General features: G+C 42.5%; 3 protein-coding genes across 6 annotated transcripts in view; 1 reads left to right on the top strand and 2 right to left on the bottom strand.

The window, feature by feature from the left end:
* The first annotated feature begins 2,010 nt into the window (after window positions 1–2,010).
* On the top strand, window positions 2,011–48,547 carry F9 (coagulation factor IX). The gene is made up of 8 exons (XM_027846401.1): window positions 2,011–2,104; window positions 9,244–9,407; window positions 10,359–10,383; window positions 16,180–16,293; window positions 25,270–25,398; window positions 32,864–33,069; window positions 46,643–46,757; window positions 47,728–48,547. Exons 1-8 carry the CDS (start codon window positions 2,038–2,040, stop codon window positions 48,273–48,275), a joined length of 1,368 nt encoding a protein of 455 aa, XP_027702202.1. The 5' UTR covers window positions 2,011–2,037; the 3' UTR covers window positions 48,276–48,547.
* A 29,387-nt stretch (window positions 48,548–77,934) lies between these two features.
* On the bottom strand, window positions 77,935–213,563 carry MCF2 (MCF.2 cell line derived transforming sequence). Its single transcript, XM_027846419.1, has 31 exons — window positions 213,544–213,563; window positions 212,730–212,886; window positions 211,657–212,165; window positions 210,939–211,471; window positions 159,788–159,856; window positions 155,874–155,988; window positions 149,994–150,084; window positions 128,872–128,991; window positions 126,742–126,858; window positions 125,293–125,442; window positions 121,819–121,943; window positions 121,106–121,220; window positions 118,572–118,691; window positions 117,984–118,175; window positions 113,709–113,900; window positions 112,482–112,653; window positions 107,030–107,066; window positions 106,141–106,156; window positions 104,079–104,105; window positions 103,579–103,667; window positions 98,867–98,933; window positions 97,492–97,607; window positions 97,322–97,391; window positions 94,483–94,575; window positions 93,350–93,442; window positions 91,214–91,339; window positions 89,878–90,099; window positions 81,873–81,965; window positions 78,845–78,923; window positions 78,026–78,061; window positions 77,935–77,969 (listed from the first exon to the last, which is right to left on the bottom strand). Exons 1-31 carry the CDS (start codon window positions 213,561–213,563, stop codon window positions 77,935–77,937), a joined length of 3,996 nt encoding a protein of 1,331 aa, XP_027702220.1.
* A 31,538-nt stretch (window positions 213,564–245,101) lies between these two features.
* Window positions 245,102–273,391, bottom strand: part of ATP11C (ATPase phospholipid transporting 11C) — a 220,237-nt gene continuing 191,947 nt past the window's right edge. For 2 of the 4 annotated variants that reach the window (XM_027846408.1, XM_027846409.1), the window contains 3 exons: window positions 272,162–272,265; window positions 260,577–260,730; window positions 256,103–256,577 (listed from right to left, as the gene is read on the bottom strand). In XM_027846408.1, the coding sequence (XP_027702209.1) occupies window positions 256,251–256,577; window positions 260,577–260,730; window positions 272,162–272,265 (585 nt within the window). In that variant the 3' untranslated portion in view covers window positions 256,103–256,250. Of the gene's footprint in view, window positions 246,379–256,102; window positions 256,578–259,278; window positions 260,460–260,576; window positions 260,731–272,161; window positions 272,266–273,391 lie in introns of those variants that run through there. The other 2 variants (XM_027846410.1, XM_027846411.1) reach the window with 2 other exon arrangements.

Below are 273,391 nucleotides of genomic sequence, written 5' to 3'. Positions count from 1 at the left end.
CACACACACACACACACACACACACACACACACACACACACACACACGTTGTCTCCTCTGGCTAGATTACAAGATCCTTAAGGGCAAGGTTGGTTTTCATTTTGTATTCCCAGCATATAGGGCAGTGCCTGGAACATAGTAGGTGCTTAATAGATGCTGGTCACCTGATCTGTATGGGGGGGTGGAGGGCAGATATAGCAGTCAATCCTCCACAGGAAGTCAGAAAACATTCCGTCACTTTCAAAATGCTATTAAACAAATTTGAGTCGTATCTTACTCGTGTTGTTTGTATTGGCACCCTCTATCCACTTTTCCATCTCTTCAGGTGCATTGGCCTTTATCAGCAAACTCTCCTGCTTGACTTGGAGGCAGGGGAACATTGAGTATCTCTCGGTGCCCTTGAGAAACAGCTCAGCTGGCCCAGCCTTAAGCAGGGAGCAAATACACCTATGAACCAATGAGGAGGTTTGCCCACACACTTAGGGATGGGGGCCCTGCCAGCCGCAAGCCAGGCATTTCCCCTCCCACCCCCCTGAGCATGGCTGCCATGGAAAGAGCCCTGGATCTGCTCACTGCAGTCCAGGGCACTTGACATCAGTTGAAGCTGTTGCCCCCACTGAGAAGACCATTGATCCACTAAAGCACCTAATAATTTATTGACTATCACAGGATTCCAGATTTAGAAAACGAAGAAAGATACCTTAGAAGTCTTCTAATCCAACGCCCTTATCTGACAGAGAAAGAAATTGAGGCCCACAGAGTTGAAGTGATTTGCCCAAGGTCACATGGGTAGAGTCAAAGTGAAATCTGAACCCAGGTCCTCAGTGTCCAAATCTATACTTTGTCATTGTCATTTAAAGCTAGAAGGGACTTCCCAGGGTCATATGTTTGGACTGTAAAGAAAATGTTTGGAGGGTGGACAGGAAGGAAGGGTGGAACTGATGCTTTCATCACACTGCCCCATCAGAGTGGCATCTACCAGCTATTTGACCCTGGACAATTTCAACTTCCCCAAGCCTCAGTTTCCTCATCTGTCAGATAGGGGTAGTCATCTCTTTCTGGAAGGCTTTGGACTATAGTAGAACAGCATACTTGGCTGGGAGTCCAGAAACCTGCCTCTGCCACTAACTATCTGTGTGATATTGAGCAAGTCCTTTGCTGTTTCTGGCCTCCATTCCCCCTTAAGTAAAGAGAGGAGGTTGGACAAAATAATGTGTGGGCAACCTAACTCACCTCACAGGAGAGTGGTGAGAACCAGATAGACAATGGATAGGAAAGTACTCGATTTTTTTCATTTACTTTATTCTTTCTCGTGTTTTTTTTTTCCCTTTGTGATCTGCTTCTTCTTCCACAACTGTGATGAATGTGGAAATATGTTTTACGTGACAGCACATGTATAAACTATATCAAACTGCCTACCATTTTCAGAAAAGGGGAGGGGAGGTAAGGAGGGAGAAAAATTCTGAAATCAAAGTCTTATAAAAATGAATGCTAAAAATTTTCTTGATATGTAATTGGGGAAAAAAATAAAATACTATTTAAAGAAAAAAAAAGTAAAGTACTTGACAGGAAAATTATGTCAAATGTGGGAGCCCTCACAAGTAGAGGATAATGCTGAGTACAAAGAATGAGCTGCTAATGGTGAAATCCCAGGTACTTCAATGGGGCTTCCAGAACACCCCAGATCATACCTCTGGCCCAGTGATTAGCCTGGATCTGGCTTCAGGCTGTGGCAGGGTTCAGAGGGGAAACCTGTAGGAACATGGAGGTTCATGACCCATGATGCTTCCTCCTCAGCTCTATAATCCCCACATCCTCTTGGTGTTCCCCAGAGAATAGCAACAAAGCCAGGAAGTCCAAGATGGCCACTGGCCATCCTTCCCCCTCTACCTTAACAGGCTAGGGGCCAAATCCCAGGGTCCAGCAGTTTTAACTATTTACCAGAAGCAAATACATCTTAATCTGCACTTTGGAACCATCTTTCAGCTTCCTTACTTGCATAATCAACAAGCAAAGGTTGTGTGCTCCTGTCTGAACATGACTGACTTACCGCTCCTCCTGATCATTTGCTGTTCAGGATATCTTTTTGGTGCTGAAGGCACAGGTTAGTGTCTTGTTCAATTTCTTTTGGCCACAGGTATAAATGAACAGCTAGGGGTCCTTCCTGCTATTTGGTTAGGATGCCAGAGTCAGCCAATGAGACTAAAAATCCACTGAGGTCACACATGGCTTGGTAGGTTCTAGCTTCTCTTGTTGAAAGGGCTCTGTTATTCATTCATTTATATCAATTCTGATCATCCAGAAAATTTCATGATTCTCTTAGATGCTATACATTTCATGGATTGCTTAAGCTAGAGTAGGCCTTAAAAATCATCTAGCCAAAGTCTATTAAGTGACAGACATAGAAACTGAGGCCCAGGGAGGGGGAGGTCAGGGTGTAGTAGAAAGAGTATTAGATTGGAAGTCAGAATTCCTGGGGTCGAGTCCTAGCTTTGTCACTGCCTTCTTGTATGACCTTAGGTAACTCCCATTTCCTCTCTGGGCCTCAGTTTCTACCTTTGTCAAATAAGGGGGTTAGATTAGGTGATCTCTAAGGCTCCTTCCAGCTCAAACATTCCAGGATTCTGAGACTTGCCTTAGGACTCCAGACTTCAGGTCTAATACTCTTTACACTAGGCCCATGTAGACTCTCTCTTTTGGTTAGGCTTGGGCCTTGGAAACAAGATGCCCCTTACCTTCATTAATTCAATTCAATAAACAAGTATTAATCACCTACTACTGTGCCAGGCACTGTGCTAAATGCTAGGGAAAATCCTTGCCTTCAAGGAGCTTACAATACAATACAATACAATACCTGTCATCTCCTGAATAGAATAGGATTGTTTTGTTGTTCGGACATTTTTCAATGTGTCTGACTCTTCATGACCCCATTTGGGTTTTTGGTTTTTTTGGGGCAAAGATATTGGAGTGGTTTGCCACCTCCTTTTCCAATCCCCCTTCCCCTATTATGGATTTATTTTACTTTACTTATCTGAATACCAGCTGTTTTCCTCCAGTAAAGGGCAGAGACCACTGTGTTTTTGTCTTTGTATCCCCAGTGCCTAGCAAAGCACCTGGTACGTTGTAGATAGTTTGACAAATATGTGTTGAATTGAACTGAACCTTACAGATGAGGAAACCAAGGGTCAGAGGTAGAAAGACTTGCTCAAGATCCCACAACTAGTAAGTGTCAGAAGCGAGATTGGAACCAGTTCTTCCTGACTCCAAGCCCAGCAAGCCATCTATCACTAGGCCACGGTGTTTCTCCTACACTGTCCTTTCCAAACAGCCAGGTGAAGCCAGAGCCACCATGCCAACTTGCTATCTACTGTTTACGGACAAACCTCTCCACCTTTCAAAGTTAGCCAAGGTATTTGAAAGGCGAACAGCTCGGCAAGGTCTAATTGCCTGCTACTATTTTAAGGATCTATCTTTTTCAGTTGAAGTTTGCAGGTTGCAGTTTGGCCATTTAATTTTTCATTAGAACATTGGGATTTATCAGCAAATCCTATCGCCACTGTCACAGCCAGAAAGAAAGGGTTTTTATTTGTCTCTAAGCTCTTGGAGTTGATATTTTAGGACTCTTTGTACTCAATCGAGATCTCTAGGGGAGGGAAGCGAGCCTGAGAACTTACTTAGGAGTTGGACTATATTTTCACCACGACATTGACAAGCTGAAGTATGTCCAGGGCAGGGTACTCAAGACCTTAAGGAAGAGAATTGAAGTTGTATTATTCAAGAACTTGGTGGAAAGGACCACAGGCTTGGAGTCAATCCCATTCAAAAAACAATTATTAAGGGCAGCTAGGTGGCACCGTGGATAGAGCACCAACCCTGGATTCAGGAGGACCTGAGTTCAAATTGGGCCTCAGACACTTGACACTAACTAGCTGTGTGACCCTGGGCAAGTCACTTAAACCCATTGCCTAGCCAAAAGAAAAAAAAAACTATTAAGCATCTATTTCATTTCAGCAACTTAGTGCTAGAGGGAACCTTATGGGGCTTCTAGTTCAAGCCCCTCATTTTATAGATGTGGAAACTGAGGCCTAGAGAGGGGAAGTGACTTGAATAACATTCCTACCACACACAGCAGGTAAGGGAGCCAGGATTCTAGCCCAGGTCTTCTAATTTTAATCCATCACTCTTTTCCACCAGGCACTAGAGAGAAAAAGACAAGATGAAAATCAGTCCTTGCCTTCAAGGGGCTTACATACTACTAAGGGATACTACCTGGTTGCATATTAATAAGTGTCGGATAGTTTGAGAAGGGAGATGGTACTAACAACAGGGGGAATCATGGAAGGCTTCCTAGAGGAGGGGGCAGTTGAGTGGACGCTCAACTGAAGGAAGCTAGGGAGTCTAAGAAGTGGAGACAGATGAGGAGTGAATGCCTTCCAGGCTTCTGGGCTAGCCAACGCAAAGACACGAAGGTTGGGGACAATAGACTTACCGAATGAGTATTCATTTTTTCAGCCTCTTATTTTTATTCTCTGTATATCTCTTATTTTTATATGTGATTCTCCTTGAGTAACAGACTGTGGGGTTTAGTCTGGTGGTGGAGACAAAATGCCAACTTTGCGGACGTTAGCAGGTGAGGCTGGAACACGGAGTTCAAGAAAAGGGAAAAAGGGAAGTCTGGAACAATACGCTGGATTCTCCAAGGAGGGCTTTAAGTATTATGCTAAGGAATTTGTATTTTACCCTAGAGAAAGGAGGGAGTGACCAAAGATGTTTAATTAGGGGAGCAGCATATTCAGATTTGTGGCTTAGCAAGATGATTTTAGTAGCTATGCCGAGGATGGATTGGTGAAAGGAAAGGGTGAAAATGGTAATCCACATAAAAGGCTATTGCATCAGTCTAGGTTAAAAGTGAAGAGAACTAAATCTAAGCTGGATCGAAGGGGAGGAATGAGAAAGATGTTGTGAAGGTAGACTAGACACGACTGTGCAACTAATTGGAAATGGATGGAAGAGAGCCAAGACTTGAGGATGGTGACTGGAAGGACTGTGGTACCCTTAACAGAAACGGGGATGTTTGGAGAAGAGGCAGGTTTAAGGGGGAAAACAATGAGTTACATTTTAGTTGGGCTGAGTGCGAGATGTCTTCAGGTGGAACTGTCTAGTAGTCAGCTGATGATGATGGATAAGTGATGAGGAGAGAGATTAGGGCTGGATAAGGAACTTCAGAAGCCACCTCAATAGAAAAGATTGCTGAACTAATGAGAGTTTATGGGCGGAGAGGGGAGAAAGAAGAGGAAGATGATGATGATGAAGGTGAAGAAGGGAGCCCAACATAAAGCCTTGGGGACATGGACAGTGGTAGATGGGATGTGGTTGATAATCCAGGAAAAGAGATTGAGAAGGAAGGGGCAGACAAATAAGAGAAGAATCAGGAAAGAGAAGTAGTGTCATAAAACCCAAGGGACAACAGGAAGAAGGAAGTGGTTAACAGGATAAAAAGTTGTAGAGAGGTCAAGAATAGAAGGGCTTGGGGAAGGGCAGTCATATTTAGCAGGTAATCTTAGAAGCAAAGTTTCAGTTAAATGGAGGGTTTCTGGGGATCAATAAAATGAGTAGAAAGGGAGGAAGAAGAGACAATGGGAGTCAGTAAAACTGGGGTTGTTTAGTCTGGAGAAAAGAAAACTAAGAGTCATGGTGGTTGTTCAGTCATTTTTCAGTGGTATATGACTCTTTGTGACTCAATGTGAGGTTTCCTTGGCAAAGATACTGGAGGGGTTTGCCATTTCCTTCTCCAGCTCATTTTATAGATGAGGAAACTGAGGCAAATAGGGTGAAGTGACTTGCCCAGGGTCACACAGCTAGATTTGAATTCAGGGCTTCCTTACTCCAGGCCTGGTGATCTATCCACTGTAGTACCACCTAGCTGTTCCAAGAGTCATGAAAATTGTAATCAAAGATTACTGAGGATTGTCTTACAAGGAATTACATTTATTAATAAAGGTATTATTACACTTATTCTGGTTGGCAGAAGTAGGGCAAAGGGATGGAAATTCTAGAGAAGTGGATGTCAGTCCAGTATATCAATGAAATACCTTAGCCATTCAAAATGGAACAAATATTGTTGAGATAGGGCAGCTAGTTGGCACAGTGAATAGAGTGCCACGTCTGGAGTTGGGAAGACTAGCTGTATGACCCTGGGCAAGTCATTTCACCCCATTTGCCTCAGTTTTCTTATCTGTAAAAATGAGCTGAAGGAAATGGCAAACTACTCTAGCATCCTTGGCAAGGAAACCCTAAATGCGGTCACAGAGACTCAGACACAACTGAGATGACTGAACAAAAATCTTGTGAGGTAGAGAGTTCCCTGTCACTGGAGAGCTTCAAGAGCAGGCCAGTTGCTGAGGATTTTGTAAAGGCAATTCATGCGCAAGGTAGTAGTTAAGACAAGGTGACCTTTGCAATACCTTCCAGCTACAGCATTGTATTATTCTATGATACCTTCTTTTCTATGAACGACTGATTAAGCTTCTATTTCTGTGGATGTTAGATTTAAATATCGCTGCATCAAATTGAAATGTTGAAATTGATACAGTAAGCCTAATCACCACATTTTATTCTGAGAGATGTACAAACTGCACTTATGGTAGTAAGGGTCCCACAACCTCGGACATTGGCCTGCCCAAAAGAATAGGAAGGGACGCTGGTGATGTCAAAGATGCAGCTGTCGCTGAGATTCCTGGGCAGAGTTTTCACTAGCCAGACTCTGGTGGATTTTTGTGCCTAAGACCTCAAGCATCTTATATCCCAATGTACAACAATACCATCTTTTCCCCAGAGAGGTATACAGCAAGCACATAGAAAACACCAACAGAGATACTGAGGGAGAGCCACTCAGGTAATGAAACCGCAGAGCTTCCATTTCCACCCCAACAAGGCATCATCTAGCACTCACATTCTCCTACATTCTAAAACATACGGCTCAATTCCCAACGAGCCAGACTAAAATGAGGCCAGAAGCCCAGGCTCTCCCTGCTTTCATCTTCTTCCAGGCAGCCTTGGGAGGGAGAGATACCCGCTACCCTCCTTTGGGCTATTGTAAGAGGCAACTTCCTTCCTCTTCTACAGATCAACTGCCCCACTTTGTGAATTGTGACAACGGCTAGAGTTCATATAAGGAATCCCCCAAATGCCTTGGAAAGTTCGCCTGATGGGCTACTAGCCTTTTCAGGTGCTTTATTCTCTTGAAGAACTAGAGTCTCACCTCCAGGCATCTTCTAGAGTTCAAGATGTTAATTATATGAATTTTAAACTATCCACGTCCTCTCTGGGTACAGTCCTTCTCTGATGCTTCACTGGGATGTGTTGGGGGAGGGGGCTGGCTTCTCAAAGTAGAGAATAAGCTTGGGTTTGCCATTCTGAAAAGGCTTCCAGTATGATCCCAGGGATGCCAGTGGACTATATGTCTTTCATTTGGGGATCAAATCAATTCCACAAGCATTTATTAAGCACCTACTATGTACCAGGCACCTTGCAAGGTACTGGGTGGGGGGAGAGAAAAAGAAAACAGTCTCTCCCCTCAGGAAGCTGACATTCTCCTAGGGAGAAATCAAGACATCCACACATAAGCCATTACAGAATAATGCAAAATACAACAAATTAATTGTGGGAGAAAAGATTCCAAGAGGTAGAGATGAGAAGAGAGATCATTTCAGGCAAGGATAAAGCCTGTGCAAAGGCAGGGAGGTGGGAGATGAGGTGGAGTCAGTGAGGAACAACAAGTAATCCAGCTTGGCTAAAACAAACATCATCATGTGAACAGGAATAAGATTCTGGAGTAAGGTTCTGGAAAGATGGGTTGGAGCCAGACTGTGAAGGGCTTTAAATGCCAACCAGAGGAATTTTTACTTTATCCTAACAGCAAAAGGGAGCTACAAATGTTTGCTGAGTGTGGAAGTAGTATGGTCAGATCTGTGTTAGTGAAATATCAGTTAGGTAACTGCATGAAGGATGAATTGGGAAGAGGCCCAATCCACCCTCACTGAGGCCTATCCCCAGAGGACTGACCAGTAGATAATGAATGGTTTCAGCCACAGCAACTCATGCATTCCATTTACTAAGAAGATCACAGTCTGGCTCTGTAGCAATAGCACCCACAGCCAAGAAATCTTTGTGCCTCAATGTCTCAACATCTGTTCGAGTTCCTTAACTAAGACCAAAGGGAGCTCAACCCTCCAAAGTCATCAAAATATAAATAGTTGTTGAAGCCTGGAGGAGTACTCAGGGTATCTGGATGCAGGGAACCTTTTCCACCCAAAGGCATTGGCCAGAGTGACAAGGGGCTGATCTGCAGCTAAAACTTCACCAAGTACCTGTCATTTCGGGGCTGCATGGCCAAACCATTTGGGCCACTGCTTTCGGAAAAGGACAAAGTGATCTTCCTAAATCTGAGGTCTGACCAGGTTGTCCCTGTCCCCAAACTCCAGTGGCTTCCCATCACTTCCAGGATCAAATATTAAAAAAAAATCTCTTTGGCATTCAAAGCCTATTGGAACCTTTCCAGACTTCTGACACCTTCTACCCCCCCATATACACTTCTTTCCAGTAACATTGGCCTCTTTGCTGATGCTCCAACAATATGCTCCATCTTTAGACTCAGGATTTTCATTAGACAGGCCTGGAATGTTCTCTCTCCTCATCTCTATCTTCCTGGCTTCCTCCAAGTCTCAGCTAAAATCTCATTTTCCATAAGAAATCTTTCCCAATCCCCCTTCATTCTAATGTCTTCCCTCTGTTGGATATTTCCTATTTATCCTATCCATAGCCTGTCTGGACATAATTGTTTGCGCATCGTCTCTCCTACTAGCTTATAAGATCTTTGAGCAAAAGTATCATCTTTTGCCTTTCTTTGCATCCTCAGTGTTGGCACAGTGACTGACTGCAACTCACTGGATTGCCTCAAGGTGATTAGCAAGGATCTGATGAGTTCTAATTTAAGGATTTCCTTTTAACCCCAGACCAAAAAGGAAAGTCTACTGATCTTTTAGTATCATAAAGGCCCTGGTTAAAAGAAAAATTAAATTTAAATTCCCCAAAAATGGGTCTATAAGTTTCCCATGGGAAGGCCCTCATCCTGGGCTCTGATGACAAATTACCTTGGGGCACATCTGGACTGAAAATAGTCATTCTGTGGACTAATCTTTCCTGACCTTATGCTTATAGTATGTTTATTGACTTTAATTTCAGTTTTTCTTGACCACGAAAATGCCTCCAAGATTCTTAGTCGACCAAAGAGGTATAATTCAGGTAAACTGGAAGAATTTGTTCAAGGAAACCTTGAAAGAGAATGCAAAGAAGAAAAATGTAGTTTTGAAGAGGCCCGAGAAGTTTTTGAAAACACAGAAAAGACGGTAAGTATTTCCCACTAGCATCTTCTTCCCATTCTTCATTATGGTATGCAGTTGTTCCAAGGTTCTCAAAGGCTCTGCCAGTAGAATTTGAGCCCTGGTGGGTCCCAGCAAAGTGGAAAGGCTTCAGAAGAAGAAACCTAGTAAAGTATGGAGAGAGAAAGAGACTCCTTGCTGTATGGTTGGCGCACAAATGAAGGGCTGGAGGGTAGGATCACAACAACTCACAAAAACAACTTAACGGAAGGGGTTCCGATCTATGTTGGAGAAAGGAGTACCCTATTGAGGAAAGCACAAATCTGTACAAGTGAAGGGTAGGAGAACAGTTTAATAACCACATAGCTGGGCAATGTAGGTGATAAAATATGATGAATTTTGAATGTGATTGATTTCTTAGGATATAAGACAGATGATTATATTTTAAACCATTTTTAAAAAATTCACCTTTGAGATCATGATCTCAAAGAGCAGACAGTGAAATCTACTTCACCAGGGCTATGCTGGTAAGTGTTTAACAACCAGATTCTCTGAAAAAAAATGTATGCTTGGCATACTTTTACATTTAATCTCATTAGAAACATTTTCTCCACTTTCTTGAGCTTAAAAAATCGACAAAACAAATCAAGCCCTGATCTGTAGTGTTTGATGATTTCCAAGGTATAAATTTAAGAGTCTATTCTCAAGATCTGGTATAAGCTAGCTCCAGCTTATCTTCCTTACCTCCAATTCCAAGGTTAGAATTACATGTTATCAGACATGGTCACTCTATCAGGAATCATTTTGCTTAAATGATTTGCTTTATTACAAGGGAGGGATCCATTCCATTTGAGGACTGTATCCAGAAATGAATGCAATTTAAAAACCAAAGGCATCAATAAAAGTTGTTTTAAATATGTAAAGACATAAATAGCATCACCATTCATTTTCTTCTATTGCTTTCTCTTTTCTTCATAGACTGAATTTTGGAAGCAATATGTGGGTAAGTATCAATTTCATCTCACTATAAACAAATGTGACATATGTAAATGGTATCTGTCAAAAGGGATGCTGAACCATCATCCTCATTCATGCTATGACCCAGGTTTTGAGGATGAGGCCCTTCTGGGCGGTCTTACTTCTGCTGGGACAGAGACACTTCACTTGATCCTGGTTATATTAGCCTCTTTTACAGATGAGGAAGCTGAACTTAGAGAGGGGGGTCACACAGTTAGAAAGTGGGGAAGCTAGACGTCACACCCAGCACTTTTAAGTCTGAAGTTTCATGTTTTCTTAACTCCAGCCTTGCCACCTCCTCTCATGGGCATTGTTATAACCTGGGCGAAAAGCAGGGGATGGGGGAGGGAACGGACGTCACAAGCTAGATGTTGTAATCTCTTGTCCCATTTGCCAGCACTACAATCAGTCAATAAGCTTTTATTAAATGCCTGCTATGTGAGCAGCTAGATGGCTCAGTGGATAGAGTGCTGGTCCTAGAATCAGGAAGACCTGAGTTCAAATTTGACCTCAGACACTTAGTAGCTGTGTGATTCTGGGCAAATTAACTCTGTTTGCCTCAGTTTTTTCGTCTGTAAAATGAGCTAGAGAAGAAAATGGCAAACTACTCCAGTATCTTTGCCAAGAAAACCCCAAATGGGGGCTCAAAGAGTCAGACTTGACTAAACTAAGTGCCAGGCACTGTGCTAAGCCCTGAAGATACAAAGAAAGGCAAAAGGCAGTCCCCACCCTCCAGGGCCTCACCATCTATTGAGAGAAACCATATGCAAACTGTACAAAGAAGCTAAAGACAAGATAAATAGAAAATAATCAATACCAGGAAGGCCCTAAAAGGTGGGGCATTAGCTGGGACTTAAAGGAAGCTGGGAGGCTGAGTTGAGGAGGGAGAGCATTCCAGGCATGGGAAGCAGACAGAGAAAATGCAGGAGAGGGGGAGAGGCTTGATTCTGAATGTTGGGAAGTTTTCCTTGAAGAAGCAGGTCAAACCTCTTGTAGAGGCACAGTAGCTAGGTGGAGTCAAGAAAAGGGAGTTAGACCTTTGAGTCCCCAAGACCTGAGTTCGAAAGTTACCTCTGATATTTACTAGCTCTATGAACTGAGCAAGTCACTTAATCTGTCAGCCAGTTTCTTCAGCTATAAAATGGAGATAAATTATAGTGCAAACTTCACAGGGTTATTGGGAAGACCAAACAAAATAGTTTAGTTTAGGCTGGGGTGGGGGGGAACCTTCCTCATTGTTCTGTGAAGTTTGGATTGGGTCAAAGGGCCACACTTGAGGACCTAGAGGGCCACATGTGGCCTGGAGGCCGAAGGTTCCCCACCCCTGGTTTAGACAGTGCTTTGCATTTCAATGGCTATTATTACTATTGTTATTACTCTTCTATGGGTATGGTCTTTCCCTTTTCTTTCACTACCACCAAGGGAAGCCCAGGCCTACACTCAAATTCAAAGCCTCCAGGACTTTACCTCCTCCGTCCTGCCTTAGGCACACACCTAGGAATCGCTGGACTTTGAGCTGGTTACTTAAGGTCTCTGTACCTCAGTTGCCTCTTCACTTCACTAGAGTCACCAATAAGAAGATGAGAGGCCAGGATTCTAGCTCCAGTTCAGCTACCAATTAATTAGCAGTGTAATCTTGCAGTATAGTTGGCAGGCTGGGACCTTGAGTCCTGCCTCAGATACTGACCAGCTGTGTGACCTTGGGGAAGTCACTGAACCTTTTTCAGACTCAGTCTGTTCTTCTGTAAAATGGGGCTGCAACTTAACAATAGCTGATTTTTGCATAGTGCTTTGTAGCTTACCAAGTACACCTAATAACACACAGTACTGGCACTTCACCACAATCCTGTGGGGTAGCTACTACAGGCATTACCTCCATTTGACAGATGAAGAAGCTGAGGACCAGAGAAGATAAAGTAACCTGTCCATGGTCACCCAAGTATTAAGTGCCAGAGATTAAATCTGAACTCAGATGTTGGCACCCCCAAGCCCAGCACTCTAGTTACTACATGCCCTGTCCCCACCCCACTCAGGAACAATCTATGAATCACCTCCCAAAGTTGTGGTGAGGATCGAAGGAGATAATATATACAAAGTGCTTGGCAACTGGAAAGAAGATTTGGGTTCAGATTCTGTCTTTGACACACATTGGCCATATGACCAAACCCTCATTGCCGCCAGGTCTGACTCTCTAAGACTTTAAGTTAGTTACTTATCTTTATTCATGGAGGGATATTTCACATTGGGAGTTCCCTAAGCCAATGAAACCACAGGTTCAGTCCCTATCTTTATCCCTATTACAGAGGCAACATAGTACAGTGAGTAGAGAGCCAGAAAGAACTGAGTTCAGGGACTACCTCTGAAACATACTGGCTGCTGATTCTAAGCAAATCATTTAATCTCTCAGTGCCCTCAGCCAACTGGCCAAGACTCTAAGTTTCAGCACAGGTTGTAGAGGGAGTTTCCTCACCTGGGAGTTCCCTTTATCAGTGTAAACACAAGTCTATTCCCCATTCCCATTACATATTAGCTGTCTCCCACCCCATCAGCAGCTCGCTTTCCTTCTCTGTAAGATGACGCGACTGGGCAAGCTGATCTCCAAGGTCCTTTCCACCTCTGCCCATCTCTGATTCCATGACTGTTTATCCAAACATAGTTGTTCAATAAAGATCAACTTAGCAGCTCTCAAGATGAACGTCTCCTGTGGCATGAGCTATCGGCCTGTCTTCTTTGACCCCTCTTAACCTTTAGCTCTGCCTAACCCCCCAGCAAACCCCAACAAGCCCCTAAGGGAAGACTGAAGTGCAGATGAAGTGCCACTGGTTGCCAGGCCCTGTTTCAGCCAACGAGTGGCTGCATAGCTGGCTCAAAGCCCAGGCCCTTCACTGCAACATCCTCAATAATTCAGAGGAGTCAGCCCATAATAGAAAGTGCTAGCAGAGTTTGTTTGGAAACAAGTGCCCAACATTGCCGAGAACATAAACCAGTTCTACCTTCTTTTGTTGTTGCTCTCGTTGCAATCGAAAGAAATTAGAGTATTTGGACAAACATGTGCTGGGACAAGCAGCACAGAGCAATGTGGTCACATAATTGGGGTGAGTAGTTTTCCCCTGAGGAAGGAATGATAGTCCCTGTGTTGGGTCCACAGAGATGGGGCAAACATTTGTAGCAGGGAAGGCCGCTCGGCAACAGTGATATAACCAGCACAGCATTGGGAGCCATAGTGGGAAAAAGGCATAGAGGTAAAAAGTAAAGTATGGGTTAAGAGCACAGGGTGAATGGGGTGGGGGGAGCAACATGAAATAGGGTGGGAAAGGCAGGGTGGTATCAGAGTAGAGAAGCCCTTGAACTCCAGGCATAAGTTTGAATTTTTCTTAGCAGAAAATAGGGAGCCGTTGAAGATTTTTCAGCAGAGTAACACAAACAGATCAATGCGAAAGAATAACTATTCTGGCAGTGATATAAAAGGGAGATTGGAAGGAGAAGTCCTTGGGTAAATCACTTCAACTGTCTATGCCTCAGGGTTCTCATCAGTAAAATGACAGAGTTGGACTAGATGATATCTGAGGTCCCTTCCAGCTCTAGGCCTATGATCCTATGTGACAAGTTCTGGGTAAGTCCCTTCACATCCTTAGTGAAGGGGTTAGATAAGATGAATTCTCAGGTCCTTTCCAGCTCTGGATCTAAATCAATTTCCTCATCTGTAAAATGAGGAGGTTGGACAAGATATCCTCCAAGGTCCCTTCCAGGAGTAAAGCTATGATTCTATAATCCTATAATATCTAAAAGAGTGACAATAGTACAGGCAGGTCATGATGAGGGTGACAGCAATGGGAATAGGAAAGAGAAGGCAGAGAGAGGTGCTTGGGGGACAGCATTAGGGAGAGGAAATCTATAGCACCCAGTAACTGATGATACAAAAAATAATGGTGAAGGAAGACCCAAAGATTAACCCAAGGTTTTGGCCATGGGAGACTACACATACAGGAGTGCTAGAGACAAAAATAATAGAGCCATAAGGAAGAGTGGGCTTAGAAGGAAAGATAATGAGCTTAGTTTGGGACATAAGAAGTTTGAGATGTTGCTGAGACATCTTCATAAAGAAGGCTATAGGCATTTGGAATTTGGGGTTTGGAGTGCAGAAGAAAGGGCAGGGCTAGAGACCAGTTTAGAAATTCCCAACTAAGGGGTGGTAGGTAATGCCATGGGAGCGGATGAAATTGCCAAAGGAGAGAATGTGGAGAGAAATGAGAGCTGAAGGTAAACCTTTAAGGACCAGCTATATTTGAAATAGAAAACAAGGACCTAATGAAAGTTACCAAAAAAAATAGTTGGAGAAGCAAATGCAGAACCAGGAGAATGAGATGTCTCAGAGACCAAGGGAGGAGAAAGGAGTCAGTGGGAGGAATGGTTAACAGTGAAAAATGCTGAAGAGAGATCAAGGAGGATGGAACCAAACAAAGACCACAGGATTTAACTATTAGATCATTGGTGACCTTAAAGAGAGCACTCAGAATAATGGTGGACATAGTAGCCACTTTGCAATGGTTTGATGAGTTGGGGGCAATGAGTATAGACATTTAGCAGTAAATAGGAAAAAAAAGATGAGACAGTAGCTGGATGAAATAGAAGGGCCAGAGGAATATTTTTATTTAGGACTACATGATTATAGATTGACAGGAAAGAGCCAGTGGAAAGGAAAAGATTAAATATGCATGAAGGAGAGATGGGTGCTAGAGCAGTGTCCTAGAGAAAGTAGGGGGTATTGGGATTGAGAGCATAAGTAAAGCGGTCAGCCTGCCTAACAGTGGGAATCATGTTCAGTGACTGAAAGGAAGGGGAGAAAGGGTAAGGATTCTTAATTTTGAGGAATGGAAGAGTAGGTAGCTACCTCTATGCTGATGAACTGCCCTGCCCTTAGCCAGGGTGGTTCTTTATTAGACAGACATATATATTCAAAGACTTCCTGGCTTGGTAGCAGCTGCCAGAGATTGTGTTCCCCTAGCATAGTCTTCAAGGACTCAGGCCTAACCACCTCCATGCTAGGATGAGGCATCAGAAGAGGACTTCAGTAGAAGAATATGGAAAAAAGCTCTAGTAAACTAGATTTCTTGTCATTACCTTTTCTCTACTGCCTTCATTCTTTCTTATCCTTTCCACTACCTACATCCTTATATTAATTGCAAAACCCTAAAGTCCCAAGCAATCTGGCTAATACTTGAAGGTCTAGGTAAAAGTACTGTAGGTGAATGAACAATCTCTATAAGATAAGCAACACTGTATAAAAGAAACAGCACTGGACTCAGACTCAGAACACTAGAGGGAGGTTTAGTTATGTATGCATGTGTATGGAAGAAGAGGTCTTGATTCTCCATGGGCTCGAATACAAGTCCTTTCTGTGTCTTTTATAGTGTAAATAAAGCCTTGTGAACCAGAGAACTTGTAAGAAGAGCTGGTGGCTACCCTTGGGAGAGTGTCAGTTACTGAAGTATCCCACTGCTAACATTCTACTCTTATCCTCAGGATATGTACAGTCCAAATCCAGTGCTTTTCTCACCACACTAGGCTACCCTTCATTCCTCAAGGAATTCTCCTAGAAGCTCCAAAAATATCAAGATCATTAATGCCTAAGAGCAACTAGCTTATATTTCAAAGCAGTAGTTCTGCCTTGATGGTGAATACAGGCTCCTCTCTTCTCTGTACTTGGGATTCTGAGGGGCAGAAGCGGGTTCTGTGGGTAGCTTCTCAGCTAATTCAGTATGTTATTCTTTCTATCTCAAAGATGGCAATCAGTGTGAGTCCAATCCCTGCTTAAATGGAGGTGTGTGCAAGGACGAAATCAATGCCTATGAGTGCTGGTGCCCAAGGGGGTATGAAGGAAAGAACTGTGAATTAGGTAAGTCAATACTGTCCAGAATTGATTCCTGTTGAAAAATTGCTTAACAAACAAAATGGGCAAATACAGTATTTTCATTCTCAAGATGTTTAATTTTTTTCACGATGTTTACTTTCTGCTTTCTAAAACATCAGATACATTTGTAATTGCTATGAGGCCTAGAACCACATTGTCATTATGGGGATACACAATGACTCAGAGGCTATACCTAGGCCAGAAAGGTAACATTGGAAGTGACAAAGAAACCTAGCCCTCTAATTGCCTGCAGGCTGCCTCTCCAGCCAAACCACAGGACAGAAGAGGGAAACTACTGATTATTGGCTGTTGAGATGGCCTTGGAGGAATTGGACTTGTCAATTCAGTTCTACTCAATTCAACAGACATCTATTAAGTACCTACTATGCACAAGGCACTGTGAAGATGATAATACTCCAATGTATCGATCTCTTCAAAGCAAGCATTTCCTCCAAAGAAGCAAATTGCAACTCATCCATACCTTCCCATCATGCCTTATTCTTCTCAATGTCTTCCCATAAGTTCACCATCAGAGGAAGGGGTGAGAGAATACTCAACCTGCCAAGGGACTTTCTTTGCATTCTCTTTACATCATAAAGATATTGATGGAGCCCCAAGGTGGTCCACTCTTGCCATCTTCTTATTCTCTCATATACTTCTTGGACGACATCCTTTATAATGTTGTCCTGTGTAATTCCTTGCTAGATATACTACTGTTTATTGTTGACCATCATGCACTTCTCCGTGGTTCTAAGCATGCAAAGACAAAAGCGATAAGTAGGGGCAGCTAGGTGGGACAGTGGATAGAGCTCTGGCCTTGGAGTCAGGAAGACCCAAGTTCAAATCCAGCCTCAGACACTTGACACTTATTGGCTGTGTGACCTTGAGGAAGTCACTTAACCCCGATTGCCTCACAAAAAAAAGTGATAATCAGTCACGCCCTCAAGAAGCTTATATACAAGTCAATTCAATTCTACCAGAATTTATGATATGCTTACTCTGTACGAGGCACTGTAAAAGGTGCTGGGAATACAAGACAACAGTGATGAACATTTCTGCCTTCAAAGAGTTTCCATTTGACTGGATCCTTCTGGAGGTCCTTCTCTACCAAGAGCAGAGCATTGGATAGATTCTTAACAAGCTTTAATCATGCCCTCCTGGAGTCATAGAAAGTGCCAAGGGGAACTACTTTTTCAGACAAAAATTTCATGACCACCACTCCCCCATCCAGTTGGCTACGGTCACATCAAACCAGGGAGACTCATATCTGAATTCCAAGTAGGTGGACCAGTACCCACTCCCTTATACAATCCAAGTCTTCCTCACCAAACCATTTTGCCTAATCTTTTCATGGACAAAATCAATCTAGTCATCTATATTTCACCAACATATTTATGTATACGGCATCTTGCCTCTGGAATTATAAAACTGAGGTTCCTATCTCACCTCAGATGCTTAATAACTATAAGACCCTGGACAAGTCACTTCCCCAGCCTGAACCTCAGTTTCCTCAACTGTAAAATGAGGAATTGAACTACATGGCCTCTGAGATCCCTTCCAACTCCATACCCAGATCCTAAGATCCTATGATTATTATCAACAACCCAACCACCTCCTACCCCCAACCTCAATGCTAATTCTATCCTGAAAAGCTATTTCCTAAGCTTTGGGTGATGGGCCAGTCCAACCAAAACCACAAGTTCCTCAGCTCAGTGTTTACCATCTCCAGATGAAGCTGGGATTATGCTTGTGGAAGGAATCTAGCGCTCATAAACAATTCTTTTTCTTCTCCAAAAATCAAATAGAAGAAAGAGAAAGGACCTGGGCATGGTGGATGTATAACATCACAGGCCTCATGGCTCCAATAGAATACCACACAATTCGTAGGCCTGAGATGAGCAGACATAAGAAGCCCCACAAGCTAAAAAGAGCAAGGTAATCAAAGGGACGCAGACATGGAGGTGACTCTTGCTTATGTGGAAAGTAGAACCAAACCCGGAGCCACAGTCAACCATAAAGGTGTCAAGAGATCCGTCCAGAATGGAAGTATGACCTGAAGATTGTCTCTCTTCACAACATGCCCTCCCTTGCCCCCAGATGAAAAGGCAGACAACATTAGGCAAAGGGAAGAGGAGGGAGAAGAGATGAGGAACAGGGAAGGCCAGTTGGCTGAGCCCCTGACATTGGTGCTCTGAATCCCAGCTTGGACCCCATTCTTTCAGCATTAAGAGTTGCTAAATTCTGCAGTGATAGAAAACAGATTCGAGTCTTTCAGTTATTTATTTATTTATTGGGGAGGCAGAGAACGGTTGGGGGGGTGGAGCTCAATCATTTCGAGTTCTAGCTAGCAGCATTCACCTGAAATGCACTCATTCCTGCTCTAGAATGACCCAGCCTAATGCGGCTCCCCTTAAGGTAGAAACAAGAAGAAATCTTTGAAGTAGTTACTTATTATCAGCTTAAATAATGAAAGCCTGGGAGCTGAGGGAATAACCCAATTACGCATTCAATAAAGAAAGCGTAATTGAAACTGGTCCCTAGCATTAAATATTCGTAAAAGACTTTATCGTCTCCAAAAAAAACTTTGGGGGCTCAAGGGAAAAGCCAGCGTAATTGCAGGCTGTCCTGGGGCCTGTAGCTGCCCTGGGCTCAGTGGCACAGGGATTTCTAGCCTGACTCAGGGCCTGTTCTCAGCTCAGCAAGTTACAAATTCCGAGGGTTTTAATTTTAATTTTTTTTTACTTCAAAATTTGATGTTTTTGTTCTGAACTTTTAGCAAACAGCAAGTGAAATAATCATTTCCTTACCCGAAGTTGAACTGTACATGAAACTATGAATCATTGGGGTATACAGCTGGTTTTTCTTTTTAAATATAGAATAAATTCAACATGTAATTTTGAGAGCCATCCTGCTTGTTTATGATTCTTTCTGGCCTTCTGTTCTCCTTCTTGGCATTTTTTTAAATGCTTTAATGACCTGCTTTCCTTTTGCTTCCTCTTGGGGGAAGGGGATGCCTCGCCCTCTACCCTCAATCTTAACTAAAAAACAAACAAATTTAAAAAACTCTTGCAACATATAGTCAAGTAAAACAAATTGCCACTTTGAGCATATCTGAAAACATATGTCTTTTTCTTCGTCTTGAGTCCCTCACTCCTGGTTGGAGGTTTTGTAAAGGCACTCAAAGGGAGCAAATCCCTTCCCATCTCTGGGCTTCAGTTTCCTCATCTGTATAATGAAGAAGCTGGCTCTAGGGCCTCTTCTAGCACTAGTCTCTTCCCAGTCTGTATAGTATTTTTAACAAAATAATAATAAAAAAAATCTACTGGCTCCACAGAAGCATAGAAATAAATATATTTTTATCAAACTTATCTCAGGCAGGAAGGAGATTAGGCTGGGGCAATGGATGATACGGATAACTCTTTTTTTTAAAAAAACTTTCTCGAGCTTTCCTTTCCCATCTTCCCCTGGGCCTCTGCTCCCCTTCTGCAGAGGAAAATTCGAGGAGGCACTGAGATCACTGCTGTACCCTGGCCAGCAGACCCACAGAACTACAAACGCTGAGGGTTGGAAGGGACCTAAGAGATAATCTGTATGAACCCTTTCATGGAGGAAATCCAGGCTCCTCATCTCTCAGATCCTCCAAGTGGGAAAGTGACTTGCCCCCAAATCAGAGGGTCATGACTTGGAAAGGACATTAGAAATCACCTAGAGACTGGGTTCTAGTCCAGCCCCTTCATTTTGCAATCAAGGTAACTAAGGCCCAGCTCAGTTCAGGGTCAAGGTCTCACAGCTAGCCGGTAGCAGAGCCAGGATTCAACCAGTCTAGTGTCTGCTGCTATTATGTGGTCTTTCCTGCACCCCCACCCCCACCTCCCTTTCACGGGTGTCCATTTTGTTCAGTCGTTTCAATCATGTGTCCAACTCTTCATGACCCCAATTAGTGTTTTCCTGGCAAAGATCCTGGAGTTTTTGCCATTTCCTTCTCCAGCTCATTTTACAGATAAGGAAACTGAGGCAAACAGGGTGAAGTGACTTGCCCAAGGTCACACAACTAGTATGTATCTGAGGCCAGATTTGAGCTCAGGAAGATTCATCTTCCTGACTCCAGGCCTAGCACTCCATCCACTGCATCACCACCTAGCTGCTCCCCCCCTTCAAAGAAACAGAGCTCATAATTCCTCAACCAGCTAAGAGGGGTAGATATTTGATAACATGGAGACAAATTAACATTTCTTTCAAATGTGGCATTTCTACGTTAAATATGAAGACTTCCACTCTTCTAAATGGTGCTGCCTTTTCTACATGTCGGGGTTCGTGAGGAGTGGGGGAGTGGATAGCAGTGCATGAGAGTTGGGAATTAGGCAAATTCTGCTAAATAAATAACAACAATGAACTTTGTGGTGACCTCATTGTCCAGAAAGCCTTTCTGTTGATATTGTCAGGGAGGAATGAGGACTAGATGGACGGAGAGTAGAAATGGGGAATATAAACCCCTCCCCCATCATCAAGCTGGTTGTAAGTAAGTGGGAATGGGCAGAGGCATCTTGTGTTAGCAGGAGGGGAGGGGAGGGTGCTCCATGACGGGTAAGCTCTTCTAGAATCACAGAATGTCTGTGATAAGGGCCTGATACAGCTTCTCCTCCACCTGCCTCAGTTTACAGAGGAGGAAATTGAGAAACCAGCAAAGAGACTGGCCCAAGTTTATATAACTCAACCAACCAAAAAGTATTGAATAAATGTCTACTATATGCCAGGCAGTGTGCTAAATTCTGGGGCTACAAATACAATGAAAGAAATAGTCTCTACTTGCAAAGAGCTTATATTCTAATGAGTACATATATAAGTATATATAAAATAAATAGAAATACAAAATAGTTTTTAAATGGTAGTTTGGGAAGGAAGGTACTAACAGTTGAAGAGACCAGGAAAGGCTTCATGTAGGGATTTTTCAGCTACGTCTTGAAGAGAGGGATTCTGTGAGGTGGAGGAGAGGAGACAGGGCATTCCAGGCAGGGGAACAGCCACTGCAAAGGCATGGCAGTGGGAGATGAAGTATTATTTATAAAGAATAGAAAGAAGACCAGTTGGGCTGGAGTGAAGAGCGCTGGAGGAGGCAGGGGAATGTCTAAAGAGGTTAGAAGTATAGGTAGAAACTCAGGATGTGAAAGGACTTAAAAGCTAAAGGACCATACAGTTGATTTTAGAGGTAACAGGGAGCCAGTGGAGTTGAAAGAGTAGGGGAGTAATAAAGTCAGATCTACACTTAAGTAAAAATCATTTTGGTAGCACTTGTGGAGGGTAGACTGGAGTAGGGAGAGACTTGAGGCAGGGAAACCAATCAGAAGACTTGCAATAACTGGAGAGGGCTTGAATTAAGGTGATCACTGTGTTAGCAGAGCAAGTGTAGGGTTTCAGAAATGGTTTGGGGATAGAAATGGCGATGTTTGGTAACTGAGTGGACATGTGGGGTAAGGGATAGTAAAGTAAGAATCAAGGAAGAAACTGAGGTTAAGAACCTAGGAGACTATAAAGATGGTGGGGAAATAGAGAAGTTCTAAAAAGGGATGGAATCTGGGAAAGACATAACGAAGCTCTGTTTTGGACCTGTTGATCTTGAGATATCTCTGGGGCATCTAGTTTGAAATGTTCCACAAGTAATTGGTGATGTGGGTCTGGAGCTCAAAGAAGAAATGAGACCAGGTCTGGATATAGAGATCTGGGATCATCTGTATAGAGATGCCAATTAAACCCATAGGAGACAGGGAGGTCACCCAAAGAGAGAATGGAAAGAAGGACAGGTGGCCTAGGATGGGGCCTTGGGGGACACCCACAGTGCAGTTGTGCCATATGAATGATGAACCAGCAAAGAACATGGAGAAGGAGCAGTCAGATAGGCAGGAGAACCAGGAGAAAGAAGAGGTGAATGATGGAAGCAGTCCCAAGGTGAGATTTGGCAAGGGATGAATGGTGACTGGACAGAGAAGCAAGGAATTTGAGAAGAAAGGACAGAGTAGAATTGAATTGGCTAACTAGAAAGATGGGAGAATGAAGCAAGAGAAAGGGTAATGGCCTCAGAAAGAACTGAGGGGAAGAGAGATTGGAGGCCTCTATGAGGAACAGAGGAATGTTAGAATTTGTAAGTAGGAAAATCAAACACTTATGGGTAATGGTAAGATCCAGTATGGCTTCATTTATGGTTGAGATGGGGTAAAGGAATAGGTCATGGGATTTAAGAAGACCAAAGAATTAGGAGGTGAAGGAATCTGAGGGAACATCGACATGGATGTTGGAGTCCCCTGCTATAAGGGCAGGAGATGGGAAAAGGAAAAGGAAGATGGTGAGCCAGATACATGACTGAGAAAGGAAGGGGAATGATGTGGGAGCCCATGTAAAACAGTCATCAGAGATTGGGCAGAAAGGTTTTTTTGAACTTCAGAGGAAGAGATGTTGCTGATTGGTGGTGATAAAGGGAAAGTTTAGAATCAAAATGGGGAATGAAATAGCATCCCAACCCACACCCTGCCGCCCAGCACCAGTGTTTGGGGTGGGGGGGCTGAAGGTCTAGCCAGTGGTAGAGAGGAGGGCCAGGAATAGAACATGGTCATGGGCAAGAGGGACTCAGTCACAATGAGGTCTAGTAGATGGAAGGAGTATGAGAGAAAGAGGTCCAGGACAAAGAGAAGTTTGTTCACTATGGAAAAGGAATTCCAGAGGGTACAGAAGAAGGGGGTAGAGTTGGAATAGCATGTCAGTATGGTGTGCTTCAGAGATTGGGGATGAGAGAATGGGGAGGGGGATAGTTTGCTTCTATGTGCCCAGTAGTTGATTAAAACAGAGATAGGGAGAGAAGCGGATGGTGAGAAGTTATTAGCCATTGGAGTAGTAGTGAAGCTCACAGTCACAAAAGGGTTATTACCTCTAGACAAGGGATAATGGTACAGGGCCTTAGTAACAACTCTCATTTACTTGTCCTGTGAGGTAGGTGTGGGGGACAACAGGGTACAAGAGAATCCGAACAAATGTCTTAGTCTTCCAGAACCAAATCTAGTGCCTTTTCTTCCATTCTGTACCACAGCACGCCCAAGCAAATCTGCAACAGAGGACCATGGACAGCGTACTAGAATTGGAATTCAAGACCCTTCCTAGGCCTCAGTTTCCTCATTTCTAACCTGAATGGGTTGGACAAGATGGTCTCAAAATACCCTTCTAGAGCTAAATGTATGATGCTCTAACCTGGATTTGGAACGTGGATCTGCCACTTCCTACCTGTGTGGTCTTGGCCACGGCACTCCGCTTTTTTAGATTTCCGTTCATAGGTAAAATGGCAGGAGGAGGCAGGAATTAACTGGCCCATGATCCCTTCGATTGCTACGAGCACGTATGTGGCAAATCGCTTGGCCGTCTTTGGCCTTCAGTTCCCTCATCTGTCAAACGAGGGGGTTGGAATAGACGATCTCTGACGTCCCTTCTAGCTCTGCCTAGGTCTGTGTTCTTCCCAGCTCTGGCTCCTAGCCTCGAACCCTTTCTGCTGGCAACTCTGTTATTCGCTATCAGCAGAGGCCCCCTGGAATATGCAGGGCAAGGATGAAGGTGGGAAATGAGCAAAGCAGTCACATGACACAGAACCTGGGGAGGGCCAAAGGGCTCCTTTCATTGTCATCTGCAGGTTGGCTGAACACTCTCTGCAGGGCTTGTTTGCTTTGGCTGCACACTTTCACATTTCTGGGTAGAAATAAAGTGATACCAAGTGAAGGGGAAAATAACCAAGGTTATCAGCACTGGCTGGAGCAGGGGGAAAGGTCTTTTTTTTTTTAAAGAAAAGTACAAAGTCACATTTGTATTCATTAAAAACCCAGAGTAAGCACTTGGGGATTATCTCTAGACAGGGGTAGAATTCTAGTCCTCCAGTCCCTGTAGCATCCCCCTGAGAAAAGATTTACTGTTTTATTTACCTGGTAACAGTGCTGGACAATAAAAAAATACCCACTGAACTTGGAGTCAGAAGACCTGGGTCTGAAACTCCAGCTCTGCTACTTTACTACCCATACATCTAATTAGGCGAATCACTTCCCATCTCTGAGCTTCCATTTTCCCCACTGAAAAAATGAGGGGATTGCTCTAGATGGTCTCAAAAGTCCCTTCCTGCTCTCGATTCAATCAGAGACCATACATGAACAAGAACGCTCTCCACCCCATATCAGCCTCCACTTGAAGACCTCCAATAAAGAAGAGCCCCTTTCCTCCTGAAGCGGCACACGTCACTTTGGGGGAGCTGTAAGCCTAAATCTCCTTTTCTGCACCTCCCACCCATTACTCCTGCTCATTTTGCCCTCAGGAGCCAAGAATTGGTCTTATCTCTCTTCCACAAATACTTGAAGGCAGCTCTTGTGTTCATCTCTCAGTTTTCCTATCTGTAAAATGAGGACATTGGTCTAGATGACCTCTAAGGTCTCTTCTGGGTCCAAATCTACAATCTCATGCTGTCCCCAGTAAGTTCCAAATTTCTCCAGACTAAATATTCCAAATTCCTCCCAGTGTTGTCTAAACTGCATTCAACATGGGTAAATATAGAAAGTCTTATACTTCAGTTAAAAAAAAAAAACTTCACTAGGACCAGAATCACAGAATATGGGAGTTGAAAGGGTATCTCAACAGCTATCTCGTCCATCCCATACGCAAAGGAAACTCCACTTCTCACACTGGTGACTTCTTTCCAGAATCTGTATTTTGAGGAGGGGCCCAGAACAACCATCCCTCCTTCTCCAGGCATAACCAACATGACCATCTGATACCTTCTACCCTCAACTCCCCTTGTGCTTTTCAGCTCCCCCTTTATGTGTTGTCTTCTTTCATTAGAATAGAAGCTCCTTGAGGGCAGAGGTTGTCTTGCTTTTTGTTTATCTCTGTACAGTAAATGCTGAATTAGATGCTTATTGACTGAAAAACTGACTTCCCTTCCAGATGCCAGCTGTAGTATTAAAAATGGCGGCTGTAAGCAATTCTGCAAGATGAATGACTTGAACAAAGTGGTGTGTTCCTGTACTACGGGATACCAACTGGCAGAAGACCAGAAGTCCTGTGAACCAGCAGGTCCAAATTGAAACAGATTTTCTAAAGTCTTACAGATAAGTTCACCAAACCTATATTTAGTCCTTTAACATTCTGAAAAATGTCTAGTTCCCCTTCTAATCCATACCAAATCAATTCACCAGCAGCATTTATTAAGTTCCAGCTAGAATTTATTAGGCACCTACTACGTACCAGTCACTGTGCTAGGCCACAAAAATACAAAGATAAACCCCAAAAGAGTCCCTGACCTCAAGGAACTTACATTTTCCTGGGGGATACAATGTGTAAACATATTAGTATGCTCAAGATTTCTTGAGGTGGAAGACTCCTACCAAATGGAGGAGGGAGGCTCAATAAAGGTTTTCTGCAGGAGGCGGCACCTGGGTTTTACCTTGAAGAAAACCAGGGATCCTAAGAGATGGAGAGGGGAGATCACCCAACCATGAGGGCTGGTTTGTACAAAGGGCCAGAAGCCTGAGATGGAAGGGGAACTTCTGGGAATAGCAGCCACCATGACAGCAGAATTAAAATGAAGAGTGTAGAGTTCCCTCCTCTCAGTCTCACTTTTTGTATCTAACAATGCTTGACTGAGCAGAGTTTCTTACCTTGGAGTTTGTGAACTTGGTTTACATAGATATAGATATGATTGGTATTCTTTGCAATCCTATGTGTTTTATTTTATACATTTAAAACCTTATTCTGAGAAGGGGCCATGGGCTTCTTCAGGCTGTCAAAGGGGCCCAGGCCACCAAAAAGAGGAAGAACCCCTGGACTAGAAGATCTCTAATGGCCCCTCCCTAATTCCACAATTCAATCCATAAAAAGCATTTATTAAGTGCCTACTGAATGCCAGGCACTATGCTGGCCACTGGGAATACCAAAGCAAAACAAAAGGCAAACCACACCCATCAGTCTCAAATACTTTCACTCTACTAGTGTAGGGATTCTCAATCATCTTAAACTTCTTTCCTTCCTTCCCTCTCTCCCTTTTTTCCTTCTTTCTTTCTTTCTTCCTTCCTTCCTCCCTTCCTTCTTTCTTTCTTTCTCTTTCTTTCTCTCCTTCTTTCCTTAGAGATGAATTCTTCATCTCTGTCCCTTCCCCAGAGTCTGAGTTCTTTCAAGCCTAGCAATGTTCTCTTGGGCTCTCAGGACATAGGGCAACACCAGTTGGCATGACTGGTTTAAATATTTGTGAGTCAGTAAATCAAACTCAATCAGTGGTAACAGCAAATATCCTAAGAGGGCCAGAAACTCAGAGACTGAGTGTTCCAAGCATGATTCTGTTAGCCCCTGATTGGGAGGCTCTGCAGAGATCATTTAAAATCCCTGGGTCTCAAGCTGTGTTCCAACAAGCTTGACCAGTTCTAAATCACTCTTGTAGCTGTACCCTTTCATCAAGTTGATCAATGCCATGTATCTGGGCAGCAGGGAATCAATTCTCTGGGCCAACATTTCTATGCTACTGCTTGACATGCCACCTCAGAGAAGGACTGTGTTGACTGGGCAACTCCTATGTTCAGAAAGGTCCAAGAGCCATGTTATCATGCACAGAAATATAGTCGCATATGCCTCTTCTTTGAAAATGAGGTTGGAAAGGAGCAGCTAGGTGGCGCAGCGGATAGAGCACCAGCCCTGAAATCAGGAGGACCTGAGTTCAAATCTGCCCTCAGACCAAACACCTGACATGTACAAGCTGTGTGACCCTGGGCAAGTCACTTAACCCCAATTGCCTTTAAAAAAAAAGAAAGAAAGAAAATGAAGTTGGAAGAATCTCAAATAGAGCAAGTCAGCCCCTCATGTCGTTGATAGTGATACTTTGGCACCAGAGAGAAACAACTTTCACAACCTGGTCCCAACCTACCTTTCTAACCTTATTATACATTACTTCTCTTCCCACATTCTACAGTCCAGCCAAACTGGCCTTCTGGTTATTCCTTACACATGGTATACCACCTCCATGCTTTTGTCCAGGCTGTCCCCTCATGCTTAGAATGCAGTCCTTCTTCTTCTCTGCCTCTTAGAATCCATAGTTTTGTTTAAAACCTAGCTGAAGTGCCACCTCCTTCCTACCTGAAGCCTGTCCTAATATCCCCAGGTTCTAATGTCCTCCACAGAAACCTGCCTTATATTTATTATATATGTATTTTTATGTATGATATTATAAATATATTTACCTATTATTTGTATAGGCTGATTTGTAGCCCCCAACACCAGCCCCATCCCCCTGCCATAAGCTTCTTGAAGACAAGGACTGTTTTGTCTTTGTCTCCTCAGCACCTAAGCATAAGTGTCTGGCACACAGTAGGTGCTTAATAAGTCTTGGTGATCAGCTGAATGAAGCACTCAGGAATTGCCACTGAGAAACAGCTCCTCTGTGCCTATTTTGTATGGGAGAAGGGTGTTTTTGATGTCTCAAAGGTAGAATCTCATTAGTCTGGTGTATCACATTTTGAGCTTTGCCATTATACTCAGGCGGGCTGCCTATCTGGGCATCAAGGTGAGGCTCAGCAGAGGAAATTAAAGACACTACCAATAACCAGGAGTGGTCTTTAAAGCACTGGTGTCTGCAAAAGCTAAGTTTTAACCCCACTGTGGCTGCTGGGGACATTTGGCCCTCAGGGAGACATTCTCTTCCCCTCTCCTCTAAAAATAGGTGCAGAGAGACACAGAACCTGTGCAGCAGCAGTCTGAGGACTGCTGGCCACTATTGCTTCAGCATTTCTGGATAAGCAGCCCATGACTTTGCAACCCCTGACAGCCCCTGCAGACCTTTCTGTGTTGAATCATGGAATCATAGATCATAGAACCACACATCTAGAGCTGGGGGGGGGGGGACTTTAGAGGCCTTCAAGTCCAACCTCTGCCTTCTATAGATTAGGAAACGGGTCGAGAGAGGTTAAGTGACCAACCCAGGGTCACCTAGCTAGTAAGTATCTGAGGTAGGATTTGAACCCAGATCTCTCCTGCCTCCAAACCTAGCACTCTCTCTCTACTTTGATACCTATCGGCCTCAGCAGGGGATATATTCAATTCAATTTGAGAAATATTAACACCTTACTATGTATGTGCAAGGTATAAAGGTGGTAGGGTGGGAGGAGGAAGAAAATGTTTATCTACTGATATCATATAGAATAGAATCCTACAGAATCCTTAGGTATCATTGAATCCTACTTACTGATCTGATAGAGAAATGGTTGGGTATCAGGAAGGCCTGGGCTCTAATCTCAACTCTGACACTTACTAGCTATGAGACCCTGGGCAAGTCACCTCACCTGGATTGGCCTTAAGCCATTCTCTCAAACTTAATTCTAGTAAAGTACAAAGGAAGATTCTAGGAGCTAGGAGCCAGGGACATGAACACCAAAAAAATCCAACTGCCCACACCCTCAAAGGGCTTTCAGTCTACTGGGTGAAAATAAGGCATACACAGATAAGTGAATACCAGATCTATTAAGGAAGGCGTGAATATTAACAACTGAGTGGCCCAGGGAAGGCTTCCCTAGAGGAAGCGAAACTTTGAGGTGAACCTTGAAGGCTAAGGAGCCCAAGAGGGAGCCAAAAGGAAGTCAAAGCTACAGTCAACATCTCCCAGGCTCCCTGTGTCGCCTCACTACATTAGCTGAGCTGGGAATCAATAGCCAGCCACAACTGTTTGGGGCTCACTGATACCAGTGCTGGCCAGTCATGTTGGCACAAATAATAAATTGTAAAGAAGTCATTTCATCCATCTATGAAAAACTTCAAACAATGAATAATAGAAATAGCAGGACAGTATACAATTTGTCCTAGGGAAGTTTCTATTTGAACTGCATTTTTAAAAAAGAGATAATAATAATAATAATAATAATAACTGGTATTTAGATTGTTCTTTAAAGTTTGCAATGTGCTTTGTACATATTTTCCCATTTGAGCCTCATGACTACCCTGTGAGGTAGGTGTTATAACACCCATTTTACAGATGAAGAAACTAAGGCTAGCAGAGGTAAACTGACTCACTCATGGTCACTAAGCTGGTAAGGGTAAGAAACATGATCTAAACCTGATTGTTTCCAGCTCCAAATCCTGTGCTCTTCCTGCTCCCAAAAAACAACAGGGGAAAAAACTCTTGTCTCATAGTCCCAATATCTCTAAATGCCATGCCCACGTCAGGGCCCCGTTGATCCAGAATGCCTCCCTGTGCGAACCCTTGGCCCTGCTCTCCTGGCCCCTTTGGTAGGCTCTAAATCTCCTGCTGGCTAAAACTCAGGTAACCTTGGAAATGGAAAACAAGTCCACTATAGATTAGTGGTTTAAGACTCGACAAATCCAATGCCCGCCTGGGCAGGAACACTGCAGTGGAGAAATTCTTATGTGTCATAAGAGAGGAAAGACAGAATGAGACCTACTCCCCAATTTTTAAACAAGTTCTTGTTAAGCCTGACTTGCTCTGGAGGGGGAACAAAACAGCCTAGACAAGAAATAAGCTTCGCTGTCACTCACTGGCGTTCTATCCCTCTCCCTAGCCATTACCAATGCTTAATATTTATACAGAGGCCTTTGTAACCTAATTTCCTGTTGTGCCGAGCACATGCTGCTACCTCGCTGCAGCTGGTTGCTATAGAGATGTCGGTTACAGGATGCAGAGGTAGAAGCAAAATGGGACATTTTGAGTCCAGGCACCTGGGATGAGACAGAAATTAATTTGGAGACCCTCGAGTCAGGCTGCAGATTTCCATTTTAGCGGTTGGTCAGTGAGATGGAGGAGAGCTTCTGGATCTTTACTGAGAGAGCCCTGAGAAAAGGATGGCCAAGGCTTTTGCATTTGGTTCTGATGGGAGGCCATGTGAGAGAGGAGAAAGAGTAGCACTAATCTAGGGGGGAGTGAGAGGCTTAGACTCAGAGATATCCCCCTAGAAAGGACCCAGGCTCATAAGCCTGAATTTCAAGGAGACCATCTAGCACAACCCCTTCATTTTACAGAAAAGGAAACTGTGGCACAAGGAGGTTAGTTTCTTTGTTCAAGGTCACACAGGCTCTCAGACTCCACATTAAGCATTTGCTACACTGCCTCATATACTTCAAAGCCGCCTTATTTTACATCTGAGGAAAGTGAGTCACAGAGGGGGCAAGATTACTTTTTCCATGTCACATACATACTGGGTAGCCTTGCCTCTGTCACTAAATAACCATGTGCCTGAGGACAAGTCTCTTCCCCTCTCAGACCTCTAAGGTCCCTGCCAGCTCTGATGTTCTAGTTTGGACAAACCGACTAGTTAATGGTGGGACAACTAGGTTGCCTGGTTATATCCCAGTAAGTTTGATAGCTATTGGAATGGGAGGAGGAATAAAATGTTTATCTACTGATATCATATAGAATAGAATCCTACAGAATCCTTAGGTATCATTGAATCCTACCCACTGATTTGACAGAGAAAGAAAATGAGGCCCAGAAAGGGAAAGTCACTTGCCCACGAAAGAGCAAGGCAATAAAAAAGCAAGTAAAAGGTATAGCCAACCATGTCTTCTAAGTCTTAATCTAGTATTCATTCCATTTGGGGGTGGGGAAAGGGAACAAACATTTATTAAGCACCTACTATGTGCCACAAACTGAGCTGACACTTTACAACATATTTCTGTAAGAAAGGCCCCCTGAGTGTCCTAAAGCACATGTCTGGCCATGGCATTTCCTGCTCAGGAAGCTTCGTGGGCTTCCTACTGCCTCTAGGATAAAATCAAAACTCCTGTAAGTCAGGACTTAATGCAAACCTTTCCCAGTCTGACCTCAGCTGACTTTTCTAGACTGCCTGCTGCTTATTGCTTCAGCTCACAGACTTTCCACTTCTACCACACTGGCCTATCTGATGTACCCCATGTGGGACAATCCATCACCTTCCATCACACCTCTGCATGGGCTGTCCCTCGTGGCTAGAAGATTCTCCTGAGCTTCCATCAAGGCTGACTTCAGGTGCCACTTCCTACAAAAGGCCTTACTAGATTCTCCCCAGTGGTTGATGCATTTGAGATTACTTTATATTAATTTCTAGATATTTTATATTAATGAGGGGCAGTGTTAGGCAGCAAAGGCAGAGAAAGAGATTTGGCCTCAAAGCCAGGAAGACCTGAGTTCCAGTATCACCTCTGACATATTCTGGCTGTGTGACCCTAAACATGGCACTTAACTTCTCACTGCCCTCATCAACTCCCCAAAAGTCCGTGTTATAGAGAAGGTGCTCAATGGCATTGGTAAAGGGAGTTTCCTCACTTGGGAGTTCCCTATCCCAACAAAATTTCAGATCCAGTCCCTCTCCCTGTACTTTGTATTTACTCAGCTGTGGACATGATGTTTTGCCCCCAATAAAACACATACTCTTTGAAAACAAATTTCTTTTTGTCTGTTCCTAGAACAGTGCCTGACACATAGTAAGTATTTAACAAATGCTTATTCAATTCAATCAGGGGCAGCTAAGTGGCATAGTGCATAGAGCACTGGCCCTAAAGTCAGGAGGACCTGAGTTCAAATCTGGCCTCAGACCAAACACTTGACCCTTATTAGCTGTGTGACCCTGGGCAAGTCACTTAACCCCAATTGCCTAAAAAAACAAACAAAAAAATTGAATCAGTATAGCAAAAAGGGCATAGGTTCAACAGTCAGAGGACCTGGGTTCAAATCCTGCTTCTGATGGTCATTATCTGTGTGACTTCCCCTGGGCCTCTATTCCTCATCTGTAAAATGAGGCCCCTTCTTGCTCTACACCCCTAATTCAATGACATGAATTGAATCATGATTGCTAGTGATGGAGCTGCTTCCCTCAGTAACTGTGAAAATAGACATTTGGCTCACCTGACCTTTGGTTAAGGAGCCATTATCAGTTTCCTTTGCTGGGCCATTGGCATCTCTGTTTGGGAGGTGCAGAAGCTGAGACACTGACTCACCTGGGGAGCAAGGGGGCCGAGGTAGTGTTCAAGGTTATAATGACATGGTCTTGAAGCCATAGGACACTGTCCTTCCCTGCCTCAGCAAGGGGACTATTGGAAACAGCTGTTCAACTGTCTAGGCTCTGAGAATCTTCAAGGTGTTTTGTAAAGACATTTAAACCAACTGTTTGACTGGACTTCCCATCCAGTTAGGTAGTGCTGTAGATAGAGCCTCAGACCTGGAGTCAGGAAGACCCACATTCAAGTGAACTCAGATACTTAGTAGCTATGTGACCTTGGGCAAGTCGTTTAACCTCTGTTCACCTTAATTTCCTCATCTGTAAAATGGGGATAATAAGAGCATCTACCTCCCAGGGTTGTTGTGAGAATAAAAGGATGTGATATTCATATATCATTTGGCAAATTTTCTAACACTATATAGCTGCTAGTTAAAATGAGAAGTCCGCCCATTGGCTCATATCCGCTGATGAGGCTGCCCTGTGCCTGGAGGGCCAAACAGGACATTCTCACCATTTGCTTTCTGTTTTCCAAAGAGAAACATCACAAGAGTGACACTCTCTTCCTCTTCTAGTACCATATCCATGCGGAAGAGTTTCAGTTCCTCTCATTCTTAAGAAAATCACCCGTGCCGAAACCGTCTTCGCCGATATGGACAGTGCAAACTCTACTGAGGAGGACCAGATTGCAGATGAAGTCACACAAATCATTCCCCTCCATAAAGAAGTGACTCGCGTCGTTGGTGGAGAAGATGCCAGGAAGGGGCAGATCCCTTGGCAGGTACTGTACACCAAGTGGATGTGGCCTAACCCGAGAGGCTCTAGTGGACACAGGACCAGCCTTATAAAGAGATGGTAATTTGAGGGATGCTAGTGAAGGATTCCTCATTTCAAAACATCTTCCCCACCAATGTACAGGATTCCATCATTAGAGAGTCATTCTTTTGGGTGTTGATGGCTTTCAGGACGTGGGGAACGTGCTTATCATAGATCCTCTGGAAAGCAGAGAGCTTAGGTCTTTCAAAGTTGTTTTTCTTTATGCTGTTGTCCCTGGATGATTTGTTCTCCTACTCAGTTCAGGATTCTCTGAATTTATTTATTTTTTTGTCATTGTTTATGGTGCTCTAATATTCCATCACATTCATATACCACAATTTGTTCAGCCATTCCCAATTTCTAAGAGGCAATCTAGGGCACCTCCCTAAGGTTCTAATTCTTTTCCTTTCTTTTTTTCCTCCTTTTAATCCTCCCTTCAGAATCAGGAAATATGTTTTGCTTGTGACTTTCATGGTATCATTCTCCCTCTTAGCCTATGTAAGCCTATCTCTTTTGCTTTTTGGAATATTGCATTCCAAGATTTCAGTTTGCTTGTTTTTGTTAGAAGCTACCAGGCCTCATGTGATCCTGACTCCAGGGCCTTGCTGCTTAAACTGCTTCTTTCAGGATGTTTGCAGTATTTTTTATTTGATGTTAGAGCTCTGGATTTTGCCTATGATGTTCCTGGGGCTGTTATTTTTAGGGTTCTCTTTAGGAGATGATTGGTAGATTCTTGGTTTAGGAAGGACATTGAAAAGCTAGAGTGTCCAGAAGAGGGCAACTAGGTTGGTAAAGGACCTTGAGTTCATAAAATGTGAGAGTAAGTCAAAGGAACTAGGTATGCTTAGCCTGAAGAAAAGAAGGCTAGGGCCAGGGGGTGGTGACATTGAGGAGGCATGATAGCTATGGTCAGGTTTTTGAAAGACTGACAAGTAGACACTTCTTTTGCTTGGCCCTGAGGGAAGAACCATGAGCAATGGGAGGAAATTGGTGAAGAGGTCAAATCAGGGCTATATGTCAAGAAAAACTTCCTAATGATTAGAACTGTCCAAGAGTGATATGTTATACAGGGGTTCCTTCATGAATGGGTTGACCTACATAGCTGATAAGGTCCCTTTCAGCTATCAAATGCTTTGATTTCTGGGATCTCCATTTCACAAAGGAGGAAAGTGAGGCTCACCTTGGGGAAATAATTTGGCCAAGATTTCACATAAAGAGGCCTGTTCACTGAATGGGCGTTACCTCACTCAAATGGGCCAGGGTCTCCCATTGCATCCTGGATTGGAGTTCAGGTCTTCCTTCTTTCTATTGACTGCACCTATTGATAACTTGTAGGAACTCATTCATTGGATATGGAGGTTGACAGAGAGGGAAGAGTAGAGGATATTCCCTTTCCTATGGTAACAGCTATTTGGTGGTCCTCAAAGAAGGTCTTTCCAAAGGTGCTACAGTAGGGCACATCTTTCTACTGACGCTGCTTTGTATATACTTGGCTGTTATTTCAGTCAGTCAGCATTTATTAAGCACCTACTGTGTGCCAGGCACTGTGATAAGTACTGGGGATATAAAGAAAAGCAAAATACAGTCCTTGTCCTCAAGGACTTCACAGTCTAATTCCTTGTGTGCATGTTGTTTCCCCCAGTAGAATGGAAGCTCCCTGAGATCAGGGACTGTTTCAATTTTGGTTTTGTATCCCTAATGTATAGTACAGAGCCTGGCACATAGTAGGAGCTCAATAGAAGCTTACTGGATTTCATTCATTTCTTTATCACCAGAATAAAAGCCAAGGAGGAAGGGAGGAAGGAGAGAAAGGAAAAGAAGGAAAGGAAGGAAAGGAAAAGAAGGAAGGAAGGGGAGAAGAGGAAGCCAACCATCCCCACTGCAAGATAATTAAGCTTCAGTTTGAAAATATTACATTGTTGTGTAAGCCAAGCAACACGGGAAATGCTTGCTGGCTCACAAGGAATAAAACCCAGTGTTTCTGAGCCCCCAAGGAGATGACCCCAGGGTGACTCAGACCTTGCTGGAGCTAATTTTTCACACTTTTCCACCAAAGGACGGCTTTCTCATGTCTTGAGAAAGCAATGGATGTCTTGGCCAAGAACCTATCCTTCCTCCAAGGGGCAGACAGCCTTCTTTCACAAGGTTCACTCCTTGCTTGGACAGCTAACACTGCCCAGAGGGCAGCTTTGAGTTTACCAAGAGCAGGGGTTTCTTCTGGGTACAGTTCTTCTTCCTCCTGGCCACCATGTTTTCCCCATTTACCACTTTGTTCTGGAACCTCAACAGCCTTGACAAGACATTTCAATTTCACCATCACTGCAGACAGGGAAGGAGATTTGGGGGTGGGAGGTGGAACTCACTTCTACAGGCGCATTAGGATGTAGTGCAAAGAAGGCTGGAGCCAAGAAGACCGGGGTTGGAAACCTGAATCGACAGTATTGACTATGACACTAGTTGTGTGGAAATAGGCAAGCCCTTTCTTCTCTTGGAGCCTCAGTTTCCTCAACTGTAAAACAGAGGTAATCATATTTGTATTGCCTATTGTACCTCACAGGGCTCTAGTGAGAGCATGCTTGGCAAATCTTAAAACACTATTGAGAGGAGTTATTATTATTCCTTCCTTCACCTCCCATCTTTTCCTTTCTTCTTCTCTCCTCATTTTGTCTCTTCTCCCTTCCTATGTCTTCCTAAAGCTTCAAGTGGGGGGTGTCAGGGAGAGGAGACACTCACGGTTATCTTCAGAGTACCACATGTCCCACACACCGGGTGTGAGTGTGTGTGTGTGTGTAGAATGAGCTAAGAAGCTGAGAAAAAAGATAATGAGGCTTAGAGTGGGATCTCAAAGCAAAACCTGAGTAGGTCTGAGTTCCTTTTCCTCTGATTGATTGGGGCTCTAAAAGGCCAGTGGGACTCATGGCTGATCAGAACATCTTAAAGAATAATGATTAATAATAATAATAATAAATTATATGTATGTGTAGATGGGGGGGGGGGGAGGTGGAGAGAGACCAAAAGAAAAAGATAGAGAAAGAAACAGATGGAGACAGAGTTAGAAAAGGAGAGACAGAGAGATAAAGAGACACAAGCACAGAGAGAAATGGAGAGAAAAAAAAGGAAGACCAAGAAGAAGGCCAAGAGAGGAAGAGAAAGGAGGGGAGAAAAAGAGGAAGAAGACAGAAAGAGAAGGAGAAAGAGAAGACAGTAGATAGAGAATAAGTAGAAAGACCAGAGAGAGTGTCAGAAGCTGAGCCAGAAACCTACTGGTTGTCATTGGGGTGGCGTCCACCCAAAGCTGAACACAGTCCTTCCAATGAGCTTCAAAAACATGAGAGTACAGTGGGACTATCACCTCCCTCAATCTGGAAACCACTCCCCTCATAATGCAGCCTAATATTTCATTAGCATTTTTGGCAACCACATCATAATGTTGGCTCACACAGAGCCTGCAGTCTGCTAACACCCCTAAATCTTTCTTTCTAGGAAAGGCTTCTGGTAAGCTGAGCCATTCTGACCCTAGGTTTGTTCTGCTGGTTTTCTTTCTTTCTTTTTTTTTTAAATCTAAGTACTGAGCTTTACATTGATCTCAATTGGATTTCATCTTGGGACTTTGACTCTTCAGGCTGATCTGTCCAAATCCCCTAGAATCTTGAGTCTGTCATTCAATGAAGTGCGGAGACCTCCCTACTCTGTGCCATCTGCAAATATAATAATGGTACCTTCAGTGTCTGCATCTAAGAGGCTGATATTTAGCACCTACTGGTGGGGCACTGTGCTTTCTGGATGTCCCAATTGTTAGGACTTGTCTCATTGCCAGCAAAATTATTTGGCATTCACCTGTAGGTATTTTGTATTGACTTATTTATGTAACGATTATTTCCCCCTAGGAAAATTTTTGTTTGCCACATAAAGATTAATAATAACAATAATAATAATAATCATAGCTAGCATGTATATAGTGCTTTAAGATTTTTAAAGCTTTTACATGTTATTTTATTTGATTTTTGATTTTTTCTTTCCATATCCTGGGATGTAATTTATCTAGGTCAGGTGACTTGACTTCACCAAGGGCAGCTCTAGCACTCTCCTTGTAATGGGTATCTGCTCCCTCTTAGCCATGTTGGTTCTGTCTTTTTTAGTCCAAATGCCATTGTTCTTGGTAGAGAAAACCCAAGTAGAAGAAGAATTAAGTAGCTCTACTTACCGAGACTCCATCACGTCTTATTTTCCTCTCATTCACCCTGAGCAGCGGCCCCATCTTTTCTCTAATGAGACATCAAATGTTACTGGAAAAGCACTGAATTTGGAGTTGGGAGACCAGGGTTCAAATCCTGACTCTGTGATTTACTGCCAATGTAACTTCGGTCAAATCATTTCTCCCTCTGGGCCTCAGTTTCCTCATCAGTAAAATGACGGTCTCAGAATTTCCTTCCAGGACTAGATGCAGGGTTCTTTTCGTTTCCCTCATATGGCTTAAAAATTCTTGTCTATTGTTCTCAGCTTTCCTCTCCAGCTTTATCTTCTACCCAGCCTGAGCATTCCTGCCAGGATTCGTACAGGATCTTGACATGCATCTATACTCATCCATGACCTGCCCTTGCTCTCACCTCCAAGGCATGTCTTTTTAAAAATCTGAGTCGCAGGGGACAGCTAGGTGGCTCAGTGGATAGCATGCTGGGCCTGGGCCTGGGGTCAGGAAAATCTGAGTTCCAATCTGGCCTCGGACACTTACTAGCTGTGTGACCCTGGGCAAGTCACTTCACTTCTGTTTGCCTTAATCCACTGGAGACTGAAATGACAAACCACTGCAGTATCTTTGCCAAGAAAACCCTATGGACAGTATAGTCCACGGGGTCACTGAGAGTTGGACATGACTGGACAACAAAATCTTTAAAAGAAATTTCCTGTTTAAATGATGAATTGAAAAACCAACAAACATGAACATGTTATCAATGGATAACAAAAAAAAAGGATTGCCTACAAAGCCGTGAGCCTGTCACGTACAGTTTTTTATCTGAAATTTAACATGGTAGTAATAAAATCACCCTGCTTGTCTGTATCCCTGAGGAATTTCCTTCTGCTCTCCTCTATGTATTTCTTTAGTCATTTGAGCTATTTGAAATATTTTTTTATTAGAAAATTTTCAAAGAGCTAATTGGAAGAGAGTTTCCTGACAAAGATCCTTCTCTGAAAGTCAAGTGGCCCCTTCCATGTATTTTTTAAACATTCAATGATGCTCTTCTTTCTTCTCTCCCTTTTTTGAATCTCTGTCATTATCAGCTAGACTCTACTACTCATTAATGTCTTCAGAATCTCATTCAAGAAGTCTTTCCGGCCCTGTAAGCACAGGATGGGGAGCTGTCCTGAATATAGGCAATTGAAGCTGCTTCTAAGGCTCCAAAGACAGACCAGGCCTAGAGGTATACACCTGGGAGTCATTAGCACAGAGGTTAAGGTCACGGGAGTCAATGAACTTGCCAAGGGAGAGTTTTTGGAAAGAGAAGAGAAGGGGCTAAGAGCAGACCCACAGGGAAGGTTCCGTTTCGGGAGTCAGGAGCACAGGAAGGAATCAGTTAAGGAGGCAGAGAACAAATGGCTATGGAGAGAGGAGGAGAACCAGAAAAGTGGAGTGTTTCTGAAGCCAAGGGTGGAGAATGTATCTGAAAGGAAGGTGGGGTCACCCATGTCAAATGCTATAGAGTAGTCAAGGAGGATGAGGATGAGAAAGGTCACTGGATTGGGGAGTTAGGAGGTCACTGGTGACCTCGGAGGGAGCTACTTGCAAAGAATGAAGAAGTAAAATTGTTAAGCAGAAGGAAGTTCCTTGGGAATACAGACAAGCAGGGCAGTTTTGTTACTACTGTGTTAAATTGCAGATAGACTTTTAAAAACTGTATATAACAGAGGTCCACAGCTTTGTAGGCAATCCTCTTTTTTGGTTATCCATTGAGATGTTCATGTTTGTTGATGTGTCCATTCATAATTTAAATAGGAAATTTCTTTTAAGGATTTTGTTGTTGTTGTCCAGTCACGTCCAACTCTTAGTAACACCATGGACTATACTGTCCATGGGGTTTTCTTGGCAAAGATACTGCAGTGGTTTGTCATTTCCATCCAGTGGATTAAGGCAGACAGAGGTGAAGTGACTTGCCCAAGGTCACACAGCCAGGCACCTTATGAAATAGGAGCTGTTCCATTCATTATATTTGTGTCTCCAGAGCCTAACACAGTGTCTGTCACAGAGTAGGTGCTTAATAAATACTTGTTGACTGATTGACACATAATTTTAGAACTGGGTTCTCAGAGAAAAAAACAACTACCTTATCCCCAATATGAGATTTTCTAAACTTCTACTTTTTCCACTAATTGATCTACAACTTACTTCTTTTTTTAATAATTAACTTATTTATTTTTAGTTTTCAACATTCACTTCCATAAGATTTTGAGTTTTAAATTTTCTCCCCCTCATTTATTAAGGTTGAACTGTTTACATTCCTGCATGGAACGATGATGTTTGTAACCCATGAGACCTTTGTCAGTATTAGGGTAGTTAGAGGGAAAAAATTATATGTACGTAGATAGATAGATAGATAGATAGATAGATAGATAGATAGATAGATAGCACAGGGTGAGTTGAAGATGAAGGGGTGATATCTGGAGAATAAAATTAAGGGGTAAGAGAATTATACTGGGAGAAAGAGAAAGGGAGAGGGAGAAGGGGGTAAATTATCTCACATAAAACAGACAAGAAAAGGCTTTTACAGTGGAGGGGAAGTGGGGGAAGGTGAGAGGGAATGAGTGAATCTTATTCTCATTGGATTTGGCTTAAGGAGGGAATAACATGCACACCCAATTGGGTATGGAAATCTATCTTACCCTACAGGAAAATGGGGGGGAGGAAGAGGACAAGAGAGCAAGGGGTTGATAGGATGGAGAGCAGATTGGGGCAGTGGGTAATCAGAAGCAAACACTTCTGAGGAGGGACAGGGTCAAAAGAGAGAATAGAATAAGTGGGGGGGGTAGGATTAAGGGAAATATACTTAGTTTTTCACAACATAACTACTATGGAAGTGTTTTGCATGACTACACATGTATAACCTGTATCAAGTTGCTTGCCTTCTCCATGAGGGTGGGTGGGGAGGGAGGAAGGGAGAAAATTTGGAACCCAAAGTTTTAAAAACAAATGTTAGAAATTGTTTTCACATGCAACTGGTAAATAAGATATACAGGCAATGGGGTATAGAAATATATTTTACCCTACAGGAAAATAGAAGGGGAAGGGGATAAGAGAAGGGGGGAGACTTAGAAGGGAGGGCAGATTAGGGGAAGGGATATTCAGAATGCATGCCATCTTGGGGTGGGGGGAGGGATGAGATGGGGAGAAAATTTGTAACTCAAAATCTTGTGGAAGTGAATGTTGAAAACTAATAATAAATTTTTAAAAATTAATAATAAATTTTCTCCCCCTCCCTCTCCTCCCTTCAACAAGACAGCATGCAATCTGATATAGGCTCTACTTATACATTCATATTAAGCATATTTTCCCATTAGTTATGATGTAAAGAACAATTAGAACTAATGGGAAAATGGAGCAATAAAGCAAAACAACAAAGGAAAAGGAGAGCAAATAGTATGCTTCCATCTGCATTGAGACTTTATAGTTCTTTGTCTGGATGTGGATGGCATTTTTTATCATGAGTCTTTTGGAGTTGTCTTAGATCCTTGCATTGCTGAGAAGAGCTAAGTCTATCAAAGTTAGTCATTTCACAGTGTGGCTGTTACTGTGTACAATGTTCTCCTGGTTCTGCTGCCTTCACTCAGCATCAGACCATACAAGTCTTTCCAGGTTTTTCTGAAGTCCGCCTGCTCATCATTTCTTACAGTACAATAGTATGCCGTTACATTCATAGACCACAACTTATTCAGCCATTCCCCAGTTGATGGGTATCCCTTCAATTTCTAATTCTTTCCCACCACAATAAGAGCTGCTATAAATATTTGTGTACATGTGGGTTACCGTTTACTTCTGCCATTTAGCCCCAGAGGAAAGTTAGTTGAAGGAGCCATTACTAATAAGGTTTGCAAAGTGCTTTACACTTAAAAAACAATCTATATGTATATGTATCAGAGCTGGCTTGTGCCTCAGAAGTCTCCTAGCCAATGCCAGAGATGGAGCATCCAGAATGAAGGAGGCAATGGTGCCACTGTCCCCTGCCCTGGTTAGACCATATCTGGAGGGATGTGTTCAGTTCTGAACAGCACATTTTTGGAAGGACATTAACAAAGGTGAGGCATCAGATGTAAATGACTATTTTAAGAAGTTAGGTCATGAAAGAGTGGAGGCCCAAAGTTCTTCCCCACTCTTGAAAAATCAGGATCTTTGCCCATGTCCATGGTTCTGCCATTCATCTGATTGCCCACAATTTCATCACCACCACCAGCAGTCATTCTACAATCACATCTGCCAGTACTCCAATGCGCTGGACTATCATTTGTTTATTCCTTCCTTGAGACTTGAAAGCAGTTGTGTCCTCATACTATCCCCTCTCCTCTCTTGAGTTTCCAGTACCTCTGAAGCATATCTATTCTCTCATGTCCACTTTGAAGAACATTCTCCTTCATGGAGAAGACTGAACCGAAAAGAGGCTGTGAATTCTTGGCGGCGGGGGGAGTATTTTTTTGTCTGTTAACATGATATCATCTATCTAATCATTTTCCTATTCTTAACATTTTAAAAATATTAAATGCCATTATGTGAGGCAGATAGGTGGACCGGTGTATAGAGTGCCTCATGTGGAGTCAAGGAGGAGCCAGATTTGAATCCTGCCTCAGATAGTTACTAGCTGTGTGACTCTGAGCAAGTCACTCATCTCTTCACAGCCTCAGTTTCCTCATCTGTAAAATACAGATAATAGCACCTACCTCCCTGGGTTGTTATGATGATTTATATGTGAAAAGCTTTACAAACTTTAAAAAACAAAGCTATTATCGTTGTCTTCATGCACCTCAGGTCATTCTGGACCTCTCTTCTACTGTCCCTGGGCATCATCCTTTTACAGGTCCTCACCACTCTTTTGTATTTATTTGACTCTGGTGATATGCCCTTTTCTTCCATTTCTTGTACATCTCCTTTTCAGATTTGAGATCAAAAGAGAGATCTATACTGGTTCAATCAGACCAGGACAAATAGCTATAACAGATATGCTACTCCCCCCCAAAAGTGTTTACATTGATTCTGGCAGATATTCAAATCTCTCTTTTCATGTGGGGATGGGAAGGCCAATGGTATATCACTGGCCTTAATCCTATCAAAACTTCTTAACTCAGAAAGAGTGAGCTACTATTGGGATGAAGGTAAAAAGATAGTGAATTTGGAGTCTGAAGACCAGATTCCCCATCTTTGCTATGGGCAAGTTACTTCACCTTTTTAAGTCCAAATTTCTTTATCTTCCAAAAGGTGTTAATATTTGTACAATGTGTTTCTCCAAAAATCAACCGCACAAGTATAGGATGGGGGTATGCCTAACAATATACTGTTGAATTGAAAAGGATATGGGGGATTTAGGATCACAGACTTAAAAATGAAAGGCATCTTTGAGGTCATCTAGTCTAAACTGTCATTTGATAAATGAAGACATTGAGGTCATAGAGAAGTGACTCGTCTAAGGTCAGGTGGTAAGCAAAATAGGTGGAATTTGAACTCAGGTCCTCTGACTCCAAACCCAACATTCTTCCCACTGTACCATGCTGGCTCCCAAGCTTAGAAGGAGTCGCTAGTATGGCATGGCATCCTAACAAGCTGACCCTGTGTGAAGCTGAGGAAAAAATAAAACCATAGACTTAGAGCTGGGACAGACTTTAGAGGTCACCTACCACAATGCCAGAGACGGAGCATCCAAAATGAGGGAGGCAATAGTCCTGTTGTCCTCTGGCCTGGTTAGACCATGTCTGAAAGGATGTGTTCACTCTTGGGCAGTCCAGTTTTGGAAGGCCATTGACAAAAAGCAGAGTATCAGAAGACAGTGACAAAAATGAGGAAGGGACTAGAATCCATAACAGATGAGGATCACTGGCTTGTCCAGTTTGGAACAGAAGGTTTTGGGGGGGGAACATGATGACTATTCAAGTATTTGAAGGGCTGTCCTGTGGAAGAGCCATTAGTTTTGTAGTATTTGGCTTTGGCGGGGGGCAGAACTAGAAGTAATGGGTGCATGCTGCAAAGAGACAGATTTCAACTCAATATAAGGAAAAAAACTTCTTTACATTAAGAGTGGTCTCAAAACAGGATGGCTTGCTTTGGCATGTTCTGGGAATCCTCTTCCTTAGAGGTAGAGGCAGAGGTGGCCTGGCTACTTAGCAGGTAAGTTTTAGAAAGGATTCTTGGTCACGTATGAAGAGGGTGGACAGCATGGCCTCTGAGGTTCCTCCTGGCTCAGAAATGCTGCGCTTTTGGGATTCCTACCCCGACCTATCCCGATTGGCGAGATCAATGAGATAATATACGCCAAGTGCTTTGTAACCATAACGGGCTGCATAAATGTGACTTATTGTTCTTCTTCTCCCCATCTTAGATGAAAATGGGTCACCTTGATTTGAAATGAAAATACTATACGTACAAATCTCCCCCCACTCCTCATCTCCTTCGCTTATTTTTTTTAACCAGAATATTTGTACCTATTTTTAGAGTTGTTTCTGTTTGATGAAATACCTTTCAGTGATCGTTCAAACTGAACAATGAATAACACAGCCTGAGATATTGGCATTTCCCCCACCAGCCCATGAAAATAACCCATGGCCCATGAAGAGGTGTTGAGTACCTGGAGGTGTGGAACAGGCTTCCTTCAGCCCCATCATGCTGAGATATTTTAGTCTTGTTGGAGAGAAAAAGAGGGAAAGAAAAGGGAGATGGAGAGGAAGAGAAGGGGGGGGGGCAGGAGAGGGAGACATAGGAAGGAGAAAATGAGAGAACAGTAAATTCTACCCTTCCAAAAGCATTTCTCTAAAGAACAAAGGGATTGCCTGGGTCAGGAGAGGTCTACCTGAAATGCTAATGACGTGCAAGGGTATAAGGTAGAAAAGGTCTGGAGGAAAAAAGAAGCTTGTGTGGCTCTTCAGGCTGGGGTTTTGAGCAAAGAAATGCAAAGAAGCTATGTGAACTAGAGTGTCACAGTCTCCCCAGCTCAGGGAGAAATAAATCAAAATTCCTTCCCAGAAATCAGTCTTTTCCTGTGTTTTGCGGGGTCCTCTTGAAGCCTGGCTCACCAAAATTCTTCCCCCGACAATACCAGATAAGCTGCTGCACATTCTCCTAACCTGCTATGTAGATTTACAACTTGGGAGGACCTCGGGGGTCAACTGGTCCGACCCCCTCATTTTACAGGTGAGGAACGCAAAGCACAGGAAAAGGAAGGCACTTGCCCAAGGTCACACAGGTATTAAACAGCAAAGTTGGGACTTGGACTCAGGTCCTGTGATTTTAAATCAGGCACTCGTTCTATGGTGCCCCAATCAAGCCCCTCATTTGACAGATGAGGAATAAAAGAACAGAGGGGTAAAGTGACTTACCTGAGATCTCACAGCTACCAGGCAGCACAGCTGGGATTTTAACCCCAGCACTTGGCTCAGAATCCAACTTCCATCTTTCAGTTTCCACCACAGGGCCATCGTCTTATTAACTAACCCTGTGAGAGGGACTACCTTGCAGTACATGGGAGAAACTTAGGTCAGGCCAAGGTGTGGAAAAAAATATTAGCTCCAAGTGAAAACAACATCCAGATCTTTCCTGATGAAAGGGAAAAGGAGGAATTGTTACCCTTTTATCTGGGCAAGGATAGTCACTCACAACTGATCTGAATAGTATCAGATCACTGGGGTTGACTGTCAGCTACCAATCAAAAGAAAAATGTTATTGGGGGTAGCTAGGAAAGATTCAGTGCCACAGGGGATAAAGGAAACAGCTTGAGCAAACTGGAGCCCTCCTGCCTCTTGCTCCCAAGGGGATAACATCTTTAGCCCCACCCTCCCGTGGGACCTTTGGGCAGAATAGGGACAAGAGATGGGAATGAGGCACACCCCACTGATACCTGCACCTGCCCAGATTACCTTTGATACCCTAGGAAAGGAAAGGCTTCTCTAGTTAGAGATAGGAGACAGCGATTTAGGGAAAATAGGACCCACTCTTTTCTCACTGCAAACATTCATTGCCTCTTTTGTTGAACCACACCCAGAAAGATCATGGCTATTTTTTTTCAGTTGCCTATAAATCTTTACTTTAGCATATATTCTTTAGTAAAAAGAAAAACCTTAACAATCCGTGTGTGTGTGTGTGTGTCTGTGTGTGTGTGTGTGTCTGTGTGTGTGTGTCTGTGTGTGTGTGTGTGTGTGTGTGTGTGTGTGTGTTTAAACAAATGTTTATTGTGCCCTCTAGTGGTCAGAACTTCCCACTTCTCTCCTAAACAGACGGATCAGGGTTTGGAGGCACTGGAGATGAAATTCGAAATTTGGGGAACTGATCCAGAAAATGAAGAGAAGCAAAATTTTCCTTCTTAACTCACCACAAAGAAATCCAGTGTTGTTATAAACTGGTGGACGTGCTCACTTGTTCCACAGCAGGGATTTTAGATCACAAGCCTTAGATCAGGGATTCTAAACGTGGGGCCTGAGACCTTTTTTGTTTGTTTGTTTTTAAGATTTTGATTAATGGATTTCAATACAATTGGTTTCCTTTGAAAGCCAATGTATTTTATTTTATACATTTTAGAACATTATTCTTGGGAAGCAGTACATAGACTTCATTAGACTACAAGAAAGGTTCAGAAGCCCCTGCCTTCGATGACTTTTCTGCTTGATTCCTGGGCCAGACTGGGGAACCACCTCTCTTTCTTTTTAACATAAGCCTTACTTGGCACGAGTAAGCCTGAAGTCAGGCACATCATCCCATGGGGAACTCCAGGGGTCTGTTGCCTGCTGGAATTCCCCACTGCCTGCTCAGGTCTGAGGAAGAAGCTTCTGAGCCTATCTGGCTTCATTTCATAGCATTCCAGGTTAAAGGAGACTCCAGGGGCCCTCCTGGACAGGAATATCGCTTTCCAATTTTTTCTTCCTGGGAAGAAGAAAAAATTGGAAAGCAATATGCCACTAGCTTGTTGGATCACCATGCTTGATGCTAGACTAGGACTCTCAAGTGGTTTCTCCCAGTGTCTTACCTTATTATCCCCATGGAACAATTCAGACTCCCTAAGGAACAAGGACCCAGTAGGCCCCAAATAATCAAGGAAGTCAATCTTTCTGTTTCACCTTGGCTGGCATTCAACCCTTCACCCCTACCCTTACCTCCAACTCCTTTGCCATCTCCTCTGGGAAACAGGGATAGAAACAGACTGATCCTGACATGGGAAACTCTCACTGCAGCAGGCCATAGGGAACTCTCCCTTTCCTTCTCAATGGAGCCATGAAGAATTGAATTTTGTTCCTGCCTTCCAGCTTGTCCTCAGTTCAAAATGACATATCAGAAAACCTTGGTGCTTTTCCTCCCTCAGGTCGTTTTGAATGGAAGGCTTAAAGCATTCTGTGGTGGCTCCATCATCAATGAGAAATGGATTGTAACTGCAGCCCACTGCATTGTACCTGGCGACGAAATTACTGTCGTTGCAGGTGAGCAAACCATTACCCACTGAGATGTTGAAATTCACAGACGGGGCTGTGAACCTTGTCACATGGCATTATATGGCTGGCCCTGAGCTGAATAAGCTATTTCAAAAGGGAACAAACTTGTCGTCACTGGATATGTTCAAGTGGAAGCTGAATGGCCTCATGTTGAGGACATTGTAGAGGGAGTAGGTGACCACGGAAAGCTCTGTGGGATCTCCAAGAGCTTGATAAGAAGGAAGCGCTACCTTCAAATTAGAGTTTGGCCTGCAAAATGGGGACTGCTCCTCCCACCACTTGCCAATAAGATGGAAACGTGGTGTTGGAGCAGAGGAGACCTGGGAAATTGTAGAGCCCTAGGGCTGGAAGGTCCTTTAGAGATCATGTGACCTGGCGCCTCATTTGGTGTAGGATTGGAATCCCTGGAGACCTTAACAAGGTCCATGGCACTGGGTGCTCTGTAGGAGTGAGGGGAGTTCTTTCTTTAGGAGAGAGAGTAGGGGAAGGGGAGTTGTTTTTTTAAGAGAGAAGGTGGTGTAGAGGAGTTCTGTAGTGGTACCGAGGAACGAGTACTATTAAAGTCAGAGAGGACCTGGGTTCAAACCCTGACTCTGCCATTTACTACTGGTATGACCTTGGGAAAGTCTTGACCTCTTCAAATCCCACTTCTGCATCCATAAAATGGGGGGGGTGGACTAAATGGACCCTAAGGTCACTTTTAGCTTTAAATCTTTGAGCCTCTGTGTTGTTAGACCTTGGCTCTGACCCCTTATTGACCTAGGTGGCCTTGGAAAAGTCATGTGCCCTCTCCAAGCCTCAATCTCCTCACTTGCAAAAGGAGACTAACAATACTTGCCCCACTTCCCTCATAGGGTCATTGTGGGGAAGATGCTTTGGAAGATTCAGTACTCTAGAGAAATGTAAATGATGAGGTGAAATCCTAAGTGCTAAAGGGTGCCATGTTTTCTTCTCCCAGGTGAGCATAACACAGAAACTCCAGAAGGCACAGAGCAGATGCGCCGGGTGATCCGAGCCATTCCTCACCCCACTTACAATGGCTCGGTGGAAAAGTACGTCAATGATATCGCCCTTCTGGAGCTCGATGAGCCCTTGCAGCTGAATGAGTACGTGACCCCAGTCTGCATTGCAGACAAGAAGTACACCAAGATTTTCCTTGAGTTTGGAAAAGGCACCGTGAGTGGCTGGGGCAAGATCTACCACAGGGGCCGCTCAGCCTCTGTCCTCCAGTTCCTGAATGTTCCCTACGTGGACAGAGCCACATGCCTGCGCTCCACCAAGGTCAGCATCCACAGCAACATGTTCTGTGCTGGCTTTCACCAGGGTGGCAAAGATTCCTGCCAAGGAGACAGTGGGGGGCCCCATACCACAGAAGTGGAGGGCACCAGCTTCCTCACTGGCATCATCAGCTGGGGAGAACAATGTGCTATCCAAGGCAAATATGGCATCTACACGAAGGTCTCCAGCTTTGTCAAATGGATTAAAGAGAACACAAAACGCACCTGAGCCACGCCAGCTTTGCTCCCTTTCCGGATTGTTGCTTGTTATTTGGGATTGAGAAAAGAGACAGGAATGGCTTTGTTACTAATCAATGTCCTATCGATTGTTGGGTATGAATATACATTATCGCACAATGCTGCTTTTTCCTTTTGAACAGAGAGAATTCTGGGTAGAACTCAGACTACACTGGTCTGTATACACAAGAGGGGAAACGGGCATTGAATAAATATTATGCTGTGACAGCGTGATCAGTCCCACAAGGCTGTGAAGCAGACAGAGTTTGGCTTCCTAACCTCATCTGTCCCTAAACCCTCTTCCTGCCACAGTCCCTGTGTTTCCATTGTGTTTCTTCCCCCTTGAGTGTCCTTTCTCTACTCAACCCATCTTCCCTTTGTAAGCTCCTTCCTTGGCTCTTCCCCCACCCCTTCCCAGACACTCAAGGCTATGGGTCTGCCTTCCCCAAAAGACCTCATGGCTCCAGTCCTTTCCTGTTCTTCCCTCTCTACCCAACCAGTGTTACCAATTCAACTATTTGGCCTTCCCAATCCTGTTTGGTAGATGGCAGCCTACTCTGCCTACATGTCAAGTCAGCTCCATACTCTTAAAAATATACACGAGTATCACAATCATTTCTGTAGTAAGTCCTCGCTGAGTGGCTTGTAACATATCCAGATTCCTGAGGGCTAGCATGGGCTGGAAAGAGCTCTCCAGGGTCTCTGCTTCTGTAGTCCGTCCCTTTATTCCTGAATATATATTGTCCAGTCCCCTAGACCCCCTGTCTAGCCCAGGCCCTCCATCACAAGGTGCTGATCAGGTGGCTAAAGCAGTTAGCAGCTAGCTGGGTTGCCACCCACTGATTGCTGCCTTGCCTTGGGTACGTCCTGGTAGCTGCCATTTGGGTGCTATTTCTGCTCATACAGAAGACCTAGGGTGAGGAGATGAGAGAGGATGGAGAGATTGTCATCAGGGAGTTGTGGGATTTTGCTTTCAGAAAAATACAAAATCCAGCTGAAATGCATCAGGAAATATTGTTAGGATCCAGGAAGGGGGCAAACCCTGGCAAGCCAAAGCTGTCCAGCTCTCCCCAGTGCAGGTCTGCTCACACTGGGTACCTCAATAAACCCATTTGGAAACAAACTTGCCACTCACAGGAAAAATATCCCAGGAAGCAAGAGTAGGCCTTTTCCGGACGTCACCCTTGTATCGAGGCCCACCGAAGGCCCCCAAGAAAGGCTCATTGGCTGGAATTGGAGGAGTTGATGAGCCAAGCTAGAGATCCACATGGGCCCCAAGGGCAGGGAAAACCAAATTTGGGGAGGTGGCAGAGTCCAGGGCTGAGCAGGGAGAGCTGGATCAGAACCCAAGTTCAGCCCTAAGCTCCCTGTGAGAGCCAGAGCAGGGCCTTTCCCCACAGTATGCAATCTACCCATCCAATCTAATTACTGGGTTAGGTTCAGGGGATACAAAACCAAATCTCCACCCTCAGGGAACTTACCTTCTACTAGGTAGGGGCTGTTAAACTTTCGGGGGTCATGGACCCCTTTGGCAGTCTGGTGGAGCCTATGGACCCTTTATCAGAATAATGTTCTTCATGGTACTTGAAGGTTTACAAAGCACTTTACAAATATTATCTCATTGGATCCTCACAACAACCCTGGGAGATAGGAGCTATTATTATCCTCATTTTACAGATGAGGAAACTGAAGCAAACAGCCGTTAGGCGACTTGCCCAAGGTCACACAGCTAAGAAGCATCTGAGGCCACATTTGAACTCAAGGCTTCCTGACTCCAGGCCCAGCACTCTGTGCACTCTCTCTCTCTCCTAAACCACCTACCATAGAGGGATAACTTTGAAGATATTACCTATTAGATTCAAGATTCCACCATTTCAATGGACATTTGGCATCTCCCCCACCCTGTGAAAGTGAGGCCTCCTGGCCTCGTCAGGATGATCAACTGTCTGGGAAGCAGGCCTCTAGTGGTCCCACCAAGCAGTGAGCTGAGGCCCTTGGGATCTGGGGTCCTCAGGGCTTGGCACACAGTGGCTAGAGGATTGAACTTGATGTCACGAAACCCTGAGTTCAAATTTGACTTCTCAGCCTTAATTTCTTTATCTGGAAAACAGGATGAAAACTATCTGTAGCACCTACTTCACAGGGTCATTGCTGGGCTCAAAGGAGATCCTTCATATAAAGTGCATCACAAACTTTCCAGCACCATGGCAGCAGTAACTGTTTCTTTTGGATTGGATGAAGAGTATTTGAGCCCACATATCTCCAAGCCCATCCCTGCCTTCCCCTTGGGTCCAGCCTCAGCTTCCTGCAGCCTGACACAGTCTCCTCACATCTCGACGACCTCAAAGGTTCCCTCCCAGTTCCTAATCTATGATCCCATCCCAGCTTAAAGAGACCCCAGGGATGGCAGCTTTGTGAGCTGTGCCCTTGACGTCTTCCACCTAGGGCATATGCACCAGCCTGTACCAGGATCATTAATGCTTTCAAAAGCACGGGAGCTACTTAACCCAAATGGGCTGAAGCATGCTGCTCTCATATTGGAAGTGACAGATTGAAAAAGAATCCTTGCTGAGCTGGGAGAAGTACATGATTATAGCACAGACATTTCCCCTTGCTGTTTAAGTAGGACTTTGGGGGGTCATTCTTGGGAAATCAGCTGCTTATGGTGCCAGGGAAAAGAGAGGGCTATGTTCCTCCCAATTTTTAAGCTCCTCACATTTTACAGATCAGGAAACTGAGGTCCAGGGGAAAGAGGGGTTGTATAGCCAGGAAGGAGCAGAGTGGCCACTCGAATCTGGGTCCTCGTCACCTGTCACCTGTATTATTGCAATAACCCCCAACTGGCTTCCTTGCAACCTGTCTCCTCTCCAATCCATCCCTGCCCAAACTGACATTCCTTCTACATCAATTTGCTCAAACAGTTTTCACTGGTTTCTGTCATGCTATCCCTCCAGGATAAAATACAATCTCCTCTATTTGGCTTTTAAAGAACTTCACAAACTAGCTGCCATTTATCTTTCCACACTGATTTCGAATTATGTACCCCCTTTTACAAACTCTTTGTTTCAGCCAAAATGGTTTCCTTGCCATTTCCCAAATCTCCTGCATCTCCTACTTCTCTGCATTTGAGCAGGCTGTGCCTCCTTCCTGAAATGTTCTCCCTCCTTCCCTCTGCCTCTTGGAATCTCTAGCTCCTTTCAAACCCTTTCCTGACCCATTCACTCATTAGTGTTATCACTCTGCCCTCAAAAATTACTTTGTAGGGGCAGCTAAGTGGCACAGTGGATAAAGCGCCGGCCCTGAGGTCAGGAGGACCTGAGTTCAAATCCAGCCTCAGACACATAACACTCACTAGCTGTGTGACTTGGGGCAAGTCACTTAACCCCAATTGCCTCATACGAAAAAAAAATTACTTTGTATTTTACATTTACATATCTGTATCCATTTTGTTTCTCCCCAGGAGAATGTAAATGCCTGATTTTTATCTTTGCATCGCCAGTGACTGGCACAGTTCTAGGCATGTAGTAAAATTACATTATCCTAGATCTAAGCTTGAAAGGATGGTAGGGGTCATCTAGCCAAAATCCCTCATTTTACAGATAAGGAAACTGAGGCCCAAAGAGGTTATATGATTTCTTCATGGTCACACAGGTACCAAATGGGAGTTCAAATTCAAACCCAGTTCTTCTGCCTCCAAATTATTTTAGACACTTAATAAGTGTCTGTTGGCTTGAATTGAATAGAGCCAGCATTTGAGCCCAAGTCTTCTGATTCCTACCTGATCCAGTGTTCTCTCCATGGTGTTTCCTTGGGCCTCAATTTCTTTCTCTCTTTAGAACTTGGGGGCTGGATTCCGCTGTTTCTTCCCTATGTGACCTTGAACAACTCCCTTCCCTTCTATGGGCCTCAGTTTCCTCCTCTGTGAAATGATGACCTCTAAGTTCCTTTCTAGCTCTAAATTTATAAACTTATGATCTTTTGGTTTAATCATTTTAGTCGTGTCCTACTCACTGTAACCCCATTTGGGGTTTTCTTGGCAAAGACACTGGAGTGCTTTGTCATTTCCTTCTCCAGTTCATTTTACAGATGAGGAAACTGAGGCAAACAGGGTGACGTGACTTGCTCGGGGTCACACAGCTAGAGTGTGTGTCTGAGGCCGGATTTGAACTCAGGTCTTGCGGACTCTGCGTCTGGCACTCTGTCCACTGATGGCCAGCTCTAGACCAATGATCCATCCAACAATAAAGAGGCGGGAGGCCCTCTGTGTTCTGCCCTCGTCAGACCTCGTCAGAACATTATGTCAGCTCTGGACTGAATGGCCTCTGAAGTCCCTTCCGGATCTAGATCTGGGATCCTCCATGTGAGACTCAGTTTCCTTCTCTGTAAAATTATGAGATCAGACTCAAGGGCTTCTGAGGCACCTTTAAGCTCTAGAGCTAAGATAGTAATTTCTAAGTACTACGTGCCTAGAACTGTGCTAGCCACTGGGGATGTAAAGACAAAAGTGAGGCAGTTCTTGCCCTCAGGAAGTTTACTTTCTACTGGGTAGAAACAACACAGACACAGATAAGTGAATATGGAATACATGCAGAGTATTGGGGGTGGGGAGAGGAGTAATACTAACAACTGTGGGGTTCTGGAAAGGCTTTGAAGGGATAGAGCAACCAAACCTGGAGTCAGGAAGACCTGATTTCAAATCTGGCCTCAGACACTAGGTGTGACCCTGGGCAAGTCACTTACCCCTGTTGGCCTCGGTTTCCTCATCTATAAAATGGGTTGGAGAAGGAATAACAAAACCACTCTGGTATCTTCGCAAAAAAAAAAAAAACAACAGGGTCCCATCTGGTTGGACATGTGTCAGACATGACTGAACAACAACAGAAGAGATTCTAAGAGGAAGAGGGAAGGAGGGAGAACATTTCAGGCAGGAGGCACAGCCTACTCAAATACAGAGAAGTAGGAGATGGAGCAAGAGATTTGGGAAATGGCAAGGAAACCATTTTGGCTGAGATAATGTGTAAAAGAGAATAATGTGAAATCAGTGTGGAAAGATAGGTGACAGCTAGATAGTAAAGGTCTTTAAAAGGTCATCCTATGAGTGACCAAGTCCCTTCATCTCTATTTCCCCTTCCTTCAAATGAGCAATTTAAGCTAGATGGCCTCTGAGGCCCCTTCTAGCTCTGGGGTTCTCCGATTTCCGTACAAGCTCATGACCTCAGAAAGCTGGCACCAGGCCTCCGATGGACTGGCTGCTAGCAGTGGTGCCCAGCTGGTAATACCTAGGAACCCACTGTCCCCACCCCCACATGGCCCTTTGGAGCTAGAGCTGCAGAGCAGAGGGAGGGCTGCTGGGTAGTTCCCAGGTGGGCTTCAGCCAGAGTAATTCTGCAGTGATCAAGTTTAGTCTGGTACTCAATGCTGACACTGCCCCACAGACAGACTCACCTAATGGGCTGCAATCAGGAACTGAGGGAGCTTTTCTGGACTGAAGGCCTCAGGCTATCTGTTAGTATTAAGAGGCAATGCTGGAAGATCAACAGACTGTGGGAGCTGCCCTACAAAAAAAAAAGGCCATTTTGACGCAACCACTGTGTGGAAATGACTAGGGGAGGAGAGAAAGGGGGATTCCTTTTTCTTTTTATTGGGGGTGCTGGTAAAGAGGATGCTCTTCAACCATATCTACACAGACACAGTTCATAGAGACCATGAGATCACAAGTAGCATCAGAAATCTAGGAGAGCTATGAAAGGGCATTGAATTTGATGTCAGAGAATCTGAACTCAGATCCTGGATACGTCACTTATTACCTGTGTGACCTTGAGCAAGTCACTTCACTTTTGTGAACCTCAGTTTCCTCCTCTGTAAAATGAGGAGTTTGAACTACATGGCCTCTAAGGTTTCTTGCTAACTAGGTGGCTGGGTGGCCCCGGGTCTAGCGCACCCAGTCTGGAGTCAGAGGTGTTTAATAAACATTTATAGAATTAAATAGCTAATAAGTGGTATAAACGCTGATCTCATAAGAACATTTCCCATTAGCTGCCTATAATGTGTACATTTAGTGCTCATAGTCCATTTCCCCATTAGGTTGTGTTATTGAACACTGGGAGGCACTCCCACGAGAAAACAAAATCGGCTCTACCAACTAATAAGAGCATCCCTACAAAGGCGACACACCTTTCAGATCTCATATTGAAAGGGGGGAAGTAGCCTCCATACTACTATGCAAAGGTTAGGCAGCAAAGAGTAGTGGAAAGTGTTTTGCTATCAAGGGTCCTGGGTTCAAATCTCAGCTCTGTGGTTTATAATCCATGTGACCTTAGGCAAGTCACTTAACTTTGCTGAGCCTCAGTTTCCTCCTCTGTCTAATGAGTAGGTTGAACTAGATGACCCCTGAGGTACCATCCGTGACCCCATAAACCTATGTATGACCTCAGGCAAGTCACTTGACTTTGCTGGGCCTCAGTTTCCTCCTCTGTCAAATGAGAGGGTTGAGCTAGATGGCCTCCAACATCCCTTCTAGCTCTAGATGCAGGGTCATCATCAATTCCTTGCAGAGACCCCACGCTAATGCTAAGGCAGAATTTTGACAAGAACTCTGAAAACATAACAGAAGATGCTGTCAGAAAACAAGGCAATGAGGAAAGCCAAGTACATTCATTTCTCTCCTGGCATATAGGCCTGGGTTACCATCAGCCACCAAGTCGGGCAAACAAACGTTGGCCCGAGTTTTAAATCTGTTGCTCACAGAGACTCCATTATATTACAAGTACTGGTCAGGTTGGCCACATGCTGTGATCCTAGCTCTGATCATACGGTGCCTTGGAGTTGCTTACCTGCATTTCCATTTCCATGTACGTCTGTACTCTCTCGCCTTGGTCCATTTCTTTTCAGTAGTTTACCTTTCTAGAGTGGGCTTATGAAATCAGTGGTCTCCAAACATCTTTGATTGCACACCCCCATCAGTAAAAACATTTTGAGCACTCACCCCACTATGTGTAAATTTGCTTATTTATAAATTATACACATGTACTATTGTACAGAGGGGCAGCTAGGTGGTGCTGCAGCGGATAGCATGCTAAGCTTAGCCTCAGGAAGACTCATCTTCATGAGTTCAAATCTGACTTCAGATACTTATGAACTGTGTGACCCTGAACAAGTCACTTTGCCCTGTTTGCCTCAGTTCCTCATCTTTAAAATGAGCTGGAGAAGGAAATGGCAAACCGCCCAGGTATCTTTGCCAAGAAAACCCCAAATCTCATCACAAAGAATTGCACGTGACTGAAAGGACTGAACAACAACTACTACTATACTAATAATTAGGTCCATTATAAAACTTGCACAAAAAAATAGAACTTAAAAACCAAAGAAATAAGGAAAAAATAATATTTGATCCTGGAGGTACTAGAGCGTTTATTGAGCAGGAGAGTGACATAATCAGATCTGCGCTTTAGGAAAGTCATTTTGGCACCTGAGTGGAAGATGGATTGGAGTGGAGGGAGACAAGACAGGGAGACCAATTAGGAGCTATTGTAATGGTCCAGGTGATAGGTGTTGAGGGCCAGAACTAGGGTGGTAGCTGTGTGAGTGGAGAGAAAGGCACGTATATAAGAGGTACATGGAGGTAGAGAAGATATGATTAGGCAGGTGACTGCCTATGTGGGATGACTGAGAATGAAGATTTGAGGATAATAGCAAGATTATTAACCTGGGTGACTAGTAGGATGGTGGAGCCTTCACCAGTAACAGGAAGATTTTAAAAGGGAAGCGGGGTTGGGAGAAGGATAATGTAATGAGATCTGGGATAGACAACACCACTCATCCATGCCTGCTCATCTTGTGTGACTCACTGTCTTCCCCTCAAAACAAAAAGAGGGAAGGTGGGACTCTTACTCATCAGCCACTGCCTCCAGAGCATAAAGCCCAAACTCTGAGTGTTCCTGCCACCATCACAAGGTGATCTGAGGAGCAGAAGGGGGAGGGGAAGGGAAGGAGAATTTGCCCAATGGTTTCTACATAGTTGCCACTGTGAATGCCCTGCTTTTGATTTGATTAAAATTTCCCTGAGCGGCCCACAGTTGGCTCAGAATCAGAAAGGTTGAGAGTAGGCAAATGAAAGAGGGGGCAGAGCCAGAGGGGATGTATTGGGAGATAAGGGCATGGAGGGTAGGATGTGATCCATCTTCCCACTCTGATTAGTTGATCACATACGACCCTCAGGGGGCAGACAATAACTGCCACTTTGAAGGCCACAGAATTAAGTCAGTCTGCCTTTATTGAGAGGCCGAAAACATAGTAAAAGGGGGGGGGATGGGAGAACTAGTGATCATTAGATATAACTTCATCAGTGTAGGAAAATCTGATTACAGACAGGTCACAGGTTCCAGTCATGTTCACCCAATGTCAAGAGAACAAGAGGAATAGTTCCCAGCATATCGGATGGTCTGCCATTGGGGAATTTATGGGAGGATAAAAGGATAGAAGTCAAACAGGATGCGAAGAAGACACAGTTGGGTTGCAATCAGCACTGTTGGAGGGTGTGCCCATATCAATAAAATCCCAGATGTACCAGTGTATTAGAGAGTAATGGATAGTTTACCTAGATTTTAGCAAAACGTTTGACAAAAGGTCTCATGCCATTCTTGTGGACAAAATGGAGAGATGTGGACTAAGTGGTGGTATTGTTTGGTGAATCAGAACTGAATTATGCTGCTATTCACCTCTAGTCAAAACCCATCAACCATCCTGCTGAATATCACTGGAGGAAGTCACAACCCTGCTGTCTGGGTCAGCAAGTTAGGCAGTCAACAAACATTTAAATACTTCAGATGTTCCAGGCACTAATCTAAGCTGAGGAGACAAAGTAAGGGCAGGACAAACAGTCCTTGGCATGAAGGAGTTCACTTTCTGATGGAGGAGAAAACATGTAAACAACTAGATACACATAAGACACTGATCTTGTTAAGTAGAAGGCAATCTGAGAGGGGAAGGGACTGGCAGATGGGGATGTGGGGAGATGGGAACTGGAAAAGACCCATTCCCTCATTTCTGAATTCCCCAAACCATTCTACTGAGGGAAGTCAGGGAAAGTAAGAGGCAGAGGAAAGGAGGAATGGCATTTCAGGCATGGGGTACAGTCAAGGCTAAAGCCCAGAGACCAGAGATGGAATGTAGTGTTCAAGAAACTACAAGTGAGCCTTAGAGTTCATAGTGGGGAGTAAAGTATAGGATAACAGTAAAGGCAGAAAGGGGCCAGGGCTTTAGTGCCGAACAGAGAACTTTGTATTTTATCCTGGGGCTGGGTAGTCAAAAGAGTTTATTGAGTAGCAGGGCTGACATTTAGGAAAATCACTTTCATAGGTGAGTGGAGGGTGGATTAGAGTGGGGAGAGACTTTTGGCAAGGGGACCAATTAACTGACTTTTGCAATTAGTCCAGGCAGAAGGAAATGAAGGCCTGAGCTACTGTTGTGGCTATAGGAGTGGAGAGGTAACAAGTATGAGAGATGTTGTTAAGGTAAAAATGGCAAAAATCTGGCAGTGGGTTGGATGTGTGATGTGAGAAAGAGTGAGGAGTTGAGGATGACAGCATGGTTGTGAGTCTGGGTTATGTGGAGGATGGACCATTGATAATACCCTTGACTGTAATGGTAAAGTTCAAAAGGGAAAGGGCTTGAGAGGAAAGATAGTGAGTTCTATTTCTGATGTGATGCATCTGAGATGCCTAAAGGATATCTAATTCGAGATGTAAAAGGAAGTTGGAGATGTGTGACCATAGCTCAGAAAAATAAGGCTGGATATTTAGATCTGGGAATTATTTGCAAAGAGATGCTAATTGAAGCCAAGGGAGCTGATGAGATCACCAAGAAATAAATAACAGGATAAAGAAATAAGGGGGTCCGGGAGCTTTAGAGAACATCTACTATTAGATGACATGACATGGATGAAGAACCAGGAAAGAAGACCTACGAGTAGTCAGACAGGTAGGATGAGAGCTGAGGGGAGAGACATGCACAAAAACTTACAGAAGAGAGAGTATCCAAAAAGAAAGATGATCAATGGTGTCAAATGTGGCAGAGAGGTCACGAAGGCTGAAGATTGAGAAAAGGCCATTAGATTTGACAATTAAGAGGTCATTATTAAGTTCTGAGAGGGCAGTTTTAGTTGAATGATGAGGTTGAAGTTAGATTGTAAAAGGTCTAGAGGCAAGTGGGATTAGAGAATGTAGAGAAACTGGTTGTAGATGTACATGGATTTCTCAAAGCCTTAGTCATGAAAGGAAGGAGAGATATAGGATGAAAGGCTATGAGGGATAGTTAAAAAAAATTGAGAGCTTTTGCAAGGATGGGGGAGACATGGGCATATTTGTAGGCAGTACAGAAGGAGTCAGTAGATAAGCAGACATTGAAGATAAGAGAGAATGGGGATGGTGGGGGCAATTTTCTGGAGAAGTTGGGATATGATAGGGTCAAGGATTCAGGTAGAGGCTTTGGCAAGGAGAAGGGCCAGTTCTTCATCAGACCCCAGAATGAAGAAGATAGTCGAAGAAGATGTCTGAATTATGTGAGGTGAGGAAAAGGGAGCTCTTGGTGAATAGTCTCAACTTTTTCAGTGAAGGTCCTCAGGCAAAATTCTCAGGTGAGACAAAAGAAGGAAGGGATTGATGTGACAGGCTTGAAGAGATACAAGAAGGAGATGTAAGCTAATGTGGAGAGTGGGAGAGCAAATCAATTAAGGAGGAATAGAAGGTTTGCCTTGTGGCAGTGAGGACCCAGGTGAGATAACATAAATTTGTAATAAACCAAGTCATCACAGTTTCATGATTTCTTCCAGTTCCATTAAACAGCAAGCAGATAGGATGGTAGAGATAATTTAGGGCTGAGGTTTGGCAAGGAGAAATCATTCAGTGGTAAGGAATTGAGTGTAGAAAATAGTGTAGCAGTGAACTGGTTCACCAAGAGGTTGAGATAAGGAAGGGGGTAGAATGTAGCCAGACACTGAACCCATTGAGGAAGACAAGGGAGAGGTGAGGTCACCTACACAAAGTCACACAAGTAGTAGGTGTCGGAAGTCAGACTAGAACCCAGGTCTCTCGCTTCAAGACTGGTCCCTCTACTTAATCATATTTCCTCTCTGGAACAAATAATGGCATTAACCATGCCAATAACACAGTCAGCGAGGTGGTACCGTGGATAGCGCTCTGAGCCTGAAGTCAAAAAGATCTATAGCCTCAGATACTTTGTAACTCCGGGCAAGTCACTTAACCTCTGTCTGCCTCAACTTCCTCAACTATAAAATGGGGACAACAAAAAGATAATAATAGCACCTGGTCCTCAGGGTTGTTTCGAGGCTCAAATGAGATAATATTTGTAAAGCACTTTACACAGTGCCTGGCACATAGTAGACATGTAATAAATGGTCATTCCCTTCTCCTTTCCCACTCCCATGCCTAAATGAAACCTCTCTCTCGAAAGAAATAAGCTGCTTTTATGAATGGTGTGTGGTGGGCAGGAGCAAGAGACAATATAGTATAAACAAGAAATTATGCAGAAGGGAATGTGAAAGGTGTCATCAAGGAAATGAATGCCTGTGGAAGGGGGAAATGGGTCAGTCACATAGTGACAGTGAAGGGGTAATAGATGGACTGTCTGTGTGCTCCATTGATACCTAAAAAATGTCAAGAGAAAGCTAAAAACTGGTCCCCCTTCCGAACAGGTTGGGTACACTCCCTATGGCAAACTTCTTGGAGGAAGACTATAGGAGTTGCCCAGGAAGAGCATGCATGAATGGGGTGCTAAGAGGATAAATGGAGGGAACCCCAAATCGAAGGGATGGTGGCTCCAATGGACTGTTGGATTGGGGATGTCATCATTGAGGAACAGGAAAGGAATGGGGGACATACAATCAATACTTTACTAGACAAAAATAAAACTGTTAGGTATGAATGAATTTATTTAATCTTTTGATTTTCAAATAGAATTAACAGTTTTAATAAGCACATCTTAACAACAGAATTCAATTTTCAGAATAAGAGTGATTTTGCTACTATCAGTTACAACTAGAATCTTACCAAATTTCAACAGCGCAGCTGCATTTGTAAACACATAGAAACCAAACATTAAGTGTGTAGAATATCAACCTTTAAAATATTAGAACAAAAATTTTTATCTATAGAACCTAATAGTACCCTAAAAAAAATTAAACATTTATATCAACTACTATGGGAGGCAAAAAAAAAGCCTCCCACGTTTTCTACGCAAGTGTGTTAAATGCTAAGGAATATTGCTCTTATATCCATGTATTATCTATTAAGTTTGTCCTCTAACTACAGGACTGGCACATATGACAAATTAATTGCAATAGTATTTAGATTCAATCCGTAATGAAATTTAAAATATACCGAAGTATTCATGAATGATTTAAAAAATTGTCCGTGATGGATTGCAGCAATTGGACAAGGTAAGGAAGTATCAAGTTTCCAGGCCTCTGATTAAAATCCAGCTGATTTGTGATACTATTGTACAGTCCCACAGGCCTGGCCTATGGCATTAAATAGAATAGAGAAAAGCATACTATTGTACCACAGTATTCCGGTGTCATTGGAGTGACTGGCAATCCCTTCATACAGAAACAACTGCAGAAAAATGTGCACTTTTCATAGAACACCTCTGAAATCATGGCTCAGAAAAACAGAATTGCAAAACAATCATTCTCCAAACTACAGTAGAAAACATTTAAGGCAAGTCAGATGGCTCAGATTCACTACCACACACACACACTACTGCCCCCAAGGGTTTCAAAACAGGAAATTGCATTCTTACATATTGAAAAGAGGTGTGTGTTACCACAAAGGGGGAAAATCTCAAAGAAACAATACACATTGTGAAAAAAACATTTATTAGAATAGTTTTTTTTTTTCTCTCTCCAAAGTTCAAAAGGAGGTAAAGATGCTTAAAAGGACACCTCCTTTGCAAATGTGTACGTGAGAACAGTTATGGCACATGTCCCAAAGTCACAAGGCAACAAATGTAACCATCACCACTTCCAGTTGCCTTGAAACTTTGGTGAGCCTGAAGACGGATCTGACAGCCCTGGGTGGTTCAAACTGCAAAAAGAGGTACTTTTGTACTATTGCAAAATAGTTAATTACCTGGTCACTAGGTTGGTTTGGTACATTATAGCCACCGAGTGAGAATAGAAATACATTGTTTAAAAAAATAAAAAGTAAAATGGAACAATTTTCTGCTCTTTTCTTTTTGGTCAAGCAAAAAGTACCACCTGCCCCTGCCAAGTGCCTACACAGAGAAGCAGAGATAGTTTTGAGAGAGTGAAGGTTGAGTTGAGTTGATGCCCAATTTGGGAGGTAGAATCTAGAATGGATGTTCTTGGAAAAGTAAAAAGAACCCTGTATTTCCTCCCTTGATCCCAATGGGAAAATGGAGATAGTTCCTAGGAGCACTGGCACCCATGTTGGAATCAGAGTCCATTCCATCTTAGGGCAGATGAAGCTGAGGAGGTGAGTAACATGGGCAAGGCAGGATAATTACAATTATTATTGTGCTATTTTTTCTGTAATACCAGTGTGGGGGGGGGGGTGCAGAAATGTTAGTTCTTGCCTGCAAAAGTAGTATCCAAATGCAGGGGGAAGGGGGAAAGGTTTCTATTAGCACTCCCTTAATTCAAGGGGGACTTATCTTTCTTGTTTTACTCAAAGCGGCATCTACAAAGCAATGAAGCATGATGTTATTATTTTCCTTCCCAGAATGCATTCTACCACAGAACCCTTCCAAATGTATAGTCAGTTGACATCCATCATCTTTATTTAATGGCATCTATTTTATGACACGAAGACTGGGAAGCAAAATAAACAGAATGCCTACACCTTAAGCTCAGATTTCATAGATGCTTCACCAAGAATGCTGCGTGCATGGAGATCACATTTAAGGTCTGAGATTAACCTTGTTAAAGTGCATGAATATTAGTGCAATTGCTCTATCATCATGTGATATCTACAAACAGTGATATTCTAATGACTTTTAAAAAATATGATTTTAAAATATCCCACCCATCCATCCACCCACCCCACCCCCCAGCACATGCACTAGAAAAAAGCTCTTTATTCTAATGGTTCAATACTCAACAAAAGGTCAGGTACAGTTTCCCATGAGACTGCACAACCTATCAAGATCATGTGATACAATTTCATTCTGCCATGGTCCATTGAAGAGGGTTGATGCTCAATCAACTGGTTGGGCTGCAGAGGTTGAAAATGCACCTTATCTTTAATTATTGATAATAATAGCTGGCATTTCTATAGCACTTAAAAGTTGGCAAAGTGCTTTATGAACATAATCTCATCTGATCCTCACAACAACCTTGTGAGGAAAGTGTTAGTTATTGTCATCCCCATTTCAGAGATGAAGCAACTGAGGCTCAGAGTGGTAAAGTGACTTGCCCAGGATCACATAGTAAGCAAGCATCAGAGGCAGGATTTGAAACCAAAGTCTCACCTCTCTCCAAGTCCGGCTCTCTAGCCATCTTCTTAAACTGTCTTTTAAATAATAACTAATATGTCATTGGGTGATGGATCTGATTGGAAAATCCTGGTGGACAGAGATCATGTCCTCTGCACTTAATTCTCGAGTAAAGAGAGGTGTTTAATAAATGCTTGGTATGATGATGATCACCACCAGGATGCTCGAATTGTTGCAAAGGGCCTAATTTTCCGAAACATATTGGGGAAAAAAAGCAATGCTTACACTAACAAATTGAGAGTTGGAAGGGATGGAAGAAGCCATCCATCATTTTACACATGAGGAAACTGAGGCTTAGAAATATTAAGTGACTTGTCCAAGGTCACTCAGGTAGTAAGTGGCAGAGGAAAGATTTGAAACCTTGGGGCAGCTAGGTGGTGCAGTGGATAGAGCACCGGCCCAGAAGTCAGAAGGACCTGAGTTCAAATCCGGCCTCAGACCAAACACTTGACACTTACTAGCTGTGTGACCATGGGCAAGTCACTTAACCCCAACAGCCTAAGCCAAAAAAAAAAAAAGAAAGATTTGAAACCAGGGACTCTGGATACAAATCCAACACTCTTGTAACCATATTATGCTACCTGTCATTAATCCGATTGTGATTGCAATGGAAACTAATTATGGTTAGCAAAAAATAATGTTTCCCAAAGTACATGGGAGCTTAAAATCAAGGATTTGTCTTTGCACATTAAGCCCTTTTTTACAAGCACAGGCCTAAAGTGGATTTAAATTTCTTTGTTAGCTAGTGCTTTATAAAACAAAACAAAACAAAACCCAAAAGAAGGTATTCATGTGCCCTCAGCTACTCTGATTAGTTATGGTGATGAATGGGGTGAAATAAAAACCCATCACATCTTTCATTTCCTGGACTCTGCATTGAATTGCGCTAAAAATTAATGTAATTCATTTTCTCCTGAGTTCAAGATCAGGACTTATGGCTCTTTTAATACTTTTAAAATGCTGATGTTATGGAAAAGGCAACTCTGATTCTTTCTATTCAAGATGAATGTCCACACCCCATGAAGGTCACATGAGAAATATAGCAAACGTTCGTGACCTGAGCACAGAGGCGTTCGCCCATTTTGCACTCAGTCCATGGCTTGCATTCTTTGTTAATACTGTATTGCTTAATAAAAAGTCAACTGAAGCATGTTGCTCTAAACGGCTGTAAAAACACGCATTTCAATCGCTGTTCTGCCTGCAAGGATACAACCATGCTCTCTTCTTCCGTCCTCTCTTCAAGCAGAGAGCTGGTGAAATTGGGATCCATACACCTCTCTTGCCCAGTGCTAGAGTCAACGGCAGCGATCAGTGGATTTGGGGAAAATGTGACTCATCAAAAAAGCATTTGCTTCCAGGTGGGGAGGTAGAGAGGGAAAGGTGGGCCCAATGCCACTTAGAAACTGAGAAAGGTAAAAAAAAAGTCTTGGATTCAGCCTGTGTCGTTGTCTTGAAATGCATCTGCCGCCCTCTTTTCAGTTTTCTAAATTGTACAAATGAAATACATACAGTTCAGACATTGTGTTGAGCATGACTGTCTTGGAAACAAGGAAAGAGACCCTGCAACTAAGGGACCGATGGCAAGGCCACTATTTATAGTCTCAGTGCCTTGATTTGCATCTTGTACAAACTTAGACCCAGACTAGCCTAAATCAAATGCAGGAAGAGCTGCTCTTAGAACATGGACTTACTGGTAAAGGGTGTTCCTTGGTATGGAACCCCAAGAGCTATGCGAGGCCAGTCATTTGATTCACTTTGAGGCCAATACAAAGCCTCACCCTACAGACTACAGATGAAGGACAGTAATGTGGGTGGAAATAAGGCTCTCACTTACAAGGAAATATGCTTATTCCTTCCAGTGGTGGCTTTGTATAGACCATATATGACTTGCACCAGGGAAGGTTTACAAGTGGATTGATTTGTAGAATAAAATTTTTATGTCTTGGAGGCACACATACACACACACAAACACACACACACACACACACACACATTGGAGGGAGGGGGAAAGGGCAGGGACACCCCTGTTCAGATCATTAAGTTTAGGTGGATAAATTTAGACTCATAGATTTAGAGTTAGAAGGAACCTCAAAGGTCAACCCTGCCCCCATCTTCCAGATGAGGTAACTGAGGTCCACAGAGGCCAAATGATTTGTCTGAACCGACTTAGGTAGTAAGTGGTAGAGCCAGAATCTGAACTCAGGTCTTTGGAATCCAAATCCTGGGTTTCCTTTGGTTCACTCTGTTTTTCCCCAGAGATATCAGTCACAAATTAGACAAAAAATGTGTATGCCCCTACTATGACTTTAGCAGGGCAATGGGAGTGACATTGAATAATATCAGAAAATAACACTCCTGGTACTGCCCAGGACAGAGGAAAAACATTTGATGAGATTCTCAGCATGAGATTCTCAGCAGGTCAGGCTACACCTACAATATCTACCACCTCTTTCTTGAAGGTTCCCTCAACAAGATAAAATGTCTTGTGTTTCGGAAACCTCTCTCAACCATAATATCTCTGGACAAGGGGGGGAAGGTTAGATTTCAAAAAGAAAAAGAAAAATCCAATATTAAAGCTATCAAAGAAATAAAAAAGCTCCCAATCCCCAATGTCCCAACCCAACTCACATATTCGCAGATATACTTCTAAGGGCCAAGCTGTTCCTCCGATATGCTTAATTGGCATGCAGTATGACATAGAGGCAACTTAGTTACATCTATGATCTGGCCTTAAAAGCAGCTAACAGATGAACTCACATAATACCTTCAGTTTTGGCCTTCAGAACCCTACTGGCCCAGATCATACTGTGAACTGTGCCCCGGGATCACACCTTCTTTTCTTCCATTGGGATTTTTCACCGACCTTTAAATAACAAATGAATTAATGGCCAACAAAAGCAAACATGTGCTAATTAAAAACCTAAACATGGAATATGGCAGCACAAATGTTCACCCAGCAACCTGGACCCTTTTCAAAGCTTCAGTGAGTATATGCTCAGTGGCAAGTTGACCTTTGACAGAGGAAATACTTAGATCTGTAATGGCTATTTGGAATGGTCCTTTATTACTTTCTAGACTAGTTCATGGTCTCTTGGGGACACAGCACCTAGTTAATAGAGGACTCCGGTCAAAATGAATAACTCCATTAAGACCAAATGTTCTTTGGAACTGTTCGAAAGCATCAGAATTTTGTCTCAGAGTGCGAAAGGCTCACAGGGCTCCCCTTCTGAGCATTCATCAAGATCACAAAATCATAGACTTTGTCAGCAGACTGAGCTGTCCTGCCCATCTTGTATTCTTTTATGCTAAAACAAGGTCCTCAACCAAAATACCTCAGTGAAGAGCACAACATAAAGTCCGGCTGAGGTGAGCAGACAGGATGTCTGCACTAAGTCAATATTCAAAGCTGATAGCAGGGGAGTGGTGGCTTATTGGGAGAAGTGCCAAGCAGGACTTAAAGTGAATCAAAGCAATATACCACAGCTATTTGTCAGCCCAGAATCCTCAGCCAACATACTCGGACAGAGAGGAGAAACCAACAAGGGGGGCATGGGCTCATTGCGAATCCAGCTCTCAAAGCACTTTGCCCAGGTCTCTGTCAAGCACAGTTTTTCTCAACTATCAGGAGAGGTCACCCTCAACACCAGGTTTGTACTCAGACAGGGAAAATGAATCCCATCCCTGATAAGAAACATGACTCGTCTGCTTCTTAGCATGGGAGGCACTAAGGAAAGGTTGACAAAGGTCTAGCATAAGCAAAATGGGTGATTTAGTACCAATGTCCCCCAGCAAAAGGGAAGGAAAGGCATTTCTGGCATGACACCTACCCTTCTGCCTCACCATCCTCATGTAGGAGTGAACAGGCATCCCCATTTTTAACCAGCTGATCATCCGATTCTTTCTTCTCACATTCTGTAAGGGCTTTATACTTTCTTGGAGACTGGAAAGTTGTTTGGAGAAAGTATGTTACGGACAAGCTCTGTGGCCATCACCTGGCATAATTACATTCTCTGTGACATAAGTTATAGGGAGAAGCTGGAGTGGAAAGCATTAGGTTGGCAGGAATAAAGGTAGAGACATCGATGGTACAAAGCAGAGGGAGAAAGGCTTAGCACAAAGAATACATTTTTATTTGAATAGCAATTCTCCTTTAGCCAGAGACGGAAAATAATAGAACAACTAAATTCTGAATTACATCATTTCTAAGAATAAACCTTGGAAACATTTTCATTTTTTTTTATTTTAAAATACTGCACTGGTAAACTGATCTCATGAAAAATTTCTTTTGGCACATATGAAAGGCAACGACTGTGGACGATAGATTTACGAACCAACAGGACTCTTGGGCTTTGCCCTCTACTACACAAGCTTCAATGAGAAGCTTCCAAAAGCTTCCAAAGGCACAATAGCCTTCCTTGCTCAACCTCAGCTTTTTGGTGATGTGATTTCAATATGAACCCATCCATATAGCAAACACCCCAAGGCACACTGACTGCACTGAGCTCAAGAGCGGACAAGGAACACAAACAAAGCATCGTTTGCAAAAGCAGAAGCACACTGGTATGAGAATTCACTCAGCAGAAGCCCTCAGACATTGAGATCACTTCAAAGTACAACCAAAAAATTCAAATACAGAAAAAAAAAACAAGAACCTCTCAGTCAATGATCTGCTTATCCACAGAAATGAGACTGAAAACAAGGTCCATGACAAAATCAGGGCTGCAAATCTCTTGAGAAATAGGTTTTCCAGACAGGCTCAACAGCACAAAGGAGAGAGCTAAGGGTTAATTCGCATAGAGGTTGCACCAAAGTAAGGCACCTATGAGACCAAGGCACAATGGCAGAACCTCTACAGGCGAACTTGGCACCCAGGCCAGGGTCAACAGCGCCAGCTCTTCACTGGCCACTGCTTGGAGCAGTGGCATGGAGAACTCAGAAAGACAGATAATCCCCAAAGTCAGATTTTGCCTTTGAAATTCATCATATTACTATTCTTACAGTGTCTCAACCTTTGCGAACCAGGTTTAGCAGTTTCTTATGCCCAGCCAGTGAGGGCTCAAGGTATGCAGTCGGGGGGAATATACCAGACAGTGGCCACAGATCACCCCAACTGGGCAGATAACCTTTGCACAGATCATTAGCAGTCGACAGCAGGGGCCTCCAAATCCCCCATTTATAAGCAAGAAAGGATAAAGAGAAGGAAAGCACTCTCTTGCTTGGGTTCTAATGAACTGCTACTGACAATGCTTTTTAGGAAAAAAATATGCCTTACATTTTGCAATATTCCATATTAGGATTTATGACTTGCCATAAAACTTTAATCAATCATGAGATATTTGTTTCTCTTGCAGACACTGCAGCTGAGACAAAGCCAAAGTTAAAAAGACTTGTCAATTCTGGCTTCTCCATGTGTCGATTATCTGTCGCCAACTTCCCTGTGATGCTCTGCACACATTTGGGCTTCATATCCCCACCACCCTCTCCTACCCTAGTCATTTGGTGTTGGCTCACAAAATGCTGATTCTTTTCAATGTTACTTTAGATCAAGAAAGCCTTTGGAAGGACTTGAGGCTGAAAATCCCAACTAGAAAGACGTGGGTGGATTTATAATACATCCCCAAGTTTAAGAGAAGAATCTATGCCATGATCCCCTTTCCTTCAGCCTCAAAAGTATCACACTAGCTTAGCCCCATGGGCCATCTGACCCAATAGAAAGGGGTTGTCCCTGGACTGCCCCCCAAGTCTGGAATGCTCTCCCTTCTCATCTCTTCTTGCCATCCCTAACTCCCTTCAAGGCTCAGCTCAAGTGCCAACCTCCACATGAGGGTATAGGTTGATTTGTACTTAACAGACTTATGTACACGCTACATACCCCCCAGGAGAAAGTAAGCTCCTTGAGGACAAGTACTGTTTCATTCTTGGTCTTTGCATCCCCAGTGCACAATCCACAAGCATTTACTAAGCACCTGCTATGTGCCATGTACCGTGCTAGGTTCTGAGGATAAAAATATCAAAATGATACAGCCCTTGCCCTCCAAGAGCTTATATTCCAAGGACAGAATGGCACATGGTAACCACACAATAAACACACGGTAAAATAAGGGAATGGTAATTGTTCTCCGTACTGCTGACTGGAAGGTTAGGACTATCCCCCCCTATAACAGCCCTAATCCCATGCTAAAGGCCCATTGCTAATCAATCATGGATATATCCTACCAGGACAGGCTCCAGATGTTTGCTGTCTCATATAAAACGTTCATTTTGGCTAATTCTTTTAGCTGGATGGACCATTTGCAACCATCTGAGCTAGGCAGTGTTGCAAAGTGGTTAATGTGCTGGCCCTCAAATCAGGCAGTTCTGAGATCTGATACCATCTCTGACCCTTATTAGCTGCATGGCCATGGGCAGGTCACATCACTTTTCTGAATCTCAGTTTCCCCATCTCTAAAATAGGGGAAATAGCACCTAACCTCCCAGGATTGTTGTAAAGCCCAAATGAGAGAATAGAAATGCCAAATATTATAACTATTCTTATCCTCTGGTTCAATCCCTTAATTTTACAGCTCAGATGCTGGGAGGAAGAGCATGTGAGCCAAGTCTTGAAGGAAGGGATTTCAACAGGCAGAGGTTTGGGGGCAGAGCATTGTAGACAGCACGATGGAATGAAGTGAGCCCTGGAACTGTGAAGTTAGGACATAATGTTGTTCTAATGGTTGGGAATTTAGGATGTTCAGCTTATCGAAATCCTTCCTTAGTACATTTATCTGAAGATGGACCTTGGTACATCCACCCCACTCCTACCCTGTGTATTGTTTTATTGTGGTCGAACATGATAAAACATTTATTGATTTGTTTATTTTAGAGCCAACACTTTGGAGTCCCAGTGGTAGCTTTGATCGACTGATAAGACAAAAGGCAATTATTTGTAAAGCTTATGTAAATTTCATTTGGTCTCAGCTTCTACCTCTCTTGTCTAGTTAGAAAAGAGCCGCGAAGCTTACCAAATGATGACAATTGGCCAATTCCAAGTGACCTGGGATAGTATACTCAGTGGACAGACCTGGAATTCTAGGACATTAAACTGGTCTACCCCAAGGGGAATTCTCTATATCTAGACAAATCAGGATCAAATGAGGGGCACTTTCATGCAGTTAATACAATCAATTTCACATTCTTTCTGCATGGGGTACACCTCATGATCTCAGTGATATAGAGAAACTACCCATCAGGGCTGGCCCCCTTTTCTCCTTAATATGGCCTCAACACCTTTTATTTCAATGTATCATCACTAACCAATTGGCTCCCATCTTCCTCCTCTGTGTCTGAACAAGTCAACAGGAAGCTATTGTTAACCCATTCCTCCATGCCATCACCCGGTTCTGCGGTCAATGATGTCTTTGAGGAACCTGAAAGAGAAATAGAAAAAGCTGAAGCTTCTGACTTCTGTCTTTACTTCTGTTGTAAATCAGCATCTTATGTACAAGCACTGAGCTAGGAAGCTTTCTTAGTCCAAGATTAGGACCTTTTCATGGCAAAGCCTCCAATGGGCATTCCACAAATTTGGCCTGAATGGCTGAGGTTGCAACTAGCCACATTAATGGTTTGTTAAGAGAATCCAGGGCTTAAATGGGATTTTATAGGAGGAAGCTGAATCTCCTTAAGGGGGCATGTCATTTATCAGTACTTTAGATGGCATAAGTTTGCCAAAGTTGTAGACAATGAATGACCAACTACAAATGATTCTTATCTATCCATTAAAGCAGGCTGAGTATGATATCTTTGTGGGAGAAAATGTTACCCAGGCTCAATCATTATAAATAGAAACTTAAAGACATGATAATTGTCTTCAAATGCTTGGAAGGCTATCATGTGGAACAGATATTGGCCTTGTTCTGCTTGGCAGAGGATAGCACCAGGAGCAATGGAAAGCAACATGGGTTTAACAGTCCTGATGTGTGTCTACTTGGATATCACTCAATGAGAATGGTGCTAGAAATCCATTTGATTGAAGCTAGTGCTTCTGATTTGGATAATAGTTGGAATTTATTTCGATTTCTGACACAGAGAGGCAGATCCAGGCTGGAGGGCAGGAAAAACTTTCTGACAATGAGAGCTAGTCCAGAGTGGAATTGGGTTGCCTCAAAATGTACTAGATTGCTCTTCACTAAAGGTCTTTAAGCAGAGACTGGATAGCCACCAGTCAGGGACAGTCCACAGAGGGGGCTTGTATTCAGCTTTCATGGCCTCTGGGATCCCTTCCAACTCTGACATTCTGTGATTTGATGTGATTTGAGGGCCTCCAGCCCTGTGAAGGGGTCATCATAAAGAAGAGAAATTAGACTTGGTGTGCTTGGCCTCAAAAGGCAGAACTACAAAGAATGGGGAGAATCTGTGAAATTAGGCAAATTTAGGCACAATTAGGCTTAGTGAGAGTAAAAACAACCTTACAATTCTAGCTAAGTCAATTGGACTATTGCTCTGGGGAAAGGAATGAGTTCCCTTTCATGAGAAGTGTTCAAGCAAAGACTAGATGACCACTCATCAGAGATTCTGTGGAAGGATTCTTGTCTAGGCACTGCCTCGAGGGTCCCTTCCAACTCTGAGATTCCGTTAGATTCTAAGTAAAATAATTTAACTGCCTTTCTCTAAGTCAATTTACTGCATAATTGAGTCTCTCCACTAAGTCACACTGGTATCCCCCTCCCTATTAGTCCAAATGAGACTTTATGAACTTTTCTATCAGCTATGCAGATTTATCTAGTTTCTACCAGACCAGATGGAAAAGGGCCCATTTGATTTAAGGAGAGAAAAGGGAATAAGAGAAAACTTTGTGAGCTCGTAAATACTCTTCACACTTTGCTATTAGATCTTTCTTTGTGTTATCAGCTGGCGCTGTAGCCCTAACAGCCAGTGATGAGCTCAGTTCACATCATAAACATTATGGTCCTCAACAGGTAGAACAATTCTCCAGAAAAACACCTGGAGACTCAGACCTGCCCAGACTCAACTCATCTCTGTGACTGAATGAGAAGGGGCTTACACATACTTTTGCTTGTTTTAGTCTGAGGTGACAGAGCCAAATTGTCCGATGTCACGGGGCTTGTGCGGTCAGATTCGTTTTCTTCAGAGCTTATGGAAACTCGCTGCTGCATTCTGAAATATTCACCGGGTAAATATAATCAATCAATTGGAAATTTAATTCAATTCAACAAATACCTATGAAGCACGTCTCACATGTGAAGGAAGCACCGTTCTAGGTTCCAAGAAGTAGGAGGAACAAAACAAAAAGTCCTTGCCCTCAAGGAACTTAAAAGCTATAAGACCATTTGGAAAGCAACAGGGGTTTAACAGCCCTGATGTATATCTACTTGGATATCACTCGATGACAATGGTGTTACAAATCCATTTGATTGAAGCTAGTGCTTCTGATTAGGATTTTAGTTGGAATTTATTTCAATTTCTGGCACTCCTTTAGTTAAGGATAACTTATATCAACTTGAATTAAGTTTCGGGACTCTTGAGTCTTATGCTTAAAAAAACAACTAAGCTGTTTCTATATGAGACAAACTAGACAATTTAGCCCACTTTAAATTAATCTATTTAGTGAAAAGTTCGGGGAAGCTTTTGTTTTCTTGGTAAACACAATAACTGGTGGTTATTGTGTTATGTTTACACCATTATCACAATGGAAAAAATATTTTTGTTTCAGTTGCCTGGGAGGGCCGGGTCATTATAAGCCCCTCTCGAGCCTCTTAAAGGTATATTCTCCACTCTCCATATTGCCTGAGTTCCCCTTCACTACAAATCTTCAAGCAAACATTGAATGACTCCTTGACAGCACTAGGTTAGAATGAACAGAGCTTGCTCCCAACTAGTCACTAAAGGAGTACCTACTTATGAAGAAAAAAATCAGCTAATACCTAAGGCTGTCAGAAGGTGGGTTGGGTTGACTTCATCTCCTCTCCACTATTGCCTCTTCCCCAGACAGGTTCCCCAGTAAGGGCCTTGCATCAGTGCCCTGGGGTCTTAATTGAGGGGTACTTTGCACTGCTTGACCCAGGCAGGCTTCAAAGTTCTTGACAGATAATCCTAGTTATGGCTCCGATTATCAGATATATTTTGGAGGTGGGGCTTGTTTGAAGTAGAGGGGAGACCAGAGGAGCCCCAGGTCCCTCCTGATCCTAATAATCCAAGCTGGTGCATTTGTGTCCAGGACGCTGCTATACATCAAACCACAGGTTATAAACCAGCAGGTTTCATTCATTAATATGCAAGAAAAACCCTAGCTCCCCAGGCAAGGATATTGTGGAAAATCCATGGTGCTGCGCAGACATTTAGCTTTAATGAATTAAGTAAGGTGTGCATATAAATGAAGCTTGGACCTTAAAAGAATTCTAGTTGGTTTTTCACCAGCTGTTAAGAAGTCAATTACTGCATCAAACCTAGCAGCCTGTAATCCTATTACTTATGGTCAAAGCCTGAGTAGTGAAAAGTATTGAGTGCCCAGAAGGATGAAGACCTCCTGTGTACCTCTGGCAAGGCTCTGAGAATGAATTAGCCAATACTCCCCTAGCTTTGGCGACCTCTGAAAGGCCATATACAAACCAGGGGGAAAACAACATTTGGTGTTGTTGATCTGTGGCACCTACAGATGCTGGATCAGGAATTTCTAAAAACAACTGCTTATAAATCTCCAGGCCAGGATTTCAAAAGTTTTAACTCTTGCTGAATCCTACACAAATATTCTTAGAAGAAAAAAAAAAACACAAGGGTGCTGTGTTGTCAGGTCAAGAACTCTGGGTATGGCAATGGAGAAGGAAATATTGAGCCCTTCTCCCTCTACTTGGAGAATAGTAAAAAGAATCTCAGAGGGTTAGAGGAAGCCTGAGGCCAGGGGCCACAACTGGGTCTGCTAAAAAGGGTATGGGAACTGAGGGAAGACTGAGGACACATTGGGAGCTCTAGCAGGGTTAGTGGGGAGCATTGCGTTCAATTCTATTCTGCCTTCCGTTACAGGTCAACCTAGCCATTGGAATGGCTGTATCCAGCAATAGTCCCCAAAACTCCAGCCTTGGCCCTGTCCAAAGGCTTGGGGAGAACCAAAAGCTCAGGAAATAGCAATGTGTGTACATCTCATCCCTGCTGAGATGGAGTCAACAAAAGCCTGTGATGATGTGTCTCTCTGCAGAGTGCTATTCCAGGGGGAGGGGGAGGAGGGGGTGGTACAGAGTAATTCTGCTACATAGTCACAGTCCTCCAGGGATACATGGCCACAGTGGCACCAGAGCAAGATCGTTTGAGCCTCAGTCAAAGATAGGTTCTCTCCCAACCTTGCGTTGAATGTAGCTAAATCACTTTTACCACTGCCACCTTGCGTTTTCCCCTCATTAACCAGGTCTTTCCCAGCTCTGACATTCTAGGCCAGAAGACTGGTTTGAAAAGGGTTCAAGATTTCTCTCCCAGCCAGTGATCAGAGGATCAGAGTTGGGATCATCTAACCTAAACATCTAATTTTATAGAGGAAGATGCTGAGGTCCAGAGAGAACAAGAGACTTGCTCCAAGTGCACAGGTAGTAGCTGACAGAGTCCGTTAATCATGGCCCTAGCTCCAATATCAAGTCAACTTACTTGGAATCTTGGAGGACCCTAGATCAGTATGACTTCTTGAGGAGGAGTATAACTGTGTGTCCCCTCAACCTATCCCCGATTGCCATGCATGACTCCCTTACTCTCAAATCACATTCTCAGCCGAGTACAGACTTTAAGGGAGCTATCTCTCACTGTGACACAGGGCAAAGAATGGAACTGTCTTGTAGTAAGTGGAAAGAGCATTGGATCCTGAGTTCAAGGACCTGGACTTGGAGTCCAATGACCTTGGACTTAGCTCTTGTACTCTCTTTCCCTCTTTGATTTTCAGTTTCCTCCTCTGAAAATGAGAGGGGGGAGCTAGGGGGGATCTGAGACTAAATCTAGCTCTTCACTTATGAACTTATGACCTTCAGAGAAATGTTCTCGATCCTATAATCCCATAGTCTCCTGGCTGACCCATATACTACATCTAAACTCCCTGTCCAGGTATTGAGGGAAAGGAGTTTAGAAAATTCAGAAGTATGATTTGAATGAAGCAAGAAATATGAGATCAAGACTGGCCATGGATGGAGAGTCTACATGGATGGGGAGTAAGAGACTTAGCTAGAAATGAGTGACATGGGCAAAGAGCTCTGTGCTCACTAGCCCCAAATGAGAAGATAAGGCAAGCACAGTTACTGGGCTAGAAAGTCCATCTGTGCCCCTGTGGCTGCTGCACCCTCGGCGACCGTGTCCTCAGCCCTTTCTTAGCCATGACACTGTCCCACAAATCAGGGCAGACTTTCTAAACTTCCATCCCCGCCCAACAGCTAGAGGTGGTAGAGAGGTCAAATAGGCTAGCAGGTGGTTGCAATTACAGCAGAGAGGAAAACGGAAGCTCGAAAAAGCTGCCAGTCCTCCATCCGGTCTGCTCTATTCAGAAGCAGAACTGTCCCTAAGTTTATACCACTCTTCTGGAAATCAACTATCTGAATCCTAAGGAGGCTGTGCAAAGGACATGATAGCAGCCATTACGTCTGGGGGCCTCCCCAAGAGTTATTGCCCTGCAGCTCCGCAACCCCCACCACCATGACATTCTGACAACTTAATGCCTGGGCTCCGGTATGCAAAGTAAATTTGCATATGCAAATCAATCCAGCCCATGGCCTAGTGTCCAATTGCCGCAACTGTTGGACACCACCTGGCCCCATACTCAAGGACAGAATGAGGAAATTGATGCATGTTTTGCCTTTGATGAATGACTGTTGGGCTGCAAGGGGATGATGAAGGACAAAGATGGTTCCATGTCTCTGTTTCTCCATTCCAGAGAAGATATACTAGGGAAAGGGGCAGCAGTAGCCCTGAAATTACTTACCCCTCAGTCAGCTGAGGAACAATTGGAATCGGCTCCGCAGCCTGGTTCTGCTGCTGCCTCTCAACTGCAAACAGAACCCAGAATTCCAGGGGTTACCAATGACCACAGAAAGGCTGCCATTCCCTATTTTATTCAAGGACTAGCCATGGTTTAGATAAAAATTATTACCACTGGGTAAAATTACACTAATTCTGACTGACTGAGAAGATCATGAAAGGATTCAACTATGCCCTGGTTCCCCACTACCCAACAAGAAATGGTATTTTCAGGGAAGCTGGGTGGCACAGTGGATAGAGCACCAGCCCAGGATTCAGGAGGACCTGAGTTCAAATCCAACCTCAGACACGTAACACTTACTAGCTGTGTGACTCTGGGCAAGTCACTTAACCCCATTGCCTAGCCAAAAAAATAAATAAATAAAAAAGAAATAGTATTTTCTGACCATATAAATAGCTCCAAACCATACTTCACTTCCCAGCATCCTAACAGCTTGCCATCAGACTTGCAGCTGGATGGGGAGCACTCCTAGTTTATCTTAGGTTACTTTCATTTCTTGCTTCCAGAAGCAGCAATCAAATAAACACTACCATTGCTCCCATAAATCCACTGCCCAATGACCCCACACTAAACATCCCAGTGCCTTCTCAGACCAAAATTCCCATCCTTGCCCATTCCTCCTCTGTGTGAGTTTTCTCTCCCAATTAGAAGGTAAGCACCTTGAGGGCAAGGGCTGTCTCACTTTTGTCTTTGTGTTACTAAAGCCTAGAACAAGCACTTGGCACATAATAGGTATTTTTTAAATTTTTTTTTCATTCCTTGACTTATGACTTGCAAATACAAAAGTCTACCTGCATTCTTGAAGACTATGACAGCAGGCAGCAAACTCTGATAGGTCCTCTCAATCTGAAGAGGGCTTGGGTATGAACCTGGTAAAAGGCTGTGTGGCTGCTGCCTGAGGATGACCTACATTCAGTGCCTCATCCTGCCACTTACTGTGACTTTAGGCAAGTCACTTAATCTCTGTGGGCCTCAGTTTCTTCATCTGTAAAATGAGAGAACTGGACCCAATGTTCTCTATGGTCTTTTTCAGCTCAAAATCTATAATCCTATGAAATATAGAAAAGCTCATCACCAGTAGATTGCTCACAAGGTGATGAGTTATCAAGAATTTCCGGTCAGAAAATTAGATTGAAGCTAATACTATCAGTATAGTGAAACTGACCAGCTGTCAAAGCAACCCACCCTAAAAAAAAAAAAAAAAAAAAAAAACTACAGAAAAAAGATAGAAATCGGGGAAGATCTCTCAAAGCCCTGCTCACAGAGGTACCAAGAGAAAGCATAACTGGTTGTTATCCAAGAGGGCCAGATTGGATATCAGAAGACTTGAGTTCAAATCCTCTTTCTGCTAGGACTACCTAAGTGATGTTGGGCAAGTCATTTGTTAAGTACTTACTCTGTGCCAAGCACTGTGCTATATTTGGATGCAGAGTCAGAGGACCTGGGTTTGAGCCCTGGCTCTGCCACTTACTACCTGAGCGATCTTGGAAAGTTACTTTCTCTATCTGTGCCTTGGTTTCCTTATCTGTAAAGATGAGGAGGTTGGACTAGTTGACCTTTTTGTAGGGGCTGCCACTTGAGTTGTGTTTCTGAGAAAACTGAAGAGGAGGGAGTACATTTCCAGCATGGTGGACAGCTGGTGAAAAGGCATGGAGATGGGGATAGAGTGTTGTACGTGAGGAACAACGAAAAGCCCGTTTTGGCTGGACTGAGAGTGAGTGAAGGGGAGGAATCTATAAGAAGTCTGGAAAGGTTTGGAAGGACCTTAAATGTTAAACAGAGCAGTGTGTGTGATTCTAGAGGTAATAGGGAGCCACTGGAGTTTATTGAGGGGTGAGTAACACAGTCAAGCCCATGTTTGGGGAATATATTTATATTGAAATATATTTCTATATTTTGGGATATATCTTGGACAACTGTGTGGAGGACGGATTGGAGACAGGGCAAGACTGGAGGCAGAGACAGCAATTGTCTTTACAATAGTCTAGACAAGAAGCGATAATGTGCTGAAACTAAGGAGGTGGCCACATGAGTACAGAGATGTTACAGAAGCAGAAAAGACTTGGGAACAGAATCCATATGTGGGGTAAGAGAGAGTGAGATTTCCAGGATGACTCCAGGGTCATCCATCTGGGTGACTGCAAGCATGTTGGGAACCTGGAAAGAGACAGGGAACCTCATAAGGGTGGATCTGTAACAGAGGGAAACTGCACAATTTCCTGTATAATCTTTTTTTTTTCTTTTTTCCACTATGTTTGTGGAAATGCCCATTTTATTTGGTGTTTGTTAAGTTCAAAATAAAAATAGAAGAAGAGGTATTGGGCCAGCTAGGTGGCACAGTGGATAGAGCACTGGCCCTGGAGTCAGGAGGACCTGAGTGCAAATTTGGCCTCAGACACTTGACCCTTACTAGCTGTTTGACCCTAGGCAATTCACTTAACCCGGATTGCCTTGAAAACAAAACAAAACAAAAAAAGAGGGATTGGTTTAGAGGCATAAAATAATGAGTTCTATTTTGGCCATGTTGAGTTGGAGATGCCTACATGATACTGTCAATTTTACTTTCCAAGTCAATATTCTTATTGGAAAGAGAATGTGCTGACCAGCTGACCCAAATAACCTGTCTTCTTTTAAGGATTCTCCTTTTTGCTATAAATTGATCAGTTGGGATCCTGGCCTGCCAAGCAATCTCATGAGTTGGGTTACCTGATAACCTCTGGGTGGGCTGCTAAAAGTGAGTTCCTGGAACTGTAAGGCTCAGGACCAAGCTGCCAACAGCAAAGTGCTTTGGCCCATCAAGAAGTTCAGTCCAGAAGGGCAGCTAGGTGGCACAATGGATAGAGCACTGGCTCTGGAGACAGGAGGACCTGAGTTCAAATCTGCCCTCAGACACATAACACTCACCAGCTGTGTGTGACTCTGGGCAAATCACTTAACCCCAATTGCCTCACAAAAAAAAAAAGTCCAGTCCAAGCAGGGGGGTAGCCCCACCCCCTCCTCGGCCCAGCCCCAGTTCTTAGCTCCAACATTACCTTTGATAAGTTCTTGTTGCTTGATCAAAATTTTCCTGATTTCAGTCAACCAGGCTGCCTTCGATTCTACTGTCTGGGCCTAAAAAGGAAGGACAAGATGACATTTGGTGACTTCCTGGAATCCAGTTTTGGAATGATAGAACAAAGGAAAGTGAGAGGTAGCAGGCAGAAAGCATTCTCTAGGAATGGCCAAGTTCTGCATTTAAAGTCACTGAACCTGAGCAGTTGAGCCCACCATCTTCAGCAGAAATCATCAGACCAGTTTCAAGTTATCCTTGAATTGGAGGTATAATTCCCTAAACCAACACAAAATGTAAGCTTTCATTGTTAATGTGCGTATGTGTGTGTATGTTGTATGTGTGTTACACAGGACGATGTCCTTCAATAGTCTTATTTTTATTTTTGGAGATGATCAAATCCAACTCCTTTTATAGTTGTGCCCCCTTTTAATTTTGCTTTCAAAATAAGAAAGAGAAAAAGAAACAAGCAAGTATTTATTAAGTGCCTACTATGTGCCAGGCACTTTGCTAAGCACATTACAAACATTATCTCATTTGATCCTCCCACCTCTGGGAGGTAGGTGCTATTATTATGCCCATTTTATAGTTGAGGAAACAGAGGAAAACAGAAATGTAGTGACTTGCCCAGGGTCACACAACCAATAATTATTTTAAGGTCAAATTTTAACTCAGGTCTTCCTGATTCCAGGTCCAGTGCACTGCTCACTCTGTCACCTAATTGTTGCTTAAGAAAAACAAAACAAAAACATTTTGCTTCTGGGCTGACAATTAAAACTTCATTTGGGGCATTTGGGGGTGGGGAAATTCTACTAATTTGTGAAAGGCTATAAGTTCCTAGATCTAGAACTGAAAGGGACCTCTAAGGCCATTGAGTACAACTCCTTATATAACAGAGGAGGAAACTGAGGCCCAAGGAGGTAAAGTCATTCACCTACGGTCACACAAGTAGTAAGGCAGGATTTGAACCCAGATAGTCTGACTCCATGACCATTTTTTTGTCCATTGTATTCCACTGTAAATAAGTTATATGGAGTTGCCTAGGCCTGGGCACTGAGAAGTTAAAGGATTTGGTCAGGATCAAGAGGCAGGATTTGAACCCCAATCTTCTGCCTGCAAACCCAACACTCTACACACTATACCAGGTTGCCTCTACTGACTGTAATGATTTTGTTAAAAGTTATCAATAACTCCACTAAAGGAACAGAAAATGTTTAAACCAAAAATGTTGTTGTATAGCCATTTTTCAATTGTGTCTGATTCTTTATGATCCCATTTGGGGTTTTCTTGGCAAAGATATTGGAGCCATTTGCCCTGTCCTTCTCCAGCTCATTTTACAGATGAGAAAACTAAGGCAAACAGGGCAAAGTGATTTGTCCAGGGTTACACAGCTAGTAAGTGTCTGAGGTCAGATTTGACCTCACAAAGATGAGTCTTCCTGACTCCAAGTCTCCCATTTTTACACTGAGCCAGAATTGTATTTGCTGTTGAAAAAAAGGAAGGAAGTAAGAGGGGAGAAGGAAGAAAGGAAGGAAGGAAGGAAGGAAGGAAGGAAGGAAGGAAGGAAGGAAGAAAGGAAGAAAGAAAGAAAGAAAGAAAGAAAGAAAGAAAGAGAAAAACAAAGAAAGAAAGAGAAAAGGAAAAGAAAAATACTCAAAATACATATACTCTTGCACTGAGTGGCTCTATGTTTTGACCCACCCCCTTCCCCCGCAAAAAAAAAAAAAATTAGTTAAAGTGTTGGTGACAAAGATCTAGGTTCAAATGGCAACCCCTAGATGAACTGACTTTCCTTCTCCTCTCCTTCCCTGAGAGAAGAGAGCTGAGGGAAGCTTGTGGCACACCTGGCTGGGGTCCCAATCATGTGTCTGATAAGAAGAGGCCAAAATCTGGGGTGCCACAGCTTCGTGGTCTTGTAATTGTGTCAAGTACTGCCTGGTGACCACAAAAGGGGCTCCAAACAGACGTCACTGTCTGGTCATTCTAGACTCTGCCTGAAGCACTTAATTAGCATGACAAAGCAGCTACCAAGATGCCTGCTAAAGCTGATACTCCCAGAGTAGGGATGTTACCATTGGCCTCCAAGTCAGGAGACCAGAGTTCTAATATTGGTCCTATTTCTAACTACCTGGGGCAAGTCACAACCTCTCTGAGCTTTTTCCTCATCTGTAAAATGAGAGGGTTGGAATAGAAGACTCAGATGGCTCCTTCCTAGCTCCAGGGCAGCTAGATGGCACAGTGGTTAGAGCTGGGAATCAGGAAGACTCATCTTTATGAGTTCAAATCCAGCCTCAGATACTTCGTAGCTGTGTGACCCTGGGCAAGTCACTTGTTCCTGTTTGCCTCAGTTTCTTCATCTGAAAAATGAGCTGGAGAAAGAAATGGCAAACCACTCAAGGGTCTTTGTCAAGAAAACCCCCAAAGGGGTCACAAAGTATCTGAAATAACTGAACAAGAACAACAGCATGGCTTCTTCCAACTCTAAATCTACGATCCTATGATTTGAGTACATCGAGCAAGTCCCTTCCCACTTCTGGGCCTTAGTTTTCTCATCTGTAAAATGGAGGTGTTACACTAACTAGACTTGGAAGGACCCCTCCAACTCCAAATATATAATCCTACTATCATATGATCTGTGTGACCCTGAGCATGTCCCTTCCCCTCTAGGAGCCTAGGTTTCCTCATCTGTAAAAGGAGTTGGATTTGATCATCTTCAAGATTTCTTCCCTGCTGTAACCTTTTCCGATCTCCTAAGTAAAAGTTCTATAACAACATGGCTGTACCACAGTTTATATAGAGGATATGCTCCAAAAAGGAATCTGTATAGATCAAGCATTCGGGAAATCAAATCGTGTTTTAAATATTCTACGGGAAAGGAACTCTGATGTGAAAACTTTTGTGAGATGAAAACACACTCCATGATTTATGAGCTTTATAAATTCCAACGTGTACAAAACAGGTTTTCTAAAAGCAGGACATGACAGGAGAGGCCACCTTAGAAAGTCGCTAACCTGCACAATGTAAACTTCTTCACGCCCAGTGTACCAGATTTCAAATTTGCGGTTATCTCCTTTCACATTCTCAGTAATTCCAATGGCGCTCATCTGCAAAACAAGAACAGATTCTCATGAGCCTTTTATTTCAAATCTGAAATTTAACTAGGGCCACGCACAGTACCCTACTATACATAAAAAATGTCATGCTCCCTCCAAAATGAACATTTTGCGCTCAGCAATTATGAATTACCAAGCCACAAATTCTATTGTAGTTAAGAACATATAAATGTTTTCAGTGAAACATTAGAGCTCAACTCTAAGCACTCATTGTAATTTGGAAAATGGATTATTAGTTCTAGAGGAGATAAAAAACAAACATTATAAATCCGAGCCAAGTGATTCATTTTAAATTGGTCCTGCATAAATCTTTAAGTAGGTGCTGTTTTAAATGAACTACATGGTCTTTTTTCATGTTTTTTTTAATCAGACACAGAAGTAAAAATGCCCTTTAAATTCAATAAGAAAATGTATCCAAGAAATGGATTTAGGATAGCTATTTTCTGTTACTTGGTCACCTGACACATTTATTTAGTTTTATGTAACTTTGTTCCATACAATCAATCCCCAAGTAATGAGTAAGCAAACTAGAAAATCCATCCAAATGGTCAACTGTACACTATCTCCCTCTACCCTCACCCACCAACACCCTAAAGAGTAACAACATTTTCCTGGGCCAATGGTATGTCTCTTCCCCACCACCTCCTTTCTTTTCCACCAGAGGAATTGTGTACACAGTGTGCTATCCCACTTTCTTGTCTCTTTCACCACTAATGGCCCAGGTGATGCCTTCTCAAGTACTCATCAGGCATAGATGCACATTTTCTTTAACCCTTTACACCTTTCCTTTGCTCCTCTTACTTTATCCTAGTTACCTCAGGAAAAAAATCACGTTTGTTATGTACTTCTTTAGGGGAAAAAAAATTAACAATGGCTGCCAGAGTACTGTGGTGAAACACCTGTATCAAGGAAACGGAAACCCATAAGTTTAGAAGTAAAGAGACATGCTAAAGAACCAAAGCCTTTAACCTCTGGAAGTATCTGAAAATTTTCCCTCAAAAATTTATACAATCACAGAATGCCAGACCTGGAAGGAACTTTAGACCTCATCACTTCTAGCCTACTCATTTTACAGAGGAAGAAACTAAGGCCAAAAAAGAAGCAAAATAATAGGCCTGGGACTCAAACTCAGGTCTTCTGATTTCAACTCCAGAGTTCTTTCTATTGCAATATGTTGCCAATCTACTTCTAGGTCTTTCTCTAGTTTTCCTGAAACATCATTATTTTATAGAGTGATTCCTTACTCCGTTTTACTTCTCCCCATTTTGTTTAGTTATGCATATTATGACATTACTCATTTCTACATTTTTGGGGGAGATGTATAATATTTTAGCTACATTATAACTAAACGTGTGACCCCGGGCAAGTCACTTAATATCTCAGAGCTTTAGTAAATGCTCTATTATATAAGGCAGAGAAGGTGCTTGTCTGCATTGGTAGAGGCAATTTCGCGACTTGGAATTCCCCACACCAGTGAAACTACATGTCTAGTGTAAAAAGAAAAAAATGGATTAGATAGGTTTGTATGGGCTAGCCTGGGAACTAAATAACCATTTACTCAGAAATAATGATGGAAAAGGCAGCTAGGTGGTACAGTGAATAGAGAACCAGGCCTGAAGTCAGGAAGACCTAGTTCAAATACAGCCTCAGATACTTACTGTTCAACAAGTCACTGGGCAAGTCACTTAACCCTGTTTGCCTCAGTTTCTTCATCGTTAAAATGAGCTAGAGAAGGAAATTGCAAACCAGTCCAGTATCTTTGCCGAGAAAACCCCAAATGGGGTCATGAAGAGTCAGATTGGACTGAAACGACTCAACAGCAAGTTGATGGGAAGAGCTCTGTCTATGGAATTATATTTCAGACATCTGTGTGACTAGGAGAAAAGTCACCTCACCTCTAGGAGCCTCAGTTTCTTCATCTGTAAAGTGGGGATAACTGTAGGACTTACATCACAGAGGGGGCAAAAGGATTAAAAGAGGTAATATGTATGTATAAAGCACTGAGCAAAGCTTCAAGAACTGTGCGCAGGTCCGTTAGTACAATGAAGGTGTGTTGTATTCATAAGAAAAGGCATTCTGAGGGGGCAGAACCAAGATGACAGAGTGAAAGCAGTGACTTGCTTGAGCTTTCCCCCAACCCCTCCAAATACCTGTTAAAAAATGGCTCTAACAAATTCTAAAGCATCAGAACCCACAAAAAGACAGAATGAAACACATTTCCAGCCAAAGACAGCCTGGATGGTTGATCGGAAAGGTATATCGTCCCGGGCGGGGAGAGGAGCACAGTGCAGCGTGGGCACGCAGGCTGCAGAGACCCTGGAGCAAGCCTCAGAGGACTGAATCTCAGGCAGCTGTGGCAGTTTCCAGACTTCTCAACCCACGAACACCAAAGACAACTTAGAAGGTCAGTGGGAAAAGTCTGTGACTGCAGTGAGAGAAGGAGCTAGGTCTCAGCCTCAAGTCCCGAGCAGGGCCTCTGGGGCAGCGGCTGCCTCCTGAGCTTCTGGCCCACAGACCGAGGGGGAATCAAGGGGCTGATCAGAGGGGGATTGCAGTAATCTCTTGCTCTGCCTGTGCTTGGATCTGGGTCACAGTTCTGAGGGGCAGTCCTGGGGCGAGGAGGAGTGCTGGCATGGTGGAGCTTGTTGTGGTGGTGGAGAGGAAACACCCCACCCCTTATCATACCACCTTGGAAGAACTGAAAATTTTCAGGTCCCTAGAAGTATCTCTGAAAACAGCTATACAAACCCCTGAAGCTTGGGACAGTATATTCTCCACATTGGAAACAGACTTTTACCTTAACAAAGAGTTTAAAGCTCAAGTAATTGGCTGGGATCATGAGTAAGTAGCGCAAAAAGAGTTAGACTATATTATCTTACTTTGGTGACAAAGAAGATCAAAACATACAACCAGAAGAAGACAACAAAGTCAAAGCTCTTATGTCCAAAGCCTCCAAGAAAAATATGAATCAGTCCCAGGCCTTGGAACATCTCGAAAGGGATTTTGAGAAGCAAGTAAGAGAAGTAGAGGAAAAACTGGGAAGAGAAATGAGAGTGATGTAAGAAAATCATGAAAAACAAGTCAATAGCTTGCTAAAGGAGACCCAAAAAAATACTGAAGAAAATAATACCTTAAAAAACAGCCTAACCCAAATGATAAAAGAGGTCCAAAAAGTCAATGAGAAGAAGAATGCCCTAAAAAGTAAAATTGGCCAAATGGAAAAAGAAGTCCAAAAGATTACCAAAGAAAATATTTCCTTAAAAATTAGAGTAGAGCAATTGGAAGCTAGCGATTTTATAAGAAATCAAGACACTGTAAAACAAATCCAAAAGAATGAAAAATTAGAAAACAATGTGAAATATCTCATTGGAAAAACAACTGACCTAGAAAATAGATCCAGGAGAGAGAATTTAAAAATTATTCCACTATCTGAAAGCCATGATCAAAAAAAGAGCCTAGACATCATCTTTCAAGAAATTATCAAGGACAACTGCCCTGACATTTTAGAACCAGAGGGCAAAATAGAAATGGAAAGAATCCACCGATCTCCTCCTGAAAGAGATCCCCAAAGGAAAACTCCTAGGAATATTGTAGCCAAATTCCAGAGTTCCCAGGTCAAGGAGAAAATATTGTAAGCAGCCAGAAAGAAACAATTCAAATATTGTGGAAACACAATCAGGATAACACAAGATTTAGCACCTTCTACATTAAGGGACCGCAGGGCATGGAATATAATATTGCGGAGGGCAAAGGAGATAGGATTACAACAAGAATCACCTACCCAGCAAAATTGAGTATAATCCTTCAGGGGAAAAAATGGTCATTCAGTGAAATAGAGGACTTTCAAGCATTTTTGATGAAAAGACCAGAGCTGAATAGAAAATTTGACTTTCAAATACAAGACTCAAGTGGAACATGAAGAGGTAAACAGGAAAGAGAAATCATAAGAGACTTATTAAGGTTGAACTGTTTACATTCCTGCATGGAAAGATGATATTTGTAACTCATGAGACCTTTGTCAATATTAAGGTAGTTGGAGGGAAAAAATTATATGTATGTATGTATGTATATAGATAGATAGACAGATAGATAGATACATAGATAGAGAGCACAGAGTGAGTTGAAGATGAAGGGGTCATATCTGGAGAATAAAATTAAGGGGTGAAAGAGGATTATACTGGGAGAAGAAGAAAGGGAGAGGTAGAACAGGGTAAATTATGTCAAAAAAAACAAAAAAGAAAAGGTTCTTACAGTGGAGGGGAAATGGGGGAAGGTAAGAGGCAATGAGTGAATCTTATTCTCATAGGATTTGACTTAAGGAGGGTATAACATACACACTCAATTCAGTATGGAAATCTGTCTTACCCTACAGGAAAATAGGGGGGAAAGGGGACAAGAGAGTATGGGGATGATAGAGAGGAGGGCAGATTGGGAAAGGGGGTAATCAGAAGCAAATATTTCTGAGGAGGGACAGGGTCAAAAGAAAGAATAGAATAAATGGGGGAAGGCAGGATAGGATTAAGGGAAATAGAGTTAGTTTTTCACAGCATGTCTACTATGGAAGTGTTTTGCATAACTGCACATGTATAACCTATATTGAGTTGCTTGCCTTTTCAATGAGGGTGGGTGGGGAGGGAGGGAGGGAGAAAATTTGGAACCCAAAGTTTTAAAAACACATGTTTAAAAAAATGTTTTCACATGCAACTGGGAAATAAGAAATACAGGAAATGGGGTACAGAAATCTATCCTGCCCTACAGGAAAACAGAAGGGGAAGGAGATAAGAGAAGGGGGGAGAGATAGAAGGGAGAGCAGACTAGGGGAAGGGGTATTCAGAATGCATGCCATCTTGGGGTGGGGGGAGGGGCGAGATGGGGTGAAAATTTGGAACTCAAAATCTTGTAGAAGTTAATGATGAAAACTAAAAATAAATAAATTTATTAATAAAAAAAGAAAAGAAAAGGCATTCTGAGCTACAAACAACCAACTTGGAGCTTTGGTGACTTACCTGCCTAAGTGAGGCATGAGGAACAGGCGAGGAAGAGGTTACAAGCATCCCCTCTCCTCCTCCTCCCACACTAGTAAGGCAGATTCCATATTTCCTTCTCTATCTCTGGGGGTCATGAAAAAAATCATACTGTATTATGCTATTTTCCCCCAGGGCCAGCCAACTGCACTCAGAAGGTCAAGGAGTTCTAACTTTTAACCTAAGTTTGTAGCCACTCTGAGGGTGGCCCAAGGATATCAACTGACTTGTTCAAAGTCACCCAAGTGTGTCAAGAGAGCTGGAACTGGACTCAAAGATTCCTGGGGCTCCCAACTAGGCCTCTGCTCAAACCACCAAAGCAAAAAGTTTTCTTTACGTCTCTGGAGGAAGATCTAATCAGCATTGTTAAGGCCTGAGTTATTAGGACACATGTTTTTGAAAATTGGCTTGAAATTCAATTTGGCCATATGCAAGTGAACTGCTCTTAGAAGGCCTTCTCTGTACTTACAGGAGGGCAAATGTGACCATTCTGGCCAATTTGGAGGAGGAGGAATACAAAGCCGTGATTCCATTGGTTTATGGAACTTCTGGGGAGAAAACTCCCTCTAGCCATGCAAATTAGCAACTAGCCTGCAATTTGCAGGCTCAGAAAATTGCCCATAGTTATTGGAAAATCTGTCTGCATGGCCTGGTATCTTAGATTACAGCAATGTGTTTCAGCTAAGCATCATGGGCTCAGCACATATACACATTTCAACCAAGAAATTTCCCTGCACAAAACACAGACTCATTGCCAAAGCCAAACAGAACCTTAGAGACCACCTAGTCTGGGGGTTCTTAATCTAGGGTCCAAGTACCCCCAAGGGGTATGTGACATAGAAGGCAAAACAAAATACATCTTTATATTCACTAACCTCTAACTGAAATTTAGCATTTTCTTAAATTGCTTACAAAAATTTTTCTGAAAAAGGGTCCAGTCTTCACCAGATTGCCACAGAAAAAGTTAAGAAGACCCCTGGTTTCATCCAACCCCCTCAATTTTACAGATGGGAAAACTGAGATCTAAAGAAGTAAGACGATTTGCCCAAGGCCACACAGCTGGTTCACAGCAAAATCAAGACTAGAATCCAGAACTCCAAGGTCTTTCCAATGAGTTTTGCTGCCATAACATTGGAATCATTTCTTTCTTTGGAAAGTTAAATCTATGAAGTCAGAAATCCTACACGCAAAGTAACCCTTTGGTGGTAAAGAGAATGATTTTTGTAGAACTCAAATCATATGCCATGGAAGGAAGAAATATCCCAGGAAAACACCCATTCAGATGACTGTATTTTCTGAGCCAAAAGTAAGGGCATATGGTCTGACAAAGGAGATTTCTTTTTGCAAAGCCTCATTCAAAGGACACGTTTTTATCTTGAAACAGAGACTGTCCTGGAAAATCTGGAATGTATGGTTACCTAGCCAAGAGTCTAATTTCTTCTCTGTTGGCAACAAAATCAGTTCTCTTCATAAAAAACAAGGACTGCAGTATTTATGGATGTCATTTTCTGCTCCTACACTCCTCACCAACCCTGTCCCCCGATTATGGGGAGCAAACATAAGGGGTTTTGGGAGGCGTTATACACATAAATCCCCCCCAGTGGTTGAAAGCAGCAGCACTAAAACTCTGAAGGCTTGCTAAGAGTGTCTGAAGAGGTTCGAACAGTGATTAAATCACTCTCCCACTTCCAGCAAACAGATTTTAATTACACATAATTCCCACCTCTTCAACTGCTCTTACCACCAGGTTGGGGGTTACTGGGTCCATCAGGAAGGAAATTAGACTGAGAATAAAAACTCTTGAATTTGCTCATCAAAAGCAATGGGAATATTCTGGAAACAAAAATTAGCATTTCACAGTCAATAAATCCTTAATACCCTTTGACCTCAAGATATCAATACTGGGCATATATGCCAAGCATGACAAAGGCAGAAGGGAAACAAGAACATTTATAGTAACATTTTTATAGCAGCAAAGGACGAGACAGAAGGTGAACAACCACTAACTCGGGGAAGAGACAAGCAAACAGACTGTGGCATATGATTGTAATGGAATAATATTGTACCATAAGAAAGGGCAAATATGAAGAATTCAGAGAACATCGAGCAGAACCAGAAGAACAATTTACAAAAAAATTACAAAGGAAGTAAAAAGTTAGTAAAAATTAAGGTGATTTTTTTTTCCTCTTCTGAGTTCACAGACTCCCTCCAAAACCTATTCATAGGTCCCTTTGGGGTTGTGGATCCCAGGTTAAGAACTCCTGTCAGAGATGCATTTCTTTATTATTAGGGTGAGTTCTAATGGGTCTAGGGAGAGTATCACTCGGAAGTGAAACTGATGGGGTTTTTTGTTTGTTTTTTTGTTTTTTTGTTTTGTTAGGCAATTGGGGTTAAGTGACTTGCCCAGGGTCACACAGCTAGTAAGTGTCAAGTGTTTGGTCTGAGGCAGGATTTGAACTCAGATCCTCCTGACTTCAGGGACAGTGCTCTAGCCACTGCGCCACCTAGCTGCCCCTCATAGATGATGTTTTTTTAAGCATCCATAAATCTAGGGGGAAAGGAAGAGAGAAATGTAAGAGAGAAAATAGGCTCTGATCTCTTTGAGTCCACCACTGCTCACAGAACTCTTTGAAAAGTATACCAGGAGACAGAACAACATGTTACATGGCAACAATACAATATAGTGATACACAGCCCATGAAGCAGAGTTTCAGAAAGGAAAACAGTGACAAGCATACAAGCACAAGCTGTCCTCACAAACCAGAGGAATGCCCCTGTTCAGGGTCACCTGCACATCACAAGGAGTTTTCAGAGGAGGCCTGTAGGGAAAGATACACACATGGAAGCAACGTTATGGCAAGAGATTAAATATGTCTTACTTTCAAATAGTGTTTAAAGCTGTAGAAGGGTGTTCTCTCATGTCCATCTCCATGTTCATCTCTCCTCTTACAGAACACGATAGCTTTCTCATACAAGAAAAGGTGACGCTGCATGGGCTTGAATCGGGCAAAGTCCTTCATTTTGGTGGTACCTTTTCTATGACTAATCCAAACACTGAATGACCCTTGCATTAATACCCTGCCCAGGTCACTTAGGTTACCCTAGAAGTGAAATAAAAAAAAAAACCATTAGTGTGCCTACTAAGATGCCAAGAATGAGAAGCAGTCAATGTCATGTGTGTGATTTATCCTTCATTCTCGAAGAGGACCATGACATCAGGAAGGTGATGCCATGACTTGCAAGTGAATTGGATTTAAGTGAGGGAGGGCTGTGCAAATTCACCAGCCTCACTTTCTCCTTTGGAGCCGTCTGGGTCCAGTGGAGAGATATAGATCAGGACAACTGGACATGGCCCCCGATAGTAGAAGTGTTATGGGAAGAAAGGCATATGAATACCCTCCGGGCAAAACTGTGAATTAATTTAGCCATTCTGGAAAACAATTTGGAATTCTACAAGAAAGCTCTTTCTATCCATTCACCCAATGATACTACTAGATAAGGATGATGACTAAGGCAGAAAGGCTCCACATACCAAAGTATTATGGCAGTGCTTTTAGGGCCAGCACAAAACTGGAAACAGAGCAGGTATCCATCCACTGGAAAATGGCTGAATGAACTGTGGTATGAGAATGCAGAGGAATGTGATTGTGCCATTAGAAATAACAAATATGAGAAATTTGGAAATACATGGGAAGACCCATGTCAATTGATACAGAGCAAAGAAAGCAGAATCAAGAGAATAATTTAGGCGAAGGCCACTATAATACAAAGGGAAAGAATGCTAAAAGACAACTCAAGTTTGAATGCAGTTACCCATATTGGTCCCCGAAAACTAATGATGGGACAAACTTCCCTCCTCTCTCTCAGTAAAGAGGGGGACTGCTTTTGTTAAATGTCACATAACCTCAGGAGAGATAGCTGTTTTAGGTAGTTTTATTTAACCTTCTTTCTTTATAATCGGGGAAAGTTCAGTGGCAAGTGGAAGGGTGGGGGTATATCAAGGAATAGGTATGGTCTAAAGCCAAAAAGCATCAATAAAACACACACATCACATGTGAATTTGAATATTGTAGCAGCACACAGGTCTATGACATCAGATCTGAAGTGCTCATTCAGCCTGAGACACCCAAATGAATGAAGCATAACCAATTCTTCTGGGGTAATTTCATCATCCCAAAGGTGTACATAATTATTGACACACACCCTCACACTTACATCATAGCCAGTAATAGCAGTCTGGTGCATGGAATCATTGACCGACTTTAGCAAGTCCAACATTGCAACGAGAGCTTCTTGGAGCTGCTGAACACCTTCAGAGCTAGCACTGTACTTGAGTAACTCCTAGACAGAGACATCAAGAACCAAACTCAATATTACCCTGATATTAACAATTCAAGAAAAGAAATAGATGGGGTTTGGGAGTTTTTTTTTATTTTCCAGGATGACACAATCTCTCCAAAGGAGTTCAGAGAATATGGCATTTGCCTCACTTGTCATCTTAGTGTCACAGTCACTAATTCTTTTAAAAAATGGGGGCTTATGGCTAGGAAGCAAAGGCTATGCAAAGCATTGGGCTTCTGCACCCTTTATGCCAAAGGGGCTTTCTCACATGGGATGTGACTCAAAAAATAGGCATACCTTGGCTAATGTCATTAAATGGTTCCATAAAAACTTAAGAGGCAAGAGCTGTGCATAAATGAGAGAGAAATGGACCAGCCTTGGAATAAAGAGACCCTGGGTCTGAGTTCTAGCTCTGCCTTGTACCAGCTGTAGGGCACTCATTCTCTCTGAGCCTCAGCTTCCTCATCTATAAAATCAGGGATGATAATGCTTGCACCACACCTGCTCTACAGGATTGTTGGGACCATAACTATAAAGAGTAAATAGAAATGTGAGGCACTGTTAGACCTTGTGGGGGGTCTGCACACAAATGCCTACTTTATTCTTGTTGCACACAGTCCAAGTGTATAAATTTGCACAAAATCTGGACTGCTCCAGGAAAAAAGAAATAGAAGCTGCAACAGTACCCTGGGAGAATACTATCTTTATCTTTTCCTGAGGAAGCCAAGCAACCTCTCTTGTAGCAATCCCATTTCATTATGGGTTTGCATTTTTAATTTTTATTAATTCTTATTGAAGGTTATTCATGTAAGTTCCTCATAAAAGCACCAGGAAAACAGCTCTTTGGATGGATAATTAAATGGCTAAGACAATTCCAGATGTTCTCAGTTGGATGATGGCTTAAGGTTTATGCCAAAGGGGATTTCTCACATGGGATGTGACTCAAAAAATAGGCATACCTTCGCTTATGTCATTAAATGGTTCCATAAAAATTTTAAATTAGGAGAAACAATGTTGCAGGGGGCACTAAGTATCATCTATCAGTAGTAAGCTATGTGGCAGTAAGCCAACTCAGGGGAGTTAAAACCGCAAGGGCTGAAGCATGAGCTCAATGCCAAACATCTAATTAGCATTGCAGATACAATGAATGATACCAGGGAGAGGGGTTTCAATATTATGTACCAATGATGCCACTCTGAACAGGGGTTGGTTAGGGGCAAAATTATGCAAGGTATTACTGAATAATGTTTTTATCAGAAAATCCTTTGTCTTTCATTTAAAGCTCTCCACAATCTGACTCCCACTAACCTTTCCAGTCTTATTTCATATTTCTCTTCTTCACATACTCTCCATTCAAGGCAGATTGGCCTGCTAGCTGTTGCCTATAGACAACATTTCTCTTCCTCACCCCCTCTCCATGCCTTGGCATGGGTGGCCTTCCATTTTGTGCGTTTCCTTCTAATCCCTGTCTCTCAGAATCCCTAGTTTCCTTCCAATCACAGCTTAGGGACCACTTCCTAGTTGAGGTCTTCCCCAATTGCCCCCATTCATTAGCACTCTCACAGTCTTGAAGTTTCTTTGTAATTATTATCTGTGGAGATCATGTCTCCCTAGTAAAATATAAGCTCCTAGAGGGCAAGGATTTTTTTTTCTTTGCATCCCACAACCTAGCACAGTGCCTAGCAGATACTTAATACTCAATAAAATACTTAGTATTTAATAAAAATGTGTCACATTGAGTTAAAATGAATAAAGCCAACCAACCCCCAGTGGTGACTTACAAGGGCACATGACCAAGAATTGCCTGGAATAAGCAGGCATTGATGGGATGCATTGCTGGAAGGAAGACGGAAATCTTCTGAGTAACTGGGGAATACAACTTAATACAGTATGGTACTTGACCTGGCAAATCCTAGAGTCTACCTATTCCAAATGCAGCTTAGTGAGCTACCAAAACCTTTTGTGATTTCCCCAGAAATTAATAAGCAACAAAAGGCATCATGCAAATACCTTCAAAAGCAACTGATATTTTGTCAGGCGTTGCACTGGTTTGAGCAGATAGGAGTCCAGGCCAAGTTTATGTTCTAGTTTCTTTTGGCATTCCTGAGTCACAAAAAAAAAAATAACAGAAAGATCAACGAATCTGAATTATACCATGTACCCATAAAAGTGCCACTTATTAAATGACTAGTTCAAAAATGTGAATATCTGTTAAGCCTCAAATAGGAGAAAGAGGAAAAAAAAGAAACCAGAAGACATCCCAGATGGCCTAAGAGCTTAGTGTGTATAAGATAGTTTAGAAAAGACTAGAAATTATCCCATTAATGTGGTAGAGGGAAGCCCCTAAATTCTACAGTCCTAAAAAGCAGAGGGTTTACTGAATAATTTACACTTTAAAAGGGTACATTAGCATTGAATTGGTATGTTAAAGAGATGTATAAAAGGAAAAAAAAAACATTTAGGGAAAGAAGGATGGACTGGATTCTAATGTGAAAACATTTCCTAAGACATTGATGCAAATGAGTATGGGTTCCACAGGCCACCAGCCTGGAAAAAAAAAAATTAGTCTGAGTTGAAAAGAAATTATGTGGGATGTACATAAAGGACTTTTTCATAAAACAGGAAAACACAACTCACATCACTATGCTATATTCCTTTAGGCTATTGGCATACTATCACCAGGCACAGCACGGCCATGACCTTGAGTCCTAAGATTTAGGGACCTTTAATTAGGCAGACAGAGTCTGGGCTAGTTGGGGAGAGGGGTATACACCAGAAGGTCAGAGGGCAGCTTGTGAAATAAGGGTAGTTTACAAGGATGGAGGAGAAAATTAGTCAACCAAAAAAAGTGGAGCACTCTTGGATGTTCAGTATAATAGAGAGAGAACTACTCAAGAGTCAGGAACACTTAAGTTCAAATAGACCTCTACCACGTAACTGACTGTGTGATCTTGGGCAAGTCACTTAACCTCAGTTTCGTCATTTGTAAAATGAAGGGGTTGGACCCAATGACCTATAAGGTCCCTTCTAGCATTCAATCTATGATGTGCATTACATGTGGGGTAAGCCTGATAGCAAAATTCCAGGAAGAATTAGCATAACTCATCACTTTGCCCTCCCTTCCCCAGTAAAATAACACTCACCAGGAAAAAGGCGCTTTCTGAGCATTGCCTCCAAAGTAGCTCAGATCTGGGTTTGTTCTGACAGTACTTCTCATAGATCTGAAAGTCGCTCCTCTGGGAGAAAAAAAAAATGCAATATTGTTGTCCTTTTCCAAATGTCTGGATCACAAGGCTAGATTAGAAGCATGCATGGAGAGACATTAATGCCTATGAAGAACAGGCCAATCTCTGCTGCATCATGATGAATTGACACTGTTACTACCTGTGTGACCTTAGACAAGTCCTTTTCCCTCCCTGGGCCTCAGTTTCCTCCTCTGTAAAATGAGGGGGTTAGACTAGATGGCTTCTGAGGTCTTTTCCAGCTCTAGAACTAGGAGCCCACTGTGACCTTGGGCAAGTCCCTTCCCTTTCTTGGACCTCAGTTTCCTCCTCTATAAAATGAAGGGGTTGAATTAGATGGCCTCTGAGGTCCCTTCCAGTTCTGAATCTAAGATGCTACAATCTTATGAACTCAGAAAACACTTAGTAAGTACCTACCATACACCACATACTCTGTTAGACACCAGAAATGAGCAAATACTACAATTCATGAATTTCAGACCAATCATTTAACAGTCTTGAAAGTTAGAGTAAAAAATAAAATCTTCTACACATGTTCAATACAGTGATCAGTCTCCCAGGCATATCTCTCTCAAACTACTTTGTGTTCAACTGTTTTCTGCATATTTCTATTTATCCTCTTTCTATTTATTCTTTATATACTCATACATGTTATCCCATATCAAGCTATTAAAAAGTCTAGCTATTAAAGCTTAAAACGGCACCAAGACTTTTGGGACACTCTAGATCTGTCCTTGCTATCTCCCCCATTAGAACTAAAACTCTTTGCAAGTAGCAAATGCTTTGTTTCTTGTATTCATCTCCCCAGTACCTAGCACTTAATTAATACTGGCTGATTTATTTATTGATTCTGAGAGCAGGGAGGGTGCCTATCAAAGTTCTACCACATACTAACTATGTGTGACCCTGGCCATGTCACTTCATCTCTCTGAGTTTCAATTTCCTCACCTGTAAAAAGAGGATGAATGTGGGGAGGAAGGGAGAGAAAAATTTTAAACTCAAAAGCATATTGAAGTGATGATTGATAAATCAAGATGAATAAAAAAATAAAAAAAATAAATAAAAAGGGGATGGAGAAGAAGCATATCATGGTACAGAGAGGGATGATCTTGATGCCACAAACACCTGAGGTCAATTCCCCTCTATATGTAATGCACCACTAGGTAGTGGGCAGACAAAGAGGTAGAGGACATAGTCCCCACCCTCAAGGAGCCAATAGTAAAGTTAGAGGAATGGGAAATATGCATAAAATTATATATAAGAAAATAAGACAGAAAATCTATGGTCGTTTGCGATCATGTCTGACTCTTTGTGACCCAATTTTGAGATCTTCTTAGCAAAAATACTGGAGTGGTTTACCATTTCCTTCCCCAGCTCATTTTACAGATGAGGAAACTGAGACAAACAGGGTGAAGTGACTTGCCCAGGGTCACACAGCAAGCAAGCATCTGAGGCTGGATTTGAACTCCCGAAAAGGAGTCTTCCTGACTCAAGGGCTGGTGCTCTATCCACTGCACCACTGAGCTGCCCAGAAGATTTATGGGCCCGACCAAGTTACTGCCCTAATCGATAAACTTTAGTGGTTCCCTATTCCCTCTAAGCTCAAATATAATCTCCTCTGGCATTGAAAGCACTTCACAACTTGACTCTTCCCTCTCTTTTGAGGATTTTTCCACATTACTCCACTTCATAAACTCTATAGTCCAGAAGGCTGGTCAACTCTCTGTTCCTCACACACAATGCTCCATCTCTATCTCCATGCCTTTGCAGAGACTGTCCCCCATGCCTGGAATGCCCTCCTCCCTGCCTTCTGCCTCCTTTAAGACTCAGTTTAAGCTCCACTTTCTATAGGGGGTCTTTCCTGGTTCCCCCCAATAGCTTGCAGCTGCTACTTCTGTCCCCCTCTAAAGTTTCCTTATCTTTCTCCATCACATATATCTGATACATGCCTGTGTACATATGTGCGATCTCCTTCATTAAAACATAAGGTCTTCGAGGGTAGAAGCTACTTTCCCTTTTTTCTGCATATCCCAAGTGGCTTAGCACTTAGCTATGTGGCACATAGTAAGCACTTAATAAATGCTTACTAATTGACTGGTTAATTAAGGATAGCAAGTCTCAGAGAATTACAAAAGGAATTAGGATGGAGAAGCCACTGAAGGTTAAGGGGTTCTGGGAGGACATCGCAGAAGAGGGGGGATCCTGTGCTCAGCTATGAGGACAGGGCAGAATCTAGATATGTGATGGAAAATAGGGAGGAGGGGACAGCACTCCAGGCTGGGTGGGGGTGGACAAGAGGTTACAGGCATGAGAAAAGTACACCAACATGATTTGGGTACAGGGAGTTGCTGATCTCCCCAGAGAGGTTTAGTGATTAAAAAAAACCATTTTCTATGGCTTTCAGTGGTAAATTACTGGTTTTCATGGCTTTCCATGGTAAATAGCCATTAAAGACTGTTTTCAGTGTTAGGTTTCCAAGAATGTACATTTAAGGAGAAAGTGCCACCTGTGTTCATGGTCTCTGCTTTAACAAAGGGCAACATACCCACAATGGCGCATATGTAAATGGAGCTACAGATTGCCTGGGTCAACTAGGCTCCCCTCAGTACAGCAAGGTAGAAATCTTGAAGCCTGGAAACCAGGTGGGCCTAAGAACTCCAGGTCAAGAACTCCCGTTCTAAGGGATGATTCTCTGAGAGAGGGGAAACTATATTGGGAAATGAACAATGATTTAACAAACCCTTTCCAGGAAACAAAATCCCACACGTTGTGGTGCTTCAAGGCAGCTTTCCAGGCTGTGCAGAAAAATCCTGTGAAAAGTTTAGAGAGAAGATAAGACAACTCTTCCATTGGATATATGAGGGAAAACAATTCTATGAAGTAAGAATGTCTGATCCATCATTAACATACTTGTTATGGAATTCATAGATTTCAGGCATGTTCCCAAAGAGAATGTCCTTCCTGTTTTTCAGGGCAGGTGGGATAAGCGCCAGCATCCCAGGGTTGTCCATCTCTGCTCGGTAGCCCTGGCCAACCCAAAAACAGATATCAGTTTATTAAGCTCAGATCTTATGCTGCCTAATAATTTTCTCACTCATTACTAATATTATTGGTATTATTATCCTTATTTTAAGAGATGAGGAAGCTGAGATTCTGAGAAGCTGTGACTTTCTCAGGGTCATACAGTTGCTAAGCATCAGAAGCAGGATTTGAATCTTTCCTAACTTCAGTTCAGTGTTCTTTCCACCATACCATGCTCCCTGACGTGAGCCTATGAATTCCATTAAGTACCTTGAGCAACTTTCCATTAACATCCATGTCTTGGTCTATAATGTTGCCTTTTGCCATCATTATCGTAACATATGCTGGTTGAATGGGTAAAGCCAGGCTCTTACTTTAGCCTGAGTTCATTATGTCAGAGAGAAGCTATTTTTTCAGACACAGAGTGGCTTGTTGCAGTTGGAGTGCTGCTTGGGGATTGTGATATATGATGGAAACAGCACTGGACTTGGGGTTCAGATGACTTGGGCTCGAGTCCTATCCAGTTAGTCATGACTTGGGCAAATCCTTTCAACTCTGTGGGCTTTGAGTTTTCTCATCCATGAAAATGGGGGCAATGATATTTCTTCCCTACCTAATTCTCAGGGTTGTGATTAGACCCAAATGAGCACATGTGATATGATAATAAACCTTAAAGCACTAAAAAAAAATTTAATGTCATATAATTGTTAGCTTTTTCAGGCAAGAGCTCTTTTTCTATTTGAAAAATGTATTCTAGCGTCTGGCATATAATATCAAATTCTTGCTGGATTGGTTTGGATTAGAATTTAAAGTGAAAGAAACACCCCGTTGACACACACATCATGACAACTTAGTCTAGCATGAATATGACAATATGAAAATCAAGGCAGCCTTGATAGAGTACAGGGTTTGGAACCAGGAAGACCTGAATTTAAATCCTGTTCCAAGCACTTGGTAGCTATGTGACCCTGGGCAAGTCACCTAACTTTTCTGAGTATTAGGCACCTCCTTAGGATTTGTTTACAAAGTCAAAGATAAGATAATAATACCAGGAATACTTACCTCAATCAGCTGTTTTGAAGATTAAATGAGACAATGTATATAAAAGCACTACACAGGGTATTCAGATACACTTGCGCAGTTTTAAGATTCAATAACTTAAAACTACAGCAAGACTTTTGAGACACTCTTTATAAATGCAAGATATTATTTCAGACAAAGGGGAGGAGGGGTAGGGAAGTGACTGAAATACAATGGCACTCACCACCAAGACAGTGGACAGTTCATCCACGTATACCCTCTCGGTCTCAATTAGTTCATTTATCACATGGCTGGAAAAAAAGGGAAAACCCCTTTAATTTCTAGAATCTCTATTTCTTTGGTACTTTAAGGTTCATCAAAGCCTAAATAAACCCTGTGAGGTAGGGACATCCACGAAAGCACAGCTGCCCTTGTACATCAGTCAGGATTGTATTGTCAAATGAGAATCAGACAATCTAAGCCACCTAAAGAAAAGAACCAGTTCAGACAAAACACCTGCTAAGATCTATAGTCAAAGCTAGAAATTAAGTGCTTTTAGGTCCTAACGTCAGTAACTGAAATCTTGCTAAAAGACTTCTAAGCTAAGCATTATGCTTGCTCATTCTCCCAACTCTCTAACCAGGTCAAATGAATTTTTAAAATGTATTCCGGAGGTTCAAAAACAACAACCTACTTTTTAAAAATTATTAGTAAAGAGTGTATTTGAAGCACAAGAAACTGGATTTGAGTCCTTACTGTGTGACCTTGGGTAAGTCACCTCCCCTCTCTGAGCCTGTTTCTTCCTCTGCAAAATGAAGAGGTTGGGTTAGATGCTCTTAAAGGCTCCTCCAAACTCTAGGTGTCCCAACACTCTAATGGATTTACACACATAATCACAAGATAGACATACATACTCCCTCCAATGATGCAAGTTGAAACCCATCCTCCATGCCCTCCCATAAGTTTACTATGGGTGAGGGCACTCTACCCAATGAGCAAGGAGCCTTCCTCCAGTTTTCCTGACATCTTGAAAATACCAATGGAGCATATGGAACACCTTACTCATTAAAATGGTTGGCCCTATCTTCTTTTTTGATCCATATAATAATGACTTATTAAAGTTTATGATAAAATCTGATCCTTATTCTCTGAAGTAGAATCTTGGAAAAAAATAATTGAGTATAATAATTTGGTAATTCTTTTCACATAATCCCAAATTGTTTTCCAGAATGACTGGACCAATTAATTTATGGTGCCATCAACAGTGTCTGTCCTCCTACAGTCACTCCAACAGTGACCATCTTTTTGTCATCTTTGCCAATTCGCTGGGTATGAGGTAAAACCATAAAATTATTTAAATGAACATTTCTTAAATTTTTAGTACCTTGGAGAAATCTTTCATATGGTTGTTAATGGCCTGCAATTCTATTTAGAACTGCTTATTTGTATCCTTTGATCATCTATCTACGAAGGAATAGTTCTTAACGTATTTGTGTTAACTCCCTACATATCTTGGATTCAAGACCCTTGTCAGAGATAATTAATACAAAGTTCCCCCTCCTTATTATTCTGGTTGTACTGATATATTTTGCTTTTACATCACCTTCATTTCTCAATGCTTCCCTCCATACACACCCTCCTAAGTCAATCACTTATACTAAACAATAAAAAATAAGAGCAAAAAAAGTTCAACAAAACTAACCAACAAATTAAAAAGTATGATCTTATATGCAATGTGCCATATCCACGGTCCCTTACCTCTATAAACAAGCCACAGGCAAAGGGGAAGATACTTTCTCCTATCTCTTCTTTGGGGACAAGCTCAGTCATTATCATTTCTGAACATTCAGCTGTGATTCTTTTGTTATCATTATTCTTTCCATTTACATCATTGCAGTCATTGTGTCCATTGTTTTCTTAGTTCTGCTAACTTTCCTCTGTATCAGTTCATATAAATCTTTCTATACTTTTCTGTATTCATCGTTTCTTATAGCACAGTAATATTCCATTACATTCATGTACCAGTTGGTTTAACCACTGCCTACTCAATGGGCATCTACTTTGTTTTCAGTTCTTTGCTATTACAGTGTTTATAGAGCCTTTTTTGTCGTTGACATCTTTAGGGTACGTGATAGACATGGGATCTTTAAGTCAAAGGGTATGGATATTTTAGTCACTTTCTTTGCATAATTTCAAATTACTTTCGAGAATAGATAGACCAACTCACAGTTCCACCAACAGTGCATTAGTTTGCCCATTCTTTCTATAACTTATCAAATTTTTTTGGGCTTTGCTAATTTATGCAAAAACTTCTCAAAGAAGTCAAAGATAGAAATAAGAGTACCATATATACCAAAATATCCATAGTCATAGTCTTTGTAATACTGAAGAACTAGAAACAACATGGGTTTCCTTTGATGGGTTGGTAGCTAAACAAATTTCAGTATATGAATTCAACAAAAATAACTGTTGATCAGTCATTTCAGTCATGTCTGACTCTCCATGACGCCAATGGTTTTCTTGGCAAAGATACTAGAGTGGTTTTCCATTTCCTTCTCTGGCCCATTTTACAGATGAGAAAAGTGAAACAAATAGGGTAAAGTGATGTGCCCAGGGTCACACACCTAGTAAGTATCTGAGGCCACATTTGAACTCACATCTTCCTGACTCCAGGCCTAGTGCTCTATCTACTGAACCACCTAGCTGCCCCTAATGAAATAATACTGTGCCACAGAAAAAAAAAAAAAACAATGAAAATGAGGAACTAAGGAAAACTTGGGAAGACTTGTATCAACTGATGTAGAATGGAGTGTGCAGAGTCAGGAAAAAATATATACAATGACTATAACAATGGAAATATACATCCCTCCTTCTGTTGAAGAGGGAGGGGGCTAAGAGTATGGAATACTGCCTACATTGTCAGATAAGGCTGATATGTTGGATAGTTGGTTTTGATTTTTTTTCTTTGTCACAAGGGAAACTGCCCTGGGAGGGGAAGAGGAAGGCATAAATGAGGAAATGTCTGGAGGGTTTTTTTTTAAGGCATCAATAAAACTTTTTTAAAATTTCAGTAGTTAAAAAATTCACTGGAAAAACATCACAGTAATACTGAGATTTTCTGGACAGCAGAATTGTTTTTCCTATATTTATATCTCCCAGAGAGGCAATACAATGCAGTGGCTAGAGGGTTGGCCAGCTCTGCGATGATAAATGTTTAACAACTGTCTCTTTGGAAAAAAAAATGTGTGCATGACACACTTATAAGTTTAATCCAATTATTAATGCTTTCACCATCACTTTCTGAAATCTAGACTAGTGGTGTCAAACTCCAAGAGAAACAGGGGCCACTAAACCATTCATAAGTATCCCTGCAGATCTCATATTGACTTAGTTTTAAAAGGCAATGATGTTTATGTTTTATTGTATTTTTATTTATTTTGTTAAATATTTCCCAATTACATTTCAATCTGGTTCTGGCTACACTCAGGAGCATTGCAGCTGTGAGCTGTGGGCTTTATGTTTGACACCTCTGGTCTAAACAATCAACAGAATAATAAATCAAACCCCGATTTGTAGCATTTGCCAATTTCTGAGGTGTAAATGCTCACATTGACAGTTTCAACAGGCAGCTCTCATAAGCCAGCATGAGCTGACTCTAGAACACGGTCTTAGAATCAGGAAGCTCTAAGTTCAAAATCTGTCTCTGACACATACTGCTTGTGTGACCACGGGCAATTACCTAGCCTCTCCGTTTCCAAGGCAACCGTCTAAGAGAATGTGTTAGCCGTAAGTAACTAAGCTGTATCGGGGAGGGAATTTCCTCCAGTGGTGACAATGCTCCTCAGGACTACAAAAAAAAATGTATTGCCCTTTACTCTCTCATTATTTCAATGAGTGTTTTAAACACAGTCCTCTCACTGCCCCCTGTTTCTCTGTCACTTGAAAATTTTCTGTGACATATAGTGGACAGATCCTCTGCCTACTTTAGAAACCTGCCAGAAGACAGTAGTAGTAGAGCTTGTGAAGCACATCCTTAGTTAAAATTCATTTTCAAGGTAATATGAAATGAAATTCTTCTTCTACCTAGCATGAATAGCACTTTAATGGAACTTCTCACTTTGACCCATTGGGGACTTTCAAATACCTTTGGGCTAATACCCTCTTGAATATTTTTAAATCTTGCCTCAGAAACTTACTACCTGTGTGACTCTGGCCAAGTCACTTTACCTCTCTGAAGCTTGTTTTCTTATCTGTAGAATGGAGAGAGCAACATCATCAAGCTGGCAGGGTTGGGAAGATCAAAGGAAACAGTGTTTGTAAAGTGCTCTTTAAACTTTAAAGCACCATAGAAATAGGAGCTTTTATTATAATTAGCAAAATGTCTTTACTTCCTTATCCTAGGATGCTGCTACACCATTATCAAAACAACAATTATTGCAGGATGTGCAAAATATCACCTTCTATTTTCTGTGCACTTGATGGCTTCCAAAGTGCTTTCAAACACATTTGACATGGTAGGGAATGTGTCATTTTCCCATTTTACAGAGGAAGAAAGAGGGGCTTAAGAGGGGGAAATGACTTGCCAAACTCATAGAATCCCACAAATGAGAATATTGGAATGAAAATCCAGTTCTTCAGTGTCCTGGTCTACTATGTTTGTGCTCACGCTCTCTCTCTCTCTCTCTCTCTCTCTCTCTCTCTCTCTCTCTCTCTCTCTCTCTCTCTCTCTCTCTCCCTCTCTCTTTTTTTCTCCTATACCCTCCCCCCAGTTTAGCAGAGAATTTAGCAGAGAAGTACATAGCCAAGCTAGAATTTGAACCCAGGTTGACTACCAATCCAGTGATCTTTCTATTACATCATATTGTCTCCCAACCTCCACATCACTTCTATCTGTTAAAATGGGTATGAATGAAAAGGAAGGGTTGGGGGAAGGGGGCAGGGCAGAGGCGACAGTACCTTTTGAGCACATTCAAGCTGTCTTCATTCTCCGAAATAGCATGCTGTAAGGAATTTCTCTTCTCTTCATAATCATGCATCACTTCAATCTGGAAGACATTTGAAAGCAATACAAATCAGCTTTAAAGCAAAATCAGCTTAGAAACTGAAGAACCACAGTCACACCACCCGTTTCATATTAGGTCTTAGCCTGAGACAGTAACATCCATTTTTAATGACCTTCCCACCTAAACATAAGTCATAAATATCAACAGTCTGCAACTTCATGGAGCCATGTTCAAGAGTGGCAAACCAATAACCTGGGACTCCACAGTCAATTTCAGAACATCCAGCACATGACCTCCCTTCCCCCTTGATGCTGATCATGACCCTTCTATAATGAGAGAAAGTCGCTTAAAGTTCAGAGATAGTTAAATGACTTGCCCATGGTCAATCAGCCAGTAAATGTCAGAGATGAGATTCAAACCCTTGCTATAAAATTCATTAGCAATGATTCTTACTTTTAGTGAGTTCTGAGTTTTTCTTGACTTCTTCCCAGGAAGAGAGAGATCAAAGGAGAATTTCAAAGAAGAATTAAAGTCCATCCCTTCAATAAAAATAAAGAAAATATGAGAATCATTCATTTGACTTCAATATGAATACTGAAATATGTGTATTCCATTAATCCTGCTTCAAAGATAACACTGAAAACAGTGAGGTGAAGAGGAATTTTTAAGATTTGGATTTGGTCCTGCAGAGGAATCAGGAACTTACAGGTTAAGTGAACCACCGGGTGAGCTATAGCAGGGTGTCAATTTCACATAATAATAGTACAATATCTTAGAGGCCTTTAAAAATGCTGAACAATCAGTGACCACTTTCACACAATCTCAATCTACATAAAAGCTTCCACAATTATTAAGAACATCTTAAAAATGATTTGGCAAAGGCAGGGAGCTTAAATAACCAAACCAAATGCTCCCAAACAGCCAGCGACTGGGCCAGCCAAGGCTGGATTCTAGAAGTTTCCAATTCCCAGGTATAAGTGCTAAGGCTAGTACTCAGGAGAGGAACACATTTGGGTCCTTAAAAAACAAACGGAAAATGCTGGAAAGGTTGTGCTCTCTGTACACTGTAACTCACTATTTCTATTTACATGAAAAAGTGAAGTCTCTGGGGTTTCTTCCAAAGCAGAAACTCTCTCTCCCATTTCAGATGATAACTCATTTTTGATGTAGGAGATAAGTCCTAAGGAATTGTCTGAGGTCCACACAGACATTAAGTGAAGTCCCCAGGGTCTTAAGACTAATAAGCATCTGAAGTGGGATTTGAACCAAGGTCTCCTAACCCCAAGTATAACATTCTTTCCATTGTGTCCCATTAGCTGCATGAACATGTAAAGGATCTGTGATTTCATCAGCATTTTGGATTCACAGTATGTGAGTTCCCTCCACAAGGCAGATCACAACTCATCCATAACCAAGCATATCCATCCTAGACAGTTGCATGACAGTTGTATTAACCCTCCATCTTATCTCATTTGGTGATCTCATCAGCTCCCATGGATTTATCATCTCCATGAAGATGATTTTCAGAACTCTTCATGCACTCTTTCACTGCCTCTGGACATCTCAAACAGAAGTCCCATGGAAATTTTAAACTTGACATGTCCAAAACTGAACTCATTATCTTTCCTCAAAAAACTTTCCCAGCTTCTGAACTTCTCTATTACTTTCTTAATCACCAACATTCTCCAAGGAAACCAAGCTTACAATCTAGGGTGTCACCCTTGATTCCTTACTCCCAATCATCCAATAAGTTGCCACGTCCTGTTGTTTCTACCTTTACAACAGCTTTCATATATGTCCCCTTTTCTCCTCTGACAGAGCTGCCACCCAGGTATAGGCCCTCATCCTTTTGTGTCTCAACTATTGCAATAGCGATTGGTCTCACAGTCAGTCTCTCCCCACTTCAGTTCATCCTCTACTTACCTGCCAAAAAAAATCTTCCTGAAGGTCTGGTCTGATCACGTCACTCACTTGGTCAATAAACTCCAATAGCTCCCTATTATGTCCAGGATCAAATAGAAAATCCTCTTTTTGGTTTCTAAAGCCCTTCCCAATCCAATGTCTTCCTACCTCTCCAGTCTTCTTATACTTCCCTCCCCTCCTTGTACTCTATGATCCATGATCACTGGCTTTCTTGCTGTTTTTTTTGCATAAATCACTCCATCTCCCAACTCCACACCTTTTCACTGGTTATCCTTCCATGCCTGGAATGTTCTCTTTCTTCCAACTTCTCACTTCCCTGGTTTCTTCTAAGTCTCAGCTAAAATCCCATCACTTCTTCAAGAAGCCTTTCTGGGCCCTTCTTAATATTTGTGCCTTCTCTCTGAAAATATCTCCAATTTAGCCTAGATAGATCTTGTTTGTAAATAGTTGTTTGCATATCATCTCCTCCCTTAGAATGTGAACTCCTTGAGAGCCAGGATTGTTTTTTGTCACTTAATAAACACTTGTTGACAGACTGATTATCTTGCTCAGGACTACACAAGCTAATAAGTTTCAGAGGTAGAATTTGAACCCAGGATTTCCTAACTCTAAGCCAAGCACTCTATCTACTACACCAAATCGCCTTTATTCTCTTTCTTTAAAGAAGAATTATACATACTTGTAATAAAAACTAATTTTCTCAGAGATTATAAACAGGCCTTACTCTATGAAAGCCCAACAGACAGATTCAAAAGCACAAAAGACAAATTAGAGGATAATTATTAGCTTTAAATATGATTCTTTACCAGTATACTCCAAATAGTTCCAGTGACAGAAATCTAAGGTATATACAATCTTTTAGGAACGCTTATACTGTGTAAAGCAAGGTAGACCCAAACCATACTTAACTGTATTCATGCCCAACCCCCACTGGTAAAATGCTTCCAAAATTCAGTGTAAATATATTCCATCCGATGTCAAACAGCCCCAAATCAACTGGTTTATTGGGTTTGGGATTTGGGGTTGTTTGCTTGTTTGTATTGAATTGGCTGAATCAATTTACTCTCTGTGGTTTTGTGTAGACACTGCTTAACTTTGCCCAGAATTCTTTAAATAGTCCTCATTTGTTATGGTGACAGGGAAGATCAAGACACAAACTCAGAAGAGGACAACAATGTCAAAACACCTATGGGCAAAACCCCAAAGAAAAATGTGAAGTGGTCTCAAGTCCAGAAAGAACTCATGAAAGAGCTCAAAAAGGAGCTTAAAAATCATATAAGAGAGGGCAGCTAGGTGGCACAGTGGATAGAGCACCAGCCCTGGAGTCAGGAGGACCTGAGTTCAAATCTGGTCTCAGACACATGATACTCACTAGCTGTGACCCTGGGCAAGTCCTGATTGCCTAACCAAAAAAAAAAATATATATGAGACAGGTACAAGAAAAATTGGGAAAATAAATGAGAGTGATGCAAGAGAATTACGAAGAAAAGAGTCGACAGTTTGAAAAAAAAAACCCAACTGCTTAAAAAGTAGAATTGGCCAAATGGAAAAGGAGATACAAAATAACACCTTGTACCCACTAGAATGGCTCTTGTGGTTAAGCATATTAAGCACAAGAATATTTTATTATTAGAATGGCCTAACAGAACACGGAGAATCATACAGTGTGTGTAAACAGGCTGTAACACAGGCTAAAAATGGCTCGTGCACAAATAGTGGGCCAAAGAAGACCCATTTGAGGACATGTATGAGTAGAAATGGAAGTGGGCCAATTATGACAAGGGTAACAAGCAGACAGCCCGAATATGACACTAGTATCTACAAAATATTAAAAGACATAAAGGAAAGCCTCTAGCATGATGGGGAGAACCTTGATGGAGGAGGGGTTTAGGAGGTCATGGAGAAGAATTACACAGGATGAAAGGGTGTGAATATGCTGCAGTCTATATCAGTGGGGTAGCCATATGGACAGCATTCCAGCTCCATCAAAGTTAAAGTACTGTCCCATTTCAAGCCTGAGACCGTTTTTTGCTAACATTCTTCCCTGCCACACTGACCTTTCTGTCATGTAGTTGCCAACAACATAGTTCTTTCCTGAAGCAATGTGAGCCACAAATGGCCAATATATCATCGAAGGGGAGAAGCTAGTCAAACAAACTGCCAACATCCCCTTTGGAGCCATGCAAACTGTCCTAAGCTTTAAACCTAATTCATCTTTCTTAGCCACATGACTTCCAGAAGATTACATGGCATACTGAAAGTGGTATTCACCCTCTTTCCAGAATCAAGAGTGGTATTTGGGAGAGAATTTTTTTTTAATCTCAATGCCCTTAAAAATCCTACTTCTTTGCCACGGTGCTGCTTACTGACAGTGTTTTTTTTTTTTTAATCTTACTAGTTCAGCATACACAAACAATTGTACCATTTTTTGACTCTAGAGAGAAAAAGTACCGGAATGCTTTTGTGAAGTTTCTGAATGTCAACTATTAAGGGAATAAGCAACATATAAAATAATCATGTAGTTAACTTATGAAATAAATAGCTATTTAATATCTAAAATGAGATTTCACCTGGCATAGTGTATAGAGAGTTGTTTGCCTTAGAATTAAGAAATGAGTTCAAGTCCCACTCTGACACATACTGGCTGTGTGGCCCTGGACAAGTCACTTCAACTCTCAGTGGCCCCAGGCAAGTCTCTAAGACTTCTGAAACAGGGACCAATCTGCACTGGTAAAGGGGGTTTCTTCACTGAAAGTTGCCTATACTAATGAAATCACAAGTCTATTCCCCCCAAAATGTGCTAGCCACTGAAGGCAATATGAAGCCACATTAAGACAGAGTCCCTACTCTCAAGGAAATTACAGTTAAATGGAAAAGGTAAGATGTTGAGGCAAATAACCATAATACAAATTAGTCTATATGAACAGGGGCCATGAAAATCAAGTATGATAAAAGGCAGAATAAGGAATGGCTTCATGGAAAAGGTGGCCTTTGAGCTGGGCTATGGAAGGATAAGGGCAGTTCCAAAAGGGAGTCATGACTCCCATGTCATATCACCATTATCTCTAGGGTTTTACCCAGTTCCTTTACCAATCAATGATTTCTGCACAAAGCCGACAGTGAGCTGAGGTCCTCCTTGGCCAAAAAGGCAGAACCTGAGGGGGTTTTTTCTCCTACTGTTATAATAGGGCCTATTCTTGTCCATTGTTTAATTAGAAAGAAACATCATGTTGTATGTTGCTATATTGCCTGCCAGAACTTGATTTAAAAAAACAGGAAGTCAGTATGGCTGGTGTGTGAAACATGGGAATGCTTTGATTGCAAACACCAATAATAATGGGGAAAATCATTTAGAAAAGTACAGTATGTATTTAATCAATAGCCTCCTTTGTGGTGGGAGACTCTGGAGGTTACCTTTAATGAAAGCAAATACATATACTGCTTCTTCCATTTCACCCCAGCCAAGGCTGAGCTCTAGATTTCTGGCTCTCTCTTAACACTTATGATATATTCCCTTGTTTAATTCTTAAGAAAAAGTCTAACTTTGTGGATAGCATGCTGAACTTAGAAGCAAAAGGATATGATTCAAATTCTGCCTCTGACAAACGCTAGCTATGTGTTAACTTACAGACTCTCTGAGCCTGAGGTAACTCTCAAAGACTTTTCTGCCAAGCTATGGATGGGTGGCACTCTGCACAAAATCACAGATTACTCACATATGTATTTCCTATATTCAGATCTGTATCACAGTTAATTGTGTCCCATTTTATTCCCTTGGATTTGTTCTGCTTAGCCCCAAAGGGCAGAAACAGGAGCAATGGGTAGAAGTTATAATGAGGTAAATCTAAGTTTGATGTCAGAAAAGTAATATCCTGACAATCAGAGCTGTCCAAAAGCAGACTGTGCTGTCTGGAGAAATGGCGGATGCCCCCTTATTAAAAGTCCTCAGGCGAACGCACAATGGCCTATCATTGGGAACATTCTAGTCCGTTCCAGCCAACTTGGCTTGTTTATTGGTATGTCTTGTCACAACATTACATGGTCAACCTTCCTGTCTTTGCACAGGCTGCTTCCTCATGGGCACCTCCCTTCAAGGCTCAGCTCAAGTGCTGTCTCAGTTGTTAGTGTCACAATCCCTCCAAAAATTACTCTTTACTGTGGATGCATTTTACATTTCTTAATTGGTGTACATGTTGTTTCTTTTTTAAATTTATTTTTATTCTGAACTTAACAAACACTTGAATAATGGATTATTTCTGTAAACATAGAACAAAAAAGATTGTACATGAAACTACTATTTCTATTATGTATAGCTTACTTTTTAAAAAATATATATATAATAATTTCAACTTACGGCTTTCAGAGGTGTCCCCCTTTTCTGGGCATAGTTCTGGGCTTACTTCTCTTCAGTTTTAAAAACGATACCTCATGGGCCTTCTATTAATTTTTGTTAACCTTATCTCTATGACCAGCCACTCTCCCACCTACCTCTCCATTAGAAAAAAAGAAAAATAACTCTTGTAAGATGTAGTAAAAGTTGTCCTCCTCTCCACCCCCAGTTCCTCCCAGGAAAATAGAAGCTCCTTGAGGAAAACATGTTATCATATCTGTCTCTGTATCCCAAGTGGCTGTCGTGGTGCTTTATACCCAGTAAGCAATTTACCAATGCTTCCTAAATTGAAAGAAATAGGGGACATTCTTTTGGGGGCAGGGGTTATACTTGATGGCTGCTAAAGCCATCTGATGGCACAGAAATTCTGTGACTTGAGACTCCCCCCCAGACTGTCACCTCCATGAGAACAGAGACCCTTGTCACATTCCACTTTGTAAGTGATGAATGACTCAAAAGACTATATGAATGATATCCTTTAACTCTTGCATCCTATTCCACTGGATATATGCTTCTGTGTATAAATCAGACCACCATTGCTAGACAAGGGCAAGAGTTTCACATTAGGGGCCCGAGCTACTTTCTATGGAAACTTTTCTTAGTTAACGAATGACTAACAAAGAAAGGCTACACAGGAGTGGGGCGGGGGGAGGGCAGCACCATTGCCAACAGAATTCAGGAAAGCTTTGTTCACTTATGAAAAAAAATACTCTGAGATCCTAGGTAGGGATTAAAAAATTCTAATTAAGTCAAGCACATTATTATAAAAATAAGATCAATAAGGTTGAGAGCAAGAAAAAAGAAGGCCAAATGACCAAGGGTTATTTCCCAAAGCTGATGGAGGAACTTCAGGAAGGCTAAATTTGAGAGAAAGAGACAGAGACAGAGAGAGATAGAGAAAGTGAGACAGAGACAGAGAAAGAGAGAGAGAGACAGAGAAAGAGACAGACACAGAGACAGAGACAGAGTGAGACAGAGAGACAAGGAGACAAAGACAGACAGAGACAGAGAGAGAAAGAGACAGGGAGAGAGACAGAGAGCCTGAGGCTGGTCTCCATCAGCTTTACAAGGGCCTCAGAATTGAAATGGTTACATCTCAGCTGCAAAAGCAAAGGACAGAAAATGGGGGTTCAAAGACTCAGTCACTCAAGCCCAACCCAATCCTTTCCAGGGTATGGAGCTGCTGAGACAAGCCAACCAATTCAATTACCAGCAGCATTTATCAGACATCTCTTGTGCTGGCGTCAGCGATGCCAATGGCTTCCCAGCAGCCTGTGCAAACCACAGAACAGGGCTTTTTTGTGTTTTTTTGCCAGACAATAAGTAAAGAATCCTAGTTTATTTTACTCCCTGGGAGCTTTCTGGCAGGTGGAAGGATGGTGGAGGGATGGAGAAAGGGTACAGAAGGGGTAGAGAGGACTGGGAGAGCTAAAAGATCCCTGGCGGACACAGCCATAGGCTAATGAACTTAGTGATAGGCTCATCTGGCAAGCCCAGGTCTTGAGATGTGGTAGCAGAAAGTCTTTGTAATGAATAGACCCCTGAACGAGGAGTCATAAGACCTGAGCTGCTGGTCAGGGCTCCAGGTGACCTTGGGTCAATCATTTCCCTTGGACCTCAGTTTCAGCTGGACAACATAAAAAAGAAAGTCTGCCCAATTCACTGGGCTCTGCTGGAAAGAGCAAATGAGACTGGGTGTGACGATACTTTGTAAACTCTAAGGCGCTAGATACCCATTAGAGATATCCCAATTATTGATCTGCCTTTGGCCGATGACAGCCTTGCAATCTCTGTGGTGTGACTGCATGTTGTTCACTTTCAAACACTCTCTGTTCCGGTAAACTGTCTGGATTCTCTATCTATATATGTCTATGCGAAGGGGCATATTATACAAAAGCTATCACCACCTTATTCCTGGAAGCTAGGTCTCTCATAAGACATCCCCAAAAAGCATCTCCTTTTTTTTGACAGTTTGAAGTCCACTAGAGCCCCCAGATCTTTTTCTGGCAAACTACTGTCTAACTGTAGCTCCTCCATCCTGTACTTTTAAACCTGATTTTTGGAACTGATGTTTAAGATCACATTTATTCATATTGAATGTCTTCTTATCAGAGTCCCCCTAATATGCTAACTTATTGAGCTGTTTTTGCTCTTAACTCAATCATCCAGTGTGTTAGCTATGCCTCCCCACTTTGTGGCATCTGCAAATTTGATATTCCAATTATCTTATATACACTTGCTATTCACTTACTTGTTTAGATGTCATGATCCTCTAGCAGAAGGCCAGCTCATTGTTGGCAGGGACTGTCTTTGTAAACCCAATGCCTAGCAGAGGACCCAGCTCAGAGAGGGTGCTTAATAAATGTTTGAGATGGACTGAATTGAATTGAATATATAACTATTTAAACAAACCTGAGGAGTTCCATGTTTCAGGATTAGAAAATGAATGAATGAATCACACAAACATTTTTTTAAGGGGAAAAAGGTATCTGTGCTAAGAAGATAGCAAGAGATAGCGATAAACAAAGGACAGGCCATTTTACCGTGTTTGGGTGAGAACAGCGGCGATTTGGATCTGCCTGCGTGCTCGGGCCGGGGTGTCACAAGTTGGATGGGCCGGGAATGCTTATCTGTCAGCTTCCGGAAACAAGCCTGCCGGTTCTGGAACATGCTGCGAATGTTTTCCAGCTTGACTTGGACACCCTGGATCTGAGCCTGTGGAGCGCAAAATGAGATGCCGGATCAAGGACTGGATGTAAATCATCAGCGAAACGAAGGCCTCCAAAACCCCATCGCCTCCCCAGAGAACAGAACAGCACGCACCAAAAGGAGGAATTTCAATTCAGGGCTTAAGATATGTCAAGTCGGAAACCTTGAGGAAAGTAATGTAAAGCAGATTAATGCAGTAAAGCCTCGTCATGGCTACAAAGCCACAACTCTAACACCTCCACAAGGAAACCAGCGACCCTGAGAAGGCTGGTGCAGACTCAGGGAGCAGGGAGAACAGGCTTCTCTGACAAGTCTTAGCCCTTAATTTCAGAGAAAACACAAAAGTCTTCCCTTCCCAGGCTGGAAGAGTCAATGCACCACCCGAATGTGGGCAGTTGACTCCTTTCCAAGTAGGATCAAGGCATCGATTATACAAACTACCTGGACCTCAGTTTCCTAATCCATCAAATGGGAGGGAGAAGTGGACTAGATGGTCTCTGACATCCCTTCTAATTCTAGGTCAGTTTTAGAAATGTGAAAGGCAAGCTATCAGCAGCAATACGAGCTCTGAAGTGTACGTACAACAGCCCTGGCCAATCTCAATCCTCAGCCACCAAAGGGAGAAAAGCTTTCTTTTTGCCCTGGCCTGACTCCTCTCCACAGTAGCTCAAATTAGACTGCTTCGGGCCCTACTAGGAAAGGAGTCAGCTACCCACATTTGGGCCTCAGTGGCAGCTCAGTCACAGATACTTTTGCCTCTAATTTGGAGTATACCCTGCCTGTCCCTGACACGCCTCTCAGAACCGAGGGGCCAAATTGCCCTCTCTCCTGTTAAGACCACTTTCCCTAACTAAGTTTATGAGTCTATGTGTAGCCTTGGGCAAGTCACTTCAATCTCCCTGGGCCTCAGTTTCCTCATCTGTAAAATGAAGGGAGCAGGCTTAATGACCTCCAGGTCCCTTCCAGCTCCACAGTGATGATCTTATTGCAGAAGGCAGCCTTGGAGTAGCCTGGCCAGTGCCCGCTCTGCCAGAGTTATGCTCTGACTGCACATACCATACCTTGAGTTCGGGAGTCAAAATGACCTCAAATTCCCGCTGTAGGACACGAGGATCATACTTTAAATTGGGGAGAGTCACATCAAGGAACTTCTCGATGTCATAAAGAGCTCTCTGAGCACCTTCTTTTGCCTGGCATTTATCCATCGGCTGATTAGCAAGGAGATAGGCCCCCTCATCACAGCACAGGAGAGCCTGGCAGGGAGAAGCGAAGCAAGATTGAATATATCCATCCATTAAGGCAATAAGGAAAATGAACACGGCAATGGCATCTGTTCTACATTTCTGATCCGTGTTGCATATTTTACTTAAATCAATAATGGAAATAAAAGATACCTGGCCAAAAAAAAAAAAAAAAAAAAACCAAATCTTTATGTAAATGATGCATAGCAAGAGAAGACAGGAATGAAGGCTTCCAAGAACTAGACAAAGTTCTTTGGTCAGCCAGCTCATAGATAATGGATAGCAATTCAGCAGCACCCCCTGGAGGGACTGTGCCAATTGATCACTGGGAAAATAGGGACCAAACCCACAAGGCAGTGCACGGATTCGAAATGCCTTTGTTTTTGATAACAAAATCTATTGGTCAAATGTCTCTTGTGCACAAGGTGCGGCACAAGGTGTGAAGGAAGACACAAAGTTTAGATAAGGCATGGTCCCTCCCTTCATGTAGCTTACAGTCTAGTGTGGGGGGAGGGGGGCAGGCACAACACAAATAGCTATAATATATAATATTCGATGCCAATCAATGAGAACTAATGGAAAGCATTTCTCAAACCTTCAGGTACTATACAAATGCTAGTTATTATTACTGTTAGAGATTGTACCTGTGATCTCACTGGTACAGGAGACTCCCTCTACCAATGCTGGCTGGCACCTTCTTTGGCACTTAAGAGTCCTATATACTGGCCTAGAGGTTGAGTGACTTGCCCAGGGTTATATAGCCAGTACGCATCAGAGGCAGCACTTGAACCCAGATCATCCTGACTCCCAGGCTGGTTATCTATCCTCTATACCAAGGGTCAATAAACTAGGGCCCACTTCCTGTCTTTTGTACAGCCCGAGAGCAAAGAAAGGTTGTTGGGCTTTTACATTGTTATACCATGTTGCCTCTCATTATTATTAGAGAATATGAAATGACATTATACATGGGGTATTGGGGTTACTAGTCTTTATCACGAGGGGGATTGAGGAAGATGTAATGTAGGGTGTTGTATTTCACTCAGGCTTTAAAGAGGGCTGTGAAGTCAACAATCCAAGAGCAGAGGGAGGACATTCCAGGTACAGCAACCGGTGTGAGCAAAGATCAGATTAGGAGAGTCCAAGGCCTGTCCAGGGAGCAAAACGCTGTCCATTTTAGCTGGACAGAAGCATTAGGAAGGGGAGAAATAGGAGAAAAGGCTAGCAAGGTTGGGTGAGGCAAGAGTGAGGAGAGTTTTGAATGGCCTGGGGATCAACCTGAACTCAACTCAATGGGCAATAGGAATGACTTCTGAGTCGAGATCTGGCAAGACTGGATCTATGTGGTAGCAATCTGTAGGATACGCTGGTGGGAAGGAGAGAGCAGAGACAAGAAGAATGACAGTATAATCAATATAATACCAATAACAAAAATGGATAGCAAGGTCAATGGTGGGGTCGCAGGTAGACATAGCAAAGTCAGGAGGAGGGATGCTCTCGGGAAGAAAGACTTGGGATGCACAAAAGTACAGAGAAGCAGAATTGGAGTTTGGGGAAGGGGTGGACATTGCATATTAAGAAAATAGATTTATATGAGGAAATCCAGGCCCCGGGGTGGGGAAGCCTGATGGTGGGGGAGCATTTGGGTGAAGAATGAAGGAGGAAGAAATAAAAGTGACATTGTTCTAAGTACTACACACCACACGGACAGAAAGCAGCAACAGATCACAAGCCTGCCAAAGAGGCATGATATAGTGGTGATGGGGGCCTTCAATTATCTGAACATCTGCTGGAGTCCTCCTTCTGCCAAAAAGAGTTAGCTAATCATTTCTTAGCTTGCCTTAATGATTATTTCGTCCTTCAAAAGGTGGAGGAAGCAATAAGGGGAATTGCTGTTCTGGACTGGATTCCCACAAAAAGAAACTGGCTGCTGAAGGAGAGATGATGGAAAATGGGGGGGGGGGGGTAGAAGGGGGTGCAGAGGAGATGACCATTCTATTTTAGGATTTGTGATCGATTGAGAAAGATCAGAAAGGTAGTCCCAGACTGAGAAGCAATCTCGATTTAGGGGAGGCAGATTTCAAAGGGGTTGGAGAAATGTCACAGAGTCAATTGTATGGAGAGCAGTTGGAAAACCTTAAGGCCCCATACAAATGTAAATTATTTTTATTATTGCTATCATTAGGATCCCAGGGAGGATTGAAAGTTCTCAACCACATTCTGGGGTATCGAAAGAGACAACAGATAGGCTGCAGAGAGGCATTCCAGGACTAAAGAAGGACATTCTCAAAAATGCAAGCTTAATTCTGTAAACTACAAGCTAGTGAGATTGACTTCAACTTATAGCATTTTATTAGAGATGGTCAGCAAACATGTGGAAAAGGAAGCAGTGAATACCATGAGCTGGCATGGCTTCACGAACAGGTCACGCCAGACTAACCACATTTCCTCTGGTACCCAGGCTGCCACACTAGTAGATCTGGAGAAGGCTGTAGATACAGTCGGTCTATATTTCATCAAAGCGTCTGATAAAGTCTCTCCTGCTATTTTTGTGGACAAAATGGAGCAATGTTAGCTAGAAAAGAGTATAGTTGGGTGGTTTCAGAACTAACTGAATGAGCAGATGCAACAAGGACCCATTCATCAGTTGTCAGCTTGGAAAGAGGTCTCCAGCAGAATGGAGTGTCCGCAACTGTCTGGGCATGGTCCCGTGTGGATTAATATTTTTTAATCAATCAGCTGGAAGGAAGTATCCATGGCGAGCTCATCAAATTTTCAGTCAAGACAAAGCTGGGTAGGATAACCCCCACAATGAATGATAAGAGAATAGGTACAAAGCAATCTCAACAGGCTAGAATGATGAATTGAATCTAATAATCCATCAATGTATATTGATTATTAATTGATTGACTGATCTAATAAGGTAGAACAATTAGGAATCAATGCAAAGTTATACGTCTTGGGTCAAAAAAGCAATTTCATAGGAGAAGATAGGAGAGTCATGGATAAATTGCAGTCCTGAAAAAGATCGTTTACAAGGTTTTGGTGGACTGATAGTTCAACGTGAGATTGCATTCAGAAGGACAGAACATCCAGGAGTAAGGCGTGAAGGTCCTACTGCATTTTGCCCTGATGTAACCACATCTGGGGTATTACATTGGGTTCTGGATGTCACACATCAGTAAGGATGTTGCTAAGCAGCAGAGCATCCAAAGAAGGGCAACTAGGCTAGTGAAAGGACTTGAGATCATGGTACATAAGGATCCATTGAAGGAACTGCGAAATTTTGTCTAGAAAAGGGATCATTCCACTTGGCCCTAGAGTAATTTGCAACGAGTTCAGGTTATAGAAGGGCAGGCTCGGTTGTCAGGGAAAATGCCCTAATACATAGAGTTGTCCCAAAGTAGAATAGGCTACCCTGGGAAGTAGAGAGTTCCCCTTAACTAGACATCTTCAAGTAGAGGAGCCTGGACGACCACTTGTGAGGTACATAGTAGAGAGGATTCTTGGCCACTTATGGAGGGGGCCACAGTCTCCTCAGCTATAAAATGAGGGGATTGGAGGGGATGGTTCCATCCAGGGTCTCTCTTCTCTAAAGCTATGTTTCTACAACCCTTTGAAACCTTGAAGACAGCTATCATCTGCCTTCCCTATGTCTTCTCTTCTCCAGGCTAATCATTCCCAATTCCCACAATGGATCTTCGAATGGCATGAACTCAAGGTCCTTTGCCATCTGAGTTGGGGTTGGGCTAGATGGTCTCTGACATCTCTTTTAATTCTAAGATTCTAGAATTCTATGATAATGACCTTGGTTTTAGATACATTCAGTCTGAGCTACATGTGAGACAAGGTAGACATGTCACATAAGGAGTCTAGTCCCTCCAATTAGGAAGTGAATGCCTTGAGGGAAGAAACTATCTTTGCTTTTGTATTTCTAGCCCCACTATTTGACACGTAGTAATCACTTAGTAAATAATTTTTCATTCATGCATTCACTTAGCAGATTTGAGAGTCACTGGCACATAGGAGGGAGCTGAGCTCACAAGGGTGAATGAGCCTGCTCTCAGGGATGACCCCATTTCTCAGAATGCTCACTACCTGGTGCAGCCGACTCTGGAGTTCCAAGGTCTTGGTAAGCGTGTTCTCTTTGGCTTTCAGCTCTTCGGACAGTACATCTGTTTGGTGTCTTAACTCGTTGCATCTCTGGCAGATTAAGTCAACAGCATAATGGTGATTGGCTGCAAGCTGGTGCCCATGCAGTATCAGGAGCTGGGCCTTCCCAATCAGCTCCTGGGGTAGAGTAAGAAGCACTAACTCTCAACTGTGGTCTGTATCTTTTCCTGTTGCCCATCCTTCCCAAGCACCTAAGCTCATTAGAAGGCTGCTCTCTTTATTAGAATCACTTTCACAGATGCGTTTGGCACAGCTGTTGCCCATTAGAGGAAACTGTCCACTCCACTCCTACAGGGGCCTCCTGCCATAGCTCCATTCCCAGTTGGCCATTTCCCTCTATATCCAACAAGGTCATAAAAATCAACTATTCTCCTGCAGCTGGACAGAGGGTAGGATTAGTTAATTTTGCTGAAGTGTACTATGAGAAAAGAACAGCTGCTCTGTCCCACCCTAAACACTTATTCCATTTCACTAGCAGGAGGGGAAGGGGAGGGATTGAAAATATAACTTTACCGTAGCCATCTCATCCAAGGTCCCCAACTCTGTGAGCCTTTGCTTCACATCTACCACACTGTCTCCGGTACTGGGTATAGCAGCATGCTGGTCCATTAAGAATTCAATAGCATCCTTAAGCTAAAGATATGGAGGGAAGAGTTGGCTGGCATGTGCAAATTAAAAGGTATTTTCCTTTCTAATTAAGTCTCCTAGAAAATATGATTTTATAAATATCAAGAAGGAAAAAAGCCTGCCCAAAAGGAAGAAAGGCTTTGCAACTACAACTATAATAATAAATAAGAGATGTCATTGTGGGATATATGGATGTTGATTCTGCATCAGAGGTTGGAGTCAGAGAAATAGTTTTTTTATTACTATTATTATTTCCACAAAAAGCAAAGTGGAAATATTAAGGCATGCAGTCTGGGGGCTAGATGGAAGTTGAACAAAAGGGAATTATTATTAGAATAAGAAAACACTCTTGGTGGTGAATAGACTAGAAGAAAACCAGTTAGGAGGTTAACATAAAAAGAGGTGTCCCCAAGCATTGCCAGGGTGGCAGAATTGTGGGGAGTGGGAGATGTAATTAGGGGCAGAGACTCATATAGGGAAATTAGGTGCTTAAGATAGGCTATAACCTCTGTATTACTCAGCAAATGGGGAAACAGGGGAAGGAAATTCGAATGGGGAATAGGGAATAAAAAGATGTGCATTTGTCATACATGTGCTCCCACATGCGTGTTCTCACACATGCAGGACACCCGGCCTTCCCAGGTCGTTAATAAAGCTTCTTCCTGATTCAACAATGGCTTCATGGAATTCATGATATTGATATAGATAACACCATTTTTATATGCATTCATATCCCCTGTGATGCTCTCAATTAGCCTTTGAGGGAGATACTACTATACCCATTTACATCGATGAAGTAATTGAGGCTCTGAGAAATGCCATCACCTGGGGGCAGTAGGTGGCGCAGTGGATAGAGCACCAGCCCTGGACTCAGGAGGATCTGAGTTCAAATCCAGCCTCAGACACATAACACTTACTAACTGTGTGACCCTGGGCAGGTCACTTAACCCCATTACCTAACCAAAAAAAAATGATATCACCTGCTCAGGGTCACCCACTTTGTAAAAATCAAAGTCAGGATTCAAATCTGGTTCTTCCCAACTCCATGTCAGAATCTTATTCGATGTAGCTGGGCTTAGTGGAGAGGGAATGCTATAAAAACTGTTTAAATGGACAACACTCCCTGCCCTGACAGATGACAGCACTGATATAAATAAACACTGATAAGGTGGGAAGATAAAAAGGGCATGATAATGTCAGAGGATCACATTTCTAGAGAGCTCTGCAGTTTGGAATAACCTCCCTGGAACTTGCCCCCACTCTCCTTTTTCTGCTCCCTAAGGTCAAGCAGGATAACACTAATTCCATTTCCAGCTTCATGAGGTGGAAGGAATACTGGATTTGGAGTCAGAGACCCTGAATCTCAGTCCAATCTCTGGTACCTGCTGAGTACCTGGGCAATTCATTCTAGGTCAAAGCCTTGTTGTCCACAAAATGAGGGGATTAGAGCGGATGGTTCCATCTGAGGTCTCTCTCCTCTAAAGCTATGCTTCTACAACCCTTTGAAGCCTTGAAGACATCACATGCCTTCCCTAAGTCTTCTCTTCTCTAGGCTAACCATTCCTAGGTCCTACAACCGATCCTCACATGGCACAGACTGAAGGCCCTTCGCCATCTGAGTTGCCCTCTTCTGGACATCTTCCAGATTATCCGTGTCCTCCCTAAAATGTGATATCCAGAATTGAACACAATCCCCCAGATGTGGGGAGAATATGGAAGAGGACTGCAGGGCTATCACCAACCCATTCCTAGAAGTTGGGGCCCTCCAGATGAAGCCCAAGATCACATGAGCTTTTCTGGCTGCTGCATCACTCTGTTGCCTCATGGGAAGCTTCCAATCTACTAACACCTCCAGATATTTTTCAGATAAACTGCTGTCTAGCCATGAACCACCCCCATCTTCTTCTTTTTTTTTTTTGAGGTTGACTACTCCTTGAGTCTGACCATCCATAGTAGAAAGAAGATAGACTATTAGGCTTGGATCCAGGAAGATCTAGATTCAAATTCCTCCACAGATGTTTAAGAGCCATGTCACCCAGGGCAAGGTTCTTCACCTCTCTGAGCCTCAATTTCCCCAACTGTAAAATGGCTATTATAATAGCATGTACCTCACAGAGTGGTCACACAGTACAAAGTAGATGATCTACAGAGAGCCCTTTGCAAACTTTAAGGTGCTACAAAAATATCACCCATTACTAATTATTCAACCTTTTTTTGGAAATACCTAATCATTCTTTCAATGAACTTCACCTCTCTTTATTGACCACCAGGATAGAGAAACTTTTTAAAATACATCAAACCACTGTGTTTGCTTATGAATCTGGAAAAAAAAAACAGTGACACAAGGTGTTGTGATAGCAAGGTTATCTCACTGAAAAGGCCTAAAATCTCCCTAGAGAAGAGCAATGGGGTTAACGTACCTCTAGAAAATTTTGTTCGAATTTAGAGAGCTGTATGTACTGATTCATCTTGAGTTGGTGCTTGTCCCAAAATTCATCAAAGGCCACTTCCATTTCGTGCAGTTGAGCAAGTAATCTTGACAAATCAAAGTGCAAAGATGATTGTTAATTCATGTGTATGACACTCATTTTCCAGAGAAAGAATTTAGTTCAGCAACTGAGAAATGGGAGCAAAGGTCCAGACCATGATGCCCCACAAAGAGAAAACCAGAAGTCTCTCCAGGACTTCCTAGTACCATCAAATGTTATTGCTAAAAGAAATCTTAGAGATCACCTAATCTAGCCCCTTATTTGACAGATGGGGAAAGGAAGGCACTGAGCTAGAATGTGAATCCAGGCACCAAATCCCACTACATCAGGGACAGTCTTAAGGATCACCTTAAGGATCCATGAGGATCACCATTAATGTCCAGTAATAACATCTAGAAGGTTGGGGGACATCCAAGAAAACCTCTATACTTATGAGAACAGGGCAAAAGAATCTGACTTTCCCTTCAAAATTATAAAAAAGCTGCCCTCTGCACAGTAAGGTCCCTGAGGGCAGGGACTGTTTTGTTTTTGTCTCTGTATATCTCTGCATCCCAGATGTCTCTGCACGGTAGCACAGTACCTGGCATACAGTATGTGCTTAATAAATACTCATCAAATGGAACTGAATGAAACCGGGCACTCACCTATTAACAGTTTCCCAATCTCCGGGTTTTTCTTGAGGAGGTTCCTCATTTGATTCTTTGGTGTTAGGCACTTCAAAGGTCCTCAGCAGCATATTTCCTTCTTTCATAACACTTATAATCTCTTCCTGGAAAAGAATAAGAGCAGAGAAAATTTGTTTGAAAAACCTCAAGTTTCATCAACTCAAATCTTGCCTCCATTTAGTCACAAGGATATATTCTTGAAGCAAAATAGCAAGGAAAACCAACCTACTGTAATAGCTTGGCTCTCTACAGGCTAGTCAATTTCCACCTGTAGGCAGCAGCCTACTCCATACTCTTGGATCAATCCTGGTCAAAGGCAGAGAGCGACTCGGGGTTAAGTCAGCCTCACTCATAGCCCATTACCCTAATTCTAATAAGTGCACCCTCATTACAGCTACAAGTTCCTCTTTTATCCTTCCATCCAAGAAGCAATGCTTGATATCCTAGCTCTCTGAAGATGCATGACCTTAGTCGGCTGTCCTAGCATTCCCTGATAGTGAGAATGGCCCAGGCTCTGAGCTTTTTCCTGATTTCCCATTCATTATGCCAAACTGCCTATCAATAGTATTTATATCACCTTAATAACTAAAATTAAAATAATGACTTCACCTTGCGCAAGGGAGCACTACTCGCTCCACCCCACCCTGCCTGACAATTCAGCTAGCCAGGGTTTCAATTCAGCCAGCTTTCTAAAAGAGCTTACAGTTCAATGTATACATCAGCTACTGCAGAGTATATGTTTGGGAAGATCCTTAAACAGAGAGTAACAAGATTTTTACACTGATGCATTAAATAGCATCTCCCCAGAAGCCATAAGCTATTCCATCAGTAGCCTTCTTGAAAGCAAGGCTCCGGCCTCAGAAACTTACTAGCTGTGTAACCCTGGGCAAGTCACTTAACCCCAACTGCCTCCAAGAAGAAAAGAAAAGAAAGGTTCTGGGGTCTAGTGCTTCATTTAAAGTGGAGTCTGGTTGAACATCATGCTCATGGATACCAGTCTCCTCAGTCAACCTCCTCAATCGAGGACAGAAGCGGTCTGGCCTATAGGGTTAAGTCCATAGAAGACAAGGCCATTCGTTGTGCCTGTTTCATCTACTGACTTAACAAACATTTATTAAGTACATACCATGTGCAAGGCACATAGGTGGCACAGTGGATAGAGTGCCAGGCCTGGAGTGAGGAAGACTCATCTTCTAGCTATGTGACCCTTGGGCAAGTCACTTCACCGTGTTTGCCTCAGTTTACTCATCTATAAAATGAGCTGTAGAAGGAGATGGCAATCCACTCCAGTATCTTTGCCAAGAAAACCCCAAATGGGACACTACTGAAATGACTAAATAGCATGTGCCAAGCCTCAAGCTAGACGCTGGGTATGCAAAGACACAAATAACAACAATCACTGCCCTCGGGGAATTTACATTCTATCAGCAGTTAAAATTACATACACATTGAACTAGGAAGTGTATACAAGGTAATTTTGATAGGGAAGTGCCAGATTAGGGAAGACCTTGTGTGGGAGGAAGCATCTGAGCTGATCCTTGAAGGGATCTTGGAACTCCCAAAGAGAAAAGTAAGGAAGGAGTGAATTCCAAGCATGAGGTACAGCCTATGCAAAGGCAGGGAGATGGGAGATGAAAGATCATAAATAGGGAACAAGAAGTAAGCTAGGTTAGTAAGAATGTAGATTGGGTGAAAGCAAGTGATATAAAACTAGTCTAGAAAACTGAGATGAAGCCAGATGGTGACAGGCTTTAAATGACAAACAGGAGGGGCAGCTAGGTGGTACAGTGGATAGAGTACAGGCCTTGGTTTCAGGAAGACTTGAGTTCAAATCCGGCTTCAGACACATAACTCTTACTACCTGTGTGACCCTGGGCAAGTCACTTAACCCCATTGCCTAATGAAAAAAAAAAGAAAGAAAAGAAAAAAATGACAAACAGGAGTATGCTTCTAAAGACAGAAGCAAGTACTTATCTTGAGTTGGTGCAACATTTACCACTGATGATTGCTTCGGTGGCCTCTTATTTAATAAATAGCATTTACTAAGTGTTTTAAGGTTTGCAAAGCACTTTACCTATGCTATCTCATTTGAGCATCAAAACAACTCTGGGAGACAGGTGTTGTCGTCGTCATCATCATCATTATCATCATCATCATCATCATCGTTATCATTTTATGGCTGGGGAAATTGAGGCTAACAAAGGTTAAGTGACCAGGGTCACTTAGCCAGTAATTGTCTGAGACAGAATTTGAACTAAGGTCTTCCTGACTCTAATTCTAATACTATCTACTGTACCACCAAGCTAACAGGATAAATTAAGTACAGAAGAAAGAGAGGCTCTTAACTCAGCATTACTTTCTTTAAATCTCTGTAAATAGAATGACCACAATATCATGTTCATAGTCTAAATTTCCAAAACCTCACCTTCCATCCTAAAACCTAATAGAGTGTCCATAATAGAGAAGAATAATCTGAAAGCTGGATTAGTTAAAAGGCCATTCAAGGTTTCAGCTAATTTTACGAATCTTGGAATCTCAGTGCTAGAGGAAACCTTTTGTTGTTTTGCAGTCATGTCCAACTCTTTGTGACCCCATCTGGGGTTTCCTTGGAAGAGATACTGGAGGGGTTTGCCATTTCCTTCTCCAGCTCATTTTACAGATAAGGAAACTGAGGCAAACAGGGTGAAATGACTTGCCCGGGGTCACACAGCTAGTAAGTATCTGAGTTGGGATTTGAACTCAGGTCTTCCTGACTCCAGGCCTGGAGCTCTGGGCACTGCAGCACCACCTAGATGCCTAGAAGAAACCTTAGAGGGTATCTAATTCAACCGTATCTTTTTACATATTAGCAAACCAGGGGTAAAGAGGTGAGTGGTTTATTCAGGCCTAGATATTTCCCAATTCCCAATGCAGCATTTTTTTCTAAGGCAAAATCCAAACCCAGGTCTTTCTGACTCCATTTCTAGCACTCTATCTTCATATTATTTTGCATGTACTTTTTCTGACTTAATCAGTACACATATTGGGTCTGTCCAGTGTAATATAAGTTCCTTAAGGGCAAGGACTAATTAGTTTTTGTTTTTGTAGGCCTACAGTACCTAGCAGCACATAGTAAGGCTGAGGTAGTTGACTCACCATTCAGTGTGTCACAAAAAATAGATCAGAGAGACATCAGGAGGAGGGGGAGGGAAACAGGCAATCTGTAACTGAAGGGGCATCTGCTGTCTTTACAAAGAAAGGAATACCCCTGGGGCAGCTAGGTGATGCAGTGGATAGAGCACTGGCCCTGGATTCAGGAGGACTTGAGTTCAAATCCAGCCTCAGACACATAACACTATGTCACTTAACCCCAATTGCCTCACACACACAAAAAAAACAAACAAACAAACAAAAAAAAAACAAAGAAAGGAAAACCCATGGCACCAATGAAATGGTCCATTCTAATAGCCTTACCTTCAACTGAAAGTATTTTGCAGTACGGATTGTCAATAGTTGTTCAATGGAGAAAGCATCATCTGGCAGTTCTGTTTCAGCTAATTCAGTCCCAAAGGATTGCAATATCTGTGCCATTTCTTTCACGGTCAGGGCAAAACTTTCAATAGCCTGTGGAGGGATTGTGATTAGGTCAGGGCCAGTTTGATCATTAGAACAGCCTTGCCAACACACTTCACTCTTCCTCTACACATGACAGTAATATGTGTGCTCCCAATGGAAGCCCTGTTTTCTCAAATGACTAATTCTTTGACTCTGTAAACAGTAAAGAGGCTAAGCAGATGCTAACACTCTTGGCCACCTCATGAGTCTCCCTCTTCCAAATATTTTTCTTTAAATATTCCAAATTTTGGTAGTTTTATTACTTGGACACGTGAGCAAATGATCTTTCCATGGGACAAGCTACATGTTGAGTGACATCGTATCGAAGACAAAGTATGGCCTTACACTGTTTCTTTAGTCTTTTAAATCCTGCACTCGAGGAACAGGTTTTCTTTTATCCTAATGTAATGCTTGAAGTAGAATAATAATAATAACTAACATCCATATAGGGCTTGAAGGTTTGCAAAACACTTTCTGTGCATTAGTTCATTTGACCATCACAATATAAGGGTAGATGCTATCATTCTCCTCATTTCAAGGATGAGGAAACTGTGGCTCAGGGATGTTAACTCACTTGCCCAGGGTTGCATAAACTAGAGGCAAGATTCAAAGCCAGTTCTTTCTGACTCCAAGCCTACCCTTCTAGCTAATCCTCTATGCAAATGAAGAGTTTCACTTCTCGTCTTTTCTGGATAAACCATGAATCCTAGATGCTAATAAAACAAAACCACAAGGGGAAAACTCTGGAATCTGGGTTCTGAGTTCTGGTGACCATTTTTACAGAGATTGTACTTATATTCTTCTCTCTCTAGTATAAAAAATGATTTGTAAGCTTTAAGGTGCTATAGAAATATTAGCCATTTGTATGGAGGCCAAAAGATGATACCAGCCACCCCAGGTTGTAAGCACCCTGGGACAAAGCCCCATTCAACCAGCTCTAGTTATGGCTTTGTATGAAATTAACCCATTCTACCCCTCTCACCCCTACACATATACGTGAAAAGAATCAGTTCTAGAAGCAGTTTCAGAAGCTTCATGATCATCTTTTAGTTTGGAGCTGATGCTCTAGATCAAAGGGATATGACCTGGGTTTGATGGGATCCATGGATAGATTTCAGAGAACTATGAATTTTTTTTACATTTTAATAGCTGTGTTTCCATATCGTTGGATTCCTTTGTAACCCTTGCAATCCTACTTTATGCATTTAAAGACATTCCGAGAAGGGGGGTGGTCCATAGGTTTCCCCAGACTGTTAGAGGAGTCCAGGACACAAAACAGTTCTGAACTCCTGCTCTAAGTGAACTTACTGTTCTGAAAATAACCCATTCACTGTGACAGTATTCCAAAGTGCCTCCAAACTCAGGGGTCAACTGCTTCTCGTCAATGTAACTCAGTAAGTCACTGACAGAACTAAGCATTACAACCTGTAAGAACAAGGAACACCATGCTGTTAACTCTCCTTTGACTGGAGTCCTCAAATGAATATGGAAAACAACATTTCACATGTTTTTTTATTTTTGCAAAAACTAAATTTTTCTAAGTTCTGCACATGCACACACACACACACACACACACATCAAATACTTAAATCTCCTTCATCCAAAAGCATACATTGCCAAAGGTGAGGTTTCAGAAAGGGGTGATAGAACCCAAGGGATACCTGTACTTGAGAGCCCTAAGACAAAACACAAGGAAGGGGTTCTGGGCCAATGCCTCTATGTTCATTCTGTAGCTGCTGAAAAAAGAGTAGAATGGCTAACCCCTCCAAGGGACCCGATTTCAGTTGTTTTCCCACTTATATTATCACTATTATAATATCATTATTTTGTTCTTAACTCTCAAAATACACAAGGATCTGGGATTTGTGTGGGAACTGCATACACACACACACACACACACACACACACACACACACACACCCCAATACATCCATCAGAGGTTCTTAACCTCGGGTCCATGAAATTAGGATTTTTTATATTTTGATAACTGTATTTCAACATAATCTATTTCCTTTGTAATCCTATGTATTTCATTTTATGCATCTAAAAATACAATTCTGAGAAGGGATCCATAGCCTTCACTAGACTGCCAAAAAAGTCCAGGACATGACAGTTTCAGAAGCCCTAACCTAAAACTTAGTAGAGAATGTGTTAAAATTTGTCTGAGGCTCAGAGACATTGAGTGACTTGCTCATGGTTACATAAAGGTAGGAACTGTGAGAGGAGACATTTGAACCCAGATCTTTCTGACTCTAATCATACATAGACAGAACTGAAAAACAGTCCCTGCCCTCAGGAAGTTTACATTCTGCTAGAGGGATACAACAGGCAAACAGACAAATATTTGCACTGACTACAATGCACCCTCTATGTTTATCCTGCCTCCAACACTTTTAATTTCTTTTTTTGGGGGGGGGGGGGGGGGGGGAATCGGGTTTAAGTGACTTGCCCAGGGTCACACAGCTAGTAAGGCTGCATTTGAACTCAGGTCCTCCTGACTCCAGGGCTGGTGCTCTATCTGCTGAGCCACCTAGCTGCCCCTGAGCTTTTTTTTTTTAAGCCATTCTGAACCTCAGTTTACTCATCTGTAAAATGAGGACGATGATACCTATACTACCTACTTCACAGGGCTCTAGTGAGGTACAAATGATAAAAGATACGCAAAGTGCTATAAAAAGTTTGTTGTTGTTATACTAAAAGCTAGAACCGAAAAAGGATCAAGGGGTTCTGTAATTTCCTAGGATGCAAGCTCCAGTTACTTCACATCCCAAAACACATTTTTCTTTAAAAGAAATAAAAGAATCCTCAGGGATATAACTGTCCTTCATATACAGAATCCTTAGCTTCTTTCATGGTTCACCTCAAGTACTCCCTCCTACATGAGGCCTTTGATGCTCCCAGTTGCTAGGGATCTCTTCTCTTGAAACTACTCTGGGTTATTTTTTTATATCCTTTGCATTTATGCATTTCCCAAGGAGACAGTAAGCCCCTTAAGGGCAAGGAACTGTTTTGTTTTTATCTGTGAATCCTCAGTATCTAGAACTCTTCCCAGCACTTAATAAATGGTTGTTAAATTGTTGAAGGAATGACAAGTAGAAAAAAAAAGGAATGAATGTTTTCACATCTTTTGTAAAATATTAAGCAATGTAATTCTTTCTCTTTGATCTTGAGGGGAGAAAAGATCAACTATTTTCTTTGTTACAAGGGAAAGGTTAACACCAGGGGATGGGGATAATATCCAGAAATTACTGTGAAAAGAAAAGCTAAGGCATCAATAAAATAATTTTTTAAAAATCAAAATATTTTAAAATTCAATTTCCTGATGATTTAAATTTTAGCTTCTACTCTTTAAAATGTCTCCTGGCTGCCAGGCAAGCAGAACCCCTAAACGTAGAGTGCAAAGTCTTCCTGAAGATTAGAGTGTTTACACATTCTTACCGGCAATTTGAGAATGAAATCATCTTGACTGAACCGAAAGCCAATGTCTGTGAAAGTGCGCTGGATAAAACTTGTGGGCCTCAAGACCATAACCAAATGCAAGTTCCCTGGAAAAGAGGCCTGGGGACAAAAAACAAAACCGAACCAGTCAGGAGATTCCCCTCCAGCCCCTCCATCGCCGGCCATCATCGCCGATGATGGATGTCAGTTCAATGTCATCAAGACAGTCACTGGCAAAGTCAAGAGAGTCCCAGAAAACCTTAGAGTCATGAAACCTGTATCGAGAGGCTCACAAAACACACAGATCAACAACTGGAACCCCTCGCAATTCAGAATTGTACCTCATGCTATAGTTTCTTAAACAGTAAGTCATTTGTTTAGAACTGAGAGCACATTTTTCCAGGAAGACAAGACCAGTTCCCAGGCTAGCCCACAAGTTCCAATTTAACCCATAATGTAGCTGAAAGACAACAGATTCGCAATTAATAATAGGAGAAAACTATACTGTGTGTCACTCTTTTGAAGATCACAAAGGGTATTTTAGGATATAAAACCTAGCAACATTCATTAAGATAGACATTTCCTGAGATATTTCAATCAAAATTTTCCCATCATATTCTCATCCTTACCCAGCTCAGCTCCTGCCCAACCAGCTATCTACTTGAATACCATGCTATCAGAAATAATTACACCCTGACACACTAACTCTTTTCTTCGAGTGCTCCTTCTGCCTCCCACAAGCTCAGAGTTGGCCTTCTGCCTTCGTCCTCCCTAATGGGCTGCTCCTCTCATTCTACCTGGCTCTTAGGACCAAGGACACACCTACAAATCCCTTGGCGCATTGGACCCTTCCAGCCCTCTTTTCTGCTGCCATCAGTCAATCGCCTCTACTCTTTGAAGCTCACATGATCCTCTCCTTAAGTTCCCTGCTGTCACCCACCACCCTCCAGTCATCCTTTTGACTTGCTCAGCCGTGAAGAATGAGAATTATATTTTCACACATGGTCAATGAGGGAATGTGTTTTCCTTGACTATGCATATTTGTGACAAGGGTTGGCTTTTCATCCTTTCTTTTTCCAATGAGGAAGGGAGAGAAAAATGCTCAGTAATTGACATTGAAATTTTAAAAAGTAAAAAATAGGTCATAAAATGGATCCTAACTGCAGTCAGAAAGCAACTGAGCTCCCCCTCCCCAATCCCTTCTTCATTTCTTTGTGCATTCATTCACTTTCTCAGTCTTTGAGTTTCTCTTTCTGTGGGGAAGGCCAGTTGCTACAAAAGAAAAACTGAAGTGAGCCTGGAGTCAAGAGAGACTCAGGTTTGAATCTTTTCTGTATGGCTATGGATAAGTCATTTAGCTTCTCTGTGCCTCTGTCTGCTTATCTCTGAAATATCTGTACTGCCCATTGTAAGACTCAAGCAAGAAAACATCATGGAAAGCACTATAAACATTTCAGCCACTTTCTCATATCTTCTTTTAGGAGTCAAATTTGAACTCTGATCCTTGATCCCCCAACAGCCAGAGAGTGGGGAGAAAGAAGTCTGAGAGGAGTTCAGATAGGAGTTGCTGGGTTCTACCAGGCTATGGCTACAGAGAGAGAGGAGGGGAGTGAAACCAGCTCATTGAGAGTTATTTAGGTCAAGAGGCTGTGGCAGCCAGGGCATTTAAGAAAAGCAAACAGAGAATCCATCTTTGGACAAAGTCGACTGTTAGAATTCTGCAGGAAGCAGGGAGAAGGAGGGAGGAGAGGAGTTGAGTCCAGAGTCAGAGGTAATGACAAAGAAGCCCAGAATTTCCACATTAGAAGGGCTCTCCAAGGCCAGTAGGTCCAACCCACACCTGCACAAGAATCTCCATGATAACATTTTTTTTTGAGGCAATCAGGGTTAAGTGACTTGCCCAGGGTCACACAGCTAGTGTCAAGTGTCTGAGGCTAGATTTGAACTCAGGTCCTCCTGATTCCAAGGCCAGAGCTCTATCCACTGCACCACCTAGCTGCCCCCATAACATTTCTAACAAGTGGTCACCAAGCCTCTGCCACCTTCAGTAACAGAGTCCTCTCCCTCCTGAGGCTGCCCATTCCACTTACAGACAGCTCTCACTGGTGGGATTTTCCTGACATCAAGGAAATCCAGTTTACTTCTTGGCAAATCACACCCATTACAACTAGTTCTGCCCTCTGGGGCCAAGCAGAGCAAATGGAACTACCTCTTGACAGCCCTTAGACTACTTGAAGACAGTTGTTATGTCCCACCTAAAGTCTTCTCCAGGTTAAATATCCCCAGTCGCTTCAATCCTCACATACTAGCTCTGTGCTCCAACTCTTCTCACTACCCCAATTGCTCTCTTGTGGACACTCTCCCGCCACCAAAATCCTCCCTGAACCGTGGTGCCCAGAACTGGACACAATCTACCAGCTGGGGTCTGCCCAGGGCAGAAGATAGTGGGACTATAGAAGTGATCTCTTTGGTCCCTCCCATCATGCTCCTCTGAATGAAACCTTATGTTGCATAACAATCTTTTTCTTTTTTTCTCTTTTTTCTTTCTTTTTCTTTTTTTAGGCAACTGGGGTTAGGTGACTTGCCCACCATCACTCAGCTAGTGTCAAGTGTTTGGTCTGAGGCTGGATTTTAACTTAGATCCTCCTGACTCCGTCAGGCCCAGTGCTCTATCCACCGCACCATCTAGCTGCCCACCCATAATAATCATTGCTTGACTCTAAGGACTCAAATTCATCTGTGAGACTTCATGGCCCCTCATTCTAGGAGTACTTTTTATGTTACTTTTATTCTAATAAAACTTTCCCCTATAATGTTGCTAACTAAGGGCTTAGAAGTAGAAGGTCAACTGGGAGATAGGGTAGTAGAAAACTATGCGTATAGATTGAAGGTCATATAATCAATAAGATGGAGGACTAGACATTTCCTCTGATCCCCATGACCTCTCCCAAACAGAAATGATGTACCGCATATAAAACAGCTTCAGCTGCTTCAATGATCCAGGATACCCAGAATCCAAAAGAAGGTTAAAAAAAACTCCATGAACTGATGTCCATCATGAGTTCACACAGTATCCTCTCCTCCACCACACACCCTACTGCGAGCAGTGAGGCTGCACTAGCCATTCCCAGGACCTGACCTACAACCTGGCAAAAAAAAAAATGTAACTTCCTACCCTGGTGCCACCTGCCTCTTTCGAGGGCCTCGGCATCCAACATCACAGCAGCGTTCTACTACAGAGAGGTCTCTATGCGAGAGCGGTGGAACAAAGGGAATGGGGTTGAACCCGTGTGCTGGAAGCAGAGTTCAAGCCCACACTCTAACGTTCCCCCTCCTCCCAGAGTCTTAGAGACCCAAACTCCAAAGTCACCCCTGGCTGCAGCAGCACCAACATGGCAGTGATCTAAATTGCCAGTCCAGAGAACTAAGGAACAGAAAGAACATGGCAGGATAAGGTGCAGGGGCTTGGGGGGTGGTAGGAGGAAGAGGCTTTGCATCACTCCACTAAGACTGAGGCAAAGAGCCCAGGGTCTAGCTGGGGCTAGTTCTATACCCCAAAAGTCACTCTTTACTTTCTCTCACCCCCCCCATATTCAAGCTGTTGCCACCACCCTGGTACAGACCCTTATCTCCTCATGCCTGGACTACTGCAATAGCATGCTGGTAGTTCTGCCTGCCTCAGGTCTCCTTACTCCAATCTATCCTCCATTCAGCCACCAAAGTGACCCTCCTAAAGCTCTGGTCCAGCCACGTCAACCCCACCCACACATCTACACTCAATAAACTCATGGCTCCCTATAGCCTTCAGTATCAAAAACAAAACTCCTGCTTGACATTCAAAGCCATTCATAACCCATCCCTCTCCTGTCTTTCCAGTCTTCTTATACCTTACTCTGATCCAGTGACAATGGCCTGGTCACTGTTTCACAAACAAGACACTCCATCGCCTGGCTCTGGCATTCACTATGGCTATCCCCCATGCCTAGAATGCTCTCTACCTCTCGCCTTCCCTGGCTTCCTTTAAGTCCCAACTAAAATCCCATCTTCTACAGGAAACCTTTCCCAACCTCTCAATTCTACTGCCTTCCTTCTCTTAATTACATCTTATTTATCCTGTATAAAGCTCATTTGTACATACTTGTTTGCTTGTTTTCTCTCCCATTTGATTGTGATCTCCTTGAGGGCAAGGACTATCTTTTACCCTTTTTCATATCCCCAGCACTTAGCAGTGTCTGGCACATAGTAGCACACAATAAATGTTAATTGAGTGACTGACTGATCTACCCTCCAATGAAAAAACCAACAGAGGGAAGAGAAAGTAAGAAATAGGGGAAACTGCTCACTCAGAAAGGGAGCAATGGGGGAAAATAAGGAGGAGGGGGATTAAAAATTACCAAAGATCTCAGGAAGAAGAAAAATCAAAGACCTGAAAAATAAACAGACAAATCAACAGGGAAAACATTAACAACTGAAAGAAACATGGCCTCTAGATCTAGTAAATGACCTGAGGCATCTACGAATAAATACTACAAAACAAAGGAAAATGAACACAGAAATGAGGGGTAAGCTAGAAGAAGAGAAGCTAAAAACAATAACATTAAAAGAAATTTACTCTCTAGACAATAAAAACATACTGAATTCAAAAGACAGGATACAACTTGAGGAACATGGATCTCTCCGAATAACATGACAAATAAAAAAAATACCTGAAAATCATAATGCAAGAAATAATACAAGCAAACTGCCCAGAATTTCTGAATACAGAAAATGAAATACAATTTGAAAGAATTCAAAGATTACCTTCTATAAGTTATCTGAAGGAAGAACGTCAAATACAACAGGAAAGGAAATTTAAATAACACAAGACCGTTCTGCATCCACTGGAAAACTCAGGAGGGAATGGAGCACTATGTTCTGAAGAGCACTGGAGCTCAGGATGAAGCCCACAGTGATCTACTTGGCAAATCTGAGCCTAACTATGAATGAAAATGCCTTGATATTCAATAACACTTTGAAATATTCCTTAAAAAATCAGATCAGAAAAGAATTTTTGCTTCCTGAAAACTCAGATAACATCCTCAAAAATTCAGGAAAGATGAATTAATGTAGCAGCCAAGAGACAGCAACAGCAACAGAGTAACAACATAGGGAAGAAGAAATTTGTTTCTAAATGGACACAAAGAGATAGGAGTAAATCCAAAATTCACGTGGAGATAACAGTAGAGAAGTAATCCTAGAGTAATATAGGCCGAACTTTCTGGCATTGTGCCTACAGATGACTAACATGTTTTGTGGCACTTACATTACAAAATGAAAGGGTGTATGAAAGAGGGGAAGGGAACAGGGGGATAGAGGGGAGTGTGTGATGTACCTGGGTCAAATAAAGGGCTAGCAATGAGGGGAAAGTGATCCTTGTGGTCTCTCAGAAAGAGAAAGAAGGATGGAAAAGGGAAGGGGGGCAGTGAAAGAGGGAGGTCTTGATTTGGTGGTGGAAAGAAGTTCCACTGATAAATGCTCCTATGGGTGAAGAAAGATGTTTTGCGACAGGAGATGGGAACCTTGTGCTGGGTATGGCCTGGGGCAGGGGGAGAGAACCTGCGGCCTTGAGGCCACATGTGGCCTTCTAGGTCCTGGGGTGTGGTCTTTTGACTGAGTCCAAGTTTTACGGAACAAATCCTTTTATGAAGGGGATTTGTTCTGGGAAGTTTCTCAGTTTCTCTCTACAAGCAGAAGCAGCCCAAAGGTGAGAGTCCAGAAGTTTGGATTCTTTGGGAAATAGAGAGGAATAGTGAGAGACTAGATAATTATAGGAGTCACGAGAATGAAGGTCTTGAGTGGACAGAAAGAAAGTCTGGATAATGAAGAGACTGAGAGAAGTATTGTCTGGAAAGGGGTGCAAAAATGAAATTTAAAAACCTAATGAACAAGATTAGCTGACGAGGGGAGGGGGAGAGAAAGGGGGAACCTATTTGACTGAGAGGATAAAAAGAGGGGAATAACCTGCTAAAAGAAGGAAAGAAAAAAGAATTAATATATACATTTCCACAAGTTTCCTCAGGAGGGCCCACACTAGCCAGGAGAGTGAAAAAAGTCTTAGAAATATACCTGAGTTCTTTGTATCCTAAGAGAATCATAGCTCCTCTTGGAAGCCTGGGATGGGGAGATTCAGCACTCCTGGATTCTCACCACACTCAAGGTGAAATTCCAGGCCTCGAGGATATAGCAAGGCCTGCGGAGCTCGAATCCGGCTCTCAGAGCTCTGGGTGCCCATCTGGCATCAGGTCCCAAACAGATGCCAAGCTGATATTTTTAATTTAGAAGTCTTACCATGCCACTTCTTTACTCAAGAAGCTTCCCTTGTTCCCTATCGCCTCTAGGAAAAATCTAAACTAACTCCTTTGTTTGGAAATGAAAGTCCTTTGCAATCTCATTCTAGCCTATCCATCCACAGTGATTACCTAATACTTCCTGGCCTACATTCCAGGTAAGTTGGCCTGCTCGCCATTATCCATATACAATATTTCATCCATCTGTACTCTGTACTTTTATTCAGGCTGTTCCCCACTCACAGAACACTCTCTGTGCTCACTCCAGACTCTTTCAATTGCCAGTTTTCTTCAAAGCTCAGTTCAAGGCTTTTGTCAGCCCCTTCCAAAATTATTCTGTCTAGATTCTGTCTTTAGTAATCTGTGTACATGTTGTCTTTCCCCCAATAGAATGTAAACTCCTTGAGGGCAGGGATTATTTTGTTTCTGTCTCTATATCCCTAACACCCAGCAAAGTGTTTTGCACTTAGTAGGTACATAGTAAACAAACACTTGTTGAATTTAATTTAATCAAGTTGAATCTTGGCCACAAAGGACCCAGAGGAGGAAGGATGAAAGGGAAACACCCAACGTTGGTTAATTCCTCAAATTTGTAGCCACACTCCACTCCAGTATGAGAGATGGAGACAGAAAGACTCTTAACCCAAAAGGCATGATCACTTTGGACAGGAGGGAAGGTAGCTCAGTAGCCCTTAGCCTGAGGAGGTGTAGAAAAGAATGGAGAAAGACTAGTGTCTACTCTAAGAAGAACCCAAAGGTAATCTTTCTCACCAAAGGCAATGGAGGAGGAAAGGGTGGATCAATGAGGCTGAGATGGTAGTTCTTCTTAGCCTGACTCTAGAATGGGAGAGGAGGTTAGGAAGGAGACAAGAAAGAAATTGCCGGCAACAGCTAGGATTGCATTGGTAAAAAGAAACATTGAGAACAGCCTGCACTGTCTGACTCCATCTTTTATCTTAAGCACCAAGCACCCTGAGAATTCCTTCAGAAGATTATTCCATACTAATCAGATCATTCTCATAAAAAAAACCCTTTCTCATTATTTCATCCTAAAATCACCTTCTTGATTTAATTCTTTCAAAATATTTAGCAATTTACTTAACAAAAAAAATCCCTCAAAAATTTGCATTTATAAAAAAAATCTTCTAAAAGGATGAAAGACTTCATCTCTTGCCAGTATAATTACATTAGCAAAATCCGTCAGTGCAGGCTAATTTTAGGAGGCTTGTTTAGCCAGCATCTCCATGCTTTAGGCTCCTTGGATACAGGGATCTTCCAATCTACTAACCAGTCTCGATATGAGCAGCCAAGTTTGGGAGACCTAACAACCAACTTTTAGGCTGTGCCTAGACAGAGGCTGACCCATTTTGATGAGAGTGAAATCAACAGTCCAATTCCCCACTACAACTTCATTTCTAGAGATTTCGCATCTAGAAGAGACACCGAAATATTACCTCCCTGGCTCCTAGGTCAATAAGGTAGTCCAAGTGAAGCAGATTGAGAATGGCACATTGTCAATTTGACTCATGGAGACTTGGATGGAAGGATGATGCTATTTAACAAAAAAAGACTAAAAGAGAAGGGTCATCCAGAACAGGAGCCATTTTTGATCTTCCATAGATGTTGGGGTGGAAGCAGACGAGGAGAGAAAAGACAGAAAATGAAGCAGTAGAAGTACATGTGGTAACAGTACAAGGGTCATTAAGTACAAAAACTACCTTCTTAACTTGATCTGTATGAGTGCCCCACCACAGAACTGCCTCTTCCTTCATGAATTTCTCATTTGCCTACTTTGCCTCCTATTTATTTCTCTGACTGTTCCTTCTGTCTCTTTTTTTTGGGGGGGGGGGCGTTAGGCAATGGGGTTAAGTGACTTGCCAGGGTCACACAGCTAGTAAGTGTTATGTGTCTGAGGCCAGATTTGAACTCAGGTCCTTCTGATCAAGGCTGGTACTCTATCCACCGCGCCACCTAGCTGCCTCTCCTTCTGTCTCCTTTGCTCCCTCATCTCTGCCTCCTGGCTTTCCTGACTTCCTTCAAGTTTCTGGAGAGCAATTTGGAACTATGCCCAAAGACCTATAAAATTGTGCATACCCTTTGATCCAGCAATAGCACTACTAAGTCTGTATCCCAAAGAGATCATACAAATGAGAAAAGGACCCATGTGTACAAAAATATTTCTAGCAGCTCTTTTTGTGGTGGCAAAGAATTGGAAATTGAGGGGATGCCCATCCATTGGGGAATGGCTGAACAAGTTGTGGTATATGAATGTAATGGCATACTATTATTAGGCTATAAGAAATGATGAGCAGGCAGATTTCAGAAAAACCTGGAAAGACTTGTATGGACTGATGCTGAGTGAAGGGAGCAGAACCAGGAGAATGTTGTACACAGTAATAGCCACATTGTGTGATGACTAACATTGATAGACTTAGCCCTCCTCAGCAATACAAGGATCTAAGACATCTCCAAAGGTCTCATGGTGGAAAATGCTATCCATCTCCAGAGAAAGAACTATGGAGTCTGAATGCAGACTGAAGCATAATATTTTTTTTCTTTCTTGTGTTTTTTCCCTTTTGTTCTGATTCTTCTTTCACAAGATGACTAATGTGAAAATATGTTTAATATGATTGTGCATGTATGGCCTATATCAGATTGCATGACTTCTTGGGATGGGGGGAGGTGAGGGAGAGGGAAAATTTAGAATTCAAAATCTTATAAAAGTGAATGTTGAAAACTAAAAATATATTTTTTTTAAAAAAAGAGAGAAAAAAGTCTCAACTAAAATCTTATCTTCTGGGACAGCTAGGTGGCACAGTGGATAGAGAGAGCACCAGCCCTGGAGTCAGGAGGACCTGAGTTCAAATCTGGTCTCAGATATATAACACTTACTAGCTGTGTGACCCTGGGCAAGTCACTTAACCCCAATTGCCTCACCAAAAAACAAAAAACAAAAAACATAAAATCCTATCTTCTTCAAGAAGCCTTTCCTAATCCCCCTTAATGTTGGTGCCTTCCCTCTGAGGATTATCTCCAATTTGTCCTATATGTAACTTGTTTATACATACCTGTTTTCATGTTTCACCCCACCCCACCCCATGAGACTGTGAGCTCTTTGAGATCAGAGACTGTTTTTGTCTTTCATTGTATCCCCAGCACTTAGCACAATGCCTAGCACATAGTAGGTGCTTAATAAATGCTAGTTTACTGACTGACTCATTTTCTTCCAAACTTTAAATATTCGTGTTCCCCAAGTTTCTGTTCTAAATCTTCTCGTCTATCTATGTTCTATCCCTTTGAACTCCCACAGAGTCAATGATCTCTTCCATGCAAGTGACTTTCAGTGTATCTGTCAGCACAGATTAATTCCAGGTCTCTCCTGGCCCCTCCTCATCTGTATGGACCTCACTTCTCTCCATAGGCTCCACCTCCACTTATAGGCCCCATAACATATTGATGACATCCCCGGTAATATTTGAGTTGACTGATTGATGAGCAGCTTCCTCACATGCAAACACTCACCCCTGTGGTTCCTACCCATCCTTTATTTTTTTTTTTATTTTTAGGCAGTTGGGGTTAAGTGACTTGCCCAGGGTCACACAGCTAGTAAGTATCAAGTGTTTGGTCTGAGGCTGGATTTGAACTCAGGTGCTCCTAACTTCAGGGCTGGTGCTCTATCCACCATGCCACCTACCTGCCCCCACTTTTTTTAATTGTCTGATTTAAGCTCTCTTTACTTTCCATGCTCACAATCACAGAATCTGAAAGCCAGAAAGGATCATGGTGGCAATCTGGTTTAACCCATACAAGAAAGGAATCCTCACTATTAACATACCCAACAAATGATCACCCAACCTCTAAATGAAGATCTCCAAGGAGAGAATCACCACTATCCTTTAAGGAAGCACATTCTGGATGGCCCTCACTATTAGGAAGCTTTTCCTAATAAGACTCAATTTGCCTCCCTATGATTTTCACCCATAGCTCCTGGTTCTGCTCTCTGGAGCATCACAGAACAGTACTTCAGATCCCTGAAGGTAGCTAACCCCTAAGGCTTCTCCTCTCTGGGATAAATGTACCCAGGCCCCCTGGTGGAAATTGCAATAAAGAGTAAAATGATTTTTAATAGATAAAGAAGCAAAGAATGGAGACAGCACATGAAGTATTTGCAAGTTGGGTAATCCTACCCTGAATGGCTAAAATTCTGCAGTTCTGAGTATGTGTTGATACCAACTTCAGAAGACTCTTACTTTGTCATCCCAGTTCCACGACAGTCCAAAGGTAGCTTTGGAATTAGAGGGGAACCAAGTATTGTATGAAAGTACAGGGATGGGGATTTCATTGGTCGTTATTTCATTGGTCTAAGGAATTCCTAGATGAGGTATCTCCCTTTGCTAATTCAAGCCTGTACCTTCTCTGTAACACAAGGTCTTAGGAAGTTGCCTAGAGTACTGTGTGTGTCAGAGGCAGGACTTGAATGCAGGTCTTCCAGGCTATGAGGTTGACTCTCTATCCACCACACTCCAATTGCCTTATTGTGCAATTAGAAATGACAGAAAAGAAGAACTCAGTGAAACTCAGCAAGATTTTTCCGAACTGATGCAAGAGAAATCAGCAGATCCCAAAGAACCAGGACTAAAATGATGTCAATGAAAAGACCACTAAGAGGAAACAGAAACAGGCATAACTCTGAGCCCAATAACAACCCTAGAAATTAGATTCCTTTCCACTTGTCAGAGATACAGGAACCACAAGGGGAGAATCTTACAATGTCAGATGTGATCCTCCTGTCAATTATTTTTATTCGTTGCAAAGGAAACCTCAATTCCAGATGATAATATCCATAAATGACAGAAAATCCAAACAAAAGGCAGGGGGGTTTTTTGATAAACATTCAAATAAAATGGTTACTTTCTTCTAGCCCAAGGCCACTTCTTTTCTCCCTTGGTGAACTCCCACAGAGTCAATGATCTCTTCCATGCAAGTGACTTCCATGCAAGTCCTGGATATAAAGTTCTGAGGCCCTCTCATCAAGCAGGTGATAGAGAACAAAGGCTCATTTCAATTTTCTGAAAAATAAAAGTCTCCCATCCCAGAAAACATCCACTGAGAGTTGGTCAAAAGTACAAAGGCATTCTAGAAATGGATCAACCACTTTCTAAAAACATGTTGTACAAAGGAAGAAACAATTTAGGGGCATGGAGGGCAACAAGGGAGGCAAGGATCATTCTCATGGCTCTCCTTACCTAAACTAAATGTTATAAAGACATAAGTAAATCAGATAGCCTTTGTGCTCCAAACATTCTATCTAAGGACTTCATATCAGGGACTATGTCACCTAGTTCTTGTTTCTTCCATCTCCTGACCCAAGGTCAGCCCTTTTGACTTGTCTCAGCATATCTGATCTTCCTAAAGGGTAACTCCTCCAGGCTAAATACTGTCAGGTGTCGGTCAACAAAATTAAGTACTCTTTATTCTATATTTTGAAGGATCTAAGGATCCACCATTTTGTATGTAATTCCCTCTAAGACAAAGATTCCAACTCCTTCCAGGCCTTTTGACTACAACCAAAACACCTTCATCAGCTGGTGGCATCATTGGGATATGGGGGTGATCCCAGGTTTCCAAAGGATATGCTTATGGAGCACAAGATCCGGCAGATATTACCAAAGTGAGCTTTGAACCTAAAGAGAGTCTAGGTATCATTTCTAGTTAAGAGCTCAGGTCAAACAGTGGATAATTATTCACTACTTCAATGACTTAGGATTCCATATGAAGGGGGTCAATCCACCAATGCAGACAACCCCTCTCTTAATAAATGGGCTTCAGGAATGGCTGTGGTCAAAGCAAACAAATAAATCAGTTGCATTCTGGCTAATCTTGTTTTGAAAGGCCTCTCCCTACTACATTTGGACAAAGAATACATTGAGTCTATCGTTAGTCTCATATTCAAAGCCTTTCCAACTGGGTAGACCCAGCCAAGGTTTCTGTACTTTGCTGGTAGAGCATCAGAAAACCCAGGATCATCTCCTAAACTACAATCAGGAATCAGAGGAAGAATTTCATGGAAGGTCATAGAATCACTAACATAGAGCTACAAGGGAGCTGGGAGACTATCTTATCCACAAACCTCCATTTTATAGATGAGGAAACTAAAGCCCAGGGAGGTGAAATATTTGGGAGGGAGTATGATACAGGAGAAAGAGCAATCTTTGGAACCAAGAGATCTGGGCTCAGATCCCACACTTACATGTGGTTCCTTCAACAAGCAAATCACTTAGCGTCCCTGGGGTTCAGTTTCTTCATCGTTACAATGAAGGGCTAGGACTAAATGGTATCTGAGATCCCTTCTAGCTCCAGATATGTGATCCTAGCAGTTCAAACCCAGATCCTCTGATTCAGATCCAGCACTCTTTCCATTACATTATAATTTAATTACATTTAACATTCTTAAAATCTCTCCAGGGGCAGCTAGGTGGTGTAGTGGATAGAGCTCTGGAGTCAGGAGGACCTGAGTTCAAATCTGGCCTCAGACACTTGACACTTACTAGCTGTGTGACCCTGGGCAAGTCACTTAACCCCAACAGCCTCACCAAAAAGCATAAAAAAAACTCTCCAATAGAGTCATAACTGAAACCCTTCTATTCTAGTCTTAAAATTAAATTTAGATAAGGTCTTTCGATTTTCCATTATAGTCATTTCTAGAAATATCACACCCTAATTGAACCTTCCCCTTGAAATAAAAAGTTAAGCAAAAGCATTCAACATAGTGACCACATCTGGCAATATACATGACATTCTACCTTAGTAGTTATCTCACCTGAACCCTGACAGAAGGTAGATATGCTTCATCATCTGTTCTCTGGGACTACTACTGTGCCCTCCCATTATTCAGGGCTGAACTTACTTAAGGCTTTAAGGTACCTGGTATATCTCTAAATGGATTGGTTATGCACTACAGTCATATTTTCTGGGCCCATAGCTTTTCATTTTTTAAACAATGGAAGGCAGAGCCGACTAGCCAAGAAAACACAGGAAATTATCTCTGATTGTTATCTAGTACTCAGTGACAGTATCCTTGCTTCAGCATCTATCAAATGGCAAAGAAAATATTGCTCAAAATGTACTTGACTTAGATGGAATGGATCTTAAAGGAAGCAATTCGGTGTAGTGGGTTGTGTTTACAATCAAAGGGTAGTCTGGGCTTGAATTCAATAATCAAACTCCCATTGTATGTCCTTGATCAAGTCTTTTTAAGCACTCTGGGTCAGTTTCTTCGTCTGTAAAATTAGGGGAGCAGACTAGATGAGTTCTAAGGTTCCTTCTCTAAATCTATAGTCCCAAAAGCTCTAACAGAAGATCATATTAAAAATGCATTTTAGAATTATGATATATTATTGACCTCCACTAAAGTTGGGCTATCTTACCCCACCATACCCCCAAAATGAGCTAGGAAAATGTTTATGATCCCAGGCTCTAGGGGATATTATCTTTGGCACCATGCCACTGCAGTTCTCTACCTTGCATTTCCCTCTGCCCCTAAGTGGAAGGTGGAGGGGGGTGGAGAGAAGAAAATACAAATTATTCCCCAAGCCATTCAGAAAAGGTTCCTTTGATCAATGGGGTGATACCTCAGAGATCTCCATCCCTAGAATCCACCATCCTCTATGCTCCAATTCTACTGGGACATTCTTTGAGCTTTCCCTCACAAATTTTTCTCCTTCTTTCAGGGTCTCTATGTCCAACCTATCTCTAAGCATTCCCCCAACTCCTCAAATAAAACCACTTCCTTACCAGCTTCAGACTAGGCTCTTCAACTCCAATCCATAAAGCCCAAATGATGTCTGGCAAACATTCAGAGACTGAAGAAGATCTGAGACCTAGAACTCAAAGGGACCTCAGATATCTAGTATAGTTCCCTCATTTTATAGACCAAGATCCAGAGAGGTCACTTTAACTTTCCCAAAGTCATGTAGGTGACTGAGAGGTAGGCATAGGCTTAGGCATCCTCAGAGCACCTTTGGGGAGTCATTAAATTCTGAGCTTCTAAGCAAAACTTTGCATTCTCTAATTCACAATCACCTCTAGCGGGGTGCAAACTAGAACATTTCATTTAAGAATGAGAGTCAAAAAGAAATCAGAAAAGCAAGTGAAGCAAAAACAGATTTGCCAAAAGGAAACTCCTTAGAAAGAACCCTCCACAAGGTATTTGAAAGTGATGATGCCCTTGGGGCATATTCCTTACCTTTGCCAAGACTGGCTATCTACCTAGCAGCTGGCCTATGGAGAAACTCACCTTATGGTACATTTTTAGTAACAAAAATAGAGAATAACAGTGGCTTCACACCACTGGCTTAGCAGCCTAGCATTGTTGTGTGCCCGGACACCAAAAATCTGGGGCTCAGCAGTCGCAAGTTGGCTACAGAAATACAGAAATGCACTGGGGACTTTTCTAATGCCCAAGTAAGTTACTCCTGACAACTCTGTAAGCAACTTTAAGAGGAACACTTCTAACAGGCAATCATTTGTAACCTTACAGACGTATTTGGTTCTCCAAGTAAAAAAAAAAAAAAGACATTCCTATAGTCTTCAAAACTTTATCCTGGGACCAAAATTTAGAGCAAAAAGAGAGGAACTAAACAGCAAGGTCACAAGTTCATTTCACATTTTGCCGGGCAGTTTTCTCATGAGCTGGACCTTGCTTGACAAGTTGAGTTTGTCACTGAATTATTCATGACCCCACTGGGTCACTGTGCAAATGCCATTAGATGGTTCTCAATGAGACATGGGATACAGGAAAGCAACCTTTCCTTAGAAATGAGACAGGTTAGCACATCAATGAGTCAACCAGGAAGAAATGCTGGGAGGAAAGGATATAGGAGCGGGTCTATGTTCCTCGGACTTCAGACAGATCAGGACCCAGATCAAAAAGTTAGCACCTTAAGGCGAAGTACCAGTAACACCTCTCACTTCCTATGGACCAAATGAGATTGTGTCCAGGGAAGGGCTTGGTAAGAGTCCAGCCCTAGATAAATATATTTAGTCTATTTGTAAGATCAGAAATCTGCATGCAGCCAGACCGAACATAAATCATCGCAGCTTTCTTTTTCTATCTAAGTGTATGTCGTTACACCCAGAAACTGCTGCTGTTGATAAAAATCTTGCCAAGGCCTTCTCCCAGGGAGCTGTACTACGTCTTAGCATTGTGAAAGAAAGAGGAAAGCCTTTCGCTAGATATTATTCTAACCTCAGAATTTAGGGCTATTCTGCCAAAAGATTGCAGACTGCTCATGCGGTCCGGGCCAAAGACCATGACTAATGGCACTTCCCCACAAACTTGATTTGAATTGGATGCTGAAATGGTATTCTACCTCCTCCATTTAATTAAGCTGGCTGTGTGGCATTTCATGGAAATACCACGGCCAGCGCACTAATACAATCCATGCAAATGCACGCAGCTCCATCCTTCCCCTCTGTCCTTAAAAGCCCCGTTCCTTCGCTCAGCAGTTTGTGCTAAAGCATCGCCTGCACCATGCGGCAGCAACCCTTCCACATGAACTCGGGCACAGGCTTTCCAGGACTGCAAGCAGCGAGAAGCCTTACCGCATTCCTTTTGAATCTCATCTTGCCTCTCGGGGGATTTGCTTCTGCCATCTCGCCTACACACAAGCACACTCTTCCTCTCCAGTTGCCAATGCAACACTGATGAAATATGACCTGCTCCAGGGGTGGTATTTAACAGCTGCGGCGGACCCAGACACCCTTCCTAATCATTTCCCCACGAGGGCAGCCCTCTCCGAAGCCACTACCCCCTGGTGGTCAGCTGACAAATCCTTTCAGGAGTCCCTGGATCCTCATTTGAATGAAGGGACGATAGATATGCCCCCTAGCCCCTTCCCTAAACCTGCCTTCACCTGGTGCCTAGTCCTGACTCGGGCAGGAGGCAGCCTAAGTGTCTCCCTGAGCTTAGGGCAAGACTGCTGGTATCGCCTCAGCTCCTGCATGAGGTTGGATTTTTAAGGTGGAATGCTCAGATTCTTTGTGAAGACAGCATGTTTGCTAACAGTTTGTTCTCATAGGGGAATGGGCCTCCATGTCAATTTCGCGTGGCCAGAAGTAGGTACCATTGGACAGCAGCAGGGAAACAGGGAAATGGGGGCTTCGTAGCGAGCTTCATGAGGGCAGGGGGAGGGACTAGAACCTGAGAAGACCACCTACTCCAAGCCAAGTTATCACTTCTCGGGACTGCTAATCACCTGGAGAAGAGAAGGTAAAGAGAAAGTTTATGCTCCCTGCGCTGGGGGTGGCCAGTATACAGGGTAAAAGGAGGGGCCACAGATTCAGAGTTAGGCTATACCAGCCTTAGGAGAGATGAGGAGTCATAATAGGGCAGAAGGTAGGACTGAACCTCACAAGTCAGGGTACAGAATGACCGGCACCACACTGTCTCATTCATGAAATATTTCTAGGAGTGAGGAATAGCCAAAGAGAGGTCCGCCAGAAATAAAAAAAAAAACCCACTCCCTCCCCCCCAAAAAAAACCTCCACAATTTCAATTGTTAAAAAAACTACACTGTGGTCTTGCAACTTCTAAAGCACCAAAAACTTCTAAATTACAGTAACTAAATAGAATTCCCACCAAGATGCTACTAATTTTCTTTTTTCCAGCACATTGTAGCACCTGAAAAATCCTTCTTGACTTGAAATACAGATTTGAGGGACAGTTGATAACACCAATTAAATTCGGTTGCCCAAACTGCACCCTGGATTTGTATTCCCGGACAGCTAAAGGTAGATTTCTATGAAGCCAGGATCTCAGGGGCAGCCCTTTGGGGAATCGGGACCAGCTTTGTTTATCTAATGAATTCATCTTCATGGGATCAGAGGGTCAAAGATTTAGAGCTGAAGGATACCTTAGAAGCCATCTGTCCCAATCCCCCCTCCCCCCATTTTACAGAGGACAAAGCTGAGGGCCTTCCAATAACAGGACCAGAGATCCAGAGTTAGAAAGGACCTCCGAGGTCATCTAGTCTAACTTTCTAATTGTACAGGGGTGGAAACTGAGATCTAAATGGGCCAAATGACTAGCCCAAGGTCACACGGCTAATTTGTGGCAAAGCTGGGGTTTGAAGTGCCAGAATGCCATGTGGTTCCCATCAAAAATAATACCTAAGAAGAGAATGGTGGGCCTGCTCTCTTAGTGAGAGCAGAAACCCTCACTCTTCCCCAAAGGTAATCATTATTTTTCTTGCCTGGTTAAAAAAAAATTAAAACCTGGTATCAGAACCCATCTTTAAATTGAGTGGAGTTTAATGCTTCCAAAGCACTTGCTAGTTCTTTTCTTATTGTGCTCCACACAACGTGGGGTGGGAAGCATGAGTAATGGTTTGCCCATCTCTCACAGATAAGGAAAAAGACACCCCTAAAAGACAAATAACTTGCCCAAGGTCACTTGGATAGTAAATGTCAGAAGTAGGCCTTTTGATTCTAGAAAGTTGACAAAGCCAATTCCCCTTCACCACCCTGGGTCTTGTTCAAAATGTCCTGAGAAATTAATAAAAATAAAACTGTAAACCTTCACACACACACACACACACAAATGAATAGAAATAATATCCAACATGATGTCCAGGGTTTGGAATCTGCCTCTCCTGTCTATGACAAGGCCAGGTGCCAAGTACATATTTAAATATTAATTTCATTGAATACAGGAAAAAGCAATTTTTGGAGTAGATTGTGCTGGCCAAAAAAAAATCTGGATGTTGAAAAATTACATTATTATGCTAAATACTAATTTTAGTATAGTGATTATTGGCACAAATTGAACCCTGCTAATCAAGCTTTAGAACTAACTGGAAGGGTGTGGGGATGAGAAGATCCTCAATTCAGAGGTAGAAAGTGACCTCAAAGGACACCTAGTCCAATCTCCCTCATTTTATAGAGGAGGAAAATGAAGCTGAGGGAGAGAAAATGACTTTGGATCAGGGAATCTTAGATCTAATGATGGAAGAAGGGACCAGCAGAGGCCATCTGGACCAAGCCCTTCATTTTACAGAAAAGGAAGCTGAGGCCCAGTGAGGGGAAGTGATTTGCCTAGTATTACAAAAGGATTCTGGATCTCAAGCTAAACAGGACCTCTGAGGCCAACTAGTCTAGCACCCTCATTTAACAGATGAGGAAACTGAGGCCCAGGGAGGGGAAGTGACCTGCTTAAGACCACATAGGTAGGAAGTAGCAAAGGTGAAAGATCCATAGCTTGGGGTTCACAGAGTCCACTAGTATAGCAAAAGCAACAACAACAGTAGCAAAAATTGGCCTTTATCTGATGGCTTATAGCTTAAGAAGCACTGGATAAAAATTACTTCAGTTGATTCTCACAACTCTGTGAGCTAAGTGCAACAAGTATTATTGCCCTCGTTTTAAAGATAAGAAAACTGAAGCTCAGAGGAGTGATGAGACCTGACCAGGTCACACAGTAAGTACATGTCTAAGGCAGAATTTGAACTCAAATCAAGTACTCTGTCCCACTTCAGCAACTGGAACTAAAGCCACAGGAATTGATCTTTTTTTTAAAAAATATTAACACTAAGTACTCAGTTGAGAAAAGTGAGGCCCCAGAAGACAACCTCCCCAGAATCCCACAGGTATTAAGTGGCCAAACCAATTCTCCAGGAAGGTTCTTCAGGCTCAAAACCCAGGGCTGTCCCTACCTCTCAGCCATAAAAGAGTGAGACGGTCTTGGTCTAGGAAGAAGAAATGGGTACAATCCCTAACTAGCAGTGAGATCTTGGGCAAATCACTTAAACTTTCTTTAGTTTACGTGTCCTTACTCTGGTCCATGGATAGATTTCAGGGTGTTTCTGACCTTATGTGGAAAAAGAGGGAAAAAAATGATATCTTTATTTCAATGTGATTGGTTGTCTTTGTAATCCTTTGTATTTCATTTTTGCCTTGAAAAACATCATTCTGGAGGAAAAAAAATTTGAAACTCAAAATCTTATAAAAAGTGAATGTTGAGGGGCAGCTAGGTGGCACAGTGGATAGAGCACCCGCCCTGGAGTCAGGAGGACCTGAGTTCAAATCCGGCCTCAGACACTTGATACTTACTAGCTGTGTGACCCTGGACAAGTCACTTGGCCCCATTGCCTAGACCAAAAAAAAAAAAAAAGAATGTTGAAAACTATCTTTCCATGTGATTGGAAAAAATAAAATACTATTTACCAAAAAAGAAAGAAAAAACATGGTTCCAACAAGAGATCCATAGGTTTACTGAAACAGACTGCCAAAGGGGTACAGTACACAAAAAAAAAGTTAGGCAGCCCTTCTTTAGATCAGCTTAGTGGCCTCATGCATAAAATGACCAAAAAATGTCACTCTGTAAACTCCACTAAGATAAATGCAAGTAAAAATGAAATACATGTGAAAGCCAATGAAAAAGCCCAAAATTCTACACAAATGTATGATATTGGTTTAGTGTTTAACTTAAATGAAATCAGTTACAACCTCATAGTTCATTATTATTAATCCCTTGCTCCTATCTATGATTAAGTGACTATTTAGAACAAATAAACACTCAGCTATACAGACCAAAAAAAGACCTACTTTCCTGGGATAAGGAGGAATATATAAATTTGGTGTGAGTAGCAAAAAATGCTTAATCTCATTCACGTTAGTGTTCGAGTATTGCTTGTGACAGAAAGAGACAGCTAGGTGGTATAGGGTTAGAGCACTAGGCCTGGAATGAAAAAGATCTGAATTCAAATCCAGCTACAGACACTTACTAGCTGTGTGACCTTGGATAGGTCACTTAACTGCTATCTGCCTCAGTTTTTCCATCTACAAAAGAGGAATAATAACAGCACCTACCTCACAGGGTTGTTTTAAGGACAAAATGAGAGAATATTTGTAAAGTGCTTATCATAGTGCCCAGCAGCATCCAAGGAATGGTGTAATTGAAAATACAGGGGCCCAGGAGTTCATTGCATTCTAGTCTCAGCTCCACTACCAATCTGACTTGTCACCTTGGACATGTCACTTCCTTCCTATTCCTATGGATGAGATAGAGAGTGTAGGGCAGATGATAACATAATTAGGTAGATTTCAAAGTGGTTGAAGAACAGTCAGTCATTAATCACTGATATCAGCTCATAAAAAGGTCTCCAGTGGAGTGCCCAAGGGATTTGTGCTCAGACCAACTTAATAGTTTTAGCAATGAGTAGGATGAGAAACGAATGCAAAAAATAATGACAAAACCCCCTAGATTGAAGGAGAGCAAGTTTCAGCCACTGAAGGAGGAAGAATAGGTAGGATTTCATGGACTGAAAAGGGAAAAGGTAGCCCAGGACAGGTTGGAAAGCCCTCCAAAATGGAATTCTGAAGTCATAAAGGGAACCAAGTACTAGGAGATGGAAAAGGGAGACTTGCCTAAAGACACCGATGAGGATGCATGGGGCACCCACTATCTCAAGGAAGACCTTGGAAGACCATGACTCAGCCACAGCATTAATAAGGAGGAGAGTCCAAATGTATTCTGAGACAACCTTCCCATTACATTAAACCTGAATGTTCTTCTGAAGCTTCATTCTCCCACAGTTTTGCAATGGGATTCAATGGGGTGGAGCTGTCCAAGTACCATTTCCACCACCTCCTCACCCTACTTTCTCTCCCTACCAGCTCTCCTGTTTGTTTATCTCTCCTAACTGCCAGGAGTAAGACAATTCCCATTGTCCTTCCCGGGACACAAAGTATGACACAAACACAAAACAGACAACTGCTGGAAAATGCATGTATACTTACTGCAATTCTTTGGAGAGTTATTTTGACAGATGCCCAGGTATCCAGTCTTCTATCCAGAATAAGGATAAATTTGGTGTCTGGTTCATGTTGTCTAAAAGAGAAAAAAAAATGGGGGGGCAGAGAAATAAGATCTTAGGAACCATCCAGATGTTGAGTATGCTTGAGGTCTGGTCATTTTGTTTGTCTATGGATATATTGGTATCAAACAGCTCTGGATTCAATTGAAGTTGTATCCGATTGGAAAGAACATGTGGTCCTTTTGTGAAAAGTGGTACCCGGGAGATGCTGCTTGGAATGTGGAGGCTGCAGGGATATAGTAGAAGGAGAATTGGTTTGGGAATCAGGAGACCTACATTCTAGAACTTGCATGGTTCTTTCCCAGCTATGTGACTTTGGACTGACTCTCTCTCTCTCTCTCTCTCTCTCTCTCTCTCTCTCTCTCTCTCTCTTTCTCTCTCCCTCCCTCCCTCCTTCCCTCTTTCTCTCTCTCTGCCACAGAGTTCTTCCATTGAAATGAGGGAATTAGATCTCTAAGACACCTCCAAGCCTAGATATTCCATGTTTTAAGGTACCTTTCAATCCTGGAATTCCACATTTTAAGGTCCCTTTTCATCCATGGAATTACATGTTCTAAGATCCTTTTCAGTCATGGAACTCTATTTTTTATGGCCCCTTCCAACCTTGGCATTCTATGCCCATGTTTCTGATATTCTGTGTGCCAAGGAAGCTGCCAACTCAGACACTCTATATTCTCTAGGAAGGATAAGATGAAGGGATGCACAGGGAATAAGAGAGGTGATGCAAAAACAAAAGATATCAATAAAAATTATTTTTAAAAATAACAAAATGGTGGGGCAGCTAGGTGGCGCAGTGGATAGAGCACCGGCCCTGGAGTCAGGAGGATCTGAGTTCAAATCTGGCCTCAGACCAAACACTTGACACTTACTAGCTGTGTGACCCTGGGCAAGTCACTTAACCCCAATTGCCTAAAAATTAAAAAAAAATAACAAAATGATAAAACCACAAAGCCAACAGGTTGGTCTATATCTTAGACTCCCTGAGTGGGAAGGGACCTCAGAAGCCCTTTCATCCCACCTTTGCCTGAACCAGAAGCCTCTCCCATGACTTCATTTCCATCTCTATGCCTTTTAGAATATTGTGGTACATCAAATCCATCTAAATATGACAGATACAGGTTAAAAAGAAGGATTAATCACAATTCAGTTTGGAGCATTTTATTTCTGCAGCACTCACATAATTAATTATTCCTCTCAGCCAAATTACCTTTTTTGGCTGTCACAATATGCTTTCCACTAATACCCTGGGCTTTTTGTGAGCTTACCACTTTCCAGGACACCCATCCAAAGGCTACTTTAGGTTTGGGTTTGTTTTTTTTTTTTTAATTTCAGATATCTACTTTCTCAATTCATGGGTATTTAACATGGGAGTTTGGCAAAGGCAAATCTTGCCCTGCCTGATTCCTTTCTAGTTCTCACTTGTATTCACAATTCCAGGCAATGATATCGAAGCTAGTCTGCCCTTAATCTATGTAAGCCCAAGGAGGGAATGCCTCTAAATGCTTCCTCAAGAGCCTACTGTCCCTCTTCACTTTGGTGGATGGGAAACAAGTCTGAGCTACACTAAATTTAGACATTTCCCCACAAGGACCAGAAGAGGAAAAAAAATGTAAGCAAATGTTTTGTAACATCTCATTTCCTCATCTTGTAGATGTGTATCTGTAATTCAGCAAAACATTGGGTAATCAGGTATTGACCTTGGCCTTGACTAATTCAAGCTCCTCCTAAGTCTTTTTCACATAATCCAAAAAGGAACTTTACTCTCATCTGTCACATCTCACCATTATCATTTAGGGGAAACATAACCTTTGAAAACAAAATAATTTTATAGGAACTAATTATGTGACCTTGCACAAATAGCTTTCCTTCTTTGGGCCTCAGTTCCCTTATCTGGTAAAGGGAAAGGTTGGACTGGGTAGTCTCTGAGGTACTTTCCAGCTCTGCCATTCTAGAATTTGAAATTTCTTAGTTTTAGATTTATGCTGAGCAAATCTCGGAAGCACCTAAAAGAAATACAGAGCCCCTTAGTCTTTTAATTTAACCATTTGTACTTTATTTAACCTATATCTCCATGATGACTGAAACAGAAATGTCCACAGCTTTCTCTTAACACTACTGTCCTCTATGGACTCGATACTCTAGCCAAACTGGAATATTCTCTGCCCCTGCAAACACACCTGGCATTTTCCCACTTCTGCGTTCTGATCATATTGATCTCTATGCCAGGTGTTCTCTCTTCCCTTTGTCTACTGAACTCCTACCTATCCCTGAAAGCCTAACTCAGATGCTCCCCATTACACGAAGCCTTCCTCCAACCCACTCCAGAGCCAAGAGCAACCTTTCCCCTCTCACCTCTCAACTGCATGTGATCGTATATTACTGGTGTCTGGATCTATCTTAGCAATCAGTCCAGTGCCCTCTGGGTGGTGAGCTCTGTTCTGGGCACTGGGAACATAAATATAAGGAATGAAATAATCCCTGCTGTCAAAGAGCTTCCCTTCAAATAAAGGAGCCATTAAGGACATATATAACTATTTACAGAATAAATATAAATAAAATAAATGCAAATACATTCCAAGTAGATAAACGTAAGGTAGTTTGAGAGGGAGGGCACTAGCAGCTGGGGGGATCAGTACAGAAGGTACTGCTTGAGCTTCATCTTAAAGCTATTGCTTCTGTGAAGGATTACGTTAAGAGAATGAGGGAGTAGGGTGTGTTCCAAGCACAAGGAATGGCCAGTGAAAAGGCATAGCGATGGAAAATGGAACATCTCTCAAATGGAGAGAAGGCTAGTTTGGCAGAATCACAGAGGGCAGGAGGGCACATAATATACGATGAAGTGAGGAAGATAGGGTTCAGCCAGGTTATGAAGGATTTTAAAAGCCAAACAGAGTAGTTCGTATATGATTGTAGTTGCAATGAGGAGTCATTGACATGCAGAGAGGGGAATGACACGATCAGATCTGTACTTAAGGAAAATCCTTTTGATGGATGAAGAATGGACTGGAATGAGGAGAGACTTGAGGCTGGGAGACCAATTAGGAAGCTATTACATAATCTAGGCAAGATGTGATGAAGGTTTGGATAGAAGGTGGTGGCTGTGTGAGTAGAGGTAAGGGGTCAGATGTAAGAGATGTTGTGGAGGCAAAAATGACAAGATTCGGCAACCGATTGGTTATGTGGGGTGAGAAAAAAAGTAGAGGATGATGCCAAGGTTACAGATCAGAGATGCTGGAAGAATGGTGGTGCTTCCAACAGAAATAAGGAGGGTTGGGACAAGGGTGGGTTTAAAGAGTTCTGTCTGAGACAGGTTGAGTTTGAGATGTCTATAGGTCATCTAGTCTGAAAGGTGACGGGGATACTGAAGTTCAATGGAGAGATGATTTGTAAGTTATCTGCATTGAAATGATAATCAAACCCATGGAAGCAGATAAGGTCACTGCGAGAAAATATAGAGAATAGAAGAGGGCCTAGGAAAGAATCTTGGGAACATCCAAAGTAAGAGGTGTGTTATGGATGAGGAGCCTAAAGGGAAACTTAGAAAGAGCACTGGCACAAGTAGAACCAGAGAGAAGAGTGTGACGAGAACCTAGAGGGCAGCCAGTAACAGTGTCTGATTTTGCAAAGAGGTTAAGAAGATGAGGACCGGAAAAGAGCCATCAGATTTCATGATTAAAGGGTTGTGGATAACTTTGCAGAGGGCAATGTCAGTTGAGTGATGAGATCAGGAGCTAGATTCCAAAGGGCTGAGGAATAAATAAGGGAGAAGAAGTAGAAGAAGCAAGGATAGACAACTTTTTTTCAAGGAGTTTGGCTTAAAAAAAAGGGAGGAGAGATATAAGACAATAGTCTGAGGGTATTGTAAGGTATAGTTTTTTTTTCAGAATGGGGGAGACTTGGGAATATTTGAAGGCAGTAGGTAAGATAGGAGGAGACAGCAAGAGGTTTAAGATTCAGGAAAGGTGGGGGGAGAATGATTAGGGGAGCAATGTGATGGAGAAGACGGAAGGGCATGGCATCAAGGGGATGTAGGAGATTGGCCTTGGCAAGGAGAAGGGCTATCTCATTGTCAGAGATTGGGGCAAAGGAAGAGAGAGCAGGGAACAATGTCAAGGGTTTACGGCCTCACTGTTCTCAGTAAAATAAGAGTCAAGGTACTCATTTAGGAGAAAGAGTGAGGAGAGGGAGGCATAGGAGGCTTGAGGAGGGAACACAACATTTGGAATAGCTTCTGGGAGGGAGTAATGGAGAGAATAAATTAGGGAAGAAGTGAAGGAATGTCTTGCTTCAGGGAGAGCTCAGTTGAAGATGGGTCCTCTGCCCCTTCCCATCGGACCAGAAGTTCCATAGAAACAGGGGCGACTGTTTATCGAAACTTCATTTCTCACCCCACATTGTATTCTGCACACAGTACGCATGGAAATGTCTGCTGAATAAATGAGGGCAGAGATAGGGTCACAATGAGTTTGGGAGCCCACATTCCATCCAGCCAAGGATTTGGTTTCCGGCAGTAACCAAAGGGACGGTCTTTGGGAAGACATAGTAATTGCTCTCTAGTGTTCTTCTCTCATAAGGGTCAGGTCGTTTCAATGACTACAATGATGTGAAGGAAAACAACACTAAAAGACATCAGAACTCAGATTCAGTGATCAATCTTGACTTCTGAGAACCGATGACAAAAAACATTATCTCCCTCCACTAAGTAGAAAGATGGTGAACAATGGGTGCAAAAAGAGGCCCTACTTTGTGTTGATTTGTTCTTGTTTAACTCTTTGTCTGTGATACAAAGGAGGATTCTCTCGAGCCAGGGGAGTGGTGGAGGAAGCAACAACAGTATTTAAAAGTATCAATAAAATAGTTTTAAAGTTAGGATTGTTGCCCCCGTTACCCTAATTTCCCTTACTGATTCATTAAGGAGTTATCATTCACAAACCTTTTTTCTAGCTCAAGTCTAACCGTAATCAGTGGGGGGTAATAATGCCTTCCCTCATGTATAAAATAAGATATTTTTTGGTTCTATAAATAGCCCTTTTCCAGCCTCCAGGGATACTCCCTCATTTTAGGAATCCATAAGGTTGAATCCATTTCATGTCTGTGCTCTCCCTAATATTTTCAGGATTTTCTAGGTGTAGATCCCACACTCCCTTAGCCTTCATTGTTCCCACCTAAAAAGTCCTACATTTTTTTCTATCTTCCTAAAGAAACCTCCCTGTAGCCTTCATCACTGGAACACTCCTTCCTCAATTTCATCATTCAGAGATCTTCAACTCAGTCTAGCAACCATTCATGAAGCCCCCAATGTGGACAAAGCACTGTGCTAATAGGCTCCTTGCCCTTCCGAAGAGGAGATAAGACACATCACAAATAACTATAATTCAGAGTCCAAAGCTTGAACTTTAGCTGGCAAGAATAATAAATTAAATGCTAGAATGGACACAGGCTAGACATTATCATAAGCCCTATAGGAATTCAAGGTTTTCCATTATCTGTGTTTTAACCTGCAGAACTCAAGGTCTGGACTCATGATTTCATCAGAGCAGAGAACTCTCCAAGTATGAACTCCTTCCCACTGATACACATCAACAACTTATCTGTACCTTAAGGTCTTAGAGAATGGTTTATGGGACATACAAAGGTAAAATTATTGGCCCAGCATCACACAGCTCATTGTTGTCAGAGACGAGACTCCACATTATGACTCCCAGGCTGGCCCTCTATCCAGACTGATTCACTTTTTCAAATATTACATTAAAATAATTATTTTCTCCCACACTCTGGGATCAACAGTAATGAAGTGACATACCTGGGAAGGGAAGTCAAGTAAGTTAACACTTTTGTTAAGACATCCTCTGGCACGTCTTTGAAATTGGAGTTTTCTGGAAATGTTATAATCCAGTCATTATCTTTCCCTCTGCCACCTAAAAAAAAACACAAGTTAAACATAATTAAGAAGAAATGAAACAATGACGTCCCAAGGAGGGTGTCAGGGCAGATGGGATTGAGACAAAATAAAAGGGCCCTACGTGTCCTGAGATGGCTGCTGAAAAATGAAGGGGTGGAATAGAATGAAAAATTAATTAAGAGCCACAAAGTGATAAAAGAGCATTTCATGACATGCTTATGGCCAAATGACAGCCACAGATGTATCAAACTGGGAGCAAAGCAGTAGTATGAGAAATGGCTGGAGAGCAAAACCCCAATAGTGGAATACTTCCATATCAATAACTTTGGCTTAAAGAGCAGAAAAAGGGGTGAATGAGCAAGGAAAGGAAGCTGATCAGTGGAGAAGGTAGGAGGGGAGTGCTGTATGGGAGGGTGCAATGAAATAATAATGATGGAATTTTTTTTTCCTTTCTTTTTTTGAGGCCTAATGTAATGCTATAGATGGCATTTCCCTACCTGATGTAGGAGGATTTGGGAGGGAGAAAAAATGCTTGATAATAACTGAAGTAAATAAAATCTTACTTAAAAATAAAATAGGAAGAGAGAAGGTGCAGAGATACGTTAACATCAAATGAGACTGACACTGTTTTGACAGTTGCCCAAGAAACCCACAGGGAGATGAGGCATGAATCCACTTGGGCAGGGGGAGGCAGAATAAAAGCACTTTGCCAAGAAGAAATTGCTGCTCTTTGGAATTGGTGGGATCCTCTAAAATTCTGTCACTCCGAGTTTCTTGTTTTTCCATCCAGTGTTCCTCTGGAGGTAGGGAGTTTCATGGCATTGGAGGTCTTCGAGCAGAAGACAGATGACTGCTGGTCAGGTACATGATAGCGGGGATGCCTTTCATTTATGGGTTCAATTCAGGGATCACTTAGGCCTCTTCCAACTCTCGAAATCTGTGATTCAAGCAGCTTGGGAAAATGTGATCATGAAATCAAAAGAATGATAACAACACAGTCAGGAGCACAGGTCACCTGGCCACCTTCTCTTTGTTACTTATAAGGAGAGAGTAGTCAAACTCTACTTGAATAAATTTCAATAATAAGGCACTCAGATTAAAATGATTTTTAATTGTTTTTAAGTTCCCTGCGTGAGTAATAAAAATGTTGGGGGGTTGAGTAGAGCTAGGGGCCACTCATCCAGGAGAAAGTGACTGAAATGGACTTTCTTAAATGCAATATGGGAAGCAGCAGATGACGCCAAGCAGCAACAACGGTAGACTTTAATTATCCCAAGTGAGGCTGGCAGAATACTTGATCAGGGCGAGATGATAGGGAGGACAAGTGACTACTTCCCCAAATGAGTACTTTTCAGCCTCATGGGAAGGGGAAACCCATAGGACATGGTTCAGAGCATGGGATTGGGACTGGAACCAGAGAGGATTGTGGGTGGCTAATCACAGGTACGATAATTAACACAGCATACAGAAGGTTCACATCCTGAAAGAAGAAGGGCAAGCCTGGATGGCCAACCCAGAATTATACTTTTTTGAAAGGGTAGGATAAAATGTGAGCATTCGTCAGGGGGGACGTTGAAGGAAGTGTTAGAAAAGTAAATAATCCACAGAAACCCTAGCAACAACTGCCTGGAAGCCCAGGAGAAATCAATGTATGCCGGGATCTCTAAAGATAGGGCCAGGGACTGAGCCTGTGATTTCAATGTTATAGGGAAATTCCAAAATGAGGAAGTTCTCTCTACTAATGCAGGTCCATACCTTCTTTGCAATTTATAATCTTAAGAGAGTTACCTAGAGCACAGAGAAGCTAAGGGATTTCTCCAGGGTTACCCTCCTAGAAAGTATGTATTCAAGGTGGGACCTGAATCCACATCTCCTAGGCTTTGAGGGAGGTTCTCTATCCACTAGGCTATGCTACCTCTTGTTATAAAGGTAACAAGAAAAAAAAAATCCTGCACGACATCTACCATAGGGATAGGCAAAGGAGAAATCATGATGGGGCATCATGGCACAGTGGAAAGAGTATTGAATTTGGAATCAGAAGGACCGGGTTTGAATGCCAGTTTTGTCATTCACTAGCTAAGTGACCCTGGACAAATCACTTCTCCTCTTCAGGCTTCAGTTTCTTCTTCTATAAAACACGGGGAGGGACCAGGTAACCTCTGCAATCCCTTCAGGTCCCCAGTCTGTGATCCCAAGGCTAGCAAGATGGTGTGACAAAAGGGAGGCCTTAGGTTGCAAGTAGAAATTCAGGGAAGAAAACATCCATTTGAGGATGCTCTGAACCCAGAATTAATGAAAAGAGATGCTTTGTGTAGATCAAAGGGAGGAAAAGGGTTATTGAATCATTAGAGCCACTTGATAACCATGGTGATGAAGAAGAGATGGAGGAGAAGGGAGGGAGAGAGTGAGAGAGACTGAACAAACTCTGCCTTGGTCTTCATCCAGCAAGATGCCAAGGGCACGTCCCACTCCCAGATTGTCTCTTGAAGTAGACAGGCTAAATACAAGCCCGCAAGCAACAGTAAATGCCAATGATGTCCTAGGCCTAATTGACAGGAGAGATGTAGATAAATTGCCAGGCCTGGGACTAAATTGCCAAAGACTTTGGAAGGAATTCTAGCGGAAATGAGAAGCTTACAGCCAAGATGCACAGCCTGTCTCTGCATAGGGCTACCGCACCAAGGGGGTGGCTGGCTGCCTAGAGATGCCCATCTATAAGAAGGGCTCCAGAAGGGAACTTACTTCCATAGTAGCTGAGCTGGTGGTGGCCATAATAAAGGACACAATCACTGTGCACTACAGCAAAGACAACTCATTAGGGGAAAGACTGCCTAGTTTCTCTAGGAGAAGAGGGTGCCTGAATAATCAAGTAGAGTCCGTTGAGAGTCAATCTGCACATGAACAAGGGGAAAGTAGTAGACAAAACCCCAGAAGTCTACCTTGACGGTAGGCTTGAGACCTTGAAGGTTTCATATTGATGGTTATTAAGGAAAATTGAGTTGCTATGGGATGAGAGAGGGGTGAATGAGTCGCTATGGGATGGGGGAGATGGAGCACATGGAGGAGGTCACTGCTTTTCTCCACGGATAAAAAAAATGAAAAAGACAACAAAGGCTGGAGATTAAAAGGCAGTCTTCTAGTGGGTGAAGTTGTAAACAGTGAGGCTCCCTGGGGATCAGTGCTGGGACAGATCTGATTAAATATTTTTATAAGTTGCTCTGTTAGCTTGGGAAATGCCACAGTGATGGACATCATCGCCAAGATGGGCTCAGGAGACAGTGAAAAGGCAGAAGGGTGACAGATGAGGCTTAATGTAGGCAAGTGTATTCATTTTGGGGAAAAATCTCCAGAGTTCTACAACCAGCCAGCTGATTGTTTTCTCAGACTAAATAGGAACACATATTTAGAACAAGACTTTTTAACGTTTGTTGCATCCTAGACCCCTTTGACAGTCTAGTGAAACCCATGGACCCTTCCTCAGAATAATGTGTGTATGTGTATATACATATTATTTATATAAAATATATATTCACACACATATATTATATATGTATACGTATTAATTATTTATATATACATATATTCTGCCATATGAATGAATGAGATGTGATTGCATTCACATTCTTCAGCTAAGGTCAAAGATCTCATGAACACTGTGTAGCAAAGTACTAAGTTCACACGTAGTCATTTTAGGTTCACTGAACTGTGCTTGTTTGTTTGTCTGTTTGTTTTCAATGTGTAACATTGTCCCAAGTGCTTTGGAAAACATGCAAACTGAAAGGCTAGGCAGCAAAAGTATGAGGAAGTGTACTCACCAGAAAGGAAGGCCAGTTCCTTCACCAAGAGATCAGTGATGTCCTTTGCACAGATGGGAATTGTCGTCTCTAACACAACAAACAAAATGCATTTATGTAGCACAAGAGTAGCACGCTTGATAACACACTGCGATATAACCCACACCTGACTCAGTCTCCAGTGGAGCGGACACTGAACTGGTCATCAGGAGAGGGGACACGCTGAACTATCCAGCCTCAGACACTTCTTAGCTGTGTGACCCTGGGCAAGTCACTTAATTTCTGAGTTCCTCAGTTTCCTCATCTGTAAAGAGTGGGGGTCAGATTCAATGGAACCCCTTTCCTTCTCTGAGCTGTCATTTCCTCCTATGGCAAACAGGGACAGAAATTCCCTAGCTCTCAGGGTGACCAGGAGAAAAGCACTTTAAAACCACAGAGAAATGAAAGTCAAAATTATACAAGTAGCTTAGAATGAGGACTCTCTCTTCTTCTGTTCAAACCTAGAATTACTGGTAAAACTCATCAATATAATAATTACACCTCGCACTTCCATAGTGCACTCTAAGGACTATAGCAAAGAGGCCTTCCAGGCACCAGAAAGTGGACTTCTAGCAATGCCAGAAGAGTCAGGTCTTCTCCAAACCCTTGCACCAAACTCAAAACGACATTCAAATCCCTTCTCATCCCAGAAAAAAAAAAAGAAGCAACAAAAAGAGAACCCAGTTATCAATCACAAATATTTATTTACTCCCTCCCATGTGCCCAGTATTGTGCTTGATGCTAGAAATACAAAGACAAAGAACAAAGCAATCCCTATTCTCAAGTTCAGGGGAGACAATATGTGCATGTGCATAGCCCTGGAGAAGAAACAAATGCTAGGAAGTTAAAAACAACATAGCTGGGGAGGGAGGACACTGGTAGATGGGGGGATCAGGAAAGGCTTCATGTAGAAGGTGATGCATTTTAAAGGAAAAGAAAGATTCTGCAGGCAGAGGAGCTGAAGAGTGAGTGCATTCCAGGAATGGGAATGACGAGGGCAAAGACACGGAGAGGGGAGGAGTGCTACGTGGGATCAACAGAGAGAAGCCCCGCTCAGCTAGATAACAGAGTACAGCAAGGAAAGGGATGTATAATGAGACTAGAAAGAGAGATTGAGGCCACATTGTGAATGAGATTTAAAACACAGAAGGAAGACTATCTTTGATCTTAGAAGCGAGGAAGAGCCACTGGGGTTCACTAAGTAGGAGAGGAACATGGGTAGATCTGCACTGATAAAAATCACTTTGGCAACAATGTATAGGAAAGACTGGAGTAGGGAGAGACTTGAGGCAGGAGGAGCAGCTAGGAGGCTGTTGCCACAGACCAGGTGAGAGATGATGAGGGCCTGAACTAAGAGAGCAGCAATGTGAATGGAGAAAAAAAAGTCCGACTGGTAGGAACAGCAATACGTCTTTGGCAAATGATTAAATATGAATTGAGAAGAGGGTGAAGAGTCCAAAAACTACATCAAAGTGAAGAACAACACGGGTGACTGGGAGGATGGTCGCACCCTCAAGAGAAATGGGGAAGTTCAGTAGAGGTTTGGAAAGAAAGATAATGAGTTCTGTTTTGGACATGCTGTGCTTTCACCGTCTCTGTGACTTCCCATTTAAAATGTCCAAAAGGCAGTTGGTAAGACAGAATTGAAGCTCCAGGGAGAGACTGGAGCTGGCCAGTTAGCTCTGGGAGTTGTCTGCAGAGAGAAGATAATTAAACCCATAGGAGCTTCCCAAGTGAAAGTCTGGTGAGAGGCAAGAAAAAGGCCCAGGACAGAGTTATGGGGAACAACCCACAGTTGGGGGGACTTATGGGTTGAATGAACTAGACATGTTTAGACTGGAGAAGAAAGGACTCAAGCAGATCATGAGAACTGTCTGCAAGCTTGCAAGTATGTCTGCAAGCTTGTCATGTGGACGGGGGATTGGATTTGTTCTGTCTGGTCCCAAGAGGCAGAAGAAGTAGGAGCGATGGGTGATTGTCAAGAAAAGATACGATAAAGTTCAGAGCTGTCACAAAGCGGAAGGAGCTGCTGCAAGAGATGGTGGATTCACCCTTACTGGGTGTCTTCAAGCAACGTCCAGATGACCATTTGTTTTTTATTTTTTTATTTTCAATTTTAGGCAATTGGGGTTAAGTGACTTGCCCAGGGTCACACAGCTAGTAAGTGTCAAGTGTTTGGTCTGAGGCCAGATTTGAACTCAGGTCCTCTTGACTTCAGGGCCGGTGCTCTGTCCACTGTGCCACCTAGCTGCCTCCCCCCTCGGATGACAATTTGCAAGAAATGTTATAGTGAGGATTCTTTTTGTGCATGTGTTGGTCTATGCAGCCACTGGGGTCCCTTCCAACTCTCAAATTCCACCATTTTGTGAGTGATGTGGCTGGAGAGCCAGCAAAGGAAACAGAGAAGGAACAGGTAGGATGGGAGCCAGGAGAGAACAGTATCACCAAACCTAGAAAGGAGAGAGTACCTAGGAGGAAGGGGCGGGCAATGGTATCAAATATAGCAGAGGTCAAGAAGAGAAAAGACCACCAAAGAAACAAAATAAAAGGAGCAGAGAGAAATGTTTGGTTTCATTTTTTGTCCCTAGATCCCCAGAAATTAACACAGTACTTAGCATAGAGAAGGTACTCAGCAATTTACCATCCTGTTTGATGGATGGTAAATTGGGGGAGGGGAAGGGGATTCCAAGGTCAGCATCACCCAAGCTCAAAACACTGCTCCTCTCCATCCTGTGTGTTAGTAAGGAGGGGCCCCTCCTCCACAGGCTTTAGCACTACATGCTGTGCACGTTTAACCTATATCAGATTGCTTGTCATCTTAGGGAGGACAGAGGGAGGGAGGAACTCGAAATATTATAAAAATTAATGTTGAAAACTATCTTTACATATAATTGGAAAAATAAATACTATTCACATAAAAACAAACTATATGTTAAGCCCTTCTCCCAGAGTAGCCAAGCCTTAACAGAGAGAACAGCTCCCATCCTCACTAGTCCAGTGTTGATCAAAACCTGGGGAATTGGGGGCAGCTAGGTGGTGCAGTGGATAGAGCACTGGCCCTGAAGTCAGGAGGACCTGAGTTTAAATCCAGCCTCAGACCAAACACTTGATACTTACTAGCTGTGTGACCCTGGGCAAGTCACTTAACCACAATTGCCTTTAAAAAAAAAAAAAAACAACAAAACCTGGGGAATTCTTGGCCGTATCCTCAGCCAGGGAAGGTAGAGATTTTGACCCCAAGTACCAACCTCCTCATATCAGCCCCAAAACCTTTGATCACCCAGCCCAATCCCACTACTGTCTCTACTGGAGAAGGCAAGTACCGATAGAAACCTAACTTCTGAGACCAGTGCCATAACTAAGGCATGGCAACAGGAGTTCAGTCCGAGATGTCAAAATTCAAAGGATGATGGCACAACTTGTACTCTTTCAGTAAGTAGAAGCAATTGACCTTAGTACCTAGTTTGAGTTAAGACAGAGATGATAAATGTCCACTCCTAGGTGGCTATACTGCTTCACAGCTCAGCCTGTCCCTGCTCTGTCCCCGTGAAGGCCTCCCCAGTAACATTCTCAGTCCTTGGGTTTCTGTTCCAGGGTCTCTCCCTGCTCAAGACTTTTCCTACTACTTTAAACTCAGTATACATTGTGGTGCTTACCCCAGGCTCCAGTGGTGGTAGTTATATTACTGTGTCCTGCCCTACCCTTCTCATCCACCAGAAAACCCCCTCTTTTCTATGTTCCTTCCCCTGTCTCCCGAAAAAAAAAATCCAAGGGAACTCTGAGTCTGCTCCCATCTACTGATACAATACTAGGCACACAGACTTAAAGTCAGTTCTTTTTAACTCATTCAAACATCTGGGTATAATCACCCTTTCCATGTTACATAGTTTCTCCGATACCAAAACTGCCGATCACCAAGTTCTAAAACTCTATTAAGAGGCCTTAATTTAATTTAATTTAATTTTCGATGATCTGCACTCAAGCACTCCAAATCCACCACCTGCTTTAATCCATGGGTGTATCTGGCCAAGCGCACCCACGGACTGGCAGCCCTTTGTTATACATGGCAGATTTGTAATTATCAAGACAGCATAGAGAGGTTAGTCCTACCCACATCTTTAAGGCTCTTAAAACTAAGTTACTGAATAACTCAATGAGCCATGTGCCATGCCCCTCTGAAAGTCAAAAAGAAAGTCATGACAAGGAGACTTACCAATAGATAATAGCGCTGTGGTATATGAGAGGCAGTAGGGGGCGCTGGAAAGAACACTGGCTCTTCTATCAATATACCTGGACTCTGAGATCATCTCTGCCACTCACGTTCTGTGTAACCTCAAGCAGGTCAACTTCACCTCTGACTTATTTTTGCTCATCTGTAAAATGGGTACTTACATTATCAAGCTCACGAGGTAATTAGGAGGCCCAAAGCCTGATAGAACCACATTCTAGGTACTATGTCAGGCTGCCTCTATAAGTCTTAGAAGTAAGTGGAACACATATATGCTGGTCTGAGGGGTCTGATATACCTCACAGATAAGAGAGCGGGGGGGGGGAATGTGAGCAAACAGAAGAAATGAAGTACGCATTCATATTGGGAAAAGTCTCACATACATCATTTTGATAGCTAAATCATTTGGTTTGGTTTAGAGCCAAAAGGGACCTTAGAGATTATTGTAGTCTAACTCATTCATCATACAGATAAGAAAACTGAGGGCAAGAGAAGTTAAGTGACTTTCCCAAGGCCACGTAGGCAATAAATGGCAGCTCTGGGATTTGAATACAGGTCCTCTGATCCTCTGGCTAAAAATTCAGAAATGTGAATTCCATTGTACCATGCTGTGTCCCATATGTGGGACAGCTAGATAGCGCTGCAGTGGATAAAGCACCAGGCCTGGAGTCTGGAGGACCTGCCTGAGTTCAAATCTGGCCTCAGACACTTACTAGCTGTGTGACCCCGGGCAAGTCACTTCACCCTGTTTGCCTCAGTTTCCTCATTTGTAAAATGAGCTCAAGGAGGAAATGGCAAACTGCTGTTGTATTTTTGCTAAGAAAACCTCAAATGGGGTCACAGTGAGTCAGACACAACTCAAACAAGTGAACAACAACAACACTGTCCCGTATGTATAGTTTCAGAGAGAAAAAATATCAGTGTCCAAGTCAGAAAGTTCCTAAGGAAGGTGACCAGAACAGCGAGGGACTTTCCTAAGCTCTTTTGGCAGTATTATTTTCAGAAACTCTGAATTAAGATAATATGAATCACATGGTCTGATCCCTATGTACATTAGCTGCCATCTATGCTGTACCTTTGTTGTCCAGTCATTTCAATCATGTCCCACTCTCCATGACCCCTTTTTATTGGGGTTTTCTTGGCAAAGATGCTGGAGTGGTTTGCCATTTCCTTCTCCAGCTCATTTTACAGATGAGGAAACTGAGGCAAGCAGGGGTGAGGTGACTTCCCCCAAGATCACACAGCTAGTACATGTCTGAGGCCACATTTGTTATCGGGTCCTCCTGACCCCAGGGTCAGCACTCTATCCATTGCAGCACCACCTAGCTGCCCTACGTTGTACTTTAGGATTTGTAAATGTACTTTATATACATGATTGCTAAACCAAGGAATTGGGCTTCATTGCCTCTGATGCCGCTTCCAGCTCTAAACCTATGACCCTATCATCTGTTCCTACCTTCACACAACCCCAGGAGATATTTTCTAGAAATTTTCCTCCCCAATTTACAGATGAGGCAACTGAGGCTCAGAAAGGTAAAATCACTTCTACACGGTCACACAAGAAGTGTTAAGAGGAAGGATTTAGACTCATCTCTCCTGACCTCATATCTAGTCATCTTCCCAGGCTGCTTCTAAAATGCATCCCCAGGGGACAGGAATACTATAGCTAATATTTTATTGCATACAATCGTGATTCAAGGGAGGTCACTAGGGAAATGTTTTGACTACCAATCTGAGCTGGCTCATGAACTGCAGGATATAGACACTTAATAAGAACAGAACCACTGAAGAGGAATCAGATAAACCTCAGGACAGAGAGAAATGTACCTATTTAAATTAAATGCAAATTTCATTGCCTGTATTTCCTTTTATGATCCCTCTTTTCAGGTTCTCACTTCTGATAGATATGACCCCTTAACGGAAAGAAGATGATATTTCCAATGCTCCATTAGTATTAGGACACTCCTCTGGAACAAATACTGAAGAAAGCAAACTGTCACTCCTCTACCAGCCCAGAGTTTCTACACCTCATCTAATGCTTCTCTGGCTTTCTCTGACCCTTCATCCTTGTCCTCAGCTTTTTGTATCTTCCCAGGACTGTTTCTGAGACAGAAAGAATGGCACAGTGGCTACAGTTCTCAGGAAGACCTGAGTTCAAATTTCACTCTGGAATTTATTAGCTGTGTGACCCTGGGAAAGTCACTTAATTCTTTCCAAGCCCCGCAAAAACTTTCACCGTTTCCTTCCCAGGGCTGTGTTTTAAGGTGCTTTGCAAACCTTAAAACTATTGGCTTTAAACTTGAGGGGACATTTGTTGGAATCATGGCCTTGCCGGTGTCTACTATGTGACCCTGGGTAAGTCACTTGACCTTAGTTTCTCTGTGAAATGAGGTAGGACTAAATAACCTCTTAGTTCTACTCCAGCTCTAAAGCTGTGGTATTATGACACTTGGTGTAGTGGATAGAGCATTAAACATTTGGCCAAGAGGAGCATTTGGGCTTTGGTACAAATTCCTCTTTAGACACTTAATAGCAGTATGATCCTGGGCAGCTCCCCTAAATCTCTTTGAGGCTCAATTTTCTCATCTGTAAAATGAGGGGGTTGGCCCTGATGACCTCTCAGGTCCTTTCTAGCCCTAGAATTGTGATTCTAGGATCTTACTCTTCTATTCTCATTGGGCATTGGCATTTCCCAGCCCCCAATTTGGCTGACCCTTTGGGGAGATGTCTCTCTCTGACTTTCTGAGTTCTGATTGGCTCAGTGCTTCTGACCACTACTTTTCATCTCTTTTCCCAGGCCTGATGTCTGCATCCTTTTCTCATCCAGTGAACCATCCTGGAGTCAGGAAGTTTTGAGTTCAAATCAACCTCAAATTAGTTGTGTGATACTGGGCAAGTCACTTAACCTGTGTTTGACTCAGTTTCCTCAAGTTCAAAATGGGGATAATAATAGCACCTACCTCCCAAGGTCACTGTGAGGATCAAATCATAAAAGCACTTAGCACAGTGCCTGGCACATAATAAGTGCTAGATAAATATTAATTCCCTTCTGTTCCCCCTACAGCATCTGGCTAAGAACCCTTGACCTTCTGCCACCTAGTGGTGAGATGGGAAACACGGCATTGTTTGGAAATGGGGTGGTAACTGAACGAGTATTCTACTTATTACTGTCAAAATCTAATCTCTTATGCTTTGTAGTCCCATAACTTTGACATATGCATGGGAGACATCTTATTGGGGGAGAGTTTTTAAGGAGGCATTCTGCTCTGCTGATCCAAATGCTGTTTTATAGTCAATGAACAATGAGGACAGTAGCATCTAGAATTCTACATATCACCTGTATAATAGTCAAGGTTCTACTTACTGTGGAATAACACTTGAAAATGTTGTATGTTCTCTACTACTTTCCCTCTCCCAAATTGCTCCAGCTCAAGTCATACTTCCCAGAGATCATCACGGAACCTGGCACTTGGAACCACCTTGAGCTTCCTTCCCCAATGGCCCCACCCAAACCCCTTCCAACCAAGATACCAGAAAGAGCTCTCCTTCCCCGCAGAGCAACCCAAAGACCTTGCCCTCAACCCTACCACTACACCCTCAGAGCCTTTCCACCCACCCTACAGCTCAACTCTTTGACATACGCTGTCTCCTCCATTAGAATGTGAGCTCTTTGAGAGCAGGGACAGTTTTGCTGTTCTGTTTGTCTCCATAGTCCTCAGTACATAGTAAGCACTTAATAAAAAGCTTTTACATTACATTACTTATGAACACCATCATCAAAAATGCTATCAACGTTTATAGATGATTCTCACCGAAATTTTATAGAGATAAGGAATTAATATAGTCCCAGTCACCTTCTTTGTGGTATTAATAAAGTCTGAGATTATTTCCACACCTTCAGTATCCTCCCCTCCTTCAACACCCTCAAAAACACAGTCCAATGAGTATTTCAACACGATGGGATGATTTCCCCAGTCAGGCCTCCCTCCACTCTTAGAGCAGGGCTTTGGAACCCTTTTCTGTCACCTTTGGCAGTCTGTCTAAGCCTGTGGATGGTAAAGCCCTTCTCAGAAAAATGAGAAGAAAAAAATGTTGAGCCCTTTTCAAAAAAAATTTAAGTGCATAAAATAAAATTGTAGGATTACAAAAGAAAATAAAGGTTAATAAAAGCAAAGATATAATTTTTTTATCCACATGCATAGACCCTCTGAAGTTTCTCCAAGGATCCCAGCTTAAGAACCCTGACTTAAAGAGACACCAAGCCTTCTGGACTTCTGCAGGAGTCTTCATGTGATACGGGACCAAATGACCCAAAGTGGCCAACCGTCTGATGACAGGTTGCTCTGACCTTAGCAAGGCAGGTCTTTGGATGATAAGTACATTGTCCATCACTGAGCTGGGATTCAAAGCCTTTGCAGGATGCTGGGACCTTGTGCTTTCCTTTCATAGCCTTCCAGAGCCCAAGGCCACCTCCAGGCCACGCCAAAGCATCTGAGGAAGATTTCACAAGATGGCCTGATGAATGTGTAAATGAGGATAAGGTGTACAGGATGTGGGAACAGTGCCAAGCTCATGAGTGTCAGTCCCTTGTTCACTCAGATTGAGAAACAGTTACGGCAACCTTGGCCTGGTTAACAGGAGATAATGGGCACTTCCACAGGGGCAATCCCTGCTGTGACGGTGGCCTTTGATCAGGCCTTGTCACATGAGAAAGGAGACAGTTAGAGGCCATGACCACACACTAGTAGTGTGTAAGAAGAACCTACCAGCTTTGGATTGAGGCCCTTCCAGCTCTAGATGCATGATGCCATGTACGACCATGGGCAAGTCATCTCTCTTCTCTAGGCTTCAGTTTCCTACTCTGTAAAATGAGGGAGTTAGACTAGATTCTGTGACTAGATCATCTCTAAAATACCTGTCAGTAATGAATAGCGCCTAGGGAGGCAGTGTGGGAAAGTGGAAACAGTCAGGAGATCTCAGTTCAAATTCTAACTCTCACATATAATGGCTATCTGACTATAAGCAAGTCACAGGTACTTCTCAGTGCCCTAAGGCAATTCTCTAAGACTGTAAATTATAGGCAAGTGTCCAACCTGCATCAGTGGAGGGAGTCTCCATGCCAGGAGTTCACTATACAGATAAAGCCACAAGACCAGACTTCCTCCTCTCTCCCCAAAAGTCATAAGCACATGTAACAAAGAATTGGCACATACACAGAGCACCTCTGATGCTATGCCCGTCCTGGAAGAGGCTGGGAAGCCTGCTTCCAGAAGAGTTGTGACAATGGGTAACAGAAATGCCTTGGAGTGATCTGGGAGCATGTATAGATATACATTCTGTAACTGTAGAGGACTGCTAGCCACTTGGTGAATGGCAGCCTCTTTGATTGGCTGCACTTGCAGAATCAGAAATGAAAGCACCTACAGAAGGCTTTAGTAGGCCTCCATCAAGATGTTGAGGGAAAATATTTGTGCTGCATTTTTGTTCTTGCTTATATCAAAGTAAATCTTGCTAAACTGAAGTAAATATCCCTTGGTAAAAGCTAATAGACATCAATTGGTTAAACAGAACTGGGGTTCTAGTCACCTCAGTGGCTAAAAGTGGGGGAACATGACTAGTGGGTACTCTAGCTGACAGCAGTAAAGAAGAAAACCTCCCATGGATACCCCTAGAACCAAGAGAGACACAGAGACAGAGAGAAAAAGAGAGAGACAGAGACATAGAGGGAAAAGACAGAGAAAGAGAGAGACACAGACAAAGAGAGGTAGAGAGAGAAACAGAGCCAGAGAGAGAGAGAGACATAGAGAAAAACAGAGAGACACACAGAGAGAGTGAGAAAGAGAGAGAGACAAAGAGACAGAGAAAGAGAGAAAGACATAAAGAGACAGAGAAAAATAGAGACACAGAGAGACAGAGACAGAGAGACAGAAAGAGAAAGAGAGAGACAGACAAAGAAAGAGAAATGGACAGAGAAAGACAGAGAGAGAAAAAGGAGACAGAGAGAAAAAGAGAGACAGAGAGACAGAAAGAGAAAGAGAGAGACAAAGACAGAGAAAGAGAGACAGAGACAGGCACAGAGAGACAGAGACAGAGAGACAGATAGAAAGAAACAGAGACAGACAGAGAAAAGAGACAAAGACAGAGAGAGACAGACAAAGAGACAGACAGAGACAGAAAGAGAGACACACACAAAGAGACAAAGAGAAAGAGAGATAGAGACACAGAGAGATAGACAGAGACAGAGAGAGACAGAAAGAGAAGGAGAGAGACATAGAGAGATACACAAAGAAAGAGAAACTGACAGAGAGAGAAAGACAGAGAGAGAAAAAGAGAGACAGACAGAGGGAAAAAGAAAGAGACAGAGACAGAGAGAAAAGAGAGAGAAAGAGACAAAGAGAAAGAGAGATAGAGACAGAGAAACAGATAAGAAAGAGACAGAGAAAGAGGGACAGACAGAGAAAGAGAGATACAGACAGATAGAGAGAGACAGAGAGAGAAACAGACAGCAAGAGACAGAGAGAAAGAGATAGAGAGACAGAGAAAGAGACAGAGAGACATAAAGAGAAAGAGACAGAGAGAAACAGACACAGAGAGACACAGAGAAAGAAAAAGAGACAGGAGAGAGAGAGAGAGAGAGAGAGAGAGAGAGGTCACAGCCTAGCTCTGGGATACTGGCCCAGAATAAAGTTGTTATACACACACTGCCTTATACTTCCTAGCCATTTATCACTGGTGTTTGCTTACTTAGGAAGCTCCAGGGGCTTGCCACTGCTTCTAGGACAAAAAAAAAAAAAAAAACCAAACTCCTTAGCTTGGCATTTAAAGTTTCTCACAATCTCAATCCAACATTCCTTTCCAGGCTTTTCCCCCATAACTTTCCCTCACACACCATGAGCCAATGAAACTGTCCTGTTTACTGTTCCTCGTATACTTGCCTCTACATGACAATTTATGTCTCATCACCATACCTTTGTACAAGCTGTTTCCTGTGCCTGGAAGGTATTCCCTCCTCATTTCCACCTCTTAAAATCTCTAGCTTCCTTTGAGTGTCATCTCCTACACAAGGCCTTGCCTGGTACCCCTAATTCTGCCCTCCTCTGCCAAAATCTTATGTATCTTTATACCTAATATATTTATTGAGATATATATGTATATATATACACATGCACACATATATATATATATATATACTTATATGTACATATATCCGTGTGTGTATTTCTATATATAAAATTTCCCTCAAGTACAATATAAGCCTTTTGAGGACAGGGAGCTGCTGTGTTTTCGTCATTTTATCTCTAGCAGCTAGTACCACATGTGCTACACAGTAGGTGCTTAATAAATTCTTACTAAATGAAAGAATGTTTCCAGATACAGAAGAGCAGAGTCACAACAACAGTGGTTCCACAGGGCTCTCTGTAGGCTGGCTGGGGTCAGAGAAAGCAGCGAACATGATGCTGGGCTGAGGTGTAAACATGTGCTCCTGGAAGGCAGCAGGCAGGAATCACGTACAGGAACAGGGCATAGAGACTATATGAAAAGCTTTCTGAATCAAGCCCAAGGGCACTTAACCTTTTTTTGTGCCACGGGCACCTTCAGCAGTCGGTGCATTTCATTCATAATTTAATGAAATACTAACTTTCAGTTAGAGGTTAGTGAAAATAATGACATAGATTTTCCCTGTTCAAGTTCCTTGGGGAGTCATGGACCCCAGGTTAAGAACCCTTGTTCTAAAAGCAAAGGGGGAAATTGATGATGATGATGATGATAGCTAGCATTCGTTCAGCACTTTAAGATTTACAAAGTGCTTTACAAATATCTTTTCTAGGGCAGCTAGGTGGCGCAGTAGATACAGCATCGGCCCTGGAGTCAGGAGGACCTGAGTTCAAATCTGATCTCAGATATATAACACTCACTAGTTGTGTGACTCTGGACAAGTCACTTAACCCCAATTGCCTCATCGAAAAAGAAAAGAAAACAGTAAATATGTGGGGTTAACTAGGTGGCACAGTGGATAGAGCTCCAGTCTTGGAGTTAGGAAGACCTGAATTCAAATCCAGTCTCAGGTACTTGACACTTACTAGCTGTGTGACCCTGGGCAAGTCACTTAACCTCGATTGTCTCACCAAAAAGCAAAAACAAAACAAGTATCTTTTTTATCTTCACAACAACTCTGGGAGATAGGTGCTATTATTAGGCCCATTTTACAGATGAGGAAAGTGAGGCAAAGAAAGGTTAAATAACTTGATTACACAGCTAGCAAGTGTCTGAGGCAGAACGTGAATTCAGGTCTTTCTGGCTCCAGGGCAGCTAGGTGACTCAGCGGATAGAATGTTGGGCCTAGAGTCAGAAAGACTCCTCTTCCTGAGTTCAAATCTGGCCTCAGACACTTACTAACTGTGCACCCCTGGGCAAGGCACGTCACTGTTTTCCTCAGTTTCCTCATCTGTAAAATGAGCTGGAGAAGGGAATAGCAAACTACTCCAACATCTTTGCCAAGAAAACCTCAAAATGTGGTCATGAAGAGTCTGAACAACAACAACTACTACTATACTAATAATTAGGTCCAGTATAAAACTTGTACAAAAAATAGAACTTAAGAACAAAAGAAATAAAGAGAAAATAATATTTGCTCCTAGAGGTACTAGAGAGCCACTAGAGTTTACTGAGCAGGGGAGTGACATAATCAGACCTGCACTCTAGGACTTCAGTATGTTTGCCAAGAAAACCTCAAATGATTCAACAACTTTCTGATTCCAGGTCTAGAGCTCCATCCACTGTAGCACCCCCTAGTGGCCCGGAAAAGAAATCATTGATTCCTGTTGACAAGTGGGAGATTGCATAGTTAAGAAGAGACTAGGTTAAGTATTTGTGGAAGGCAGAAGAAACATGCTTGTATTTAATTATATATATTGAGATGTACTCATTTTATATTTCTTTTGTATATATTTATAAATCTATTTATTGTCTACCCCATTTAGAATATAAACTCCTTGCAAGGATTATCCCATTCTTTGTACTTGTATCCCTAACATGTACCCAGTGCCCAGCACTTAGTAGGTGCTTAATAAGGAGGCACTTGGAGCCAGAGACCCTAGGTTGGATTCCCAGCTGTGTTGCTTACTATGTGTATGATCTCTGATAAGACCCTTTCCCTTTCTGGGGTTCAATTTCCACCTCCATAAAATGAAAGGGATGACCTGGATCAAGGGTTCTAATCTTAGGGTCCAGGAACTTGTTATTTAAATATTTTGATAATTATAGCTGATTTGCTTCCTAATCCTATGCATTTTATTTTATGCATTTAAAAACTGAGGTGAGGGTCCAAGACACACACAAAAGGTTAAGAATCCCTGAAATATATGGGCTCTGAGCACCCTTCTACCTTTAGATCTATGATCCTGAGTGTGACGTTAGGCAAGTCACTTTCCTTCCTTGAGCCTCAGTTTCCTCCTCTGTTAAATAAAAAGATTTGACTATCTGGCCTCTAAGCCCCCTTCTAGCTCTATTTCTTTGATTTTATGTTCCTAAACCTTGAGGAGATGAGGCTTGGGTTAGACAATTACATTCCTTGAATTTGTGAAAGGCCACTGACTGAGGGTCAGTGAAATGCCGTCCTTTCCATCTCTTCTATTGAACAGAATGAGTAATTGGCTTTGTGTGGTAAGAGGAACACTTCTGTTAGATGATGGAAGCATGTCATCTTGCCCTGGGGAAAGGGGATGGACTGCATGGTCCTTCCCTGCCTACTATTTCACTAGTTTTATTAAAGGCTTTTTCAGCTTTGCGATACTGAGAAGCAGAGCCATTTTTAAAAATCTTTTTGACACTGGCCACAGTCTTTGAGCGTAGCGATTTCATTGGTTCTGGGTTCCTTTCCCCGTGGTACTCCCTTCTTGTTTACATGTATCCTCTTTCCTGGGTTACTGTTCAAATACAATAGAAAAAATAGGAGGGTTGAAACATGAGTCACTCAAGCTTGGCATTATCCAAGTACTGCAGAATCAGGGCGAAGGAACTCCTTACAAATGGGAATGCCTCAACTCCCGGAGGTTTTCCTATGGGAAGAAGAGAGGAAAAGAGGAAAAGAAAAAATAACTGGAAAAAAGACAGGCAATGCTGCTTAGAAGGCAAGGAGGTGTGCTTTCCTCAGGCACCTATTATGCCCCAACTATCCCATGGCAACCAGAGAGAAGGGCTCTTCTGGGTAATGGATGTTGTAAGGTTTCGCTGAACAAAAGAAATCAATGGACGAAGTGCCACTGGGGGAAGAAAAGGAAAGGGACAAAACCAACTCCAATAGAAAGAGAAACCACAGACCTAGTCTCACTGTGAACAGCCCCTTGGATCTTAACTCACAATTTTGGTTTTCATTTTTGGTTCCTCCTCTAATATACTCCCCACAATGGCTATTTCAAACCTTGAGTTCCCTGCCCCATCCCAAGTATGCCTCTGGCTTTAATGGTAAAATCAAGTCCATCAGTACTTGATGTGGTAGATAGAATGCTAGGTTTGGAGTCACTAAGAAATTGGTTCAAATGTCACCTCTGATACTTAACTAACTCTGAAACCATGGGCAGATCATTTGGCTTCTCTGAGCCTCAGTTTCCCCATTTGTATAATGGGAATAATATTCTTGGCATGCCTACCTCACAGAGTTTCTGTAAGGCTCAACCAAGATAATCTAGGTAGAGGATTTTGCAAAATTTTGACTACCATATAAACATCAACTTTTATTATAATTCCTGTCCCTCTGTCTTGTCCCTGCCCCTTGACTACAACTAATTTCAGAGCCCTAAGGAACCATAAAGGTCATTTAGCCCTCTACCCCTTTTGCAAGTGAGGAAATTGAAATCTAGGTGGGAGACAGTGGCCTTCCTAAGATGGCCCAGCCAGTTAGTAACAGAGCCAGAATGAGCACTCCATCCTCTTAACATCCAGTCTGTTGCTCCATGCCCACCACCGTGGGAGCTCTTTTACATTCTTCATTTCCCTCAATTCAGATATTTTCTAATCCCAGAACCTGCTTGGAAGCACTTTTGTGATATAATCTATTCATAGACTCATGATAAGTTAGAATTCCAGACAGCATCTACTCTAACTCTCTCCCTTTATATTGGAGGAAATTCAGGCCCAAAAGGATGATGACTTGCCATCCAGAAAAGTAGTGACACAGCTATAACTAGAACTCAGGTCTCCAGGTTCCCAGTCCAGTGTTCTTTTTACTAAACCATGTGATCTATTCAGTACTCTGGTTTTCAGATGAGCTGTCTAAAATCAGCATGCAGAAAAACATACTCCAGAGCCATAATGCAAATATCTAACCACATGCAACAAGATAAGAAATAAAGTCTAATTTAGGAAGGCTACATTTCATCCTGAATGATCTCCAAAATGTCAGAAATCTCTCGGAAAAAAAGCACATGGCTTTTCTAGCCTCAAAACCATCTTAAAATAATGCTGATGTAGGAGCAAATTGGATTTTTACCAGGTATGCAAAGATGGCTCAGTATTAGGAAAACACTTACTGTGATTTATCATTAAAATCAAAAACACCCCAAACCACATGATCATATCAATGGACACAGAACAAAAACCTTTGCTAAGAACAACACTCATTTATGATTAAAAACAAATTCTAAAAAGCATAGGCATAGATGGGCCACTTTTAAATAAAATAAAAAGCATGGCCCTAGATCAAAAGTTAACATTATATACAATGGAGAAACACTTTTCCCATACAAGAGTAAAGAAATTATATTCCTCAGCATTTGACATAGTTGTAGAAATGCTACAGACAGCAAATGAGACAAGAAAGAAATAAAAGGCATAACACTGGCAAAGAGGAGCTAAAATTATTCCTATTTACAGACACATAATGATTTGCTTGGAAAATCTCTGGACAATCAGCAAAGAAACCAATTAAGGCAATTAATAGGAGGAAATCATAGAAAAGTTAATCTCATTCAAAATAATTACAAAATGCATGAAATATCCAGTAGTCAATCAACCAGGACTTATACAAATACAACTACAAAACACTCTTCAAATGTTTGCAATAATTGGAGGGAAGAAAGACCAATTAAAAGCTAACTGTCCATTAAGTTGACCGGACTAATATAACAAAAGTAACACCTGAATTTATTTATAGATTAATGCTATACCAATCAAACTACCAAAAGAGTACTTTATAGAGCTAGACAAAATACTAATAAAATTAATTTGGAGGAACCAAACATCTAGAATCTCGGGGGAAACAATGAAAACAGGTAGGAATAAAGTGGAGCTAGCACTTTAAGACCTAAAATTATACCTTAAAGCAACAGCATAAGCATCAAAAACTATTCAGTACTGACTGAAAAAAACAACAACAGCAACAGAAAAATAGCTCTGCTTTCCCCCCCTCTTTTTAAATCTTGTTTATAAGGGATGACTCACTGGGAAAGGAGATATAGATATAGATAGAAATGCTAATGATGTAAAAACAGAAAAATCAATAAAAATAAAATAATATCAATGATTGGCAAGTGTCCCTTTTAAAGTGATCATAGGCTAGATGAATCCATTGAAAAGTTCTCGTTGGGGGCAGCTAGGTGGCGCAATGGATAGAGCACTGGCCCTGAAGTCAAGAAGACCTGAGTTCATATCTGCCCTCAGACCAAACACTTGACACTTACTAACTGTGTGACCCTGGGCAAGTCACTTAACCCCAATTGCCTAAAATAAATAAATAAAATAAAATAAAAAAGTTCTCATTGTCCTCAAAGTTTTTATTGTGCCATAGGAACTGCTTTTTTCTCAAGCAGGAAATACCAACAGCCATTGTCAGGAGCTAGAAGGAGATGCCCAGTCTTGACAGGAACCCAATGCGCTCACCTCTCCAGTGTGACAAATTAAGTCTGAATTATCTTCGCTCAAACTCAGACATTGTTGGAGATCTGATTGACCTGACCTCGGCATGTTTCCTATTGCCTCTAGGATATCGCTATATGTTGTATCACCCCAGGCCTTTCTGCCATCTTCCACTTCCTGGCCTCAAACACAGCTTCTACCTCTTGGCCTACATTTGCCTTCACATTATGTTTGCTACTCATGCGAGTAACCTCTGGCCCAGTATAATCTGCCTCTGGTAACTGGTTCCTTGGGATCTCAAACTTTACTCTTAGGAACTTTTCTACCATGACTTGCCTGGCCCCTCTACCACAGGAGACCTCATTCAAGGAGGACTCTGGGCCTTAACCACAGCCTAATAGGACAAGGAGAAATAGCTCCCAAAGATCAGGTTTTACCATAAATCTTAACTTTATCTTTATTGAAAGATTGATGGTAATTCTTAAGAATAAAGTCTTTCCTTTTCTATCCTTATTGGGTTATATTGAGTAAGTCTGCTGGGATGGTTTTGACTCATGGCAGGTGATTTAGAAGAATGATGGGGATTGTCATTAAAGCATCAAAATATTTTAGGCTGAGGTGCAGAGCAGATAGAGCGCTGGACTTGGAATCAAGAAGACTTAGCTTCCAAAACTGCCTTTGACACCTACTAGCAGTATGGCCTTAGGCAGGTCGTTGAACTTATCTGATCCTCGATTTCTCCATTTGCAACATGGGGATAATAATACATGTACAGACTATCTCACAAGGTTGTTGTGCATCCCAACTAAGATATCTACAAAGTTTTTTGGACAACTTTAAAGCGCTATATAAATGTGAGTTATTTTTATTTATTTTTATATTCTGTAGTCCGGGGGTAGGGAACCTGCAGCCTTGAGGCCACATGTGGCTGTCTAGGTCCTCAAGTGTGACCCTTTGACTGAATCCAAACTTCACAGAACAAATCCCCTTGATAAAAGGATTTGTTCTGTAGAACTTGGACTCAGTCAAAAGGCCGCACCCAAGGACCTAGAGGGCCACATGCAGCCTTGAGGCCACAGGTTCCCCAACCCTGTTCTATACTATCTGCAAACACATATAATAAACTATAGTGTGTCTAGACAAGTTTCAGCCTTTAAAGGGCAGACTCCAAAAGCAGTTGAGCCCAATACCATCACTAAAGGACATTCACATCAGAGCAGGAAAGAAGTCAATGCATAGCATCTGGTTTGATAGTAGAGCTACACTGCTAAGGGCTCCCACATTTGATCAGGGGAAAGCATGTCTTCATGACTTCTGGTACTTGTGATAATGGCACCAGTTGACAATCTGATTGCTAATGCCATTGGCCCCCTGGGTTGGCTGTCAATGCATTTTCCCTTTTCAAATTATATTGGTGTTTATTTGTCTGTTTTTATGCTGTATCCTCCCAGGAGAATGTAAGCTCCTTGAGGTCTGGTCTTGGTTTGGGGTTAGCCTTTGTCTCCCCAGTGCACATCATGGTGCCTGGCACACTGTATCGAATTGAAACGAAAGTACTTCTGGAATATCTCCACATCCATCCTGGTGTAGGGGAAAGAGTCCTAGACTTGTTGTCACCTTTCCAGGGCCTCCAGTTCAGCTGTGCCATTCACTAGCTGTGTGACCCAGGACAAATCACCTAACATCTCTGGGCTTCGGTTTCCTCCTCTATATAATACAATGCCATTGGACTATATATGACTAAGGTCCTTTCCATCTCAGAATCTGTGATTCTCTACTCTAAAACCATTTCTCTGAGCCTCATTTTCCACATCTTTAAAATGAGGATGCTAATATCACTCCCCTCACTAGATTGTAGTAAGACTCCAAGACAATGCATGTGAAGCCCTCAGCAAACCTTAAAACTTACAGAAATGTCAATTACAATGATAACTAAAATGATAATAGCTCGTGCTCCAATCCATGAATTGCTTCTCCTAATGTACCTCTACTAGGGTAGAGAGAAAATGCATTCTCCATTTGTCAAGACCTATAATTTCCGAAGTACTAAGAGCTTCCATTATGGAAATACCTCGTATGTAGGTAAATAGGAACTCCTCTGTCACTTTCAGTCTTAGTTGCCTGGAGACACTGAGAAATGAAATAATGTACTCAGGGTCGAGTAGTCAGTACATATCAGAAGCAAAACTTGAACTCGGGTGGTCCTGACTTTAGGATTTATTCTCTATCCGCTATCCCCCACTCGTCTCCTCAGAGGATGAAGCACTAGACAAGAATGTAGAAATTTGGGAGTTGTACACTGGGTCGGCTACCAGTAATTACTATATCTCACTTAACCAGCTCCCTAGGGGCAGGTAGGTAGTACTGCAGATAGAGCATTGAGCCTGGAGTCAGGAAGATCTGAGTTCAAATTTGGCCTAAGGCACTTACTAACTGTGTGAACCTGGGCGAGTCACTTAAGCCCTGTTTGACTCAGTTTCCTCAACTGTTAAATAGTGATGATAACAATAACACCTACCTCCCAGAGTTATTGTAAAGATCAAATGAGATATTTGTAAAGCACTTAACACAGTGTCTGCACTTAATAAATATGTGTTCCTTTCTATTTCCTCTTCCCCTTTTGACTCTGGATTCCCATGAGCAAGAAAAAAAATGGTGTGAGGTCTAGGTTTAAGGTTAAGGCTCTGACCTCCCAATACTAAGCCCAGAAATCCATCCACTATACCACAGTCCCCATTATGGAGATGAGAAGGCCTCATCCTCAAAGGGATACACATCTAAATCAAGACTAATTGATAAGCACTCTGTAAAAAGAAAGCCAAGGGCTGATAGCTGTAGCCCCCATGGATTGCTAGTTGAGGTATTATCATGTGGCTGGATTTCATGACACTTCTCTTGAATTCAAAAGGAGCTGAAAATATGGAGAACATAAGCTCCTTGAGGGCAGGAACTTTTCTTTTTGCCTTTATATCCACAGTGCCTAACACAGGTCATGAAATATAGTAGCTGCCTGAGACGGCTTGCTGAGTTGAACTGAATCCCCTTGAAGTAAGTGGAGACATCCTGGGTTATTGCAAAACCCACAGCAATCTTTGCCCCACTCTTCAAAAGATCTTAACCATAAAAGCAAGACAGATGTATAAACCAACGTATCTCCAAAAGAAAGAGGGTCTAGCTTTGATATTCCCCTCCTCAAAGCCTTCATTTAGACTCTGCTTGAGGCAGCCAGAAAGGGACTAGGAACTGTCCTATATTCACCAGTGGTTTTCATCTTAATTCCTGTTTCAGGACCCCCGCCAAGCCCCTCTTCCACTTCAAATTACTATCTGGTCCAAGGAGCAACTCAGGTTTCTTTCCTCTTTCAAAATGGATTTTTCCATTTTATTTTATTTTTTAATTCACAGGCATTTGTTTTCTGTCCTACCCACCCTTCCCCAATTTAAAAGAAAAAGAAAAAGAAAAGAAAACCCTTGCAATAAATATGCATAATCAATCAAAACAAATTCCTATACTTCCTAGTCCAAAAATATCTGTCTCTTTCTGCATTCTGGGTTCATCTCCTCTGCAATGGGTAGCAAGGTTCACCTTCTGTCCTCAAATCATGGCTGACCATGGCACTGATCAGAGTCTTCAAGACTTTCAGAGTTGTTGAAATACTACTGTGCCGTAGGTAATGACTGAAGCGAAGGGTTCATAGAAACCTGGGGAGAGTTGTGTGAGCTAATAGAGAATGAATAGACCAGAACCATGGAATTTTAGGTTTGAAAAGGTCCTCAGAGGCTAGATAGCCCAATCACCTACAACATCCTTGACAATTACCTTCCAACAAGAGGTAGCCCATTGCACTGTAGGACAGCTCTCATTGTCAATTACAGCTAGGTAACGCACTCAGCCTGGGGTCAGGAAAATCTGAGTTCAAATCTCCTCAGACACTTACTAAGTGGTGTGAACCCCAAGCAAGTCACAACCTCTACCTGCTTCAGTTTTCTCACCTGTAAAATAGGGATAATAATAACACCTACCTACCTCCCAGAGTTGCTGTAAGAACTGAATGAGATAACGTGTATAAAGCATTGTGCAAACTTTAAAGTGCTATATAAAGGCTAGCTATTATTATTGTTATTATTATTATTATTATTATTATTCTGAAATCAAAGACTGAGCTGATCAAACCTATATCTGCCTCCTTGCAACTTCAACCCATTCTCCCTAATTCTGCCCCCTGAACAGAACAAAGTTAACCCTTCTTCCACATGATTCCACTTCACATTCTTGAAGATAGCAATCAAGTCCCTCCTATAAGGTCTAAACACCCTCCAGTACTATAGTTAGTCATAGTTGTCTTCACCACAACCTCAAGGGCTTTCACCATTCTGGTCACACTCATCTATTTATTCTCTGACTTACCAACGTCCTTCCCAAAATGTGGTGCCCACGCCAATACTTAAGATGTTGTCTGACCAGGACAGAGCAGAATGGGATCATCACCACGTTGGTCAGTCGATAGGCATTTATTAAGTTCCTACTATGTGCCAGGCATCGTGCTAAGTGCTGGGAATACAAAGAATGGCAAAAGACAATTGTGCTCTCAAGGAGCTCCCAGTCTAATGAGGGGAGGCAATATACAAACAACTATGTACAAACAAGCTGCAGACAGGGTAAATGGGAGATAATTAGCAGAGGGAAAGCACCAGAATTGTGAGGGGTTGGGAAAGGTTTCCTGTAGAAAATGGGGTTTTAGTTAGGACTTGAAGGAAGCCAGGAGGCATAAATGAGGAGGGAGAGAGTTCCAGGAAGGGGGGGTGGGCAGCCAGGAAAAATGCCCAGAGTCAAGATGGAGTGTTTTGTTTGAGTAACAGCAAGGAAGCCAGTGTCAGTGGATCAAAGAGGACATCGAGGAGAGGGAGTATAAGGTATGAGACTATATATGTAAATAACTTTGCAAACCTTAAAGCACTATGTAAATGTTAGCTATTATTATAGAATTTTTGAGCCAGAAGGAACCTTAGGAGCAATTCATTTTACAGATGATAAAATGGAAGCAAATCCAGCTTCGAGTCCAGACATGGAGTGTCTTATGCGAGGAACATAAAAGAGGCCAGCGTCACTGGATTTCAGTGGAGGGAGGGGTTGTAAAGTATAAGAAGATTTGAAAGGGGGGCAGGTTATGAAGGGCTTTGAACACGAAATGGAGGATTTTATATTTGATCTTGGGGGTGATAAGAAGCCACTAGAGTTTATTGACTATCAGGATGACGTAGTCAGACTTGAATTTTAGAAAGATGAATTTGACAGTTGAATGAGAGACAGTCTGGAGTGGGGAGAGGCTTGAAGCAGAGAGACAATAGTCCATGCATGAGCTGAGAAGGCTCCGGGACAGGGCGGTGACAGCTTCAAAGGAGGGAAGGGGGCAGATACTAAAGACATTATGAAGGCAAAGTCAACAGGACTCAGCAACAGACTGGATATGGGGGGCAGAGGGGAGAGAGAAATTGAGGACGACACCTAGGTCATGAGCTTGAGTGAATGAAAGGATGTGGTGCCCTTGACAATAACAGGGAAATTCAGAAGAGGGGTAACTTAGAAGGGAAGCTCAAGAGCCAGGCCTGGAGTCAGGAAGACCCCTCTTCCTGAGTTCAAATCTGACCTCAGACACTTACTAACTAGGTGACTCTGGGCAAGTCACTTTACCCCATTTGCCTCAGTTTCCTCATCTGTAAAATGAGCTGGAGAAGGACATGGCAAACCAGTCCAGTATCTTGACCAAGAAAACCCCCAAAGAGGTCATGAAGAGTTGGACACAACTGAAAAATGACTGAACAACAACACAAACTTAAAAGGGGGAGAAGATAATGATTTAAGTTTCAGTAATGTTGAGTTTAGGATATCTATGGGATATCCAGTTTAAGATGTCTAATAAACAGCTGAAGATGTGAGTCTAAAGGTCAGGAGAGAAGTTAGAACTGGATAAGTATATCTAAGAACATCAGAATACAGATGATAAATGAATCCATGACAGCTGATAAGATCTCCAAATGAAACAGAAGAAAGGGAAAAAGAAGGTACACAGGATAGAGCAAGGGGGGCCACCCATGTTTAGCCAGTGAAACCTGGATGAAGATCTAGTAAAGGAGACTGAGAAAGAGTGTCAGACAGGTAGGAGGAGAACTGGAAGTGTCACTGAAACCTAGAGAGAAGAGAGTATCAAGAAGAGGATGATTAACAGTGTCAAAGGCTGCAAAGATGTCAAGAAGAATAAGGATTGAAAAGAATCCAGTGGATTTAGCAATCAAGAAATCATTGGTCATTTTTGAGAGAAATTTCCACTGAATCATGGAGTTGGAAGCCAGACTTTAGAGTGTTAAAAGAGAGAGAAAAGGAAGTGGAAGCAACATTTGGAGACAGCTTTCTCAACTTCAGCTACAAAAAGGGAGGAGAGATGTGGGACAATAGCTAGTGGGGATTAATAGATCAAGTGAGGTTTTTGAGGATAGGGGAGACATAGGTGTGTTTGTAGGTAATAGGGAAGCAGCCAGTAGACAAGGAGAGACTAAAGGTAAGTGAGAAAGGATGACAGAGGAGGCGATCTGCTGGAGAAGATGGGATGGAGGTGCAGCTAGGTGGTACAGTGGATAGAGCACTGGCCCTGGAGTCAGGAGGACCTGAGTTCAAATCCTGCCTCAGACACTAGCTGTATGACCCTGGGAAAGTCACTTAACCTCATTGCCTAGCCAAAAAAAAAAAAAAGATGGGATGGAATGGCATTGCTTTGGCAAGGAGAAGGGCCACCTCTTCATGTGAGATTGTGTCTGAAGGCATCTGGGTAATGTGAGAAGAGAAGGAAGGGAGAAGAGGAAGCTCTTGGCAAACAGCCTCAATCTTTTCAGTGAAATATGAGGCAGGTTCTCAACTGTGAAGTTGGAAGGTTTAAGAAGGCATGAAAAGGTTTGGAAAAGCTGCTGTGGTGAGTGAGAGAGTAAGTTAATGAGGTTAAAAAAAGGATTGCCCTGGGCACCATGCCTCTCTTAATAAAATCCCAATAGCTTTTTTGATTGCCATATCTATCACGTTGTTGACTCACGTGGAGCTTGCATTCCATTCAAACCCCCAGATCTTTTTCAGAAAAACTGCTATCTTTCCATACTTCCTCCATCTTATACTTATTAGGTTGATTTTTTCCTATCTCCTGCCCCATACATAGAATATCTATTTGATAAGTATGTGACCCTAAGCAAGTCATTTCTCCTCTCTGAGCCTCGGTTTCCTCATCTATAAAATGGGGATAATAATACCTGTAGTACCTACCTCACAGGGTTGTTATGTGGCCCCAGCAAAACAACGGATGTGAAGTGCTTTACAAACTTTCAAAGGCTATAAAAATGCCAGTGGTTATCATGTCATACAATATTGATTAGGACTGAATTCTGGGAAGTCAAAAATGTCCACATGGGCCACCTTCTTTCCGTAGGAAATGGCCACGTGCTCATGTGCCACTGGGGGCATGGAGGGAGAAGAGAAAGGTAGCTTACCTTCTGCATAGATGAATATGCATGTGTGCAGGATCTGGGGCAGAGGTTTACATCCATGGGCAGTGGACACATGTAAAGAAGACCTAGAACCAAGGTAAATGCTTTGGGAAATTTAGGGCCTCCATGCCTGAGGGAAGAAGCTGAGATTGGAAGAAAAAGAGGCAGTAGATCTACCTCTTGCTGGCTTTATGATACTGAGCATAGCCCCTCATACCTCTGAGCCTCAGTTCTTTCAATTGTAAAACAGAGAGAGACAGAGACCTACAGTGGAAGGTAAGGCATACACAAAGACAGGAAGGTTTTGGTTTGAGTATTGGTCATGTGACCCTGGACAAGTCATTTAACTTCTTAGTGCTCTAGGCAACTTTCTAAGACCCTCAGTGGCAGAGAAGATAACAACCTGAAAGTTCCTCACCTGAAAGTTTCCTATATCAATAAAATCACAGGTTCAGTCCCTTTCACTGTATTTTTCTACTTTAAACAACAATAAAAACTAATATATATTTACAATTATTTATACTCAAAAACAAATTTTGCATTCTGTGTTCATAATAAGTTGTTATGCCATTATTATATATAGCTATTCATTCCCTTTGTTTGCGTAGATATCTTACCTTTCATATAATTGTAGCAAGTGTATATACCTGCCCTTTGGCTCTGCTTTCTTCACTTGTACAAACACATTTAAGCTTTCTAAAGTTCTTTATGTTCCATATATTCATAATTATTAATGGTGTTGTATTCTATTCCATTGATACACCAGAGTTTATTCAAACATTCACCATCAGTTATATGTTATAAAAAGAAAAGGTATCACTTTTTTATGATGACTATCTTAGATCATATTCTCCAAAATGAAATGAGTCAAAAGGTGTGATTATTTTTTAGAACTCTTGTGTACTGTCAGACTGCTTGGCCATCAAGATTCTTCCCATTTGCAATTCTACCAATAATGTATGATGAGCATTCTTGTTTTTCCAAAACCCTGCCAGCATTTAGCTTTGTCAGTTCTAATTATTTTTTGCCAGTTTGAGAGGCATGAAGAGATTCATCAAAGCTATTTTATACTGCATATCTCTACCCTGTGTTCCCTTGCTGTATCCTTACAGAAGGGCAATACCACATAAAGCTGTGGAGGTCACTGTTAGCTAGATAGTTGCTATGTTACTATGGGCTGATGTTGTAGGAAATTTGTAGACTGCCTTCCCCAACTGTATCCGTCTTGCAAATTTTTTTTCTTTCTTAAGAGTTTTGGTCACGACAGCTAAGTGGCACAGTGGATAGAGTACTGGCCCTAGAGTCAAGAGGACCTAAGTTCAAATCCAGCCTCAGACACATAATATTTACTAGCTGTGTGACTCTGGGCAAGTCACTTGACCCCAATTGCCTCACCAAAAAAAAAAAAAGAGTTTGGGATTCCTCCCTGCTCTCCCCCCCCCTTTTCCCTACTGGCAATATACACATACATACATACATACATACATACACACACACACATATGTACATATATATGCACGTGTGTGTGTGTGTGTGTGTGTGTGTGTGTGTGTGTGTGCGCTGGGAGAGATTGGTGGGGAGAGCTGGTTCTATATGTTGTGACTACTATCTTTCCCAAAGTACATCATGTCTTTTTAATATATAACAATTCAATCAATTCTTTCTTGTAGACCAGAACTGAAGTTAAGAACTTTGTAAAGATTTTTTTTACAAAAAAAAAAATGTACGTCAGAAATGTATTGACAAAATCCTTTAGATATCTACATTATCTGTTATGAACAATGTTTTACTTGTCACCAGTAATTAGCTTCCCTGACTATTTCTGAAAGCACATTGCGGGGAAAGGGAGGAAGGAAGGAAAGAAGGAAGGATTTATTTAAGTACCTATTATGTGCCAGGCACTGTGCTAAGAGCTTTATAAATATTATCTCAACAATCCTGTGAGCTAAGTTCTACTATAATCCTCATTTTACAATTGAGGAAACTGAGACAGACAGAAGTAAATGACTTGCCCAGGGTCACATAGCTAGTAAGTATCTGAGACCACATGTGAACTCAGATCTTCATGATTCCAGGCCCAGCATTCCGCTTTGACACCTAGCTGCCTAAAGACAGCTGGGGTGGGGGGGAGGGAAAGGGATGGTGTGTTGATTTTTTAGTGTTTCAATTACTTTTCAGACAGGGAAAATTGGAAAGTCTTAGCTTAAAGAAATACTTTATTCATCAAATCACCAGCCAGGACCAGAAGTACAACTGAATGGGACCAGGTGTGAGCATGAGCTTTGGACCAATCTTAGCCCCACAAGCCTCTTTGCCATCATCGTTAGTACATCAGCCCATCAGAGAACAGCTATTTAAAACCTGAACTATAGAAGATGACCCACTAATGTCAGAACTTGCTGTATCCATGACAAACAGACAGATTCCCTACTTTGCCACCATTTTCCTCTTGTATCTTGGCTTGGGGACTGTCATCTGACAGACACACGGTTTCCCTAAAAATAGCAAAGCTCAGTGTGAATCACAACATTCCAGAGCTGTGGAGGGGACCTGAAAATCCATCTAGTCCCAACCCCCTCCTTTTCCAGATGAGGAAACTGGGGCCCAGAGAGGGTCAGGACCTTGCAGGTCATACTCAGACTAGAACTCAGGTCCCCCAATTCCCCATCAGGAATACATTTCTTTGAAACTATCTTTAGTTCCTCAGGCACAAAGAATGCACACAGCTTGTTAAAAGTTAATTTAAAGAAAATTTTAAGAAAAATTTAAAGAAAAATATTGCAAGTAGAGTGACTGGCAGTGATATGGAGAAAGAGGCAAGTAAAAAGAGGCCCCTATCGCTCTGTGGCACGGTGGAAAGAGCACTGAGCCTAGAACACCACCCAGGTTCCAACTCCACCTCAGGCACTTCTGACTCATGTGACTTTGGACAAATTCCTTAATGCTTCTGGGCCTCAGTTTCCTCATGAAAAATGAGGGGGTTAGACTCAATGATCTCTGAAGTTCCTCCCAACTTGGAATTTAGGATCCTATGATTTACTTTACTCCTGCAAAAGATCACATGGTAGGACTTCACAAATGCTAACTCAAAGGATACATATTTCTTGTGGCTGTAACAAACATTATTGAAAAAAGAAAGAAAGAACAGAACTGGACATATATGCATATGTCAACCTTGGGTTTAATTTTATGTGTATGTGTATGTATAAATATATATGTAGGGTTAATTTTAAATATGTGTACATATACATACATGGGTGTATATATGTGTGTGTATAACTTTATAGAAATGATTATATCTAACTATCTACCAAGAGAAAGAGAAAGAGAGAGAGGGAGAGGAGGGAGAGGGGGGGAGAGAGAGAGAGAGAGAGAGAGAGAGAGAGAGAGAGAGAGAGAGAGGGAAAGAGAGGGAGGGAGAAGGGAAGATTTAGAACTGTAAAGAACCTCCAAGTCCCCTTTAAGGACAAGAGGTCTCTAGGTGGCACAATGAATAAAGTATTGGATTCAGAGTCAGGAAGACCTTGGGTTCATATCCTACCTCAGACATTTACTTATCTGTGTTACCTGGCCAAGTCACTTAACTGCTGTCTGCCTCAGTTTCCTCATTAGTAAAATGGGTATAATAATAGCACTCTCCCAGGGTGGTTGTGGGGATGAAGTGAGGTAATACTTGTAAAGTATGTGACACACTTAAAAATACCATATCAGTGCCAACTCTTGTTATCTTCAGCAGCACCATTATTATTCCATTAACAGAGTGGTCCAATCCCAATCCCATCATTTTGCAAATGGAGCTAACCCCGGAGAGTGTCACCCTGTAAGTTGTAGCACCAGGGTCCCACAGAGGATGCCTCCCTCCAGGAGCAGCATCCTTGCCCCACCTGGCCACTGCCCCATGAGCCTGGCTGTGCAGTGGCAGCTGACGGGGAGGCTCACACATGTCACAGAGACGTGGATTATTTTATTTTACTTTGGGTTCAAACCTATGAATTGCCCTAGGGGGGGTAGCTGCAGAGGGTAAGGGACTTGCTGCGAGTCACACATACAATGGGCAGTGCTGACCTTAGAATAAGAAAAGTTGGAGTGGGGTTCAAATCCTACCTCAGACATTTGGTAGCTGTGAGACCTGGGCAAGTCACTAACTCTCTCAACCTGTTTCTTCATCTGTCAAGTGAGGATAAGAGGACCAATCACAAGAGTTGGGATGAGGCACAAATCAAAGGCGATTCTGTATGCAAAGGACTTCAGAGCCCTTATGAATTTTAGCTCTGCTGCTGTAAACTCAGGCATCCTGACTCCCACATCCGTACCCTTCCATTCTAATCAGATAGCTCTGTTCTTTGTTTGACTCCTCCAGCACATCCTCCTTAGATTATTGTAGCAGTCTCCTAACTGATCTTCCTGCATCATCTTCCTTTTCCTGTCCATCCTTCACATTGTTGCCAAAGTCCGGTTCCAACCAAGTCACTGCCTTACTCAGTGACTCCCTATTGCTACAAAGATCACATGAAAAACTCCTTTTCACTTTTCCAAGCCTATATGGTCTTGCCCCAATCTACCTTTCCAGCCTGATTAAACAATACTCTCCCTCCCATATTCTGCAATCCAGACAAACTGGTCTCCTTTGCCCCTCACACAAGACCCTCCATCTCCCATCTCTCTGTCCTCGCAATGGCTGTCTATCCCCCATGCCTCCTCACCTCCACCTCACAGAATCCCTCTCTGCCTTCAATTCTCAGCTCAGGCACCATCTTCTGCATGAAATCTTTTCAAGTCCCCAACCCCAACTGCTGGTGCCCTTTCCATGGATTTAACTACTCTGTATTGGTTTGCATTTATTCTCTTTATATTTATTCTACATATACTTATTTTTGTTGTTCAGTCATTTCAGTCATGTCAGATTCTTTGTTACTCCATGTGGAGTTTTCTAGGCAAAGATACTGGAGTGGTTTGCCATTTCCTTCTCCAGCTCATTTTATGGATGAGGAAACTGAGGCAAACAGGGTGAAGTGACATGCCCAGGGTCACACAGCTAGTAAGTGTCTGAGGTCAGATTTGAACTCAGAAAGAGGAGTCTTCCTGACTACAGACCCAGCTCTCTATCCACTGCAGCGCCACCTAGCCACCACATGTATATTTACACATGGCCTTATTGTTTCCCCTCTTAAGACAAGCTCATTTCCAATAGGAAATATTTCATTTATTGTATTTGCATGCCCAGCACTTAGCATGGTGCCTGGCACAAAGCAGGTGTTTAATAAATGCTCCTTTATTGATTGGATTAAGAGACTGATGAATAGTAAAGTCTTGGTCTCTAATTGCTGGAGAGCACTGCTCACCAGGCTACAGCCACCGAGTCACCTCAAATGGTCACCTACACCTATCTTCAGAACCCAAACTCACAACTCTTAATCATCTTCCATTCCATTCCTTGGGTCGCACAAAATCTTTGCCAACAAGACTTATTAAAAGCAACTTATTTGAAATAATACCCCCCAAAAATATATCATTTATTCTTTTTTTTTTAAATTTTTGTGGGAAGCAGCAAATTTTGAATGAGAGAGGCAGCAAGAAGACAGAAAATGGAGCTAGAGGAATCAAATTGAGTTCTGTCCTTTATTACCTATGTGATCTAATATGACTAGCTTTCCCTCTCTGAGTCTTAGCTTCTTTCCTTCTTTGTAAAAATATTGGGGTGGAGGGAAATGAACCCAATGACCACCAAGGTTAAGTCTATCATCCTATGACTCCATAATGCAAATGACAGGTGTCATTCTCATTGATGGGGTGGGGATGGGAGTCCAAATGCCCACCCCCAACAAACTATCAGAGAAAAATCATTTGAATAAGAAGAAAAGAGGACAATCAGTAGCATGAATGATTTTGACAAGGCTGCCTCCTCCTAACACCACCCCAGGAGAATTTCTGACAAAGCCCCCACGATGACTAACTCAGTAAATCAGTACCATTTGTATTGATTTTCATCTTCCAATTTTCCACGGTGTCAGAGGGTGGCACAGACAGGAAAGTATATAAGACAGCCTGAGGTCAGGAGCCATCAAAGACGTGATGGGGCGCCTGAGTCCCTCTCTAATTAGGACACAGCCAGGACAATTGTGTACAAACTGTACCTCCCTCGCCTCCCAGATATCAGCCACTCAATCGGCTGAGAGAACTGGACAGATACTCCTCAAATGAGGGATAATCGACTCCAGACCGCTCCGAAGGGCAGCAGACTGGGTCCGCATGCTGAGCTAACCCCCTCGGGCCTCCACCAGGCTCAGGCTTCCCTACATGTCAGTAATGGGGCTGCTTTATTTCCACTAGGAGCCTGCGGACATGGGCCTCAATGTGCTGTCCCTGTAGTGTCTCTGTTTCGAAAACCAGGCGTGCTATGTACTTGCTCTGGAGCTCAGTTGGTGGGAAGCAATAAGATCACAATTTGATCAACAGATCCCTCCTGGGCACAGCTAATGAATGAATGTATCACCAGCCTGAGACAGGAAAATAAGCTAGTGACAGATAGAAACACAAAACATACCAAATAACACTTAGTTTATTTTTTTTAATGAGAGAGGCTGAAGGCAAAGAGTTGGGGAGAAGGAGATATATATAGATACGTATTTATTCTGTATGTTCCCCATATTGACTTTCAGTATTTATGTTATCTATCCCCCTCATGAATTCTAAGCTCCCTGAGGACAGGGACTGTCTCCTTTTTTATTTTTATCCTCAATGCCAATTAAGCATGCAGTAGGTGCCAAATCAGTGCTTGTTGACTGATGGCTGAAAAGGAAAGGAGAGATCATGAAACATTCAACCTTCCTGCTCCCCTTTATATTTTGTCTTCCCCTATTAGATGTAAGCTCCTTCAACAGGAGGGACCGTTGGCAAGGCCCGTCAATTCTACCTTTGAAACCCTTCTTGCAAGTGCTCCCATCTCTCTTTGGATGCTGCCACCACCCCGGTGCAGGTTCTCATCACCTCACACCCAATAGCCCTCACTTGGTCTCCCTGCCCCAGATGTCTCCCCACTCTGGTCCATCCTCCACTCAGCTGGCAAAATGATCTTCCTAAACCACAAGATCGGCTATGTCAATCACTGCCCCCCCCAATCAACCCCACTGGCTCCTTGTTGCCTCCACATCCCATATAAAATCTTGCTTGACCTCCTCCTACCTTTCTAGTCTTTTTACACCTAACTCCCTTCCACATATGCTAGGATTCAGTGATACTGGCCACTGTGCGTGTTCCTAGAACTAGACACTCTATCTACCTCCTAACTGCAAGCACTTTCCCTGGCTGTCTCCCATACCTGGCATGCTCTCCCTCCCTCATCCCAGCCTCCTGACTTTGCTGCCTTCCCTCAAGTCTTTGCTAGACCTTCCCTTCTGTTGATTACCTCCAGTTTCTCCTGTATATTTTTTGTTTGTACATAATTATCCATATGTAGTCTCCTCCAATAGACTGTAAGTTTCTTGAGAAAAGGAACTGATTTTTGCCTTTCCTTGTACCTCAATACTTAGCACAGTCCCTGACACATAGTAAGTATTTAATAAATACTTTAATCCTCTAAGCAGAGGGGCAGGGGACTACTGAGGCAGAATTTTGTATATATTTTCAGACAAGGTTTTTGTATTGAGTGTTTTTTGCTTAACTGCTCTCCTATATTACAAGAAAAGGATCAATTGTAGGGGGTGGGAAAGAAAGAGATTTCCAGAAATAGAAAAAAACAAAAAAGAAAGGAAAGGAAGGGAAAAGGGAAAGGGAAAGGGTGAAGGGAAAAGGGGAAAGGAAAGGAGAAAGGAAAGGGGAGGAAAGGAAAGGGGGGAGAGGAGAAGAGAGGAGGGGAGGGGAGGGAAAGGAAGAGACAGATAGACAGAGGCAGAAGAGACCGAGAGAAAAGCAAAGCCACATTCATACAGGAGGAAGCGGTGGGTAGGAAGAAGGCCAGCAGCCGTTTTTTGCCACAGGTGCCATGCCTTACCTTTCCCTGAATCTGTCTCTTGTTGGTGCTTAATTATGGGGGATTGGCAGCTGTGCCCTTTTTCCTTCTGCCACCTTTATATTGAAAAACACCAAGCAAAGACAGCATGTTTTCCCCGGGCAACAGCAGGAGCTGCCATTTTGGGGTAGAACATACCGAATGCTCACAGCCTAATGAATTAATCAATCCAAAACCTGTGGCTGCATTTTAAGGGAAATTTAAATCTTTCTATTTCAAAGCTTCAGGAAAAGTGGGGCATGGTGGAAAGAACGCTAAACAGGAGTCAGAAAACTCAGATTTTAGTTCCGATTCTTCAACTGCCATGAAACCTTGGGGCAGCCACCCTGCCCTAGATCTCAGTTTCCCCCTTCTGTAAAAATGATAGAATTTGGTGAAATAATCTCTAAGGATCTTTCTAGCTGTAACATCCCATTTCCCTAGGACTATATACTCTCAGCCTCGTCGATCTTCAAAACTCTATGACTAATCTCCAATTGATCAAAGAACATGGGATGACCTAGGTTCAAATCCAGACTGCTACACTTACTAGCTATTCAACTATGGGCAAATCACTTAATCTCTCTGAGCCTCGGTTTCTTCATCTGTAGAATGGATATAATGATATCTATAGTGCCTCTCTCCCAGGGTTGTTGTAAGGCTCAAATTGGATCCTTTTTGTAAAGTATTTTACAATCTTGACATTGCTAATTTATTGTTATTACGAGTAAATCCATTATTTCAAATCATCACCAAAGGTATAATGAGATAATCTCTAAGAGGTTCTGCCAACTATAAGATCCTATGACATGCTCTTGGAGGTCTGATTCAGCTCAAATACACCGTGATTAAGCATGGGCTCTGGGAGGAAGCACAACAAAATGCAGGATTTCTTACCCTGAGGTGCACAGATCCCCCACCGCCACCACCACCACCATGGAGTCCATGGATAGATTTCAGAGAGATTGATCAACTTGGACGGGGAAAAATTATATCTTTGTTTTCATTAACCCTTAGTATCCTTCGTATTCCAGTGTATTTTATTTTATGCATTTAAAAACGTGATTCTGAGAAAGGGGCCAAAGGCTTCATCAGATTGGCAAAGGGATCCAGGACACAAAACAAGGTGAAAAACCTCAGTCTAGAGGAAAGTGGAATGGCGCTTTTTTTTTGCTTCCACAGGATAATGCTAGACTGGGAGTCAAGGAGATCCTAATTTAAAGCTCATTTCTTCTACACACTCGCTGTGTGACCATGGTCAACCTAACATCTCTGAATCTCAGATTTCTCTTTGTAAAGTGGAGAATACCGCTCCAGGTATGGAACACTTCCTATCCCAGAGGTATTGTGAGGTTCAAATGAGATAACAGGTAGAATTGCATTCTGCAAACCTTAAAATATTATAGAAATGTCCATCATTGCTATCATAATCCAAATCCACAAATTAGTTGGCCCAAAGTCTACCTCTTTGGCCACAACATTCTTCCCTAAAAGATACCCTCAGATAAACTGGTTTATCTAATTTGACAAAGCAGATGGTCTTTTGCAGATTACTAGTCAAGGTGATGTCTAAATGTTTATAGCTGTCTCCTTTCTATTAGGGCATCATCACCCCATTCTGCAAGGCCCTGTTATCAACTGACTTCTTTAAAACACTGCCAAATGTTTCAGTTTTTCCCAAAAATTCTGGGGGTATAAAAAGCTAGATATCCTTTATTTTTAGAAATTAAAAAAAGTCTGTTAGGCTCTGGCAGGGTCTCTGCTTTATTTTCATTAACAGTTTAAAATCGCTGCCCAATACCTTCTCATAGTGAGGTGGGAGGACAGAGTGGATAGCAAACAGAATGCTGGGCTTGAGAGTTGGGGGGACCCAGGCTGAAATCCTGGCTTTGTCATTTACTACAGTGTGTGACCTTGGGCATGTCTCTTAACTCTTGTGAGCCTCAGTTTCCCCATCTACAAAATGAAGCGACTGGATTAGATGACCTGAAAGGTTCCTTCTAGTTTCAAATCTATGGTTCTAAGTAGGCTCCAGGAAGCTAGGTAGCACAGTGGATAGAGCACTGGGCTTGGAATCAGGAAGGCTGATCTTCCTGAGTTCAAATCTGGCCTCAGACACTTACCTAAGCTGTGTGACCCTGGGCAAGTCACGTCACCCTGTTTGCCTCAGTTTCCTCATCTGTAAAATGAGCTGGAGAAGGAAATGGCAAACCATTGCAGTATCTTTGCCAAGAAAACTCCAAATGGGATCACCAAGAGTCAGACATGACCCCAAACAACTCAACAACAACAACAAAGTAGGCTCTAGTTTCCTCCCCTATAAAACGAAGGGGCTAGACAATATGATCTCCTGGACAATAAGATCACAGAGCTGTCCTGAAGTTTAAACGAAAAAATTAGCCGAAGGCCTTTTGCTGACTCTTTTGTGCCATATAAATGATAGGAATCATTAGACATTCCAATACCTACTGCAATGGCTCATTGTGGCATATGGAGACAACGCCAGGAGACTAAAAGCCTTCAGTTAAGAGCCTTGCAATGGGCAGTGTGGTTGTCATCAGCTCACCCTCGCTAAGGGTGAAGGAGCTTGCTGGCAGATTACTGGCCACCAGAGAAGGCTTTGGGGGTTGGGGGCGGGGGGACAGAGGTGGGGAGGAGTGGGATAGTCACCCACTGAACTGAATACTAAAGCAAGAAGGGACTGCAATCTGCACTAGTGAAAAGAGAGTTCTGATCTTTTGAAATAATACTCTCTCGGGGCAGGTAGGTGACGCTGCATTGGATAGAGCACCAGCCCTAGAGTCAGGAAGAGCTGAGTTCAAATCCAGCCTCAGACACTTACTAGTTGTGTGACCCTAGACAAGTCACTTAACCCTGACTGCCTTCCCCCCAAAGAAAAGAAAGAATACTCTCTCCCTTCTGAAATGACTCAATATTGACTTATCTATGTATGTTTCCTCCAGTAGAATGTGAACTCCTTGAAGAGAGGGAGTTTTTTTTTCAGTCTGTCTTTGTGTCCCCAGTGCTGGCCTGGTATAGTGCCTCACACACAGTAGGCATGCAATAAATGTTTGTTAAATATGGTATAACACTTCTAAGTCTGTAACCAACTACAAAGAGTCAACTACCCATTGTGTGCATTAATAGAGAAGGATTCCTGTCCTCTAGATCTGTTGAGAATGCCAAAACTAAACTCAGTGTGTACATCAGACACCAAACTGAGAAAATCAGATACAAGAGGAGCCACAGAGCTGTCCTGCTTCCTCAACTTGCCCTCTTGCTAAGAGGTCCTCTTTGTTCTCCACTGCATTGCTGGGAATGGACAGCATCCCATCTGAAATGGATGCAAAAGCCCGTATTAAGCACAGCAGGCTCATCTCCCAGAGGGTTGCTGGTTCACAATTTCCCAGAGGCAGGGAGTAATTAAATAAATTATGAGTTCTGTTTGAAAAGGCCTTCTCTTCTTCCTCCTGTGGTGCTATAGTAAACTCCTATCCTAGAAATGTCACAGGATGCCTCCCAAAGAAGCAACTGTCGTTGAAAAGAGCATTTGGGAAAAACGTTGAGAAGCAAGTTTGGCCTGAGGCAAAATACAGGTAGGCCACTGTCATTCATTCATATAGACTAGACAGTATTTGTTGATCAATTACTATGAAATCTCTGCCATCGTAGAGTTTGGGGTCAGCAAGGGAGAATAAGATACATATGCAAATAGCCATAATGAGAGTAGAGTGTGATGAGTACATAAGAGAGAAACCAAGTGAGATGAGGGTGCAGCAGAGAGACAAATCACTTCTAGCTTGGCAGGGCCAGGAAAGGCTTCCTGGAAAAGGTGGCATCTGAGCTAGGCCTTAAAGGATGGGTAGAATTTCAACACATAGACATGGTGCGGGCAGAGAGAGGGCATCGTAGGGAAGGGGAGAGAAACATGAGTAAAGGCATGAAGGGAGAAAGGACACATTGGGAAAATGCTGAGTAGCCCCAGTTTAGCTAGAATGTATAGTATTAAAAGGGGAATCATGGAATATAAGTCTAGAAAGAAAAGCTGGAATTATACTGTAGTGAGTTGGAGATGTGAATGTATTCAAAGTTTTGGGTGTGTGTATGTAGTGTGTGTGTGTGTGTGTATGCGTGTGAGTGTGTATGTGTGTGTGTGTTCATCCATGCCTGTGATGTCATCAACATAGATAACCCCTACTACAGAAACTCCCTCTACCAATACTGACCCACAACTATCATGAAACTTAAGAATCTTAGAGAGTTAAGTTACCTAGAACAGTAAGAGGTTAAGTGAGTTATCCAGGGTCACACAATACGTGTTAGAGGCAGTCCTCCTGACTCCAAGGTGAGTCCTTATCCCAGGCACCACAATGCTTCTCATTTTAGATTATAGTTGTCAAAATGCCAACATTAAAAGACTTGTTCTGAAAGGCATTCATATGGGATTGTAAACCATCTCTCTCAGCCTAGCCCTCACCACAATCCATTTCTCTCCCCCCCCCCATTCAAATTCACTTTTGGGTAAATTCCACATTAAAGTGAAAAGGCAGAGAGCCAGTTTCTCTCTCAAGGCGACCAGGGAGCCATATTGCAGAGACCGGAAGAGAAGGAAAAAGGACCCAACTTAAATAAGATATAGCTAAGGATCATCAATGCCAAACTGGTTTCCAGTGTAAAGTTGTATAATCTCTCTCGGGTAGAGAAAAGGCAGTGTGAGTAGTCTTTGAAGAAATCTCAAACCCTATCTGTTGGGGATGGTTAGGTCTAATCACAATGGCAGCTAGGTGAATCAGTGGACAGAGCACTGGTCCTAGAACCAAGAGGACCTTTTGCTGTTTACTAGTTTTGTGACCCTGAGCAAGTCACTTCACCGCTGATTGCCTCAGTTGCCACAACTGTAAAAAATGGAGCTGATAAAAGCACCTATCTCCCAGGGTTGTCGTGAGGATCAAAGGAGATAATATTTGGAATGCAATGCACCTAGCAAACCTTAAAGCACTAAACAAATGCTTACTATTAATGGCTACAGAGAGACATTGGCCACTCAAGTTCCCCAACCACTCTCCAATGTTAATAACAGACCACATAAGTGGTTTAGCTTTGCTCAGGGCCACCCATTCCTTCTGGCACTTCACTTTCTCCTGGATTAAACTTGACTTAGAGAGAAGAGCCAGGGAATTATGAATGTATCCTTCAAGACACCCTAGAATTATACAAACAACTGTCTCAGGCACAATATTTTAAACTTCATTTGCAATGTCTTAATCACTGACTCATTTTACTCATTCTATAGGAAACTGTTTCATTGCCCTAAAGTTGATCTTGCTATTTTCCTCTTGCAGAATGTTGACTAAGAGATGGCCCTTAGAGTTGACTTAAAACAAATGGCCATGATTTCTGGTCCATTTGGGTTTAGTTTTTTTTTAAGAAAAGGGATGATTGGGGGCAGGTAGGTGGTGCAGTGGATAGAGAGAGCACCAGCCCTGGAGTCAGGAGGACCTGAGTTCAAATCCTGTCTCACACACAAAACACTTACTAGCTGTGTGACCCTGGGCAAGTCACTTAATCCTATTACCTAACCAAAAAAAAAAGTAAAATAAAAAGAAAAGGGATGATTGGCATCATCTTTGTTCTTCCTGAATCATGGAATGATAGGCCTGGAAGTGGTCTCAAGATATCATAGGATTGTATATCTAGAGCTGGAAGACACCTTGGAAGGCATTTCATTCAACTCACTCATTCTAGAAATGAGGAAGCTGAGGCCGAGGGAGGGGAAGTAACTTGACCAAGGTCACCCAGTAAATGGCAGAGCAAGGCCTGGAAGCTAGGCCCTCTGACTCTGAGGCCAGTTCCTTTTCCATTGTACCACATTGCTTCTCAATCTAGAACATCTAGTCCAAGCCAGGTCTGGGAACTGATAAGGTACATCCTGTCAAACAAGATGGAAGAAGCATGAGCCAGTGGAAAGAGCTCAAGGAAGGTAAAAATCAGCCGAAGTAGGAAAAGGACATACACAGTGAAAACAATGGAGAGGGAGGGAGAGACAGAGAGAGGGAGAGAAGAAGGGAGAAGGAGAGAGAGAGAGAGAGGAGGGAGGAGGAGGGAAAGGAAGAGGGAGGAGTGGGGAGAGAGAGGAGAGAGACAGAGATAGAGGCAGAGAGAGGGAGGGAGAGAGGAAGGGGGGAGAGAGGAGAGAGACAGAGATAGAAAGAGGCAGAGAGGAGAGAGACAGACAGATACAGAGAGACAGGGAGAGGTGGGGTAAAGACAGAAAGTAAGAGAGAGAGAAAGAAGGAGAGAGGGAGAGAGGGAGGGAGAGAGAAAAAGAGGAAGAGAGAGAGAAAGATAGGGGGGAGAAGAGAGGGGGAGAAAAAGGAGAGACAGAGACAGATGGAGAGAGGGAGGGAGAGAGAGGGAGAGAGGAAGGGATAGAGAAAAGAAATAGAGGAGGAAGAGTGAGTAAGAGAAAGGGGGGAAAGAGGAGAGACAGAGAGAGGGAGAGAGGAAGACAGAGAGAAAGAGGGAGGAGAGAGAAGAGACAGAGAGGGAGGGAGAGAGGAAGAGACAGACAGACAGAGCAAGAAGGAGAGAGGGAGACAGACAGACAGATAGAGAGAGAGGGAGGGAGAAAGAGGTAGGGGAAAAACAGAGACAGACAGACAAAGAGAGAGACAGAGAGAGGGAGGGAAAGAGAGAGAAAGAGGAAAAGATAGAAAGAGGAAGAGAAAGACAGAGAGAGGGAGAGAGAAAAGAAGAAGAAAAAGAAAATGAAGAGAGGAGAGAGGGAGGGGGGAGAGGGAGAGAGGGATTGAGGAGGGGAGGGAGGGAAAGAGGGAGGAGGGAGAGGGGAGACAGAGACAGACAGACAGACAAAGACAGAGAAAGGGAGAGAGAGAAGGGAGAGAGAGAAAGAGGAAGAGAAAGACAGAGAGAGGGAGAGAGGGAGGGAAAGAGAGCGAGAAAGAGACAGAGAGACGGAGGAAGAAGAGGAGGAAGAGAAGAAGGAGAAGGAGAAGAAGAGGAGGAGGAGGAGGAGGAGAAGAGGGGGAGAGAGAGAGAAGACAGGAGGGAAAAATTGGGGAAAAGATAGTGATGTAACAACTAAAGCGATTAGCACAAATTTTCCAAAATAACTTTTAAAAAGAAAAGATTGCTGGATTTAGAATCAGAGGACCTGGGCTTGAATCCCAGCCCCATAATTAACTCTCCAGGAGGCCTTAGGAAAATCACTTGGTTTCTCTGGGCCTCAGTTTCTTCATTGGTAAAATAAGGGGGTTAGACTAGATAGGTCACTTGGAGCTCTCAAGTGGAGATCCTATAACAAAGAAACTGGAAGCAAAGGAAATCCAGGAATCTGTGTCTCCTAGGAATTCAATTCAATTTGACACATAAGATGTGCTTACTACAAAAAAGGCTGGGGTCTCATACCAGACACTTGACACTTACTAGCTGTGTGACCCTGGGTAAGTCACTTAACCCCAATTGCCTCACCAAAAAAAAAAAAAGGCTGGGGATACAATGGTGACACACTATGCCTTCCCTCCCCTCAAGGAGCTTCCATTCTACCAGGGGGAGATTGGGAAACTCTGAATTGTTGTTTGTTTTTAGAGTGGAAGGCAGGTTACACAAGTGGATGTTTGTTCAAGGCAGTGTAATAGAGAAACAGTTGCTTGGCCAGCTCAGAGTGTTTGCACATTTACAAGCAGGGCCCTCCTTGAGCTGTCCTGTCCCTAGAGGCTGAAAAGAAGTTGGGAGGTATTGGGAATACCTCACAGGAGGTGAATGGAAACTCAGGGTGGGGGGGGAAGGGGAAGGGCTAAGCATTTATTAAGGACCTACTATGCGGCAGGCACTGCACTAAGCAATTTACAAGTATCATATTGGATCCTCAGAACAACCCTGAGAGGTAGGTGCTATTATGATTCCCATTTTAAAGCTGAGGAAACTGAGGCGAGTAGAGGTTAAATGATTTGCCCAGGGTTACACTAAACTAGTGTCTGAGACTAGATTTGAACTCAGATCTTCTTGACTCCAGGCCTAGTGCTCCAACCACTGTGTCACCTCGCTACTATCAGTGGTAAAAGTAACAAGAAATCAGGGCTCCCCATTTGTCAAATGAAGTGCTATGGGCAGATTCAGAAGCAAGAGGCAGGGACGTCACTTTGGGGTCTTTGGGTTGCCATAGGGCCTTGGCTAGAAAGGGCTCATCAGAACCTCTAGCAGTTTATAAGGAGAGCAGGAGTCTCACCTTATAATAACTGACCATAATATAGCACTTTTAAGTTTGTAAAGTGCAATACAAACATGATCTCATTTGATCTTCACAACAACCCTGACATTTGGTGCTATCTCCATTTTACAGATTAGGAGACTGACTGAGAGCCTCACAACTCAGTGAAGTAGGTATACCAAGTATTCCTGTCCCCATTTTATAGATGGGAAAATTGAGGTTCAAAGAGCCTAAGAAAAATTCTGCAAAGTAGATATAGGCCTGGGAATCTTGATATTACAGAAGAGGAAACTGAAGCTGAGAGAGGGGAAATGATTTGCCCATGGTCACAAAGCTAGTCATTATCAAAGGTGGAATTCAAACCCAGATCACTCCTTACTCAAATGCAGTACTCTCCCCACTATGAAGCACTTCCTCTCTGAAGTTTTTCCTCAGTTTCTCCATTGGGGAGGACTGCTATGACTTGGTTAGTAAGAGAGAAATCCTAGGGACCTTCTTGAAAAGACACATGTGGGAACAAGAACATTTATTTGAAGTACCTTGGGGTAGGTACCCTTTGATCCAGCAATACCACTACTAGGTCTGTATTCCAAAAAAAATCATAAAAAAGGGAAAAGGACCCACATGTACAGAAATATTTATAGCAGCTCTTTTTGTGGTGGCAGAGAATTGAAATTGAGGGGATGCCCATCAATTGGGGGATGGCTGAACAAGTTGTGGTATATGAATGTAACGGAATACCATTGTGCTATAAGAAATGATGAGCAGGCGGACTTCAGAAAAACCTGGAAAGTCTTGTATGGACTGATGCTGAGTGAAGGGAACAGAACCAGGAGAAAGTTGTACATAGCAACAGCAACATTGGGCGATGATCAGCTGTGATAGGCTTAGCTCTTCTCAGCAATACAATGATCCAAAACAATTCCAAAAGACTCATGATGGAAAATGCTATCCACATCCAGAGAAAGAACTGATGGAGTCTGAATGCAGGTCAAAGAATATTATTTTCTCCTTTTTTTGTTTTTTCTTTCTCGTGGTTTTTCTCTTTTGTTCTGATTCTTCTTTCACAACATGACTAATGTTGAAATATGTTTAACATGATTGTACATGTACAATCTATATCAGATCGCTGCTATCTTGGGGAGGGGTGAAGGGACAGAGGGAAGGAGAAAAACTTGGAACTCATAATCCTAAAAAAATGAATGTTGAAAACTATCTTTACATGTAATTGGAAAAAATAAAATGCTATTAAGTGCAACAAAAAAAAAGTACCTTGGGGTAATTTCTAAGAATTGAGAGCCATGCCTATTAGAGCTTCGAAGCACTTACAGGAATGACAAAGAGTTCTGCCTGATTTTTCAATAGCTAAAACTGGTAATTAGATTAAGCTATACTAGGAAAGAGAGCTTGTTCTTAGTAATTCATCTGTTAAAAAAGCAATGCAGATTTTCAAGGAAATAAACCATGTTATGGGCAGTAAGAGATGGACTGAAACCAGCATTATTGGATGAATATCCATGAGATCAGAGACCCCTTGAACAATAAAACATTTGTGGTGTTGTTATATTTCCGGGGCCTAAAAGCATAACATAATGCTTGGGCAGCGGATTTGCAGGTAGGGTTTGCATCCTGGCTCTGAATGAACAAACTGTAGGTTTTAGACATTCACCTCCCCAACTTGGGCCTCAGTTCCCTCATCTATAAAATGAGGGGGTTGGAATAGATCCTCTCTGGATTTCTGGCCCTCTCTAACATTGTACGATCCTGTAACACCTCAATTGGACTTCCACAACACTGCTTTCTCTTCTTAACTGCCTGACTATTCCTTTCTAGTTTCTTTTGCTGGATCTTCAGCCAGCTTATGCCCATTAACCATAGATGTCTTCCTCTATACAGAAGGTTCCTAATCTGGAGTCAGTGAGGTTTTTTTTTTTGATATTTTGATAACTATATTTCCATATTACTAGTTTTCGTTGCAATCCTATGTACTGTATTTTATGAATTCAAAAATCCTCATCTGGAAAGAGGACCATAGACTTCACCAGACTGCCAGAGGGGTCCAGGACATAAAAAAGTTAGGAATCTTTCTTTTAAGAACCTCTATATTCTCTCTTTTGGGGATTTCATCTACCATTTTGCATTCTGCTATCATCCCAATGTAAAAGCCTTCCAGGTCTATAGATCTATACCCAATTTGTCCTCTGAACTTCAGCCCCACATCTCCAAATGCCTGCTGGACAGCTGCACACCATCTATCCCACCAGCACCTACCACTCACTCATCCAAATGTGAAAATCATGTGAAAAATCACACTATCCGCCCCTTCCTCCCAATCTTCCTATTTTGGTTTATGTTTTATTTTTTGTTTACCATCCTCTGGCCAACCCAGACTTGGAAGCTCAGAGAAATAGTTTCTCTTCTTTCTCCCGTACCCCTGGGCATTCAAATAGGCCCCAAACTCCATTGATCCTAATTCTAGATCCCCACTCACATCTGTTCCCTGCTCTCCATTCCTGCTGTGGGTCAGGGTCTCCACACCTCTTGCCTAGACTAGTAAAATATCCCCTTAATTGGTCTCCTTGCCTCTTGTCTCCCTCCTCCCTAGGCCAGTGTCCACAAAATAATCTTTCTGATGCACAAGTCACTCTCCCTCTCGAAATTCCTCAGTGGTCTCCTACTATCCATAGGAGGAAATAAAATGCCCTTAGCCTGGAACTGAAGGATCTCCACAAATAAGCTGACACCAAGTGTTCAGCGTTAAGTCATATGACCCTCCTAAATGCACTCTCCACTCTAGGGAAATGGGCCTACTGATTGTTCTCTGAACTCAGCATCCCACTTGCCTGGGACATTCCCCTTCCCCTATCTGCTTTCCTTTTTTCAAGGCCTTACTCAGATGCCACCTTATCTGTCAAGGCCTCCCAGATAACCCAGCGGAAAGCCTTCTCTTCCTCCTCCAATGTTCCTCACACACCTACTATCTCTCTTCTGCCCCTTGTCTTATACACTTATCTGTGTCCATGGCATAGCCCTCTCATCCCCACCAATAAAAAGAGCAATTTCCTAAGGACAAGAATTGTGTCCCTCATTCTCTTTGTGCCCCAATGCCCTGTGCATAGAAGTCACTGTCATATTTATGTTAACCAAGTAATATTTATTGGAACCCAAAGTTTTAAAAATGCTTGTTAAAAAAATTGTTTTCACATGCACCTGGGAAATAAGATAAATAGGCAATAGGGTATAGAGATCTATCCTGCCATACAGAAAAATAGAAGGGGAAGGGGATAAGAGAGGAGGGGGATGAGATAGAAGGGAGGGCAGATTAGGGGAAGGGGTATACAGAATGCATGTCATCTTGGGGTGGGGGGAGAGATGAGATAGGGAGAGAATTTGTAACTCAAAATCTTGTGGAAGTGAATGTTGAAAGCTAAAAATAAAAATTAAATGTTTAACATAAAAATTTTTTTTAAAAATTGGACTATCAAGTAATATTTATTGAATTGGATAGCCCAGTGCACTCCAATAGCTCCTGTGAGCAGCAATACAAAGACTGAATGGCTTTCAACGTATTCTGTGGCAGAAGATAAACGTGCAATTTATTTTCAAAAGATGTCCATCTAAAATGGTTTAAATTTTTTTAAAAATTTTGGCATTTAAAGGGCATACTGAAAAATTTAGTTAATAATAACAAAAATAGCTTGCGTTTCTATAGTGCTTGGAAGTATGAAAGCACTTTCTGTTTATCACATCATTTATTCCTCCCTGGGTGAAGGAAGTGCTGTGAGTATGCCCATTTTGCAGATGAGAAAGCTGAAGTGATATGCCCAAGGTTGCACAGCTAGTTAGCATCTGAGACAGATTTTCAGCCCAGGTCTTGAAATCGGTACAATCCATCTCCCGATGATGCCAGAAGAACAGAGTGTTCTGAGTCCTAATCATGTCACATTAAAGATAACACTGAATATTGTTACAGTGATTTTCTACTATCAGCTAGATTTTATAACCTGTTGCAAATTATTGGCAGTCTCCCTTTTGAAGTTTGGGGGAATTTCTTATCTGAGATCACATTTTGTCAACAGAGTTCATATTTGTCTGACTGTCAGGAAAGCAGAACATTTCTAATTTCCTCTCCTTTACCTTCAGGTAAAGAAATAGACACATATCTTAGGGTAGAGAGAAACCTTCATTTAAGTCCAATCTCCAAAGGCCAGTTCAGAATATATTTTATCATAAGCATATGACCACTTTCTGTCATCTACTTCTCTAATTAGAGGAATAAGTGATTACTAAGTGTATTCAAAAGGGGAGAAATTCCAGGAAAATGGCTGTCCAACAGATTAGCTGCTGGAGTGGAAATAGCCCTGGCTTATGAAGCCAGCTACATGGGAACTGGTTTCAGCTCTGCCACTAAAAATCTGGGTAAACATGGACCACAGTTTCCTCACTCTGCAAAATAAGGGGGTTGGAAAGCTACTTTTCCCATGACTCCTAAGGCTCCTTCCAGTTTTACCGATTTGTGATAGAGCAGAGAAAGATTTGGGGTGCCAGTACGTGGGTTCAAATCCTGACTCTGCATGACCTTGGGCAAATGACTTTCTTTCTCTGGGCCTCATTTTTTTCTCATCTACAAAATAAGAGGGTTGAACAAGACGACCTCCAGGGACTATAAGCCTAACAGCTGACATTTAGATAGTAATTCCTGGTTTACGAAGTACTCTATGAGCATTAACTCTTTAAAAAAATAACTTTTAAAAGTATCTTTTATTTTTATGTCACCTTCACTTCCAAATATATCTCTTCCCCCTCCCCTACCCAGTGAGACATCTCTTGTAACAAGAATAAAAAAATAAAGGGGAAAAACAGTTCCTCAACTCACCAACACACCAACCCAGTCTGACAGTATATGTAATATTCTCTTATGCAGCCTCTGCCCCACCACCACCTCAGCAAATCGGAGGGAGAGAGGCAAATTTGCTCATCTCTTCTCCAGGGCCAAGCTCGATCATTGTAATTAGTTTGGTTTGGTTGTCATTTACACTGTTGTAATCGACTATGAGTACATTATTTTCTTGGTTCTACTTACTTCACTCTCTATCAGTGCATATAAGTCTTCCCAAATGTCTCTGAAGTGTTGGTATTTATTACTTCTAATAGTGCTTTAAATAATGGACCATCGTGTGTTTAGTCAAGTGCTTTGCATATTTAAAGATTTAGGAGTTAAATAATTTAACCAGAGGGGGATGGCTATCTACTTTGCCTCTAGGTGTTTGTTACTCCCAAAAGTCATATTCATTAACTCCTAACCCTTTAAATACACAAAGCACTTGACTGACATTGACTCCTTTGAACTTTAATACAATCCTGTATTGTATGGTAGCTATTGCAGAAATAAAGAATTTAGAGAAGCAGGGGAAGAGTCACACAAAGTGATGCAGATGCAACTGAGGTTACAAGTGGTCAAATGACTTCTCCCTGGACACACCCCTCGATAGAAAGCATATGAATTGGAATTCAAATCCTGATTCCAAGGTTAGCTCTCTATACTCTGAGTCTTACTGTTTTTCATTATTCCCATTTTATAGATGTGCAAATGAGGTTCAGAAGGGTAGAATTACTTGCCCATGGAGACAAAGTCAGTATTAGAGATGGGATTCAAAATCGGGTCTTTCTCATTTCAAGTTCAACAGGCTTTTACCTACTCAAAACCATTTATAACTTAGGGAATGAGTTTGACATACCCTTACACACTTGATGCCAGAGATTTCATTCATTAAACACTAGTCTCTAGAAGGCTTTGTCATCCTTTCACACATAACAGGAAATATGCCCCGCTTACCAATGAAAACGATAGTATGACTTTTGTCATTAATAATCGCAACCTAAAATGCAGTAATGCCAGTTTCAAAGACCTCATGAAATAGAATCCATAAGTTTCAAATGCACGTGACAATAACCAATCTGAATCGTCCTTTTACAACCAAATAGCCAGACTTATTATGGTCACTGAAAGTCAAAGAGGTGACCTGCTAAACAAATGGTGGGCTATGGATGCAATGAAATATTACTATGTGATAAGAATAGACTAATATGAGGCATTTAGGAAAACATGGGACATCAAGTCAAATAAGCGGAACCTAGAAGAGAGTATAAACAATGACAGCAACATGTAAGTGAAACAATCACTTTAAAACAAAGTGAATTAATTCTGAATGACAAGAAAATGAAGAACAGTCAAAGAGAATATACCATGAGCCAGATTTGCTACCTTTCTGCAGAGAAAATGGACAACAAGAACAACATGTTGCATGCTCTGGTAGGCATGGCCATTATATTATACAAAGGAGAGTTCATTTGGGGCGGACATGGGGGGCAAGCCCTGAAACATTCCCTGAACCAAATGGGATATAAAAAGAGACAAGGTAGATAAAACTGAAAAAGTAAGCAAAATTTCTAGCTTCATATTTATGACCTCCATCTCCACTAATCCGCATCTTTTAGAAAGATTACCCCATACTGTACACATTTCAGAGTCCTCACCTACAAACACAAATTCTAAATGAAGCATTTGGCTTCTCGTTTCTAAGCAGTCCAGATAAAGACTATTGCACTTTGAGAGATATCCCAGGGCTGTTCCCGTATGTTACTTCTGCTCATAATAATCTCTTCCACTTTCTCTAACTCTAGGAAGGGCCTGAAAATTCCACCCCCTAGAAGGGCTTTATAGCAGTTTGGGGTTAGCATATGTAGAAGAAACTGTTACCAAATGAGTGTGATGTCTTAGAGTCAAAATATCTGCATTCAAATCCCCCAGATGATTATGAGCTATGTGATCCTGGGCAACCTCTTTCACCCTCAGTTTCCCCATTCGCAAAATGGGGCCACTAATAGCACCTACCTCACAGGGGTTTTGTGGAGAAGCAAAAGAAATTATGTACGCAAAATCAAGTTCGATAGAAAAATAAATAATTATTTTATCAAGTCCCTTTCCTTCTCTGAGCCTCAGTTTTCTCCTCTATAAAATAAGGGTGGTTGGGTGGTCCCCAAGGGTTTTTTAAGCCAAGAGTTCTTAATATTTTTTGTGTCATAATTCACCCTTTGGGGATCTGATGAAACCTATAGACTATTTCTGAGAATAAAGTTCTTAAAAAATTGGAGGAAACACTAAATTTGAGTTTGAGATTAGTGAAAATAAAGATGTAATTTTTCCCATCCAAGCTGCGAATCCCCTGAAATCTATCCACAGATCCCTGGGGATCTTCGGACCCCAGGTTAAGAACCCTTGATTTCAGCTCTAAATCCTTTGATCTCTGAGATAATGGGCAAAGAGAAATAGCATCACTGATCACTCTAATTTGGTATCACAGAAAGGGGGCGATTCAGCTGTAGACTGCAGTTGTGTTTTAATGTTGAGGACAGTTTGGCATCGAAAACTCCTCCATTAGTTCTATGTTCAAACAACACAGAGACTACAGCCCCAAATCACACTGGGCTGCAAAGCAGAGAAAGATATCGATTCACAATTAGGAAAGGTGAATACTTCCAGGCCAAGAAAAAAAGTTCTGTCTTGGGCAGCTAGGTGGTGCAGTGGATAGAGCATCGGCCCTGGAGTCAGGAGGACCTGAGTTCAAATGCGGCCTCAGACACATAACACTCACTAGGCTGTGTGTGACTTCGAGCAAGTTACTTAACCCCAATTGCAAAAAGTCCTGTCTAGCCAGGGTGGGGAATTCTCTCTGCTTTCAGGCATAAAAACAGTAAGCTTGAACTTGTTGTCATTTTCCTTCTAAGGGTGCTTCAGATGTACCTTTTTTTTGATAGAAGAAGGGGTACAGACTTTTCCCTACTTTAGCTTCAGGTGGGATTTGTAGCAGTAAAAGGTTAAGGGCCATCAGGTGACCTGGTATAAAGGGGAAGGCGGACTGTGGCCTGTGTGCTCCCAGTTGTGCCTCCCTTCTGAAACAGAGAAATGTTGACCTATGCTACCCAGTGGAACTATCTCTAATAAATGAGCAGCCATCAACCTTGCAGCCTTCTCCCTCTTCCTCAGTTGAGATTTTTTTTTGTTTAGGATTTGTGGAGTACCCGAGAGACAGACTTGAACAAAAAACCAAAGAACTTGGTCCCATAGGCCAGGGCCTCAGCAAGATGCCCATGGGACAATCCAATCCAGCAAGCATTTATTAAGCACCTACTATGCGCAAGATGAGCAAGCATGATGTAGTGGATAGAGGGCCAGCTTTAGAGTCAGGAAGATCTAGATTCAAGCTATGCCTCTGAAACATATTGCCTATTTGATCCAATATCTGTCTGGGAAAACTTCTGAGATTATACATTAGAGATTTACCCCCACCCCTCACTGTCACCACTCACTGTGCTAAGTGCTGGTGATATCAAGACAAAAGAAAAAGCCAGCCCCTGACCTCAAGGTGCTTCCATTTGACTGCAGAGATTGAATAGTGGAAAGAAGGCTGCAGTTGAAGGCAGAGGACCTGAATTTGTATCCTGTCCTGCCAAGTACTTCCTATGTATTTGTAACCCCAATCAAGTGAACTCAATCCTTGGGTTTTAGCTTCTGCAGCTGTCAAAGAGAGAGTTGAACTAGATAAGTTCGAAGGTCCCTTTCAGCTCTAAATCAATATGCATTTAAACAGTTAAGTATACACATAGTTAGACAAGGAGAGAACATTAACAGCTGGAGGAATCTGGAAAGGCTTTCCATAGGAAATGAACCAGAAGGTAAGCTTCAAAGGAAGCCAAGGATTCTAGCAGGGGATAACTCATTCCATTCAGGGGTGTCCAACTACCATTGCCAACGATCACATCTTTGCCTTTCCTTGGATCCCCAGCACTTAGCGTAGTGTCTGGCATGCGGTGCCAATTTAATGCTTACTGACAGCAATCCTGCGAGGTAGGTGCAATTAGTATCCCTGTTTCACAGATTATGGAGGAAACAGGTTCAGAGAGGTGAAGAATCACTTAGATTACTTCCTAAGTTTGGCACGTCAAGTGTCTCAGACAAGATTTGAACTCTGCACTTCCTGACTTCAAGTCTAGCAATTTAGCCCCAGCGCCAGCCAGTGTGTGTTTTACAATTCCCTTTCTTGATACAGAAACTCTCTTTTCTCTTTCTTCAGAGCAGACTGACATTGCAGAAGATGCTTTGCATAAACCTGCTGTCCTCAGGACCTTTTGCTGAAGAGGCTCAGCTCAGCCCTAGAGTTTTGAAATAGATGAAACCCTTTGGCATGAGTCCCAAGCAGGATGGGGGCAGAGTCAGTAGCAGCGCACTTGGACTTGGAGCCAGAGGACCTGGGTCGAAATCACAGCTCTGCCAACTTACTTACCCTTGTGCCCTTGGGCTAGTCTAGTCAGTTGTGCCTAGTGTAAAACGAGCCTATTACCTCCAGGATCAAATACACACCCCTCAGTTTGGCATTTAAAGTACTTCCCAACCTGGATCCTTCCCACCTTTGCAGCATTTTGACAAATTATGCCCCTCCACTCAGCCTAAGGACCAGCCACGCTGGCCTGTTTGCTGTTCCTCATGCACCACACTCCCATCTCCCATCTCCCTGCCTTTGTACTCACGTGTGAAAGGTTCTCCCTCCTGACCAGTAACTCCAAGAATTCTGGCATTCTTTTAAGAATCAGTCCAAGTGCCCCCTCCTATAGGAGGCTTTTACTTCTCTCATCCAACGGCTATTGCCTCCCCTTCTAAGTCTAACTTGCGCCTACTCTATATTTATCTCTTAGGGATAAATGAATCTGTATGTTGTCTCCTCCACCAGAATCTTAAGTGCCTTGAGGGAAGAGACTATTTTCACCTTTCTTTGCATTCTCATTGCTTAGCCCTGTGCCTGCTACACAAGAAGGGCTTAATAAATGCTTGGTGCTCGAGCCCAGTAGCCCCAGGATGCTTTCAAGTTCCTTCCATCCCTCCTAAGCTCGCCTGAGCCTGGAAGTGGTACCAGGCGCTCCTAGGGGTGTCTCAGCAGCACCAGCCCCGGCTGCACCTGTCCACTGTGTGTGTGACATGCTTGCATCACTGCTGGCTAACGACCAGCCTCGCGGTCCCTAACACAGATGCCTAAACTACACTGAGCTGTTAGCAAGGAAGTTCACACACACACACACACACACACACACACACACACACACACACACACCCCTTTTGCCAAATCATCAGTCCAGCTGGCAAGTTACAGGGTCAGTACCAAGCAGAGGGGCTCACGCCCTTTCTCCTCCTCCGGCAGCACCTGACTTCTGGTCCTAGCCCAAGGAGCTTGGTCCCGACTCGCAATCCCACCCACGTGTTTCTCCTGCCCTGCAGATTTGGGGAGCAGGGATCCCCGAGGCAATATGTAACTTCTTTGAGCGGAGGGGGGTGGCTGTGTCGCCCACGTGCTCTCTCTCTCGAGTAGTGCCACTACAGGGGAAACCAATGAAGTGGGTGCGCCGCAGGAGGTTCCCAGACTCGCTTCCAGCTGCGCTGACCCATTTAAGCCCGAGGCACTGGGGGGGGGGGGGGGGGGGGGGTTTGCTTTGCCAGTGTCGCTGGACTGGCCGGACAGCAGGGGAGAGGCAGAAGACTGAGCGCTGCTGCACGGAGGGGTACGGTGGACCGAAGGAGAAAGGGAGCTTGGGGGTGTTAGGGGACAGAGGGGCGGAGGCAAGAGCTCCCTTACTTGCAATGATGGACTCGATGAGGGCCGCCGCTTGCAGCAGACAGTAGTAACACTCCATCTCCACCTCCGATATCTTCATGTTCTCGGGGGTCAGAGTCAGGGCCATGTCTGCTTGCACCGCAGCCAGGGTGGCAGCTTGCTTGGGTTGCCCGGCTGTGCTCATGAAGAGGGGGCGGGCCTGGCGGGGGAACCGGTAAGAGGCTCAGGTGCGGCGGCGGCGGCGGCTGCTGGCCAACTGCAAGGTGGTCCCCATCTTCCCCTGCCCCACCCCGTCTAGCTAGTCTTCCTCCTCCCGGAGGCGAGATGCCGGATCGCCCCCTTCCCTCCCTCTCTGCCTGCCTACCTGGCGCCTCTCTCAGCCCGCCCGTCAGTCCGCCCGCCTGGGCCGCAGCCGCCGCCGCTGCCGCCGCCGCCCCCGCGCCGCAGCCGCCTGCTGTGCCTCTGCCTCTGCCAGTGCCAGTGCCGCTGCCACTGCCACAGCCGCCGCCTGCTCCTGCTGCCACCCGCGAGGGGCTGTCTACTGCTTGGCCGGGGTTCCCGGGCTGCGAGCAGGGAGCCGACTGGGAGGAGGAGGCGGCAAGCTACGGAGGGGGCGGGGAGGAGGGATGCCCCGCCCCTAGCCCCGCCCCGCCCGAGCGGGGTGGGGGGGGTGGGGGGGCTGGCTTCGCGCGTGTGAGGGTCAAGGCCAGCAAGGCTCGGATCCCCTCTGAGCGGCCCCCCACCCTCAGCCACCGCCCGGCCCGGGAAACTTGAGCGGAGTTTGGGGCTCACGCCGCAGCTACTGCTGCTTTGGGCGGAGATGGCAGGACCCTGGCTACTGCCCTCCTCTAGGCTCCCCAGGGCTCCCCGCCCCTGTGGGGAGAGGAGAAGGAGAAGGGCGGAGGAGAGAGAAAGAACGCAAGAGAAGGAAGGGAGTGTCCAGGGATGCCCCAGTGCATAGGGTTTGAGGTTTCCTCTCCTTGGAGAGCCTTGCCCATCAAATCTATTCCATGGCCGGGGTGCTGAGAAACCCACTCCTGACAAAGGGCCAGGTGCACGGGAAGAACCCGGAATTGAGAAGCAGGACACTTGGCTTCTGGTCCTAGCCCTACTTCTAACCAGGGTTTACCTTGGGCACATCACCTCACCTCTCTGGGCTTCAGTTTCTTCGCCTGTAAAATGAGGAGGGTTGGACTAGCTCTGACAGTCTCTAGTCCTGTATGCTGTAACACCAGCCCTGAAGAACCCTTCCTCTCCTCCTGCCGCCACCACCACCACACCCTGGAGATTAGGGTACTGGAGGGTTAGGCACCTCCCCCACCACCTCCTTTCCCCCAGTAAGCACCTTCTGGGACCAGGCTTAGGAGTAGGAAGCCCAGGTGAAGCTCCCTAGCTCTCCAGACAGGAGAAAAGCGATCTGAGGCGCTAACCTCAAACACAAGGTTGCTGCTGCTTGCCCTGTGGCCCTGGTGCAGAGAGCTCCAAGCCCCTTCCCGCCAACCAGTGCTGCCCAAAGGGCAGAACAAAGTCTGCCCGGTGGCCTCTCTCTGGGACTTCTGAGCCACAAGGGTACCATGGGGGTGGGAGACTGGGACTGGAAGAAAGAAACAGGGAGGGTGCTCAAAAAAAATAAAAATAAAGATAAATAATGGAAGGCAGATGAATGAGGAGCAGCTTCTATTTTTACAGAGGGTGATATGGGGAGGGATAGAAATAAAATTGTGCTAGTGGAAAGGGTTCATAGGATCCTGTTTCACAAAAGATAAGGGGGGGAGGGGTGGATCTGAGCGATTAAGACCCTTTTCCAAGGTCACACAGTTAGTAAGTAGCACAGTTGGGATTCGAACCCAGGTCGTGTGACTCCAAATCCATTACTTCCCACCTTTATTACCCCATGGCTTCAGATTGCCTTTGATAAGGGGAAGGGGAGGGGAGGGAGCTGAAATTGAGTCAGCTTTCATATAGGGTTGCCTCCCAAACCTGGCATAAACTGTGAGGAGCCCTTCTTTCTTCAACCTTTACCCTTTTAAATAATCTCTGTCAAGCTAGTGAACAGATGGTGTATAGGCCAACCTTTTCAAGTGTGTATTTTAATATCTCTCTGGGGGAGTCATTGATTGATGGCTAGAGAGGGGGGATGCAGGGGAAAACAGAAGCTCAAAGGAGAGCAAAAAATTTGTCTTCCTAATGAGTGCTTGAGTGGAAAGTCATTCTTCCCGGTCTCTTCTTCCGACTTTGGCATGTCCCTTACCTGGGCCTCAGTTTCCCCATCTGCCAAATAAAGGAATAGGATGGGATGGTCGCCTAAGATTTCTTCCAGCCCTAACATTCTGTGCCTCAACTTGGGAAGTCATCAAAGTACTCTATTGCTCTTCCTTGCAACATGAACCTCAGTTGTCTTAGCAACCAACTTAAATGCTGACTCTTCCAGGAAGCCTTCCCAGATTCCTCATCATTTCTGTTGAGGTCTTGTCTCCCTACTAGACTGTGAATTCAGTAGGGGCATGGGATGATAGATCTGGAGGTGAAAAGGGACTCCAGAGGCTAAGTTCAACACCTTCAGATGACAGAAGAGGAAACTGAGGCCCTGAAAGGAGAAGGAATTTAGGATTGTTGAGCTAGAACGGACCTCTGAGGCCATCTAGTCCAACCGTTCATTTTGCAGAGGAGGAAACTGGGACCCAGAGAGGAGGAAAGGACTTGTCCAAGGTCACATCCAAGTAGTAAGTAGCAAAGCTGGGACTGGAAACCAGGTTCTCCTCCTCCAAATCCAGCTTTCCTTCTCCTGCAGAACTCTGCTCCCTAAGGAGAATTTGGAGCAGGTCATCTTCAGTCTTTAGAGCTCCCCCAGCACCCTCAAAGGACTCTGTACAAGTAGGCTTGCAATAAATGTTTGATAAATGAACGAATGAATGAATGGACTCACACATGAAAGAAACCTGTACCACCTCCTACCCAACCATCCAGGCTCCTTATCATTAAGACTTCCTTCGATGCTTCAGTTATTTGAAAATGAAATAAACGGAGGGCCATAAAGCAGATGAGATCCTCCCGGCAGTAACCCTTAGCAAACTCTTTAATGGATTTGCTAACAGTGCTTCTCATGATACATCTCTGCCTTCCATCATCTCGCCAAACAGAAGGACTGGTGAACATCTCAGGGAGATACACAATCGAGTCTCTATAATCCTATAAAAGCTTCCGATTTTTTAATGGACCTTCAATCTTTACAATCTCTCCTTCGGGTTATTAGTCTCCTAGCCTCTTTCCTTGGGCACAAATTTATCCTGGCCTCAAAATTTTACATAAAAATATACAGACCACTTAACACGGGTGCAAGGCTCTCTTTTCAGGTCGCTAATTTACATTTCATAAATAGCTGTCACAGAAACTGTGGTTTATGGGATGCAATGAGAAAAGAGTTTCAAGCTTGAAAAGGCTTTCAAGAAAAGCGTTATTACTGGAGTATGTAGGTCATAGTCCTTGAGCAGAGTTTGTTAGATAAAAAATATTACAGAGGAGAGTTGCCAAAGGCCGGGCTTATATGTGTTTCCTTAGCATGCCGAGTGCTTTGAGCAAACACGATTTAATGACTGCTACCGAGTGTACATGTTTATGGATTCAGATACCAGCCACTGAGTCCGTAGGTCCCTGGTCCATGACTCCCTTCTCATCAGAGACAATCTGGCTTTAAGAAATCATGGAATTGGCTTTTTCCAATCTTACACTTGACAGAGAGTCAGGGTGGCAGGGTGAATCTACATGAGGGGTTCTTAACCTGGGGTCCATGAACTTAAGTTTTTGTACTATTTTGTAATTCAATTTGATTGGCTTCCTTGGTCTTTCTATGTATTTTATTTTATGCTTTCTGAGGCCCATAGGCTTCGATAGATTGCCCAAAGTGTCTAGAACACAAAAATAGTTAAGAATTCCTGTGCTAGAGTGTTGGAGTTGGAATCAGGAAGACCTGAGTTCAAATTCCCCCCTTATCACCATCTCTTAGAAGCCTTGACTTCCTTTAAGATGCAGCACAAAAATTATTTTCTGCCAAGAGACCTTTCTTGGTCTCCTGCAGAGACTTCTCAAAAATTACCTTACATCTACTCCATGTGTATCTTGTATGTATATACACACACACACACATATATGTATGTATCTGTGTATGTATATGTGTGTGTATATGTACATATGTGTGTGTTTCTATACACATATATGCTTTCTTCTCCATTAGAATGTAAGCTCCTTGAAGGCAGGGACTGTTTTTACCTTTCTTTGTATCTGCAGCACTTAGCACAATGCCTGTCACATAGAAAGTGCTTAATAAATGCTTGTTGATTGATTGAGTGTAAGCCTCTTGAGGGCAGAGACTCTTCCATTTTTCTCTTGGTATCTCCAGTTTCTAGCACAGGGCCTGGCACATAATAGGTGTTTGACAAACGCTTGTCTTAATTGACTGAAATCTTGCCTCTGACATTAGCTGTTTGTCCCTGGATAAGTCATTCACCTCTCTGTACCTCCGTCAACTTCCTAAGAAGGCCCTACTAAAGTTTGATGAGATCTGGATCCTTCCTGAATTCCCCTGCCTCTGGCTTATTTTATCACTGCCCTTATTCTTAAGGGTAGGATCATAAGATCAAACTATCAAAAAGTATTTATTTGGTAAGTTATGCTCCAGGCACCATGCTAAGCTCTAGGAATACATTTCTAATGGGGGAGACAAGCTGGAAGAGATCTTAGAGCTTAGTTAGTCCAACTAAGATGAGGAAACTGAGGTTCAATGCCTTGCCCAAGCTCAAATAGGTGATAAATGGCAGGCATGTCTTCTGCCTCCCAATCCTGTACTCTTCCAACCATACCTTGCCACTTCTCAGCAGCGATAGGTTTTTCAGGGATGAAGAAAAATATATGGCCTTATTTTGCTGCCAGTGACATCATTACAATGATGTTTTATGTGTAAGGATTAGCATAACACATGTTATCAGGGACACAGATGTGGGCTAGTCACATATCAAGAGAGAGAGATAAGATATGGACCCCCCCGGTGTCATACTGGCACCCATGAAATCTTAAAAGGACAAGAGGAATGCCTCCAGCCCCCTAGGATGACTCTTCTATAGAAAATTTCTTAAAGGCCAGGATGCGAAGGCGTGAATGGTTTGCCATTCTTCATGGTGATGGGAGTACATGAACCTTAGTTTCTTTAAAAACTGGACTCATATGCCACTTCTCATTGGGAAACTATTCTTTGCCCCCTATTTGTCAATATTCCCTCCCATCTCCAGCAATCACATCCATACTTATCTATTTCTATCTTATATTCTCCCTTTCCCCAGCAGAACACAAGCCCCTTGCTAGAAAGGACTATTTTTGTTTTGTTCTTGTATTTCCAGATCTTAGCACAGCACCTCATATGGAGTAGGTGCTCAAGATTAGATTGGACCAGTGAGATCGTGGGTCCGTTGGAATGTTGAGGTATTAACAGTAATAGCTAACATTCATATAGCACTTGAAGTTTTACAAATTGCCTTACATGTTATCTCATATGATGCTCACAATAACCCTATGAGGTAGGTACTCACGTCAGCCCTATTTTACCTATTAGGCAACTGAGGCTGAGAGGGAGTAAAGTCCTTCCACTTAAGGGTCACACAGCCAGTAAGAATCTGAGGTGGAATCCAAACTCAGAAGTTACTGGCTTTGTATCATTCACTGTCTCCACTATACAGAACGTTATCCTTTACATGTCCTCCATGTTCAGATCTACCCAAGACTGAAATGTACTGTAGCTTCCTTCTGATGCTGAGAGAGCTTATTGATAGAAATCCTTTAGTATGAGGCCCTTTAATACTTCCCTGCCTGTGCCCCTGGGATGAGGTCCAAAACTCTTTTGCAGTGTTCTGTTCTATTTACATGAATCAGCAAGCAGAGTTGGTGAAGAGCTCATGAGGAGCTGTGAAGAGAGCTCCATGAACGATGAGGAAGGGAAACATAATTCAGAAAGCACCTCAGTACAAAGAAACAAGATTGTCTCTCCTAGGTCGTTATTACCATTGCATTAAAGACAAGCTACAGAGTTCAAGAATTCTGGTCACAAGAGTGAAATCCAAGTAAGCAGAGATCATGGAGGTTGGTCATCAAAGAATGGAACAGTAAGAAAACTTCTCTCACGTTTCTTTATCACTTCCCCCGCTCCATTTTTGTTTTGTTTTGTTGAGGTCTTCTGTTTGACATCACAGTCATTTCCAAATATAGCCCACCCTACAACCTTCCCTTGTAACAAAGAAAAAAAGCTATGCAAAACCAGCAGATACAACTGTAAATGACAGGACATGCAACATCCCATATCCATAGTCCCCCCACCTCTCCAATGAAAGGAGCATCTTCATTTTTGTATCATAAAGAACTTTTAAAATGTGCTTCACTAAGACTCTAGATGGGGATCATAGAACCTTCTGTAACTACATAGTAGTAGTAGTAGTAGTAGTAGTAGTAGTAGTAGTAGTAGTGGTAGTGGTAGTAGTAGTAGTAGTAGTAGTAGTAGTAGTAGTAGTAGTAGTAGCAGTAGCAGTAGTAGTAGTTCAATTCAGCAAACACTTACTAAGTACTTACTATGGCATCATGCTAGGAACCGGCTGTACAAAGACAAAATTTAGATAGTCCTTGCTCTCAAGGAACTTACATTCTAACAGGGGACGTAGTATGTAAAATATATAGGTATATATAAGGTAATTTTGAAGGGGAAAGTGCTGGGTAAAGGAGGAATCAATCAGGAAAGCCTTCTTCTAGTAGTTGGTGCTTGACCTGCATTTTGAAGGAAACCAGGAACTCTAAAAGGTAGAGGTAAGGATAGTTTGCATTCCAGATATGGGAGACAGCCCATGAAAAGCCATGGAGATGAGAGATGGAATGTCACGCGTGAGAAACAGAAAGGTCAGTTTGGCTGGATCACAGAAGTGTGAAAAGGAAGAGTGTATAAACCTGGAGCCAAGTTGTGAAAGGCTTTGCTAAATGCTAAATAAATTCTTTATCTATTTCTCCTTAAATGCCAAACAGAAGAGTTTATATTTGATCCTAGAAGTAATAGGAGCCACTGGAATTGATTAACTATGTGAGTGACATAGCACTGTGAAAAGGCTTAGAATGAAGATGGGAGAAACTTAATAATAATATCTAACATTTATAAAGCACTTCAAAGTTTACAAAGCACTTTACAAATATTATCTCATTAGATCTTCACAATAACCCTGGGAGGTAGGTACTATATTGATCCCCACGTTATATTTGAAGAAACTGAGGTAGGTAGAGTTGTCCAGAACCACACAGCTACTAAGTATCTGAGACCAGATCTGAACTGAAGTCTGTCCTGACTCTGAGTCCATGTGTCCATCACTCTATCCACTATACCACTTAGCTGCCATTGAAGGCAGGGAGACCAGTTAGGAGGCTATTGTAATGGTTCCAGTGAGAAGTAAAGATATTCGGAACTAGGGTAGTAGTTGGATGGCAAGTGAGAGAAATGTTGTGATGGTAGAAACAACATGATTTAGAAACTATTTGGATATATGGGGTAAGTGAGAATGAGAAGCTGAGGATGACAATGAGGTTGCTAAATTGGGTACCTGAAAGAACAGTGGCACCCTTGGCAGAATTAGAGAAGTTCAGAAGATGAGTGGGCTTGGGTTGGGATGGGAGAAGTAAAGATAATGAATCCTGTTTCAGACATGTTGAATTTGAGATGCCTATGGGATATACATATCAGAACATCCAATAGGCAATTGATGTGGGACTAGAGCTCAGGAAAGAGATTAGGTAGGGCCCACTAGATTGATTTAGAAGTCATCTGCACAGAAATAATTAAATCCAAGGGAGCCGATGAGGCCAGTGTTCTTTCTGGTCATACCTATTTTGGGACATTTTCTGTGATATGAATTTTGGCTAACCTTTCACTTGTAGCCATGTTGTAAGTTGAAAATATTGCTTTGAAAGGAAAACATTGCCTCAGGGATGAAGATTTACAAAATAAAAGGGTTATTTCGATCGATCAAGTAACGATCATTTATTAAGCACCTGCTAGAGTATGTACCCAGCACAATGCTAGGCACTGTTACAGTCTTAGCGGCTCAAACAAATATTCATTAGGTGTCTACCAGTTTTGCGCATAGCCCAAGTCTAGATACTGGGAAGTGACAATGTTCAGATAGGACATGATCCCTGCTGATATGGAGTCCTAGCTCTGGTGAGAGGGATTGCATGCTAAGAATAGAGAGCATGCACCTTGAGGAGTCAGAGGATGTGGGTTCAAATCCTGCCTCTGGCCCTTGCCAGCTTTATGACCCTATGAAAGTCACTTGACCACTTTGGGACTGCATAGATTCTTCCCCTGTAAAATTAGGACAACAATCCTTGCACTCCCCACCTGTCAGGGATTCTTTGAGAAAAGGGTTTTGTAAGCCTAACTCTACTGTGTAAAATCTCGGTTGGTTAGTTGTTGATCTTGGGTGACCAGGAACGTTTAGATCTCTTCCAACCAGTGCTTCTGCAGTAACTGGATGAGCACCCCCTTGTGGAAAGGTTGACAAATCACAATATTCTGTAACTGGAAGGGCCCTCAGAAGAACCATCTAATCCAACCCCCTTGTTTTATAGAAAAGGCTGGTAAAGTCCAGAGGGGAAATGACTCGTCCAGGGCTACACAGCTAGTGAGAGCACAAGCCAGGATTTCAACCCAGGTCCTTGGACTCCAAAGTCAGTGCTCTTTCCATTCACTGCACCACACTGATCTTTGTATCTAATATTTAGAATTTGGAATGTTCTTTCCAACCATGAGAGTGTGTTAAATGTTAAATATAAAGTGATATGGGAACAGGGGGGAGAGGAGAGGGAATTTGAGTCTGGAATACAGATTAGGAATCATGCCTTCTCATGTCTTCAGCTTTCAGCTTAGCCTTCCATTTGTTTCTCTCCAGCTTGGCCAGAATGAATTTAGCCTTCATCTGTCAAATGCGAAAAGGTTATTTACTACAGAATTTCTGTACCACCCAATCAAATATTTACCAGTGTGAACAAGAGGGAAAAGAAAGGCCTGGCATCTGAAAAGATGACCAAGACCCCCCTTTGACCTAAGGAAACCAGTTATACCAGACTGAATATATGGGTCATGTAAGGCCCAAAGAAGTCCATTTGGCAGCGACCAGCTCAGGGGAAATTCAATGACAAGGCCCCCTGTACCAGGATTCCTCCTGAATCTATACCCAATAGTACAATGGCCAAGCAAAGAAAGATTTCCAAAGAGAACACAGTAGGCGAATTGAAAGAAAACATAAGCCTCAAAGAGACCAGACTCAAATTACATAGTTAAAGCCACATCTTGGCAACTTCTTTTCAGTGGCCTGGGGGTGGGGGTGGGGAGGCATGAATACCACTGCTTTGCTAGTAGCCTTCCCCCACCCCCACCCCACCTCTCATCTCAGAAGAGGCAGCTTTGTGAAGGAACTATAAGAGGCTTGGGGAAGGGGGAAGGGGGAAGGGGGAAGGGGTGGGGGTCGGACCTCCAACATGCAGGTGGCAACAATGTGTGTTGGCCAGAGACACAAAATTCTCTGGTCCTATAACCCAGAGTTACCCTTTTCTAAGCCACGGTCTAGTTCATAAGGGGTCAAACAGAACACTGCTCAGCTTCCCAATATGTTCCCCAAGTCCTCCCCACCCCACCCCACCCAGCAGCATGGATGACCATATGAGCCACAGGGCACATATGGGCTCAGAGGTTGTTGGGAGATGGAGAATTGCATTGAAAATAACATTGTATTTGGAGTCAGCTGGTTAAAGACCCCAGCTCTGTCACTTACTATGACCTTGGAAAAATTGCTTAACCTCTCTGGGCCTCAGTTTCCTCCTCTGTCAAATGAGAGAGCTGGATTAGACAGCCCCTGAGGCCCCATCCAGCTCTAGGTCCATAATTCTATTTGACCAAGGAAACTGAGGCTCAGAGAGATTAAGGTTGCAGTTCTCAATCCATGACTTGCTAGTTATGTGACCTTAGGCAAGACACTTATCAGAGCCTCAGTTGCCTTATCTGTAAAATAAGACTGCTAATACCTTTCCTGCTTGAGGACAGTGAGTTCAACCAGATGATTTCTCAAGGTCCCTTCCTGCTCTAAGAGATATGAGATATGCTTCTATTTTTTCCCCCAGGAAAGTAGGTCTAAACAATTTTATAGACCTTCACAAAAATAACGACTACATATTTGAAATAAAGCTACTTGTCTGAAATGTAGCAATCTGCTCCACACAGACACTAAAATTACCCCCAAATATGCTTAAACTAGATAATGTTCAAAATGTGGTCAATTTATTGTGTGGGATTTTTTTTTTAATAAGGAAAAAGCAACAGTGTCAACCTGTCATTTTTTAATGAGTTTGGGGAGGAGTTTGCTGCATTTTAATTTCAGTTGCTTCTCATATGAGCTACAAAGATTCTCTGTTATCATGTTCTCATCAGCTTTCCAGTCTGGGGCCTATGGGCTGGACATGTATAGGAATGGCTGCCTGGGCTAAATCTACAGAAGAGGGTGGTGAGATGTGTTAGCTTGACAGGAATAGGAAGTGGAGCTGAGGTGCCAGGACCAGGGCACAGAGTCTGAAGCAGACATGGTTTTTGCCAGGCAGGCCTTTAAAGGGCAGGGGAGAAGCCTCAGGTTTTTCAATCAGATATCCAGATTATCTAGATATCAAATAGTCCATCAAACCTGAGGCAATGATTCATCATGGCTTCTCTTCTGTGGTCTTCAGATTCTAAAGAGAGACATGACCACCTGTAGACAAATGAAATATCTGGAGGGGTACACATTGCTCCCTCTTTTGGCTGCCTCTTCAGGAGACCGAGACAACCAAAAGAGAGCAACAGGAATCTCAAAGCACCATAGCCATGCATCAGAGTCCTACCTGGCTCCATTCCTCACTGTCTACTCAAGGGTTATATGAACCTGTCCCGGTAACAAAAGGATCGTAGCACCATGAATTGCTCCCTGTGGCTTTAATAGGGTAAGCCAGAAGGAGCAGTGAATTTCTTGGTGCATCAGCCCTCTTTCCTTCCTTTTCTTGAGTATCACCTGCACTGCTTTCACTGTTGTGCTAACAGTAAGAAACTGCCAGGGGTGTAAATGGCTCAAGAGGCAGCATTGTGTGGCAGAAAGAGTAGTAGCATTGACATCAAAAGTCCTGGCTTTGTGGTCCAGCTCTGCCACTATCTGTGTACTCTTGGGAAAGACATTTTCCCTCTCAGTACCACAATCTCTTCATCTGTCGAATAAGAATGATAATATTTGCCTGTCCTGCATCATAGGGTTGTTCTGAGTGAGGAAGCCTTAAAGCTACATATATACAAGTCATTGTTTAATCTCATATTATGGCATCATCCACATTTGGAGGAAGGGTCTGGACTTGTAATTTCATGCATAGTGGGAACTCCTAGGGTAGAAGAATCAGCAAATGTCTGTGCCTGATAGCCTTAGAGACTTGCTTGGGGGCACTGGGAGGTGTGAAGGACTTGCCCAAGGTCACATAGCTAGCAAGACTTGAACCCAGGTCCCCCCTAATGTCAAGGGTAGCCTTCTATTCATTGTTCCAGGCTTCCTCCCATCCACACTGGTACCTTTATTTGTAACCCCAGAAGCAATAGCTACCCAATAGTGTAACACTTGCCTTATTTAAAAATGAAAATTTAAATGAACAGCTCCAGCACTAGGGTGTTAGATAGCACTTACCTTGTTCAGTGTTTTACACAAATAACACAGCTTTCCCACATCAACATGGCCTATTTGAATATGCAATGTGATCAACTGACTTGAAATTTACATGAGACCACAACTCATGCTGCAGGGCCTAGTTATGAAAAAGAGGTTCTAAAATGCTGAAACTTATTACACTTCCTACCCACCCCACTCACCCCCACCCTACCAACAAATAGCTTTTTCTGGGGCTTAAAAAATAAAGTATAGAATCACGAATTGTTCAAGTTGGAGGGGACCTTGAAGATCCAACTTTTTCATTCTACAGAAAAGGAAACTGAGGCTGAAAGAGGCAGGGGCCTACACAAGGACTATTCAATGTAAGATCAGGGTGTTCAGTCATCACTGCTTTAACCATTCTTCAGTTCTTTGCAAAAGAAACTTGAAATCAATACTGAAGTTTCATATACACTCTAGAGCCAAGGGTTGGGGAGGAGGGGGACAGAGATAAAAATTCGTCATTGCTTTTCTTTGCCAAAATTAAGCAATAAAGCAGTCATTTCAACCTTCAGAATAAAGCTTCCAGAAGTCTGGCAATTCACATTAGTAATCCTGCCTTCCTAATATTTTAGTCACTTGAGATGTGGGTCATGATTTCCAATTTAGAAAAAAAAATAAATCTTTTCAAGTTTTCAAGTCATTTTAACACCATTGAATTTTATTAGTGTGATTACAGGCTGTATTAAGAGAAGAAAAGTGTCCAGGACTAGGAAGATAATTATTCTGCTGTCTTCTACCTTGGTCAGACCACATCTGGCTATGGTATTCAGTTCTAGGTGCCATGTTGTAGGACAGACATCAGAGACCTAGGATCCTCTGGAGGAGGGCAACCAGGATGGTGAAGGGCCTTGGGTTAATGCCATATGAGGAGGGCAACTGGGATGGTGAAGGGCCTTAGGTTAATGCCATATGAGCATTGGCTAAAGGAACTTGGCAAGTTTAGCCTAGAGGAAGGTATGATAACCATCGGGGTTGTGAGACTCAAATAAAGTAACGGATGTAAAGTACTTTGTAAACCTTAACGTGCTATTATTGTTGTTGTTATTGTTGTTGCTGTTATTATTAGCCTGCAATTACCAGGTCTCCAGTCTGGTGATGTCTTCATTCCCTAAGCCTTCTGCTGCACTCCCGGTGAGCTCAAACAATGTTTATAGAACAATATAGGGGTGTGCTGATAAGTTAAATCTACAATATTAACGCTTTCATAAGCCTAGGCAATGAATAATACAATAAATCAAGCCCTAATTTGTAGGTCTCTGAGGTGTGAGATGTAAATGCTCACAGTGAAAATTTAACAATCAGCTTCACCAGTTACAGCTGGCTCCAGCACATCCCTGCATAGCTAGCTGTCTTCGGGTGTTTGAAAGGGTATCAAAGAGGAATGACTTGCTCTGTTTAGCTCTGGAGGACAAAGCCAAGAGTACTTAGGGGAAGCTGCGGAGAGATAGGATTAGGCTTGATGTAAGGAAAAGTCTTCCTAACAATTAGAGCCATCCAGAAATGGAAAGGGCTGCCACTAGAGATCGCTAGGTGGCACAGAGGACAGAGCACTAGACTTGGGATAAGGAAGACCTGAGTTCAAAAGTTACCTCAGATACTAACTAATTGTGTGACCCTGGGCAAGTAACTTAATCTACCTCTACCTCAGTTTCCTTATCTGCAAAGTGGGACCAATAATAGCACCTCCCTTACTAAGTTGTTGTGAACTCAAAGGAGAGGATATGTAAAGCGCTTTGCAAATCTTAAAGCTTGGGGCAGCTAAATGGAGCAATGGATAGAGCACCAGCCCTGAAGTCAGGAGGACCTGAGGTTCAAATCCTACCTCAGACCAAATACTTGACACTTACTACCTGTGTGACCCTGGGCACAATTGCCTTAAAAAAAACCCCAATTGCCTTAAAAAAAAAAAAACAAAAAACAAACTACAAACCTTAAAGCTCTATAATGCTATCATCATTGTTTGGGGTGCTACCTCCTTGGAGGTCTTCAAGCAAAAAGTCAATGACCAGCTGTCGGGTATGTTGTAAAGGGGATTCCTGTTTGGATATGGGTAAGACCCAGTGGCCTATGAGGTTCCTTGATTCTTCAACTCAGTTCAAATGCATATTAAAGTTTCTAATTAGATTCTAATAGAACTTGTTATTCCTTTAAGGTTATACTTTGGTTTGAATACAGCCACCTGTCCTGTGATAGGTGTTATAAGCGGAACTGAGGAAACCTAAGAAAGACCTCTTCCATAAATATTTTGTTCACTTCAATTCATCAAATATCAATGTCTAATCATTGCCAGACTATGCCAGATGCATAAATGAGCACTTCCTTTGATTGGTCCCTCTAGACGTCTTTCTTGAGCAGGCAATGTGGAAAACCAATGAGCTGGTCTGAGAATTGAAAAGGAGGGAGGGGGAAGCTGAATGGAATGTGGGGAAATGTCACCCTGCTTTCTGCAATCCCCAGCAGTTCCCTGAAACAAAAGCCAATCGTTTTTGCACCAACATGTTTCCCATGATGCTATGTAGCCGGGAATCGTGGAATATTGAGATCTCAGAAGAATAAAAATTGTGGACAACCCAAAAGGCAGTTGAGAGAGGCATGATGGGCTCAAGGAGGCTGTAGAATGTGGTCAATGTGAGCAAGAAGTTGTATGAAAGGTGTGTCCAGGAATTCCCAGAGTCCCAGGACCTCAGTGTGGGCAGGGCCCTCAGCAGCCATCTGGTCCAACCCATACCTGGCGCTCTATCCACTGTGCCACCTAGCTGCCAGGGACCAAACAGAAAGAGTCTAATCCCTCTTCCATGTGAGGGAGGGCCTTTCAAATCCTTGAAGGCAGCTCTCATATTCTCTGAGCCTTCTCTTTTCCATGCTAAATACCCCTCATTCCTTCAGCCAATCCTCATGTGACGGGGACTTAAGGCCATTCATAGTCCTGTTTGCCTTCTTTACTTACTACGTGCCAGACACTGGCTAAGTGCTGGGGCACAAAGACAAAAATGAAACCATCCCTTCCTCAAGGGGGCAGCCAGGTGGCACCATGGTGCACAAAGCACTGGACCTGGAATCAGGAAGACTTATCTCCCTGAGTTCAAATCTGGCCTCAGACAACTTATTAGCTGTGTGACCCTGGGCAAGTCACTTCATTCTGTTTGCCTCAATTTCCTCAACTGTAAAATGAGCTGGAGAAGGAAATGGCAAACCACTCCAGTGTCTTTGCCATGAAAACCCCAAAATGGGGTCATGATGAGTGGAACACAACTGAAAAATGACTGAACAACAACAACCTTCCCTCAAAGAGTTAATTTTCTACTGGGGAAACATGTAAACATATAAGTATGTACAAAATAAATTAGAATTTTGTGGAGGAAGGAGAGGTAGAAAAGCACTAGCAATGAAAGGAATCAGGAAAGGTTTCATGTAGAAGACTTCACAAGTACTAAGCTTTGAAGGAAACAAAGGATTCTAAAAGACAAAGGTGAGAAAGAAGTGCATTCCAGGCATGGTGGACAGCCTGGGCAAAGGCACACAGATGGGAGGTAGAATGTTGGGTGTGAGAAACAATAAGGCCAATTTGACTGAGCTTATATATTTTCATATTCTGTATAAATTTTTATGTCACATGCTGTTATAATAAGGCTATAAAAGTAGGCTGTACACAGGTTATGAAAAGCTTTAGATGCTAAATAAAGGTCTTTGTATTTGATCCTAAAAGTAATAGGGAGCTACTGAAGCTTCATGAGTAGGAGAGTGATGTGGTCAGATCTGTGCTTTAAGAAAAAAAATGTTTTAAAACTTTGATAGCTGTGTGTAAAATGGATTAAAAAGAGGAAAGGCTTGGGGGCAGCTAGGTGGCGCAGTGGATAGAGCGCCAGCCCTGAAGTCAGGAGGACCTGAGTTCAAATCTGGCCTCAGACCAAACACTTGACACTTATTAGCTGCGTGACCCTGGGCAAGTCACTTAACCCCAATTGCCTAAAAAAAAAAGAAGAAAGACTTGAGGTAGGTGGAGGCTTTGCACTACAATAATCTGGCAAAGGCTGAACAAGTTTGAATGTGGCCAACAACATGATGGTCATGTCAATGCAGAGAAAGAGACAAATAACAAAGGTGATATGGAGACAAAACTGAAAAGACTTGGTGACTGAATGAATGTATAGAGTAAAGAAGACTGCAGAATCTGTCAGAGATTATACTCCTTCATGTATGGCTGCTGAAAATTGACTATTTCATTTTCCCTTGTTATTTTGCTATTCTGTCCTAATGAAATATTTTGCTATTTAATTTGTCATTCTTTTTTTTTTAGGCAATTGGGGTTAAGTGACTTGCACAAGGTCACACAGCTAGTAAGTGTCAAGTGTTTGGTCTGAGGCCAGATTTGAACTCAGGTCCTCCTGACTTCAGGGCTGGTGCTCTATCCACTGTGCCACCTAGCTGCCCCTAATCTGTCATTCTTTATGGTCTGTTGGTAGAGAAGGCACTCGGTGGAAGCTTGAGGTAGAAGCTTTGATCACCAAAACACCTCAGATCAAATCTGGGGAAACAAAGAGTTCCAAAGTCAAACGGGACCCTTATAACACAAGTATAGTGATCATATTGTGAGAAGTAATTATTCCACTGTCTTCTGCCCTCAAGAGGCCATAACAAGGATATTTTGCTTGGTTCTGAGTATCATGTTTCATGATAAGCCATGGTGCATCCAGAGGAGAGTAACCAAGATGGTGAAAGGTCATATCAATTTGTTATGGGGTACAGTTGAAGGAACTGAGGATAGGGCAGGTAATTATGGTCTCGAAAGGTAATCATAGAGAAGAGCTAGACTTCCCCCACATTGCTTTGGAAGACAGAACAAAGACCAGTGGGTGAAAGTTACAACATAAGAAAGAACTTGCTAATAATTAATAATTAGGATTGCCTAGCATTGGGACAGGTTGCCTTGGGAGATAGTAGTTACTTCATCACTGGAGGAAAAGAAGAAACATGATGAAGAGAAATTTCACTTAACTGAAGCTAGAGACCAAAGGTCTGATTTCAGTTCTGCTACTCACTAGTAGCGTGACCATGGATAAGTCACTCGCCTTGGCTGGACCTCTGTTTTCCCATTGGTGGGTTGAATTTTCTTTAAGGGCCTATCTAGACCTAAAGGGTCTATGATTCTATGAAAAGTATAAGAAAATATCTTATAATGCTGTACGAATTTGTGACAACTCTGAATTTGGCAAAGAGTAAAATACAATTTAAAAAACACTTAACTTATCCAGATGTTGCTTATCTGGACAAAAGCCTAGGAATAAGCCAGACAGGCTTCTGAGCAGCCAAACCAGAGATCACAAACTGCATTCGGGGACATGCGTTCCTTTGACTTAGAGACCGGCTCAGGCATTCACTCAGAGTCTATCTGCTCTTACTTGAGGCACACTTTTAAGAAGCTGGATTGTCTGTGTTCTGATCCTTCAGTGACGAGAGGTAACAAGCTAGGAATGAAGAGAGATGAGGACAATGACAACTGACCACCCGACAGTAAGGAAGGAGAAGGCCTATAAAAAGTAAATGCAAGAACTCAAAGTGCACAAAAATCTGGGACCACTGGGAACATGCATTTTGTTCCTGTTCAGTCATTTTTCAGTCGTGTCCTACTCTCTGTGACCCCATTTGGGGTTTTCTAGGCAAAGGTCCTGGAGCAGTTTGCCATTTCCTTCTCCAGCTCATTTTTTGTGGTTTGTCCTTCATTCTCGAAGAGGACCATGACATCAGGAAGATGATGCCATGACTTGCAACTGAATTGGATTTGAGTGAGGGAGGGCTGTGCAAAGTCACCAGCTCACTTTACAGATGAGAAAACTGAGGCAAACAGGGTGAAATGATTTGCCCAGGGTCACATAGCTAATAAGTGTCTGAGGTCGGATTTGAACTCATTAAAATGAGTCTTCCTGACTCCAGGCCTCACACTCTAGTCACTGAGCCACCTGGAAGCCTGCATAAGAAAAGATACTTTTGTGAACATCTGCTGTAAACTATGTGTTGGGTTGACTTGTTCTGATTATGAGATGATGGGAACACTTCTGTTTGCCTATTTGTACTTTCTTATTTGTCCCTTGGGATGACATTGGTCAACTATGGGATTCCATGGTGCTATGAATGAAGCCCCACAAGCCTACCATGCCATAAGATCACATACTTCAAGCTGGAAGAGACTTTGAAGTCCATTTAATCCAATCCCCCTCCTATTACATAATAGGAAATTGAAACCCAGAGAGCAGAATTGACTTCTCCAAAGCCACACAGGTAGCAAGTGGCAGGTCTGGTATTTGAACACAGGTCCTGTCACTTCTTTGGATACTGACTCATTTAACTCAGGGTCACAAAGGTCAAGTGTACCAGTGAGTAAATGGCAAAGTTGGGATTCCAACCCAGGTCTCTTCCTACTACATGGTGCTGCCTTGATAAGAAGCCAGCAGGATACCTTCCTTAGATGGTACCTCTAAAGAGATGGTATGCATAACTGCATCACCATCATTCCTTAGAAGCTCCTGGTGTGTTAAGTAATGATGCCATTACAAAGCTTCCTCATTTGCTGGCAAGCCACCTAGGACTAAAGGAATGGACCAGTGAGCTCAGTCCAGCAACCTAAAGTAGTTAGCATTCCTTACAGTAGAAGGGAAGACACCAGTCTCCTCTGGAGCCAGGAAGAAGGCAGGCAGAGTGGTGTCACTCCAAGCCAAGGGAGAAACCAGGAGGACCAGGCTCAGCCTGGGGGAAATTTATCATGAGACAGCTTGGAGGACTCAGACCATCTAGTCTAGACTAGGCAGATTTCTTGCCTATATATGTTTGTTGTTATTAAAACTATATTGTTTCTGAATTTTTATATTATTTTTCCTTAATTGAATCTAGAAAATGCACTTTTTGTCTAGAGTATGTGGAGAAGGGGATGGGAAAAAAGGAAAGAAAGAAGCAGATACTAAGGAAGAGTACCCAGAATTAGTAGGAAGGAGGCAATTAGGAATCAGGTATAAGAGACCTCTGAACTCAGGAAGCCAAAATGTATCAGCGTCCAGCAATGTCCAGAAGACTCAGCATCTGAGATCAGGGATGATAAGGAAGAAGAAAAAGGTAAAGAGCCCTCGGGGTCCAAAGTAATGTCTCCACAAGCTTGCCATAAGATCATAGACACAGCTGGAAGGGACCTTAGAGGTCAACTAGTCCAACCCCCTTATTTTACAGAGGAGGAAACTGAGGCTCAAAGAGGGCAAAGAACTTGCCTAAAGTCCCACAGAGATTAGGCAGCAGAACTGGAATTCTAACCCAGCATCCTTTCAATAGTACCATATGACCCAAAATGTCTTTTCTCGAGGGCAGGAATCAGCTGGAATTGGCTTCTTCACCTACCTTTCCTTCCTGTGAAAAAATGCAAGGTGCTGAATTAACAAAGTGGATGTATCTTCCTTCAGGTTTCAGGTTCTCAGGAAACTCTAAATTTTAATAGTGTACTTGAACTTGACTTAAGCCTACTTGGCTTAAGAATCATCTTCACTTAGTCTTTCTTGGCTCATGCACCTTTCCAAAATGATCATTTTAACTGAGTGATAAAATGGTTGAAAAGCACTTTGGATGCTTATTAATCCTCCCCTATTTTGAAAAGCTGATGAGATAAATGAAACTGATGAGACAAATGAAATTGACAAAACATCGGCTTTGCAAACACAGCTGATGAAGCCTTCCATTATCCTACACCACCCCATTAGTGCTCTCTCCCTCCTGAAATTATTTTGCATTACCTTATCTATGTTGTTTCCCCCAGTAGAATGTCAACTTTTCGAGGGCAGAGTTGGTTTTCATTTTTGTCCTTAGGGCCCCAACACCAGAACAATGCCTGATTCATATAGTAAGGTGCTTAATAAATGCTTTTGTCGGACCAAATAGTTATTTCCAACTGCATTGGCCCACACAGCTCCTCCACTTACTTGTCCAGCAAAACAGGGAAGAATGGAGCACAGTCCTCAAGGAATAGATCAACCTGACAGACAGGGCACACTTCGGTTAGAGGAAAAATATATGGAGGTTATTTCTCAGCACTTTGCTAGGCACATTCTAGGAAGTAAATACTGCTCAATTTGAAACATTTAGAAGCACCCTGTCCCTATCCCTTCCTCACAAACCAGGTAGAGGAAGGCACGGTATCATGTAAAGGGTGCTGTACTTGGAGGTGGAGGACCAGAGCTCAAGCCTAACCTCTGCTTCTTATTACCCTGCATGACATTGGGCAAGATATTTTCTCCTCCCTCTATCTCAGTTTCCTCATCTATAAAACGAGGTGGGCAGATTCACTGACTTTCCAAAGTTCATTCCAGTTCTCAATTTATTTAGTCCCTCTCTGGGACTATATCCTCTTTGTAAAGCAAAGGGACTGGACTCGATCGGAGGTTCTTAACCTGGAATCTGTGAACTTTAAAAAAAAAAAAGCCAACAAATTTATTTTTACATATTTAACAATAGATTCCTACAAGGGGTCCATAAGTTTCACCAGACTGCCCAAGGGGTCCAGGACCCAGAAAAAGTTAGCAACTCCTGAATAAGATGATCTTTAAGGTCCACCCCCCGGTTTTAATTCTATTTCTTCCCTGGGCCTCAGTTTCCTCCTCTGTAAAATGAAGGGGTTGGACTGGCTGACCCTTGAGGTCCCCTTCCTACTACAAAATCCACTTTATGAAATCTCTGTTCCAAAGCCTGATTTCCGTGTTGTTTTGTTCACACCGTTCCCAGGGAGGACCATGGGCCCTTGGAGAGCATAGCTTTTGGAAGGCTTTGTTGGGAGCTGAGGCTGTTGCTAAGGGCAACCTCAGCTGAGTAGCACAGCATCATTGTTTGCAAATAAGGGAAAAAGTCCGAGGGACCGGGGCAAGCTCGTGGAGGGCTGCTCCTCAAAATGGGATAAAACATTCCAGGGGCTAAGAGACCTCCCAGGATGGGAGGGCAGTCAGTGGGGGAAGGGAGACGCTTTTCCAGTGTCACCATAGAGACCCCCTGGAAAGTACTTTGTTTCGACTATGTTGGAGAAGAGCGGAGCGACTCCCTAAGACTATCTACTCAGTAGCAAAGGGGCTGAGAGCTGCCTCTGTGGAAGGAGGACCTGTATCAACCAAATCATACACCTTTGAAGTATTGAACGATGATTAGAATGAAGAAAAACGTTACACAGAGTGAGCTAGTTTTTCAAAGCCTTGAGCTACTCTAAGAAAAGTTAGAGAATGTCAGGCAGAAGAGAGCAAAGAAGAAAACCCGTGCTGGCTTTTCGGAGGTACATGCAAGATAGATGTCATCTGCAAATAGGACTTCCAAAGAGCTGGCCACGGGCTGATGCCCTTAGGGTGAGGGTAAATCCGCATCATACTAAGAGCTAGCATTGTGCCTTAAGGTTTCCAAAACACTTTACAAATATCTCATTTTGTACTTGCAATAACCCTAGGAGCTACTTACTATTATCCCCATTTTATAGATGAGGAAAATGAGGCAGATAAAAGGTTAAGTGATTTGCCCAGAGTAACACAGCTAATAAGCATCCAAAGTAAGATTTGAACTCAACTCTTTCAAAGTCCAAGTCCAAATCTTGCCCCCTTATTCCCTGAGCCATCTAGCCGCCTCTGTTATCTGAGCTAGACTTCTCTATGATGCAGAGAGGCAGCCTGGTATGGTGTGCCTAAGGGGTTGTACTTGGTTGGAGTCAGAAAGACCTGGGTGCACAACCAAGTCCTGCCTCAGACACCTACTGAGCTGTATGAATACAGACAAGTCACTTTAAGCCTCACTTCCCTCATCTGTAAGGCAGCTAGGTGGCGCTGCAGCGCATAGAGTGCCAGGCCTGGAGTCAGAAAGACCTGAGTGCAAATGTGGCTCAGCCACCAGCTGTGTGACCCTGGGCAAGTCACTTCACCCTGTTTGCCTGAGTTTCCTCATCTGTAAAATGAGCTGGAAAAGGAAATGGCAAATCATTCCAGTGTCTTTGCCAAGAAAACCCCAAATGGGGTTTTGGATACAACTGAAAAACGACTAAACAACAAATTCCTCATCTGGAAAATGGGGATAAAAATAGCCTATTGCCCATGGTTATTGTGAGAATCAAATAAAATTGGCATGTAAAATACCCTTGAAGGTCTAGCATTTAGATGAATAGGAGCTATTACTATACTATAAAATCCCCACAGAAATTGTTTCAAACCTCTTTCCTTAAGCCTTAGTTCAACCCTGAATCTTTTCTCTCTCTGCTGATGACGTTGCACCCTACTCCACCGGAGAAACTGAAACCCTCGTTTCCTCTCCTCCACACCTTGAAACCTTCCTGTCCTTTCCTCCAGCCTCAAAAAAATGAGGTGACCTTTCTTGTTAAAGTCGCTGCTTAGAACATCTTCTGCATTTTCTGCTGTCATCTCTGGGAGCTTGCCCTGTTGATGAGATCATTCCCTCTCGCCCTCATTTCTAGTCTCTACTCACTTCTTTCCCATTGCCTTAAAAAGAAAAAAAAAAGCTTAGGTCTCCACTATCCTTTAAAAACTTCCTTTCAGGTTTTGTTTTTCTTTTCTTTCTTTGCTTTTTTTTGTTTGTTTCTTTGATGAGAAGAAGTGGGAAAGAGGAAAGAAACAGAGGTGAAAGCTCTATGTAACAGACTTGGTGCTTCATATAAAAATAAAATCTTCTCTTTGATAGACACAATCACAAAAGAAAAATAAATAATTTCACTTACCTGGAATCGAAAGGCTTTTGCAGCAATAAAAGCAATGCAGCTAAAACAAGAGGGGAGCTATTTAGGAAAAATAGGGTCTGATATCCAAGACACAGAGGAACTAACACCAATATGTAAGACCAAAAGGTGTTCCTCACTGGATATTGAGCAAAGTATGCAAACGAAAAGTTCTCAAACGCTAAACTGCAAACTTTCAAAACTCATATGACATATTGTTCCAAATCACTAATTATTAGAGAAATGAAAATAAACACCACTGAAAATCACACATCCACCAAATTGTCAAAGATGACAATAGATGGGAATAGTCAGTGTTGGAAGTTTTATGGAAAGATAGTCATGCAAATACACTGCTGGTGTTGTGAATTGGTCCAAGCATTCCGGAAAGCAATTTGGAATTATGCTAAAATAAAATGCTGTTATTCCAATACCCATACTCTTTGGTCCAGAGAGCCCCCTGCTAGGCATGTATATCTGAAAGAAACCAAAGACTGTATGAACACTTTTTGTCATAGGAAAAAAAACTGAGGAATGACTAAAAGAACTGTGGCATATAAATGTAAAAGACTATTATTACTCAGCAGTAAGAAGCAATGACTGAGAAGAATTCAGAGAAGCAGGGAAAACATATATGACTTGATTCAGAGCAAAGTGAGAAAAACCAAGAAAACAATGACTACAATAGTGAAAGTGGAAAGAACTAAAAATGAAACTCAATGCTATGTAATCATAATGGCTAAATTTGGCACCAGAGAAGAAATGAGAAAATGCAACTCCCTCCCTTCTTTGCCACACTATGGGGTGTGAATTATCACATGTATGGACAGACTCCTTCGATGGGTTGGTGAGTTTTGCTACATTGATTTTTTTCTCTTTCTTTTTAAAAGGTTGTTAGATGGGATGGATTGCTAGGTAGAGAAGAAGGGAGAGATATATTCAGAAATAGAGTTGACACATGTCTAACACAGAGATATGTTTAATATGATTTCACCTGCATAATGGGTATCAGATTGCTTACCTTCTTAATGAGTAGGGGAGAGATAGAATTTTGAAACTCAAAATTTTTTAAATTACATTTTATTTTATTTTTTTTACGAGGCAATTGGGGTTAAGTGACTTGCCCAGAGTCACACAGCTAGTAAATGTCAAGTATCTAGTCTGAGATCGGATCCAAACTCAAGTCCTCCTGACTCCAGGGCCAGTGCTCTATCCACTGCACCATCTAGCTGCCCCAAAACTCAAAATTTTTAAATGGATGTAAAAATTCCTAACGTAATTTTAAAAAAAAAGGTACACAGGGAAAATGAAGTATGAATAATTATCTTATAGTAAAAATTGGTATAAAGAAGAAAAGAAATGAAGGTGATATGACAACAAAAGATAATTCCCTTTACCCTGCCATTTCCTCAAACTATCATTCCCTTTCGTGCCTTTCACAGTCCAACACTCTTCAGGTCCTAGCAAAAGTGATTTACAAACCTTAAAGAGTCGTATAAATGCTATTATTATTATCATCATCATCATTATTAACCAATCAACTGGGGCAGCTAGGTGGTGCTGCAGTGCACAGGCCTCTGGGCTTGGAGTCAAGAAGACCTGAGTTTAAATCTAGTTTCAGACATTTACTAGGTGTGTGACCCTGAATGAGTCATTTCACCTGTCTGCCTCAGTCTCCCCATCTGTAAAATGCAGGTAATAATAACATCTGTCTCCCAGGGTTGTTGTGAGGATCAAATGTAAAGTGCTTAGCACAGTGCCTAGCACATAGTAGGTGCTTAATAAAGGCTTATCCCATCCAACTCAGGATTATATGGAAACTATTTCATCTAAGGCCATCAGTAACTTCTGAACTGCTAAATTCAACTGACAACCTTTCCTAGGTCTTCATCCTTCTTTACCTGTCTGCAGCTTTTGACAGGCTTCTCCTTAAGATTCTTCATAGTTCCTTGTTCATAGCCTTAGAGCTAGGAGGGATCTTGGGGTTCATCTAGTCCAACCCCCTCATTTTACCTACAAGGACCCAGAGCTCCATCCAGGGGAAGCTATCTACTCAAGATCGCACAGACAGTACATGGCAGAGGTAGGATGTGAAGCCAGGTTTCCTTACTACAAAATTCAGCACTCTGTCCTTTTAAAAAAAATTTATTTAATATTTTATTTTCCCACTTACATTTAAAATACTTTTTATCATTCATTTTTTAAAATCTTGACTTCTAAATCCTCTCCCTCCCTTCTTCCCCTCCCCACTCATTGAGAAGGGGAGCAATTTGATATAGATTATACATGTGCAGTCATGCAAAACATATTTCCATATTAGCCATGTTGTGAAAAAAAATATAGAACCCCCAAAAATTCCAAGAATAATAAAGTTTTAAAAGTTATACTTCAATTTGCACTCAGATTCCTTCAGTTTTTTCTCTGCCAGTGGATAGCATTTTTTATCATACATCCTTCAGAATTGTTTTAGATCACTATATTGCTGAGAATAGCTAAATCATTCACAGTTGATCGTACAATATTGCTATTGCTGTGTACAATGTTCTCCTGGTTCTGCTCACTTCACTCAGCATCAGTGCATGTGAGTCTTCCCGGGTTTTTCTGAAACCATCCTGCTTATGATTTCTTATAGTACAATAGCATTTCATCACAATCATATACCATAACTTGTTCAGCCATTCCCCAATTGACAGGCATCCCCATAGCTTCCAATTCTTTGCCATGACAAAAAGAGCAGCTATAAATATTTTTGTACATATAGGTCTTTTTCTTTTTTTAATCTCTTTGGGATACACATCTAGAAGTGGTACTGCTGGGTCAAAGGGTATGCACAGTTTTATAGCCCTTTGGCCATAGTGCCAAATCATTTTCCAGATCAGTTCATAACTGCCCCAACAGTGCATTAGTGTCCCAATTTTCCCACATCCACTCCAACATTTATCATTGTCCTTTTCTGTCATATTAGCCAATCTGATAGTGTGAGGTGGTACCTCAGAGTTGTTTTCATTTGCATTTCTCTAATCAATAGTGATTTAGAGCATTTTTATATGACTATACATAGTTTTGATTACTTTGTCTGAAAACTGCTTGTTTGTATCCTCTGACCATTTTTCAATTGGATAATAGCTCTTATTTTTATAAATTTGACTCAGTTTTCTATTTATTTGAAAAATGAGGCCTTTATCAGAGCAACTTGCTGTAAAAAAAATTTTTACAGCTATTATTACTGTGTATTTCCCTCCATCCTATTTTTCCTCTGTTTATCTTACTCTCTCTCTCCTTTCACCCTGTCCATCCTCAAAATTGTTTTCCTTCTGACTACTGTCTCCCCAATCTGCCCTCCCTTCTGTCAGCCCCCCTTCTTCCCCTCTTACTTTCCTATAGGGTAAGGTAGATTTCTATACCCAATTCAGTATGTATGTTATTCCCTCTTTGAGGCAATTCCAATGAGAGGAAGGGTCAAGTATTCCCCCATCTTCTCCTCCACTATAAAAGTTATTTTGTACCTTCTTTATGTGAGATAATTTACTCCATTCTACCTGTCCCTTCCCCCTTCTCCCAGTGCATCCCTCTTACTTGCCCTAATTTTATTTTTTGGGTATTGTCCCATCACAGTTAACTCACACCTATACCCTCTATGTTCTACTAATTGTCCTACTAGTGATAAAGTTCTTAGGAGTTACAAGTAACATCTTCCATGTAGGAATATAAACAGTTTAACCTTATTGAATCCCTTATGATTTCTCTTTCCTGCTTACCTTTTTTTTTTTTTTGCTTTTTGGTGAGACAATCAGGGTTAAGTGACTTGCCCAGGGTCACACAGCTAGTAAGTATTAAGTATCTGAGGCTGGATTTGAACTCAGGTCGTCCTGACTCCAAGGTCAGAGTTCTATTCACTGCATCACCTAGCTGCCCCTCCTCCTTACCTTTTTATGCTTCTCTTGTGTCTTGTATTTGAAAGTAAAATTTTCTGTTCAGCTCTGGTTTTTTCATCAGCAGTGCTTAAAAGTCCTCTCTTTCATTGAATATCCATTTTTCCCCCTGAAGGATTATACTCATTTTTGCTGGGTTGGAGATTCTTGGTTGTAATCCCAGATCCTTTAACCTCTGGAATATCATATTCCAAGTCCTCCAATCCTTTAATGTGGAAGCTGCTAAATCTTGGATGACCCTGACTGTGGTTTCATGATATTTGAATTGTTCCTTTCTGGCTGCTTGCAATATTTTCTTCTTGACCTGGGAGCTCTGGTATTTGGCTATAATATTTCTGGGAGCTTTCATTTGGGATCTCTTTCAGGAGGTGATTGGTAGATTCTTTCAATTTCTATTTTATCCTCTGGTTCTAGAATATCAGGGCAGTTTTCCTTGATAATTTCTTGAAAGATGATGTCTAGGCTCTTTTTTTTTATCATGGCTGTCAGGTAGTCCAATAATTATTAAATTATCTCTCCTCCATCTATTTTCCAACTCAGTTCTTTTTCAAATGAGATGGTTCACATTTTCTTCTATTTTTAAAATTCTTTTGATTGTGTTTGTTTCTTGATGTCTCGTGAAATCATTAGCTTCAACTTGCCCAATTCTAATTTTTGAGGAATAATTTTCTTCAGTGAGCTTTTGTACCTCCTTTTCTATTTGGTCAATTCTACTTTTAAAAGAGTTCTTTTCTTCAGTGAATTTTTATACCTCTTTTTCCATGTGGCCAATTCTGATTTTTTTTTAAGGCACTCTTCTCTTCATTGGATTTTTGTGCCTCTTTTACCATTTGGCCTATTGTTTTTTAAGGTATTATTTTCTTCAGTATTTTTTTTTGATGCCTCCTTTACCAGGCTGTTGACTCTTTTTTCATGATTTTCTTACATCACTCTCATTTCTTTCACCAATTTTTCTTCTGCCTTTCTTATTTGATTTTGAAAATCCTTTTTGAACTCTTTCAGGGATGATTTTTTGGGCCTAAGATCAATTTTCGTTTTTTATTTGAAGCTTTGGATGTAGCAGTTTTGACTTTGTTGTAGAGTTCACCCAAGTCCCTGTCTTTTCTTCGCCATTTTGGCTCCGCCCCTCCACTCTGGTCTCTTACCATCTAATTGCATATATTGGGCCATACTTCTGGTCAGCATCAATCAATGGCTGGTGAAATGCCTTGTGCTTTGTCAATACGTATCTCGAAACCTTAACTGTTCTTTTTATCCATGTTCAAGAGATGGCTTGGTCTAGTGAAAAAGGCATGTACTTGTTTTTTTCACTTGCTGTTTCTTTGTTACAAGGACTGGCTCCCTGGGGAGGAGGAAGGAGCCTGAGAGATGTATTCAAAAATAGGGATAATGTAAAAACAAAAGATATAACATTTTTTTAAAACATCTCCTGAACATGTACTGGGATGCCAACAATCTCAGTTAGTGTCAGTTCAGTCACAAGATGTGACCTTGAGCAAATCTCTTCAAATCTCTATGCCTCAGTATCTTCATTCATTCATTTTACAGGAATGGCAAAATCATTGCAGTCTTGATTTCTACTCATCAGAGACATTGGGAAATGAATTCACATGCAATGGTTTCCCCTCTAAGTTCTGCTTATTACTCTCCAGAATTTCCATGCCTCCTCTGCCTTCTCACCCCAGACTGTCCCTCCATAAAGCCAGCCCCCTTCTCTCTTTGGTGAGTTCTTTTTGGGGCCTCCATTTGGGGGAGGGGTCCAGGCCAGCAATTCTTCATTCTCCTCCCAGCTGCTTTTGACCCTCTTGACTTTGACACCTCCATCCCCCCACAGGCTCCTCCCCCCTCCCAATTTTCAGCACCCTTGGGTGTGTTGTGTTCCTCCATTAGAGTATAAACTCCTGGAGAGCAGAGACTGTCTTTTTTTGTTTATATTTGTATCTCTGGGGTTTAGCACAGTGCCTGGCACACAGCAAGCACTTAATACATGTTTGTTTCTTGCTTGCTTGCCTGGTTTGTAAAACTTATGTTACTTATCTGAAGTAGGGTGGGTATACGATAAAGATGCTTTTCTTTCTTTACCGTACTTGATCATGGATGTGTTACAATGTATACATTTTGAGATGGGGCAGGGGTTACATTTTTCTAGATTTAACCTCCCTAGGTCTCAATTTTGTCATCTGTAAAAATGACAGTTGGATTAGATGGTCTCTGAGGTGCCTTTTTGCTCTACACCTATGATCTTATGAGCCTATGGGCAAGTCACTTGACCTCTCTGTGCTTGTTTCCTCATCTATAAATAGGGAGTTGCCTTTGGTGACCTCTGAGGTGCCTTCTAGCTCTATAATCTCTAGATCTAATGATCTCATAAGCTGTAAAATAGGGGTACTATTGTACTATTACCAGTACTATCTTCAATACCTGTCTCATGGGGTTTGTTTTAGAAAAAAAAACCTGACTTTGGATTCACAACCTCCTATACCAGAGGTGGGGAATCTGTGGCCTGGAGTCCACATGTGGCCCTCTAGGTCCTCGGGTGCAGCCTTTTGACTGAGTCCAAATTTTATAGAACAAATCCTTTTATTAAGGGGATTTGTTCTGTGAAGTTTGGATTCAGGACTTGAGGACCTAGAGGCCCACAACCCCTGTCCTCTACCTTCCTAAACCATCTTCATGAATCCTCAGGATGGGGAGATTCACCAGCTGATGTCCGGCCCTCTGGTGATGAGCCTCTCTGAGCTTAGGCAAGTTGGTCTTCACGTGACAGAGCCACATAGCCTGACAGGTCTGGACTCAAAGCCTCCCCAAATGGGTAACCTGCCAAAGCCTGGACTCCACTGGGTGAATCCATAGTTATCCATCAGAGCAGAGTTTTAACTGGAGGACTGGGAACAAAGTATCAAATATGCAAAAGGTATTTTCCCTGAATAGCCTCCATTAGTACAGATCATAGACCATCTTTTGTGCTGTAGACCCCTTTGTCCCCTGGCAAAGCCTATGGATTCCTTCTCAGAACAAAGTTTTTAAATGTAAAAAATAAAATACAGAAGATTGAAAAGGAAACCAATGATAATGAAATAGTTGTCAAAATAGTTTTTAAGGGGCAGCTAGGTGGCGCAGTGGATAGAGCACCAGACCTGAAGTTAGGAGGACCTGAGTCCAAATCTGGCCTCAGACCAAACACTTGACACTTACTAGCTGTGTGACCCTGAGCAAGCCACTTAACCCCAATTCCCTTAAAAAAAATATATATTTTTCTTTTCTTCTTTTTTTTTTTGGTGAGGCAATCAGGGTTAAATGACTTGCCCAGGGTCACACAGCTAGTTAAGTGTCATGTGTCTGAGGTCGGATTTGAACTCAAGTCCTCCTGACTCCAAGGCCAGAGTTCTATCTACTGTGCCACCTAGCTGCCCCAAACGTTCCATTGTGCTCCTCGTCGGGGAATCGAACCTTGGTTTTCTGCGTGACAGGCAGAGATACTCACCACTATACTAACGAGAAAAAAAATATATTTAAAAAAAAAAACAAGTTCATGTATGCCCAAAGGGTTATAAAAGTGTGCATATCCTTTGAACTATGCATACCCTAGCAATACCACAGCTAGGTGTATATCCCAAAGAGATTTTTTTTAAAAAGGGAAAAGAACCTATTTGTACAAAATTACTTAGCAGCTCTTTTTGTGGTGGCTAAGAATTGGAAACTGAGGGGGTGCCCATCAATTGGGGAATGGCTGAACAAGTAAGTTATGGTATATGATTGTAATGGAATATTATCGTGCTGTAAGGAATGACAAGCAGGATGATTTCAGAAAAATCTGGAAAGACTTACATGAACTGATGCTGAATGAAGTGAGCAGAACCAGGAGAACATTGTACACAGTAACAGCCACATTGTGTGATGATCAGCTGTGATTGACTTAGCTCTTCTCAGCAGTGCAGTGATCTAAAACAATTCCAAAAGACTCATGATAGAAAATGCTATCCACATCCAGAGAAATAACTGTCTAAATGCAGATCGAAGCACACTATTTTCTTTCTCCTGGTTTTTCCCTTTTGTTCTGATTCTTCTTTCACAGCATGACTAATGTGGAAATATGTTTTAAAAAATAACATGGCTGCCTCTTTTCAAATGTCCCCATATTGATTCATCACATATTTCTTCCCCTTCTCTCTATTATCCAATGGGTGCCATGTTCCTAGGTTCAACGGATTCCCCTGATCTGATACAATGACACATGCCAGGTATGAGCTTACCAGCACAGGTTATACTGAGAGATATATGGAGATGAAGTTATTCTCTAGTGAGTAACCCTAAAAGTCACAGCTGTTCCCCACAATTCTGGCCCCAAGAATGTCCCAACCTCTAGGGATGTGACAGCAGGTGCAAATCATCTGCACTAAACAGATGGAACTTCTATTAGGGTTCAGAATCTTTTTCTCTTGATGGGTGCTGGGAGTTTCAGTTTAAGCAGGGTCTCTAGGCAAAGGGGGAACTTGGCACAAGCTCAGCTTGACCCAGGTGGTGTTAACCTCCACACTCTTGTGTTTTCTCTGCCTGGGATCAGGTGCTAGGCACATTCCCAGGGCCAGGGTGATTCCTGCAGGCCCAGGGAAGTTGTAATTGTTCTAATATTAGGCCTAGATTCACAATAATGACCGTTGCAATAACATGGGGAGTACAGCTTATATAAAACAATAAAAAAGGGATATATTTCAAAGAAATGGTATGTGGTATAGTAAACAAAGAGTCAGGCTTAGACCCAGGAAGACCTGGTTGACATTCTGCCTCAGACAATTATCTGCGTGAACCTGAGGAGGTGGCTTCATTTCTTCAGGGGCCTCAGTTTCCTCACTTATAAAATGGGAATAATAATAGCACTTACACCTCACACAGGCTTGCTGTGAGAAGCAAATGAGATCATGTATACAAAGTGTTCTTTGCAAATCCTAAAAATGCTACATGAATGTCAGCTGTTATTATTTTTGTTGCTAAAGATGATCATGCATGGAAAACACTTTGCAAAACTTAAAGTGCAATTTAAGCGACTGTTATTACTGAGAATTAACAAGATCATGTATCCTGTAAAGTGCTTTTTGCAAACCATAAAATACTCTCAATGTGAGCCATTATTGTTTTGGGTGTTAAATAAGACCATGCATATAAACACTTTGCAAAGCTTACTGGTAATAATTAATGAGATCATGGATGTAAAGCACTTTTCAGAGCGCAGAACATCATGTAGATATACATGGAAAGCTATTGCTTTATGCTTCTCTTCTTCACATTCCAAGGAGTGAATTTAGAAATCATCGTAGGACAAGTTTCACTGTTACTATTTTTTTAGGTTTGGTTATCTGGCAAAATTTCACAATTGGATAAATTGACTGGATTGGGTGAGGGGTAGGAGTAGGGTGGGGTCGGGGGTGATAATCAAACAGACACATGAGAACACAGGCTATTTTCTATTAGCTAGATGAAAATGTCTTCAGGACAACTCCAGTAAGTAGGACATCAGGGATGATACAGACTTCTTCCTGTTTTATTATTGTTGTTATTTATTATCATTATGTATCAGCTATATGTAGGAGTTTGCCAAGGAATGAAATACTCTTATTTCCCTCTCCCCAAACAGATGAAACTTAATTAAGCTCCCAGACAATTCCAATGCCAGCTTGGCATCTTTGAAAAACAACCAGGCCAAGAAGTTAATGAGATCATACCAAAGTTTATTGATTACATCAAACGAAAAATTTTGGTAATGAAAAAGACAATTTGCATTCATAAAAAGTAGCATTCACATTCAATCTCTGTTATAGAAAGCCACCATGTGAATGTATAAAATTGCTTAGGTGGAAAAAAAAAACCCATGATATTGGAGTTCCACCTTCGCAAGCTGCACAATGCACAAGACTTACACATCAATAAACGATACGGGCACAGGAGCAGCCTATATCACAGCTAAGCACCTTAAGGATTTTTGCAGTTTTACATCTCGCTGGTGTGAATGTAGTTGGTATCGAAGGAATACATGGTCTTTGCTCAGTGTATCCCATCTTCCTACTTTGGAGAACAATTCTGAACAACTTAACGTGGAAATTCTACTTCAGATCATTCCAAAGTATTCAAACACACGGTAGCACATTCCATCATGCCTTTCCCTTTCTGCCAGCATGGCTTAAATAGAATGGCTAAAGAGCTACAAACTATTACTAGCAACACTAGGCAGCGTTCTTCCCACACTTTTTTTTTTTTTTTGCTTCCCCTACCCGCTAGTGGTGACCCTATGCTGGGCTCTTTTGATTCATTAATAAAATCTGCAACAAAAATAAATGACAGATGCCTACAACAGGCATGTATGATGGTGGATCCATTACCATGCCCAACTGTGTGCTGTAATACAACATGATAAATGACATGTGCCTCACACATAGTAAATACTGTTTGAATGAATGTATGACTATAATCTATGGCAGAAGTATGGCTTCAAACTTTATTTTCTTTTACTTTCAAAATGGGACTTGAAATTCTTACTTGAAGCCCCTAGAAATAGAGATGTATTCTAGCTTTGGGGTTTTTTAACAACACTGCTATAAATATCTACAACAGTTCTGCACTTATGAAATCTTCCATTCCCCTCTGTTATGTTTATTCACAGTGTCCACAGTTCATAGAATGGGAGATTCAAGCTAAAAAGGGTTTTGGAAGCTATCTAATCCATTTGTCACTTTACGAAGAAGTAAACTCAGGATCAGAGAGGGGAAGGGACTTGCCCAAGGTCACCCAGATAGTAAGTGGCAGAGCTCAGATTCCAACCCAGGTACTCTTAAGCTCCAGATCCAGATCTCTTCAATGTACCCACTGCCCTCAGAAGGGGCTTGCTTTCTCTTACCCAACAAGAAGGGCAAAATCAAACCCCAAAGAAGAAACATTTTTTCCTTCATTTCAACATTTCTGATTCTGTTTGTAACACATTTTGGTAGGCATTGCACTATATCTGACAAAATATACAAATGTAACACTGATGAATGAGCACCTAGGAAAATAGGAAAAAATGATCAGTCAAGACTGGAATGGGGTCTGATAACCAAAGTTGCACCAGTCCTAGCATTTACAAAAGACTCCACATAAACATGGACAAAAAACGATAGAAGAAACCGTGTTAAACGTATCAATAGAAATTGCACCTATCAGATTTTTAAACCAAGATACAAGACATTACAAACAATAATAGGTATGCCACATGGCGAATTGAACAGAATTGGAAACTGACATGAAAATATTTCTAAAAGACTGTTTCAATTTAAAAATCAAATGTAATCACCTTTATAAAAATATATATATACATATTTGGTTGGTTGGTTAAAAAAAAAAGAACAAAGTGTATATAGTTCTCATGTACTTCCTTCCATGTTTTCTACTAACTTTTCATAGGGGTTACATCTTCCATACAGGCCAACGGAATTGGGGTCTACCATGACTTGAGTCAGATGAGAGAAGGGAGAAAGTCACTTATTCATGGTGACTCTGTCATGGTCTCAGGGGTTGAGCAGCAATCTTAGTGTGACATTAATTCACAGACAGCAGGTTTCTAACAGACATCATAAACGTTTTCCTTCTCAACATAAAACATACAATGTTATGATTACATTGATTTTTTGTGCAAATATAATTTTTACCCACCTTCCTCTCTCATGTCCATAGTAATGACTTGTGTTCTGTTTGCTTCAAAATGACTTTCAATAACCTTATGTGATATGAAACAGTGATGGAGCATCTTCAAATGTAATAAGACCACTCAGGGTGGTGTTTGGTCAGCAGAACAGAAAAAGGCAAGGACCAAAGTTTCCTTCTTCGGCAGAATTATCTGCTGCTAACCTTCTCTCCACAGAGGTGTTTGACATATATGTTTTTCCAGCGAGTTTGTCAGAGCAGGACACGATTTGGCATATGCACAAACAGAGAACACTTAACGGCTTCCCCGATATACACAGAGGGGGTTTTGCAATCAACACATTTCACAATGAAAAACATTTACTCCAACCTTTTCATATACTACTTTTGGTGGAGTTTGGTGACTTAAATATTTATCTCATTCAGCAGGAGAAAACAAAAACGAGTGATTGAGACAGGCTATTTCTTTTGCCAGGCAAAAAAGTAATGTCAGCAAAATGCAGTCATTCTCATTACATGATTCCTACATTACAGCATTTAAATTCCATGTTCTTTAACTCATAGCTTGAGTTAAGGATTTTTTTGTTTGTTTTCAGCACCCATTTTGTCATTTGTATTAAAGTTTGTTGAGTTACAGTCGAATTTTAGCTAATCTTGATGGTATGCATTTCTTAGACTGTCAAGGTTTTTGCCCTAGTAATACCCCCCCCCATCCGTGATACTTCAGGGGAGCAAGACTGCTTACAATAATGGCGTTATCATTTAAGGATTTCTATTCATTTGGCTCCCAGAGGGCCTTCCTCCTGGGCCCCAGAAGTGAAAACAGGCATGAGTTCAAGTTCTTGCATTTCAAGTATCCTGAGATGATAACATTTTTTTGCAGCAGCCTCTTCCAGCATCTTGTCTTAGACGTAACCATTGCCAATAGTCTTGTAGGACACTAACATAGGCAGCTCCAAATTCGAGGCCTGAAAAATTTTTCAAAAGACACACTTATTTCAAAGGTCCCCTTAAATGAACCCACGGAGTCAACTTGCACGCATGTTGGAAAAGTCAATCAAATAAAACATTTTGTGAAGAGATTTACGGTACTGCCTTAAGAAAGCGCCAAGTTTTATTCACATACAGAGAAAAATAAAAGAGGAGAGGAAAAGGAAAGACAATAAACCCTCTGTCATTCACGACTGAGTAGCTTCAGACTTACTTTGCTCTTGGGCTGCTCCAAAGTTTGCCTAACAATTCTGACCCAAGAAAGGCGGGGTGGATCTGGAGTCAGAGCACCTGGGTTAGAATCCGGGATCTGCCACTTACTATCTGTGTGGACCTGGGCAAGTCACTTCCCTTGGCTGGGGCTCAGCTTCCTCCTCTGTAAAATGAAGGGTTTGGGATGGACTGGATGGACTCTGAGGTTCCTTCCATCTCTAGACCTACGATCCTAGGTGTGACCTTGGGCAAGTCACCTTCCCCTCTGGGCCCCAGTTATTTCCCATGTAAATGAGAGGCTTGGACTAGATGACTTTTGAGGTTCCTTTCGGCTCAAGACGTAGGATCCTAATGGCTAGATGGTCTCTCTGAGAGCTTCTCAATCTGCATCTATGATCCAGCGAACTACAAATGTTGTGATTCTTTATCATTTTGGAAGAGGAAAGATGAAGATACAGTCAAAGAGGGGAAGGAGCTGGCCTAAGGTCAAACAGCTGGGAAGGCACTGAGATAGCTCTCAAATCTAGGACAGAGACCATAGATTTTAAGCATGCTGGGACCTTAGAGGTCATCTAGTTCAACTGGGTCATTTTTACAGAAGAGGAAACTGAGGCCCACTGAAGTGACTTGCCCAAGATCATACAGAGAATAAACAGCAGAGATGGGATTTGAACTCAAGCCTTCTGACATCAAATCCAGTGCTCTTTCACCACGTTGCCCCTCTTTCTAGAGACAGCAACCATATTAACTTTTGTGAAAATGAAACAAAACAAAACAAAACAAAAACTACAACAGCTCATCCATTCTCATTCTAGCAGGATACAAATGGAGGAGTAAATCCCAGGGCAGCCTAAGTCTGGGTTACTTATGCAGCCTCAACACCTGCCCTGGAAATTAAGGTCCAAGAAGTTCTACGGGGGATATAGCCTTAAATAAAAACAATGCAGGACAAATCTATCCCAGAGGGAAAAAAAAAACTACCAGCTGCCAATGAGTACTTGTCAGGAGGATTGAGAAGCCAATTCATTTACTAGGGAAAACTAATCAGTGGCTGAGTCATTCCAAAAAGATAAAGGAGACCCAGAGCAGCACTTGGGCCAAATGAAACTGTCTGCTCCTCCCAATAAGGCAGCAGACGACAGAGATTAATGGACAACAGAGGGTAGACTTCCATCTGACTCAAAGGACAAGATTGGTGCAGTGGGAAGAGCGCTGGGTTGGTAGTTGGGTGATCCAGGATTTGGTTCTAGCTCTTGGCAATTAATGGCTACATGACTTGAGATGAGCCTGTTCATATCCCTGGGACTCAGTTTCCTCCTCTGTAAAATGAGAGGGTTGAACCATTCAGTTCATAGGATTTAGAGCTGGAAGGGCCCTTAATCCAACCCCTTCATTTCACAAAGGAGGAAACTGTGGCTCAGGGAAAGGAAGTCATTTGCACGAAGTCATCCAGGTGGTAGTAGCTTTCAGTGGTAATATGGTGTGATTCATAATGGGAAAAGGAAATCTGTCTAGTGGTATGTTGTACTTTATAAAGCATCTTCATATCTATGACCAGTAGAATGTAAACTCCATCAAGGACAGGGCCACTTCATTTGCTAAATACTTATTTAATTGAATTGTTGATATGATGTGATCCTTAAGGGTCCAAGGAAGAAATTGTGTCCAAGGTCTTCTGACCCCTAGCCCAGTTTTCTCCTGAGTACAACCTAAATTATAAGGTTGATTTTCAAATACCATCCTCAAAGTGGCCCTACAGTTTTATTCGGGGGAAAAAAGTAACAGCCAGATTTTGTTTCAGTAATAGGTATAGATGGCTACCTCCTAACCTGCCAGTAGACGTTTTCCCATTGACAAGCAGGCAAGGGAAGAGCTCAGTAATGAGATGATATAAGATGAACATGAATGTACAGGAAGAACTAGGATGCACTGTGAGTAGCCTCCCCCCAAGTACTTCCCCCAGGGAGTTTATGTACCCTAATGTAAAGGGAACAAACTCAAAAGATGAGCTTGTAGCAAAGCACGCACTTACTCATTCTGCCCCAATATTATGGGCTAAGCCATTCAGCCAGATGTTGTCCAATCGATACTGTTTTGTAGAAAAGAACCCACTAGAATGTTTATCCCAGTATTGCCCCGAATAGCTGGGAAGTTTTTTTTTTTTTTTTTTACCACAGAGACTTGAAGCTTGAATAAAACTTGACACTAAAAAAAAAATCCCAAGCCTCCAAAACACAGAAAACTATAATTAGGGTAAAGTGGTTAATCTGGCTACATTTTTAAAATGAGTAATTTACAGAAACGTTTAACATACCTTTGGAGACAGGACCAACAATACGAGGAGGCACAGACACACTGAACGATAATCCCCTAATTCTAACAAGCATGCAACGCTAAAACTAATTTGTTATTCTATAGATGTGATCTTGGAATACACTTTTTTCTCTTTCCAAATCTTCATATAAATACAAATTAGATGTCGAGACCAACAAAAATTAGGAATGAGCACAGTTTAATGGTGAAAAGACCATGACAAATGTGTCTCACTGGTTAAATTGGCTCAGTAGAATATAAGCTACATGAGGGGAAGGGCTGTCTTTAAATGAAAAATCAGATTTTTTCCTTGTTTCCCCAGCACCTGGGACAGTGCCTAGAACACGGGAAATGATTACTGAATGCTGGATGAATTGCAAATTGCCTTTCCCGTTCTAAACATTCCTCCCCTCTGCTTTCCAAGGCTCAACCACATTTTCAAAAACCGCTCACTGTATTCCAAGGCCTTCATCTTTATGCTTCTCAAAGACTACAAAGTGCATCACACTGACAGCAGAAACCAAAGGAGTAACATTTTCATTTTTTTTTCCTCTTAATGGGGTTAATGTTTGTCATGAAAAGCCATCCTACTTTTTTAGTATGAGGAGGTACCTGTTACAATACATTAGATTCGTCTGAGAATGTTCGTAAAAGGAGAGATCTGACCGAAGGTCTAGCTGATAACGAATCAGATGCTTTTCTACAGTTCAGATTTTTCTGCAATGGTGAGGCAAAAATACTTAGAGCATTTGAAGTTCTTGCAACCTACCTGGTGGCACACAGTGAAAGACTTCCAACATGCACTACCATTTTCCACCAAATACACAAAAGACTGAGCTCAACAATAATTTCCATAGCTCGACAACTAGTCTCGTTTGGTTTTTGGAAACTCAACTTTTAACCTAGTTTTCATGCTGGAAGTTGAACTTGGGTGTCTGCAAATGGCACTGGCAAAGAACATGGTAAGCATAAACCTGATAAACCTCACCATCCTTTTCATTGCCATTGAGTGCATTATGCTATGACCACATGGGGTGCTCAAAGGAAAAATCTGGGCAAAGGATGCCATCTTGATAAACAGGCCCTTTCCCAGTCCCTGCTTTCCTCATAATTGTCCTGTGAACTACACAGGGGAAGTACAATCATCCTCATCTTACAGAGGAAGCAACTGAGGCTGATAGAAATGAAGTCACTTGCCCAAGGCCACCCAGTGGGTGAATGGCAGAGATGGGACCCAAATCCAAGTCTTCTGACTCTTAAGTCCAGCAGTCTTTGCACTACACCAAGTTATCTCTCGAGGTGGAGAAAAAAATTCCAAGCCCTGCTGTGTACCTAGCAGCCATTCAAGTGACTTACAGCCCAAGTTCTTGTAAATAGCTTCTTCTCCAGGCTGTCAATTTTAGAAGGTAAAACACATGATCTTTTCGAAGATGACAAAATATACTATGCATCAATAGAGGAGGTGGAAATGAGCCCTAAGGAGTCATTTTTTTTTCCATAAAGAGGACAAAATAAAGATGCAAAGCAAAGCAGAAGGCGAGGCAGTTGTAGACAGTAAGAAAATAAATCACCTTATTCACTCCAAGAGAAACTGTGATTGCTGGAAGTTTGAGAAAGCATGAAGATAGTAGATGCTCCTGAGGAGGGGAGGCGTTGCGTTACCTTGGTCACAAATGCACAAAGGGTGGGAAGAAAAAGAGAAATGCAGAAACCAAAGAAATGTAAATATGTAACATTTTTCAAAAGCAACTCTGAGAATTTTAAGCCCAACATGACACATCAGCTTGGAAAATAAAGTTATTTTCTGTAGCCAAGATAGTGATAGAAAATGGAAAATAAGTCACTGGTCTTTGGGGGTTAGGAAGAAGGTGGGGTGACATTCTTTTCTCCATATCTTGAGCTCAAATTCACCATTCACCGAGGAAAGCTTCCAGCACACTGGGCAGACCTCCTGTGGGGACCTTATGGGAAGAAATGGACTAGAGTCACCCAGGATGGTCAGGCATGGAAGGGTTGCAATCTGTCATTGGAAGGAACTTCCCAACTGAGGAGATCACAGAACCATGGGAACAATTTGTATTGTAAGGGGAAATGCCCCTGTTTCTGAATGAAAATCATCTTGGCTTCTGAGTAGACTTATCCAAAATCCACCCATCTACACATAATTTCATTCCTGATGCTCTGGTCAAGTTACACATCCACAGCCTCTCACCAATGAATCTACACTGGAATGCCTCCTCTTTCCAGTTGAGTGACCCCAACATGACAGACCTGTCACTCAGTAACCATGGGCTCAGAGGAAGGTAATGGCCAGCCTGACCTTTTGGTCAACACAAATCAGACTGAGTTCCTACTGGACAAACCTTACAACTTCTGCTCAAGTCACCATCTCAAGCTGATATATATATATATGCCAGCTAGAGTGTTCGTTGAGGAGCCCTAGAAAAAGTCCTGGTAAAAGAGCTGCCTACTTTTCTAAGAAAGTATTTTGCCTTCTTACTGCACTGGGTCTTAAAGTGAGGGAGAATTCTTTCATTTGATTTCCTAGGAAAGTTAGCCTCTCCAAACATCACCCAATAAAGCACAGAAAACCAAGCCAGTATTCAACTCTAGAAATGGATTCAGAATAACAGCATATTGAGCCCAAGAGGGACCATTTAGACTCTCATTTTACAGAGGAAGAAATGGAGGCCCTTATTAAGGGAAGTGACTCATCCAAGGTCACCAAGCTTGCAAGTGGCAAAGTCAGAAACTGGACCCAGAAAGATAGAGAGGAGAGTGGAAAGAGCCCTGCATTTGGATTCCAGGGACCTGAGTTTAAATCCCAACTATGGCACTTGCTTCCTATGAGACTTTGAGCAAATTGTTCAACTTCTGTGGGTCTCACCTAGGGCCCACAAACAAGGGGGTTGGACTAGATTATTTCTAATATGCTTTCCCTCTCTAAATCTATGAGCCTATGACCTAGTGTTTAGCCCAGTGCTTGCTCCAACATACCAAGCTACTTTTTAGCCATATTTTCCTTGATGTCAATGGTCCAACCCATTTTATTCATTCAATGACTAATAAAAGACTAATGTAAATAAAAATCAGGTAGAAAAAGTAATGCCTGCAACCAACATAGCCTAATAATGACACATTTTAAAACTTTGCTATTTTACACGTTAACAAGGCTATACTTCATTGCCTCTTAATATTCCTCCTTAAGAAAACAGATTCTGGGGTAGCTAGATGGCACAGTGGATACAGCACCACCTCTGGAGTCGGGAGGACCTGAGTTCAAATTTGACCCCAGACACTTGACACTTACTAACTGTGTGACCCTGGGCAGGTCACTTAACCCTAATTGCCTCACCAAAAAAAAAAAAAAAAAAAAAAAGATTCTGCCCATCATTAATGGTGGTGACACATCAATTTCACACTGAGTAAGCATGGCAACTTGGGTAACAGACAAACCTTCATCTTCTCAAAAGCAGCACCTGCTTCCTAAATATACTTCCAAAAACCTGACTGATCCTTTTCTGTGCTACGAACCTCACATGACACTAAATACCCCTGTGTTGGGGAGGAAGAGGAGGACAGACCCTATCAAAAATCCCAGTCACAAGCCTAATTCTGGTCATATTTCCCTACCTGGCCCCTGAAAAAAAAATCACCCATTTTCCAGTAACAAAAATAACACCTAGAAATAAGAGAAAAATGAATGCAGAAATTAATCAGGTTGAGATGGTATTACAATTACTTAAGAATGGAAAAACAAAATTAAAAAATAGCTAAAGAAGCCAATGAGTACAGTGGAAAGAGGTGTTATAAACAATCTAAGACTGACATTGTGGGGGAAAGTAGAGAGGAGAGGGGTGTTCACGCATATGTGAATGCATGTGTATGTGTATCTATGTGTGGGTGTATAGTGCGTGCAAGTTTACACAGGGTAGGGGATGGGGGGTGCAGTGATCAGCTCTTAAATCAATGTTCACTTTCCATGACCCTCTGAAATCACGCAGCACATTTCCGCCTTGGCTACTGGCATGGTTAAAGGGTCATATGACTACACTGTATGACATTGGGATTAGAATTCACTGAAGATCTCTCTGGGTTAAGTGAGTGCTGACAGATGCATCCCCAATGCCTCAGAGCCCACTCCTGCAGCTGAGACTAAAGCAGCAGCTGAATCAGATGAATAAATCTCTTTGAACACCTTAATCCTTCTCAAAGCAATTTTCCTAGAAGGGGGCTGTCCTGTCTTAGCCCTTTACCTCCTGCTGGAGGCAATTACCTGACCCACCATTTTTGCCCTTTAAGATCTGTAGAGTAGGGCAAAAGAAACAAGAGACTTTCCTGATGGGGCATATGTCCCCCTGCCAAGGCAGTGCCTCTGGGTTTATACAAATGGTAGCTCGCTTCTTCCCCTTATGCCTTGCAACAGTCTGTGAGATGGGAAGTCCAGGTGTCATTATCTCCACTTTATGGAAGAGGAAGCTGGGACCCAGATAAGAGAAGTGATTTGCTCAGGGGTCACAGAGCTAGTAAGGGTTAAACTCGGGCCTTTTAATTCCAAAGTGGGCCAAATTGTACTGTATTGATGTCTCTTTAAAAAAAAATAGCAAATGGGGCAACTAGGTGGCACAGTGGATAGAGCTCTGGCCTTAGAGTCAGGAGGATCTGAGTTCAAATCTGGCCTCAGATACATAACACTTACTAGCTGTGTGACCCTGGGCAAGTCACTTAACCCCATTGCCTAACCCCCCCCCCCCGCAAAAAATAGCAAAGAGTCTGTGTGAAACCTATTTCTTAGTTTTGTTCTTCCAATTTTTGTGTTATAGACATATAGGCCTATAAAAATTCCAGAGTATTTTATTGATGATTCAAAGTCCTGAGGATAAACAATGTTGACTATTGTGGGTATAGCTTTTTTGAAGTCTAGCCACCAGTTTTTAAGGCTATACTACTGAAACTTTGCTCTGGTGTCCAGATGGTTATACCTCCCACACTGGCTTCAGCATACATTTGAAGCATCATTTCCACTTCCTAATATAAAGGAAATCTGGCATGGTTTAAATAGCTAGAGGACCCTCCCTGTAGTCAGTGAGACCTGGGTTTGAGTTCTTCCTCTGATGCCTATTGGCTGTGTGACCCTGGGCAAGTCACTTAACCTCTCATTGCTCGAGGTGAATTGAACTCAGAGATTTGTCAAAATGTTCCCTACAATGATGAATCTGTATCTGTGGAGGGAGTTTCTATACCAGGAGTTCCCCCCACACTGATGAAACAATAATTTTGAAGGAGGGTGGGAGAGAAGGAAGGGAAAGAGAGAGAAAGAGAGAAAGATAGGCAGAGACAGACAAGCTCCCATGTTCCATAGGACTTGTAGAGTATCAGTACAGTAAGAGACCTTTTCCTTTAGGTTCCATCCCTTCATTTTACATATGAAGGAACTGAAGCCCAGGAATGGGGAGAGAATGGCCTAGCTTCCACTTTTAAGCAATGGCAGGCCGAGGGCTCCTACTTTGGCCTTGTGATTCCTCAAGACAGTGTTCTTTCCATTGCCCTGTGACCCCCTCCTTTGACAGCGGAGATTGAATGCCAATATCAATTGACAGGCTGGAAAGGTACTTCACAAAGGAGGTTGCTTCCAACCTATGAGATGATCTAGGTTGAATGCTTGAAGACAAATGAGTTTTCAAATTCGCTGAAATACCTTTATACGATGTACCCAACCTCCCAGCCCCACCCCTACCCCTACCCTTCCACCCCCAGTGAGAAGACAGGGAGAAAACCCGTGAGATCATTCATCAGATCAGCCTTTTCCTGCACTGAGACATAATAATTCATGGCAGTGTGTTTTTCCCGTTGACATAACTGAGTGTGTACTATGAGGAGCCATATGCTACCTGGCTCTCCTGAACTATTTCATAACCTAAAATTTTTAGGTAAGTCTCCCACACTAAGCATCCACACTAAACTAAGGCCAGTTCTATATTGGCTGCTGACAACTGCAGTTAACCAAAAAGTGTGCATGGCCTTGTCTCTCCTAAGTGTCATAGATGTTCAGAGTGTCAGAACTAGAAAGGACCCAAGTAATTGTCTCATGCAACCCCTTCATTTGATAGGTAGGGAAAGGCACTTGCTAAAGATCCCAGGGCTTCTGAGTAAGCATCTCAAAAGTAACTGCCCAAGTCCAAATGGGCATGCTATCATGCAAAGCCTTGGTTATGTGTATGAAGAGGCTTGGTGAACTTCTGCCACATTGGGGAGGCAGGGGAGGTAGGAAGCAGGGGTTGCCTTGCTATCTTGGTGCAACATATTTCTCTCCATGGCCCTCCAGTCTCAAAAGAACAGGTCATGTCAGGATACCATCTGTGGTGCCTCTCCCAAGTACTGGTTACCAAGTGAAATCATTACCTGCCTCCTTGGAGTAAGCAGTACTTACCTCCCCCTTGCCTTTCATGGCTGATGCCTGTTCCAGAAGCATGTGGTCTTTGGTGCAGCCCCTACCTTCCAGTCTCTCTCCTCTAGGTGTGAGTTGGGGATTTACCAAGATTCCTCAGGATTCTAGGCTTCACTGGCCCCAAAAGATTTGCCATCTCACTTGGGGAAAGATTTAAGACATCTAAACTCCCCTCCTTTTTCTAAAGGGGTGGGAAGGGAGGAAAGTGGGCAGCTTTTGGCCAAGGGATAGGAAAGTTGGAGCTAAAAGGTGCAGCAATGAATAACCCACTGTTCTTGGCAGGGGAAGGGAAGGGAAGGAGAGGAGAAATGGATACTAGATAGGAGAGGAGAAGGGTAGATTCCTGGATAGAATTCTGGTCAGCATTGGGAAGGACTCTATCATTTGCCCCCAAATCCACCCTCACACCCCCAAATACACACACCACTAGGGAGACATAGTCAATGTGTTTAAAGATTAGCTATGGGGAAAATGATTTGTGATAACTAGAATGCTCACAGCCCATAGAGCCTGCCTCTCTATTTCTTTTCAAAGATGCTATTGGCCTCCTAATGCCCTAAAGACTGTCAATGCCAACCTGGGGTGAGGGCGAGGATGGAGGAATCTGAGGGCCCTAGCTGATGGATATAATAATGTGCACAGCGACTCTCTGAACCCCCACCAATTCCCACCCCACCTAGAGCTACCCCTCAAAGAGGACACCAAACAAACAAACTGTTAACTGGAAGTTTTATTGCTGTGAGAGTACACAGCGGCAGAGGCACTAGGTGGTCACTGGTCCTGGCATCCTTGAAGGCAATGGCAGCTGTGACTGGATGGCCGGACACTCCAAGTATCTCAGGTGGCAGATCCCCAGAGAGAGGAATCTTAAACTTATCAGCATATGCCCAAAACTCTATTGACATTCTTGTACACCTCCAGCCACTGCTTAGAGTCGAGGGGGCCAAACTGATGGTAAAGTCGGCACTCAAGGTAGGCTGTAAGATTGGTGGGGAGAGCATAGTGGGTGGGGGACCCCCTGTAGGAGACATAACCCTGCCATCTACAAAGGTCCGATGGTTGTACGAGAAATTGGAGAAGCAGTCGGGCATAGATCCCGGGGTTCAGAGCTTCCTGCACTATAGCATCATCTAGATACACAGGAATAGGGCTGAAAGTAATATTATCCAGAGTACCTGGGAATTCACTCACTGTCAGGCCTCCCTGGAGGGGGAAAATGGAGAAGACAGCTTATTGGAGCAGGGTATACAAACCAGGGCTAAATATATTGATATATCTACAAGATCCCATTCCTTGCCCCACCGACCACCCCCCTCCCCCGCCAGCCCCCAATCCCCATTGCGTGGATCTCTCAGTACTTCTGACTAGCCTTCCCGACATTGTGTTTGCCCCTGCATTGGGCAATCTTGCCACGATCAGAAGGTCCCTTGCTATGAAAAGCTATCAGGGATGACTGCTGGAACAGAAGAGCCTGCATTTCCCAGAGAGACCAAATACCAAACAGAAAACAGGGTACACTGTGAACCAGGCTTCAGCAAGAAAGCAAGGAGATTCATTTTGCCCCAACAAATCTATATTCTCTTGGCCTCTTCATTGCTTACTATCTCTTGGTGGTTTCAGAGCCATATGGGCCTGGGGCAGTGGGGGGAGGAGAGGAGGGCACCAGGAGGAGAAGGGGAAGAGAGGAATTGAACTTTTCCCTTACCTCTTTTAACAGTCAAACCCGTGTCTTAGCAAAGGATCTTGGACAAAACACGATGACTGCTGTCTCTCCTTCATGATGCTCCCTCTGCTGGTGGGTCAGGGTGGAGCTTCACAACATTCTAATTTGGATGGGAGTCTAAGGCAAGCCTGGCCTGAGGGTCACTTCGTAGCAGGGGGTCACCCAGTGACTTGGCAGGAGCTAAACTTGTAAATCAGTCTTATATGGGGAAGACAGAGTTTTCGACGGTGTCCTAATGATTATGTGCCTGAGGTTGTGGCCTGGGTGGCATCACAACTGTTGGTCTGCTCAGGGACTTGCTGCTGACAAAGATGTGTATAAAGGGGTTGGAATACAGCTGGGTACATGTACTTTGGCACCACGTGGAGGGGACCAAGTGCTCTGGCCCCTGACTAAAGGGCATGCGTGGACAAAAGCTCCTGGTGAGTTCCTTAATCCACATGGTTGCCACCTTCCCCACACCCCACCAGAGGGACCAAAGAACCAATCGGAGTCTCTGACTGTGGACACCATTTGGCGAGGGGTCAGAGCATGAGGCCTTCCCCATAGAGCCAAAGTGAAGTGTGTAGTCCGGGGCCACTGGAAAGTGCTCCAAACCAACTCCTTGCTACACTCCTTGGCTAAAGCTGTGGAAGAAATTCCCCAACCTATTCATTACTTAGTGCAGGAGTTGGCAAACTAGAGCCTGTGGGCCAAATCCAGCCTACCACCTGCAAGCGAAGAATGGCTTTTGTATTTTTAAATAAAGTTTTATCATATTGGCCCTCAGGTCATAGTTTGCTAACCCATGGCTTGATAAATGATACTTTGTGACATTTAAGGGTACATTAAGGACTGCCTTTCCTTCACCTTCACTTCAGGTCACTGCCTCATTTAGGACTTCAAGTATGGTTCACTTATTACTTTACCTAAATAGCAGTAACTCCAGGCTCTATAATGTATGTGTTATCCCCTCCAGTGATGCACATTGAGCCCCCGCTCCATGTCAGTAGAGAACCTCCAATTCAATATCACAAACACTTGCCTTGGAAGGAAATTCCTGAGTTGCTGTGACCCCTGCCCCTGCCCTCATAAATTCATCACCTGATGACTGACCTTCGGGCGATGAGCCTCTCCATACTTGAGCAAGACTCAAGTCCTCCCTGTGGTGACTAACACAGAGCCAGTCTCCAAGCCTCTCCTTGAAACCTTTCTAGCTTGCTAGGGTCTTCCAGAGCTTGGGTGTTGGTGACACAGACTTCAAGAACCCAGGGTCACCGTTATACCACAATGAATGCCAGGGTGAAGAGGAAGGAGAGTCATGGGCTCCCACCTATTCACCATCCTTTACCTATCAGTAAGAGTCTAAATTGCTTTGACAATTTCTCCTTTCTACCTTCTTTCCTAGAAAAAAGAGGAGGGGCAGTACTGCTGGGTCCCTACAAGGGTTTCTTTTCTGAAGCTTCAAGGAACTCAGCTTCTCAAAGTCTATTTTGTCATTCAGACACTGGATGGAAAGATTAGGCACCTAGAAGAGTCTTTTCTCAATGATGGGGGAGTGGGGGAGGGTGCAGTAAATCTGGTCTAGCAAATGCCTCATGGAAAAGTCACGTCACATTGCAAGTGAAGAACTCTGACTTCCGCTAGAGCTCCCTGCATAGAGACTGCCCCAAGTATATCATGGCAAAGAGCTCCTAAGCTATCTAAAGCTTGGAAGGGTGTGTGTGTTCAGGTTTAAAGAATGTAAGGAAGGCCACAAGGAGTTCTTTTCAAAGGCTCAAATTATCTTATTGTGATTTTGAGAGCTTAGGTTTCAGATTATATTCCTGGATGGGAGCTATGTTGGCAGGATCCTCTATCTTACCTAACCTGAGGGCAGAAGGGAAATTTTGGAGTACCCTAGCAGAGGTGTCAAACTCACTAAGAACCAAAAATGGGCAGCCAGAACCAGATCAAAAGGTCGTTGGGAAATGTTTCACAAAACAGAAATACATTACAACATAGATAATGTCAGTTTGTCGTTTTCTAAGTCAAGATACGCCTTTTCTAGTTGAGTTTGACACCCCTGCCACAGAGTACTCAACATATTGAGAAGAGCCACTGGGAGTCACCTCATTTAAAATTATAAATACAACAACAACAAAAACCTAATCTTCAACAGCTCTGATCTAAAAATATTTTATCTCAACATATTTCCCAGTATTTAGCAGAGTGCCTAGCATATAGCAGGCACTTAATAAATGTTTATTAATTGATTGATTGATTTCCTCCCCACCAAATTCCCCATGAATTCTTCTGGAGGAGAACCAGAGAGAGGGAAGATGAACAATCTTTACTAGCAGGCAACTGATCAGAAAGCAGAATCAGTTGTTAAAACATCACTGCTTCATCCTAGAGACTAAGAACCAGGATGGAAGGAAGGAAAAGCTTTGGAGGATTAAGAAAAAGGAGGAGGAGAACATGGGCCATTGGTGCCCTTGGGAAATTATTATACTGCTCCCCACCCAATAATGCCACCACCTGTGCACATACAATGGGCTGATTAAGTCAAAGTGTGTAAGCATTCTTGCTTCGGCCTCCTGGTTTTGCCTTTTCAGACCTTGGACAGCGTATCATGTTAAGGCCCCATTTTCCCTAGCAGAGATGTCTCTGCCCAAGTCTACACGATGCCAAAAACAACCAATCAATTATAGCAATTGAATTTGAAGGAAAAAAAATTCAGTGTAACCAGTTTGGTGGCTGATCAGTCAATTTGGTCATATGGGCCCACATGGCCACAGCTTTATGATTGTTTTCTCAATATATTCCCTTTGCTCTGGCTGCTGTTAATACACCAGAAACTTGGTGTTAGGGGGTCTAATAAGATGAGCTCCCATAGGCATGGATCTGTGACGTTTAATGAAGCTCTTCATCAAAATGGACAAGGGTTCAAATCTTCTATGCTAGCCTTGTCTACCTTTCCCTTTCTCAACGTTTTCCTGAGATATTCAGAAAAGATGACAGACAACACAGGACCAAGTGATTAGGCTGACAGAGGTCAATGACATTTCATGAGCCTCAGGCAACTGAAGCTGCTCAAAGAGAAAACATAAAACATTTTGGGCTTGATCCAAGTACATTGAAGAGGACCATATTGCCCAATCGACCACCAGAGAGTCAGCCTTCGGTTCCAAAGAACCCAAGGGGCAACTGTCTATCAGGTGAGAGTCATAAGGGCAAAGCTAGGTGCCCAGCTTCATCATCCCACATGGGAGAGGTCCTAGGCTCCAGGAACTGTGTAAGTCGATAACAGAAAACAGTTAACATGGCTACTTACCATCTGGTCAGGCAACCCAGTTTTTAACTATACTTGTTAATGCAGAGGTGGCAATGAAGTGATGGGCCTGTAGGGAGGGGTTTAACATGCAGTGATGGATGCAATCGTACAGCGACTGTTTCTTACTCCTGGCAGAGAAAAGCCTTGCTCAGAAATGAGTGTATAAATTAGGTTCAGGCCTTACCTTGGGAGTCCTTCTCCTGACATTTTTAACCGCTATCATAAGAATCTCAGGGAAAAGACCAACAAATATCAGAAGAATCATTGTCAGCCATGTTGATACAGAAGTCACCATGTGGGCAAATATAAAATACATCCTTTGCTGCTTGAGAAAAGGCCTGGAGTGAAGAAGAACAAAGAATGAAGCAGATGCCACTTGTTGAGTCATTAGGAATAAAAATGTCAAGGAAACAAACTTAATAAAAACCTCAACTATGCATATAAATATAAATACTTGTCCGTAGAACCCACTACCCCTGGCCTATCTTGGAAAAAAACCCAAAAAAGTTAATAAAGAAAAAAAAGAAACAAAAATTCATCAAATTTTTGGTAAGAAAGGAGATGATGGTAAAAACACTTCTGAGTTGAAAACAACCAGGACCTCAGCTCTGCAGCAGCCAAGTGGTAAATGTTTCTGAGCATTGGAGAACACCAAGGCTTCAGGGTATTTATTTCATGAGAAATTCAGATGAAATTTTAGGAAGACAGAGGTCCCATTTGCCCCTGCTGCTTTCATTAATATAAATTAATATAAAATCAAAAATATAAAACCCATCTTTTACCAAGAGAGTGGGGCATGACCACCAAGAATGTAAAAGCTTCTAGCATGCCACACAGAAACCAGAAGCCAGCTCATAATCTCTTGTGAACTGAAAGCATATATCAGGCATATTGACAAGCCCTGGCCTTGTGCAAAATCCTGTGTCCAGTGGGCATGTTTCTGATATGAATCCAGATAATTTGGAAGGCCTTCATATCAGAGTCCTTCCCTTGCTGGTAAAGGCCCTAAGTTAGCCTGTGAATGGTTAATTATCAGGCAGCTGCCTTGCTGTGTAACAGTAATGACCAACTGTGGCTCTGCAGAAGAGATGAGATCATGTACCTCAATCCTTTCATTGGAGAGCTAGGGGGCAATGAGCTAAGAATGTTGCATACGGGTTCCAATTTGATCACTATGTTGGTTGATTTTAGTTAACTGCTTTACTCTGCAAAACAAAGGAAGGCTCAGTGGTTGCAAAGATGTTGAGAGATGACAGACAATACAGGATAGGAGCTGTAAGTATGAAAGTCTATCAAGAAATGACTGTGATATAAAACCAAAATCCATCAGTGAAACTTAAAACTTTAATACCAATGCCAATAATAAGGCAAAATTTCAAACCAGAGATATAGGACTTGATTCTCTAGCCTGTAGGCAGAAGTTATGTTTCTATAGATCAATATGACCTCCCATTGCTCCATATTTTCTTAATAAATAGATATTTTCTGGACTGATGGATGGATAGATGGACAGGTGGATGGAAAATAGTGACCATAAGCCCAAATACATTTGGATTCTAGTGTGGCCATTAACAATTAAGAAAAATTTACTTTTTCACTTTCTTAATTTTTCTTCTTTTTTCTCATGTGTATTTTCTTTTGCAACATGGCTAATATGGAAAGATGTTTTGCATGACTTCACATGTATAATCAATATCATATTGCTTGCCTTCAAGGTGGGGAGAGGCAGGAGAGAATTTGGAAATCAAAATTTGAAAAAATGAACGTTAAAGAAACTTTTAATGTATATTTACAAAATAAACAAAAAATATTTTAAAACAATTAAGAAAAATGATAAAGTAGGCAATGTAAGAAAAGGTTTGCTCTCCATGAGGCTAACAGTAATTCTTGCACTATGGGTTAAGATTAGTTGACCAAAACAAGCCTTCCTAGAGACCACCAGGAGATGGATAATTGAAAGTATTCTCAGCTGGCTGTTGAGATGAATCTTGTGAAGGTAAAGCGCAATAATCATATCTATATTAATGTAAAAAAATCAAGGGAAACAGATTTGCTATTACCAAGGAGCACAAAGGAAATCTGTTATTCTATATAGCTGCTCCTCTCAGCCTAAAACCAATAATCCATTTCTTATTGGCCAAATAGAGGCAATTAGGTCATAAAAGTATTATTAAATCCACAACTGGACTTGAACTAGTCATGCTTAAGGTCTAGGCAGCTTTTAGGGTCATGAATGAATTATATGGACCTCTGTTACACTGAGCTGAGAAGTCATCAGGTGGTAAGAGGGCAACCTTTCCCTGTATACCCTGTATATAAATTCTCTGTATTTAGTACTATTTCTCAACTTGTCTTTATCTTAAAAGTGTCAAGAGTAGGAAGTAATGAGATGATGTCACCTAGGGTAGAATCCAGTGGAAGGCCACAGGGCCCTATCCCTGTTCTGTTCACCATTTTGTTGTGGGTTTAGGGGGTAATTAGTGATTTGGATAAAGGTATGGCAGGCATGCTTATGAAATCTGGGAATAATTCAAAGCTGAAAAGAATGGCTTATAGACTGGATGATAGAATCAGGACTCCAAAAGGCCTCAATCAATTTTTTTAAATGGGCTCAATTAAAGAAAAGAAAATTTAGCAGGAATAACTGTAAAGTTCTTTTGGGGTTCAAAAAGCCAATTGCACAAGTAGAAATGGGGGAGACTCAGCTATTTACGGGGGAAAAGACCTTGGGGATTTAGTGAACCGAAAGCTTAACATCTGTCATCACACAAGCCCAACGGCAAAATGGGGTCAGATGATAGTGACACTGTGTCAGGCCTTTGTAGAATACATCTGCAGTATCAGGTTTCGGTTTTGGGTTCCCCATTTCAGGAAGGACATTGATAACCTGGAGCACATCTAGGACGGCAACTAGGAGGGAGAGAAAGGACTGAAGACTGTATCATACAAGGACTGGTTGAGGTAACTGGGAAAGTATCTAGCCTGAAAGGAAGACATAGCAGATCTCTTCAAGTCTTTGAAGGCTTGTCATAGGAAAGGCATATATTTGTCCTGCTTGGCCCCAGAGGGCAAAACAAGGAATAGCGAGCAGTAATTACAAGGGAGGAAGAAGCATGGTGTAGTAAGTAGATGGGGCACTGGATCTGGAGTCAGAAAGATCTGGGTTCAAATTCTGCTATGTGTCACTTAACCTCTTTTGGACTCAGTTTCTTCATTTGAAGATGGAGGAGTTGGACTCCTCTAAGGTCCCTCCTAGTTCTTGATCCACAAGAGCAAGATTTGGACTTTTGTTTTAAGGAAAAACTTTTTATCAATGTGATTCATTCCAAAGTGGGATGGGCTGTTTCATTAGGTTGTAAGTTCCCCATCATTGTAAGGAGCAACTAGGTGGCACTGCAGTGGATAGAGCACCAGGCTTGGAGTCAAGAAAACCTGAGTTCAAATCTGACCCCATACACTCACTGGGCAAGTCACTTCACCCTGCTGGCCTCAGTTTCTTCATCTGTAAAATGAACGGGAGAAGGAAATGGCAAACCATTCCAGTCATTTTTGCCAAGAACACCCCAAATGGGGTCATGGAGAGTTGGACACGACTGAAACGACTGAATAACAACAAAATCCTCATCACTGGAAGCATCCAGGTGATGACTAAATGATCATTTGACAGAAAGCTATAGTAGACATTGGACTAGATGACCTCTGAGGTCCAGTCCAAATCAGAAAGCTAAGCTTTTACGACACAGAAAGATGAAAGAGAATGTAGGGATTAGTCTTTACGTCCAAAGCCTCATCACAACTCCCTCCACCTCAGAAGTCAACATCAAGTGCAAGACCCCACTGGCCCCCAGAGATTAGCTCTGACAACATTTAAGCAATGTATTTCACATAGTCTCTGGTCACCCTTTGCCAGCTTGTTTACAGTCACATAGCACTTGGACTCAGTTGTGGATACTTGGGAGACATCCAGGTGGTTCAGTGGGTAAGAATGCTGGAATCAGGAAGACCCCAGTTCAAATCCAGTCCGACACTTACTAGTTGCATGACTCTGAGCAGATCACTTAACCTGGATCTGTCTCAGTTTTTTTACCTGTAAAATGGGGATAATAATATAGAATTTACCTCCCAGGGTTATTGTGAAGATCAGAGGAGAAAATAAAAAAGTGCTTTTCAAATCTTAAAGAGCTTTGGGAATGCTAGCAATTTTTAACATTAGTAGTAGTACTTAAATAATTGTTCTATTGCCAAAAATACACAGAAAAACATTTCTTGTTTTTCCTTCTTGGTACAGATGAGAGAATCACAAAATCAGAGGGGGCCTTAGAGATTGTCTAGACTTACTATTATTCAAAAAAAAGTGAAGGGGGAGCAGCTAGGTGGTGCAGTGGATAGAGCACCAGCCCTTAGTCAGGAGGATCTGAGTTCAAATCTGGCCTCAGATACTTCCTAGCTGTGTGAGCCTGGGCAAGTCACTTTACCCCGATTGCCTTTAAAAAAAAAAAGTGAAGGGGAGTGGGTGGGTCCAAAATGTTTAAATTATCATTGGGTTTCAATTTTTCCTATGTGTCTGATTAGGCTCTTGAGCACTTAATGGATTATATCCGGGAGACTCCACAGTGTTCCGAGTCTTGATGCAAACAGAGTAGATGAAGAATGTATATTGTCCAGACTATGACATACAGTTGGATGCACAATGCATAGAGCTCATCCATCAATGGATATATCTTGGACAGATGCTGCAAATGGACATGGAGATGGAGATGGGCTCAGAATTAAACAGGAGGAAGAGGATGAAAATGGGTAAAATTGCCTTCGGGAAACTGCAGAATTCTTTTAATGACCCCAAATTTCTCCTTGATGAGGACACCAGTATTCTGGTCTGTGAGCCGGAGCAAGTCACTCCTCACTGCGGCTCATCTCTGGTGGGAGGGTGGAGGTTGGAGAGCTCCTCCCAGAATCCCCCTTTAAGGAGGGTGCCCAGGCCAGCCAGCTCTTCATTTCCCACCTGGCTGCACTTCTTCGGACTTTTCCATCATGCCCTTGCCAGGTACCTTCCCTGCCCTCCCCACCCCCTTCCAGCTTGCTTTTGTGTGCCATCTTCCCCCCTTAGACTGGAAGCTCTTTGAGAGCAAGGACTGTCTCTCTTTTTTGTATTTGTATCACCAATGCTTAGCACAATGCTTAGCACACAGTAGGTGCTGAATAAATGTTTAGTGATTGACTGACTCTGGCAGGTCTCTGAGACTGTAACTTGTAGAAAAGGTGCCAACCTGCCCTGGGAGACAGTTTCCTCACCTGGGAATTCCTTATAGCATTGAAATCACAGGTACTGTCCCTATCCCCATGCCTATTCTTCCAGGGATGAACACAATGGTCTCTGAAGAATTAAAAACTAGTATTACTGACAGGCCATGGTAGAGATGAGCAGGCAGGAAAACAGTGCAGGTGGAGAATTAGGATGGAGAGCCAGCATAAAGAATATCATCAAAAAAAATATCATCAAAGAAATGAGTGATCATTAAAGAAGATGGGCAGATCACCTCTGTTGGCCTTAATTTCCTCCTCTGTAAAATGAGGAGATGGATGAATGAGATGGTCTCTGAGATCTCTTCCAGCTGTAGATTAATCACTTAATGATAACTAATGCCATTAGTATTCTCGTGATGATAAAAGAAACAGAGGAAGGCCTCCACTAAGACGGGCAGAAGCCAACCCAGTGATGAACAAGGCTGACAATAAGCACGGAGAATGAGGTGTGAATGGGTTGGGATCCACTCTACTGGATAGAGGACCTAAATAGATAAGACCATCTTCCTGAGTTCAAATCCCGCCTCAGACACTTGCTAGCTGTGTGACTCTGGGCAAGTCACTTCACTCTGTTTGCCTCAGTTTCCTCATCTGTCAAATGAGTTGGAGAAGGAAATGGCAAACCACTCCAGGATCTCTGCCAAGAAGACCCCAAAATGGGGTTGTGAAGAGTCAGACATGACTGAAAATGACTAAACAACAACAGACTCCCTGGAATAGTTGACTACCATTGGACACACACATCACAGGCTTTGGCACTGAGAGGGATCTTAGAGATTATAAAAGGAATTGGAACCCTCATTTTGCAGATGAGGAAAATGAGGCTGAGAGAGGCAAATAACAAGCATGGATCATGCTTAAACTGAACTTTTTTAACTCTGGCAAGATGCTTGATACACATTCTCATTCGAGACTTACAACAACCTTCTGATATATAGGTGTGACCCTTATGTCCATTTTAAAGACAAGGAAACTGAAGTTCACAGAAGAGAAGGGAAGGGAAAGAAAAAAGTATGTATACAGTGCCGATTATGTGCCAAGCACTGTGCTAAGAGCTTTTTTGTTTGTTTGTTTTTTAAATAAATATTATCTCATTTGATCCTCACAACAGCCCCAAGAAGCAAGTGTCATTATTATCCCCATTTTTCGAACAAGAAAACTGAGGCAAACAGAGATTAAGTGACTTACTTGCCCAGGGTCACACAGCTAATAACAGTCTGAGGTAGTGTTTGAACTTGGGTCTTCCTAATTCCCAGTCCAGTGCCATAGCCACTCCATGAGCTGCCCTGGTATGTTACTGTCTTATGGTGGAAAATCATCTTAAAAATTTTAAATAAAAGTGAACTCATGCTCTGGAAAGAGGGAGGCACTTATCTGAATTTTCCAGAAATATTTCAATCATTCAGAGAATTGAGTAAAATGGATTCAGCTGCTCTCTGCCCAGAGCTCCCACCAGGATACCCTTTGCTTTGGGCCTAGCCAGATGACATGAGCTTTGGTGATCCAACTTGAATTTATTCATATCACCAAAAAAAGCTCATACACTGAGGACATGCATGACCACCTGATATATATGACGAAAAATGGTGCCACTATATGGGCAGGCTATATAGTGAGCATGAAAAACTGAAGATGGGCATCCTAACTGGCACTGTGCTTGGTACCCTCAAAGAAGCGAGGGAAGGCCTCCGGGCCACAGGACAAGCTCTTATATAGAGGAGTTTTAGAAAGACATGGACAAGACATGTCCAGGATGGTAAAACATGAAGGAGTTATGATATGCACTGGTACAAGAAATGAGGGCATAGATTCATAGCAGTACCAAAGCATTGTGGAATGACTGCAGTGTTGGCCTTGGGTTTAGAAAGACCAGGGTTCAAGGCTTGCCTCTGACAAATACTGGCCTGAGGGACCCAAGTCAACTTCACTTCTTAGTGCCTCCAGACAACAATCTTAGGTTATGTTACAGACGAAATCACTAATTTGCATCGTGTGAGGAGCGAAAAGTTCGAGAAACATAGTTTCTAGGTAATTAAAATTACTAATTACCCAGAAACTATGTCTCTCGGACTTTTCGTTCCTCATGATTGGCAGAGGGAGCAGGGAGTACCATACAACAATAAAATCACAGGCCTCAAACCTTCCACTCACTGCACTGTCGTTCCTCCCGTGCCACCCCCACCCCCTCCAATATTGAAGCAACTCTCAATAATAACCCAAAGCAAAACCGAAACAAAGGAAAGTTTCCTTTGGCCCCTGTGCTCACAGGCTTCTCTTCACAGGTGCTATGGGCATGCCATAATTACACATTTCAAAGCCTGTCAGCTCTAGGCCTTGGCCTTCTATAGAGTTAATTTTCCTACCTACCTTCATTTCCCAGGGTTGTGCTTATTGGGTTTTCTTTCAGAAATAAAAATCAATGCCCTTTTCAGAACAGTGAAAACTTCTTCTAATTATGTCTCAAGTGACAAGAACATATTTCAAACGTAGTTCTCAGATTTCTATCCTTCAAGAATCATAGATCATAGAAGTGGAGTTGGAAGTGACCTCAGAGGCCATCTACCCAACCCCCTTGTTTTGTATTGGAGGAAATTGAGGCCCAGAGAGGTTAAGGCTCCATAAACGAGGAAGTGGCAGGGATTGGGTCCCAGTTCTTCTGGGTCCAAGTTCAGAACTCTTCCCGTGGCACAGTGCTGCCCCTCACCAATGAGATCTTCTGTATGTTCCTGCACTGATGCATGTCATACCCTCTCCTTATTTTAGTAGATGATCACATTGCTTCTTAAACTGAGTCGTCCACAGCACTGAAAGGGTGGTGAGTGGAACAAGTTTAAGAAGCCCTGATCTAGAGGGGTCATTAGGGTCAAAAACCTTTACCACCTACTGGTCAACCTTTGGGGGATAAGTCCCTTGGCCCTTAGCTGGGCTGGTGCTTGGTTAAGAGACTAGGTTATGTAGTCCTTCAATTAATCTCTTAGATCATCATATGCTATTATTATAAACAGAGACTGTTTGTTCAGTTAGAAGACTAGCCTGGTCTCCTGCCCATCAACAAATATTTACTGCAGATCCTCTATGCCCATGGCAATGTGCAAGGCACTTTTTTTCACTCTTGGCTGATTGGATTGTAAGGCTTTGTAAAAAAGGAACCAGCCTGGGAGTCAGATGAGCTAGGATCTAGTTCTGGTTTTGCAACTAATCTCCCCTAGGACCTTGGGCCAGTCCCCTGCCCTCTCTGGGCGCCTCAGTTGTCCTCCTCTATAAAAAGAGGAAGTTGGATGAGATAGCCTCTAGGATTCCTTCCTGCTCTAACGTAGTCTCTTGACTATTTGCCTCGACAAGATGAGGATAAGGAAAGGGAGGCAGGAGGACAGACAAGAGAACAAAATCAATCAGCCAAGCCACAGACACTGATGGTCTCCATGCTGTGCTAGGTGCTGCAAATAAAATTCAAATCTTATCAGACAATGATTTAGCACTTTAAGGTTCGCAAAATGTTCCGTGTACACTGTCTCATCTGAGCCTCAAAATAACCCAGGAAGGTGGGTGGTATGGGTATTATCATTCCCATTTTGCAGATTAAAAAATCAAGGCTGGGGCAGCTAGGTGGCGCAGCGGATAGAGCACCGGCCCTAGAGTCAGGAGATCCTGAGTTCAAATCTGACCTCAGACACATAATACTTACTAGCTGTGTGACTCTGGGCAAGTCACTTAACCCCAATTGCCTCACCCAAAAAAAAAAGAAAAGAAAAGAAAAGAAAAGAAAAGAAAAGAAAAGAAAATCAAGGCTTAAAGAGGTAAAGTCATTTGCATAGGCCACATAGCTAGTAAGCCTCAGAGGTTGGAGTGAACCCAGGCTTTCCTTGACTCCACATCTAGCCCTCACCACACCATGCTGTCTCTCAATAAGCAATTAAGCAACTTTAGAACGAATGAATCAATCAACAAACCTTTATGAAGCACTAGCTCTCCACCAGGTACTGGGCTAGGTGTTACGGATGTGAGGCCAGAAATGGGCACCTGGCCAAGCTGTGGGTTTGGAGACCTCAGTGGATTTCACTTAACATCATCAACAGAGATGATTGCAATTTGCTCTATTAGTCAAAGCACTGAGCTATGTAAACATTGCCAGTGAGAACCAATCAAGGGCTAACTAGGCTTAGCAACAAAAACATTAACATTTAACCTCTCTGCAACTGGCGAGGAACCCCCACCCAGGTGAAATGCACACCAGGCTTCTCCCTACCGAACCCAAGGCCCCCATAGCCATAGTGTGGCTCAATGTCTCCTGGAGCTGCAGCCATAGGAAAGTTTAACGGCTAAAGATAGGAGAGCCAACTCTAGGAATCTGTATGCCCGGGGCAAGTGCCATAAATCATGAGCTCAGCCAGAGAGAGCTCCACTCCCACCGCCATCACCATCGCCAACACTATCACCATCAGCATCGCTATCACCATCACCATCATCGGTATCATAGGTCTAGAGCTGAAAGGGAACCTCAGAGGTAATCGAGTCCAACTCCCTCATTTCTCAGAAAAGGAATTGAGGCCTGGAAAGGTTAGATGACTCAAGACCATAGGATTATGGGTCTAAAGATAGGAGGGACCTCAAAGGACATCTGGATTCGTCCTGTCCCCTCCCCCTCCCAATTATATATTCAAGGAAACTCAGACACTGGAAAATTAAATTAAATGACTTGTCCAAAGATACTTAATTAAGTAGTAAATAGCACAGTTGGGATTAGAGCCCAAGTCCTCTGACTACAAGTCCAATTCTAATGTACCACACTGCCTCCCACCCAGTAGCTTTATAGTTTAATTAATTCTTCTTGCTAACTGGGTTCTACGTGACACTGTTTTGCCCTTCTGAAGGTTAACAAATGTCATCAGCACACTCTAAATGTGGCATCCTAGGCCGAAGCCCCAGTCACTCTGCCCTAGTTATGACTCTCATATCTGACCAAATGCAACCGTTAACAATTTCTGCTCACTTAGTCTAATTTACAGTGATACGTCACCAAGATCAGTTTTCTAAGTTCAAAGACATGAGTTTATTTCTTTTCAAGAACATTATGGTTTGGTCCACAGTAATAGCAATATTGTATGAAGATCTACTGGAATGATGTAGCTATTCCCAGCAATATAAAGATCCAAGACAATTCTGAAAGCCTAATGATGAAAAAAGCTATCCAGCTCCAGAGAAAGAGATGATGGAGTCTGAATGCAGATCAAAGCATATTTTTTTTGGGTTTTCTTTATTTTTCTTGTCTTCTTTTTCATCTATGTTTTCTTTCACAACATGACTAATATAGAAATATGTTTTGCATGACTGCACATGAATAACCTTTATCAAAATGCTTGCCTTCTCAATGAGGGGGGAGGGGCAGAAGGGTGGGAGAGAATTTGGAACTCAAAATTGTAAAAAATGATGGTTAAAAATTGTTTTTTTACATGTAATTGGGAAAAACAAAACACTAAAAAAATTTTTAAAAGGACATTATGGTTGCCTATGGTGAAATAAAATTGAGGCACGTGTTTGCTATTATGTGATCAGCAAATCATGTCATTATTCTGCATTCTTTGTAATCTTGATATAGTAAAACAGGAATTCATTATAGGAAAAATGGAGGAAGGCATATGAGTCTGTTCAAGAAATGGGCTGTCGAAGGATTGACTTTCTGGATATATTTTATACCAATTTATCTGTGTGTGTGTATGTATGTGTATGCACACACACATATACATGTATACGCTATCCCCTAGTACAATTTAAGGGACTTGAGGTCAGGCACCATTTCGTTTTTGATCTTTAAATTTCCAGCTTGGCACACAGTAGGTGCTTCATAACTGCTTGTTGAATTGAAAGAGGACTCAAGAGTATAGCAGAAAGAACAATGGACTCGGAGTCCGAGGACCTGGGCTTGGGTTTAGGTTCTGCCACTGACTAGCTGCCTGACTATATTCAAGCAATTGAATGCCTCTAAGCCTCAGTACTCTCACCTGTAAAATGAGAAAGAAGGATATTCACTTTGCTTACTTCACATGCTTTCTCTGAGGATTAAATGTGATAACCTAGGGAAAATACTTTCTAAGCATAAATCACTACATAAATATAAACTATTAATTATGAACCTTACATTAATTCCTTGATAGGTTCATTTCATTTTATACAACAGACGAAACAAAGAGAATATGCTGGATGTGAAGTCAGGAAGACCTGAGTTCAATTCTCAACTCTTATGCTTTGTGATCCTAGGCAACTCACTTCCTCCCTAGGCCTCTGCAAAATGAGGGCATTGAGTCAACTCAATGACCTCTGAGGTCCCTTTTAGCTCCTACTATAAATAAAAGATGGCAGGCGTTTAAGTGTAAATATATACAGATGTGGATAAATATATACAGGTGTGGATAAATATATACAGGTGTTCACATTTACAGAGTTACTTAGGAATACACGGGTACTTACCAGAGAATGCCTCCCCAGAAGAATGAGAAAAAGATATAGAAGATTAAGGAACCCCAAATCACAAAGTGATTGATCCAAGTCCAGAACCGAGTATCTATGGCAAGCTGAAAAAAAGCGGGGAAATTAGAAATTCAGTGAAGGAAGAATATAAAGTAATCTTGCTTGGATAGAAGCTGCTCCCTATACAACCAAAGTTCAATGATAGGGTAGGTCCTAGTTTAGGTTGGGGAAAGAGGATGGGGCAAAGAAGAGGGTACCGGGAACCAGGGAGGAAATGACTACCACTTTGGGACGTAGGGACTTCTGCCATAACCTGTACAACACCTCCACTAGGTGGGTTTAAGATCTCTTGAGAATGGAAATTGGAAAACCTGAATTTTCTTTCTGTCTTGCCATTTGCAAAAGGGTCCTGATCCTCTGTGCCTTGGTTTCTCCATTTATACAACCATGTTACAAGAATACCACCAATGTGGTCAAATACCCATACCTCAGAGAGACGCCAAGAAGATGAGGAGAAAGAAGGTGCCTCTCAAGAGAAGGGAAGTTTCACTGGCAAGGTAGGGGGACTATGGGTGCAAAATATTGCATAAACTGGCAGATATGGTCACTGTGTCGGCTGGTTTTGCTACACAGAAAGGGTCAATGCAGTAAGGAGAAGTAGGAGAAGTAAGGACAGTGGTAATTCCAAGAAAAAAGGACATTATCAAATGTATGGAGATTGTAGTAGTATAGGCAGCATGGAGTCATAGAGAGAGAGTGAAGAAGACCTGTCGTGGCATGGACACTGAGGCTCATCTTGGATAATCCAGTGATACTTATTTACATGAATGGCTTTAACCAAAGTGAGCTTCCCAGTATGGGATATAGCATTGATCAAGAAAAAAAAATGTTTTGTTTTGTTTTGTTTTTTGGTTCTGTTCCAGCAATTTCATTGGCATGGAGAACTCTCAGTGTGGAAACTCCTTTCACCATTGCAGATCAGCCCCTTATGGTCGAAGAGAGCTGCCAGAGGCACTGGGAGATTAAGGAACTTCTCCAAAACAACACAGCCAATATGTATCAGCATCAAGACTAGGTCTTTTTAACTCCAAGAGTACCTGGCCATCCATCAGTTCACACTCTTCTCATTTTAGGTTATAATATCTGCAAAAATGCCAAGGTATGAAGATGTGCTAAAAAGAAAACACACACACACACACACACACACACACACACACACACACACACACA

This window comes from Vombatus ursinus, unplaced genomic scaffold (assembly GCF_900497805.2).
Source record: "Vombatus ursinus unplaced genomic scaffold, bare-nosed wombat genome assembly UNPS02015152.1, whole genome shotgun sequence".
Taxonomy (NCBI): Eukaryota; Metazoa; Chordata; class Mammalia; order Diprotodontia; family Vombatidae; genus Vombatus; species Vombatus ursinus.
The sequence above is the reverse complement of the archived record's forward strand: the minus strand, read 5'-3'. Positions and strand labels throughout refer to the sequence as shown.

Excerpts from the sequence above, each read along its gene's own strand:
- MCF2 (XM_027846419.1), bottom strand. The coding sequence starts at position 213,563 with ATGGGGAAACTGAGGCCCAG. Across the intron at positions 155,989-159,787 it reads GGAACTGGCCTTCCTTTCTG|GTGGCAGAGGGAAAGATAAT; the intron begins GTGAGTACACTT and ends GTTTTTTTTTAG. Across the intron at positions 103,668-104,078 it reads AAACTCAGAACTCACTAAAA|ATTGAAGTGATGCATGATTA; the intron begins GTAAGAATCATT and ends AATGTCTTCCAG.
- F9 (XM_027846401.1), top strand. The coding sequence starts at position 2,038 with ATGACTGACTTACCGCTCCTCCTGATCATTTGCTGTTCAGGATATCTT. Across the intron at positions 16,294-25,269 it reads AGGAAAGAACTGTGAATTAG|ATGCCAGCTGTAGTATTAAA; the intron begins GTAAGTCAATAC and ends CTTCCCTTCCAG. Across the intron at positions 33,070-46,642 it reads AGGGGCAGATCCCTTGGCAG|GTCGTTTTGAATGGAAGGCT; the intron begins GTACTGTACACC and ends TTCCTCCCTCAG.